This window comes from Melopsittacus undulatus, chromosome 3, assembly GCF_012275295.1.
Source record: "Melopsittacus undulatus isolate bMelUnd1 chromosome 3, bMelUnd1.mat.Z, whole genome shotgun sequence".
Taxonomy (NCBI): domain Eukaryota; kingdom Metazoa; phylum Chordata; class Aves; order Psittaciformes; family Psittaculidae; genus Melopsittacus; species Melopsittacus undulatus.
Window position 1 is genome coordinate 80,926,183 of NC_047529.1, and position 269,701 is coordinate 81,195,883.

The 269,701-nt window shown below is 38.0% G+C and overlaps 2 protein-coding genes across 7 annotated transcripts; both read right to left on the reverse strand.

Moving 5' to 3' along the window:
* Window positions 1-86,870: 86,870 nt before the first annotated feature.
* Window positions 86,871-88,016, reverse strand: SAMD5 (sterile alpha motif domain containing 5). The gene is made up of 2 exons (XM_034060761.1): window positions 87,887-88,016; window positions 86,871-87,543 (listed from the first exon to the last, which is right to left on the reverse strand). Exons 1-2 carry the CDS (start codon window positions 87,904-87,906, stop codon window positions 86,871-86,873), a joined length of 693 nt encoding a protein of 230 aa, XP_033916652.1. The 5' UTR covers window positions 87,907-88,016.
* Window positions 88,017-121,099: 33,083 nt separating this feature from the next.
* Window positions 121,100-230,947, reverse strand: STXBP5 (syntaxin binding protein 5). Of its 6 annotated transcripts, none has more exons than XM_034060430.1 (28): window positions 230,691-230,947; window positions 228,115-228,212; window positions 200,677-200,758; window positions 199,732-199,832; window positions 189,276-189,410; window positions 188,052-188,115; window positions 185,325-185,408; window positions 175,787-175,910; window positions 174,288-174,366; window positions 168,672-168,826; window positions 167,534-167,606; window positions 165,763-165,910; window positions 165,278-165,345; window positions 164,171-164,211; window positions 161,905-162,125; window positions 160,228-160,406; window positions 158,991-159,116; window positions 158,362-158,513; window positions 148,928-148,993; window positions 145,732-145,791; window positions 145,587-145,634; window positions 139,213-139,263; window positions 134,647-134,886; window positions 132,830-133,199; window positions 129,080-129,245; window positions 128,201-128,312; window positions 127,165-127,385; window positions 121,100-126,665 (listed from the first exon to the last, which is right to left on the reverse strand). In XM_034060430.1, the coding sequence occupies exons 1-28, from the start codon at window positions 230,841-230,843 to the stop codon at window positions 126,624-126,626; spliced, it is 3,459 nt and encodes a 1,152-aa protein (XP_033916321.1). In that variant the 5' UTR covers window positions 230,844-230,947; the 3' UTR covers window positions 121,100-126,623. The 6 variants fall into 6 exon arrangements, with proteins under 6 accessions (XP_033916321.1, XP_033916322.1, XP_033916324.1 ...); XM_034060431.1 differs by having other exon boundaries at window positions 148,928-148,990; window positions 230,691-230,946; XM_034060433.1 differs by lacking the exons at window positions 145,587-145,634; window positions 145,732-145,791 and having other exon boundaries at window positions 148,928-148,990; window positions 230,691-230,946.
* Between the last annotated feature and the right edge of the window lie 38,754 nt (window positions 230,948-269,701).

Sequence of the window (269,701 nt, forward strand, 5' to 3'; positions counted from 1 at the left end):
CAAACAAAAGTATAAAGAACTGAGAAACAATTTCCAAAAACGTCTGATTATTTTAGTTACCCTTCAGTAAGGCCTAGAAATATAGTGCCACTTTCTGACAATCCACTGATGTGTCTTTATTGAAGCTAAGTGTTTTATTACAAAATGAAAAGATAATTTACTGGGAGTTTATGAGTAAGAAATTATTTTACACTTTCTAGCCTCCCTCCCACCCAAATAGCATAAATGCCTCATTGTTCTCCTGAAAGCACATCTCTGGTGGAATATAAAGATGGTGCTTACAGCAGCATTTCAAGACAGTTAGTAGTTAATCATATGTAAAACTGTTAAAAACTAGGGGACCAAATAATTTTTAAACCTCCCTTATGCATCCTGCAATTGTACTGTGGGAGTCTGACAGCCTGATGGATGGTGGGTCACAGTTTGGCAGAACACAGAGTGTTAGGTGACTGAATAGGTAACAGAGGAACAACAGCATAGAAATTACAAGGGAGAAAAAGGCTTCCAAAAAAAAAGAAAAAAAAAAAGCTGCAGGAAACGTAGGAAATGTTTAAGCAGGTCCCTCAACCTGCAAGCAGAACCAAGGGTTCTGAAATACCAAGTATCTGGTCAGGCTTGCAGAACACAAGAAGGGCGAGCATGGTATATTGTATTTAACGCACCTCCTTACCGTCATTCTCAAATGGGATGCAAGATTTGTCTCTTAAATGTCATGAGATTTAAGCCTTTCCTCTATTTCCCTTTTTTTGCATTTATCTACTGGGAGTGACTCCAACTTAATTTTTGGATCCTTTGGATTCCTATTTGATTCTTGGTTTGGGCTCATGTTCATACCACTCAAACATATGTAAGTGCAGCCTGCAATTCTTACGCATTTGAAGTGTTTTTAACATTTCCCTCTTTTTAGGCTTTAGGGACTTATTCTTTGAGTCTGAGAATGGCTATGTGGGAGAAGGCTCCTAGTTTAGACTCCACCCATGTTTGCAGTGGGAGAAACCAGCAGAGGACAGGTTTTGTTGGTTTGCTTCTAGCACACCACAGTTAGCGGTGCAGCTCCATTGCGTCACTGATGAGCAGCCTTTGAATTCTTGACTGCCTGCTCCTTTCAGACATGAGAATTGCATGATTTCAACAATCAAAAAAGCCTTTGAAAGCCACACTGATTCCCCTACCACATCAGACAATAAAAGATGATATCTCACCCTCTCTCTGAAATCACATATATTTGAGCACAATTTGTTTCTAACTTGTTCTCTATTACTAACTTACTGAAATCAGAACTCCAACATTTTAGTGTGAGTTACCTATAAAGACTGTGAACCACATTCATCGACTTGCCTAATAAGGAATAAGGGACAGAAAGAAGTCCAAAATCCAAACTAATTCACTTGAAGTGCTGGAAGTCCCGTCAACATTACAATGTGACAATTGAATAGCATGGCTACACACATAAAGGAATACAAATGTCTTTCTTCTATATTATACAATAATATTCTTATATGTGTCACAAATGAACATAAAGTTATTCTTCTTAGACATTCAGTATGTCTGAACATCTTTGCAGAGTACCTGGCTATTCAGTAGTGGAAACTGCATTTTCATCTTGTACAGTGCCAAAAAAAAAACAACTTGTTAACACCATTTATTTCTTAACTCTTCACATTTTGGGACTAAAAGGAAGGTAAAATATTAATAATAATATTATTCAGAACACCACATTCAGTACTCTGAAAATGCAAAAGAGAACATCTCTAAAATCTGGCCATGTCACATAGTAGTGAAAAACATGTCTATGCTTACTACTGAGCTGGCAAAGAAGCTGCCTGTGTGAATGCTGAAGAAAATTAAATAATATTCATTTGGAAGCCATTCAGGGTTTAGTTTCACATGATTATAATGAATTAAATGCAGACAGGATTCACAGCATCAAAGTACTCAATCAAAATAAAACAATGAGAAAATAGGTAAGCGAGCTTGATTATTTAAATATGAACAATTATATCACAGAGCAAGTAATTTTCAGTGACAGGAAAACAGGTAAACTCCCTACATTATGCATTTTGCCTTTTGGCATTTTTGCACCTACCTTAGAATGAGCACTATTTGTTTGAAAACATGTAATGCTGCATTAAAAAGTGAAACAGACTTGACTGACAGAAAGGGACATGGATTAAAATCCCTAAGGTTTACTAGCCTAAAGGTAGCCATGACAAACTACTGCCAGTTGCCCAAAGCCTGCACAGCTACTTGAGCACACAATCCTCAAAATAGTCATATGTGGCTGAGGACAATCCCTGCTGTGCAGAGCTGAATTTCAAACTGGGCTCAAGAGAAGGGAAAACATCAACACAATCACACACCAGTCACTCACATCTTACATTCATTATCAGGTTTTTCAAAGGAATTCCCAAGGCAGCTGTATTTCACAGAATTGAAGATTTAAAATACAAGAAAAAGAAAAACCAAAGCAACTCCCTCTACTCAAAACTCTATTTATGTTAATTTATAAACCTGCAATAAAATGCAGGACAAAACTGCTCCAGTAGATTTTAAGACAAAAATAGGGTTTGGAAAGTGAAAAATAAATACTAAGAGTGTAGGTAACAGGAATAATACTGCTATCAGGCAATTGAATGTCATCCATTATACAGGTTCTTAACTGAATGCTATATACTTGTAAAAGAATCTTACTTTCCAGGAAAACCTGCAAAGAGATTTTGATTTGCTGTACAGAAAGCATAGCTACCCATCTTTCCCTTTCCTCTGTGAAAATTCAATGTGTCACTGCAAATAAATATAATACATCAGCAGTAGGATGTGATAACGTTAATGTCCTCTAAGTTCCATTATTTCAGCAGAATTGATGCGTGAAGAAATTTGAAGTCTATGCATTAGATGGGTTAGTAAGAGCCTAGGAATGAATAAAATATACAATTAGAAAATTCTGTATAAATTGAGAAGAGAATTTGCAGAGAGAAGGCACATTATGTTCACGTGAATGGTCAGCTACTGATTTTTTGTGTGTGTGTGCTGGTGTCAGACTAAAATTTTCTTTACTAGAGTACCCTGGAAAGGGTGTGAAAAGATTAATAAAGACTTCAGAAGGATTTATATATATTTTACTGATGTGAGTATAACATACCTCTTCGTGAAAGCCAGCAGCAGTAAAAAAATAAACATATACTGGTAGATCCTGCAGAGAGTAAGCAATCCAAACAACCATGCATCTCTTATCGATACATTACATGTATAGGTGAGTATGTTAAGTACACTAAGAGTTGCTGGTTGTTTCTCTCTTTGTCTTACTGCAAGATATGAGTGAGATATAGATATGAGATATATAGCCCACCTATTAGTGAGAACCCTTCTTCACACTGCCCTTTTTCACTAGTGGAAAGTATCTAACAAAAAAACCCTGCGATTAAACTGATCAGAGCTGTTAGTGAGACTGACTGCAGCCAGCAAAGTCATTGTCATTACCCCATTCTATGAATTGCCCGTCACTAGCACAAAGAAAACATGGCAACTGGCAAACCATGGTTGTGTCAGGCACAGATGGGAAAGCTCCCTCTGTCTGCTAATTGACCAGGAAGAAAACTCATTAAATAGCATTTTTCACCTGTCACAGTCCAAGAGCAAACTCAGCAGCCCTCTTGGCTGCCCACCTGTAGGGGAAAGCATAGCTGATGCTACACTGGACTCTGTCCTACTACTAGACAAATGTCCTGTTGCTCAACACAAGAGCAATAATAGATCATCCCACTGATAATTAAGCTCCTGTAAATCACAGTGTCATATGTATCAAGTTCTATCTCAACCACATGCAAAAAAAAATTCTAACCTCTGATTTTCATAGTCAGTAAATAATGAATAAGCTAGAAGATGAGTTCTGTATTTTGTTAGGACTTTTCCCCTCCCTTTTAAAGCACTGTCAGCACAATGAAGTTTTATAAAAAGACATTTTGATTAAAACAAAATAAGAAAAGGCAGGAACTGTTTTCATGTGACTTTTTTTTTAATAAAACATCACAATCACTATTATTTGCACTTATTAGAAAAGAATGTAAAAAATAATACCAAGAGATGTTATTTCTGCTTTGTGCTCTGTTTTATTAGTATGCTTAATTTAACACCAGCATAATTTTGCTAAGTCCAAAGAACCAATGGCATCTACATTGTTAGTGTAAATACATGCTAGACCAGCAAATATTTAACTTCTGTGTTACATTGGTGGAAAATAGAACAGGATTTGGCATATGGCATTTGATGGACTTCCTAGATACTTGTGGTATTTCACTGGGTTACAAAATTTGCCAGAAGACTTAAACTCACTTAAATACAACACATAAAAGTTAATATATTATTTTAACGTTAGTTTCAAACACAGCAGACATTGACACTCTATAAAGGAAGAGTCTACCACCATAATGATGTATACTCACGTATAGACAACAAAACAAACAAAAAACCCCAACAAGCCACAGAGCTGTAAAACTCACAAGAAATAATACATACATTTACTTATTTACTTCAGAGTATAAAAGCAATCAGCAGGAATGTGCAGTTGCCATACAGGGACCAGAAGAGAAAGGGTAGTTTTAGTGACGGGCTTTGTGCAACCTCAGAAACACATGGGTGCCCCATCCGCAAAACGCAGCTTAAAAGGGAGTTCCACCAGTTTCCTGTGAACCAGATAAGTGGGAGAGTGAACATAAATCAAATCTATAACCAAAATTTCTCCCACTGCTGCTCTTCCCATACCTCTCCCACCCCAAAGAAAGCCCCACCAACGCTTATCTGTACAACTGTATATCACGACTGGTCTCTCCTGCGGACAAACCTGTCCTGTATGTTAAATGAATAGAGCTGCAGGAAGAACAGACTTTTACTTCAAAGGAGTGCTGCTTTCACAAGCTGTTTAACTACCAGTCTGTTTTAATTTTAAGATTTGCATGCCAACTCTAAACCACAAAAGAATTCTCTCTCACGAGTAATGGAGATTGACATTTCGGGGTGCTGACACTGAAACAACAGTTAAGAAAAGGTCCCCAAATAAATTCTACTGCATGGAATGGTACCATGTGGCATTGGTTCTAAAAGAACCAATAAATCAGACAATTTTCTAATTTAGCACTTTTTCTGAGTGTTGTTCTCCTTTATCCTGCCATTGTGTGCTTCCCCCATGCAACATGCTAACTAATATGAGGAAGATTATTTACTTTCTGCCTTAGCCATGGATCATGATCTCAGTGTTGCAAAAAACAGGATGAGGAACAAAAGGATAGGCTTTCCTTTTACTAAAACATTATCCATAGGGAAAGAGGTGAGAAGATCTGAAGAGAAGGAAGTCCAGGAAAACAAAGTGGGAATACTGAGGGCCAGCTCAACAAGCCTGCAGATCTCTGCAATGAGCTCCAGCCAAGTATGGAAAGCTTCATGGGAGATACTGCAGTGGGTGGTCACTTGAGAATCGCTTCATCAGGCTACAGAGACAGAGATCACAAATTGATGCAAGGGAGAAGATGTCCCTAAAAGCAGCTTCATGTCAGACCTATCCATTGCAAGATCAAGCTGCTGGCAGAAGGGAACAGATCACAGATCACAAGGAAATACAGGTATCTATGGAGTAAAGAAGGAGCAAGTGCGCTGACTCGAAGAGTAGTGCAGTCAATGCAACAGGCTAGGAAAACAACATATGGTGCCGCAACCTGACATGAGGTAAAACAAGCAAGGTTAATTTACAGAGGCAAAGAGAAGGATGAGTACCTACAGAAGAGACATGATGAACACTAAGTTTGTCCTTTTTTTCTGCCAGCTCAAAGAGCTGTTGGAGAAATAATGAATGGAAAATAAGTAAGTAAAATTAAAAAAAAATATTACTCAAAAGTAACTCTCAGACCCACAATTAACATTTTACGGTTTTCCCACAGAACAGAACCCAGGACTAAGCTGCTTTCCCTCTTAAATTTCTTTCCATGAGATGTGATAATAACAACCATCAGGTTAGACAGAATTTGCCACATAGACTGAATTTGCCTATTTTTCTCTATTATGTCTTGCTTGAACTGACAACACTCCAAACAAAACTCTTGTGTAAGCTCTTTGGTTTGGTTAGGCTGTGTAAAGATTACCACAATGTTATAAAACATCTAAAAGAAAGCAAACAAAACCTCATATTGTGAAAAGTTACTTGGTCACTGCCATCCTATTTGAAATGCCTTCTTTTATTCCCCCCTTGCTTCAGATGGAGAGGCCCCATTCTGTTTTCAGATGTCAGACATGGTTAGTGAACACAATGCTGTCAAACTATAATGGACAAAGATTTTTTTTTTCTTCCATAATGTGTTTTGTTTGTATGAAGAACTGTGCCAAGGATCTGTTAAGTTATATCATTTCCTTCAATGAAACTAATTTACAAGGAAAATGAATCATGGGAAAAGCAAGGAAGATATCAACTATTCCTTATCCACCCTGTTCCTTCCTGTATCTGTGCCTGGAAAAACCAAGCAACAGAAGCACAACAGACTAAACTCAGATCTGGTATAACGCCATTGAAGTCAGTGATGTTATAGCATGAATGAATTTGGCATAGTATCAATTTACTTTTTGACAATACCAGAGCCAATCCTAATAGGTAAACATTTGCCAATTACTTTACAACATGAAGGTGATTTTTGTGTTAAAAGCACAATATGCTGCATCCATTCTAACTGGACATTTGCAGGTAAGCAGGGGAGGTATACTGTGTGCTTAGAGCTAAGTTCCTGTTGCAGGAGAAGAACAGAATAACTGCTCTACAAGCTGCATGAAAGATTAGCAACAATGTATTGCTACAACCAAACAAAACCCTATCTTGTTTGCTACACCAGTACACAGACTTTAGGATTGCAGGGACAATGTCATAGCTATGACAGAGAAATAACTATGTTTGGTATTTGCATTAGGAAGATCGCCCTTTGGTACAAAAAAATCTTATGCTTGATTTGCTCTCATGATTTCTGAGAATATTTGTAGTTCTTGTGAAGTTGCACACTAAACAAAAACCAAAAGCCAAAACCCTACTGAAGCAAGCTCCCCTACACAACAAAACAAAAAAAGCCCCACAAGACACACCCAAGCATAAAAATCCTCTATTATCTATGTAATAATTATATAGATGCTTTTTCTCCCCCACTTCAGTATCCCAGAAGTAGAAATTTTAAAACTGAAATTTACCACCTATTCAATTTTTATTACAAAGATAAATGACACACCACAAGCCTACATAAGACCTCTTTGATTTATTTTTTCCCCACAGTGTCTCACTGCCACTAAAGTCAGTGGCAGAGAGCACAAACACTTGCAAAAAGAGGAGAGGTATGCAGGCCTGGATCAAAACCTTCACTGATGGATAAATTATTAGAAATTAAAATTACTTATTTGGGAATTCAATATTTTCAAATACATTATCATGATAAGCAGCAATAAAACTAGTTTTGGGTTGGGGTTTTCTTTGGTTGGTTTGAGTCTTTTTATGTCAGTGAAGAATATACAGTTTCCCAGCCCCCCACTACTCACACATTCCCTTTTGCAGCACACTGAAGTAAAACTCATCCCCATATGGATCATACCTACTGCTTCAATTTGTTTTCAGAACAATTGCACATTACCTGCCTTCAAAGACATATAAATTTAAACACCCATTTGAAGCATCTCTGAAAATCTTGTTCAAATACTGCCACTATTTAATGGGTGATCATAAAGCTGTAGTGGATTGCTCTCCCTGAGCAGCATAGCATGCCAAACTCTCCTCTCTTCTGAGCTGCAGCAACTCTGCTTGCCACTGCTATCCAAGGCTTAAAATCACAGTACATAGAAATTTCTACCCCATCTTTTAAAATTTAACAGCTTTTAGATTTAGAATGTGTAAGAATAAAGACTATTGTGGGAATCTGTCAACCTTCGTCAAACTGTAAAAAAGTTTTACATTTAAACTAAGAGATAAGAAGAAACAGAGATCGATCAGCTGCCATACGAAAAGACTAAAAAACCGAGACAGTGACGGATTCCAGAATATGGACATATATCTAACAGTATTAAAAAAAAATAAACAACCAAACAACAAAAACAAACAAACAAAAAAAAACCAACAAATCAAAACACCAAAACTCTTGCTCTGGAAGAGAATAGAGAGTACCAAGTCTGTACTATTGCAGTATGCTCCTCTGATGCATTGCATTGAGGGAAGCAGAGCAAAAACTCTGAAAATATGTGAAATATACAATTCCTTAGCTGGAGGGCTTTCTTTCATAGATCTGGTTCGTACTTTTGTTTTCCTAACAGCAACTCAAGTAAGTGACAGCTGTAAAGGGACACTTCTATCCCTTCATTTTGAAACCATTCTCTGTTTCTGAGGGTGGTTTACATTGTCTCTGAAAAGAAATCTGAGCCACGCACTAAATATATAACAAGGGCTACAGTCCGCCATTTTTCTTACTATGATACCATAAAATTTAGTGATTGTACTTCAAGCAAAGGACTGAGTGTAAAGACTGTACACTAAAAAAAAGCAAGAAAACCTAGAGGAAGGCAAATAGAAGAGAAATTGAAGATATAAACATAAAAGTAAGGAATAAACAGGAATAGATATCCCTCCAAGTACTTTTCTGGAATTGCCAAACAAAACAAAAAATTAGAAAAAGACTTTTTAAAAATTATTTCATACATATAATATGGCAAAGTAAAATAGACTTTATGGCCAACTTAAAAAGGCTCCAGATTTGCTAAAATAATAGTAAAAATACTCCTTTCATGTCTCTACTAAAACAATGTTTGAGCTACAACAGCACGATTCCAAAGTACAACATTATTTGTCTGAAATCTTATCACAGGCATGGACAAAGAAATGAAGGCATACAGCCAACAATTACTGAAGGGAAATAAGTAACGGTATATAAGATGTCTCCAAATATACAGAACTATATAACCATATACTTGGAGGGGGGAGGAGGATGGAGCTAATCAATGCTTAGAAACAGCTTCAGATAGAAATCTTGGCATTTACTTTTTATCCATGTAACATTCGCATATGCACACATGCAAAATCATGAGTAGTACTGAAAATACATTATGTTTTCTTCAACTTGTACAGTAACATGCCGTACCATCTTAATCATTCCCTAGGTATGTTGGCAGCAGGGCAACACAAGTGGGAGTTGCAATTGAATTTGACCAAATCAGCTTTTAAAGGTTTAAAAGGAAAAGTCCTGAAGGAGCTTATTACGTATAAAACTGTTTGTTCTTCAACAGAAAACAAGTTCCTTTTTATTTAGGGGCCATTAAGGAACACAACCTATTAATTCAATTCATTATTCAGAGCCTTAAATTTAACTAAAATACTTTCTTAAATATAACTTAATAGTGATTTTTGCTGCATTATTAGCAGTAAGTTCCCTTTGCTGAAATGAAGCATACACATATGCAGAGGTGATAACAAGAGTACGTATATTTTATCCCACACACCACTGAAGTAGTTGTATATTCCTCACTAGATTTTTTTTTCCCTGAGAACACACAGTGACAGTTTACCTTGCTTAACTTTCTTATATGACCTTTTATCACCATTCTAGGTCACAAGCATGATGCTTTTTCATATTCGTATTTGTTAAATGTAGGAATTTTACATTATTTAACTACACAGAACATTCTTCCGTGGTATATTAGGCATCAAGCCAGCATCCTCCTACTTGCAGGTGACTGAAAACTACTAGCAAAATTATGTTACCTTTAAATCCAAGATGATCACCCAGAGAAAGAATTTTGACCCACACAACTCATTAACCCCAATCAACCTTACTGCTAAATTCTTTCATATTGGACCAAATGTTTGAGAAGCATTTCCTACAGTACAATGCTCCGCTATGTAGAATTAATTATCATTAGCTCTAAAACCACAGAAGGTCTCACTGACTTCAGTTCAGGGGTAAGCACCTGCACTGCCTCATTTTTAAATACTCCAAACCAACAGATGCCAAACATTACTGTAAGTTGCCATTGATTCAAGACAGATTCCCACCATTGTATCTGAGCAGCATTGTTATGCAAAAAAGCATGCAAAAACCTCACAAATCCCAATAATGAATTCTATCAGGATTCTCTTATTTTTATTTTCAAACTGAAGGGAAAAAAAAGAAACAGATTTTGAAAAGCAGCCCTTCAAGACTTGCTTGGCTTTTGACGATGGATCAAGTTATGTCACTTCTACTTTCTCTGCTCTCTCCCCCGCCACCCTCCCCCCCCAAAAAAAAGGAGGTGGTCTGCTTAAAATATAGTTACTTAAAACAGGCTATTGTTTCCTTCTCCTTCCAGACCACCCAGATTTCCAATACTGAATCATCTACGCACTAGACAGATTAGTCTACTAGCACAGCTCTTTGTGCAAAGGCTTGTTTCTCTGCAATACATTTATCACTACTTACCACCATCACTGCATAAACAGAGCATAATGTGCTGGTTAAATGCATATGCTTAAGAAGAGACAGTAAAAACTAAGGGGGGGAAGGAAGTGAAATCTTAGGCATCTGGGGAGGGGAGACCCATGACTAAGGTCCTCTCGAAAGCTTGGGAGATTATGTTTAAAAATGGTCTTTCTTTTCGAGACTGTATGTAAAGCCCTTTATTTTCTTTACACGTTTAGAGCTTGGGATTTTATATCTGTAGGCTGGAGGGTTAATCAAAACTTAAAATGGAAATGGAAGTAATTGCATAATAATCTAATTCTAAACTCTAGCATTCCTGAAAATAAATAAAAGGGGAAAAAGGACTCATATGTTACGGCTTATCCTAGAGATTATAGCAATACATAGGCAGTTTAAAAATACAAATTCTATTTACAGCTTTGTTATCTGTTTCCACTTTCAGTTCATGATGCTTCAGTTTCCCACCCAGATACTGGTATATTGCTACTGGTCTCCACTGTATTTTGAAATCCACAAATGAGAAATAGAAGGTATGAAAAAAAAAAAAAAACTATGCTAGTATAAAGATGAAGTTAGTACTCATACAAAGAACAGATATTGCTTAGGGGCAGGATTTATCTATCTAGTCTTGGCCACCTTAAAAAAAAAAAAAAAAACAACCAAAAAAATCCAAGCACATACTCTTTTTTATGGTATGAAAGGGCAGAGAGCATCTTTGGAGGTAGGCAAATAACACAGTGTGGAGATGCTCAAGACTAGTGCCTATCCAGACAGCTAGATTTAGGTGAGTTGAAACTCATGCCAAGCCACAAATTAAAGCAAAATTATATACATGAAAAACATGTCAGACATTTGTCCTTTACTCAAAGAACCACACTGACAACAGCATTTACTGTATTTTATCAGATCTAGTATAAATAAATTTTTACTGTGATCAGCTGTACATATTCTCCACTAATCACAAACTTGCCACTCCACATTTTATGTGACTGGCACAGAAACTATTCTATGAATCATAGCAGATGCTCATCAGTGAAGCAGGGCAGGCAAAGGACTGCCTAAGGATGATCAAGAGAGAGCACTTCTTTACTATGGTATATAACAAGGAACATACAAAGACAGCATTCTGTTTGAAGACATGTCATTATTAATTCTAATTAGTATCAGCACAGAGTTAGACTGAAAATCATGAAAAGGAGGAAAGGTGCACACTACAATAATGTCAGTAACAACATTTAGAGTCTATCTGGATGTGGGTTATATTAAAAAAATGTGTCTCTAAATGGTATTTAAAAACCAGGAAAAAAATCAGAAAATCATTGCTCTGTTGCTAATGATATTTAATATGACACATAAACAAAATGCTGCTCTTCAGATGTTGGGTTTTGTATTCCGAATTTCTTGTTCTTCATCTTGTTATGAGTCTGAATGCATAGCTCTTCTTGGAAATACAGCTGCTTGTTCTTCCTTTCCATTACAGTCAGCATGGATATGATAACATGGCAAAGTAAGACAGGTAAATGGGGGAGTGGTGACGTTCTGAGAAGCACGCAGGAACAGGATGAGTGACACTGACATGGGCTGTAATACAGGAAATTCCAGTGAGGTATTAGGAAATCAGTTTTCACAATGAAACAACTGAGCACCAGAATGAGGGCCCAGTGAAATTGTTGAACGCTCATCTTTGGAGAAACTAAAATTGCACTGGATGAGGCCCTAGCAAACTGCTGTAGCTGGTCCTGGTTGGAGTGGTGTCCTGGACTCCAGAGGTCCCTTCCAACCTAAATTACTCCAATTCTAAATCACCTTGAAGTAACTTTGCTTTTTAAATGGCTAGTATTTCTAGGCCATTTAAAATTACTAGAGCTAGCAAGTTATTATTTATTGTCAGTTTTTCCATCATGCCTATTTCCCCAGCAGGTGTATTTTTGATTCTTGGGTGGACAAAGAACCCATGTGCCAGTGACTGGGAAGGCTGCCTTGAACATCTTAAGCTTGCTCAACAGAAAGTTATTTCTTTGTCACAGTCTTAGCATGCTTCCTTTCCCTTCCAGCCCTGTTTCCAGCTGTGGCTTGTAACTAGTTTTCTGCCTGTGAAACAATCAGTGGCATTAGTTCTTTGTGATAACATCACAATTTTGCCAAGTTGCGATTTTTAAAGAGGTTTGCTGCTCCCACTTCCAGCCTGGGCTTTGAATCCCTCTACATGCAGAAAAAAAAACGTTTGTGCTTCTGTAACTCAAGTTTAACTGCTGAGACGTAAGTTACTTATTAGGATAGGCTGTTCCCAAAAACACATGCCTTGAAATAGATTAGCATATAGCTAAAAAGGAGATGATTGATAGGCCTTCTACCACTCTGATGGCTACACTGGCTCATACTAACTCTCCTATAATACACACATCCAGAATCTATATAAAATTTCATAGCAATAGTATAGTTTCAGGGCTAGATAGTTGCTCTTCTCCACTTATAGTACCAATGTAACTTTACAAAAATCACCCCAACAGCAAAAGATCAAATGGCAACAGGTATTTCACAAAGGTTGAAGATAATTTGTGAGTGAAAGTGGGCCTGCCATTTTTGCCAACCATTAATTTGCTCCTAACTTGCCACTATGGAAAAAGAAAAACCCAACCTCACAGGCATCCGACATTGACAACTGCATCAGATTAGGCTTTGGACAGAGTAATAAATTAGTCTTCATTACCATCATGATTGTTATTATGCTGTCTATTCATCAGCTACTGAGATTTTGCACACCTCAGGGCAACAAGAATAGCTGTAATGTTACAAATACCAAACCCATCTGTGTAAGTGAAGAAACACAAAAGGAGCAAAAGGGAAAACAAGGAGATATTTAAACTCAGAGAAAATGCTGAAGTGGAGCAGTGGCTGTTGCTTGCAAAATATTTTAAGGCTAGAGCACACAGAAGCATATTCATATATTTATAACATTGACTATGTCAATTGAGGGTTAGCAGTTTTTTTCATAATGATGTCTTATGTCCAAGAAACATAACCTCACCATATTGTTTTCCCTCTCTTCATAATTTCCAAAATGAAAAGCTAACTTAACACAGTATTAACGTTAGACTGAGATGGAAACAGTTTTGCTGTCACACAAATATTTTTTTCCCCTAACTTTGAATAAAACATCAAAAATCTAAACATGGCCTCAAGCCAAAAGTAATCCTAAATCAACTGAAATGTTTTATTTTGATGGCTATTTTTTTTGTTGTTGTTTTACTATAAATTATTACAGCTTTTGAAATAAACACCAAAGAGTAAAGCAGAACTATTTTATTTAAATAGTGTTAAATTAGAATGTCACAACGATTTCAAAACTCCATCAAAAATATCTCAAAGCAGGAAATTCCTGACCACTTCCTATTAAGGCTGAAGCCAGGAAAATTCTGGTGCAGCTTGCTACTTAGCCTGGCCTTTGTTTGCATGACATGAAGTATTTCTATTACAGAACTGCAGTAAGGAGACAGCATTCCAAACTCAACCAGTTTAGAAACTGGAATTAACTGAGAGGTACACTTTCTAAACTATATTTACATAAATGGTCAGTGAATAAAAAGATCTTAAGTGAGGAATAAAAATAAAAACAAACTGCCTGCATGTAGCTGTGAGAAGCAATATTAGAGTATTTTATACTTTGATTTTTAATTTGTTGCTTTTATCAGTGCAAAAACGATTTGGAAAGTGAACAAATAGCTAATGAGCTTCTGTTGTATAGTCTGGGTAGTGAGCCAGTCTTGCACACTAAACCATCCACAGGCATCATGAAATACAACAGCAAGGAATGCTGTAGATCTGTGTCTCAGCATTGAATGAATTATTCTGTCCCTGGATCACTGCATTTAGTCTTCAGATGTGTTACAGCTGGTCTCAAGATTTACTGTTAATTCTTCAGAAGTACAGGATTTCAGACTGTTGCTGTGTTTTAGAGAAGACTATGTGGAAGAAGTAAAATCTATGGCTCTTCAACCACCATGTTATACATGGACATGCTTAGCACATGCTGCCTCCTTTGTCCTATATAAACTTTTTGCAGTTTTCAGGTGGAGAAATGGTGTAGGCTAATGTTAATCATAAAGTTGAAGTATTTAGGTAAACTCTAAATCCTGATTTATGACAGGAGTTTGTTGGTTATTTTCTTTTGGACAGAGAATATGACTTGTTAAGTAACTTCTCTGGGGAAAAACAGTCCCTGCAGAGCTGAGCTACCTGCTGCCTGGAAATTTGACAATGAAATCTAGGCGCTGTCCTTACTATCTTGAGTTGAGTACCTCCACACAGCCCTCCTCATCCACAGGGAAATGAGGTGCCTCACAATGTACCCTCGGAAAGCAGCAACCTGGCTAGGGAGATGCCAAAGTTAGCCAAGGGGAACCATAAACACTAGTAAGAAACCTAAATGGTGCATCATAAACCCAAATGCCCCTGTAGCACAAGCAACAATGTGTCCACTTAAACATCTTTGAATGTAGTCCAAGAGTAAGATGCATACACATTAAAAATCTAAAGTCTTGTTTATTGGGGTTTTTTTTGGTTTGTTTGTTTTGTTTTTTGGTAAGTCTTGCAACTTTTTGCATGCAAAAATGCAGTTGCAACTGAGAAGTGTGCCTCAGCTCAGATAAGTGTTGTCATCTGTTTTGCAGGACACTTTCCAAACTCGGGGCTTGCACATTCCCAGATGGAGGAGATAAATGACCTTCAATCTCTCACAGCCTTGCTGAGCATGGAGAAGCTGCCCCTCCTTCACATTTTGTGGGGTGTGTTTCCCCCCCTCCCTACTTTTTGGGCGCTACTGTGATACCTCAGTGAAGCAAAATGACAGGAATAATCACATGGATACAGCAGACACTTCAATGCCTAGGGGGAAACAGAGCTTCCAGCTCTCAAAGTTTTAATAATGAAAATCTGAGCACTAATTGGCTTGAGACATGTGCGGTTACACATACCTTGAGAACATGCTTAAGCTTCTAAATTTCTTTTTCTTTCTAGTTTTGGGCCCACTGGGGCTCAGGTCTTAGTATTTCACTGAAATGCATGAAAATGGAAACGTAAGCGAAGCATCAGAAAGCAGTGTCAGTGAACATTTCACAAGTACATACAGAGCGTAAGATGCTCCACCATATCCAAGAGTAATGAAGGACATCTTCTATCACATCGTGTCCCAGACCAGAATCTTCTACATATTTAAATTGTTCAGCATCATGTATGCTTCAGTGGTTCCCAAACACAAACGCTTGCACTTGCAGCCTGACACAGTCATGAAAGACTGAGGAATGGTGGCCCAAGACTTCACACATTTCAGAAGTCCTGTAGCAGAACTGGAAAGTTTTTCACAGTTTAAACCCTCCTTAAAAATCCTCAGGGGATGTCAAAAGTGTTACATGATTTTACAGAATTCATAATGTTTCACTTATTAAATACTTAACAGATTAACCAGAAGAGCAAACAACAGCTTTTTAAGAAACTTAATGCTCTGGAGAAACATAAATGGAGAAATATTCTTACCTGACAAATCTCTGACACTTGCTATCATTTTGACAATGAAGTTCACTTTGTAGGTATCTTTTGGTGCTAATTAGTCTCAAGCTACTAATAATGAATTTCAGTCCCTCCTAGTTTTACAGCAGAGTAAGAGCAGCATTGATGGCTACAGGAATTTATTGCAAAAAAAAACACATTATTGGGGTGTTATCAGAGATTAACACACCATGCTCCTACTATTTTCCCACAACACTATCATCTTAGAAAGAAGTAAATAAACATACCACCTATTCCATATTTCTGGAACTGGGGACACGGGGATGTTAGTTAGGAGGGGAAAAAAAAAAACCTCCAAGGTCATGTTTTGGGGAGCTCTTTCTTCTTGTTTAACTACAACAAGGATGAAATAGGTAAACTGCTGAATAGCAATTTCAACGGAATTGCTGGTTCATGTAAATTACCTACCCCCTGTGGCATGTTTACAAACCAATCAAAATATTTTCTTCAGACAAAGCACTGCAATAAATTTAAATGAAAATAAGGACAACCACAACACAAGACACATAATAAGAGATTTGTGCACAGCATGGAAAGTATCTTATAAGTAAGAAAATTATGTTCATGCTTTAGAGTGCAGAATTTTCAGAATAACATAGCATATTTATCACTTGCTGTAGCACAGTTATTTCCAACAACTTAATGAAAAATCTCCAGTTATAAGTTGATATTGGACGCACTGGGAATAAAAAATTAATCTGAGCAAAGCGTTTGATAAAACATGCATATTCTATCAGAGCAAATCTTTTATCACATTTGTTACTATAAGGAACACTTAACTGAAATGCACATTGCAACCCTGCAAGAAAATTCTACCCAGTGATTTCTGGGGTGCATCACAAGTGTAGATGGAATATAACACAGCTCTCATAAAAAAATTATGTGACAAGGTGCAAATACCAGCTGAAGAGAAAAGATTCATAAATACCCTGCAAAATAGCTTCACATTCCTTCAACAGACTGACGTTAAAAACCCCAATTGCCAGCAACCTCAGAAAGTCTTTTCCTTGGATTTCTTCTGCTTACTAAAGAAATGCCACACCCAGAATAGCATATGCAATTACACCTTTGGAAAATGACATCTATCCCAACACATGGTAGAAAGTACTGCATAAAATACCTCTGCATCTTCTCCTGAGGGGTACAGCCCTTTGATCTGCTTTGGTCTGTGAATTGGCAGTTCCTTTTTAATGCCTCTTCAGATCAAATTTTCCAATATGCTGGCATTTGGCAGAACTTGCCTGCTGCTACAGTGCAAGGCTGAGTGTTCACACTTAACAGTACAGGATCCTCTCGTGTGCAGCTGAAACAGACAACTGCCTACAGCAATGAATTGCTGAGGGCAGGAAAACAGTCCTGTCCTTGTTTTCTCATGCCAGAAATCCAAGGAGCAAGGCTGCCAACAGTGATATCAAGGAAGTGCACAAAGCATGGCCAATAACTCCTCAGGGGTGAAAGAGCCTGCCCTGCCCTCCTGGGTAGCTGTCCTTCCCCAGTTCTCTTATCTCTCTCTGCCTTTCCAGTAACTGTCCCTTACCTCCAGAGAGGAAAATTTCTATTTTCCTTGGAGGAAAGACCCATTTAGCCCTGGAGACCTGCATCCTTTGCAGGCCCTATGCCAGAACCTGGCAATGCTCCCACACAAGAGCCTCTACCACTTCCTGGCCTACCCACTGTGCGCATCCCACAGACAGTAGCATGGCTAAGGTCTCCCAGGCTGGATCTCCAGATGTCAGTGACCAGCAACCAAAGCAAAGTCATCTTGGCACACAAGTAGCATCATTCACATTGCCTCTAGAAAAAAAGGCATTTCTACATGAAACGGTGGATAACAAAAAGATTGACTGTAGTCTACAGGTAATCTAGGAAAGACCTCAAACAAGTCCAGCCAGCATCCCAGGTCATTCTCTTAAGCAGGCCCCTTTTTTCAGCTCTCTATCACATACCCACCTCTCTCTGTCCTGTAGCTCTCCAACTGTTCTCATACATTTGCCCAGAAATGCACTCACTTTTATTACTGTTTATTTTTCTTCCAACAGCTCCCTACTAAAAAGAAGCTGCATATTCAAAGAGTAAGCATAATAATATACCACTGTATTTAGTTATGCAATGCAGGCTCACTAGAGAGCAGTTGAAACTCATCACCCCTGTATCACATCTGTGCTATGAAAGCAAATATACCATGGAAGAGTAAATTGCTACAAGTGCTCAAGAGGCAAGAGACAGAAGCTGACTGGCCCAGCAGTTCCCAGCCACCTCCACTACTCGTCCAGCCAGAGTACAAGTTCTCCCATCCATCTGTTCCACCTCTTGCCCAGAGAAGGCCAAAACTTTGAGATATTTTAAAACAGAGAAGACATTACAGAACTAGGGGGGACAACACACAAAAAAATAAGAGGCATATTCAACTGGGAGTAATATGAAGGAGAAAAGGAAGAGGCTATACATACAGGGAGATATGCAAGGATTTGTCATGTTCCATCCACCAACCTGACCTGTTCCATTCTGATTTAAGGAAATGAGAAAACACAGTAGCATGAAAGAGAAGAGACTGCAATTTTAAGTCTTTTTGCTTTGCTCAAGCGAAAGGAGAATAAGAACAGCTAGGATAAAAGAGCAATGGTGTAGAGAACTTAGAATCAGTGTCCCTGTCTCACAATAGAGGAACAAAGAGTAGTGCAAGGAAACTGAAGTCAGGGAAATTCGTAAGCTTAAAGAAAAAAGAATGATCGGTATTGTTTTACAAGAAAAAAGGAATCAAAATAAGAGCAAGCATGTATCTAAAGTTTTGACAGCCATACGTAACTGGCACAGCTGTCAAGAATACTTAGATTTTGTGAAACCAACATAACATTTTGAAAGGCTATTGAAGTCTCATGTTATATGGTTTTAAACCTGTCTTTAAATATCTGTAATCTGAGTGAAAACAGTTGTGAAGAAGAAATTATCTGCCTACTGTGCCATTCTTACAATTTCAGTTATCTGATGCTGTCAAGTGCACTGTCAGAGCCAGGATACCAGCCAAGGCAGCACTGGGAACTGGTATTCCCACTAACAAAGGGCTCATTCCTCATCACTGAGGTTTCCCATAACCATGGTTCCACAAGCTCAATGATTCTCAAACAAATCGGAGTTCACAGACCAAAGGAGCAACTAGAAAAAAGGCTGTGATGCTGGAACTGGATTCACAAACAACAGAAAATTGGAAACCAGTGATCTGCATACTGTACCGCATTAAGTATGCAGGATTTTGATTAAAATTTTAAACATGGAATTATGGCGTACAGGACATAGAAAGAATATATTAAAAAACCACTTATGTTTTTAATTTACTTTTTTTTTTATCATTTCCTCCTGAACCAAAGGAGAGGAGGGAAGCATATAACTCTTTGGCTTAAGTAACTATTACAACATCATGACAGCTTCAGCAATTCATGTGAAACAAGCGCTGTATCATCCAAAGTGAGAAATCAAGCCCAGAGCTACACTGAAGATTTCTGCCTTGGAACAGTAAGAATAAAAACAAAACCACTGATTCCTGTCAGGTCTTCAGTTTTTTGTATTTTTAATATTATTGTTTTGTATGGAAACTTACAATTATCCCAGGCTTTGTTTAATGACTACAATTTGTTTGTGTATTATCTCCAACTACAAAGAACAAGCTATTTCAGTCCAAAAGTTAATGAAAAATATAATAAGCCCTGTCCTTTTTGTACCATCAATAGTTTGTTTTCACTGAATCTTGGCTGAAACCTCCCTACCTCCACAGAGACAAAAGGTTAACTTGAGTCTGAATATCCTGACTGGCTAGCACAGATGGCAGTGTGGCTTAGAGCCCAGTATCTAGTTTAAACCAAGTTAGCACTTGCCCATTTTGTAGGGAGAATACAAATAAAATAATACTGAGAATCCTCCAATGCCCCTCCTGCTGTCCTTACTTCCTCATAAGAAAAGCCAGTTTTCACATCTGGCTAGGAAAACCTTAGGGCATCACAAATCTGTGGGACATACTTGCAGACTTGCACTCAGTCCACGCTGTTCATCAACCAGTATGATAGCTACATTTAAAGAAAGATTAGCTACTCACTGCTAGGGTATGGATGTGGAGCTGATCACACACAGCTATTATGCTCTAAATTCATGCTCTGCTATAACAAAAAACATTTGGAAGAAGGAGCTAAGGCTGAATTTTCAGAAATATTGAGGCTTCTGACAACCAGGATATGACTTGGATCAGCCAGTGGGTGCTCCAAGGTGCTGAAAATTGCTGCAGGTGGCCAGCTGCACCTGCAAACGTGGAGTGGGTTGGCTGGAGAACCATGCTCTTTCCCACCTCACATTAGAGAAACAGCAGAAGTTGGAGCAGCACTGGGGAAGCAGCAACGCTTTTCCACTTCTAGAAACTCCATGCCTGCCTAGAAGTTTTCCAAAATGGGCCCTGAATTTCCACATATGTCCATCCCTCCTCTGTAGAGCTCTATGTAGTGCTTGCAGTGTTCAGCTCTATTAAAGGAGTAGAAGTAAGGCCTATTCAGTCAGTATCTTTTCTTTTTGTTCTTTCACTGACACTGTTTGGGATTGTATATGTTTCTATTTCAAGTTCTCCAGTGGCTTTTTAACGGTAAACACTGAAAAACCTGAACACTTATAGCAGCAGATCTACTTTAAGAAGGGAATGAAATCATACGGGATATAAATAAAAAAATGTAAAACCTAAGAAAATATATAAAATCTCAACCACTTAATATGTTTATTAAATAAATTATATACAGTAGTTTCTAGTTTTCATACTTGTATTTACAAATGACTTTTCACCTTCCATTCCCTTACCATGTTTTACTCTCCAGTTACGTACAGGCTCATGTAACTTTCAATAAACTTTTCCTTCCAAGTATCTGTCAGGCTGTGAAGTGCTATTCTCCCATGCTTCATAAATATGGTGTCTGGAAACTCATTATTAAAACCGGTTTTGTGAATGCTCAAGTTCTAATTCATGACTTCTCTGAAACTTTTTAATGAAACCAAGATGTCTGATAGTCAAGAAAGTTCTTCCAATGGGCATGAGCAACAGATCTTTCACAACCTGTTAGAAGATGTGCCAAGACTAGTTCCTTTCCTGTGTAATAGAAGCCACAGGAATCAAAGTTTCTGATCAAAGTCCAACACCTAAGCACTGCCAAAAGCTGACAAGCCCTTTTTCCCTCTTTCCTGAAAACAGCTCTGTAATCACACTGGATTTTAATAGGATAACTATCTCTTGGACTCACGCTGAACTCAGTTGCATTAAACTATGATTAAACCATATGACGGTTGCTACATATAGCATTACTTCATATATTTATTTTTAAAGTGTGCTGAGATTCTTATGCAACCTACTACCACAGTCCAGGGTGGTTTTTTAATGTAAATTTCTTTTCTTCTTCAGGGACACTGTATTGAGCATGGAACAAAATACTCCAGCAGTAAAACGACAATCCTGCTGTATTTGTGCAATGTCAGTCCAGAATATATAGGCTGGATTTAATGAAGCTATTCTGTTTTGACCAGAGTAACTATGAAGATAATTTAACAGTTGGAAACAAATTCTCCTGTACATTCCTTCACACTGTGGAGCAGTGCAATATATCTGCTCCTAACCATTCACAGCCATGTCTGTTGGGAAAATGTCATGGCTACAGAATTCCCATACCAGGATTTAGGTACTGAAATAACAAATTGACCATGCAAAAAGCCAGTACAGGCCTGGCAAAATTTACCTGCTCATGTTTTGCACTGCAATTCACAGACAATGTATTTCCAGTTCACCAGTAAGGCACACCCTGCCGGGGGAGGATGTAACCTGAGGCCCAGTGAAGACTTACTTAAAAAGTGAAAGTGGTGTAAAACTGCTCCTGAGCAAGAACTGGCATTAACAGGGTCTTATGTAGACAAAAGAAGGGAGATTTAAATGTATTATTGCTGTACAGCCTTTGCACGCTCAAGCCAGAAAAGGGTGAGAAGGGTGGGGGGGAGGAATAAGGACACAGATCTGTGAGCACAACTTTTCCACAGCTATGCCAGTACAGTGTTTCCTGTGGAGAAGAGGCACAACCACATGCACAGACTGAGCAACATAACCCTTCACTGAGGAACTCACATGGATAAATGCCACTCCAGTCAGCCAACATCCTGCATCAGCAACACATCTAATTTTCTTAATTTCATGCCACTGTAAGGCTTCTGCCAGCTGTTGTCATGCAAACTGTTAAAACTGCTTACTGGTTTTGGATGCATAGTTAACCTTGAGATGTTATTTAATTAGACGTGCTGAAGGAAGCAGTAGTTCAATAGTAGCATACAGCAGTCTGGACTTTTAAACTTCTTATCTCTTGTATTACTGATTCAGTGTAAACCCACAGCAATATCCCAGAGACTGCTGGTTATTCACTTACCAGGAGAAAAGGTAAAACACTGATCAAAAAGGTCTAATTGTCCTGCAGAGGAAGAACCATAATCATAATGTGTAGCCTAAGATGAACAGTCAGGACTTAATAGACAGAGAACTGCTCTTTTCCTCAGGGGGCAAAGAAACAGTTCCAGTTCTTCTGTTTGAGTCAAATCACTGTTAAATATGTGTGCCAATGACCTAATTCAGTTTTCTAAAGATGTATTACTTACGCAAGAGAGACCATAACAACCTCTTCACAGCTATTCCCAGTCAATTGCAGAGTTACATATTTGCAACAGGCACAGCACATAGTGAAACTTAACAGTGAAAAACATGCAGAACCCAATTTAGCAGAGGGTGAATAGAGGCTCAGTTACATCTCAATTCAGTAAAAACAAATCTATCAGATTTCACACCACGCATTTATGGAAATTTTAGCACCTACAGAGAAATGAATTAGCTTCCTAAGGCATTGATATTTGTAAATTTAAGATGTTACGGAAGCAGAAAACTACCATCAATAAATGATAACATAAACCTCTAATTTAGCATTATTTTTCTTTTAAGCTTACCAGATGGGGAAAGAATCTATTTTCTCTTACAGCTCTCTCCACTCAGTTACTTATATGCCCACAATATTCTTCAACTAAATAGGATCTAGTGATTTATAATAGTGGAATCATCAGGGTTGATATTTTGAAGGAGTTTCTATGGGAAACTTAATTTTCACTGTATGCTTGGACTTCTATAAAGAAGACTTCTTGTGAGTCTAATGTTTTGTGTTGATTCAGCTGCAAAACGCTGACATGAAGTCTTACAACTTGCTACATTGGCTAAATTCTCAGCAAGGACTAAATCACACAGAGGTGTAACAGGTTTGGCTACCGTTCTCTCAAGCTGTAATTTTGCAGCAGACCTGGTAAAACTGTCATTGCAACCTAACTGAAAGATAACCATACCTTTTATGCCTGCCTACACCTACCTATGAGGTGCTTCTTACGGTCAGGAATGATGAGAACATACAACAGATTCCGCTGTATCTAGTAATATTTAGGTCTGTTTGGAGCAGTTCCAGTTGGCTGAGAGCTTCCAGTGCAGAGCTGACATATACAACCTCCCAGCAGTCAATGTGTGAGCAAATGCTGTGGGCTTGCACACAAGTTGAACCAGCTTGGTGTCAGAGCATGGTTCATTTTTAACTACTCATTACTGGCCTGATACTCTTCCCAGTCAAGCTCATGAGTTTTTCCTACTGACTTAAGTGGGAAAAGAATTTTAATCTCCAAGTACTCTCATTTTTAGAAAATTTTCTCACGAAGGTAAAATACCCAAGCATCATAAAACTGGAAAAAGGGGCATTTCTCTCTCCCTAAATGCAGAAACCTTATGTTAACAGAAGCAATATGAAAAAAGCCAAAAACTCTGGAAGTTACTATTTTCAATGAAAACGCTAATGTGCATTGCAAACCTGAATGGATTTAACTCTACATGTTATATCTAAAATGTAGTGTGTTCACATCCTGGCACAACCCACCCAGCCCGGAAAATAATCTGTTCTGCCAACAGTTACTTTATAGCTTGAGCAGGCATTTAAATTGCTTCCCATTAGCTGAACTGCTAATTTAACTGAAAATGCCAGCAGATCAAACTTTACTCTTGGTGAAGTGGTCTTTACTGACCCCACACATACACCTTCCTCTCCACCCCTCTCTGCTTCTTGTGACCGCTAAATTTGCTTGGAAATTCTTCCTGGTGTAATCCTAGCCTGGGAGAAGCAAAGTGTAGCCCGCTGCCAGTGCTGCTGTTTGGCCAGAGTGCATATAACTGTTAGTTCCCTTGGTACTGCTTAAGAGGAGGCACATTATCTCATATGGGGGAAGTTAAAAGTCACAACAAGTGATCATGTGCTTGATAATGTTTGTAGACATGATCACCATACTTCCTAGTAAACTAATTAGGGTATTTTGGCATGCTTACACCCATAACTCTGATACAAGACATCTATGCTTAGATACCTGTAAGAGAAATTGCCTGCCATCATGAAAAAAAAAAAAAAGCAGCATGCAGCTAGAAGGAAATGAGGAGATAGGAAGCAGTTTTCCAACTTACTGCCATTAAGAAACAAAAATGTTAAAAAGAAGAGCTAAAATTTAGGTATGCCTTGCTACATATTTCCCTTGCAGCGAGGCAGGAATAATTTACTAACCCAGTGGACAGCGTAATACTGTAATCCCTTTGTGCAACCAAAAACTGAAGCACCAGCAAAGTATGTGCCTAACTCAGAATGGAAGTCCTCTTGGTTTTCCACAGAACCTGACATTCTAATGTCAGTGCTGGAATTTACTAAACTCCACTCTGTTGAAGTCTATTAAAAATAATGTTTGAAAATTATATGTGAAAATAAAAGCTTTTTAATATTCCCATATCAAGTGTTAAAAGCACAAACACTCATTCATCATGTCTTGGAATTAATGCTACCATTATTTATGAGGTTTCAAAGAGGAAAGTACCTTGGTACAGTAATGAACAAGAAAGTGGATAAAGACCGCATATTTCATGTACATAAGAGATATGGTGAAATTTGAATTGGAAAATTAAAAATTATTAAAACTGTTTTCCTGCATTTTTCTTCAATTGCATGACAAGTAGGAAAAAAGGGTTGAAAAGAAATATTTTTTTCCCCCCAGTTCTAGAGACCAATATACCTTAAAAATATCTCCACAAGTTTAGGCAAAATTCTGCAAATGCCAAGCCCTAACACACTGTTTTTCTTATCTCTTGCTGGGAGAAACACAAATTTATGGTGAGCAGGAAATGTTCACTGTATCTCACATTGCATACTTCTGAGATTAGATGGGGGGTGGAGGAATTCATGGTTACAATTTTCTTGAAACCTTACTGCCCCATAAAGCAGCAGCTGCACTGCAGTACGTTGTTCCTCACACATACATATTAAAAAATTCCAGATACAGAGATACGAGCTCATTAGCAAACTGAAGACACCAAGATGAAGCAAACTGAAATGCTTATTTTCCCATTAATTGTTTTGACATAACAAGATAAAAAAAATCTGAAAAGACTTTGACAGCAAAGCAGTGCCTATAAAGCATTTTGCAAAGATAACAGATTTTATACATCAGATTCTGGTCTGGTTGCCCAAGATGCCACCTATTTCACTTTGTCAAACAGCAATAAATAACTAAATACCTAAGAAATTGAAGCAGCATTAGTGTATTCTTAAATTTTTAAGCTCTGAGAATTATTATAGATGTAATGTCAAACATATGCTTAGCATCTAGGTGAATTATTCTGTTTATCTGATGGTAATTAAGAATCCCCATGTACATGTTGAAAAAATCTAACTATTTGCATACTGCATAAACCATAGTAAATTAAGACTTAATCAAAAAAGAAAACCCCACACATTCATTTTTTCCTGTCTAAACTACATTAGGTTTCTTTAATATCACATGCAACTTTTTATCTTGCACAGACTACTTCATAATAAGCTTGGTGAAAATATCAAGGACTGTTTATATTTTGTCGTCTGGTCATTCTAATTCCTTATTTTCTCTGTCAAGCGCAATCAATAATTCATTTCAAAAACGTGTGCTAAACATTTGTTTCCAGTAGTCATTCCATTGCCATTTAGCTAACATGGAGATGGCCATAATCCAGTCTTGACAAGCACCCATCTCATTAATGCCTTTTTAATCATCCAGGATGACATCCCTGTCAAGTTTTAGATAAATGATGTCTAAGCACATTCAACACACAAAAGCATCATTCTCTCATACATTTGAGTATAAATGGGTTTATTATGGAAAACTAAATTTAAAAAGCAATGGGCAACAATATAGGAACAAAGTAAAAGCATATAAAAGTAAGGGGTTTAGTGACAGGAAGAACTAAAGGGGTTTTGTTTGGTGGGATTTTGGTTTTTGTTGCTGTTTGGTTTGTTGTAGGTGAGTTCTGGTTTGGTTTTAGATTTGGTGGGGTTTTGTTTTGGTTTTTGTCCTCCCCTGTGTTACAAAAAGGTCTGAACTATTATTATTTCTTTTTCCTCCCACTGCTGCAGTTCCACTGCCACTGAAACACTACAGCACTGCTCCTTCCCTCTTGCTTTGCACACTCTGACAGCTTCCTGCACAGCATTGCCTCAGGGCCAGCACAGGGTTCACCAGGAGCACAGCAAGATAGGGGCTATGTTTTCAGTTTCAGTGCTAGTTCTTCAGCCAGGAGCAGCAACTGCAGTAAAATGAATCCAGCTTTAATGGTGTAGCTCCAGGCTAAAGCATGTTAAGTATCTCAGGGGGGCTGATACGCGCACAGGCTGGTCAGCACTAGCAGAACAGAAAGGTGCAGCAAAATGGTCACACAGAAGTTCAGAGAATTCAGGAAACCTTAAAAGGAGTACTCACCAGGGTTAACCAGTCAACTGAGTTTTCTCTCCCTTGACTTCCTCCAGAAGTAATGAAAGAAGAGAACAGCTCAGCAGGAACCTAACTTTGATCCTTTAAATCACCCCTGGAAGAACTTGTCTGCCATTAACTACAGAGAAGATTAGCCTCTTTCAATACCTCCCTTTTGTCTCTATTCAGCCCATGCAAGCAGACTTTAAAAGTTTATAATTTGGCAAACGAGTAATGAAAGGCATACCCTTGACAAAAAGGCCACCTGCTCCTAAATGTCAAGGCTGTGCTCCCAATTTCGGAACTCAGCAGATAAAGCTATATATAATATAATATATATTGTTACATATAAAAGAATAAAAGCTGCTGGAATAGTTTTAAATGTAAGCCATTTTTTCTCTTCATCTCCTTTTCAAGAACTGTTTAACCATTTTCTCCAAAATTTTAAAAATATTAAACCCCAAATTCAACTATAACAGAAAATTCAAACACACATACACAAATGTATTACTCAGTCCCAACAAATGTCTTGGATGCAATAGGTCCAGTGAGGTACAAAATTGTCTCAAGTCAAACAATAGCAAATTACCATATCTCCAAGTACATTCTATATTGAGGGAAAAGTAAAAACAAACCAAAAAAACCAGAAACAAAAATCAACTAAACAAACAAAAACCACCACAAAACAAGCCCCCCTGCCCCCCCCCCCCCCAAAAAAAAAAGACCCACCAACAACTACAGGGATTTACTGAGGATTACTACATGTTAAATTCTAACATCATGCTACAAGAAGTCGTACACAGAACAATCCATTCACAGGGTCAGTTTGCAGTACTAAAAGACATGCTTCCCCATTAAAATAGCACCCCCTAAAGCTACCTCTCCTTACTCTTCCCTTATCTCAAGGAAAGGGAGTAGCATCGCAGGAACAAACACAGATTTAGCTGCATTTTACCAGATCCATTTTTACCTAAAATGTACAGCTTTATTACTGCTGTTATCAGAAAATGAGACCATACATTCATACCACAGAAAACTATTAATCCTCCCTTTTAGCAGCTTCTGTATTCAAAAGTTTAACCAAGTAAATGCATTTCATGAAGACATGCTTTGTACTGCTTTTTAAATGGATTAACTGACCACACTGTATAGAAGTCTCCTAGCACTTTCAGTTCTTAAAAATGTGTTCAAAAAGCTATCTAGATTAGTCAAGGTAACGCAAGAGTAACACTGCTGAAGGAAACTGCAAATAGTTTTCAATCCTTTTCTATATGCCCCTTGTTTCAATAAAGCACAACCAAGACACAATTTGATTTTTCTGATAATATCTGATGAAGCAACCTTTCTGGCTATTATCTGTGATTGACATTTGGAAGAATTCATGGGGAAGCTGATAGCCAAGCGATAGCTTCAACGTGTTTTATTTTTTTTAAACATTAAAAAGAGTAACATTGTCAATACATTCATATTCACCGAATGCTTCTAGACGTGCCTTTGAAATAAGGTTTTGAACATCTGTCAGATGAGTAAAATTGCATATCTTTGCATCACCTCATCTTACTCATACTGGCTAAGCATCTACTCTTCTCACTCACACTGTAACTGGAATTGTACAATCACTCGTAACCCCTCTTCCTTCTGTAAAAGATTATAACCCTTTCTTATACACAAGCATTTCAAAATAGAAAATTTTTCTTGTATTTCACAAAGACTAGGAGAAAAAAAAAATCCAGTGAAATATGTTGATATTAAAAGAAACAATAAACTCTAAAGAATTTCTGCTTTTCCAGGTATAGTCCCTTTTGATGTTTATTAGGTTCCATCCACTGAACTTAATGGCATTGCATGAATGAATCTGAGAAGGGAATTTGGCTAAGAGGGGTTAGAAAGTATGGCAGTGGGTCAACATTTAGACTTCTCTGCCAAGGGCAACAGAGTGTTGAATATTATAAACATTCTGCTGTGCTTCAGTGTTACTCTATGCCAAGTTATTCTCTTCCCACACATTGCCCATAAACGTCTGGAAGCAGAGGAGGCAATCTGGGGCTTTAAAGCAGCTTGCAACAGTTAGCCACTGAATGCCCCATTGACTGGGCATTTAATTCCTTTTACACCCTTTAAAAAGCTCAGCTTTCTTGCAGTATTCTACCATAGCAGATGTCATACATATAAAATAATGCTCCCATACATCAGATTTATAAAGTTATTCAGCTATCTCAGAGCCTAATGGGATTTTCAAAAAGCACTGGGCAATTTAACATTTATTGATTTCAAATGAGGTAAGCATTTGTATGCTTACCTGTATCTGTAAGTATACTAATATCTATAATTCAACTGGACCTATAATGAGATCACCCAATTGGACACTCCAATTTTGTCACTGGTAGTGGTGTGACTTCCAAAAATGCTGAGACTTTGCAAATCCAAATGACTCAAAGCTTTGTAGATGCTCAACACTTCTGAAAAGGAAGGCTCTAAGCACACCTGCCCTAATCAAAAGTGGAAGGATACCTTTGATTGGCTATGTCTGACACAGCATGTTTGTCTAAAGTGCTGAAGTATGATGCACTGTATTCTGAGGGAATATGCCTAAACAGGAGACTAAGGGCCCTTTCATTCAAAGCTGACTGGGTATTCCAAGAGCTCTGTTTAGGTAGGCTGGAAGATCAAAAAGCCATTCATATTTCGAGGATCCTTACCACATACATCAGAAAACAAGGTTCAAGCTCAGCTGTCTGTAAGAAACTTATCTCTGCCAAACACAGTGTAGCTGGCCTCCATGCAGTCCTACCCCTTGAATAAATGGGACCAAAGGTACAAAACCATTTCGGTGATATCTACTTTTGAATTTACTTATACCTGCTTGGAAAGTTAGCTGGCACATCACTGTCTCCCACCTGTCAAAAGGATCTTGCTATTTGTGTAGCAAGAACCTACTGTAGTCATGACCATCCTGACACAGTAAAAGTGTCTCCAAGCATGACAAATAGCATCAAGGGAATGGAACAGAGCAGGGTGGTGAGAAACTCAAGCACATAAGAGTTTGGCAGGGAGGTAAGACTACCATTTCTTAAAATAATCTCACCTTTGAGGTATGATTTTAACCTATGCTCTTCGGGGAGTTCTCAAGCCTATCTGCAAGTAAAGCTTATTGCAACAAATTATCTACTTTTTCATCCTAGAAGGAAGTTTCTCATTAAGTTGTGGAGATCATAAAACTATCTTCAGTGGTTACTGTGGGAATTTATAATACAGAATAGATACCAACAAGACAGGGAAAAGTTTCTGTCTTATTAAAGTAGTCTTTATCAGTGCTAGTGCAAGATGCAGCAATAATACAGCAGTAATAGCTATGTTGTGCTTTTTTTTTTGTAAGCAGGATAAAGAAGTTGGAGTAAATATTATAAATATAGCTTTGCCTACAACACAAAAAGGGGAAATTAAGATATTAATAGAGCCAAGACTAAAAAACAGACCTTTTGATTTCACTGCCAGGAGGAAACAATTTGAAAGGCACAAAATACAATGATATGTTCTCAAACTGTCTTGTAGTTCAGCATAAAGTGAAAACTTCTTGACCCATGTTTTGGACTGCACTGATTATCCTTGAATTTGAATCCATGAAAACACTCAGGCTGAGCTTGAACATCAGGACTTGTTAAATGCTTTTATATTACAGACTATGTCTTAACATCATCTTATATTTCTTAAACATATATTCTTCCTTTCATAGGCACAGACAACTTCCCTTTTCCATTCACAAAACATGTATAGTTTCAGGGACTACATAAACTGTTTATGCAAGACAGCAATACTGTCAATGTGGTCTTGTCTTTGTTTTAATGCAATTTTAAAATAGCAAATTAAGAGAACAGTGAAAAACCACAAGATTAGCTAGCTCTCTAAGGATCAAATACTTGCCATATACTTTCCAGACCACCAATAACTAGTGAACCATAGACTGAAAAATCTCAATGACACAGGGGAAAGTCAATATAAAAGTAGACCAATAGCAAGTTCTGCTCATTCCACTTTACTACTCACATGATGCTTAGCACTGTTCCCTTAAATTTAGAGTATACAAAAGCTAGTACAATAGCAAGTGACTGTAATATTCTAAAACTAGATAATGAATTGACCTTGGTGGAGTAGGGGAGGAGCAGAGCAAGGCAGGGAGTGTGTGTGTGTGAATGAGACAGAAACTATTAACTAGTTTCTGATTAGCCAGATTCCAAAAATTCCTTAGTCAGAGAAAACGTATAAGATGTAACTATACACAGCTCTCTAACAACAATATAATTTGTTTTAGGGTTAGTTTCTCTTTTCTGTTAATTGCATACATAGTTAAAGTATTGTTGTTGGGGTTCTGAGGAAAGAGAAAACAAGAAAACAAGAAACAAGAAAAACTCCAAATTACTACCTCTTCATCTGTCACTGAAAAAACAAACCCTAATGATAGGGCAGATCTATCTTTTAAATCCCAGCAAGAGAATTTAGAGGAACAGGAATACTGAAAATTCTTTAAGATAAGCTAAATAAAGCTTTTGCCCTTGAAGCAGATTGAGGCTCTTCCTAATTCAGAAGAGTTTTATGGAGGTAGGTTTTCTATTTTCTTCCTTTAATAGATTTAGGATTTATTTCCTTGGTTGTTCAGCATTCTTTCTATTTTCCAGTTAGTCCTCTTTGCTTGGTTAGCCACATACAGACAGCTACTGATATAGTGCAACTGTGGATTTCTGCACAACATAGCCCAGACAATAAACACTTAACAGTTATCTCTAGCTCACTCTATAGCTAGAAACAGAATTGTATCTCTGCTTGGTCTTCAGTTCTCAGAACTCAGCTTGAAACTGAGTCAACATAATCTCAAAGCTCCATATAATATCCATATTAACACTAAATTAAACGGACAGAAGTTGACGGAACCTGAACAAGATGTTTTCTCAGTAAAGCCAGTTTTACTGAGGTCTGCAGTCCCACAAAGTTTTATCCAAAATAGTTGTTTCATTTTGCTAGTACTTTGTGTAGGTTTGATGCCAGCTGGCAAAACCCAGCCTGTCACCTGAGTAAAACTACTTTCCAAAACAGCACAAGCCTCTAGCAAAATGTCAGTGCGGACAACCTCCAACTGAGAACATATGCCCCCGGCTCCTCTGATAGTGTCCTTTCCCAGTATAGCACTTTTCACAGCTTGGATGTATGGCACAGGGAAAAGCAGCCAACTCCGCATATGTTCCAATAACACAGCAACGTCGGCAGCTGTGGGCTGGCAAGTTTTGGAGTCTCATGCACACCAACACAGGAATATAAGAGGTGTGGATTACATTCTAGAATTTTTAATTAAAATGTATACAATTTTCTTGAGGCTTAAATTCTTCCTCCTTACCTTCTTTTATACCTGGTAAATGAAAAGGCAGGGAATTTTAAGAGGAAGGAGTGAAAGGAGAGATACTGTCCCTGAGGTAGACAATGTGCTAGCAAAAATGAAGCCATGGCAGCTTAACAGTTACATTGTAGCCTGTTGTATGATAATTAGAACTGAGGAGGTCATTTATGCCTTGGCTTTGACAGAACAGAGAAAAAAGCATGATCACTGGTTTCATTACTTTTAGATGACTAAGATTTCATTACTGAATAAACTCAGACTGTTTTAGTTGTGAAACAAAAGATGCTAAATACCCAGATTTGATATTTAATTTTGGAAACCCCCTTTATCAAAAGAAATTTTAAAACAAGCAGACCATCACAAACATGCGCCGCATATCCTATAAAATTTCAGTATGCAGAGGAATGTTTTGGAGTTTTTTGTCAAACCTGTACACATGAAAATACACACAGCATGCGATCAAAGCACCTTCTATTCCTGTGGGATTAACAGTATCACTCAAATTAAACCAGATAGGATGACTTTGCCAGACTTGACTCAGATGACAGCCCATTTTCAAGCTGCACTGTGAGGCAGCATGCCACAGATAAGAACACACCTTTGTGAATGATAAAGCTCACACTGCTTTCACACAGGTTGTCTTTCCGTACCAAAGACCAAAAAGGAGAACGTTTAATCTCTAGATGAAAGCAGAAGTAGTAACTTTCCCTGTCCCTGAGCACATATAATTTAAAAGATGAGCATTTGGAAAGGGAGCAGGCAGGTTCACCAGATTTTTAGTAATGGCTTATCAACCAGAAATTTTGAACAAAATAGTGACCTTGGGTTCAGCAAATGCGTTCCCATTCAGTTGTGAGGAAAATAATAAACACGTCCCAGTAAATGCAAGAGTTCAGCAGCAGTACTGTGGTAAGATCGTGACTTACTAGCACAATATAAGTAGGTTTTTGAAATTGAAAGCAATTAAGCTATTTGCATGTTTATACGGTAACATTCATTTTTGCAAGAGCTTTTTCTAGGTCACTGGAAAGGAGGCATTTGAATAACAGCCCCTTAGATTTTAATCATAGATTATCTATTCACAAGTGTGTCAGGTGGCTGAATGGAAAAAAATAACCAATGATAATATAGAATGGATTTTTACTCAGAGGAAAATATGCAGTTTCTGTACTATAATAACTCCAGCTCCTGTTTAATATGCAACCAAACAAATGCAAGAGTCTAGTATTTCATTTATAAAAATTCAACAACTAGTATTGCTGCTCAAGGGACAGTATCTCAGTAGGCATCTGGAGAACCTACTGATTAATTAATAGATTAATTAGACAGCTGTAGTGTTAAAAAGAGAACTTAATTGTTTAGATTAATAACCCTACTAATTAGTCCTAAAGAAAGTCATCATCAACCTGTAGAGTTGAGAAAATGCTTACTTCCTAAATGCCCATCTGCATGATTAACTTCATGCTTCTAGATGTTAGCTAACTACTTACTGACTTGCAAGACCACATGTGCCATGGGAACATATAGACCAACCCTACGGGTGGCAGCATTTCTGGTTTCTAGCATATACAACACTAGAGACAGCTGCTATTAAAAAACATTAATCTATTTCTTGATTCTGGAATATGGCACCAACATGGGAATCTGAGAAAAAAAATAAACAAATTACAAAAACCAAGCCTGTGAGGGGATACATAAATCAGGAGGCAGCCTATGAATACTACTTAATTTAAAATCATTAAAGTATGCAAATGACACACAACAGCAAAGAGAAGCCTATGCAAAACCATGACAGAGCTGCAGCATTTGAGAATAATCTTAATTGTCTTGTCTCACCAAGAAGATGGGCATACCCCTTGCTACAAAAGAAATACTGTAATTATATCAGGTGTCTTATATGAACTCTGATCATCTACAATGTGTGACAGAGTGTGATCTAATAATGAGCTAAAGACCTCATTGCAGTATGTTCCTGTCATCACAGTTGAATCTGACAGTATGACTATGCTAAGAATTCCGATATTGGTTTTCTTCCTTTGTGTTCAAGTTACCCAAATGTTTAACGGAGACATCAAGGGGTATAATGAAAATAAATGAATTATCTTTGTGAATCACAAAGATGCTTCCCTGAAATCCACCTTAAAAGCCCAGAGAGAAATTAATAATTCTGCATTAAATACAGTTTAATTAGCATACAAAAACGTACTATGGATATAATGAGGAAAAAGTAGCATTTGGCACATCGCATGCGTTGAGAAATGTTTACAACCAGTTTGGAAAAGATATTTATGAAATAGCATATACATGGAAGGAGAAGAGAAAAAGGAGTTAAAATTGCACAGGTAGCCACAGCTTCACACTTTCTCTGTTCCAAGTGCTTGTTTTCTGTGGCTGTAATATTTTCTGCATTCCTCAGGTCTTTGAATGCTGATTTGTTGGTTTTTTGTTGTTTTTTTTTTTTTTTTTGAAAACTAGGTATATTGGCAAAGCCCAAGACTGAAAGAAACTACTCCACATCAAATTCTAAAAGCTACTTAGTTAAATAGAAACTCAGCAGGGAAGAGATACCAAGGATGTTTTTAAAATCCTACTGCATCACTTTATGTCCAACTCCCTGTGATCCAGAAAGTCTAAGAAATCTCTCAATGAATGTGTGTCATATTATTATAATAGACTACATATCAACAAGAAATAAATCTAATTACTTAAACAAATACATAGGATACTTGTCACCACTAGTTTCATTCAGGTTGCTTATTTACCTGCAATGTAATGCTTGGATATTACTGCCAAACACAAAATTCCTTCTCACAAATGACTAAAACTCTGCAGTTGTATGATACATGATAAATCAGAAGATTCTTAACAGAACATTGGTCAAGGAAGTTCAGCTGATACTTGCCATCAACTTTAGTCCCACCAAGTTTCTGGTTTTGCACAGCTTGAAAACCAACAATGGTGGTAGTAATAGACAATAGTTCCCTGTTACTCATACATAACATGTAACATATGTAACATCTTATACTTTCTTTCCTGCCTCATTCTGTTAATAAGGTAACGGAAGAGCCTTAACTACTGATAAAGAACTTGGTGCCATCTCTGTGCTCTCAACCCTCTTATGTCTCTCAGCTCCCAACAGTATGTGCTCATAATTACATTATAAGCCAGACCACATTAGAGTACTTAGTCCCCTGTTCAATTCTGCAATACTTGTCTGTACAATCATGCAATTTCTTAGGGTTAAAAAGAAAGCAGGGAGAGAATTAAAAAAGAAAGTAGCTCCACAGACTGGGACAAAGCCATCCACCCACTGTTACACCAACCAATAACCTTTCCAAACATAATTATCTGTTTTATCCAATTACTGTGTCATACAAAATAAAGATATAGGTAGGAGAACAGAGACCACAATACCCAGGACTTCCCCATCAAAACTAATTGTCTACTTGATTTAGCAGCTTGCTTTAAATTTATTGCACAGTTCTCAGAACAATTGGAACTAATTGAGGAAGTCCTCTGGATAACCTGGAAAGAAATAAAATGAACCGAAGAAAATTATATGGGTCATGCACTAGAATGAAAAAATCCAAGAGCCCCCCAAAACACCCAAAACCCAAAAAATAACCAACAACAAAAAGCCAAAAAAAACCCATTCCAACAAAAAAAACCCCACCGCAACAACAACAACAACAAAAAAAACAACCACAAAACAAACCCAAAACATTATTCCAGGTTTTTCTTTTATACCACATGTATAGAAAACAGTGTTTTTACTCACAGAAAAAGAACAAAATTCTGCACATGAATTTTAAGCAACAAGTCCAAAATATAGCCAAACCTGGTCAAAGGAACATTATGTTACAAGAAACCACACTCCTGCCTTCTGTATGCATTCCAAAAGTTAAAAAAAAAAAAAAAAACACTCTAGACATAAGCAAACCTTAAAATCTATGGTAGGAAAAATTCTTTAAGCAAATTTACTTCATGGATAAAACCCACAAATTCCTATTACGTGGTGTGAGGGAAAGACAGATATCTATTTAGATTGCTGTGACTGCAGTCAACAAATATATTTCATCACTGCTGCTGCCAGAACCAACTGTATACAAATATGTCTGACAAGCATAAAGAGAAGGAAGAGAAATTGAATGACTTATTGCTTGCATTACATTAATAACTGAAGTGTCTGGAGAAAGATGGACCAAGTGGGATCAACTGGTTAAAAATAAATCATCAGTATTGAATTTTTCAAAATAACCTTTATCTGTAACTTGCATTGTGATTTTTCACACTACTTTTTCCTCAGCATTCGACACCTTTTCCTCCTGATACCTATTTAAGAAACTATCACTTACAGTCAATGATTCTGTTTACCTGACACACACACACACAAATCCCTAACACAACAGTCACCAAATCATACATTTAAGTTGCCACTACCAGCTAAAAGTAGATTATTTTCTGAGCATGGAAGAGCCTAACTGAGTAGAAAAATAACTGAAGGAAGAACGTATAAAATCAAATTACTGGAATTAAACAAATAGAAACTGAGGACAGTTTCATTTCCCTTTTTCTTTTTTTTAATTAAAACAAAAAAAAGAAAAAAAACCCCACCATAATTTAAATTGTATAATTATTTAGGGTAGTACAGATTAAACCAGGTAAGAGACTTCTTCCCCCACACACCCTCCCCCTTCAACTGAAGTATCAGGAAAAAAACCTTGGACTTCTAACTAGGTTGAAATGTAACTGCATTCAACCTTTAGTAACTAGCCATCATCAGCAGGTGACACCTGAACTGTCACCCAGTAGATCCAGGTAAAGCTAAATGTTCTTGCTACTATTGCAAAAGCTTTCTGTAATGACCTTTTTTTAAACATATATAGAATATATTGTTAATGATAGAGCTGAAGTTGCTGGAATACCTCTTGCAGCTGAATTGTTACTAAAGTAGTCTCTCCTTAAATTGCTTGCATTACTGTGCTGTATTGAGAATAGCAAAGTGCAATAAAACCCAATTCACCAATCCAACAAATGTATTTGTTTTCAGACAGGCTAATTTTTAATGTAATAGAATCAACTAGGTTGGAAAAGACCTTTAAGATTCTCAAGTCCAATATACAAGAAATTGAAAGAAGTTTATATTAAGCAAAACAATGGTCACAAAATAAGAAATTTAAAAGACCAAACAATTACTGTTTGGGAAGAGGGAAATCTGGGACAATGAGTTTTTATACCTCTGCTTGACTATAACAAAAGTCTTGTGATACCAGTATATTTAAATGTGATTCTCACTTCTTTGCCTAGATACTAGTGGGGGAAAAAACAGGGAGTTGGGTTTTGTCTTGTTTTTTTCTTTTTGTTTGTTTTGCTTTTAATATGCATGTCAGCCAAATACTTTAGTGTCAAAATGTACGTGTCAAAGTCAGCCTGCCTTCTCTGTCAAGAACTCAGAGGGGATATGAGCATGTTGCCAATTTCTGCAACACTGTCAGAAGTACTATCAGCGCCTTTTTTTTTTTTTTAGCTAAGGCATATGGTTAAGTGACAATCCAATGAGCATCCACTCTAATAATGTGTTCTTTGTAGCTGGGTGAAAAAGCTTAAAAAGCCCCAAAGCAAAAACAACAGAAAAATTAATTTCAGAGGAATTGAAAGAACATGAATTGATCTCAAAATTTTCAGTCAATTTCCCTCTTTCTTTTTTTTGAGTGCTAAAACAGCTGTGGTGGCCTGGAATAGGGCTGATACATTCTGATTAAGATCTGTGGATGGCAGTGCCTTAAACACTATTAGGAAGGAGCTGAAGTAAATAAGAATCACCATCAAGAGGATATGTACCAACCAAGGTGACCACTGCATCTATGTCTTCTGCATGTGCCCTCAAGTAGATGGAAAAAAAAAACAACAGCTCTTCACCCCACCCAATAAACAAAGATTTACTGCAAAATCTACTCTGTCCCTCATATGTAAGAATGAGGGTGATAAACCAAGTCAAGTTGTGCAGGTCTCTAAATAGGCTCTGCAGCAAATACCTTCCACTGCCCAGAACTGGGCTAAGTTATGCCCACAGCTGGCCCAGCACTCCTATTCCTCAGAACACAACTGAGATTTTTCTGGCATGAGCATGTGATGATTTAGCAATATTATTGTGAACAAACATTTAGAAGCAGACCTATTACACGTACCTACCTGTGTGATACTTTCTTGTTTTTTTTCTTCTTTTAAAGCATCATAATTGTACTCAGTGGCATTACACAGTCCCTAGTTCCCAAAGAGACCATGGAGAACTGAAGTGAAACACCATCATCAAGTCACAAGGGTAATACCCTTTGTCCCCATTCACATCATGCTTCTCATGAAGTGAACTCTCTGACTGTCCGGGACAACAAATCTGGCCCTGCTAACAAGTAATACAGATTTCCATATTTTCACTTCTTTATACACACTATATCTCAGGCATTTAAAACTACCTATGGTTTTCAATAAAAAGATTTAGAAAGAACGCCACTGCTCCACTGGATTCTTTTCCAAAAGTCCCATGTCTTCCCATGGGACTTTCTGTCAAGGTATGACAATGAAAAATAAGTAAATCTGCACCATAAACAAACACATCCACATCTCCACCTCCACAGTTCCTGGGGTTCTTTTAATGCGCACATCAAGTGCGACTTCACTTTGACTGCCTGCTCCACCTTCAGATCACAAATGAATGAAAATATTAAAAACTATTTAAAAAGGCTCTTTAATGCTTGCATTTCTCACTTTCAAGGTGGAAAACAGACTGCACCGGCTCTACGTTATGCTGTGTTATAGAGTAGTAGTACTGAACCTTAAAAAACAGATCAAGAAAATGTATATATCAGTTCATACACTTCTTTTTGCATTAATCTCCACCATGTAAGAGATCGCCTTTGCCATATTTTCACTGAGCATTACTTAAAAAATCCAAACAAATAAACAGAAAAAAAAACAAACCCAAAACCAACAACCAATCAAAAAAAACTCCACCAACACAACAAACCCAAACACCAAAGAGCCTGTCACCACAACAGTCTGGCTTATCAGACTAAAGTCTTCAAATAAGGATCATAAATATCCAACATTTAATTCTTGATTCCCTTTCTAATGGTCTCAAGTTACATGATCCTTGAACAAATAACTAGCAATAAAAATAAAGGAAAAGATACATTGGAGAGAAAAGATATTATTGCAGTAAAAATTTCTGAAGCAACTATTACATTTAAACACAGTTGCTCTGGATTTATTCCAATTCAGCTGTGGACAGTATTAAACCCACCGGAGTCCTCTACTTCTTGCCATAAATTTCAGTTTCTACATCTGCAAATCAGCTTGCTGCTGGAAGTACAAATACTGAGATTTACGATACATGGGAAAATAGCAACAAACATCTCCAAGGCCTTTGAATCAGCAAAAAACTTTTTTTTTTTTTCAGGATCTACTAAACGATATAATGAAAAAGAATGGAAGACATCTTTCTGAGTATAATTCCAGCCATTTACATTGTTACAACTAAGGATTTGGCAGAACATTTCCTTCCATTCGGGTAGCAGATAATACATGTGAATCTGTCATACTACTTACACCAAAGTATTATATTATTCCAAATGCTGTGCCACTTAAACCACAATAAGATGCTGTATCATAAGGGACTGGTGAGTGGTGCCACTTCAGGGCATTTTTTTTCCTCTCAGCAAACTGCTATTCTCTACCTAATGTCATTTGTCTGTAGGACATTACACTGTTCTGGAAATGGTAACCCAGGATGGTTCCAGGTTCTGCTCTACTCCCCTTTTTAGACCTCTTTAGTAATTTTACACTTATACACATGGTAGTGTTCAAGCAGCTCAAAAATAAACTTTGAGTCACACATGCAGATAAGCCCCAAACAAAAAAGTGCAACCAAACAAAATCACATGCATTCTTACAGCTCCATGTTTCTAGGTTTTGGTTTGCTCTGTTTAATTCTGTTTTGTTTCTTGGTTTGTTTTGCCTTTTTTTTTTTTTTTTTTTTTTTTTTGTTTGGTTTGTTTTGTTTTTTGTCTGCCCTTCATTTTGTAATTCTCACATTTTGGAAAAGCACGAGGCAAAAACTATTTTGTCAAGAATTCTTAAATCCTCTTAAAATTTTAATCTCTCTTCCTCCTGCCCTGGCAATCCTTTTCCCCTTGAAGCAGGATAATGGCTGTTTCTCATATTGCAGCATGCAGCAGGGAAAAGGACAGATTTGCAGAGAAATCATTCCACTCCTGTACAACAGATTTCCATTGTATAAACTATCGCAATAATTTCTTCTTAGAAGCAGTAACTCACGGATTAAATGTATACACAAAGTCAATCCCAGGTGAAATACACCATGTAAATTTTAGTTAGGAAATACTTAACAATCGAGGGTGCTCTGCACCCCTCTGAGCTGATTAGTGATTAACATGCGAAAGTAGACACCAGGAACCAAACCAGAAGCATGTTTGAAATCAAAGCAACATCCCACTGAGCTACATGCTGCCAACAGTGGCTGCAAAAGCGTTTGTGCAGCAGTCGCAGAATTTCTGTGTAAATAACCAAGGCCTGTACCCTCTCAACTGAGTTGGCTCATAAGCATGACTGACAGCTTGCTGCCTTTAACGAACAGGAAAACTAGGTTTCCCTCCTCTATAGACTGGGGCAAATTTACCTCCATTACAAATCATGACCTGCTTTCCTTACCTTTGCCTTCCCAATCATCCCACACGAAAACCTTTGCATTTCCAAAGGTTTTCTTGACTCCTAACACCTATCACTACCTTCCCCGTAGCTTTGTGTCATTCAGACAGAAGATTCTGACACGTTCTACAAGGCCTCACTGACAAAAACTTTTATTCCCAAATGAAATGGGATCTTCCTTTTTCTTCTTCATATATGCTGGTGTTCATTAGCAAAATTGTAGTTTTCCACAAAATTGCATCTACAGAACAGAGTGTCTCACATTCATGACATGAACATCTTACAAATAACCATGCTGCCTCAGGACTGCTGGAGCCAATATTCAGTGTGTAACTAACGTTTTTGCACATTACAGAATAAAGGGAACTCAGTTGACTCTCATCTAACTATATCCAACCTTTTTTTTTCCTTGTTATGGTTAGCAAACCTAAGACATTTTGATTGAAGGGGGGGGGAACTCCAAAAATGAAACAAAAAGGCAGAAGGGTAGTAAAAAGGCTCTTTCCTGAGCAAGGCACTGCTAGACAAGGTGTGGAGGTTGCTGCAATTCTTCCTTGCTGTGAAGTTAAACTAGTCTCAATTTAAAGCTGACTAAATGCTGTGACTGGTACCACTTAACTATGTGGCAAGAGTCTGAAGTTTATATCCCCATTCTACCTTCTATCTTCAGCAGTTTTCTCCAATCCAGAAAACATGTTTCCAGATAGATGCATTTAAGTTCCTTCTGGCTGCTCCTCTGAGGAGCATATCTCTGCAGTGGCCAGAGTAAGCCTTTTCCTCACAAGGCAGGGGAATCTGCTTCTGACACTCCTCTTAGAGACAGAATGCTTTGCACAGGAGCTTGCACTGCAATCCCCGTAGAGTTTCACAGCTGCCAAAGGAGAAGGATACTGTTTTTGATGAAGGTTTCTGAATTTTTTCCCTGACACAAGAATAAAAGAAGAACCTGCCACTCTTGATAGCTGCAATCTCAAAACCTTTGAGTTCTAGCTCAACAGACCTCAAACTACCCAACTACAGATTTCTTCCCCCCCTTTTAAGCAGTTTTCTAATGCTCTGGTGTACAGAACAGCCATTCCCTCCAGAGACCCTGTAACATCTGCTGAAACATCTGCTTAATTTTCTATTCTGTAAAATATCCACTAAAAAATGCCCTCAAAAAAAATCCAGAAAAACAGCATTTGCACTTTTCCACTTAAAATATAACAAAAGCACATAGCAATTGCAGAACTTTCAACAACTTGCTCTCATTTTGAGTAACACAGTAACATCAGTATGCCTAGTGTCTCCTATGACATTTACTTCATCAGATCCAAAGAAAACATGTATGTATACACTATGCAACAGAAAGTGCAAAACATATCTCATCATGAGTCTACACTTGTAATGCTGCCAAACTAAACATAACCAAGGGTAACTGAACACTACTGCTTTCATCATAAACCGACTTTCTTCCTTCACTCATCTTTCAGCACACACAAGGACAAGAACAAGGATTTGTCAGCAAAGGTCTGTAGCTGTCTGTGCTCTGCTTCATGCCTAGAAACAAAATCAAATCAATTGGTAGGCTTATTACACATTTAGAAACAATTTTAGAAGTGATTTCCATTTATGAAATTACAGAAGTAATATGCTGATGGGAAATTATATCTAGTGATATATTTTGAGGTAGGAGTCCTAAGCAGATTTCACAACTGAGGAAGTAAAGGGTTTGGGTTTTTTTTGTTTGTGGTTTTGTTTGTTTGTTTGTTTTATAATAACAAGGACAACTTTATCTTAATGAATGTAATACTTACAAAAGATGTAGGTTTTGTAGTTTTAAAACCAGTGTATTTATCCAGGGAACAGAGAAAATATAGACAAACGACACACGTTTTTAAACTTGGTGCATCCTAGTGCAGCAGGATGACATCTAGGCTGTGAAGAGAATTAAGATTAGTGTCTTGTTTACTGTATGGACAACAGTTACAAAAAATGTCACCAAGATCCCACAACGACGCCATGCAGTTCCTCAAATATGACCCTATGTAACACCACTGACACAGGACAAAGTTGAACTTCTGACCTAGAGGTTAAAAACCTTTCTATCTTATTGATAATCTCTTGCTTTATTTACCCATGCACATAGTAAAGGGAAAACGTGAACAGGGTAATCGGGCATAAAAAGGTTAGATGAAGAAACACCTTCTTAGTAAAGAAAATAAATGTTTTAAGGAGAGAAGTAACAAAAAGTTACTCTTACGAAAACATTGTTCAAATGAAGTTTAGCACATCTGAGTTTAGGAAAACAATGCCTCCTGCAGCTAAACATGCTTATACTGTTCTCCAAATCATACTCTTGCTTTTCTAGACTTGCTAAGCAGCTAAGATAGACCTGGACCACATAGGTTTTAAGGAGCTTTTCAGGTACCCAAAGTAAATAGTCTATAAAGAACTCCTATGCTGCACTTTTATTACCTGAACACAGCCTCTTTTGGGAACACCACACCAGGGGATGTGCTCCAAACACTCCAGCTCCCTAAGCAGTTGCAGTTCAAAACTGTCTGAAGATTTCTGGGCACTACGCAGAACAACTCTGGTAAAGGCCACCTGCCAAGCTTCCCAGAGCACAGCTTGCAGCACAGCATGTACGTACAGCAGGATGCCACTTGGACGTATGTCCGCAGATCCACAAAGTCTGTTACTTTGCACTATCTCATTTAGTTCACATTGCTTCACAAGTCAGCATTTCAAAACCTTCACTCTCCCATAACACTATTTTGAGCAAGGGGCTCAAAGCAGTGGGTGTAATTTGGACTCTTCTCTGCGCCAATCAGCATTGCAATACATACCAAATGTAAATCATAGAATCATAGAATAGTTAGGATTGGAAAGGACATCAAGATCATCCAGTTCCAACCCCCCTGCCATGGGCAGGAACACCTCACACTAAACCGTATCACTCAAGGCTTCAACCAACCTGGCCTTGAACACTGCCAGGGATGGAGCATTCACAGCCTCCCTAGGCAACCCATTCCAGTACCTCACCACCCTAACAGGAAAGAATTTCTTCCTTATATCCAGTCTAAACCTCTGCTGTTTAAGTTTCAACCCATTACCCCTTGTCCTATCACTACAGTCCCTAATGAATAGTCCCTCCTCAGCATCCCTGTAGGCCCCCTTCAGATACTGGAAGGCTGCTATGAGGTCTCCACGCAGCCTTCTCTTCTCCAGCCTGAACAGCCCCAACTTTCTCAGCCTGTCTTCATATGGGAGGTGCTCCAGTTCCCTGATCATCCTCGTCGCCCTCCTCTGGACTTATTCTAACAGTACCATGTCCTTTCTATGTTGAGGACACCAGAACTGCACACAATACTCCAAGTGAGGTCTCACGAGAGCAGAGTAGAGGGGCAGGATCACCTCCTTCGACCTGCTGGTCACGGTCCTTTGGATGCAGCCCAGGATACAGTTGGCTTTCTGGGCTGTAAGCGAACACTGAAGCCAGCTCATGTTCATTTTCTCATCAACCAACACCCCCAAGTCCTTCTCCGCAGGGCTGCTCTGAATCTCTTCTCTGCCCAACCTGTAGCTGTGCCTGGGATTGCTCCAACCCAGGTGTAGGACCTTGCACTTGGCATGGTTAAACTTCATGAGGTTGGCATCTGCCCACCTCACAAGTGTGTCAAGGTCCCTCTGAATGGCATTCCTTCCCTCTAGCGTATCAACCGAACCACACAGCTTGGTGTCATCGGCAAACTTGCTGAGGGCACACTCAATTCCATTGTCCATGTCAGCGACAAAGATATTAAACAAGACCAGTCCCAACACCGATCCCTGAGGGACACCACTCATTACTGGTCTCCAGCCAGACATTGAACCGTTGACCACAACTCTTTGAGTGCGCCCATCCAGCCAGTTCTTTATCCACCGAGTGGTCCACCTATCAAATTGATGACACTCCAATTTAGAGACAAGGATGTCATGTGGGACAGTATCGAACGCTTTGCAGAAGTCCAGGTAGATGACGTCAACTGCTCCACCCCTGTCCATCACTTTTGTAGCCCCGTCATAGAAAGCCACCAAATTGGTCAGGCAGGATTTTCCCCTAGTGAAGCCATGCTGGCTGTCACCAAGGACCTTGCTGTTTTTCATGTGCCCTAGCATGCCTTCCAGGAGAATCTGCTCCCAGATTTTGCCAGGCACAGAGGTGAGACTGACTGGTCTGTAATTCCCTGGGTCATCCATTTTCCCCTTCTTGAAAATGGGGGTTATATTTCCCTTTTTCCAGTCATCAGGAACGTCACCTGTCTGCCATGATTTTTCAAATATGATGGCCAGTGGCTTTGCAACTTCATTCGCCAGCTCCTTCAGGACCCACAGATGGATTTCATCAGGGCCCATGGACTTGTGTACATTCAGGTTCTTAAGATGGTCTCGAACCAGATCCTCATGTACAGTGGGCCCAAGGTCTAAGTTTTCACAGTCCCTGCGTCCGCCTTCCAAGACTTGGGTGCTGCGGTCAGAGCCTTTGCCAGTGAAGACCGAGGCAAAGAAGCCATTCAGAACCTCAGCCTTCTCCAAGTCCTGTGTAGCCAGTTCTCCCGAAAGCTTCCGGAGGGGGCCTACATTGTCCTTAGTCTGTTTTTTAGCTGTTACATACCTATAAAATCCCTTCCTATTATCTTTAACATCCCTTGCCAAGTTTAGCTCCAATTCGGCCTTAGCTTTCCTAACTTGGTCCCTAACTACCCTGACAACATCTCTGTATTCCTCCCAGGCCACCTGTCCTTGCTTCCACCTTTTATAAGCCTCTTTTTTCTTGTGAATTTTCCTCAGCAGCTCCTTATCCATCCAAGGAGGTCTCCTGGCCCTCCTGCTGCACTTCCTTATAGTCGGGATGCAACACTCCTGAGCTTGTAGCAGGTGATCCTTGAATATTAACCAAGAGTCTTGGGCCCCCTTACCCTCAAGGGCTATATCCCATGGAACCTTGCTAAGCAGGTTCCGGAAGAGGCCAAAGTCTGCTCTCTTGAAGTCCAGGGCAGTGAGCTTACTGCACGCTCTACTCACTGTCTTGAGGACCTTGAATTCGACCATCTCGTGATCACTGCATCCAAGACTTGTAATAAGCAAAGCATGAAACATTTTCTGCTAGGAAATCTCAGCTCTTCTAAAACAGTAAAAAGTGCTTATGTTTTAAAAAGCTCTGCCAATACCTTCTCATGATTTCAGAAACAATATTTTGAAACAGCCTCAGGAAGAGCAAGTTACAATCAGCATAAGGAAATTAGTCATAAGCATGTAACTATGAATTACTTTCAAGAGCACACATACACATTTTGTTCCCCAAAATTCCTAATGAAACTTGTTTACAAGTGCAAGGTCTCTCATACAAAACAGCATTTCCTACTGCAGAACATTTTGGTTTTCAACAATGAGAATGAAAATAAGGGAGAAGTAGTTTTGTTACTTTTAAAGTTTTTTTTGAACTTTAAGGAGTAAAACCTGGTGAGCTGTACCTCATTTCTAATCTATCTACTCTTATTAAATGGATCCAGGTGTTAAGTAGCTGTTTTATTCCCAAGCAACTGTTGATCCCAGGCAAATCATGGATTACCATATTAAATCACTTAACACAACTTCTCATTTTCTAAATTAACATTCTTTATGAATTTCACTGAAACAGACTGGGATTTTTCCTCCTCAAAGAAAAATTCAGATTTAACTATTAAGCAGCACAATATGTAAAGCATCATAATACAACATGAAATAAAATATTAATTATATTGCAAGATTCTCTAAGATACTGCCAACAAATAATTAAGCTAACTTAGCAGGACTCTGAAGTCTTTAATAGAGGCAAATGCCAACTAAAACATTTTGGCAACTGGTATACTGGAAGAACATTTTGAAATGCTGTGAGAAATAAGAGACCACATAAAATGCTGCACAAATAGCTGTATTTCAGAATGCTTTACATAGTAAAAGGCTGTCAAATGCACAGCTTGTCTCTTGAAATACCATCTATTTAACAAATCTATTAGTTTGATGAATTTGATTTTTTGCAATAATTTACTTAATATTGCTGTATAGATCTCAAGGGTATCTCTGCTCTGGGCTATTTGTACACAGCAAAAGAATTTTAAATTATCTTCTATTTTAAACAAATAGCTTTAATATACATCTGTGCATGCTACATTCGTCTTGTACTGCAGCTTGACATGACATTCCATTTGCTTTCTTTTTTATTATATGAAAAGACCCTTTTTATCAAAGTTGTTGCATTGATTTTTAATGAAGTGCACAGTTCAAAAAGCAGTAAAATACAGTGTTTGCAGAGAGTCCAAGTCATTGTTCAACTAGATTTTCTTCACTTGACATATTTTGTCTGTGCACACAAGGGGGAGGCTTGAAGTAGAGACTAATCAGCCACTGCTTTTAATATCATTCAGAATGACATTGTAGGCAACTGCAGTTGTCGTGTTCAACTGTCTACCACTTTTGGGGATGAATTTAAATTCAGCCACACAATTTTATTTTCTATTTGCCATTAAATTTGTTCTTATTTTTAAACTAGCAGAAAAACAAAGCACTGTGATGAGCTTATTCAGGGGAATACAGTGTTAGAGACACCCACTAGAGTGTTTTTGAATATATTTGCAATATTACAGCTCAGTGGAAATACCGAGCAATCCAGTTCTATGTTATATCCATTGAAACAGACATGACTTAGTATTACAAGTTATGAGCCTGAATAAAGTCTTCAGAGACAGAAAATACAGAAATATCTTCTGGATGAACAGACGCAAAAGATACAACTAACAATACTGTAATAAGTAGAAGAGCTAAAAGGGCAAGGTAAAATGCTGGAAGAGTCAAGTGTACCATACCCACACCATGTAAATTGATCAGTGAAACACAGGGTTTATCTACAGTGACACAAGACAATCCAATTTAACTGTTCTTAACACAGACCAGGAGCCTGAGAAAAGATCTAATTATATCTACTGTGCTACAGGTTTGGAAGAGCTGGTAATTTTCATGATAAACACTGGATGCTAATACGGCTGAACCCCTAATGCACAAAAATATCCTGTTGAAGTGAAAGGGTGAAGACCTTCAGGAAGGAAAAACCACACAGACTATTCCATTTTATACTTACTTTTCTCTCTTCCTCTCCCCCCCCCCCCCCCCTTTTATTTTTTGGTTTCTTTGTTACAAATCCTAATTTCAAATTCAAACTAATGTACTTTTTTCCTTTTAATTTTATTTTTCCTGTGTTTGTAGATTACTGAGTTTTTCACATCATGAATAGCACGGGGGAAAAAAAACCCAGATCAAACTACTTTAATGTAAGCGATTACACAACACAAGAAGGTGTAAATGGAAAAGCAAAGAGGCAGCTGGGACCTGCGCAGAGCAGAGCAGTCCCCAGCAGCAGCCCAGGGTGTTAGAGCTCACCCCGCCTACAGCCTGAAAGTCTATGTGCCCTGTGGTTGAGTTAATCTCAAAACTGGATCATCTGCCCTGGGTTAATCAAAAAGACCATAGCAAACCAAGACATACAAATACCATTTTATTTCACTCAAAACCTGAGAAATACAAATATTAAGTAAGTGAAGTGAAGACTTTCACAAACAGCATACAAATATTTAAACTTTCCTTTTAGTAACCTAACATCTGAACAAACGTAACATTTTTGTCTCCAGAAAACCAAGCCCAGTTCCTGAACACCACCTGAAACTGTTCTTTAATGACTGTCATCTTTTACCAAATATTTATAGACAGCATTACATTAAAAACTTTTTGTAGAAACAAAATGTCTGTGTTACCTGAGAATTTTGGTTTTTTTGGTTGGTTAGGGTTTGTTGGGTTTTTTTTGGTTTTGTTTTTTCTGTACCCTAAAACCACTGAAAAATTGTAAGCAACAAATGACATATTTTGATACAGTAACTTCATAAATTCAGTCCACTTCAGTGAAAAAAAAAAAAGGAAAATGAACACAAATGTTCACAAACACCATATTAAGACCTTGATACATTATTTCTTCCCCCCCCTTTGTTTATGCTGCTTAAATGCACAACCTTAATTACAGAAATGCATGCTGCCCCTAGGCAACCTGAAAAATGATTGATAATCACATTTACAATTTAAGTTTAAGGCTTCTCCTTTATAATTAACCATCTTACAGAAAGTAGAACACATATTAGAGACACAGTACCATGATCATTGCTTTTTAACTTCTATGAGGCCAGACCTCAAATTATCTCACTGACATAAGATTATGTGAACCAGTGCATTTTGCAAAACATTTTTCCCTCTGAAATGTTAAAAAAAATAAAATCTTTGAAGCACCATGGTTTGTATCTCTCTTAACAATCCTCCAGTTAATAACTTCTACTTCCACAGAGACATAAACATTTTAAAATGTGGGTTTATTTTATGCTGGCAATTCATAAAACAGTTAAATTCTGATCAACTAACATGGCAAAGTGATTAGAATTTGCTATTTGTGGAAGTTACTAATTTTAAAAACTGAATTAATAAATTTAATTGAAGAATTTGAACTTCATCTATCTAGTAAAGGGTATGCTTAGTATGGATAAAATAGAACAAGCAAGATTGATCTAGGTTATTTAAAATAAGAGCATCTAATCCAGTGGAAGGGTGTAAAGATGCAAATTTAAAGCCTATTACTTCATCACATCCTAATACATGCATTTCAAGAACATTAAAAAGTCATGCAAAAAACCCTATGCTAAGTTTCAAATCTTTTTTATTAAATTCTTATCTTGGTAAGTAGCATGCACTCTTTTCAAGTTGTCATGGAGTCATGCAACTTGTTTCTGCAGCCAGATTTTCTCCTCTTATGGAGGGGATGGGAAAGGAAGTGGCATGTGAAACAAATCTTTGAATGAGACACTTTATATCCAAGTCACTTTAATTTTCTACTCCAATTAACAGTAATTTTACTATATAGCCAAATAAATTCATATACTCTTCAGTACATGTTCAAATTTATTGAATACATATCTATTTTCTCTCATTAACAGAGTCCCTATGGGGAATACTTCAGGTTTTGTTATTTTGCTTATTGCCTTCTGCACTTTTAAATTCCTAGGGCTTTTAGATGCAACACTCCAAGCACTTCTCCCCTCAAACCCTACCTCTTCCATTCAGAAGGCTCTATGAAATTAATTTGCCTCCCTTTCTCTGGGGGCCAGACTCTACTTTTCAACCTATTGAGGATTCTGGTACCAGACTGGGAGGGAAGGATCCACAGATGCATATGATTTGCTAAAATGCAGTATGGAGCTATGGAAATGAACGCCTGGTAGCACATCATCTCACAATGGCTTTTGAAACAGAACTGTAGCTATTAGGGGCATGCCAAAGTAGGTAAAACTGTGCCATGTTAAATAAAATGAGGAAACCACTATTAAGGCAGATGCTCACAAAGCAAGATATTTTGTCTTTGCTTCTCCTTCCTAATGATAAGGATTAAGGATGTCTGTAGCATTTAGTGTTATTATGAGACTGGCTGGGGCTATAGCTCAAGTGACTGTTTTATTAACTTTTTTTAATTACTAATTTGGTTTAAAACACTCTGGTCTACTTTTAAATAACTTAGTAATGATAGGGTTGGTATAATGCTTGAAAGATTATTTCAATTTTAAGTCTGGGAATTGTGGTTTTACACTCTTCATATGCCCCAGATGATCCCCTTTCCTTGCTTTGCTCACACTTAGTCACAAGCATGATTTGCTTTCAATGGCAAACTTGAAACAGCAATAACAAACACTTTTGTGTTTTTCCCCCAGAAACACGTGCCCATTGTCCACTATTTGGAACCCAAATTTCTGTATAGAATTATTTCCCCTTTCACTGAATATACAGAACCTCCAAGAGCTGCCCAAAGTATGCAGGTTTTTTTCTAAGAAACAGTGAGGAAAAATTGCTGCCACAGCTGAACTAATCTGTTGATCTCGCAAGATTAAAGTCAGTGAGCTATGTAATACTGCAAGTAACAATAAATCTAATCAGTTACTCAAACTATATGAAAAAAAACGTTCTTTCTTATGTTGGTTTCACTAGAACAATCATGTTTCAAAATCTGTATTCTTACAAGTGGCATCTTATACATGCTTGTGAGGTGGGCTGATGCCAACCTCATGAAGTTTAACCATGCCAAGTGCAAGGTCCTACACCTGGGTTGGAGCAATCCCAGGCACAGCTACAGGTTGGGCAGAGAAGAGATTCAGAGCAGCCCTGCAGAGAAGGACTTGGGGGTGTTGGTTGATGAGAAAATGAACATGAGCTGGCTTCAGTGTTCGCTTGCAGCCCAGAAAGCCAACTGTATCCTGGGCTGCATCAAGAGGAGCGTAACCAGCAGGTTGAAGGAGGTGATCCTGCCCCTCTACTCTGCTCTCCTGAGACCTCACTTGGAGTATTGTGTGCAGTTCTGGTGTCCTCAACATAGAAAGGACATGGTACTGTTAGAACAAGTCCAGAGGAGGGCCACGAGGATGATCAGGGGACTGGAGCACCTCCCATATGAAGACAGGCTGAGAAAGTTGGGGCTGTTCAGCCTGGAGAAGAGAAGGCTGCATGGAGACCTCATAGCAGCCTTCCAGTATCTGAAGGGGGCCTACAGGGATGCTGAGGACGGACCTTTCATTAGGGACTGTAGTGACAGGACAAGGGGTAATGGGTTGAAACTTAAACAGCAGAGGTTTAGACTGGATATAAGGAAGAAATTCTTTACTGTTAGGGTGGTGAGGTACTGGAATGGGTTGCCCAGGGAGGCTGTGAATGCTCCATCCCTGGCAGTGTTCAAGGCCAGGTTGGTTGAAGCCTTGAGTGATACAGTTTAGTGTGAGGTGTCCCTGCCCATGGCAGGGGGGTTGGAACAAGATGATCTTAAGGTCCTTTCCAACCCTAAGTATCCTATAATTCTATACATGGAATTTGGAAACACTTTGAAGATTAAGTGTTATTTAGTGGAAATAGCAGCACAACTAAAGACAGAAAGGGGTAAAATATCTCAGCTTTATACATCTGAAAAGGAAAAACAAACTGCTTCAGTGTTACATGTCCCTCAAAACCAAACAAAAAGAAAACACCAAACAAAACACAGAAAAATACTTTTAAGACAATATTTAAATAAAACTGAAGACCCCCCACACTCTTATGTAAGCACTTGAATTTTGAACAAGCAGCAGAATGATTTTCCAGGGACTAGGCAGATTTCCGTGTTCTTAGAGGATTTTACTGAATTAAGCCAGTAGTATATGAACTTCTTGCCAAGAATGTTAAACACTTAGAAGTATTAAAACAGACAACAGTGCCATGCCTGACATTTATTTTCAGGGATGTACTATTTTATCCTGTACATATTTGAAAGAATTTTAATTTTTGAAATAATAAATGTTGTAATTTTTTTTATAAAAGTCATGATACAGAATACAACCAGAAAATATTTTTCCGGTCTTAAGTTATGTTTAAAAGTTTATTTCCTTCCTAATGTTCCAGTGGAATAACTTTTTTGGCAGAACTAGCTGGAAAGTAGAAATCAGATCTAAATGCAGAATTTAACCCATTTATTTCTGATCTGAAATTAATACTGATAAAATTCTGAAGTCTTCCCAAAGGTGTAAAGTTACAGAAATAACCCTTTTTTATTCACGTTACCTTATTTGCCTTTTGATATTATCCTGAGAAATTTAGGGGAGATTTCTTGAGAAACTGAAAAGTCCAATTTGCTTTTTTTTTTTTTTAAACTGGTTGACCCATTTCTTTGTATGACTCTCCACAGCCCTTCTCCAGTTGGAAAAAGGGGTAGCAGCCTGATTCTGCAGAGCATATGAATGTACCATCCACTGCAGCTCTGTGGCATTTGTTTTAAGAACTGCAGAAACAGAGTATAGAATATATATGTTTACCAAAAACTCATGTAAAATATGCTGTATTCAATAACTTGAGCTGATCACCATGGCAAGCAGCTATTGGCCCAAGCGCAGAGTGGAGAAAACAAGCAAACAAACAAACAAACATTGGCTAATATTGTTCAGTTTTGTATCACACTCCACAAGAAGAGGGAAGATGCCCGAGGCTTGAATGAAAAATAAACGCTCATAAAGAATGTGCAACACATTAAATGGGGAGATGCTTGCAGAAGAGTATAAAACCACACAAAAAACAAAATAAACCTCAACAAAACAAACCAAACAACCCCCCTACAACATACCACCGCCTGTACTTAAAATAACCTCCAAACTCTTGGTCTGGTCAAAGCTTCCTTTCTCTTCAGAAAAGGATTTTCTTTAATGCATCATCGGCATTTGTACACCCTTAATCTACAGACAATTGCTCAGTGTATGACTTTTATTAGTACTCAGCAACTTTATCTATATCCTTCACTAGCTGTATTCATTCCCGTAGTGGTGTATTTCACCATAAATCAATTAGAAACTTCCAAAAGCAAATGCATTCCTCCCCATAACCAACTGCTATTTCTGTATCATAGAGGGAGAATTGAAAAAAATCCATGTTCTATGTAAGTAACAGTTGAAACACACCAAGGATTTTTCCATTTTATATGGAGGTTCTGCAGCATTTCCTGGGGATGTTTAACACCGGGATTTCCAAGTCTAAGCATATGATTTGGTATTAATTAAATGCTCGTAGTTTGTTCAAAACCAGGTATCTTTTGTTTCTGTAGAAACAGTATTCAAGACATATGTAACAATGAGGAGCTCCCACAGAGAGATTTTAAGAAAATATCAGTCAGCTTGTTGTATGGTGTCTAACTACTCAGGTCATAGTAACTATCACCTTTTCTGCCCTTGGAATAATCTGGGGAAAGATCAGCCAAGTTCATTTCCCTCATGTAGATTTAATTTGGACACTCTTACTATGTCAGAAAGGTGAAACTATTTTCTGAACTGAGCCTTCAAGGAAGTACATTAAAAGTGTTATTGCCTCCATAGCTGGTGCAAATTCTCCCTAGTCTCATCTGATCTCCTCTATATAATCCCTCAACACGATGACTTACCAAGACCATTGTAAACTCAGCAAGTGGGCTCACTTGCGGTACTGATAAATTTTGGTTTGCATTCCACTGCCAAACTTGGCTCTACAGTTTTACCTAATAATATACTAAAAACTACTGCATGAGGATGGACAACAAAGTATGTACCTCTCAGAAGGAAACCAAGAAGTTTGAGGATATCACAGATCAGTCATTTATTACAGTAAAACTGATTCCTGGCAGAAAGTCTATAATCTACAGCTCTGTAAACGTGCACATGTGTGGATATGTGTACGGATCAGTGCTTGTAATAATTACTGAATGCTTATAGAGTACCCACACGATTTCTACATTCAAAGTCATATGTTATCACTCTAAATCCCTCCTATCATATAGGGTCATGTAATTAAAAAGCTCAAGCCACTTAAATTGCAGTAGTCAAGTAAAAAGGAATCACACAGAGTACTCCACGGGCAGTGGCAGCTGTGTGTGTTTTCAAACAATACTTCAGTTAGAGCCACACACACTGACAGAAAACAAATTATTTCTGTAGGCACGGTTCTCAGCAATTACTTCACACATTTCATGATCTTTTCTCCATTTAATTACTTTCCTTGGGGATTACTTTATGCAACAATACTTTGTATTCTACTTAATTTTAAGGGGTTTTGAAAGCCAGGACTCATCCATTATTAGGTTTTCTGCTTTTAGTCCTTTTGAGAGTTTTACCAAGGGCTCATTCCTTCTACTTCCCTCCCTCCCTCCAAAAGGGAAAATTATTTAAATACAAAGAATTTTCTTCTAGCAAAAATTAACAAGTACCACAAACACCACCAATAATGGAATTCACTTCTATGCTGCACTCAACTGAAGGCAGCTAAGCTAGTGAAGAACACAAAAATCCACCATTTATTGCTGAAATTCACCCACCAAGGGAACACTGAGCATGCAGTGTAAAATGTGTATAGAAGTTAAAATTATGTGTTGCATTACTGTGGCATATTTATCCACGACATTATAATTAATAACCAGTTGTCAACATTCTGGAGTGGTTTTGGAACACATTAAATATAGGATGCTTAAATACTTTCAACTTTTTTGTTAACACGCTTCTTTGAACAAGCACTTTTTTTTACATAAGAACTGTACTATTATAAATGCCTGAATAGGATTAAGAGGCTTTCTTGAAATGCAGAGACCCAGTGGATTTCACCTGCTATATAGGAAGCCAGCAGTGTTCATGGGCTTCTCAAGTTTGTGCTACATACATTATCTTCAAGGACTGCTAGGTGTTGACAGTTTTAACTGCCTTCATTGAAACAACAGCCCCTGCAAAACTGAACATGAGCAGAATTTATGATTTACTGCCCATCTGTCAAGGCTGAAAGTCAGCCCTTCACAAATGTGTGTCACAGCACATCTCCCTTGACTCTTCTCAGGAGATGCAAGTGGGAAAGTCAGAGCCAGGAGGGCAGGGGAAGGGGGCTGGGAAAAGTACTCCCAGCATTGCCTGAAAGCTTTAACTGAATGGCCACACTGCTCTCACTGCAGGAGGTCACACAACCTCTCAAACACCAACAAAAATCTTACTAAGAAGCTTACATGTAGTTTAAATGGCACAGGAGTTTGTGTCTCAAAGCTGTTCTAGAAGAGTCAGCACAACTGCGTACTTTGAGATTTTCAAGAGGTGAAATTAGGAGAAATTCCTTGGTCATTGATATGAAGATTTTTATACTATCTCAAGCTCTGTGCTACTGTCCAAAAACCCAGGAACATGTTCCCATTATTTTGCTATTAAAAAGAATCCAACATTCTGAAGTATCCTTAGACTTTTCCAATTCCCCTCCCCCCCCCCCCCCACTGAGAACATAAGCTTTCTCTATAGACCACATCAGTTTTGTTCAAAGAACAGTCTGATACATTATCACAATTTTATCATATTTTCTTTCATTTCACTATTACTGGAGGTTACATTAAACCAACCGACAATTTTCAGGGATTAAACAAAAAAAAATATTAAATTTACACTTTAAATAATTGCCTGCTGGTGCCAGCAGGTTAACTCTGAGGTTGTTATTGATCTGGTATCCTACCAAATTATGAACTACAACCACAAAATGCTAGATGGATTGCAGAGAGAATTTCATTCATACGTCTTTTAAAAATACCATAAGAAGTAGTTTGAAAAGAAAATTGTATCCTAAAATACTAAACTAAGGAAAATAAGAAATACAAAGGAAAAAGTAAATCAAAGTTTTAATACAAGAAAAAAACGGTGTTGTGTTGTCCCATACCAAAAGCCCCACTACTATCCTTTAGCAGTGAAATTTTTGACAAAGTTTCAACCACATATAAGAAAATGTTTTCTCTTATGTGAAAGCGATAAGAAGACAGAAGTCAGAAAATTATATGCTAAAACCTTTCAAGAAATTATGGCAGATGTCCATAGCATACATTACTGTATTTAACTTTTTAAAACATCTAAATGAAATATAAAGCCTTGACATTTGCTCTTGAAGATAACCCTTTGAAAGACCCTTCAGTCCCTTGGAACTTTTCTTGACCCTATTCTATTCTGTTACAATCTCAGAAAGAGAAGTCCCATGTAAACATATATAAGGTAAATAGCTTTAATGTTAAAAGAACAAGTCATAACCTCTTTTAAGTGTTTAAGTAACTGATGAAGAGGAACCCAGAAATCCAACCCTGCAACGGCTTGTACTTAACTTTCTGTAATAAACATACTCCTACTGCTGGGCTGCTCACAGCATGTGTTAGGTCAAATATTCACATAATGTATCACAAAAAAATTGCTGTATCAAATTCATCTTAAGCACAAATCTGAAGCTATGAGTGAAGTACAGTATTTTATTAAAGAAACCATAAACACACATCTCAGTAACTGAATATGCCACATGAAATTAATGAAAAAGGGAACTAACAGCAAGGCTTAATGGCTGCTGGAAGTGGTATCAAAAAAAGAAGGTATTTAACCATCTTCTCACTGATCTCACCCTTTATTATAGGCTCTATCACTGTATTATAGATACAAGTCAGACTTACTGATCCCTAGATTCCAGGGTGTCCACTTAAGCCTATTTTGTAGATGGGAGCCATACTAGCAATCTACACTGTAGCCATCCGAAATGGAATGTTACTCAACTTGACCAGCAGTTCAGTGATTCTGCATGTCACAGTCAAATCCTTACAGTACCCTTTGGGGAATGTCATCTGATCCTGAAGAGCTGTTAACACTTAATCTGTTCAGTCTCAGATTTACTCCATATTTACATGAAATTCGCCTAGTTTCCTACAGGGATAGCAGGACAATTAGTACATAAATTTGAAAGCAGTCAGGCTTAGCTAGGTTATAATGAAAAGGGAACCATGTAATGTAAATAAGGTTGTTGCTGGTGATCTTCAATGATCAGTCTCAAGACTGTTCTTATACAGTATTTTGCCTGACATGAAAAAAGGGGCAAATAGAATTTGTGAACATCACAAAGCAGGGGAGGTCCACCAACACACAGGAGGGTCAGACTCACCAGAACTGCATGATCTCAAAGATTACTGTATGGAAAAAGGACACTTCAGAGTGCAAGGTCAGTTTATATACGAACATTAGAGGAAAGTCTGGAACATATACATCAAACTGTACTTAACTGTGAGTGTCAGCAGGACAACACCACCCCCAGCAAAAGCAAATATAATCCAGTGATGGAACAGTGAGGTATATATAATGAAAATATTTCATTTCAGCTGAAGTAAATCCAATTTATGCTTATGGGGTATTTATGTTAAGGATAAAAATAAAAGTTCAATCCCACTTCAGAATTAATTCCTTTGATCTCTGCTGGAGGCCAAGAATAACCAGTCTTACATCTCTTTCAGAAAGGCAATACTGAGACCTCTACTCAATCTTAAAGAAAAAGGCAAACCAAAAAGCCCAAACACCCAAGTTTTATTGTATAAAGTGAGATTCCTCTCTTATTAACAAAATCTCCTCCTTTTTTTTCATTATTTTAAACTGTAGAGTTCAATGATGTCATTAGAGAAAAAACAGCTTTGATTAAATTTTAAAATTGTATTAACATTTAATCATGAATTTTAATGATACATATAGTGTATAATAAAAATATAACCTAGAAGATAAATAGAATAATTTTAGTGTTTGCAAAGAGCCATGGGGAGGTAAGCACTATATGAAGCACTGTGTGCATACATATAAGCTACCTGTTACTATTTTCAGTAACTGCCAGCTATTCCTTTCAGAAAAAAAAAAAAAAAAAGGAAAATATGGCTGCATAAGCAAATATTTTTATTGGAAAGAAAAACATAAATCAGAGAATGGCACAGGAAAACTGTGTTTTATTCAAAGATCTTCAACTGATCAAATGAGCACATTCAGGTAACTTATTTTTCTACTATTCACAAGTTTCACCACCTGTCAAATCGTACTTTTTTCCATTGTAAAACACTTGAGACCTACTGATAAAGACCTCTGCATAATCAAGTACTTTTATTTTTCAGGTCACTTAATAGGCATCTAGATCAAGAGATTACCAAATCTACAGATTAAAGGACCAAAAAATTATTACATGCAATATTAAAAAGTATTCCTAGAGCCTTAATAGTATCACTGCTGACATAATACAGGTTAAAAAAAAATAAACTCAAAGCCTTACTAAAATAATTATTCCCACTTCACAAGAAAAACATTTTGCTGGAAAGTGATTAATTTATCCCAAAAATCACCTACAGTTTTCTTGAAAAAAAAAAAAATCTTTCAGTTCGGTGAAACTAAATATTAATTTAGATTTATATATATTTTTCTACTTCAGAAAAATGTCTGCATTGGCTGGAAAACCAAGAAATGTAAAGAAACCAAGTACGAAGTGCTCCTTTCTCAGCTCCCATGAAACCCGAACTGTTGGGACAATACTGATACTGAGCAACAATGTTTTAAGAAAACAAAACTGTTTATCAGAAACAAAAGCCAGCAGTAGCACAGACCACATTTGTAATCACGTTTTACAGAACTACTGTCTTCTCATCTCTTGGAAGATACTACTAAGCTTTGCTTACTTGAAAAAACACACAACAAATGCATTTTTGTCAATTATACTTCTATTTATGCTCTATTACTGAAATAATGTAAAACACTCAACCTTGAATTTGCTAAGTGAGAAAAATAGCTTTATCATTAAAAGGATTAGAAACATGAAGCAAACTGAAATGTCCAAGCAATAGCCTCCTCAACATGTTTGTAAGCAGCATGGCAGCAAGTGCTATCTTGTTACAAAGATAGCCGTCATTAACAAGTATCACAACACTCAGTACCAAAACAGAGAATTTTCAGCCTGCCACCTCAAGTCATAGATCCTGTAGGCTAAACTGGAACCAGGTACAATAGCCAGGTATTGAATAATAAATTCAGCAAAAGTCCATCAGGTTGCAGGTCCGTTCTTTATCAGTAGTCTCCCAAACCACTCACTGTTGACTGAACTCAGTATGTTTAAATTATAAAGGTTATAAGAACAATCCAGTTTGGGTTTGGGGTTTTTTTTTGTTTGGTTGGTGTGTTTTTTTTTTCAAGTGGCACTTGACTCCCTCTCACATTGATCCTTTAGTTCAATATCAGAACATAACCCATTTCTCCCTAGAAGGTTTTCCATGAATGGGAATTACTGTCCTTCAGTTGCAACACAGCAGTGCCTTTTAATTCTCTAATAAAACCTAGAACACTTAAAAGTAGAGAATAACGAGTTTAGAAAGTGCAATGCCCACTTCAGTAAACACTGTCAGTGTCAGTTTAACACTCCAGAAAACATTTTTTTATTTCAAAATGCCTCAATTTTCCACATACATGAACATGTTTAACCAAGTCTGCAATTATGTTTTTATTATAGAATGTAACTGCATCTATTTATCTCTGTTACAGCCCTTCTTCCATCTGTGATACCATATTTCTTGACTTCAGCATCAGGCTACTTTTTTCATGTTACCTCTTCGTGCTGCTGAACACGCATTCCAATCACTGATATTTTCCCACTAGGAAAAGAATCTTCTGATTTCAAGACACAGAGGGAGACTAATGATAGAACCCTCAGCAGGACACTGCATCTCCTCAACACCAATCAGATTACATTTCCTCTCTTCCACTGCAGCAGGAAAGCACCGGCTGAGCAGTTCAGAAGAGATCCAAGTAGCTTAGAAAAAAACCCAGAGCCAATCACAGCTCTCTAGTGGACACAGCAGTCGCAAAGAACTGGATTAGTATGCAGACCAGGAGGAAGATGCAAGTTATTTATTAACTCAGTCATCTGTGTGCCTCATTAAACAACTGGAGATAAGGCAAAAGAGACAGAATATGACAAAAACAGTGTTATGAAAAAATCCTCCTCTCCTATGACAAAGACTAAATTCATTGGCACACCTATTCAAATATCAGTGCTCTTAGACTAATGATACAGCTCTTCCACTGTCTTGTCTCCACATGGACTTCTTAGAAGGCCAGAAGGCCCTTTAAGGACAGGCTAAATAGCCTCCCAAGCAAGAAAAGGTTGTCATCTTCTCTGAAGAAATGGAAATCTTGATAGCAGCATCATTCATTGGTTGGGCTGCGCTCCTTCCTAGTGTGTCAACAATAAGTATCTGCAACAAATTATTGAAATGGGCATATACAAAACAGTATATCCTGAAACAGTCGAGATGATGAGCAGCAACATGTGGAGATTCTCTGCACATGACTTACCCAGGTCAACTTAACAGTATAAAGAAAACCAAAGTTAGCAGTATAACTTTAAATGTTGCTGTAACTGGAGTAATCTGATTAGGACGGAAAATTCATCATCTGAGATCCCATGCAGCAGCCAAGATCCGATTTAAATTCAGAGCAGTACCAGCATAGCAAGAACAGTTGTGTGCAAACTGAGCGTCATACATTGTATATACTAGCTGCAGTGGAGACCTAGTTGGTTGTATGAAGGAAGACAGACAATGTGTGTGTGTGTGGGGAAATCACTATTGTTCACCAGAGACTGGCAGAGGCTCTGGAAGCCATCATTTGCAACAAATCAGGATTAAAAGGGGTTTAGGGTGCCAGCAGACAGCCAACTCCAGTCATGCAATGTTAAGATCTAAATTTATTTTTTATTATTGATATGTAAACCTTTAGGGTTGAAACACATGCACAGAGCATACAGATGCGCTTTAGAAGGTTCCATTTACCTAAAGCAAGTCAAATGCTTTCTTATCTGACTGCATTTAGCTATCACTGCTCAAACATGCAGCAAGGATAACTGTAGTATCAGTTTATATGGCAGACCACAGCTTTATTTGATTCCCATAATATGAAACAAACTCTCTAAAAAATAAGCCATAATCAGGCACACGCTAGGTTTGGTACTTCAGCACAGGACACCTATACTAACCTATATTCCTGCCTCGGCCTTCCTTGCATTCCCTTTACTCTGCAGAATTTCCTTCTCAGTTTCCAAAAGAGAAAGAATAAACTTGTAATGACTCCTCTGGGTGGCCTCCACTCATACCCCTTCTGTCTCCCACATTCCTTCACTTGCAAGTTGTGCAGCAGCATCAACTCTTTTTTTTCCCTTTTTTAATTAAAAAAAAAAAATAAGCCCACAAACTTATCACTTCCCTTTTCCAGAATCTTCTCATTTCCATGGGGGGTTAAAACAAGACAAAACAAACCCCAAAACACAATACATTCACCTTATGTACAGAGCTATTTAAATAAAATTATGTACTCTACTATAAATTGACCATTTAAAACCTTTTTAAGAAACTATAATGAATGTTGCTATTTCTTATGAAAAACATTAGAAAAAGCTGTAGTAGGAAATCCCACATACTTCAAATACTGCCTTTCTAAAATACTGTCAGAAAAAAAATACAACCAGCTCTACTGTCTAATTAAGGATACAGCAGCTGTTTTAAAATTCGGACACAGGAAGCCACAGGTCCCTAAGGTTTTAGGATTACAATCAGGTGCAGAAAACTGTCTAAAGAACAGGGGATGCAAACTCCAAAGAGCTCATTTGTGTATTAGTGACAAATAACTTAGCTGCTCACAGCAATATGGAATTGCCCCAACAACAAAAAACCCAACACATTGTCTTTTGTAGTCCTTGTGAAGCAGAGTAGCCTGTCTGTACCACTCTTCCTCATCTATATATGGGACAGGAGAATATTGAAGCTGTGGTCTGCTTTTTCCTCAGTTAATGTATTGCCTCTCTGCACATTCATGAGATGTCCTTGGCAAGTAATGATTTACCTCACCTGTTCCAGGAACAAGTTGATTGTAATAAATTACTCTGGCTTTCAACACCACTTATCCATCCATATGGCTCCTAGTACACACTCATTGTTTATCTTCAAGGTTTTCTGAAACAAGTGGTACTGGTGAAAGAAATGCTCACACAGTGAGAGAACATTTCCATCTATTTACAAGGGGCAAGATTTTGAATGAATAATACGTGTTCATGCTAAGCTTCAATACCGAATGTCCTAGGACTGATCAAAATGTCTGGTTCCAAGTATCAGCCTTTAGAATGGGACATTTTAAAGTTATTTGTAGACCAATAACTGAAATAAACTGTCTGTTACATATTACTTCACAGACAAGTGACAGCACTATTGCTGCAAGAACACACCAGGCATTAATAAATGTAGACACTTACTATGATCACAAGATAATTTCAATTTCACAGTTGAAATTATGTAAGTCCATGCCAGCTGCTGCCATTTTATAAATGCATTCTTTATTGCAATTTTAATAATTGTTTAGAACTTGTAAGTAAACAAGAGTACAACACGATGCCTTACCTCTCAGTGTTTTGGTTGCTGGTGTAGTGCATTGCATGCTTTGATACTGCTTCTTGAGAAACATATAAGCAGAACTCACACAATGCAGACAGATCATTAACAATCTATTAAGAGGGAAAACAGTAAGAGGGAAAGAGAGCAGCATGAGCCACCCTCTTCTTCACTTGTGCAGATCATGACATAAGTGAGTATTAAATGACTAACATATTTTATAGAAGTCATTCTAGGACAAAGAAATTAAAATTCTGATTCAATAAGAAATAGAAGAAGTGATGGCTGTGGTGCAGTTCTGCAGTTATAGGCAGGATAAAGAATTAGCCCCAAAGCAAATACTGCAGTGCTTCAATTTTCTTAGAGTCCCCATAAACCTATCTTGTGACAGCATGATTTACCAAACACCATGCTTTAAAATTTACAGTATCTGAAATATAAATCTATGTTTATTTTACTGAATATTGCTCATCCTGCTACTACTGGTTTAGTTTGAAAAGGCACACAAGACAAATCAGATTGAATTCTGCAATGACTCCATGAAAGTTCTGTACATTATATCAGGGACTCAAGTTCTGCAAGCACCCACCCAAATATACTTTCAGCCATACAGGCACATAGACAGAATACACATTCATCTCTCTAGAAGCAACCCAACCCAGGAAAAAAAGCACCAATCCATTGGACAGTCAGAAAAGGTTAGCATGCATTTGCACAGCCACAGCAGCCTACTGCCTACCTAGTTTGCATATGTACTTGCTGTGAAAGGACTGAGCCCAGTACAGACTCTGGCTGCAGGTGCCAAGAGCAGTGTACCACAGCACTCTGCCTCAGGTGTGCTGCTCTCAGAGACGTCAGAGAGAATATGCTGCTCTACCATCAGCAGAGTCTGCCCAGACATCTGAATCAGTGGTGAACACACCAGCTTCTACTGCTGATGCTCCTCAGGGACCTGACTGCCATTCACAGACACCTAACAAGGCTCCCAAGCAACATGCATGGAATGTATAATGTAAAAAGTTTATCAAAGTGACTGGACCTTTTGTTGATAAGTTGTATTAAAGAATCCAAACCAGTTACACCCCAATCTCATATGCAGTCACTGTAACATAGTTCAAAGTATATTTGCCACAAGAAAAACTGTTCCAATAAAGTTAATGTAAATCTTCCTTCAACAAGGCTCTACATCCTAGTAGACATAAAGATCCCTTTTGCATGTGAAGACTAACCCTACCCACAGCTTCAGGAAATTCCATATCATCTTTTATTACTTCTGAGATTAATAAATAGTCAGTTCATCCTGTCTACACTAGTTTAGGCCAGGTACTTCAAATACCCTTTCTGAGCCCAAAGGCTTACCCAGCAGTTCAACTCTGCAGAACAATGAAGCTTTAGCTAATTATGCTAATTAATTAAACTAATTAGGCAGCTTTAGCTAATGTATGTAAATGTATCTGGTTTCAGAATATTTCATCTTAAAAGGCTAACATAATTCAGCATGACTTAAGGCTAAGAGTAACTTTTATAGTAAGTGTTAACAAACAGCTGTAGTGGTTTGTTTTGCACAGTAAACTGTTGCCATCTTTTTCTCCCACAGAATGCAATGCTCTGGGGACAAAACAGTACTTAATAAATGGAAAGGACTAAGCTCAGCTCCAGCACAGTGAGAGCATAACTTGCACAGCTACACACTGCATGTGCCTTGCTGTCCTGAAAATTCCCAGCAGAATTTCATAGTCGACACTGAACTCTTAACTGTGATATTACTGTCATCTAACTAGCTTTAAACTGAAAAGGCCTCATTTTGCCCTTGTGCAGGCAGATGACTGTAACAGAGTCAGGGGTCTATTTTGCCTTACAGACCACAAATACCTTACTCAAGCTTCACAAGCTAAACAATCAATATGGACTTAGCATAATGTAATACACTTTTGGCTTACATATGCAGCTCTTTTGGAGTAGAATATTCTAAGTACTTCAGTGTTAAAACTGTATTAACATGTCTTCGATATTGTTAACATAAAGATTAGCTATGGATTACTACTGTCCCTTGAAGGTCCAAAGAACTCAAATGTAATTTCTATCACTAGGCTGAGCTTCAAGTAATAGATTCATGTGAAGTCAGCCCATTTTCCATTTTGGTAAGCCATTCACATCTGCAAAGTACACCTCTTCCTCATCTTGCTACATAAAAGCACTTGTTAAGAAGACATTAAAAAAAAAAATCAATATTAGGGTAGATGAGCATAAGGCTGGAGAAAAATGAAATTGGCAGAAGGAACATCCAAACTGAAACTCTGACCTACATTCACTGCAATTACTAGAAGGATGAAATGCCAACAGCCTTTTAAAATCAGAGTGTGAAACCATATATTTTGGCAGAAGAAAGGTACCTTAGTAAGAAAGTCTTCTTAGTAAGAAAGAATTCAACATGACAAACAACAGCTATGATGAAATAAAACTAAGCTCAGCAGCATACTGGCAGTCTATCCCATTTTTACTTCCTGTTTATCTTATTTCCTTGTCATTAAGGAAATACCTCTTTTCCTTACATGGGAGTGTAGTGACATTTGACAAAGTAATTAAGAGAAGCATTATCATGATCAGCTGCCATTGGTCTGTTACAAACACAGTCAATACACAGTTCATGACTCCAGCAGATGTTAACGCTTAACAGAATCATTGAGAACTTAAGGTCTTACTGTTTCTGTCCTTCTGTATTACATGGATAACAGAACCTAAACAGAAAAACCACTGAATTTTTAGCAGCAGGTGTTAACCCATCCAGCACAATCCACTACATAAATCAACAAATAAACCTCTGCCCAATGGATTTACTTCTACAAATCCACAGCTATTTTGAAACAGGCAGGCTTGAACTCTCTTGACAAATAGCTGAAGAGCTAGTTTGAGCAAAAGGCTATCAGGGCTGTTGGCTACCAGTCCATCACTCATTACCCTTTCCAGTTAATACTTGGCTTAAATAACCCTATTCACAAAACATGCACCTACAGTGCACTGGTCAGAGGAAGGTAGGACAGATTGAAAATTAACTGCCTAAAAAGTCTTTAAACAACAACAACAACAAAAAAAAAAAAACCAAAAAACAAACAAAAAACCCAAACAAAACCAACAAAAAACAACAAAAAAACCTCAACAAAACCCTAACCCAAAACAACAACCAGTTTAAACTGCTTGTAAAATGAGGGCCTAATTCTGATGCAGGCTACTTTAGCTAATGCAGTGAAAGTACAGTACTTATAACCTGATTTGGCAAAAGGCATCTTTAGTCATGAGTGAGCTGCAATCTCACTCAGCAGCTGTGAGAGCTTGCAGGACATAAAGCTCCTGGGCTAACTGTCCCTGACTCTTAACAATTTCTGGACTTCAAATGCTGGAGTTTGTCTCCACAGTCAAAACCCACACGGGCTTCACAAGTATATCAGAGATTGGCTGCAGAACCTGGGGCCAGATACCAGCTAGGGATTCTTAGGTCCTCCAGCAAGGAAGAAGATCACAATGAAAACTCAACAGAGATTCTGCTGGAAACCTGGGTCAACTATCAGCAGAAACCAAGAGTTCCCTCAATCTGGAAGAATCCAAATGAAACATTTCAGACTCTTAGTCAAAAAGTATCAAACAATCTCTAGACCTGAACACAGTATGGGAGAAAAAAAAAAAAACCCACAAAAAAAACCCAAACTCTTTTCAGGTGAGGATTTGGATTTCATCTCTCCTGCCTGCATTGAGAAATTCTTAAGTCCTTACCGGTGATACAATAAAGATAAAATCTTGCTATTCTAATTTTCCAGTACACTCTGTCTTACACTATTATAACCACCTAAACAAGGCACTAAGCTGGACTGGAAACACTGCCAGAAGGTGCAGATCTTAAAGCAACTAGTACTGAGGTGGTCTCTGCTACATTTTAAACCCCTTTTCAGATGAAGAATTTTGACAAGGAGAATTACTACAGGCCAGCACTTCAGGATACTTTGCAAACAGCAAGGTGAATACAACTCAGTGGAAGACAGGGACTGAAGCTTTAGTCAACTATGGATTCCACATAAAACACAAACTAAAATACAGTGAGTTTATCCTATTAATACTATTGGTCAAAAACAACAGGGACACTCTTTCCATGAAAGCTTGTAGAAACAAACAACTATCATCCAACAGCTCAGAAACTTCTCTAGTTTTGAGATTTTGAGTCAGTACATCTAACAAATATCTATATAATCAGTAACTATGCAAATACATTTTACATCGTGACTTGACTGCTAATGTACCTGGTTGCTATCTTATCTTAGTTATAATCCAGGTTTAATGAGAAGGGAAAAGTACTGTTAATGCTAATGTCCGAGAATGATCTAAAGAAACACGTTGTTAAAATAGCTTTAATTCTTACAGTTCCCAACTGCAAAGCCCAATTCAGGAATAACACTCCATGTTTTGATGCATGAAGGCAGCAGAAAAAAAGAGGAAACATGCAGGAAAGGAATAAAGAACAAAAAGGAGAAATTTGAGCAAAACTCTCCCAAAACTCTCTCTTACCTTATTCCAAAGGTAAAATAATTTATTTTACCTTTACTTTATTTATAAAGTTATTTTTGAATATTTCCTATTCAAAAATAACTTGCAAGTAAAATAAATGTTCCTTCTCTCTACATGATTTTAAGTGCTTGAAATTTCAGTATATTAGCTACCTTTTTAATGACTCATACATACCTCGATATGCATTTGGGATATGGGGAGCAGTGAAGGACTTATTTACATTACTTGCTGGAAAGAAATTAGTCTGGAAGCTAACCTTAAAATTCTAAGATTACAGTAGAAGCCAAGAGGAAAAAAATTATATATATATATATATGTGACTCTGGCAGTTGTAGTCCAACTACCTCATTTTAGTTGAAACGAATTTCCAACAACAAAAGAAAATAAAGGACTACATATGTATTCTTTTATGTGCAAGATCATAATTAATATAAGGTCTGCTTTAAATTTACTGTTATCTTCTATTAAAGAATAACTGATTTTACAACTTTCTAACATGTAGCTCTTAAGCTCTAAATCACTGACCATAACTAATAAGCAGTGTAATAGCACGAGTATCTGAAGTAAAACCATAGACTGCAATTTTCTTGATTGTAAATCATCATCATTTTTAATGCAAAAGCAACAGCAAATCTCTGTAATTACTGGGTGCATTTTGAATCACTTTTATGATTACTGCTCTATACCCATTAAAAATCCAAAACACTGAACTGCACAGGGTATAAAACTAGAATTATGATACACTACAAGCTGTAATTGAAATCCATAACTTGTTGCTAAGAATTGCAGCCCTGCAGAACTGACTTTAGAAACATTTACTTTCTCTAAGAGACTGCTAATGACAGGGACAATAGCAGTTGCATTGGGGTATTTAAAGACAAAAAAAGTGTCAAGGATCAGGTCTGGCACTCCTGCTTGTTTATGTAATACCTGTGGCTATTGAAATCTCCAATTAAAAAAAAGATCTGTTCTAAGTGTTACAAGAAAAAATTGAAAAGGCCAGCAGTGGTATACATGAAGTTTGGACCTGTAATTAAAACTGCGAAACACAGCTTGTAACACCTGGTATGATTTACTGCCTATAGCACTGCCTAAGAACATATACAGGGTTTCACCACTCTGTGAGATTAATTTAGTAAAATAAACCCAAACAAAAAACACGAACAAAAACACAACGACCCTCCCCACCAAAAAAACTAATCAAACAAAAACCGCATACAACACCAGAACGCCCACAAACACTACTTCAGAGATCTAACGCATTTCTTCAGTAATAAAGATAAAATTGGCTTCTAGGAAATATATGTTTTCTAGGAGGGGTGGAAATCAGAAAAATTAAATTAATAACAGGAAAAGGCTTTAATGTTTCTAGATAAATGAAACTGTATGCTAGCTAGGCTTCTCATAGAATGACAGAACAGAAATTCATATGGAATAAACCCATCTTTGAAAAATGTGTAATACAAACTTCAGTGGGCGCAGAAAAGGGATATCAGGATATTCATGAATTTGGACAGGCCAATTTACATGGAGAGACTGGAAGAACTTTCCCTGTTTCAGCTATCAGAAAAAAGCCACTGAAGAGAGATGACTGTTCTCATCATGCTGGTGAATTTGAGGTACTCCCTGAATGGGAACTACTGTTGCAATTCTTCTCTATACACAAGAAGCTACACCCACACTGGAGACTATGCACGGGCTGACAGGTACTGTGGTGGTATTGTTTTTACATGGTAACCTACTTAGTCATTTGCTATTCGTTTAGAAAACTAGTGATAACTAATAAATGAGATTTGGCAATTAGAAAGCATTTCCTATTTAAAAGAATAAAGAAAAAAAAAACCCACCAAAATCAGGTCCGAGGATCTTGAAGTGTTTCTATTAGGATGAATGATAGGAATAAACTAGCCTCCTAAATCAAAGTTTCTCCACACCTACATACTGATGTCATCGTCTGCTACCACTGCTCAAAGTTTATTTTAGTGTAGGTAACAACTGTTTTTCATTCTGGTGGTCTTTTTGTAAATTCATAGAATCATATAATGCACTGAAAAAAACAAAATAAAACACAAACAAATCAGTAACAGATCCACCCTGCAGAACCTCCAGGGACAGAATTTGAACAGAACCAGGTAAAAAGTCCACTTTGGCCTTTCCTTCCCTCCCTTCCCCAACTTCAGCATGGATGTTTCTACATGACCAGATTATAATATCCTATTATGAACCACAGTCATGGTTGAAGAAGCATGCTTTAATCTAAAAGTCCCTCTTCACTGATTTATAACTTCCCCTAAATTATTTCCCAATTTTCCCAAAGCTCCAGGCGAGGAGCAACCACGCAAAGTATTTCCCCTCAAAGGAATATATGGAACTGTTTGTTTTCAGAAACAATGTGCTGAAAGTGGGTAACATCAGCATTATTTAAGAATGTTTTCAGCTACTTAAAACTGAACTGTTGAAAATGCCAAACTTCACATAAATGTATGTAGATGAATGTGTGGTTCAGTAATGAAGTGTAATCTCCAGTTTGCTGCAGCTTGCCCTCTTCACATTAAGATGTGCATTTGTGAATCAAAAGATATTCAGTCCATTGGAACAACAATACCAGCAACAGTTAAAGACACTAAATGGATTCCCACTGCATTAAGTGAAAGATCTGTTGATTATACTAGTAGGGAGTAAGATATACAGCACTAGAGAGAAGCAGACACTACTTTTCCTCACCCCTTCCTTTGCTAAGGCTTGAGGAAACACGAGACTGCCTTGGCTCCGGTTTTCTCTTACCTCCATTTAAACTCTCCTGGGCTTTCCCATGAACTTGAGTCTTTTCAGCAGCACATCCCTCCCCATGATCACATTACTGTGCTATGTTTCAGGATGCTGTGCATATGAGTGATGACTTGTTCAGGAGAGGATTTCCTCTCATTAGGCCAGATGCTTAAGCTAGGATAGTCAACTGCTCTTGCTTCTGCCTTTTGCAACATCACAGCAGGTAGATCCTCATAACATATGGACATTATGCAGTGCAACTAATAAAGGAAGAGCCCTTCTTCAAAGATAATGGTATCAGAGGTTTCACTACTGAACTACTGTTGATAGAAAAGATTTACAATAATCCTGCTATGAGTCTCCCATGCAAGGGACAGGTTAAGTTGTCCTAAAAAAGGATGAAGAACCTAGGGATTAGAAACATGAATGATGAGTTCCTGACAAAAACAACACCAGCAAGATGCACAATGGGGAGAGAAAGGAGAGCTCACAGAATGAAGAAAAATTGTGGTATTCCCTCCAAGTCTGTTCCTGTCAGTCATTTAATTGCTCATACTTGTACAGCAGGCTACTCCCAGGCCTTTGTTCCTGGCCAGTTGTGTAAATCAGAGCAAACTAACCAACTGGTTTGAGGTTTTGGTAGCTTTTTAGTCTCCCCTCTCTAAAAGAGACAAACTAACACAAAAAAAAATCGTAACAGAACAGAACAACCCAAGACAAACCCAAAAAACACACTACAGAAAAACACAGGATACCTATCTGCCCATTGCCAGCCCTATAAAAAGTCTGTGAAGCTTTTGGAGGTCTTGTTGTAAGAGGAAAAATGTAGAATAGCAGAGACTCCTTCAGAAGGACCAATCCACCAAGTTATCCAGAGAGACAAGGAGGGAGATATCCTTCCAAGTATACTGCAAAATCCCAAAGGCCTGTGATTAAGACCACATTAGTCCTACCCCAAGTGGCCATGAATAGGGTCAGTGCATGTCCAGGGAAATGCAGAACAGACACATTTATTTTTACATGACATGCCAAGTAGGAAAAGCATTTCCAACAGTTTATACTTTTGAGTCAGACTAATACAGACTAAAGATACATCCAAGGGTTGAGAAATTCTATCAGGATTCATGTGTGACTCTGGTACATTGTTTTCTCCAGCTACATCCTGAACAACAGAATGGATGCCACACAGCATTCAATACACACCAAAACAGTTCCCTGGCAACAGCTAAAATGCACGCAGCATTTCTCAGGATACGATTTACATGAGTGTCTCAAGGCCTTCCTTTGGGGACCCCACTTTTACATGGATTGCACATTTCTGTACTGCCTACGGACAAACTCTCCTCAGGTCCGAAGTGCTGAAGTACAGCATGGAGTTACTCTCAGTTCCCTCTACCCACTAGAAAACTAGGAGGAGCTGAAATGCAGAAGCCATATCAGTGTCTGTGTTCAACACACATCTTATAGACAGGGACAAACAGCTTTGCAAAGGAGTTCACCTACTAGGTTAAGCTTATGATAACAACTAAACTGGTGTGGGGAGAAAACTGGACTTCACACAAGGAAATTATCTGCTGTGTACCTTGCAGATCTGCCTAACATGCTGCCATCTCCCAGAACTGGTGCTGTAAGTGACCCAGAACAGTTACTTTTTAGGTAAGGGAAGATAACAGAAGGATGGAACAAAACTGTATTCGTTAGAACAAGATTATCACACTGTCTAAGGAAAATCCCACTGATCCTCCCACATAAAAATGCTTTGTTATATGAATCAAAAAGTGACAAGATGTTTAACAGTCAACAGACTTGTCTAGAATTATGTCAAATTAGCCTAATCTTTGTATAACAGACCACAAACCTCCAGGGAAAAAAAAAAATTAAAAAATGAAACAAGTAGATGCCAAAAATCTTGAGTTTATTACATCTTTTGATATTGTTTCACAAGACATTTGTATTAGCAAACTAAGGAAGTACAGCCTAAATGAAAATAACAAATGAGTATAAAATATGAGGAAACCCATGCTAAAATTTGAGGAGGTATAAAAAAAAAAAAAAAAAAAGAAGTTTTTCAGGGGGCTGTCCTCAGTACAGCAGTAATAATTTTATTAGTACTGATTTGGGTAGTAAACCAGTATTCTTTTGTATGAGCAGGCCATATTCCACTTGTGAGCACTAGTGCACAAGAGGTTAGGCTTAGACTCCAAAATGCCCTTAAAGTGGAGGGAAAGCCTGGAAAAATACATGGTAGTTTTTCACCAGTGACAACGGCAAGAAAGCACACCTGGCTGAATCATTATGTATACCAATAATGGGAAACAAATTGCTCACTCTGCTACCTAAAGGTCTCTGAGGCTCTAGCAAATCCGAGGCATGAGTCAGCAATATTTCAGCATTACAAAAAAGGTAACATCCATATGGGGGTAAATGAACCAAATCATCAACTACTAAAACAGATTAACTTACTTTCAGCCCAACACCAGCAATGTCCCCACTGGGATACCATACCTAGACCCCTTCATATTGACAAGGGATAGAGTACAGAAGGGACAAACTTCAAAGATGGAAAACTGGTCTAGAAAGTAAAACCTAAAAGGAGAAATAATGAGCCATCTTTATTCTAGCAGAGATACTTAGGTAGGAATTTGCAGCATTCTCAGACAGCTAAAGCTTGCCACCAGAGGAAAAGAAAAAACCTCTACTCTCCATGCACCTGGCAGACATGGTAAGAAGTAAAAAGCTAAAATTGTCGCATGGAAGATTTAGGTAAGATACTAGGAAAAACACAAAACAAAAAACAAATGCAAAGACACATTAAAATTGTACACAGATTAATAGCCAAGATTAAGACCACTAATAATGCAACCTCTGTAAAGTTAGGCAACTGCTTGTGAATCAACAGTTTCAAAATCCAGCTCATACTTCAGGAAAACATTTGCCACTATGTCACCTGTATTCAGGCAAGTATTTCAATCACAAAAAATTACTTAGGGCTGCTACCAGCAATTAGCCAACCACCAGAAAGACATTTAACTCCCAAGGTGGATCTAATGTCACATAAGCAGAGCTATTTTTAAAGCTTGGGCAATATCCATTTATTCAAATCTTTGATATACTGAAAGGGAACACATAGAAGACTGCTGCACCAATTTTACTGTTTTTTTTTTTCTCTTTAGTGATATGCAGTTGCTTCAGTTCCACCAGCACTACCACTTGTACATTGGAAAAGAAGCTTGTATAAAAGTGCAGGAGTCTTTCTAAACATAGTCTTCAGCTGCAAGCTTTTATCTCCCAATATTTTCTTATATTTAAAAGACACTAACAGTATTGGGAAACCCAAGGTCTAAGTGTTATTCACATACCCCGTTAGCGTTTTTGTGTTTTTGTCCAGAATGACAAAATGATCTGAACAGGCACAAGTAATAGGTTAACAGGTCTATAAATGTGTGTGCTTATTATCACGAAAGGAAGCAGAAACCAGATATTCTGAAGGAAAAGTGAGGGAGTATATGGGCAGCCAGGCAGCTGAAAGAATCACTTCAGTTAAAATCTGCCAGTTTTCCACCTTTAGGACTGACCCAATATGTAAGTAACCCAATTTACCCATCTCTGAAAAAGTCCTGCCATTTCACCAAAGTCCAAGTGATTTCCTCCTTGGGGCACATAGATCCAAAACAACATGATACAAGCTCACAGTCTAAAAACATTTTTCTCAACCTGGCTGCTCTTGAGATCTCTTTACTACAGCTTATACATCCTTTTCCAAGTTTAGCTCCTCCCAGGCAGTTTAAGCCTAGTAAGGCACCAATACTTAACATATAGGATTATTCTTAAATAGGCTAAAAACCCTTTTGAAAAGGCTATACAACATCAACAACTATAGCACAATTATCAACTTTTGCAATTTCTTGGCAAGTATTTGTAATTTTCCAAAAACTATCTCATTCTTACAGATTACATTTTCTATTCTCTTCTAGCTGAAAAGTGGAAAACCATCCAAAATTTGACCACAGTGTTTGACAAACTAGGACTTCCTTCACAAGTCTTGAAGAAACTGAAAAAAAGAAAGGCAGAGGGGGAAGTGAGAGGAAAGCAAAAAAGTGAAAAAAAAATTAGACAAAAAGAGGTACAGATCAAATCAATGGTATTTGGATGGTAATTGTAACTGAGGGAGGGGCGCCCACAATCTCAGCAGCTCATTCCAAAGAGAAATGACTTTTACCAGTTCATGAAAATATCAGCTAATAAAAATATGTTTAAAAAGACATTTAGATGAAGGCAAGGTTTCAACCAGAAACCACACTGGTTACATTTTTTGATTTAGTACTTTGAAAGCAGAACTGTATGTTCTCAGCAAAAACCTCAGTCTGTTCCCTACAAAATCAATAGCAAAATTTCCACAGGCATTTCATGATAGGAGTGATATGGTCAGAGCCTACATACCCGACAGAATCTATTGTAAGCATGCCTCAACTTTTGAAAATCCTACTAGAAAAGGCAACTGATAACACCTGCTGCTTAAACTGCAGAATTTTACTCTTACATCAACCAGCTCTTCACTTACCAACATACATGTTTCAGTTAAACATTCTGCATGTCTTTCTTTCAAGTGGCTAGCAAACATACCACAGGAAAGCACACAAAGACAAAAATTCAGTGCTGCAATCTGTTTAAAAGGCACTGCAAACCCCTTACAGTAAAACCTTCAAGTAAAACCCCTTAAAGTAAAGCCCCAAACCCCTCATAATATAAAAACCACAAATAATTGCTCTGTTAGCATATTATTCCTTGTCTGTGTAATATATGCAACCACTAATAGGTAAGTACTATTCAGATAACTATCTGAAAGTCTACAGAAAAGTTTGGTGGGTTTTTCTGTAAATGCCAACACTTTGCAAGACAAACCTCCACTAAAATAAAAAAGAACTGGTGAAAAGCAATGCCATTCAGAATGGAATTTTTTATTTTTGTCAGCAGGTGCCAGAAAAGTAAGGCAATATATCAGCAAATAAATAATAAATAAATCAATCATGCAAGCTTGTACTTCTACCAAAGTGCTGAGTGGGGCTGTCTAAAGAAGCAAGGTATTAGTGATAACACCTGATTAATTCTGAAAATTCACACCAGAATATGAACACAATGCTCAATTTGAAGGAAAAACCAATGCTACCATTTCAGTTTAAAATAGCACGTCTTTAAAATTAGACAATTATGAACTAGAAACTAACAAGTACTTGAAGTGCATATTCATACTGCACAAACTATCAGGGAAAACATGAAAAGAGTGAAGAGTATGAAATTCCAGCCTGCTGAGTAGAAGGATTAAACTGTTTTTTTTTTTGTTGTATAACAAATTGAAATTAGAGAAAAACATTTTTTCATAGCAAATATGACAAAAGAGGCAGAGAGAAGAGAAAAATAAGCTCTCAAAATTTCTTCACTACCTTCACCTTTAGTTCATGTTCATCCCAAGTATGAAACTATTTCTTATTAAGAAGATGATGCTCATTTCCTTGTCCCTCTTGGAAGAGGTGTGCTTTGCACAAAAGAATTTCTGCCTTATTTTCCAAATCTAAATCAATACTATTAACTCTTACATCAATTTCAGCCACTGAAAGATCCATGAAACAGGTGTTATGAAAACAATTAGATCTCCTGGACAAATCTGTGCCCTTACCAAAACCATCTCACACACACAGCATAACAATGTACTGCAATGGTTTATTTCCTGTTAGACATCATAAGAATTGCTTTAATAAATCCAGTGGTTGCATAAGCAGTTCTTGTTAATATACATAAGTTTAGAATATAAATTCTCATTCAAGGCAATTTCCAGCTCTAAAATGAAAGAATTCCTTAGGGAAACACATCAATACTTTACAACCTCCTCTACAGGTGAATGAATACCCACTACTGAAAGCTCATATGAAAACCACATGATTTTATGAGTGATGCAGTATCTTACAAAACACACAGTACCCACACAATCACGTATTTACTCCAGTATCAGTACAAGCCAACTTCAACAAAAGATTCAAACTACCTCTAACCATAACAACCTCTTCTTTCATTGATAAGTATAAAACTTACCTACAAGTAGTACTGCAGATGACCTGGATTCCATAAAAAAAATATCCCAGTCTAGCCCAATTCTATGCAGTGCTACTTGTACTTCAGATTAAGTAAATAACCACTGAGGCCATTAGCCTGGAGCATCAATTGCAAGCCTAGCTCAGCTGATTTCCATTGCTACCTGATAGTAATTAAGTTCATTCCTCTTACTCTGCAGCATGTGCATGCTTCTCTATTAGAATAAAATAATTTTCCCCAGGAAATTATTGTTATCCAGACCTAAAGTACTACTGAGAGGATAATTTTTTAACATTTCTTCAAACACTGAGTTTTAGACCAAAAATCTGGGAAATAAAGTAAACTTTTTTGGAGAATTTTGCCATAACCTTTGCTAAGGATACTAATGTTATTTCTTAAAGAGACAGAAAACAGGTGACTGGAGTTTCTCCTTTGGTTTTGACATTTACTGGCAATGACGCAAACTTCTAGTTACTAGCTGCATGAAGTATGGCCTTACTGTATGTAATTTTTAGAGCTGGACAGAAACCAGCTAGTGGTATTCTTGTCAAACTTCCCCTTCATCCTACTCCACAAGCTACAGAACATTATTTTTACCACTGTAAATACCAAGTGTATGTGAAAATCCTCTCTGAAATACTCTCTTGGCAAATCTTTTTTTAGAAGTTATCATAGGAAAATCCATATGAAAATAACAAAGCAGGTGAAATCAAAATTACTCTTTTCCCAGATCTCTTGATAGAGTTTCAGTCACACTTCCTTATTTTCTGCCTTTCTCCATTATCCTGAAATGAATAAACTTTCTTGGTTAGTAACTTTCACCCTTCTCTTTATTAACCCTTGAGTTTCTTTAGGTTAGTGTTTTAAAATGAGATTTTCTTGTGATGCTTGGTCTGGTAGGAGAGAGAATGTAGACTAAGAGGCCAAAACAGTCATTCTTATCTTTAGGCTGGATTTTTTTAGCCTAGGAACTAGCACATGAAGACCTGTGACTGACCTTCTAAAACACAAATTCAGTTCTTGATGATTCTTTTTCTGGTACTTCCCACTGTCTAGCTATCAAAAGCTGCTTCTAAACAAATAGCTGGATATTTGGAAGGAAACCTTAACTATGAGGTATGCAAAAGTTCAGAGATGCATTTGTACTAAAATTCTCAATGCAGTACAACACAAGCAGTTATTTGCAGAAGAGGTGTAAGCAAAATTTGAAGAAAAACATTTTGCAACAACTAAAATATTGGACAAGGATTCTGAGATGCTGCAATTAGAAGCAATTAAGATGATCACATGATTAGATCTAAAATAATTATGTAAAAAAGCCCTTTTATCATCTTTGCACTGACCTCCTAACTTTTGATGAGATTACAGCTTATTTCTTTAATAATACATTCAGCCTTGCTTCAAAAAGACGAAGTCAGTCCCATATTTATGTTCAAAAGGGATAATGCATCCTCCTTTTCCTAGATCGATCCCTTCTTTCTGCCAAAGAACTTTGGATAACTGCAGCTTTAAGGTAACTGGTATTTTTAAGTCTGGAATTTCTAAGATAGAAGTCTAGAGCTTTAGTTTTATGAGAACAATCTGAGCTCAGCCTCCTGCATTGGTCAATGGAAGGCTAGCTGGGGACACTTGAATGCAAAGGAGAGAGACATGATGACCCCAGTCTGCTTAGTGGGGAGAAAGCTTCTGTTCTCATCAGAGCCTGAAGGAGGACAGAGAAGGATCCAAATTACAGCCTGAGACTCTGGGGTGGCAGGAGAGAGAGATGGAATGAAACTCATACAAGGACTTGGGATAGGATGGAACAAGAAAAACACAGCATTTTCTGAAGCCGTACAAAAAGGTATTGCTACATCAGTTCCATCTTTCCACAAAAAGACTGTGGTTAACACTCATCAGGTTTGTTGAGTGAAGGTAGAATGGGGAGAAAAAGGTTAGGGAGACCTAAAGCAAAAAATGTACATTCCTGAGTGGGAAAGAGGTTGCTCTTAGGGCAGGAAACAGTGTTTCTTGAGACAGACTTAGGGGAGATGATTTAGAAGTCAGGGAATGGGTAGCTCTGGGATACACTGAGGGCTCTGGGACAGTAAGGCTGGGAGATATGGAGCCCAAGGGACAGGAGCTTGCTAGTGCAGAGGAGTCACTCCCAGCAAACATCTCTATCCACAAACCAAGGGCACTGTTGCAGAACTGGCTCCCACTACAAGTTTTGGTTTTTGAGGGCTTTTTTTTTCTCTGTGTAGTACTGACTTATTAAGTTTTGGTTTATACTGGCTTTTGGCCTTCTTCACAGTATGAAGAGCCTAGCTCCAGCTCTCAATGCCTTTTTCTGCTAATAAAAATATTTCCTTCCATGCATGTGAGAGTATGGCCAAGTGGCCACTTAAGTAACTCTGGGAAAAAAAACAGTACAAGTTTTCTTAGTCCCCAGCTGAAAGGCAACTTTTTCTTTCCAGATTTTTAACTCTTTTCTTAACCACACAGAATTTACAGTGTGGTTTCTGAGGCACAGACATCAAAACCGGACTTAATTTCCCCATAAACTTCTGACTGACATCATATGCGGTGATAATACCACATCCCTGCTCTGGGGTTTTTATCCTCAAAACCAATGCATTCTTCTTGGGAAAAAAAGTACTTGTGGAAGACATATACTTGTACGTGGTTGTAAGTTTATTTGCTATATATGACTGTCATAAGAGTACAGCTGTGAACAACTATGTGTACTTGGTTACAGCCAATATACATTAGTGAAAATTTCAGAGAATATTTACCAAATATTATCCCAGCACAAACCTGTAAGCTGTATATTCAGTCTGCCTTGCCGCTATTTAAACTGATAATGGTGATATTTAAGTCTTAGAGAAGTTCTTATGTTTGAGAAGTTTTTAAGCATGCTACTGCTGTATTTTTATTGTTTTCATCTCATGTAATCCTACTTTCACCCACCACAAAAATTACAGTCAGTAAGGGTGTGCTTGTTAGCTGATTTCAATTTGAACACTTCATACCAAACCCAGCATCAAATGAAATCACTGGCAAACCCCCCACTGACTTCACTCAGAGTAAGACCAACTGGAGAAGCAAGGCTCCCATGAGAGGCATGCATCACAGTCATTCACATCCTGCTGAGTCTGTGAGAACCAGGATGAGATACTATTTGAAGGCCCTTCTACTTGTGTTTCATGCGACACACCACTTCTCTTTTGTTTCGCAGAACTGTAAGAGAAGATTTTTACTATCTGGAAGTAACAAGCTGAAGAGGCTGGATGAGTCACTGGAGACAGTTTTGGGCCAGCTCGGCTTGCAGACTGCCAGTGTCAGGGAAGGTTCACCCAACTCTCCCCTTCCTGCTGCACAGCCATCCCAAAATAACGTGGCAGTGCTTAACATAGCACCGCCGTGCTCTTTTAATAAACAATGATTCCTGCAGCGTGTACAAGTTGCCACATTTGTCAACATAAGTACATCAACATGAGATGTCGTATTAGCCTAGACAAAGAGATTAAATCAGATAGCTTTGTCAAACACTAAGCAAAGGGGCTCATTCAAACTGACAAAGCAAGAAATGTAAAAGTTGAACCTACCAATCTAGCCTTAACTCATTCTGCCCTCTCCTGCTGTGGAAGAATCTCAAACCAGTAAGGGAGCTCCTGTAAATGATACAAAAATTCATTCCTGATTTGCAATAACAATATTCCTGTCACTTGAAACCCCTGTGCTGCACTTTTCAAAATTTCTATAATGGCTGTTAGTATGTTTCAGATTATGCATATGGATCTATACACCTTAGTGGTTAGGGACTCTTCATAATAACATATGCACAGAGGGTACAACTAACAGGCAAAATTAACAGGCATAACTAATTGCCATATAGACAAGTTACTGGCTATTCCTTGACTGCTTTTGAGTTACTTATATGTAAAGAAGTTTAATCACAAGGCAACAGACAAAGATGCTGCAGCAGTGGGTCCCAGTGCTTCATCTGTCTAAATTTTTTCATTACTTTAAGCAAAGTCTTCAATTTCACATCTGAAATCAGGGACACAGCTGCTCTATATATTATGGTATATGTGAGATAGTGATATTGGTTATAAACAGAACTGGAAACATGTTCCAAAAGATTACTTCGCTGGTGAGAAATTATCTTGGTTTCTTTGGTATTCCTCACACATGGTTGGGTGTATGGGCTTCATCATCCTCCATATGGCAGTGACAGAAGCCCTGGGGGTGGGGGTATCAACAGAAATATTTTCCTTTAAATGTGTTTTCTCTTCAAGAAGACTTACAATCAGCAAACTTATTTAAAACAAGACAGGTTTATCGGTGCGCGGGAGTGAAACTGGCAGTTAAGATTCCTGCCACTCCAGACAGAAGCCTGACTGCATTGTGTCCTTTGGGGGAAGAAAAAGCCTTCAGGGAACTACACGATGCCAGGCCAGAGACCTGTAAGTTTTGCTTTTCATTCAAGCCTGAAGCTGTGTGGAGGATGAAGGAAGGATCCCCCTTTCAGGGCAGCTGCTGCTTGCAGTGGCAGGCTGCTAAGCCCCACACAGCTCTTCAGAGATGAAAGCCACACACTTCCCTTCTCCTCTGCTACCTCCCACCACCACCAGAGCTGAGAAAATACATTTAACATGATCCTAGAAAGGAGGCGAGAAAGCTGTGGCACTGATACTATTCTCTCTCAGGTCTCCACCTTTAATATACCCAAATGGGATCTTCCTCCCCTCAAAACTGATAATGAAAAACAGGAAGATTTACATTGAACATTTCCACAGGAAATTGAATACACTCTAAAATATTCAGGAACAATTCAAATGCAAATGCAGCACAGTACTGTATTATTCATATTCTGCAACATTTTGCCTTAATGGTCAGATTGGAAGAAGATCTTTTCCAGTTTGTTTTCTGTGAGGTTAATAAACTGGGACTTTAAAACAGCCGTCCAGTGTATGAGGCGCTGTATTTTCTTTAAAAGAAACAGAGCTCCAAAGTCAAAGGCAAATTCAGTGGTTTCTTACATAAAATATGTTTTCACTTCCTGAACATTGCCTGTAGCTTTGCTAATTTATTGCCATGAAAATATTGTTACTACTTAATGCACTAGTACTTTTGTCAATAGGCAGTTTTCCCCAAGGCATATTTGAGAATGCTCTGCTAATCAGAGTTGATGCAGTTATTCAGAAGCAGCCAGGTTTTTAGAAAAAGGTTTGTGTTTAATTCTAGTAAAGGTGAGTGTTGTCATTCCTTCAAAGCACAGTATTTTTAATTCACTAAATTCACTTGTGTAGATATCTATAGCACTGAGTACATTATCCAGCCCCAGACTTAAACTGAACAAGTATATTTTAAAGCAGTATTGCTGGCATCTTTTCCTCTTAACATTTAACTTATGTGAAATATTCCTCATTTTGTAGTGGCAAGGATTAAATGAACATTTAATCAGAATCACAAATCTGTGCTTGTATCATCAGCACAGAACTTGCAAAAATGCAGATGGGTATTTAAGCAGATACTCACTTGGATCTGACTTCTTACTTTTCTACATCTGCTTGAACATTTGAGATTATGACCTCAAATGCAGCTGAATTTTTAGTGTTTTTCATGAACATCACCATGACTGACAATGAGATCACATACACATACATATGTCACACTACAGTTTTATCCTCTCTAACAAATATTGAAATCTGCGTGAGTATAACTTTACTGAGGTTAAGTAAATCATCTTAATTGGTGGGGGAGCTTTTAATGCATGTATGTTTTCAGTAATTTTTAATGCATTTGCAATCCTCTGCAGATGAAAAATTGAATAAAGTTCCTCAAGAAATAGGTCAGGCCATTAATTTCAATTAGAAATAGTAATGAAATTCCAGTAAACTATTAAATGTCACTTAATCTATATTTCAGATAAATAGAATACTTAATTTCTCTTGGCATGTTCCACAACAAGGCACCCTACTTGTCTTTATATTTGACACAACTGCTCTGCTTTCCCTACCAGTGACATTTAGTGACATTTGTTCTGCTGAAATCCAGCATGGGTAGAATTCATTTTGGAACAAGCCCACTAAGGCAAGAAGTGTCTCCGTATGGAGGTAAAGGCTCTACTTCCTCTGATCTGGCTGGTTGAGACAAGTGCTACGCTTTTCTTTGTTCATCTTCGCTGGAATCTGTGGGGGGAGCTCATTTTGGTTTCCTTCTGCCAGTAGTTCATCCCCCCCAAACTTCTATACGGCAAAAGGACACTAATATGATTTCTACACTGGACATAATTAAGTTCCTTATTAAGGACAGAATTACAGCTATCAAGGTTATTTTTTTTAAGCAGCTATGTGTTTTGAGATGACACAGGTGTTTCACTTGACCAGAAGAGGTACCATGGGTTCGTGTTTGAAGGGTACTCAGGCCCATCACCTCCACAATAAGTTTCTTAGATGCATGATACTTCTAAGGCTATCAGCCAGCAGCAGCAGGAGTGAAACTAAAACAGAAGACTTTGAGTATTAAGGAGTATTACCAACACAGAACAAAATCTGACTTCTGGAGAGTTCTCCTCAGTTACAGCTGTATTCTTTGGCTTGTATCTGGAAAATACATAAGATGCAGTTTGAAGAGATGAGGCCTCCTTCTAATTCTCCAGAGAAATAAGATAGTTTGTGATAATTCTCCATGTCTGAAGTCACCCACACACATGGCTTCAATTCAAAGTTTGCACATCTTTAAGAGATTTATTACGAGATTTAAGTAGTTGTTAGCAATTTCTGTTGACTGTAGTCAAACTAAGTTAAACTAAAATCTACCATGTCAATATACATTTCTACCCTTCCCACTCTGCTGTCTCACCCTTTATCTGAAAATACAGTGACAACACTGGAAGGACAGTGAAAGGGTGCTTTTAACATCTCCACAGCCATATCTGATACTCATTTTTGATCCTTTGATGTGTCTATAGCTCAGGCAGCTAGCAAGAAGGTATAAACAAGACACAGGAGCAGTGCTTCCAGTTTCCAGGGATGTTTAAAAAAACGTAAACCAAAAATTGTCTGAGAACTACATAACTGTGTTCTTCAGGTAACAAGTAAAATGCATACACATGTATGCATACATGTAGACACAGAGGTATGCCCCTCCATTCAGATACTATTTTCCATTCATAGGTATTAAGAGGAAAACATGATGGCATTCTCCATGTAAGCCATGGAGGGAAGTAGGTGGCTACTTAGCTGCTCAGCAGCACCAGAAATGCAAATAGATGTCAAACGGTCAATGTCTAGTGCCCTGCTCTAAAGTACCACCACAACCATCTGTAGATGGACATGTGATAAATGCATATAAAATCTTGACACAAGCCTCAAGCTGATTCTTTAATACTGTGCACAGCAAAGAACGCATCCAGTTTCTTTCAACATGCAGAAGTCTGTATACCATATATTCTATATACAAAGTATAATACAGGTTGATTAAACTATGTCCACAATTTTCTGAAGTTTTTTTTTTTTAAATAGACACTGTTAGGACTCTTTCCTAAATAAAAGAACACAATATTTCATTTTTCTTGCCCTAAACAACATCCAATGAATAGTTTACAGAGACATGATCTTTGCTGTTCCCTTTAACCCATTTTGGAGATGGATAGCTACAGTGGGTGGCATTCAGAATAACACATGTTGAGCAATGCGCACGCAAATCTTGCCAGTTTTATGGTTTCTTACAACATGCTATGATGCAAAGTGATTCACACAGAGGAGATAGAGAAAGTTTTTCTATTACTGTAAAAAAATGATGTTATATGTATTTATCATCCAAAATAAACACATTGACACTACAGGCTGAAATAAAACTAGGAAAGTAAGTTTGGTTCCTCTATTTCAAAATATTGCATTTAGATTAAACCAATTAAAGATGAGTGATGCTCAGTGTAAGATGAGCTTGCTCTGACATCCATCAAATTAAAATAAGGTGAGTTAAAGAAGAAACCAGCACCAAATATTTTAATTTCCTGATGTCTCATGCTGCCATCTTAGAAATTTTACAGCTCCTATGGAGGAGGTACAGAAGAGACTTGGTAGACTTCGTAGACTTAACACTTGGTAAGACAGACCTGGTCACTATAAATATACACGAAGTCAAAAGGAAGAAGTAAAATGTAGCTATGCAGGTGAGTAATGTGCTGTAGCTATATTGATAAGCCAGAACTTCCATAGTTGTTCTTTCATCCAAGATACATACTGGTAATTTCAGAAATGTGTCAGTCCAATGATGTAACACTTCAAAGGAAGGGGGAAAAATCTCTACAAAATGATACAGTAACTTTTGGAATATGCTGCACTTAGAGTAAATGTTCATGGATTTTTGTTAGATTTGACCACTGTCCTATCAGATTTGTTACACTGCCTCTGACAGTGTCATCAGACAGACGTTTCAGGAAAAGAGAATCATAGAATCATAAAATGGTTAGGGTTGGAAAGGCTAAGAAAGTTGGGGCTGTTCAGCCTGGAGAACAGAAGGCTGCATGAAGACCTCATAGCAGCCTTCCAGTATCTGAAAGGGGCCTACAAGGATGGTGAAAAGAGACTCTTCATTAGGGACTGTAGTCATCAGACGAGGGGTAATGGGTTCAAACCTAAACAGGGGAAGTTCAGATTAGACATAAGGAAGAAATTCTTTACTGTGAGGGTGGTGAGGTTGCCCAAAGAAGTGATAAATGCTCAGGCCATGTTCAAGGCCAGGTTGGTGCTCTGGAGTTCGAGGTTTCCAGGTGAGAGAAAATAAGAGACAAATAGAGAACTCACAACTAGTTTATTAATATAAGGAAATACGGAGATAGTAAAGGATACAGTAAAGAATACTTCTGATGTTTGGTTATCTTACCAACCCCAAGGACCCTACGAAGACAATCAAGAAACCAGCTCCGAGAATCATCATCGCAGTGCGAGGTGGCAGGCTCAGCCTTAGCAAGTATCCCCACAGGGGCAGCACTGACCTCAGTGGTATGAGGTTCTGCCTCCCCCACATCGCATGAGGCTCAGGCTTTTATACTGACAAAACTGCACACTCATTCTGATGCAGGGGGCCAGCCTACATCAGAAGAAGTGGCCACCTATATCTAGAAAGGTCTCCAAGTGTTGAGACTTTTCCAGGGAGTTCTAAAGCGGAACTTTCAGGGTAGGAACCAAAACTGGATTTTTCAGGGAGCAGTCAAAGCAGACTCTCTGGGGAGGAGCCAAAGAGGACAAACTTTTCTATCTTTGTGTGTTTTACTACAGATCATTACCTGTTGCTCCTGATACAGTTGGACAGAGCCTTGGGTGACATGGTCTAGTGTGAGGCATTCCTGGCCACAGAAGGTGGGTTGGAACTAGATGGTCTTTAGGTCCTTTCCAACCAAAGCCATTCTATAAATATCTCAAACCAGTCAACTGTGCTCTACTTGAGAAGTAACTATTGGTCCTCTACCACCAAGCTCTTAAAAGACTGGAGTCCTGAAACTTGCTGCTTTATCAGTCTTATTATCTGCACGTCCACATTGTTACCCAAGTTGAATTTTACTCATTATCCTCACACTCAGGTCCCATATAGAGCAGGTAACTATTCTCAATTTTAATTCCTCACATTTCTGTAAAGCCAGAACTGCAGACTTCCCCACCACCTTGCTTCCATACCTTCATAAGCTTCTCGAAGGTAAAAAGTACTCAAAAGTTGAAGGTCAACTTCAACTGCTCAGTCTTTCTGAAGAATCAGACTTCAAATCATTACAGAAAATACAGGCAACTTGGGTCATCCAACAACTTCGAAGCACTTCATTCTGAACTCAGAAGCAACCATGCGATATAATGCCTTATATTCTTTCACAAATCATCCATGGTATTAGTCATTCAATTCTATTGTGTTATTTATTCTGCATATAGTTTTTTCAGCAGGAAACCTACAGAAAACTTTAGACATACCAATTTCTATCTTCCAAACCACATGAGTCTTAGACTTTAACCTTTCAAAAGGTAAGAATTAGGTAAATGTCTGGGTTTCATCAGCCTGGAATGTACTATTCCAAGACCTGCACTTTCCTGGCCTTTCAGCAGACCGTGTGTCCTAGAGATAGACCGACCTGTCCCAGAGCAGCTGATGACCAGATCTGACATTCACCAGTCTCTACCATCCTCCTGTAAATAAATCCAGGAAACAGAAGGAGTTGTTCCTCCATCCAGATTACCACTTGCTTCACCAGCCAGAAAGCCAACAGAAACTGACACTAAAATATGACCTTAAACAAAAGATTTAAATGAAGCCGTCACTCTCCAACACAATGGAGAAGGTTCACAGGACAGAAAAGCAAACAAACAAAACCCCAGAGCACTAAGCCTGCCCTGTCAATTTCTGCCTTCACACCCGGAACACTCAGGCTGGACTAAGAGAACCGGTTAAGGTAAAATAGATGCAACACCAAAAGGCAGTGCAATGCTGCACCACCCCATAAATCCATACCAAGCCAACAAGCATTGGCTGATCTGACCTGTACTGGCCCCGGTTTTCTTCACACCTGGCTGATGCTAAGTCCTTACCATGTTTCCTCTGAAAATGCCACCACTACAGTAGGAGATGAACAGGACCAGGCCCCTCATCTCCAGCTGGATGCAACTCAACATCCTGCTGCCAGTGGGAGGCCCAGACCAGCGGCCACCACCACGCTGGAACACCAAGGTGGCCCGGCCCCTCCTGAGGACAGGGGCGGCTGGAGCCCTCTTACCTTGTTGGAGTAGGGGGGTTTACTCAGGTTGATGCCGTCTCGGATGAGCTTGTCCCGGATCATGATCTTCAGCTTCAGCCTGGGGTACGCGATGAGACCCCCGCTGCCGCCCGCCCGCCACCGCCCGCTGGGGCGGTGCCGGGGGTCCGCCCCCCGCCGGGCCTCATCCTGCCCCGCCACCCGCCGAGGGCAGCGCCCCGTGCCGGGGGGCGCCGGCCGCGGCGGCGGCTGCGGCTCCAGGGTGAAGTATAGCCCCGCCGCCGTCTCGTCCGCCTCCTTCAGCCGCCGCACAGCTTCGTGGATCCGGCGGCGGTGGTGGGGCACGGCCACGCCGATGGCATCTAGGTCCGGGTCCCCGATCTGCTTGCAGACCTCCAGGTCGTCGTAGCCATTGTCGACGAAGGACTCAGCGTACTGGGGGAGCTGCAGGGTCTTGAGCCACTCATACACTATGTTGGTGCACATGCTGGTTCCAAAATAATGACTGCAACTTTCAGCACCGAAGCCAGCCTCCCCCTTTCCACGCCTCGCCAAAGGAAATAAACCCACAAAACCTGCGATGCAACTGAAAGGTCTCAAAATCAAGGTCAAGATACGAACATCCACCAGGAAAAAATTAAAATAAAATATATCCTTAAAGCAGATCAATAGGGCACAGCAAGAACCGCTGAACAAATCCGTCCTGTTTATTCCTCCTCCTATTTTCCTACCGCCAAGTACAGCCGCTTTCTGCCACCGGAGAAGGGAGCCTCGGACTAGAGAGAAGCGAACCGTAAGGGTGCATCCCCTAAAATCCCAAGTCGCTGCTGCACAACATCCACCCACTTTCTCTGGAAGTAATTCGCAGTCGCTGGGTTTTTTTCCCCTCTTCCTTTCAGTGTTACTTTCTGTTTCTGCTTGTGTCTCACCTTCCTGCGCTCTGTCGCATGATGAAGCTGTTTACTGTGGGGAGCTGCTTTGGTACCCGATCACGCTGGGGAGCACGGGGCTCCCGCACGCTCGGCCAGCGTGGGCAAGGCTGCAGCGTGCGGTGCCCGCCTCTCCCGGATCTCTCCCGGCAGCGGGGGCATGCGGCGGCTCTTGCTTTCCTTTGAAAGGAGTCCTTTCGGATTAAGAGTAAAAAAAAAAAAAAAAAAGAAGGAAAAGGGAAAAAAAAGATAAGAATCCCACTCACTTTTCCAAGTTACTTTCCCAGTTCCCCTTCACCCCCGGGATGATGGTTAAATGCGATTCGCCGACAGTGAGCCCCCAAACTGCTTTTCAACCCCACTTTCTCCGCGCTGCTGGCAGCGGTGCCCTCTTATTACTCCCGGGGCAGGCAGCCCCGTGCCTGGAGCGCACAACTTTCCCCGTTTTCCCCTATCCGCGCTACCCCTCCCGCAGCTGCCCGCAGCCGCCCCGGGGAGGAGGAGGATGAGGCAGTGGCGGCTGGGGCCGTGCGGGCAACCAGCGCTCCGTGCATCCTCCGGCGGCTACAGATGAGCTGATCTGCGACAGGTCACTCCCGCTCCCCCCTCCTCTCTCGCTAGTGGCGGGGCTTTCCCCTCCTGCTAGCGGTACCCCGGCGCTGCGCTCCCCTCCCAGGTCCTCCTTCCTCCCCTACCCCTGAGGCGCCTGTCACGCCGCCAGCAGATTTCCTCCGGCTCCTCCCGGTGCTCCGTGTGCGGCTTCTCCCCGCTCCTCCTCCGCGCCCGTCACCCTGCTGCCAGCCCCCTCCCTAGCTCTCCCCGGGGCCTTTTCAACTTTCCCCGCCAGCAGCCCTCGGTCTGTGCCGCCGGCCGCCTCTGCCAGACCCGCCGGGGCGCGGGCACGGCAAGCCCGGCCGGGCAGCTGCGGGGGGTTGGCTGCCTCCGCTCCGCAAACTCTCCTGCGGGCTTGCCCGTCCCCTTTCCCCGGGGGCAGGGGAAGGCACCGCGCCGAGGGGGCACGGCCCGGGCAGCTGCCCCCCCCCCAGCGCCCTTGGGACAGCCGGACCGACGGCTGTGGTGGCGGCTCCCCCGCGGGGGGCACCGAGCCCCTTCGTGCCCGAAGGCCGACCCTTCGAGGCTCTCCGCGGGGACAAGCGTCCCCCTCGTTTCCCGAAAGCGGCCCCGCTCTCCCACCCGCCGCCACGAGCTGCCCGAAGCCGGCGGAGACGCCGCACGCTGTCCGCCGCGACAGGCCGGCAACGCCTGGCTCGCAGCGCCCCCGCCAGGCCCCTGCGGGAAGCGCCCCCAGGCCTGGCCCGGCCCCAGCCCCGTCGTCACACCCGAACAGGCTGGAGTCAGAGGTGGCCGGGGGTCCCCTCTTCCCTCGGCCACCGCAGTGGGGGAGAAGCTTGGGTCCCGTTGCCATTTTCATTTAAAACAGGTTGAAACTTGTTTTCTTAGGAAAATCCCTTTCCCCTTCAGGCCCCATATGTGGGATGAGAGGTAGTCAGGGCACTTCGGGCTGGCACTGCCCGTCGGGTCCACTCAGAAGGGGATGGGGCACGTTCATGGACAGACCTGCTCGGGATGAGGGGAGCTGGGGAACGCTGGTGGGTTACCGACCCTGCTTTCTCACGGCACAGGGGTGCCGGAGGAGGGGCACACTCCCTTTTGCTATTTAGTGAGGTTTTTTTGAGCAGATTTACTGAAGGACCTTTTTTAGCATGTAGAGCCACATCTGTCCTGGGCCTTCACAGTAGTTCATCACAGGATTATGTGGCGAGCTACCACGTAATAGCTTAGCAGCATTCTCACAAGAAGCATTATATTGCAAAGAGATTTTAAAAGGTTAGCTGCTTACAAGTGGTTAAAATGCAGCCTCTGAATATAAAGCCTATAGTTCACAGATTCATGTGCTAAAAGGGGAGAAAGGGAGGAACAGCATTTTATTACTTTTAAATTTTTCCATCCCTCTTGTTTTATTTATCTTATTTTCCTTCCAGGCCGCATAATATATCAAACCTTCTTCTCAGGCCAGAGCCAGAGATTGAAGCAGCAATTATCTTCTCTTCACAGACCTGATGAAAGACTGACAGCACTGGAGAAATTAGCAAGGAGGTTCTGTGAACTGGAACTGGAATTGATGGTGTGAGAGATAGTACATCAGGCTCATCAGGCTTATTGACAGTACATAAAGAATATTTTTATGCGTACATTTCTTTAAGTGTCTTGGAAGGCTGCTAAGGTATTACAGATGTTATGGTTCAGATGCACTTGGTAAACTGTCAGTCTCCCACCTGTAAAAGGATAGCATCCTTAGACTCTTATGGGACAGAAGGAAGAGAAGTTTGTCCTGGGTTCACCCATGGCAGTGTGGATTTTTGCATCAGGTTACAATATTGTAGCTTAGACAGGGGAATTTCAGTTAGGGGTAAGGAAAACGTTCTTTACTGTGAGGGTGGTGAGGCACTGGAATGGGTTTCCCAAAGAAGTGGTAAGTGCTCCATCCCTGGCAGTGTTCAAGGCCAGGTTGGACAGAGCCTTGGGTAACATGGTTTAGTGTGAGGCATCCCTGCCCATGGCAGGGGGTTGGAATTTGATGATCTTAAAGTCCTTTTCAACCCTAACTATTCTATGATTGTGAAACTCTTGTCTGGCTGTGTTGGCATTGATTTTAGTTTCACAAAATGAGTTCACCTTGCCATGTGACTTAGAAATACAAAAAAAAGAAACGAAAACAAACAAAAAACCCCACAATAATTAAAGATGAATTGCTGTGTCCACTTTTAAAAGAAGACTGTCAAAAGTTCAGAGAACCAAAGACCAGTTTATCTCACCTCAGACCCTGAGAAAGCTCTACCAAGGCTTTGTGAAGACTTACATGAAGTTTTGGTGGGTAGTCAGAAGGGGCATTCCTTGGGGGTTGCTACTGGAGCTGGCAGTGTACAACATCTTCACTGATGGTGACAAGGTGGAGTGCATCCTCAGCAAGTTCACGGATGACACAAACTGGGAGGTGTAGTCAATATGTTGGGAAGCTAATTTCAGAGTGAAAAAGGAGGAAGGTCACAGAGTGGTGGAGCAGGAAATGGAGGCATGTTTTGAGTGATAACAGCAAACTCAGTTTGAAAGCCTCCTTTATGTACATTTTATTAATTGCAAAGTTATTATTAGAAATTATTAAATGCAAAATGTTAATTTCTGAGACACTGAACTGTAGTTTCAATCCAGCTGAAATCAAAGAGTGTGCTTGCTGATTGTAAGGCCCCACCTATCATGCGTATTACTTTTACAGAACTATTAAGCTAATAGGGTAGTATCTCTCTAAACGGTATTTCTAATAGTATTTCTGATTAATTGCAGTGACGAAATACAGACACTGTGTTTCTCCTTATATTTAGCTTGATCTGCAGTACACTATTTATAGTTGTGTTATAAACACTAATTAACATTTTTATATGTTACAAGATGGAAGAAGCTTTCCCTGAATGTATAGGGTTTCCAATATACATTGGAAATAGGTTATGCTTAAAGAGCTAAAGCTCTATCACAGAAAAGAAATAAATCAAATCAGACTAATGAGAATATTGCAATGAGGAATTTATATGAAATTTAAGTGTAAAAATAGAATTGTTTACAAAACCAAATGTATCACTTAGTACTTTATATAAGCAGAGCAATGTTTTAATTTTAAAGGAAACTTTAAAATGCACAAAACAATGAGCCCTGCTCTAAATTTACTCACTATGTTTGGAATAATTTAATGCTCACTGAGACTATCTAACTGGGAATGTAAAAGTATCTAGTTGCAGAAATATCCATTTTTCTCTGTAATGAAGATAAAATTATTTTGGATTTGAAACAGAACAGCTACGTTATTTACTGTGATGCTCCTTTCCCATGAGAATTTACAGACATTAATTAAAGATTAAGTCTGTTATAACTAGAAGATCACTTTCTGAATGCAATAGAGAAGGACATTGAATAGAAATGGGAATAAATATCCAAAATCAAGGCTAGTAATTGCTTCAGACCAAGTTCTGTAAGCAGAATTCAGTCTAAAAATTTAGACTCTTTTTCCTCAGTAACAGGAGAAAGTATAAGAGCTAAACTTCTTCCACAGACTAGCCAATTCTCTATTAACCATTCAACCTCTAACAATGGTTTTGTACATCACTGTCAATAAGAAGGTAAAACAGAGTACAGGTACAACCTTCCTGGCCTCTTGTGGCAAAGATTGTCCTGAAAGATAACAAAATTATTCTAAACCAAACCAGAAATACACTTTATCCCTAGAAACACATTGTGACTGCTATTTTACCAGCTGCTGACAGACACGTGTTTTTATAAAACAGCTCCCTACAATAGTTCAGGGTGGGTTTCTCTTTAAAAACTTGAAATGCTGACCAATTCTCATTGCTATTAGCTTTGAGACAGAAGATAACACTGCCTGCAGTTAGATTTTAACTCTACTCAAAAACATTTTGCTTCACACTGAATGCTGCTTACATGAGCTAGTTATTGCAGGTAAATATAAGAAGAAATCCTAAATTATTACTAAAAGTGTTCGTACTACTAGTTAAGTTGTGGAAGTCCTAGAAATACCAGCTGAATATTAGCACGGGGTAGAAAACTGATGAATATTTACATCCTCGCAATTTACAATCTAGCACTTCCATGTGATACTGTCTTGGAATCATAATGAACAAAAAGCTGAAACCTCTGCTCACTTGGACATTTAGTGTCAGCTTCTATTGCCTTGTTATTATGAACTTCCAAATACTCTGCTTCATGAAAAAGTGCTTCTTCATCAGACATACGCACAAAGCATGAAACAACAATCTTTATGCAGCTTTCAAGTTGCTGCTTTTGTTGTTGTTTTTTTTTCCAGCGAGAAACTGAATTTAGAGCATACAGCTACTGCCTAATAAAATTGAACTCACAGTCAGCATAGTCCTATTTTGTAAACAAATACATTTTATATTATGTATATTATATACATGTGGATTGTGGAAATCCACAAACGTCAGGCACCAGGTTTCCAGGACACCAAAGCATTTTGTGGAGGAAAAAATATTAATAAAATGGGCAAAAAAAGAATTTATCCATCATTTCTAACTAGCCTATGCTGCTTGCCCTGAAACTTGTGGCTCTAGCTGTAATTACCAGCTGTAATTACTGTGGGACAGAAAGTGTATGTCAGGAAAAGGAAGAACCCTTCAACCCTTCAGAAATTATCCTCTCCATTCTAAAAGCATCCTCCAATGTTGTAGGGCTGCAAGGTAGTGTCCTGACCCCAGGGGAAATTAGGGAAAAACATCTCCATTCAGTTCAGAACAGCTGAGGCTTCTCTGCACTCCTGCAGCAGTTTCACCCATTCCTTTTACAGAGCTATCAGAAAAACTGCCTTCTGACAACCAGGACCTGGTTTCTCCTATGTTTATTTTTATTCTACTGCTCTTCAGCGACATATAGTCAAAGGCCCAGATTTATAAGGTATTTAGGCAAAGATAGATATAAAACCATGAACTTTTTGAAAATACTCAAAACTCAGACTCTTTTAAGTCCATAAGCATTGAAACTGTGTTCTTAAACTCTTTTCTGTAGTATGCAATAGCTGACAATGGAGACTGGCCATTGTTATTACCCGCTGGCATATGCTCAGTTCCTTATTCCATGGACTCTTTCTCTAGCTGCTCCATTAATCCATTCTTTCTCTATACCTATTATCCCAACCAATTTCCTGTAGTTCTGTCTGCCTCATGAACTGTGTTTTTCATCATCTCATATTTCCGCAATTCCTCCCCTTTTCCTTCACAACTTGTCTGCTGAATGGTTTTTTTGTTACCGCTCTTCACTTTGAGTTATTTTCTCCTTCTCTTGCTGTGTCCAGACCCGATTCTTTCCCCCTGCACCTCCAACAAAAACAGTTAAGCTGGAAAATTCCCTTGTAATGTCTGCCATGTTCTCATATATACTTATTTTTCACTTAGGCACCTGCTGCCTAGACAGGATATTGAGCTAGAGGGACTTGCTTGTCTGATTCAGCATGGCCACTACTATACATGGCTTTTGTGAAGGGCAAAAGCGCTATCTTATCTTTCCCTTCCTTTCTCTCTTGAGCTCAGCTGCTGTAGATGGTATAAACACACAGAGCACCCTGAATGGCACTTGAGCCACAAGGCATAAAAGCAAGAGCCATGCAAAGTAGAAATCAAAAAGAGTAAAGCAGTGAATAACTACTGTATTGCTTGGACATTGAACATAAAGTGTTTCCTTGTAGGAAGAAGTCAAGATTATTACACAGGTGGCTATCATGTAAAAATTCCTGGAGCACTGCAGGTTAGCAGTCATGATTTTTCCTTCTAAAAATCTGAGCCCAACACAGCAGGACTAATAGTCCTGGAGGAGCAGGAAGAGAAGGAAGCAGCTGGCATAAAATGGTACAGGAAGGCTCAAGTAAATTAGGCCCTCTGAAGCAGCTAAGAAATTGGCTCCTGGCTTTGAAATAAAGAGTCCGGGTGATGCTGGGGGACTCTAAAGAACCTCCACCAAGAAATTAGAAAGCTCCTGCTGTGCTATTTCAAAACAAGACAGGATAAAGTGTTTAGATTTATGCAAAAGCTTTTCTCCAAACAATCAATGTTTGAAAGAATCAAATATTTCCCCAAATTCCCCCCAGACAGCCCTATTCTGGATGAGTAATGAGAAATTAATCATCCTGCCAGAATAAATGCTGTGAGACCTTTTAGTCATGCTCGCCCCTTTCTCTGTAATAGATTTTTGTCAGTCATTCAACTAAGTCTCCCAAAAGACAACACTGCATCCAAGCTCCCACCTTTTCTGTGGTCTGTTTTTCTGGCTGGGTCTCATTCCACCATTCCTTGGCATGTCAGGAGTCTATCACATGTCACAGGAGCCCGACCCATCACGCCTGCCTCACCTCTGCTGACTCCCTCACCACCGGGCAGCACCAACTGAATCATTAAGTCAGTGTTGATTCCAGTCTTAGTGAAGCTGATACCCATTATCATCCTGACACAGGCAGTCAGAGCTGGTGCATCTGTGGGGTTTTAACTGGTTAGATGGATAAATACAAAACTAGCAGAATATTATAATATCAGGGAATTAACAAATAAAAGTTCTCACAATCATATGAATGCATTTACACTACATATATTTCTATTAAAGTTGATATGACAGTATAATTAGAAATGCAAGGAAGAAAGAAGAAGAAGTAATGTGTTTTCTGTTCTGAGACCATTTTTCATTGTTATAAAGAGTCATGCTGGCTAAAAGAACACAGAGTTTTTCTGTAGATACAAAATCAGGATGATGGGTTTTATCTCCAGGGAACAGATCCAATTTATATTTTTGATGTACTGCTTTAGTTCCTTTTTCAAGAAATACTAGCTCAACTGAAGTTTTCTATCCTTGTATTACTGAGTTTTTGCTTCTCTATAGCATGCATGCAGTTTCCATTCATTTACAAACATTTTCATTTGGGTGAACCCTCATCCATCTTTAAGCATCAGCTTATATTTGAAGTGAACTTGGGATGACTGCTGAGGGTTACAGACCTTGACTGCATAAAGATAGACAGATCTGTGGGTTAGCCTTTGCACCTCTGGGGGGAGAAGACAGGAGAAAGATGAGTTGTAAAGCAAATAACTCTGACATTTCAAGTACCATGTGCAGATCACTGATGCTTGTTAATCACAGAAGTGTTGGTAGAGAGAGGAAGAAATATTTTCATCCCTTCCAGGCTTCTGTAGGCTTTCATGTCTCACTGCAGCTGAGTATGCAATGTAGGAGTGGGCTATTGTGTAAGTGAAAAGGGGCTGCATATGTGAAATGATCCAAGCTGTGATACCAACTCTGATCTAGGCATGGGTCAAACCTAATTCGGAAAGAGCCTCATTAACCAAACTTCGGCATTTGCTGATATCTGATTCTTGTTGCCATTTCAGGTTGCCAAATTCAGAAGACACAGTTGTAAGTCTATATAGCTCTGTCTTTTGAGCATCAGAAAAAGCTATATCTCTGCTTGGTGGACCAAGGACATTCCTGAGTTCCCAGGTGTCCAGGTGAATTCTTCAGCTGTGTCACAACCTCTTAACAGAACAGAATTTGGGGGTCCAGGTTATTATCTTTGCATTAACTCATATGGTAGAAACATCAGTCACACAGCCTGGAAGACAGCTGTTGCTTGTGTGAACCAAAACCATATTAAGATCATTGAGCAAATAGGGCTCAGAAGTATGCCATGAAGCACACCCATCTAACCACAGCCTCTGCATTTCAGTCCTGTTAATGATTTGAGACAGGTTAAATCATGGCTGCACGAAGTCTGAGACTCTGATTTGGAATTAAGATCCAAGGTTTGATCTAAATTTAACATTAATATAATAATGATGAATTAGTTTAATTTGGATTAGTCAAATATTAAGGCAATTCCTGTTTCATTCAGGCACAGCTGAAGATCCAGGTAGAACATTAATGCGTCTTTAAACCAGTGTTAGCCTCATAAAATCAGCGTTGGTTCAGACTGGTCAGCTGAAGTGACTGAATTATTCTGCAGAGATGTGCTATAATGAATTATTTTTCCTCTCTCTAGGTAATGTAAAAAGCCAACTATTTCTGGTGATGCCAGTCAGTAAATTTATGAGGCAATCTGTAGTTTACCTTTCCATCTTTAGGCATATAAGCTACTGATACAGGCATCCTTTGTCTTTTTATAGTGAAACTTCACCTTTCTTATTACAGAAAAAAAAAATCAAACCAAACAAATCTTCATCAGCTCCAGCCTACATAAAATGCTCTAACTATAGTGCAGGGCTCATGAGTTTTGCCTTACAAGCTTTTAGCAAAATTCCATCTCACCCAAATGAGCTCTTTTACTTTCAGAAAAAGATAGTCCCCTATGGGTGCTTTCAATCAGAGCTTTAAGCTCCCAGAGTCCCTATTTCGTAGATGTTTTTTTCCCTTATCCACTGCTATGCTGAGCTATGCACTGCATATCTGCTGTAATTGCAGCAGGGATCATTGGAGTAGTGGCATGTTGTTGAAGTTAAGTAAGAGCAAGAGAAATGCGAATGATTTTTGTGAACTAGATAAGGAATACAAAATGGAAGATCCCATCAATGAGATGAAAGAAAACTGCAGAAGTGAAACATACGTGTCTCTGTGGTCTTCCTAGTAATTCAACCTTAACACATGTGAATGTAATTTTTAATGAATATTTTAATGAATAATTGTAAGAGAAATTTTGGAAGTGCCTTGTACCAAGTATGTGCATAAGCCTTTGGTATGCTGGAAAACTTCACTAAACTTCTGGAATAAACTAAATTTAAGCACTAGCTTACTCCTATTTGAGTTGTATAGCAATGAACAGTATTACAGATGCCAGGACAAGTTTGTTAGGGGTTTCGGAGCTCTGAAGAGTAATGATGGAATGCCATATTATCTTCATTTGCCTCTGCCTGAAGTAAAAATAGAAAACTGGTTTGGGTTTTTTTCCACTACAAACCAAAGATATTTAATGCTGCTCTTTTAATGCTCGCTGATCTGACCTATGCTCCAACATTCTCTGCAATTCTTCTGAGATGTGACACCCCTAAAACATTGCAGCAGTTACCAGTCAAATGTGTGGTTTCTGAACAACCAATTCTGATGCTTAAAGACAGATTTTTCCACTAAAATATCACCACTGCTTCTCAGACATGCTCAAATAAATATAAGGAAGGACATGTTGCTTTATTCACTTACCTTCCCCTCAAGGAGTGGCAGACACCTCAAACTCATAGAATTTCACTTATATTGGAGATCTTCCTCCAGAGATGGAAGCAATATATGTGGTACTTATCTACTTGAACTTAATGTACTTATATTAAAAGATGGCTATAGCAAGGTCTTCTTCCCCCCCCAAAAAAAGCCACAAACTGAACAGGAGTATTTAGTATCATTTTGGTAGTGCACAGTTCAACTTAATTTTGGAGAATTTAATTTCATGAGGGAGAATGGAAAAGCTTCCTTATTTCCTCAGATATTTACTCCCAGAATGAACAAGGAAGAGAGAGGACTTGCAATCATTTTTGACACCAGTGCACTGTAAAAATTATAACAATACTTAGAAACTGGTAATGGCAATACTGTTTTTATATTTTACAATGGGAACACCACAAATATATCTGCCTCTATTAATAGCTACGCTAGTGAAGCAAAGCAAGTGACTGAACAGTGTAGCATTCTGAAGATCACTGAAGTAGGTTAAGCATTATAAATTGGATTCTGTTTTGCTTCGAAGAATTTTCTTTATCAAAGATATTTTCCCAGTTTTAAGAGGGGGACAGTAGCATTTACTTTGTTTTTCTTGTGAAGTTTCAGAACTTCTCTTGCCGACTGAGCTGCCCAACCCAATGACATCCACAAATTATCTCAAGCACATCTTGAGCAGTCTTGCATATTTCAGCACAAGTTTTCTTTGAAAAGATGACTTACGTACCTCCATCTGCAAGAAGAGGCTCCTTTGGGGAGTTTTACTTCAACAGACATTTAAATGTATTGCAAAATAGAAGCAGATTCTTAACCTCAAATGTTTTCTTTTACAATGGTGATAGAGGATTGCTACAGAGGAGAGAAGGAAGGAGGAGTTAAGCATACCTGGAAAACATTACTGGTTTGAACTACTTTGAGAAGAATTTTTTCACTCCCTTGAGCAGGTGTTTTTGTCCAAGTATTCCAGAGATCATACAGATTTAAAGCACTTTCAGATCAAGTTCTTGGCTCTGGTTACCCATTCCTATTTTTTCAACATAACATTCACACCACTACATACAGCTTTCCTAGAGACCACAAGTAATTAATGTTCATAAGGGTTTTGACAAGTTGAAGAGTAATCACTTAAGAGATTTAACTCCTTCAGTAAACTGTCTAATGTTCTTTGGTTCTGTAGCAACCAGTGTGTTTACAATCCAGAATATTCAGAAATCATAAACGAGGTCTGATGTTTCATGACATTAATTTCATTCTCATGACAGCTCTTTTTCTTTTTTTTTCTTTTTTTTGAGGGAGGCAGCTGAGTGTGTGTGTGTGACTTTAGGTTTCATTTTTGTTGGGTTTTTTTTGGTTAGTTTTTTTTTGGAGGGGGGTGGGTTTTAGAAAGAAAGGTGAGATTATAATCACTTGCTTTGGGGGTTTTTGAGTTTTAGTAAACTGCACTGGATGCTTTGTCAAACATCCAATGGGCATCCAGTTCAGCGTTATGTCTCCTGTAGTTTTGAAAGAAATACTATCTGTCAGCACATGGTAGCTGACTTCCTCCTACCTGACTTGCATGAGGCTAATTGTGTTGAAGTAATTATCACCCTGTCCAAGTTTGAAAAGATGGACAAAACATAAGACATTTCATTATGGTTTGTTCTGGTGTGTCTGTTCAGGCTGAATATCTCCACATCTGCCTGTGAATGATTAGATGTGGACGGGTACATTAGCAGTGAGCTACCACTGTAGTCAATGTACACCAAATCTGGCATGCACTGCCCCCTCTTCAAACTGGAGTAAAATATCAGATAATTGGTAGAGCTTGGTAGCACAGTGTTAGCACATCCAGAGCTATCAAAACACTTACTGAACATAGATAAACTGAACTTTAGCATCCTATTATTGTATTCATTAGAAACAATTAGATATTAGTAGATTAGCAGTTGGGTTTGGACTTCCTTCTTCTCATTGCAATGCCAGAATAAGCATTCAGAGATCCAAAAAAAGCCGAAGGAATGAAACTTGCTGGAAATCTGATCCTATCTATGGAGCAGTAGGCTGCACTAAGCCAAGGCGGCTCTGCGGCTTCAGCCCTCTTTCTGCTCTAACCCCACATGTGCTCAGCACAGGCACAGGGCTTTGCCTGTGAAGCTGTTCCTGGGAAAGGATAGAAATAAGTGTTACTATTCCCCTGTCTTCCTTCCACCACAAGCAGCCTAGCAGTCATCTGAGTAGTAAAGACTTGTCATGCTTGCCTTCATCAATAACGAAATGGGAATCTTGATTGCCATTGAAGAAGCTTTTTTTACATTTTCACTAGGCTGTAACAAGCATTTCAGCTGTTCATTTTTGTTAATGTTGCAAGATAGGGTGTAACCTGTAGACTAACTAATTAAATGCTCTTTGATTTTGAGTGAAGTGTTTGGTACAGTTTAGACAACAGAGTCTAATTAGCATTGGATGTTTAATGGAGCTAAAGACCCATGAAAAGCAAAAGGTGCTGAAATAAAAAGTCAGCAAGAGAGATGTGAGGATAAATGAGAGTAAAATAAGAAAAATAAAATAACCCTTTACTGTGCTAGAAATACCATTCCCTCAGAGAAAAATCTATATTAATTATGAAAAATTGGTAAAATCTAGTCAACTCAAATGTACAGTTGCTTAAGGTAATATAATGGAAAGCTATCTGAAATGCATGTCAGCAAGCAACAACAGTTTGAGGTATTTCACACTATCTCAGTGCCTTTAATTTCTTTCAGGCAACAAATTCACCCCAGTATTTTTACAGTAGATTAAAAAAACCCTGTATGTATTGCTCTATGTGCTATGATTCACAGTCTCCCAGCAGGAAATAGAATGTTTGCCTTAGCAGCATCTTCTTCTGTCAGTAAACAGACAATTTATGGTTTTCCTTGGCTGAGAAAAATGTGTATGCAACTTTCTACCAAGAATGCAGTTAAGTCCATAAACTTAAAAAACAAAATAAAATCTAAATAGAGGGGTCTATAACATAGCTTTAAAACAATGAACTATTCAATGCACGTGTCCTCTCTAAGAAGGGATTAAGCTGAATGGTTTAGGATTAACAAAGTTTAAATTGCATCCCCAACTCTGCCATGGCCCATTTAATTTTCCAGCACATGTGGTTCCCAAGCACCACATTTTCTTCCTGCAATGGCGAGTTAGATTTTTGGTTTAGGTTTTGGTTTGGTGGTGAGTAGTAGGGTAAGAATGCCTACAAGGACAAAGCTTCCTGAAGAGAGACATGTGACCTGGGCTCTGCAGCAGGCTACTTGGAACCATAGCTGTGGAATGGGCCAGTGCAGTGAAGAAGTGGTGCCTGGCCTCTATCAGATGTGGGAAACATTAGCTTGAGCAGCTCACACCATATTTGCAGTTGTCATGGGGCTAGAATGAAAACGGTCCAGTGGTTATGGAAGCCTCTCCATGCTTTAAGGCCTGACTTCTCACACCTTGCTACCTACATACAGTGTCAGACAATGCTTGCGTTCTACACCCAGTCACTGTACCCTCTTTTCTCTCCTCAGAACACAGAAACCAGGACAAAATATTCCCCAGGGCTGGACTCCTGTGCAGCAGGGAGACATGATCTTTGGGAGAGGCCCTTGCAACTTATGGCCAAAGTTGCTGGGGAGGGCTTGGTCCGCAGGAGATGCCCCAGTCATTGGGAAACTCACAGGGGAGTTTAGAATCACTGCCTCACACAGGCTTACAGGGAGCCCAGCCCCAATCCCAGCAAGTCATGTCTGACCAGACCCTCTGACATGGGTTCCATACCAAAGGGCTCCATGCCAAAACCAGGGCAGTATGATCAGCCGTGATACAGCTGTGTTTTCCTCCATGGACCTAAGATTTTTGTGTTGGGATTGTCATCCTGCATTGTTAAAAGCCATCATCAAGCAGCTGCTGAGCTGACTTCTTATATTGCTGCTTGAAGCAAAGTCCAAGTCACAACAACTCCAAACTAGAGCACCAAGAACCCTATATCATTTGGCAACTGGTACAGAAATGACTGGCTACTTCACAGCCCACAGCATGGAACTTCTTAAAGCACAGTGTCCATGTGTCTCACACGGAGATTTGTATGTGGCTTATGAGTGAAAGAGGCTACAAAGGTTGCTGGGATAATTTTGGAAGAATACTTCAGTCTTAGAAAGCCAAACAGTTTTGTTTACATCTGCACTGCATCTACAGGTATGGAATTTGGCATACCTCTCACCACACCCATGTTTTCTTGTGAAAAGAAATGTCTAGTTCAAATCCACTTCGAAGCCAGGGCCTTAATAACAATTCATTTCGGACATCTGTTTGAAAATTAACTGGATATTGGATCACATGCAGGGCACTGCTACTACAGACCGGAAGTCTGGCACGTACAGGGTGCCCTTACATTTATTATCTCCCAACTTTCCTTGGTTAATGCTTTGATATAATTGGTTTTTCTTCTGCTCAAAACTAAACAAAACTATGTGTTCCAGTGGCACATGCAATTTACTTCCTTTGCATATGAGGGTTCAGCCCAGGGGACCAGAATCAACCTAGTCCAAAGCAATTCTCCTGATTTGGGTAGAGTCTGAAAGTTGGGTCTTTAACACTCTCTACAGATATGTTCCTATTGGGCAATACTTTTCTCTAAAGCAGCTTTATTCACTGACACTGGGTTAAATGTTTCTGCCTTCACTACTTGTCATCTACTACTGCCATTGTGGAGAAGAGGAAAGAACTGACTTAGCAGTGATGGCAGCAGGGTTTTATCCAGATCAGCACAGCACACAAGGTGGCATCATGTGTTCCTGCCTTTAGCATTTGACAAATATCAATTCATTTCAGCAGGCACCACACAGAAACAAATTCTAGTAAGAGATTTGGAGAAAGGGGTGGTATTAACAGTCTAAATATTGGGGAAAATTCATGCTACACTTAGAAGCACTTGAAGGAGGATAGACTAAGGTAATTTACATACTTGCATTAAAAAAGTTGTGATAGCTGTCAGCTGCCACCTTACCCCATGCTAAGCCAAAGCTAGCTTAGTCAGAACTAAATCACAGAAGATTTGGAAAGCAGGCTTAGAAGCTCATATTCAGGACAATGAAGAACACAACAAATTGGTGAAGGCTCTCATGTGAGTGGCTGAAATGAATGAAACATTGAGCTACGAAAAAGATATCTTCCCTCCAGAGTCTTGTGAATGCTACAGAGCTACTGACACGTAACTAACACAATAACAAACAATAAATTCTTCAAAAGTACAAATTTATATAATTTTAATTATTTTTGGGAATCCATCTCTAGTTATAAGTGCACTAAATTTTAAACTGGATTTACTATAGTACTATAAGACCTTTATTCCTTGTGTCTGGAAAGTTTACATGTGTCACAAGAAAGAAGGATTTGTTTTCAGGCTTAAGAGTTCTTAGATTCTCTGGGCAGTGATAAAAGAGAATTGTATCTTACTTTCTTTCCTTAAGGGTCATTTGTTATATATACAACAGAATTTCTTCTCTGCTGATTTCTTTAAAGTCTTTTTAAGTACCATGACTTGATGACAGGACTCTACTGCCTACAGGAGAGTGAAAGTTGCCGGAGGGGGCTCTGTGTAGGTGAGTCCTAGCAGTGGATGGAAACTCTTTAAGGCCAAAGTTCAACCTTAAGAGGCTGGGTACCCAAACTCTTTCCAAGACCCCAGTCCAGAGAATTAGAATATGATCATTAGTGACACCCTTTTCAATCTGTGCAGTTGATTAACAAAACCCCAAACAAAAGCAAGAAACAAAACAACCAACCATCCAAAAAAAAAAAAAACCCCACAGATTTAAACACAAGTTCATCTTCTGAAAGACAGCAAGAGGAAGAAGGGATATAGTGCCCAAAGCCATGGAAAAGTGGCTTTCATGATGTTGACCACAATTTAACTAAGTCATTTCCCTGTGTGAGTTTCCACCTTATCACCTGCAACCTGTCAGATCATTCCTATTGCAATGTGTGCTGGCAAACATAACTATTTGGGGGAGGAAAAATAGTGTAAGAAATAATTACTGAATTGCCAGGTGTATTTTCATAGAATGTAAATGTTTTCTTTTCCTCCAGTGCCAGAGCCAATGAAGCCTCTGGAGACCAACAATACAAGTGTTTCTTCTGGAGCAGAAGAAAGTCATGCCACTGGTGGCATTACCTTATCCATCAACCATTCTTTGTTTTCTGAGGTAGGTTAATGCAATCCATTGTTTCCTGTTTTGTTGTGTGAGGACTTTTTTCTTTTTCTGTAGAATCTTTGTTGGTGCTAAAGGGCAAATGATGATGATGAGAAATGTGGAAAACTTTACTCCAAGGCTGGTTTTCATGATTGATTAAATAGAAACAACTGGAGTAACAAGACTACCGCTAGATCTGCATGTCATCTGTTATTCACATGGATTAGTGCTGAGAAAGAAGAAATTAAATGGATGAAGCTCAAAAATGTAGGCAGTACCCTGGAACACTACTCATGTAATTAGTTGAAATGAAACTCCTAGAACTTGAATTAATATCTGGTGCTGGGTGTTGTTTCTAAAGTCACAGCTGTTGCTTTATGAGAAGGGAGGCGAGGGAAGGGAGACTACAGTGTTGCTGTTTGTGCTTAACTTGCTGAAGTAATACCAGATCTCTGAAATTAAATCACAGCCTCAAAGTATGGCCTTTTCACTGTCCATCAGCTCATATTGCATTGGAGGCTGAGAATGGCACAAGGTTACCTAACTTCAAAAAACATACAAAAAGCCCTTTAAACGCTTACAAGAGAGAAAGCACCGAGGTTTAGGAGATAAACTTTAGCACCATTAAGGTCATTCAGATGAACACACCACCTCCTAATCCTAAAAAATTGAAGGGCATGTGAGACATGGCTTCAGGCCAGTTTAGTAGTTAGACAAAAATAGAGGCAATGTATCAAAACAGTCATTATATCCAGCATGGACTACAGTTCCCCATGTTTTGTCAGATTTTTTTCCTTCCCCCATTGCCTTTCTCAACTCAGTGGCCCCTTGAAGACTTTACACATCAAATAACCTATCTTGAAGGTAGGTAGGGCCTTTTTGTTATTATCACCAGTAGCAGTTTTCCTGTTCACTCTAACAGCTCAGCACTGCCTTTCTTCTAGCTCAGTTCTTACCTTCCGTCCAAGAAATCTAAAATTCCCTGCCCAAAACTTTGTTGGCCTTTTGAAAGAGTGGGTAATATTCAAGTGGTTTACTGACCCCAACCTTACTACCTAGAAGAAAAGACAATACTTACAGAATGGTCACAGCCCATCCAGGAGACCATTTTATTCATGACCAAGACCAAGGAAAAGTCTGAAAGTTTCAGGGAATTTTAAGTACAGAGGCTTACAGGTAGCTGAAGAGTTCCGTATGTGGAAAAACCAATAAGTACACATGCAGTCACACATTTTGGTGTTCTGAAAGCCTAAAAAATTGGGGTTTCAATTCACATTGCAAACCTCTCTGAGGGTTTTTAAAAATCATAACCTCCAAGCCTGGCCTTCAAGTATGCTTCATCCTTGGTGGAAGACAGTGGAGGTGCTTGAACTATCAAAAGACCCTTAAGCAACAAAACCAATCAGAAAGTAAATGTTTTGGGGTTTGATGTGTCTTTTTTTTTTTTTGTCTCTCCAAAAAGACTCATCGTTTGTGATAGAAACTCTAAAATGCTCAATCCTAATTAAGATACAACTCTGATATTTAGGTGATATGAAAAGAAATTGCATTACTATGTTATATGTCCAGCAAAATTCTTAAGATACTCTTCAGGCTCTGAAAGAGTCTCATGGGACAGTTTGATAGAAAAGAGAGTGATGCTTTTCTTATCCTATTGACAGCTAGAAAGGCATCAGCAATTTTCCTGTTGAATTCAGACTACTGTTTAGGCTGAAAGTGTGATATATGAGTAGAAATAGTTTGCATCAGTGAAAGCATTGCTGACCAAAGGACATGTGTTAGACAGCAGAGGTTATAGAAATTATATCACCCCAGGCCCTGCTGTCTTTGCAATTTTATATCTAACAACAGATCAAAGGAAAGGGTTTATTCATCTTGTTTTGTGAACAAATTGTAACTTGCATTTGTATAGTCCAGCGGATTATAGAATTGAGATTTGTAACCTGATCAGAACAAACACCTCTGCAGCAGTGAGGGAGCACCTGTGTTTTGTTTTGCTTCCTGGTCAGTCAGTTCAGAAGTAGGTCACTACAACGTGCTACGGAGATGACCAAAACATTTGCCTTATTCTGGGCTAAATACACAAGCCAGTTCTTCGACCTGCTGTCTGGAGAAAGAGTTAAATGCAACTTTTCCATGCTCAATAGTTCTGGGAGGTGCAGGGACGTTATTAATCTGTATAAGGACCTCAATCAATAAATTGTGAGACAAAAAGGAAAAAAACCCTCAACCACCTAGCACAGAAAGCTCTGCCAAGGCTGCATTCAAGGTCCTTTTATAACATAAATAACAAAAGCAATTTTACGATTTTGTGACTGAAAGGACATGGCTGTATGGAGCAATTATTAAAGGGGACAAAAGCAGATTTTCCCATTATTCCCATCACTAGGACTGTGCAAACATGTGGGCTGGAGGAGGGAACAGAGCATTTTGTACTTGGCAGCAGGCTGTCTGATGAAAGGAGGGCTTTTGGTCTTCAGGGTGAGCCTTAGTCTTCAGAGGTGGGGAATGCCAAGGGAATCAGTAAAAATAAAACAGTTTGCTACACTTTGTCTATCAAATTCAGCAAATGCTTATCAAGGTTTGTTTATTTTCAGGCAGAAAATTATTGGTTCCACCCTTTTAGGGTTGGAGGAGGGTTAGCTGGGTATGGGAACCCATCACCAGACCATGGAACTGGAGACAAAACCTGAATGTGGCAGGATCTGAAGAAAGTTGGGTTGACAGAAACTATGAGAGAGTGAGAAGGTAGGTGACTACAGAGGGAACAGACTGCCCTAGTGGCAAGGGCCGATCTTGGCAAAGCATGCAGATGCTGGGGATTTGGGGATAATCTGAGAAGCATAGATAATAGATTCCTATCTGGACCTGCCAAGGTCCTGACAGGAAGGCAGAAGAGATGAGCACATGGCTGAAATGCAGGAGGTGCTGCAGAGGTAGCTGGTGATATGAGCTGCAGGGCAGAAGAAGCAGCAGGATGGCTATGGTGGGAATAAACCTCTGCTCTAGCAGGGGCCTGTGGTGCCCAGCACCACCCAGAAAGCCAGCACGGGGCAGGCTGGTGCAGCAGTGCTGGTGATGGGCACTGCCACTTCCCACTGTGTGGGAACAGGGGCAAGGAGAAAAGGTCTGCCTTGTAACCAGAACTGCTCCTAAAACTTATGTACAAAGCAAGGATATTTTATCTTAAGTGGCTTAAATTTTCACTGTCCAAAATAGGAATGCAATCTGTTCTGACCTGTTTGTTATGTTTCAGGTTAGCATAAAAAACTATCAATCTTATATGCATAAACCATAAAGGATTAGCATAATTTAGCATCTAAAGTTCAACTTTCCATCATAGCTGTCTGTATTTCTGTTCTAGATTAGAAAGGAGGAAGAAATTAAAAACCCTTTGTTTTAAGCCAGTTGGTTTTCTCTCAAAGTATTTCCATCAGAATAAGCTGTGCTGACCCATCTGCCCACAGCTCTCTATAGCCTGAAGTGGATTAACTTTCCGTCTGCCATTATGCCAGCATTTACTAATTTTTCTATCATTTTTTAAAAGCAGAGAAAAAGGAAATGGCAACTGAGAAACCTCCAAGCTCTTATCGTGGCTTAACAGATTTTGGAGGAAGTTCAATGGAAAATGGACAGCAGTCACAGCTTCTCTATCAGCAGGGCTTTAACCTGAAACAAACTTTATTTAACACTAGTTACCATGAATTCTATTTGTGAAGGTCCAGACTACAGGTGAACACTCGTAATGGGTGAATAAGTAATTATAAGTAAAATAAACAGTACACAAACTTGGCCCTGGCAACCAGCACATGGCAACACAAATTCATAGGGAGGACCGCAAACCCTTCAGCCTGACACAAAAGAGACTTTGCCGATGAGTGTGACAAGAAGGGCTGTGAGTGAAGTGAATGGGATTCAGACTGCCTGTCTCTATTTTGCAGAAATCTGAATTAGCTTGTCAGATGGAAACTGTTAGGAGACAGTATGATCATAATACTTTGAAGACAACTCAAAACCTCCTCATACAACCAACACATTCAACTCTCGGGTGTTGCTTACGTGCAAAGCAGCTGTGTGAGAGCCCACACACTGCCATGGGTTGACAAACTTCACTTACCCTGGGGAAAACTGTATGTTTCCGAGCTGGTCCTACCAGGGCTGTCTGTTCCAGCACAGACTGCAGCATTTATGCCACTGTGCCACAGAGGTCTTGCTCTGAAATACAGGGAAGGCACAAATGAAAACAAAAATTGTCTGTACTTTCATTGTCCTGTGGTCACAAACAATTGCTTTACTTGACATGAAGACTTAATGTAGTGCCTCAAATACAGACAAAGAAAAGAAATGGAGGCTACGCAGTGGTATTGCTGGAATCTGTCTCTGGGAAATAGTTCCCAATTCTGTTTTTGCTTTTTGGTAATGGCCTTTGATTAATTTATTGCAGGTTTCTAAATTACTTTTTTTCTTTGCTCATGATAGCAGTGATTATACCACAACCGGGAGGAAATCCAGGCACATGTTGCACGGATTGTATTGTCTTTGGCTGATGGAGGAGGAGCAGGGCTGAGCTGGTGGTATCCATACCATTCCCACTTGTATGGAGTCGAGGCCTCCTGCCCTGCTCCCTTCCTCCCTGCCTGCCTCTCTCCTCAAGGGAGGGAAATGGAGCACCTCAGCCTGTCCAAACCATCCCGTGTCATCCCACAAGGCTGGCTTCATCCCTGCCTGGCTCCCAGTGAGATTGCAACTACCATTTCAAATAGCAGCTGTGTTGGCACTGCAGTTTAAGCTTGCAATTAAATTGCTGGTTGAGATCTTTCATTAAAAAATGCCATGGGATTATAATCACAAGCAATCAAATAAAACAGGACATCTCTAGCACAAGAGGGCTACTGCTGCTTGTTGGTGTGTCATGGAAATTGTTCAAGTATTTAACAGCCATGATACCATTTACCTGCTGTGATTTAATGAGATCATAGCTCCACAGGCAGGAATCTTAGTGATATGTAGGTACTCAAGCATTTGGATAGGCACTCAAAAGCAGTACTCAAGCCACTAGGCTCACAGATCACAGTGAAAGCTGCGAAAATTTGGTGCTTAAGTGCTCCTGAAAACTCCCACAGAACCAAAGCTTTACAGGTAAGCAAGACCTCATTTCTACTAATTTCAAAGAACATTGAGTAGACAAATATGTGTGAGGATCTGGTCCTAACTGCCTTATGGCATGGGGTATAAGATGGAGCCAGATGATAAGCTTGTGCTTCTTTGTGTTTTCATTAGCAGTGACTACTTGTTTTACTGGTGTACACAAGGGTGTTAACAGGCAAATTCCAGAATGACTTACATATGGGTACAGAGATTTACAGATCATGCTTGAATTGACTGACACACTGTTCTATGGTACTCAGAATTTGAAGGATTTTACTCTCTATCACATCTGCACTTGAGGAGAAGCAGCTAAAACATTGGGTTTTTTTTTTAATACCTGCCAAAAGATTAGAAACAAACAAGTTGCTACTTTCTGGCTGGCATTAACAAATCTACACCCTGTATGTCTTCTACCAGCTAAGAAGTTCTGCCATAATGCACAGAACTATGTAAATGTGGTTGAGATAGCACAGGGACACTCTGAAATAAAAACACCAGCAGCTCTGCAAGAACATGGTCCATTCCAGGGATACCATGTTAGCAACTGGGAGCCACAACCCCAGTAAAATGCCTGAGTAGACATAAGCAAGGATGAGACACGATACAAACTCCACAGGGCTCTTTTTTTCCCTGGGGACAAAATGTGATGTGTTAATGCCTGCAGCTGATGCTTGTGGCAGAAATGTGTCAACGAATAGTACTTGTATGGAAAGTCAGCACAACTCCTGTCTCAGCAAAATCATTTGAGAATAGGGTTTATCATAAGCCCCTGATGTTGCACACTATCATACCAAGGCGATGAAAGACATAATTTCTTTTCTTCAGAACAATTGCAGGAGACATACCTGATGGATTGGCGGCCTCGCTACGTGGGGGCAAAATTTCATATGTCTCTTTTGTCAGGAATGCATAAGTAATTATTTGCACTTGTTCATTCTGGAAGAGAGAAACTGTTTGCATGCAAGCAATAATAAATTTGGCATTTTAAGTATTTGATTCTCTGCTGTCAGAAAAATGTCATTACAAAAGCAGTTTCCAGTAGCTAAGATTTGCAATAGAAATTCAAGCCCTTTTGTGGAAAAGGTCTTGGATTTAAACATCTCATCTTTTTCTGTACTGGTAAAATAAGAACATTGTCTATTTAGGTGAATCTATATGTGTGATAAAAACTTTATAGGCTTTTCAACTGGCTATTAGATTTAGAATGAATCCATTTAAGCATCGCTATTCTTCCCCTTATTTGTAGCTGCAATGCTGGATTTTGCTAATGCACATGTTTGGTTAATGGGGTCACCACAACATTGAAAGAATCATTGTCAGAAACAGGGTAAATTGTTTTCTCAGTAGTTTATTGTTACCATTACTGTTTTGAGATGTATATCAAACAAAGTTACCTAAATTGCCTCTGAGAACCTCATTGCAATGTGATGGATTCCTACAATCTAGCTGGAAAAACAGATTGCCTTGTGGTCCTAGCAGACTGTTCTGCTTCCACACATCCCCCACCTCCTGCCACCCCCTCCCCCCAGTCAATAGAGATTTTGTTTTATTTCTGAATAAAAATTTAACAGTTGTGCTACTTCACCTTCATCACAGAGCTGTGACTGTAAGTACTTCAATCAGACTTGCTATGGTTTTTAATAATTTCCCAGGGCAAGAATAATTATGCAGGTTATAATCATAGTTTCTACAAAAGACATTACAGTAACCCTTACTAAGAGGGCATGCATGTAAAACTGAGTGAAAAGACAAGCATGCAAGGATAGATTGAGTCCTGCAGTAAAAACTTAAAGAATGTTTCCTCTGGAACGCAGTTATATAAAAGTGATTTCTGATTTCCAAGTGAATGGCTCCTTACAATATCCAGTCACATCTCCTTAGTTGTTTGAAAGAAATTACTTTCATTGCCTCTTCCCCCTGAGATACAGTACGTACCAATGCCATTTTAAAAAGTCTCCTTTCAGCGCAGAACCACATCTTGCACCCAGAAAGAGACAAAGACTCCATCAAGCGCTTTCAGAGCCTGGCTCTCCTCTCCCCCTGCACAGGCACACATGCTATAGGGAAGATCTTTCTCTAAATTACTTCTTTTTGTTGGACAACTTACTGTGAGTATCCAGAGAGGTAAACTGACAGGCAGCTGCATGTTGGGGCAATATTTCTGTCCTAACAACACTAGATGGACCCAGACATAGGAAACAATATGGTATCATAAGGCATTTCTGCTGAATATGACACTTTCAATTGAGCATCTTCAAGCCTGCTTCAGCTTTAAATATGAATTTGCCAGATATAACAAGGATTTGACATTGACCCTTCACCTGACAGTAATACATTTTTTTATCTTTTAATAGCATACAGTGGTGCAGTGTTGTGATTCCAGGAAGCTCTTTGAGTAAACAAATCATATTCATTGCCTACAGACTAACATGCCTTCCCAGAGTCTATAAACATGAGAGATAAGCTGAAAGATAGGCTTGGAAAAGTTTTCAGCTACCTAACAGGATCTTTTTTAGGAGTACATTGCTGCAGCAGCTAGAAATGACTATCTAAAATGATATTTTTAAAGGTAAACTTGTTTATACTGTTTCTTGACTTGATTTCTTTATACTATTTGATCCGAACGTACTGACGGCTTCAAACTGGGTCTCTAGACCAGTTTCTCAGGAAAACAAGCTTTATGTGCTCATATAGTTTAGGTGCCTATGCCAAGAAAATTGGTTTTGAACTTAAACTTCAATTTACAGTTTCACTCAAATTTCACATCATGCTAAAAGCAATCCCTTCCGTATTCTGACTCGTTCCCTGGTCATCAACAGAATGAGAAAAGCAGATGTACTTGTACTATCAGACCCTCAACCTATGGGAGAAATGCTGAGGTGTGGACAGTTTTTGATCCAGTCTGAGCAGAAATGAGGGTGGGGAAGGTCACTATTACACAGAAATCAAGCTGTTCGACAATGATGCTTTCAAACAGAAAATGATGACTACACCAGTAAAAAGGAATTTAGAAATTTTGATCAAAAAGCCTTTTTGCAATAGGTTTCCAGAGTTAATAGGCATTGCAGTGCAAAACCAATACAGGCATCAAATGTTGCACATAACTCTGGGTCCTTCCAGCAGAAAGCAGCACAGACTTTCCTTCAGATCCAGTTTTGGATGACAGCTGCCACTTAAAGGGAATGTTGGTTGGCATCTGGTGGTAGGAATGAAACATGTTCAGGACAGTAGGACAGTAAAAACTTAATTAACTGAGGGCTAGCTTGGGAACTTGGGTGGCTGAGGGAAAGCAGCAGGATTCATCTGGAGTTTGTGGAATAACATTAGCTGAAAAAAAAAGCCAAAATCAAAACTGCATTCACTGGCACAGGTTGCCCAGAGAAGCTGCGGCCACCCCATCCCTGACAGTGCTCAAGGCTGGGTTGGATGGGGCTTTGAGCAACCTGGTCTATTGGAAGGTGTCCTTGCCCATGGCAGGGGTGTTGGAACTGGGTGATCTTTCAGATCCCTTCCAACCCAAACCATTCTATGATTCTATAATGAAATGTCTTAGATGAGGTGGTGCTGGTGGAGCATATGCATACTGGCTAGCGGAGAAGGGTTTCCCACTATGCATTTGGAAAGTAAAAGTAAAAAGACACAACAACATTGAAGAACTGTGGACTGAGCTTCACCCACAGCGTCTACATGTATGTCCTGGTATTTCTAATGAGAGTTTTAGAACTGTGTTCAAACTGGAGGGGAGTATTTTTGTGTAACACATTGGAGAATAATTACTGACAGATTGAAATGAACAGCATATGTATTGTACTGTTTATTTTATCAATTGAATTCTATGATTTGTTCCTCATCCTACAGTCTCGTAACAGCATTAAGTGATGATTGTGTGCTAGCATGGGTAATCAGAACGAAAATGAGTCTTTTTCAGTTGAATTAATTGTCTCTATTTATTCTGCTTCCAATTCAGCTTTTAGCTATTATTTGTAGTCTATTTAACAAAGATTGCATCTCTTCTGCAAAACCACTGTCTTCAGCAAAACCACTGTCAGAAATAAGAGCAGTTTTACAAAAACTGAAATAACGCAGCATTTCTCATTTTGGTTGGATGTGCCTTCCATACTTAGTTTCTGGCTTGAAAAGAAAGCCATTATAGGCAGATAATAGTTTTCCCAGCCAAAAGCATACACTCATATGGAAAAGATTGACTGTTAAACTAGCAAAATCTGTAATCTACACACAATGATATTTCATAATAACAGCCTACGCTAAGTAAAGGCATTTTGTTTTTATTTGTAAAAAATCCTGAGAAACCACAGGATTGACATATCTGAACCCAGATCAACAGCCTAATGTCTCATTGTGCCTTTCACAAAAGCTGACTTATTCAGTGCTAGAAAAGATTGTGACAGTTGTGTCAGAGTTGTTGCAATATAGCAAAGGACACTATCTGTAAAAACTTAATCTTATGTACTAGCTGTGCTTATTATCAATCAACCATACTAATTGCTAAATGACCCAGGGCTCACTTCATTACAGTCAGGCCTTGGTAAAAATCTGCACTGTTGCCTTCATTATGTATTTTATGGCAAATTTTCCCCTTGCTCCATCTCTCAGCCCCCCTAATGGGGGACAATCACAGGTCTCTGTAAAGCATCCTCTAAGAAGCAAGAATTTCCTAGCAAACACAAGTTAGAGGTGAATAGGATTGCAGAAGATGCACCATCCCCCGTGTTTGACTCAGTCAGATTTTGGGTGACTCATGTGCTAGTGCTGCTGCTCCTGTCTTCAGGGGACCTTCTCAAAGCTGGAGAGGCAAAAGGCTTGTGTCCATAGCTGTTCCTCTGTTATACTTGGTTGGCTAGAGGATGAGTTTACATTGAAAACTAATAGCATGAGTTGGAAGAGTCAGAGAAGCCAAGCTGCTTCCCGCAGATCTCCAGCGATGCCTAATGTTTGCAAAACAGGACACTAAGTCTTGGCAAGCAAAGCCTGGTTCTGCTGTGCAGTTAGAGCAGTGACTGTCCACACAAAGACCTTTCTCTTCCCTTCCAAGAGTGTCCTTGGCCTACCTTATGCACCTACAAACTTGCCAACTGCTCATCGCTGTGTTGGCAATCCACAGGCTTCTTTTCTCCTCACAATTCCATCCCTATCCAAAACATAGCTGCACCCTGCCTGAGCACCAGCTCTGTACCCAGGTCCCACCTGTGAAAGTCACCACTATGGATCCAGGCACCTTCCAGCTGTTCCTTTCCTGCACACTCTAGCACCTTGTGGCCACATCTGCATCCTGCCTCATCTGGGCTGTCCCATCCCACACCTGGGAAGAGAGCATAGAAGAGGTGCTGGCCAGCACCAGCCATGCAATACTGTACCCATCCCACCCTGCAGCCTCTCATCTCTCTTTCTCCCAGCATCGACACCACGCTCTTCACCCACCTGATGGGAAAAGGGTGGATCTTCAGGAAGAGACAAGGTCTTGGAGGAGCCTTCCTCTTCTTCAAGGCTCATCTGCCATGCCCCTGCTCCAGTGGCTCAGCAGCATTTGTTCACTGGGCACAGCAAGCAAGTGAAACCCTCCACAATGAGCTGCCATGCTGATCCACACAAAAATGGAGGCTGGGCTTGGGGAAAGCTTTTCCGGTAGCTCACGCAGAGGTTGGAAGAGTTAAATAAAAAAAGAGTTGAGGGTGTGAATCTTTAAAGGGACCCCATCAAAGAAAAAGTTTCTGGAGACCTGTATTCTAGTTATACAGGAGCTTCTTGTGGAAAATTTCAGTACAGCATACATTACTTACTGTGTCAGTCAAGTGTGCAAAGGACTAAAGGAAAATACTACTGGGAAGACATACAACTCCCAGTTGCCTATGCAGTAAATCTTCCAGTAGAGGGGAAGAGGAATCTGCAGTTTCAGTCATCCTTAATGCACTATCATGTACCAGAACAGCTTTTAATTAAAACTATGGAGCAGGAGTGAGGTTTATTTCACTCCAGAGCAGGACAGGTGGTAATGATGAGAAGGGGAGGGCTCTTTACTTATTAATTTGCAATATTACTAGTATCCCTCCCATGAACATCCATCTGGTGCCCGAAAGCCACAGGGCTTATTACTTATGGGGCATGTTCACTGCTGAGCCTGTGAGCTTGATGCAGATAACACTCTCAGCAACCTGGCAGCCCAGGAAGCCCTTGTCTCATGAGTCTTCAGCCGAAGTACGACACTTTAAGCTCTGGGAATAAGTGAAAATATCTGCTCCTCTGTCTTGTGCATTGCCTTCATGGAGCAAGACTGCCAAGGCAAGGCAGACCTGCAGAACAGCAACTGTAAAGCCAAAAACTACTTGAAGGGCACTCTGCAACTGATAATTTCTTCACAAGAGGGTGCTTGCATCTTCAATGCCCTTTGGGCAGACCTCACCACGTGTCAGTTCATGGAAGGAAGCTGCACACACTGTGCCTTAGTTACACTAAGCAAGAAACATTGCCAGTCAATTTGAGCCAGAGCAGCATTGGGCTTGTTTTTGTTGTTGCTTTCTCATTTTAAAAAAAATCTATATAATGAAAGGCTGATTAATTTTCACCTTTCCTGATAAAGAAACCCTAAAAGAAGTCCTGTCTTTTTGTGTTTGGTTCAGAGCCACCTTGGAAAACCTTGGGGGTCAAAGTCCTGCTGGTAGCATCAGAGCAGCCAGCAGGAAAGCACAGGGGTCACAAAGTCATGTTCTACCAACCATGAAAGGCAAAAAGCCCACTTTTATCACTTTGAGGAGGACAGAGGTCCTGGTCTGGATGCTGGGGAGGAGACAGCGATGTCAGACTCTTGCTCTCAGATTCCTCAATGCTGGCAGCAGAGCCCTGGGGTCAATGCACTCCTCTCCCTGGCTGCCAGACATATCTGAGGCCTGTCACAAGCTGCAGTGCTGCTCCAGGTGTGACTGTGTTTGGAAATGTGGCCCATAATTGGCATTGTCTATATACGAAGTGATAACTGGGGTAACATGGGTCTTCTGTCTGGTCAAGCAGGTGTGTCCTCAGGCATCATTTCCAGCCACTCTCTGTAGGCACTGCTGATGGGGCTGCCTGCTGCCTCAAACACTCTTTTTTGTGCATCACTTCTAAAGCAAAGTCTGTCGTATACATCCACATCACAAAGCTTCACATCAGGTCTCGTTTAGATCCTTTCCTCTGGTTCCGACAAATGTCATCTTGCACAAGGCAGCCATAAAGATAATTCTGAAGCCTGCTTCATAGCGCTTCTTGCCTCCCCCTGTGCTACCTTCCTTTCGCTTCCCTTTGTGTTTGCTGCTCCTGAACAGCAGCAAACACAATTTGTCTTTATTGCCTTCTCAGCACCCTGTCCCCTTCCAGAGCTCCTTTAGGGGGATGCCAGATCACTCATGACCAGTGAACTATGCCAAACACTGTTAATCCTGGCTAGATTTTTCCAAACAGTCCCACTTCACTTTTTCCATGTTCTTGTAATATATACACACACACACACACATATATATATCTGTACATACATATATATGTATGTATTTATAGCACCCTATAAATGCCCAAACAGCCATTTTATCTTAAAATATTTCTTTGACACAATAGCTGCAAAGATGTGGCAAGAAGAGAACCAGTGTTGTGCCAAATAGATCAGCCAAACCTCATCTCCTCCTTTCTGCTCCCTTGCCTCTCTGACCTAAATCAGTCATTCTTTTGCCAGGCTGAAACCTACAGAGCCAGGCTCAGATCAACATTTGTTTCCATGTTTTTTCACCACCTGTAATGAAAAGATAGCAGTCCATGAGTAGGCCTTTCAGTGGTACAGCAATATACACAGCTCATGCTCTGACTGAGAGCAAATAATGACCTTATAGTTTATAATGCAAATGTAAAGAAGTTCCTTGGAAGAGCAACTGGAGAAATTTTAGGCTATTGCTTACCATCAGTCTGATGCAAGACTGTGGCAAACAGCATTATCCACAACAGCATTGCTTTTTCCCCAGATTAAATCAGAAGGAGAAGGGTTTTCAAGCTTGAAACTGGCTCTCCAGAATCTGGTAGTCACTGTTCATACTTCAGAAGACCACATCTATTCTTTGCTTGAATTTCTGTATGAAAAACTACACATCCACTTCAGACTGACACCCTTTCATGTTCCCAGTATTGGAATACCAGGAGATAGTGAGGGGCTGCAGATGCAATGCTGCCTGTTTCTGACATGGAATGAATCCTGAAGTGTTGTACTGTGCTCTACAGAGCGTGCAGGGAGAGATTTCTTTTTGTCCCTGTCATGGTTTAAACACAGTGACATAGTCTCCCTCTCACCCAACCCCCGCATATCCCCCCCCACCCCCCCGGAGGGATGGGGAGGAGAATTGAAAGAATGTAACTCCCATGGGCTGAGATAAGAACAGTCCAGTAACTAAGGTATAACACAAATCACTGCTGCTACCACCAATAATAATAATGAGAAAAGAAAAAACAAAGGAAGAGAATACGATACCACCCACCAAAACGAGCCCGATCCAGAAGAGAGCGAGCCCTTCCGGGGAACTCCCAGTTACACCCTGGGCATGACATGCTGTGGTATGGAATACCTCTTTGGCTAGTTTGGGTCAGGTGTCCTGTCTCTGCTTCCTCCCGACTTCCCCTCCTCCCTGTCAGAGCATGAGACTCAGAAAGTCCTTAATCAGAGTAAATATTACTGAGCAACAACTAAAAACATCTGTGTTATCAGTGCTGTTCCCAGGCCGAAAGTCAAAACCACAGAACTGCACCAGCTACTAAGGAGAAGAAAAATTGACTGCTACTGCTAAACCCAGGACAGTATCCACCCCTTATTCCATACCATTCACGTCATGCTCAGATGCCACATTTTCAAAGTACCCTTGCTCTTACATATACCCATAGGGTATCATCTGCTAAGTACTCTGAAGTAGTCTTGATACTAGTATCAGAGCCCCCTAGCCAGCAATTATTGGATGTTTTTTAGTTCTCCTTTACCTGCAGGAAGTGAAAGCTTGCATCAATGACTACAGCCCACAAGCAACTTGCCAAAATTGGTGCATGCAGCATGGCTGGACTACTGGAAAGGAAGCAGCTGCTTCCAGAATAATTGTAATAAGAGCAAGCAGCTGCATGTCAGATATTTAGAGCCAAAGTAACTACTGTTCTTTTACAACTGAAGGAAAGCTCTGGAGGTCAATGCAGCTTCCACTGATCCTGCTCTGGCAACAAATTACATTTAAAAACGTGTAAAAAGAAAGCCTTCTGAAGGGATTTAACTGAAACAGTATAATAAGAGAACTGATTTCTATCTCCCCAGGTGCTTCACAGATTTCTTTCAAGGGACGCTGGAAACTCTAAAGCCCAACCAAAAACTGCTGTGCTTAAACACAAAATGGGAAGTATGGGTCTCCTAAGTTCACAGCTAGAAATGACTCTGAGTTTGAGCATATTAAAGAGAAAACCTGATACAATGACCTTGATTAGTCCTTTTCTTACTGATTTTTTTTTCTAACCCTGTCTACAGGATCTACATTAAAAACAAAACAAAACAAAAATCCTGGCTTTCCTTATATAAACCAGTATGTTGCAAACTACAACTTGAACAAAAGACATGTGCATAACTCAGTTTGAAGACTAACTGTAATGAAGAGAAGCCTCACGAGGACCTGGTCCACTGTGTTGTGTGCTTCAAGATCCTGGAAAAAAAAGCACCATAGTTAGTAGGTGACACTGACATTCAGATAAAGGGTACTTACTGAGGTGGTGCCAAGAGAGTTGCAGGTGCCCAAGAGTTAGGAGAACCAGTTTGCAGTAGTTTTCTGTTCACTCCCACATAGAAGGCTGCGTTCCCCACTATTCTCCCCAGGAGTCTCTTGTGCCACAGAAATCATAGTTAAATAAAATTTCTCATTATGTCTGCTTAATTAAGCAGAGGAATTGGTAAACTTATCAAAACATTAGCACAGCCTGACATTTTGATTGCAAACGATCAACTCTCTCTGAAGCCCTGCTCACATTGCGACTGCAGCAAGATGCAGAAACGCTGTTATCTGCTCCAAAACACATCAATCTTCCTTCTCTTGACTGTGGCTTTGCTACAATACTCCATCACCCCTTCTGAGTAGTTTTGTAGTCAATCAACTCTAAATGAGTATTTGAGGCTAAAGGAGTGCTCCTTAGGTCTCAACCAGCCAGAGGGTACAACTCTCTCATTTCCAAGTAGCCTGAGCTCAAGTCTCAGCCTAGGCTGTCTCCTGTGGCTGACAAATAATGACAACTGTGCACTACAGCAACTGAGCAGAACCCTGCTACTATAACAAGTTATGTATGCAAGCCCCCAAGCCCTTACTAAGAGAGCATTAATTACACATTCTGAAAAACCAGCCAGCAAACTAGGTGAGAAACTGGTGGCTGCTGACATTCTGCTCTCATGGTGTATCTCAGTGCAGGACTGTGGGGGAAAGCATCCTATTTCCTTAGGTCAGGCTGGGATGTCTCCAGCAAGGTTGCTACCTTGCCTCTTAAGAGAGAAGAAACAGCTAGAGCCTCTTGCTTGGCCAACCCACAGCCAAGGGGCAGCAGGAGGAGGGAGCAGTCATGATAATAGCTAAAGTGCCTCTGAGCACTTGCAGGACAGCAGGCAACAAGAGGTTTGGTTCCTCAGTCTGCATAAAGACTGCCTTTGCAAGTTCAGATGCAAGTCTGGTCCCTAGGTTAGCACTCGGTCCTTTTCACTGCTTGATTTACAGTCCCTCTGCACTGGACATTGGCTGCCCACTGTCATGTCATTATGGAGCTTCTCAGTCTCCTCCTGGCCAGAGCTGGCCAGGGGCCAGTCCCAGTAAAGAATCTGGATAACAAAAACTTATAGAGGGTGGCACAGTTTGATACTAATGGGCATATCATGATGTGTCTATAGGTCTTCAATGAATTTATAGTACATTGGCACTGGAACTATCATAACAAATGACGTACAAAGGGATCAAGTTTTATGTAGATTGCATCAGATCCTGGCTTTCACTAAATGAAGGGCCTTCCCTTCACAGCCTCAGTCTGAAAATCCCCACCTCTTGTCAGCCTATTGACTATGTGCAGTCCCTCTGTCCCCATAAGGAGAGAATTAGTCCTGCTGTGTTAATAGTGATGGCAGAGACTACCAGAGCTGGTGTTAACCCTAATTCTAGGAGGAGGCAGCATGACGGTTCTGAATGTCTTCTGCCCAATTCAATTGAATGTAAAGCACTTTTTAAAATTCCAATGCATCATCTTTTTTATAGCTCCATGTGCTGCAGAGCTTAAAGTTCAGAAAACATAACTATCAGCTATTGGGGGGTGTGTGTGAAATCAGAACAGGAAGGCAGGAGAGATCTGGAACCAGCAGACTTCCCCACAAATGAAACTACATCCTCATTATATCAAGCACACAATAAAACAACCAGCACTGAAATATTTTACTATTTGACATCATGAGTTGCTTCTTCAGCCTCTCTTCAGACTCAGTATTTCTGCATCATTCAGAGCATGTTTACAAAGCTGGGTAGTCCCATTCCCTTCTCCCTCTCCCAACAGCAGAAAACAGAAAATCTAATAGACTACAGGCTAGAAACTGGCCTGTGACAAAGCTGAGCCTCAAAGAAAATAATACAGCATATGGCAAAGAAAAAAAAACAGAGAGAGAAAAAAGAAATCAGCTTAAGTTCTTCTCCCCACACACCCTGGATTTTAAATTAATGACCACTGTCAAAACACAAAAAATAATACTGAGTGTAAAATGAATGACCTTAACTTTTCTGGTATCTTGAAAGTGTAACAGGAGTTCACATCATCACCACTGAGATGCACATTTCAGGAAGGTTTTAGAGCTGCTTGGGAACATAACCACAGACAAACCATTTCACCTTTTGTGCTCCTTAGGGGGTACTTGCTACTGGCCCGGCTGCTCGTCCTTCCAGCACACACTGCTCCACTTGCTTTAAAGTGCATCTCAAAAACTTCAGCAAAATGAAAACGCCTTTTGTCACAAGGAGTCACTGCATGCTCTGGCCAGTGGGAGAACAACTGGATAGGAAGGAGTAAGCTCCACTCATTGCAGGAGAGATTTGAATAGTTTATTTTGCCCAATCAAGAGCCCTTCAGCATAATGACACATTCATATACACATATATGAACATTTTTTCTGAAACATTAATGTATAATACATTTTAAATTTAAAATACCAGCTGCACAGGTATTTTTATTTACAAAAATATTCCATACTTAATTTTTTAACTTTGTTATGATGACATAGTTCAGTTCAAGTACATGTAAGTAAAATAACTCTATGCAATCTAACATAGTTGTGTTTGTAACAGTACAGTTTGCAGTTCATATGAAACTATATTTGTAGACAGATGGATTTGCAACCCTACCTAAAATGCATATTCCAGTAATCACCCTCAGAAGAGCTAGTGGGGCTCAGCAAGACGTAACTGAAGAGTAAGTTGCAATGAACAAAAAGAAAGAAAGAAAACACACATACACACTAAGAGATACATAAACAGGAACCGCTACACATCAAGCATGCTTACCCACAATGGGGCAGTGTTAGAGAAATTTACTGGTTTTACCCTTTCCCCCCACCCCATGGTGCTGGTACAATGAAACAGTAGCATAACTAGAAAGCAGCATGTTTTCCTAGTTCTAACCACTACAGACAGCAGAGCTCAGGTCTAAAATAACACAGTACTGCTTATTTACAATTCTTTTTTAAAAGGGAATATTTAAAACATGTTCCCACCCCTCTCCCTTTGCATCACCTATTACTGAATAGTAGTGGTAATCCACATACAACTCCTTACATGTTTTCAACTGAAACAGTTTAACTTTTGATTACTATTTGCCTGGTAAAACAAGTGTCAAAGTAACCTACAGTTGTATGACTTAAACGTTTTGTATGTTTTACATGGAAAACTGAAAGAAATACTGATTGACATCTGACATTTGATTGTTCTATATTTCTGCTTCTTTTCCCCTTTTTATCTTTTAAAAAATGAACATCCATCTCTTCAAGCCTAAACTTTAAGGTGCAAAAGAACCCAGAAGCACCATACGTTCATCTGCTTTGAAACAGTAATCAATTAGATGATATACAGCATATCTTTTTAGCACATGTAAGAAGAAATTAGCCCGGCTTAATTTAGCTTTTCACCTACACCACACCTTTTTTTCTGTTTACTTCCTCCCTCCCCTCAAACAGCATTAATTTCTGTCTACAAAGTATTTGAAGATTTTGTGGTCACAGCAAAACTACCAACATCCACCCCAAAAGATTCATGTAGTTATACAAGAAATTGGCTAGAATGAGAAAAGGTTCAACTGATAGGTTACCCTGCCACTCAGTGAGTGAGGCAAGGTGCTGCCCACCTTCCCCCACACCAGACCCCAGCTGCTATCTGTGCTCACCTATGTTAAAGCATGGTAGGAAAGAAGAGGGCACTTCAGCCATAGGCTGAGTGTTTTCTCATGCATGTTTGGTATACAAAAAAAATTCCTGTTTTACATGTAAAGAGCTGATGTATAATCAAGATTAATACATCAAGAAAATGAAAGGATTAATAACTCAAAGAAACTATTTATTGGATAACCCTCACTTGTTTTGGGGAATTTTAAGAGTTCAAGAAATAAAGCTGAAAAATATCTTTCATGTGTATACCTAAAAAAAAAATAAACCCATAGAAAACCAGTTGGCCACAGACTGCAGTTACTGAGATAACTTTTTCATTACATTAGATTTCTGAGTGCATGATCTGTCCTCTCCTTACTTAGGGAATTGTTAAAGAATGTTCAAAATGGGATGTAAAAATAAGTATGATTGTTTCTGTAAAGCAAAATGGGCTATTTGTTTTCATTGCTTAGTAATTTTATCATCTCCATATGAGATATGAATGTATTCATAAGCTTAAAACAACTTCTTCTATGGATAATATACATACTTTAAGTACTTTGACTTAAAAGTTGAACATAAGTCTTTTTAAAATTAAAGGTAGAAGTGTACATATAAAAATTATTTAAAACTAAAAGTATATTCTTAAGCAGTATGTATAAATATAACAGATTTTATTGTAGTAACTAGTAACAAATGTGACAGTGTTGCAGTAATTTATAAACTGAATGCTGACACAGGATACGTGCCTTTCATTAGAGTCTATATTGTATATACATATTTTGCTAAGAAAACACACATTCTAAATGATAGTCACATAATAAGCAAATGTGCCTGAAAGTAATCTGTTCTAAAGTCTTTATTGAACATGTGTGTTTATATACAAATAATGAACCTGAACTGCACAAATGCAGAAACAAAATTAAGGAATAAAATACCATGATTGAATTAAAGTGCAGGAAAAATTCAAGTTTAAAAGTTCAGGTAAGATCAGTGCCATTAAGTAAGCAACAAAAAATAAAAAAGCCAACAACGGAAAAGAGAAAAGGCAAATGAAAGCAAAAAAGAGGAAATGAACTTGCTTCCAAAAATCCTCCTTTGGATATAGCTTTCCAGCATCACCTGCCACACAAGTACCACCTCAGGCAAAAATATTGGCATAACGACAGACAAGGAACACAGCTATCTATTACTATATTTTATATCTGACTGTTTGCTGAAGAACGAATCACTGGAGATGCCTGTGGTGTAACACTTTCAGACATATTTGGAATACACACATATTTACACAGACCAGCATTCAAAAGTTACAATTTGGCAGGACTAAAGGTGAAAAAAAACTTCTTCGGTTTACAGTTCCTAATGAGACACACTACATATAAACAGATAGGTAGCAGCAGTTTCTTACACTTCCATCATAAAAATAAAAAAGTAATAGCTCAGTTCTATTTTATAGTTTTCCAGACACCCTAAAAAAGTTTCACACAACTAAAATGCCAGCGAAAAGACAGGGGAGCTTCCCCCCAAGGATTTCAATATACTTTGCTGTACAAAAGGTGCACCACCAATAGCAGAACAAGATGCAACGATGTGTGTACGATCATTTTCCTTCCACAGAGAAGGAAACAGGAACGTTTTAGACAAAAATTGTACATAGCCCCTTTTATTGACCAAGAACCATTTGTGTATTCATCTCATGAGCAATCATTAGTTTTCAAATCTATAAGCATGCTCTGAACATATGCAACAGAAGAAAGATTCAACTATGATAAATTTTATAATACCAAAAAAGCCACTACACTCTTCTTGTACTGGCAGATGGTCTCCCACTGCCACTTATTTTTTTTGCTTGCTGGTGGTTGTCAAAATGTTTCTTGATGAGAAGTACGCTTCCCTTTTAAGCCAAGATCATCGTCCATTGAACTGATACCACGATCTGCTGAAGAGTACTTTTGCCATCATCTCCCCCAGAGCCTGACCAGACTAATTTTCCAGGATCTGTTGCTCTGAAACACAGTTCACCTTCACTATGTCAAATAATAAGTCATCTCAATTTACATATGTGACAGAACAAAGGGAGTAAGTGTCAGCTAGGGTGTTTTATTTTTGGAAATGGTATGGATAGCTGTTCATCAAGTTTTCTCCTACCTGAATTTCTGACAAAATGGAATTGGTTTAAATATGCATTAGACACAAAAAGTTAGCATGCAAAGGCAAAAACTGCATGGGAAGACAAGTAACTGGAGTTAACATTGCCTCAGTAGGTATGGGACAGAGCCATAAGGAAATTATAATGCTGCTTGTTCAAATTGTCACATTCTCATTTGTTCTTTGAGCAGTGGACATGGTATGGCATGCCCTTGTACTAAGAACAGAATTCACTTGTCCGTTTTAATTAAGTGTTACTATACAAGGAATCAGAAGATTTAGTGTGTGCTACAAAGCCCAAACATATTTACCTTTCATTTGAAAAATTCATTAGGAACCATCAGTTACTTCAATATTTCGCATGCGTTGAGTGTTTTGAAAGGTTGCCTTATCTATGTATCTGCAACAACACTTAACAATACAAATATAACCAAGGTTTTGCTTTGGGAATATTCAGAACATGTGCCAGAAATCCCACAAAGGATGTGATGCTTGGTGAAGCAAAGCCAAAAAGAATAATTTCAAACAGCGTAGATCTATCTGCTTCTAAGTACTCCCTTTTATAAAACAAAGTCAGTCAGTAACTATTCCTGCTTTGACAAAAAACGCCTAAATATATTTTTGAAATGCAAACATTTATCTTAAGGAATTCTCTCTTTTTAAAAAGAGCTCTTGTCATTCACACTGTTACAGCTTAAGTGCAGCAGCCATTAACAAGTTAGCTCCACAATATTGTTTACCTTACCCAAACACACCATTATTTCACGAATTCCTGAAGTTTTAGTGGATACTTAGCACAGCCCACACTGAAAACACTGCTTCAGAGACTAAATCAAAGCTTTAGCCAACTGCCTTTAGTGCTGGGTGGGGTCAAGATAGGTACTTGAAAATAGCTGTACTAGCAGGAATTTTCTAAACAATATACTGACAACTATTAGGATATTAGACGCTTGCCAATATTCATGCATCAGCACCTCCACAGAGTGTAAAACTTCGAAAACCTGAGTCCAAGATTATCTGATTTCATTGTAAAGGACTAAAGGGGCATCTAGAATTTGAGTTTTAAGCAAAACTATCTCAGCTATTTTAATTAATGGCTGTAAAGATACATTCTGTTAAACATTTATAAAAATTCACAGCATGAATGGAACCCACAGCCGATTCTAAATGTTATACAAACTGAACCAATAGCTATTTTTGGCAAAAAAAGAATATTTAACTGAACAGAAATTGAAGTATTCTTACCACACTGAAGATGTTACCACATTTCACATTGCACAGACATAACACAAATGAAAACTCCCAGCATGACACATTCCAGTCATATTATTCACTTGACTTTTTTAATGCAAAAATTGTGTTTTCTCTTGTTTTCCACTTCACAGAATAGGATGTGAATACAAGAATACTAGATCAGGGGCCGAAGAAAAGACTATGCACAAGTCAACTATGTATACAATTTTCAACAAGACATCTTCCAAGCTTCCAGCTTTCCTGACGAAAGAAGTGACAGCAAACTCTTCCTCAGCAATAATGGTAAATATAGTGAGTCCTAGAGAGGGTAAGTGTAAGTCAGCTACCTTCCAGCAAGACAAACAACTTTATTCCAGCTCTTGGACCCCCGATTTATTGCCTCTCCTCACAGGAGGGTATAACACTGGCAGCAATTACAATAGCACAAAAACTTTTGGCATATGAAATATTAACACAGGATTGACCCTGCATTGCCCCTGCCCATCTCACACTACATTTTAACTTTTACCCTCTTTTCCACATGTTCTGGTTACCTTCTCTATTCCAACTCTCAGCTAATCACTCAAGAATAAGAAACACTCAAGTTTGCTTTTTGTGTGTGTTTCTTTTAAATATAAAGCTCCTCAGTTAATGCCACGACTGAGGTAAAACAGTGTGTGATTTGTGCTAGGAAACACAGTATCCAATGATGAATACTCCTTTAATTTTCAATGGTCCTGCCAAAATTAATGAAAACCCAAGATTTTTCCATCAGGACAAAATTAAACAGATGTAATTGATGAGCTCATCAGAATTGGTACCACTTCTTGTCTTTGTACTTCAACATCATCTGAAAAAGCAAAAAACAATTTCTAATTACTGTTTCTAAAACGTACCAAAAAGTACAATGATACAAACAAATAATATGCTTATAAAGCAGTATGAGAAAAGGGACTTTAATGAAGTGTCTCAAAAGCACAACAACTTTGGTGAACAGCAAGGATTTAGCATGATGAATTTTCAAATGGTAGCATCACTGCTGATGATTTGGCCTCAAAATTAATTATACCTCAGTAATGGGAATTAAGATGCACTTTTGGAAGTCTACATATCACTCAGAGTGTATGCTCTAGACCAATGTGCCACAAGGCAAAGCTATTTTAATTAATATTTAATTATTAGGAGTAATAATTGATAGGTAAAACAGATCTAATAAGTTCTTTATCCATGTTAGTTCATTCCCTTTATGTACTTCTGACATGCCTTTGCATAAACTGGTTACTTGCAAAGCTTATATGTATTTGATAAAGAATAAGATTAATGTTCAGCATAACATGTAACAGACTCACCTCATGAGCATGTTTAGAGAAAGAATCAGCACTGTAAAGCATAGCTGCAGTTTTCTCTTCCAGTTCTCCTAGTTTCTGTCCTCTTTCATCTAGTGCCAACCGGGCTCGTGCTAGTTCACCAACTACACCAGATGCTGCTCCTTTGACACCTTCAATACCCCCAGGCCCTGGAATATGCTGGGCAAGACTCCTTGATGCCTTCCCAGCTGCTGATTCTCCAACTAGAGGCATTTACAAAGCAGCAAGAACACAATAGTGAGGTTTTCTACCATTAATACACAAACACCAATGTAACTAGTTTATAGAGAGGTGACATTTCTTTGCATGGACACCAAAAACCTAATCATAGGCATGACTACTAGCAGTACTCACTACTCAATACTACTAGACATTATTTAATAAAATTAAGATTTTCACACATATTTCCAAGTTTTCCAGACAGGTTATAAAACAATAACCTTTCCACAGCTCAAGTGTGAAATTAAAACTTCTCAACAGCGCTGACATCAGTCATCAACAGAACTGTGCTGGTGATGTGGTTTTTAGCAACACAGCTGAACTGAACTATCATACCATTCTATTCTTGTGCTTGCTAAGGCATCTCTACATAAGTCAAATGAGGAAAAAGAATCTAGCAAATGCACTGAAGTAAGATGGAGTTTTAATTTTCTCACTATCCAGCATAGTGCTCTCCAGGACCAGCCCCTTTCAGTTTAACAGGATTAAGAAATACCATGGTCAGTACTATGTATTCCATAAAGATGAATAAAAATAACATCAGTTGTCCCACTTCTTGTTTTATAACCTACTCCTGAATAAATGAGGTAAAGGAGCCTGTGAAGAAACAGTACCAAGCATTTCTGATCTTTTGGTAAGGTGTACAACACAAAAGCTATGAAAAAGTATTTGTCATCCCTTTTGTTACTCTCCTCTCTGCAATTGTAGTGTTCTATTATCACAGGTTAATATGTTTCTCAAGGATCACTGGCTTCCTTAGACAGAAGTACCAGAAAAATAATGAATACAAGAAACTTACAGAGTTCTTCTCTGTCGAGTGACTGTGCCCCACCTCCAAACAGGCCTTTAAAGAACCCTCTGTTTGGTGCTTCTGGTGTTTCTACAGGAGTGAAGAGCTCACCCAACATTTCCTTTACAATGAAGAGACACAACAAAGCATACATTATTCCACACACAAATTAATGGAATATTCTTTAAGGAGCAAACTTTGTGGATTTGAACTTCAAAATTAACATGCTTTAATAGGCATCTGCCTTTGCAAGGCAACTTAGGAAATATAAAATAAAAACACATTTAGAAATCTGTCCAAACTATCCATCTGATAGTTGCAGGTTTACAGCTCATGTAATTCTGTAGTGAAGAAACAGGTTCAAGTAAAGCTGTATTTTGGGCAACACTCCTGATCTTGTTCTGTTCATATTATACCTACAAATAATCCTGTGCAGTACCATGGGAGCCCTTACAGACTGCATCTCTGCTGTTTCAGTATTCTATACAACTTGCAAGCTGGAGCATGGTGAGAGTCTTTAATGTTAATACCCCTGAAATAGAATAGCTTTCTTAAAGTATCCCAAGATAGCATTCTCCAGTTTTGTCAGCATGCACATCCACCAGCATCAACTAAACAAGGAAGATTTTGTTAACTGTGCATGTTGAGCAAGGAAATTTCCCATTGATCAAAAAGGGAATTTTAAGAAGCTGTTTGAAACACAAAAGGATGGATGAAACAGTAAATTCAAGAGTAGAAGTGCTTCATCCTCAATCAGACTCTACACTGAGGGAAAACCAAATCCAAAGCTCAAAAGCCAAAGCTTTACAACAAATTAATGTAAACATCATGAATCCATAACCAAGAACCTCAGAGTATATCTAAGAAAACTATTTTTTAATTCATTACCTGAAGATTTTCACATGTTTCTTGACTGTAGGTGAGCCTCTGTATTTCCGTTGGTGATACAAGATAGAGTGCTTGTCCATTATTGGTGAAGCAGAATGTTCTGGCTATCCGCATATTGGTGAGTGGCAGGTAATATACATCCAGCAATGGCCTTAAACTTGGCAAACTAAAGAAAAAGAATCAAAAAGTCCCATTAAATATAGCAGGATTTTCTATTATTAGATCAAATTACTAATTTTTACACCATAATACATAATTTTTCTCTTCACTATCTCCATAAATACCATACAAACAGCGTATCATTTAATGCGATTACAACATATCTCGAAACATAAATGAGACTCTCCAAAGTAGCACCTTAAAAGTGAAATTTAAACAAGTGCATCACAGATGTGTTTAAAAGTATCACTGAAATGATATCCTGAGTGTGTAAATCAGATTAATTTTAAAGCATTATTCAATAGTTAATAACAAAGTATTTTGATAAATATCTAACATAATTTCATAATTCAACATCCTGCCTTTTCTCTCAGGTGAAAAACTTATCTTTGACTAAAAATACCATTCTAAAAGATCTCTCTTTAAGAACACTTGGAAATACACAGGGTTGTGCTTTCAAAGGAAAACAGAATGAGGTATCTTCAAAAAAACTTATTAATTATGTCCACTTTTTTTGTCTGACTGCATATATAAGAGGAAGTCCTCGAAACAAAGTTTGCTTACCTTGTATTTTCTGAATCTGTACATGTAACTGCAGTACTTACTGCATCCAGCTACTGAAGGCCAGACATAGCACACTCAGGCTTTAACAACGCTCTTGCTATCAAACATTCCTCTTTCTCAAAGTAATAATAAATGCAAGTAAGAAGTGACTAAATACCTAATGTCTTGATAAATAGAACCAAAAATAAACCACTGTCTCAAAAATGGCCCTTATGAAATTTTTGTAAAAACACAGAATTATAGAATAGTTAGGGTTGGAAAGGGCTGTAAGATCATAGAATCATAGAATAGTTAGGATTGGAAAGGACCTCAAGATCATCTAGTTCCAACCCCCCTGCCATGGGCAGGGACACCTCACACTAAACCATGCCACCCAAGGCTTCATCCAACCTGGTCTTGAACACTGCCAGGGATGGAGCATTCACTACCTCCCTGGGCAACCCATTCCAGTGCCTCACCACCCTAACAGTAAAGAATTTCTTCCTTATAAAGATCATCTAGTTCCAACCATCCTGCCATGGGCAGAAATGCCTCACACTAAACCATGTCACTCAAGGCTCTGTCCAACCTGGCCTTGAACACTGTCAGGGTTGGAGCATTCACAACTTCCTTGGGCAATGCATTCCAGTACCTCACCACCCTTACAGTAAAGAATTTCTTCCTTATATCCAAGCTAAACTTCCCCTGTTTCAGTTTCAACCCGTTACCCATTGTCCTATCACTACAGTTCCTAATGAATAGTCCCTCCCCAACATCCCTATAGGCCCCCTTCAGATACTGGAAGGCTGCTATGAGGTCTCCACACAGCCTTCTCTTCTCCAGGCTGAACAGCCACAACTTTCTCAGCCTGTCCTCATACGGGTAGTGCTCCAGTCCCCTGATCATCCTTGTGGCCCTCCTCTGGACTTGTTCTAACAGTTCCATGTCCTTTTTATGTTGAGGGCACCAGAACTGCACACAGTACTCCAAGTGAGGTCTCACGAGAGCAGAGTAGAGGGGCAGGATCACCTCCTTGGACCTGCTGGTCACGCTCCTTTTGATGCAGCCCAGAATACGGTTGGCTTTCTGGGCTGCAAGCGAACACTGAAGCCGGCTCATGTTCATTTTCTCACTGACCAACACCCCCAAGTCCTTCTCCGCAGGGCTGCTCTGAATCTCTTCTCTGCCCAACCTGTAGCTGTGCCTGGGGTTGCTCCGACCCAGGTGTAGGACCTTGCACTTGGCATGGTTAAACTTCATGAGGTTGGCATCAGCCCACCTCACAAGTGTGTCAAGGTCCCTCTGGATGGCATTCCTTCCCTCCATGATTTACAACAGATTAGTGCAAATGTGTCAACACTACATTAAGCAGATTTTGCTGCAGAAACCATCTCCATTAATATTATCAATTCTAGAAAGTAAAAAAAGGCAGTAAAGGGGCAAAATGAAGTCGGAAGCAATGAAGAAGCTGACTGTAATTGCAACAGTGGTTTTGGTTTGTTTTGTTTTTTTTTTTTAATGTTACTGAGATTTCTAAATGTTAAATTTGTATTTTACTAATTTTGAATTGCCTCTTAGCAGGAAACTTCATGTATGACAAACAAAACAAAGGAGAACTGGTAACATGACTTCGGATGCAAATTCTACAAGCAAGAAATAAAAAGCAATATTCTCTTATAAGCATGTTCCCCAGACACAACACTTCTGCCATGCAAGTGTCAAAACTAAGAATATTCCCAAGAGTAAGTTAGTAACAGGGGAGTGCTTTGCTTCAGACTGATGGAAACATAAAACATCCTTATAGCTTTAATACAAAACACAAAACCCATAGAACAGATAGGACAAACATGACATCCATGATAGCATTTTCATAGTATCAACCAAATCTGTAGCAGAATCTTAAGTCCCATCTCAACATGTATCAGTAGATAAGTATTGGGCATCTTGGGTGTGATACAATCCTCTGCCAGCTTTACACAGGCAGAACATTAAGTCCTATAACCAACAGCAATTATTTTTTATGAAATAGAGCTAATCCGTGGAAGTTCAACTTCCCTACAATGTACCTGAAAGATTATCGAGTTTCAAGCCCCTTGCAATTCCAGGGACTGGCCAGCCACAGCTTCTCTGGGCAACTTGTTCTGATGTCTCACCACCCTCATAGTGAGGTTCTTCCTAATACCTAATCTAAATCTATCTCCTTGTACCCCTGTCACAACATGTCCTTGTAAGAAGACCCTCTGTGGCTTTCTGGCAGGCCCCCTTTAGGTACTGGAAGGCTGCTCTAACGTTTCCCTGGAGCCTTCTCTTCTCCAGGTTTAACTGGCACAACTCTATCAGCCTGTCTTCATAGCAGAGGTGCTCCAGCCCTCTGATCATGTTTGTAGCCTTCTGGACACAATCCAACAGGTCCACATCCTCCTTATGTTGGGGGCCCCAGAGCTGAACATAGTGCTTTAAGTGGGGTCTCACAAGAGCAGAGCAGATGGGGAAAATCACCTCCCTTGACCTGCTGAACACTCTTGATGCAGCCCAGAATCTGGTTGGCAATATATACTATTATACTACTATACTACAACTGCAAGCAATTAATCTTGCCTCTATGGCTTGAATTTCAGGCATTTAAGACAGGAACAAGCTACACAACAAAACAATAAGCTTGAGGCATCAGCGTGATGCAAACAGTTGCACAAAAATATGAGTTATGGTCAGGTACCAGTTGAAAGCTTAACTCAAGGCAGTTTTTTTCCATTAGGGAATAAATTCACCTGTAAGACAAGCTTCTTCAACTCATGGACCTGTATCATACATTTGGATCTCTCTCTTAAATCAGGGTAGCTCCTAAACTTGTAAGCGCTCTCATGTGTTAAAGGCATAACTAACAGGAATGCATAATCAAAATTATGCAGGCTCAAGTGTTAGAGGTTTATCAAAACTGGGTGAATGTACATTTATCTTTTTTTAGATCACATCCTTATGGAAAAGGAAGCGTTTTATCTAGCAGAAGACCTTTTTTTAATATTTAAGTTATTATCAAACTAGTCTTACCTAAAAGTCATAATATGTCCATTGGCACAGAAACATGCAAGGCAGATACTGTTACTCAATGATACTATGTCTCCACGAAGAACAAAAGAAGTCTCTGTTATGTTTTGTTTATAAATACAGTTCTGGGATGGCAGTGAGATAACTTTTGCTTGCTTTTCTGAACATATCACTGCATATTGGTTTTCACTTATTTCCTGAGAGGAAGAGGGGGACACTGAGACAGGTCGTCGCTTTTTCGATTTATCTTTTTCATCTTTATCTTCAGGAACATTGTGTTCTCTCCAGGGCTCATGTGCTGGTGGGACCAAAGATCCTGTTGTATCCAGAAAAGCCATTCTCAAGATTGCCCCTTTTAGCCTCAGGATGGTTCCTAGAAAAAAAGAAATGGAGTGCATTTCTAAAACAGTTCTAAATTACCTTTCAGCTACAGAATATTTCTTTAGAAGCTAGCACAATGAAAAGAAACAAGAATATAGGCTTGCCTCTGTAGCAAAACAACACACCAAAACCTTCAGATCAGTGAAGCACATTTAAGAGCATGTAGGCATTCAAGAAAATGGTAAACCCGTTTTCAAGGGTTAAGTGTATGCATACTCCTCTGTTAATTTCAATGGAAATGTACACATTTATTAAGAGTGCCAAGCTGGAATGCATATTTGTTTTCAAGTTCAGTGGCACAAATGCAACTCATTTCATTCTCTGAGGAGGACATAGCATGGTTGATATAAATGTCATTAGTCAAAGGTGAGCCCGTTTTTTTTCTTCAGTATAGACAGGTTCAGAAACAACACACAGGATTTTTTTTTTTGCCCTGCAGCTTCTGCTTAAATCCATTTCTCTAGCATAAAATGAAAAAGAAGTTTTCTCTCCTTACTGTTTAAGCCACTGTCTGCGCAGATGAAATATTAAGCTAATAAATTTCTTAGTTTACTTGTTTACACGCAAGTAAAACCACAAACATTTGCTAAGTGCACACAAAAAATCATACACATAGCAGTATCTTCTAATGCTTATGCTGCAGATCCAGAGATAAAACATACTATCCAATCTGCAGCATTGCCTTTACTATTTTAGGAAATCTGAATACTGCTGCCAATACCATACTTGAGAAGCACAAATCACACATATAGCCTAGAGGCCACACTACTCCTAATCACTATGTCAATCATATAGCATTACCATTTGCATGTCCTGATCCATCTGTGAGAGCAAAGCAGAACACAGCAGTACATTCTGCATAAGACAGTTGTAGCAGGAAAGCTAACTCTACGCCTAACAGCATATTCAGCAAACCATTAATACATAATTGCAACTGAATCAGTTGCTGTCTATCAGAAAAACAAGATAGAAGACCTCCCACCGCAATTCAAAAGAATATTTAATCACTAATTAAAGCTAGTTGTTCAATATACAACCCTTAACTTGCATTCCCTTTTTATGATGCAGGGAAGCTCAAAGTCTCCTACCTCATGACTAGAAAAGCAATAGATTAAGCATTTAAAACATTCATCTCTTATCCTATCTCTCTTTAACGATTACCAGGAACTATATTAAGGTCAGCAAACATGCTTTTCTCAGCAAGTATACACTTAAGTGGTGTTTTATATTATATGATATCATAGCTTCAATTTCACAACTTTAAAACATTAGTAATTAAGTAACCAATCTAAATTGTTAACCTTGGTAGCTATATTAATGGTGGATATATTAACTCTCAATTAATCCATTATTAAGAAAAACAGTTTCCTTATAAAATTATGAGGAATGGCAACAAAACATTATCAAAGTATACTTTATCCCATTTGCTTTGTACGTACCACTAGGAGAAACAATTACTGGCTGAAGAAGTCTTTGTTCTCCTCCTGGGGGTAAGTTCAGTACAATAACAAGCACTGTACCCAGCGTGGTCCCAACCCACAGGCAAGGGGAAGGTGATGTATCATTCTTTCTTGTGAAAGTCTCACAGAAATGGAGAGCTGAAATTGCCTCACGTGACTCTTTATCAATGCTAGTTACACTAGAACTCCGGGATCGACTGAAAGAGTTGTCTTTGACATCTGAAAATAAATCAGTATTAATTAAAAAGAATGGCAAAATGCAGGGTTTAAGAGAATTCAGAACCTTGTGGTTTTTTGCTTTTTGTTTTTTTTCTTTAGCATGAAGTATATACTGACTACCTTTCTATAGTCAGTCCTGTATTCTTCCTCAATCATATTTCCTTTTGGCCCCATTTTTAACACTACCCTGAATATTAAGGGCCCAGTCTTTTTTTGCAGAGGTTGCCATTAGGCAATTGTCATGTTAACTGTGTTTCCGTCTTCTTGGAACAGAGAATAAAAACTAAACAGGACTTCTCCTTTATAAAAACTGAATTACAAACCTCTCTGCCAATTAGTTCATTGATCAGATTAAGAAATACTGGCTTCCATGGAACATGGTTGAGTAATCTCGAGAAGACACAACTGTTTTACTTTAAGAAGTGCAGCAATATCCAGACAGCAGAGTAACATGCAACCAATAATGACTCAAGATAATACTGTCCCGCTTTAGAAAACTGTATGGAGGTGGCCAGACAGGTTATTTTTACATACCCAAACTTTTAGGAAGAGAAACTTCAAATGCTACCAAATGCCACCTGACACAGGTATGCAAAACTGAAGATTTCCATTCTGAATACTGTACCTAGTCACAGAAATTGCATTAAAACCTTTCAGGTTATCCTGCTCACTGCTTAGCAAATAATGTTATTGTAATAGAGAATGAATCGTAACATTAACAAAAGCTCAAGCCAGTACATATGTTGCTCCATTTAGCTGTATGCTCTCTGAATGTGAGGTGATGCTTAACAAAACAGCATGTGTGAATTTATCTGTGCATTCAAGAATTAATCCTTCACTTCCTTCACTCATCATTCCAAAATTTTAGCATAAGACAACCCTTACTGTAGAAGTTTGATGAAATATTTATCATGACTTTGAAAAAGGAAGTTACTGTTCTGGATCTTTGTCAGGTAAAAATGTGATTGACGTCTTTAAAGGAGGATTAAGGGCTGAAGAATAACATTTACCCACATACTTTCTGGAAGTAGCACTATACTAATTCTACTAGATTGTTTCCACTATGAAGAAAGAACACCTAATATGCATTTGAAAAGCATACAAACTAGATTTCAAATTACTAAATACAGACATCTACTCAGCACAAACAATCTGTCTTAGATTTGTCTCATTTGAAATGGACAGAAAAATTATTGTCCTGCTGAATTTTAGCTGCCAAATGTAAAACATGGATTACTGAAAGAAACTAGACCAATCACTCAGATGTTGATATCTTAGGTTTCCACATTAAAGGAAAAAACAAATCTGAAGTCAACCAATGAAAAACATAATTTGCTTTTATAATTCTTTGTATGACCACAACATCTTAAAATGTTTGTTTCTTCAGGCTTGAATATTTACTAGCAAAGATTTTTCAGCTCTGACATGGATTAAGCAATGTGAATATAATCATACATTAACCGCAAAAGGCATAAAATTCAATGTGCATTCATTGAGTTGCATCCAGTTGAGTATTTGAAGAGCATGTGTATGTATTCCAGGATTGGAATGGACAGGAAAAAAATAATAAAAATTAATTTTCCAGACAATACGGGCATTGTGGAGAGGGAACAACTCATCTGTGTAACTGCTTTAGTGCATATTATTTATCCTGATATCAATAAAGAATCTATGTGGGTTTTTTAACAGGTTAGTTTCAGATGAAGAGGAAGGAACAACAGTGTGATGACCCATTACACACCATTTCATTAGAAGGATGCAAAGATAAATAAACCAAAAGGATAGGACCTAGTGGTAAGGGTACCTTAATCACCTGGATTATGATGCTGAAAAGCAATGGTACAATGCAGACTAGAGAATGGTCAAGATAACTGCTGTTTTAAGAAGTAGAGGATAAATACAGAAGCACATATATTTAGATTTTTGTCTTGGATATTTGGGGAGGCAAAGAGATAGGTTAAAGATCTAAAGGCAGAAAAGTGATCTGAAAAAAATGAGATCATGGACAAGTAGATTCAAGGAGCTATGGAAAGAAAGGGAGAGAAAATGATAAGCATAATGAACTTTGGAGAAAGGTAGTTCAGTTGTCTCCTTGAGCCAGGAGATATGACCACATAAGTGAAAAAAAAAAAAACCCAAACAAAAACCAAACCAACAAAAAAACCCAACCCAAACTAAAACCCAACAACAGCAACAACCCCCCCCCCCAAAATAAAAAAACAAACAAACCAAAACCAAACACAAACAAGCAAACAAAAAACCAAACCCCCAAGCAAGCTGACAATCTTTGAAGAACACTGTGCAAAAGCTTTCCCACTACGAGAAAAGACAGAAATAAAATAAACTAAATAAAGAAAATGATAATTGCCTAAGGAATTTATTTACAGGCCTGAAAACCTGGAAGAATTTTTACACAGAAAAAAATGAAGCATCTAAGTGCAGATATCCACACATATGAAAAGTCAAGTAAAACCAGTCAAAGGCTGTTGCAATTTGGAAGGTACAAGCTATTTTGTATGATTCAGTGTGATGACAAAAAAAACCCAAAACACCCGAAACCCCAAACAAAAAACCCCAAACAACCAAAACCAACCCCGAAGCATTATTTCAGTAGAAGGAACAGCAAACATTAAATTATGAAGAAAATGCCAAAACTTTCAGGATTGGAAAATGCTCTTAGCATTCTCTTTTTTTCCAGTCTTCATTAGGAAATAAAGAACACTTCTAAGTACGTACTACTGTCAAAGAACTGGGAGTAAAACAACAGTAGAATTAGAACGAATTGGGTAATATTTAAATAAAAACGCATTCCAGCTTGCGAAAAATCACCCTGCACTGCAATCATCTCTAAACAATTAGTAAACACAGTGAGGAAGAACAAAAACATATTGAAAAGATAAATATTTCTGCTCTTTTGTGCCAACTAGGCCACAGTTAAATCCCTCTAAGCAAGAGATTTAGGAAGATGAGGAAAAATTCCAAGACCAGAGGAGATTAACAGAAGCCATCCTAGATTTAGACATCACAACCTAAGAAAGGACTGAATTTTGTAAGAAAAATCTGCAAAGATGATGATAAGAGATTTGATAACAGCTTCCAACAGTGTAAGACAGCTTAAAAAAAAAAAAAGATAGGGGGCACGTGTTATCCCTGTTCATTGTGGAAAGGACTTGGAAAAGTTAATGTGGAAGCAAGAAAGATTGATTAAGTAACAGGAAATTTGTCTGACTATAAAACACTGGAACTGTCTAGGTTTTTTCTAAAAACTTATTTATTGGAGGCTTATGAATGGACGAGAGGTTAAACTATCAGATATCTGGATCCTTGCCATAGCAATGGATTAAAGGATCTCTGAGGATTCCTTCCAACTTCACATTTCCCTGAGTGAAGCAAGCTGTAATGGTAAATTGTAAGTCAGGGTGGTCTAACTCAGTTTCAGGATATCCCAGCACCATGGACTCTTTCCTTGCTCACAGCAGCAGTTGTCAGATACACAGTCCTGCAGCTGCCAGTCTGATTGGGGTCTATCTTCTGCTGGGGTTGTGGCAGCTATCCTGCTGCACAAGGGGAAACAAGCCATGGCAGGCAGAAAGCAACTTTCACATTCAGACTGCATCTACTGTTGTAGGTCTACAACTGTCCCCCATCAACTTTAGGGAACAAGCCAGGGGAGCCGGATCTGGTCTTCAAGCTGGCAGTAAAAGTACTAAAAATAAAATCATAAGTCTACTCATTTTTATGCTATTTCCATTGTGCAGTATAATGACCTTTAGTACTATAGACTTCACAACTGAACTGCTTATATAAAAAGTTACTGTGCTGTTTCAAGAAAAATTAAATTCTCAGACAGGTCATCCATGCAAACAGCTTGGATATTATTATTTTCCTTTAGACAGAGCGGTCACAAGACAATTAACATTTGTACAACTATGCACATCTGTTTATTGATTAGAACTCAACATATCTTATTATTCTTAGATACTTATTTTTTCAATTTAAAATGTATCAGATGGTTTTAAACAGGCATCAATCTCCATTATCTGCTTAGTCATGCTTTTACTATCATAACACTACTGATAAAGTGAGTGACAGATGCCCCAAAACTATGACGAAAGTGCTATAAGCCATGTACAAGGACTGGAGGCTTACCTTATGATGACAGGAATAACCTTTTGCACCTGAGAGCCCCCATAAAGAGTGGAATTAAAATTTTAGTTCTACACTTCAGATAAATATAACAAAGTCACAATAGTATACATGATTTAGGATACTAATGTACCCACATTCTGTAAAACAGTAAATATAATATCAACTATGTAAACTTACCTAAATCAGGCTTTAACTCAGTTGGCAAACTTAGCTTCCTGGACATCTTTGCTGAAAAGTGAAGTATATCTTTTTTTTAAAAAAGAATAAACATGATTCTGCTGGCCTTTATTTGCTTCTTCCCCAATACGTTATGTATCATTGTTTATTACATTAACTGAAGTACTTAACAGTATTTCTACTAAAGCAGGGCCTCACTTCCACAAGGGAGGAGTGCAAAGTAAAACCTGGAAGATACCGAAATCCCCAAATACAATTTTATGACTTTTGCCAAGTTTCATTTTTCCTCAGGCTTCAAGCAGAACTTGTTGGATCGGATGAATTTTGCTTTGGCTCGGCCTCAAGTTTTATCTCTTCAGGTGTGAGGACAGAATACAGACTCATGGCTATTGCAAGAACATGCACATAAATTTATGTAAAGTTAGCATCCCATCCTCTTTTCTACTGCACTACTTCCTGATCAAACTTGAGATACTGAAAACAGAGAAAAGATGAACTTTTAATTATGCTAAAACATTAATGAACATGTGTAAAAAGTTAGTAATCTGAGATGCAACCTGCAACCTTAGAAGAATGAATATGTTATAAAGAATAATTATAAAGTCAGCTGCATAAAAACACTTGCAATACTGTAAACAAAAATAGTATAATTCTGATAATATTGCTGAAGCAAAAAAAAAAAAAAAAAAAAAAAGTAACTTGAACTCATCCCTTCCTTGGAAAATTTCAAATGCAGTACAATACTAACAATACTGCTAAAATAAAAGTAACCAGTAAACTAGTAGCCATATAGCCATCTTCTATCCTTTTTTTAACAATTACCAGAGAAGGAATAATTTTGATGTCGCTTAACTAGTACACCAGGGATAGACTGAATCTATTCTCAGCCACAGGCTTGAATTCTGATACAGCAACTAATTCTTCACTATCCTCTAAAGGTAACACTTCCCTACCTAAAGTAGATATTGACAATAGCTCCATAATTCTAGGAGCACCTTATAATGGATACCAATCACAAGGCAGCCTGAATTTCGCTGTTCCTCTCTGCTAAAAATGAAGTTTACTCATTGTAATTACCCTTTTTAAGAAAAATAATTAAATTTTCTATATATCCCGAAGAACAGCATGTGATTTAAAGTTACTCCCACTCCTTCAAGAAGTTAAATACTTCATTGCATCATCAATTATGCTTATCAATATTGCAAATCCTTGTTATCTGAATAGTTGAACAGTTTTATACTTGTCATACATTATAAAAATTTGAGAGTAAGACTCTGGAAATAATCTTCTTATTTCCTTCATGTGTCAGTGTTACAAAGTGTATTCTAATTAAATTAAATCGAAACTACTTACTCTCAGACTGAAATGCTAGTCACTTTAACTTACTTTAGCACAGGATGAAATCGAAAAGGCCTGTCTGGCTACATGTTTTCTATGCTCAACCTTGCATAGGCACTGGCATCTGAGGCCAAAACTCATCTTGGTAAGGTTTCTGCCAAGGATAATTTGCAGTAAGAACAACTTCTGTTTCCGATCAGATCTTAGGTATACAAACAGAAAACTGGTATAAAAAAGCACTAGTGACCAGAAGCCCTTTTTTTCTGCTGTCTGCTTGAACTTATATCAGCTTGAAAAGAGATCATGAAACCTCGTCTGAAATTGTGAATTACAAATTCCTCATAAGACTTGTTTTCTGTCTTAGAGATATAAACTACAAAAAGCTAAGATATGAACAAAAGCCCAAGTATGGGCTACACAGAAAATGATGTGAGTTATTTTTACCTTTTCACATCCTTCACCATATGTGAACACCAGCAATAATTAATTCCCTCAGTTTTCTTGAAGACCAGTATGTTTACTTTTAGCTTCTCAAATAGAAAAATTTAAACACACAAGTTTAACAACTTGGAGAAAAAAGGCAAAAAACAAACCAAAACAAAAACCCAGCCAAAAAAACCTCAGGTAATAAAGCAGATGACAAGTACAGGCCAGTGGGTTGAATTCTAAGAGTCAACTACAAGTTTTAGCTTTTGATTCTTTCACTAGGCCAGCTGTGTGGACATCATTTTCTGCGAACACTGAACTATGCTTCGTTAATAGGACGACAGGACTCATCAACTGTTAAAATATGTCATTGTTAGAAATTGTGAATTAATGTGATACGCAAAAAAACTAATTTCAAAGCATACATTAATGTGTCAAACCTTTCAGTAGTTCAAACGTAAATAGGAAACAAGAACCAATTTAAATAGCAGCAGTGCCATCTTGTGTTTAAAGAAAAAAGTGACTAAAGATGCCATAAGAAAATAGGAGTACTTCAACAGCTAAGCCATTTTTACTTCGTATAAAATCCCAAACTATACTTGTATTCGTATCTGGCTTACGGTTTCCGATAGTTTTGGAAAAAACTATGCCTCAGATGAAAGACAGCAACATGCTAGACAACTTACACAACACAGAAAATGGGAGAAAATGAAAGAAAGGATGGAGATTTACAAGAGCACTCATAATTTTTTGCATTATTTTTACTGCAGATGTACAACAAGGTAAGATTGATGCTGACTGCTCCTGCTGGGTGTGGATGACAGAGTTTAATACGTATCATGGTGGTGGCAGTTGCTGCAGCATTTACAGCCAACACTTTCTGCAGATGGTGTGAAACAAGGAGACAGACTTGAAAACTGTTTCGCTCCTCCTCGCACAGTGACTATTTTGCCTGAGTTTAGGCCTACATTTAATAGTCCTTTAAATCAGAAAACCTAGAGTCATACACATGTAGACGCATAATCTTTCTGTTGCCAATATATATAATTTAATAAGTATCAGGAAAAAGCATTACATTAAAGAACAGTCCAAAAACAACATTCAGGATTTTTGGAAATTTCTTATAGGTCAGGCTTGAAGGGGCAGGTGTTAAAATATGAAAAGTCACCTTGGCATAGTGTGTTATATTGCAGGGGCAGCCAATTCAATGAAGAAAATCTGAAGGCTGAGAAATAACTATCAATAGGAAGCTGTGGCTTAAAAGTAAGAGTTACGTATATTGGCAGTGGGTTTTTCTGAGCCAATGCTCTACAATGTATAGCACATCAGTTTAAAAGCTGTAGTGATTTTGCGTCTATTCCTTAAGGAAATACTCCATAATCTTTAAAGACTTTTAAAAGATTTTTTTAAAGGGTTTAAAGGAGACAAGAGTTTTGGTGTTTTGACAGATAAGAGTACAGTTTACATAAAGCCCATTTATTTTCTCATTTCATGAGAAATAACTAAGCACCTTAGAATTTGTTAGGCATAGCAGTGCCCAAATTACTCTGTACTTGACAACTACACAGAAGTGAAAGACTCATTACCAATTATCAAGATACTTAGAACTGACTATTGTACTGGTAAAAGTACAATAGATTATCAATGCTGAAATCTAAATATGATATAAGAATAATAAAACCAATTTACATGATAATGTAATAAGAGATGTACTGAGATACCCCAAATTAGATCAAAGTATTAAAACCACAATGACTAGCAGTGCTTTAAAAAAAAAAATCAGATGTGCACTTAGAATGCAACAAATGCAAGAAATCTGATGTCAATAGTAATAGCAGCAACTATAGAAGTTTGCATTAAAGCTACTCTGCTTAGGATCTACTTAACAATGTTATTTGCATTTGTTTTTAAATTTACAAACTTCAGAAAATAAATAAAAACAAATTTACTGAAAGGTATTTCAGATGTACCCTACTGGAATAGTTATGAAGGTCTTAAGAATCTACATTATTTTGCATACATCTTTACTAAAGCTTCTTCCAGAAATGGATGTTACAATACCTTATAACATCTGACCTGATTCATTGCTAATTGCAAAAAACACCAACAAAAAAACAAAACAGGAGACTAACTGATCTTAACAGCATATAAGGCAGAGCTGAAACACTGGTATATGAAGCATTTACATTTTGTTGTAATTAATGCTATCGCTGAAGTGTTGGATGGTTCTTTAACAAATGAAGAATCTTTGATACTGTCAAGAGTGATAGAAATCTGCAGAAATTAAGATGTCTCACGCTAACACATAATTTCTACAGTACAGACAACTTTCAATAAAGTGATTAAATGGATGATGGGTTCATATTTCTAAATGCATGTCTATTATGTTGCCACCTTAGAGCCCTATCACTGCATTAACATTACTTTGCCCCCTGTAAGCAGTACTCCCTTACTCAAGATCCCATGTGACAAAAGACAGGACTGATATTAACATCAACTGAAATTATCAACATTAATAATTGTTGTTCTGTCTCACAATCTGACAGGTTATATTTCATATACTAACAAAGAACAGAAACAAATTCAACTGATCGCACCATGTGCCAGTGTAAAAATTACAGCCATACTATATGTATCAAATTCTTCCATGTGAGCACAATTGATGGTCAACAGTTTAAGTGCATACAACATGGTGATGTTAATGACAGTAAGTGACACATTTTACAAAATTCATTGTCCATTCACATTTAGTTAGCAATTCAGCTTAAAACAACAAAATTCAAAACCACACAACTATTGACACCAAAGAAAAAGAGGTATTTTAACTTATGTGAAAGAACTTAAAATGTAAGTTCAGAAAGAGCCATGCAGAATAAACATGCCAGATAAGGTAGAAAACATTTCAGTGAAAGAAAACCACAATAAAATAAAACAGTTCACGGCATCAAACCACTCAAAACTAACAAAATGCAGATGAAATAATTTAAAAGTTTTTTTTTAACTTCCAATAAACTGTGTTACACAAATTACAGCATAGGATGACTGGGAGTAATTTCTGAATTACACATCAAATGTATTATTGCCTCAATTAACTCTGCATTTAACTTACACTCCAAAGAATGTATTCCTTGCAAATAAATGATTTGCTTTTTTAGCTGTGAAAAACATTCATAATATTTTTCTTTGAAAGACTTCAAGCTGAAACAGATGTCAATAGCTCTATAGAATTGTCATTACCATGTTTTATTAATACTGTAAAACATTAATCTGAAAGAAGTGGAAAAATAATGAAGTCACGCTTAAACATACAGTGTTTCCTGCACAAGACAAGCTGCCTTAAACTTCAGAAGAGACTTCTTTGGGACAAAAAGGAAATATTACCTCAATAAGAATTTATCTAACATGAACAAGATGAAATATTGTTTTTTTTCCTCATTAGAGAACTGAACATAAGTTCCTAGTTAGACTGAATTTCCTTTAGAAAACATATTAATCCATACTCACGTAAATGATACTCAAGTTGTTTTTTTTTTTCAATTACAGATAAATTGATATATTAGTGATAGTAATTTGCTTTCTTAAATTATATTATATTCAGGTTTCCACTTCCTCAGTACTCATATTCCCTCATGTTTCTGTTATCACTGCAGGGAGGGCTCAACATAGTACTGACCAAAAGGCATAAACAGTAGTTTAGCAAACAATTTTACCGTATCAACTAGCTTCAACCTTTTTATGTGACAGAAATAAAATTAAATCTTCCTACAGTGATAGACCAATGCAATAAATGAAAGCAAAATGACCCATTAACACACTGATAATAAAATTAAAATAACCATGTCCCAGTTAAGGAAGAAGAGTCCATTTCCCAGAATTAAATCATACAGCCTCTCACCTTCATTTATTTAATGACCCAGGTGTCAGAAGCAGAGTTAATTTTCATTCCAATCATAAAAGGGTTCAATCTACCTGCATACAACATATTCCAAGGGAATTTTGTTGCCAAATCGTTAAGACACAAGTCTGGAGTTGGTGGGGTATTGTGTCACTGTTGGATGCATTAAAGTAAGCACAGTTCTAGAACAGTAATGGGGTGTATCTAATACGTATGATCAAGTAATCTTCCATATGAATAAATAAAAATGTGATACTACGTCTTATCTAGACTAAAGTCATATGGAAATCCAACCATATGGCTATGAATGTAACACAGCAGAAATTATATCAGTCACATCTTCTCTGAGTGTATCTTTGCAATAGTGGAATGATGTTGCAACTTGCATAGACTGAACTCTTAGTATGGATTAGAATATCACCCGTCCAGAAAATAGGAAGTGCAATTGTAAAAATCAGAGAATTTAAATCACCAATATCCTTGATTTAAAAAAATTCCTGTGCCCAATGTATTTAGAGCAGAAGCAGCCCACAGAATTACCAATTAGCGTTAAGAATGAAAAATTAATAACTCGATGCTTTGAAATTTTATTTTTCTTTTGGAATTGGGTTTTTTTGGTTTTTTTTTTTGTTTTTTTTTTTTTTTTGCTGCTGGGTTAGTGTTGCATAGAGTAAGGCACTGGATTAGGAACAGAGCAGATTTTTCTAATTCCTACCTATGTCATTGGCTACCATCTTGGAAAAATTTCTGCTTTTGGTCTTCACTGTAAAGAACATTTTAATAAAAAAAAAAGATCAATTTAAGTGTATCAACAGATGAACTGAAGAAAAAAAAAACTACAGAAAAGAAAAATACTGTACCCTTTTCTATAAAATTATTCATTTTTTGATCATCATCAGAATTGTTTGGTGAACCAGAACCTATGAGTGAAGACAGAATGAAATGGATATACAAATACATATTTTTGACACAAAACAAATGTATTAATACAAGCTTTGAGTTTAAGGAAGATACAAAGAGGTATTAAAATAGCAAATACTGATACAGGTACTCTCTGTAGCTGTACTAGATACTAGAAAGTCCAAATTGTTTTGGTATGGCAGGAATTCTGTTGTATTGAGAACAAATTATAATGCAAGGTACAATGTTGCACAGTGCACCAAGTTTATTGCTAGAAATTTACCTAATTGAATAAAATGTTTATAGTGAATAAGTAGATTGCTGCCTTAACCATTAATCTAGATTAACCTAAATTATGATTCACAGAACACTGCTGTAACAAATAACGTTTTTTTAATTTTTTAATTTTTATTCTTTTCCCCTCTCCAACGCAGTAAGGTTCTGTTGAGCCACTGTTCAACTATTCAGCATACAATATAGAGCCAATGCTGCCGCATGGGATTTTTCTGAATCCTTGATACTGAAAAAACAGTTGTTGCTATAGGCCACAGCTTGAGGCTTAACATCATCACAAAATTAAAACATAATTCAACTAAAAAATGCCAAATCTCACTAGATTTTTATATCGTGGAAGCGTAACATAAGAACAGAATGTAAACTTTCTGGCACTCATGAAGACAAACACATGACAGTTTACAATTCTATACAATTTTACTATCTCTCTTGCATTTTCATATTTCTGCATTATTGAAACTGTAGGATATTCTCTTAATTTGTACAGGCAGGTTGTCCCTTTCACGGTCCTCTTAACTGTATAACCATCCACTGGAGGATGTCCCAGGGAAGTTAGCTTCCAGTTCTCTTCACATGGGCCCAGAAAGGTGGAATATTTAGCTCACTTCAGCAAATGCAGACTTCAGCCCAAAAAGTGGCTGGTCTATTTTATAAATGATACTACAACAGTCAAAATCAATAAAGTACTCAACTGACAATCTTGCCCTGCAATCTTAGGGTGACTAACAAGCAAACTTTTTGTGCTAGTGTATTTTCCTCTTAACTAAAACGCACCTAGACTGGAAAATATTGATTCGAATCTGGACTCTGTCCTGCATTTCATGCTCACCATATAGTATGCAGCCAATTTCTCCAAAATGTCCCCTCACCTCTCCAAAAACTGAATGCTGTTTTCAAGCCTCTTTACAGTCTTGTGTTCTTGCCCAGAAAAGATACAAAACTTAAAGCAAACCTAAGGAATTGCAGCTCTTCTCTCTCCATAAGCACCATCAAACAATTTCCATATCAGTGAGGTGACCCCTGAAGGAGGTAAGGTATAGTCCAACCTCAGGGTCTCAATATTCTGTTTTACAGGAGAATGCAACAGTGGCTATCCTCCTTCACCTTTTGTCCAATCATTATTTTTAGTACTTTAGACTTACTTCTTTTCAGTATCGTGTGCATAACCAAGACAGGTAAACAGAGAGGGAGGAGAGGTAAATTATTAAAATTAAATATTTTTCTATATACACCCTGACTTTCACCTTTGGGCTTGCTTTCACTGCACTGTTAGTGAAACTGGTGAATTGAGTTTAACCCTACTTCAATTACAAATTATGAAAGAAAGTAACTCAAATAAAATAATATTTTAAGTTTTAGTGGTACCAGTTGGAAGTGGCTTGGACTGACATTTGAGTGATGCTGGAGAAGGGTAAAAAAGGGTATAGATTAAGGGTTACAACACATTAGTTGTTCATTATACACATTTTATTGCAGTCTATCAGAAACTAGAAGTGATTCTGAGCAGCTCTGCTGAGAAGGACTTGGGAGTGTTGGTCCGTGAGAAACTGAACGTGAGCCAGCAAAGTGCGCTCACAGCCCAGAAAGCCAACCATGGCCTGGGCTGCATCAAAAGAAGTGTGACCAGCAGGTAGAGAGGGAGGATCACCTCCTTCCATTCTGCTCTTATGAGACCCCACTTCAAGTACTGTGTACAGTTCTGGTGTCCTCAACATAAGAAAGACATTGAACTGTTGGAACAAGTCCAGAGGAGGGCCATGAGGATGATCAGGGGGCTAGAGCACCTCCTACATGAAGACAGGCTGAAAAAGTTGGGTTTGTTGAGCCTGGAGAAGAGAAGGCTGCGTGGAGACCTTATAGCAGCCTTTTAGCATCCAAAAGGGGGCTACAGACATGATGGAGAGGGACTCCACATTAGGGACTGTAGAGATAACACAAGTGGTAATGGGCTTAAACTTACACAGGGGAAGTTCAGCTAAGATAAAAGGAAGAAATTCTTTACTATGAGGGTGGTAAGAGGCTGGCTACAGTAGAAAAGGAATCTACCTTTAGATTCCTATACTGATTACCTTTTTGCACTATATCGTAAGAGTGCACATATCATTTTAAGTACTTGAGTAAATCTGCAGTTTTATCCTCTACTCAACCTTGAGTACAGCTTTGAATGAAACAGATAAAGTTACATATTACTTCAAAAGGTTACTCATATTAACAGTGAAGATAAGCTACAAATTTTTAGCTACTACATGAAATACTCATCTCAAATACTGTATATTGACATGCACTATTAAGTATTTACATGGCTACAACTTCAATTAATCAGTATTAAACAAAATACTAAATAATATTACACATTGCTGAAACTTTTGTTTAAAGTATTCATGTACAGTAGTAGCTACTAAATAAGATAGGGGTAGTGTTAAGTAAGATACCAGTGCCCGAAGACTTCAGATTCCAAAGCAATATAGTAATTCTCCACTTATGAGGAAACTGAAGTGAATTAGCTCTTTTGACAAAAATGATCTTTACTACTTCTGAGGGCAAAGAAACACAACCACATCAACTGCTACAGGAATTTGTGCATCTCTTATCAATGTTTCAGAATTCCATTATGCAGTATGTTCCCTGAAGCATAAATATTTCATATTATATTTCTCTTCACTTATCCTTATGACATATCCTATTGCATCTCTTAAATCAGCTTTGTTTTAAAAACTCAGTTGTACAACAGAAGATTTATCACAGCTCAGTTTGTGAGATGACAACAGGTTTTACATAATTACTTAACTACTAAGTGTTGACTTAAAGTATGCTGTCTTCTGGACAAATAAGAAGCTGAAGATCAGAGAAAGTTTTGATTACCTGAAGTGGGTGATTTGCAGCGGTCTTCTGGCACCGTTGTACCTTCATTAATATCACAAAGACCTGCTGGAACACAAAAACAATGTATAATACAGCTGCTACCGTATCCTTCCTTCCACTGCAATTAGAAACTTCATTTCTTAATAGATACAAACCAGCCAGTTGTGATACAATTTGTGATGTATTGCTTGTTTTGTTATTATTTGGACATTAGCCACAGTAACTGTAGAGTCAATTCTTTCTACATAAGTTTTCTTTATAGAATAAATTTCCTTATTAAATTTGAGTGAAAACAACCATATTTTCAGTAAGACAGACTTATCAGAACTCTTACTTACAAGCTATAGATATATATTAAGTACAATTTGTTTAAAAAAAAATCTCTAGTTATATTAACAGTGTAATTACAAAAGAAGCCAGATGAATGAGGATCTTGAAGCTTACAACCATGTGTGCAGTATGTGTGAAACTACAGTGCCTTTTTGCAATTCTTTTCCCACTATAAAGTGATATGCTTTGCATTCGCTGTTGTCACACAGTCTCTCCTCCAGCAAAACACCTTACTGACGTCACCTACAAAATTTAGGCTCTAGAATGTTTATGAAAGTGCTCTTCCTTGTACAGAGGAACTGTACTAAATTCTTACACCAACAAATCTGATAATTTGAGTAACTGCAATGTGTTAATATCTAAAAACTCATTCCTTCCATTCCACTGATGGAAGTAAAGCATAAGAGTCCACAATCAGATGCTAAAGATGGAAGTTGCCTCATAAAGATCCTAAATATTTTTTCCATAGCACTGACTAGACATATACAAGAATTTTTCTAGTATTCTTTTTGAGAATAATCTGCTGCCAAGATTGCCCAAAATGAAGAAATACGTAGTTTACACCACAACAGCAAGTAACATATATTTAGGTTTATATAACAGATTTCCTTCAGCACATAATACTTAACAGTAATAGTTAAGAAATATTTCTTAAAATGAAAAGCTTTGCTTGCACACAAATATTTCAAAAGGTCAAAAAGTTTGAAAGGTGTAATGGCAATGACAAAGGCAACAAGGGTTTGTACATGCAAAGGCTGTCTATACAGCTGTTCACTACACATTCACTAGTATATCTGTACATAGATGTTAACAGATGACAAAAATATATAGGAACAGCACTACTCTTTCAGCAAAGCTTTAAGATTTCCAAATACTATTATCAAAGTTGTTAATTAAAGGAAAAAAGTTCTCCTGAAATATCCTACCAACGTGTAACACACTAAAAGTAGGTTGCATTCACATACAGTTTCTTTTATGCAAAATAGTCTAAGAGTTCTAAATGCACAAGCAGCTTGAACCTCAAAACTCAATGACTAATGTGAAATTGTCAAGTGACCTTAAGACTTCGTTAAGCCTACACTTAATATTTCAGGAGGTGATTTCAATTCTAATGTGTATAATGAAATTCCAGATTTAAGCTGTACCTTTCCACTACATTGGAGAAATAAATACATTGCTTTTTTTTTTTTCCTTTATCTATCAGTAAATCATTGAGCTCTATGGGATAATTGTGGTACACAGTCTCTAACAATGTATTATTTGACCTCTGAAAGGAGAGTTTTAAACAAGTATGGGAGTCTAAATGTTATGTACTAGACAGGGTTGTGTAAAAAGATTTTTTAAAATTCCAGATGCTGGTCTCCCAACAAGCAATACAAGCTTTAGTAACAATGCTGGGAGAATAAACCTGTACTGTGCTTTTAGACGAAGTTGTGTTTCTAGATCATGCTTCTTCAGGAGCCAAACTGAGCAAATCCAAGCACACAGTTCAGGAACTTATTTTTCGCCTTCCTGTACGTATTTTCATTCTTTATCTAAATTTTAATAGTTTAACTTCTTACATTAGTTTTGAGGAAAACTCCTGCATTGACAGAAACAGTCTCTACCCAAGAATGAAATCACACACCTGTACACCTAATTCCTTTGTAAGAAGTCTTGAGGCTATGATTTAATTTATATACATCTTAACGAATTACTTGGATCAACTGATCTAACAGAAAATGCCCAGAATCCCCTAATTTTATGCCTTGGGTAAGATTCACTCAACTAAAGAGTGTGTGTTATACCAACCATTATGGTACAAACCTTTGAAATCTAAGCATAGCCATCACTCCTGTTATTTAAGAGTGAAGAAGAGACAGGAATAGCTAAAAAGTAATTTTACCTCTGACTATATTAGTAATTAAACTAAGCAGAGAATAAAACGAATGATCTGAGTTATGCCTTTGAGCTATGAGGGTCTGTCCATGCACAGTGAGAAGAAACTAATGTAGCAATTGTTACAGCTCTTCATCTTAAGCCCCAGGTACCCTGATCCAAGCAGCATGCACACTGGCAGTAAGACAGATTTCCTGGAAAAGTTTTCAGACTTACAGCATACATGCAAATTGCTATGGATTACAAAAGCAAATTGACCCAAGAGTTTCCATTTCAGAACTGCAAAGACTAGAACCTGCTAGAACACAAATACATAGAAAAGTGACATTCTAGTGAGTTTTTAGCTTATCTCTCTGGATCGAGCTGAAAAAAATTTGGAAGCTCCCAAAATGAATAAAAAATATAATCAAATAATACCATTAAAGACAAAAATTACCTATGCTGCCTTAAAAACTCCCTAGAATTAAAGCTCAAAATTAACTAATGTATAAATTAAGTTTCACGACATTTGCCACATTTTGCATGTAACCTTTAGTAAGCTATATAGAATCACAGAATCATAGAATAGTTAGGATTGGAAAGGACCTTAAGACCATCCAGTTATAAACCCCCCTGCCATGGGCAGGGACACCTCATACTAAACCATATCACCCAAGGCTTCATCCAACCTGGCCTGGAACACTGCCAGGGATGGAACATTCACAACTTCCCTGGGCAACCCATTCCAGTACCTCATCACCCTTAACAGTAAAGAATTTCTTCCTTATATCCAATCTAAACTTCCCCTGTTTAAGTTTTAACTCGTTACCCCTTGTCCTGTCACTACAGTCCCTAAGGAAGAGTCCCTCTCCATTACCCCTTTAGGCCTCTTTCAGACACTAGAAGGCTGCTATGAGGTCTCCGTGCAGCCTTCTCTTCTCCAGGCTGAACAGCCACAACTTTCTCAGCCTGTCTTCATATGGGAGGTGCTCCAATCCCCTGATCATCCTCGTGACCCTCCTCTGGACTTGTTCTAACAGTACCATGGCCTTTTTATGTTGAGGGGACCAGAACTGCACACAATACTCCAAGTGAGGTCTCATGAGAGCAGAGTAGAGGGGCAGGATCACCTCCTTTGACCTGCTGGTCACGCTCCTCTTGATGCGGCCCAGGATATGGCTGGCTTTCTGGGCTGCGGGCACACACTGAAACCCGATCGTGGGAAGTTTCTCATTGACCAATACCCCCAAGTCCTTCTCCACAGGGCTGCTCTGACTCTCTTCTCTGCCCAACCTGTGGCTGCACCTGTGAGTGCTCTGACCCAGGTGTAGGACCTTGCACTTGGCATGGTTAAACTTCATGAGGTTGGCATCAGCCCACCTCACAAGCATATCAAGGTCCCTCTGAATGGCATTCCTTCCCTCCAGTGTATCAACTGAACCACACAGCTTGGTGTCATCGGCAAACTTGCTGATGACGCACTCAATCCCACTGTTCATGTCCCTGACAAAGGTGTTGAACAAGACTGGTCCCAAAATCAATCCCGAGGAATATCACTCGTTACTGGTCTCCAAGCGGACATTGAGCTGTTGACTACAACTCTTTGTGTGTGGCCATCCAGCCAGTTCTTTATCCACCGAGTGGTCCACCTATCAAATTGATGTCTCTCCAATTTAGACACAAGGATGTCAGGTGGGACAGTGTCAAGCACTTTGCAGAAGTCTAGTTACATCACATCAAACCTAAGCACTGTCCATCAGCTTCGTAGCACCATCATAGAAGGCTACCAAATTGGTCAGGCAGGATTTCCCCTTAGTGAAACCATGCTGGCTGTTACCAAACACCTTGTTTTTCATGTGTCCTAGCATGCCTTCCAGAAGAATCTGCTCCAAGATTTTGCCAGGCACAGAGGTGAGACTGACTGGTCTGTAATTCCCCAGGTCATCCATTTTTCCCCTTCTTGAAAATGGGCGCTATATTACTCTTTTTTCAAGTCATTGGGAACTTCATCTGACTGCCATGATTTTTCAAATATGATGGCCAGTGGCTTGGCAACTTCATTGGCCAGCTCCTTCAGGACCCACGGATGGATTTCATCAAGTCCCATAGACTTGTGCCCGTTCAGGTTCTTAAGATGGTCTTGAACCAGATCCTCTCCTACAGTGGGCCCAAGGTCTTCATTCTCACAGTCCCTGCATCTGCCTTCCAAGACTTGGGTGGTGTGGTCAGAGCATTTGCCAGTGAAGACGGAGGCAAAAAAGTCATTCAGAACCTCATCCTTCTCCAAATCCAGGGTAGTCAGTTGTCCAGATAGCTTCCAGAGAGGGTCCACGTTGTCCTTAGTCTGTCTTTTATTCGCAATGTACCTATAGAATCTCTTCCTGTTATTATATCTCTGATATATCTCTGAAGAAACTACAACTTGACTGGAAACAAGCCTAATTAAAAATCACAACTTAAACTAGCTTGATATGAAGATGCAAAAATATGAATTAAAAACAACCTGGAAAATGGAGTAAAAAATTTGCAAGCCCAACAATCAAGCTTTCTGATTCAGTTCTGGACTTGGCTTAGCCATAGATTACTGTGGATTGATTTAATTGCCATTTAAGTTAAAAATTCAAATAGTTCATGTCTGGATCCACTTCAAAGAAAAAGGGGGCAGGGAAAACAACTTGAACAAACAACTCCAGAAGAATTCTAGACATGTACTGTCTTCAGCTTTGACTCAACCCCTGCTCTGAATCCCTTGTAGATCACATCAAAAACACATTTTGGTGTATAATAATAAAAAATAATAATAATAAAAAAGCCACATGAATGCAAGAACTGCTTCTATTTTGTCAGAATCCTGAACTGCCTCTGGTAGAACTAAGAAATACTAACTTATAAAAAATTATATTATATTGTACTAGTTGAGAAGTCACATAAAATCTTGCATCTCCCATCAACAGCAAGCTTCAAAAGAGTCAAGACTGGTGTCTTATGTGAACTTAATTATATAACGAAGCAAGGAAAAACAGCAGCTGTCCCTAAATTTTGGTGCCGAGTCATAAAATTGTCAATTGTTCGATAATTTGGTGCCAATATTGACTTTCTTAATGGCTCCTACTTAGTAAAGAGTATATGAAGTAAAGGTCTCTGAACAGTGTAAGCCTCCACCGAGTATAGAGCTTTCATCACAGTGTAAGACTTTTACTTACACAGTTTATGTCTTTCAGCACATGGGCAAAGACGTTTGTTGTGGGTTTTTTTTCCCTTCACTCTTATGATCTAAAGGCAAAGGTTAACTGTTTTTATCCTTGACAAGCACCTGATGACAGGCCTTCATTGAACACATATACTGCATGCTTCACAAACTATAAATTGCCATCCAAAACATGAGTAATATACCTGGTATGAATCACCGATAAATTCCAAAACACGATCCCAACTGGGAGCTTGTATCTGTTGAGCTAGCCTGAAATGACAGTTTACAGTCTAGCTAGTGTAGAGAGCCTTGTCTCTAAATAGGTGCTGCTTTAAGACGGGAATCTGAATTTCTTTTCTGAGTGAAAAAAAATGACAGAAACATACATCATATATCATATTCTTGCAACACAAGTGAAGGGAAAATCTTGCATTTCCATTCATATTTTAGAAGATACATAACTCTTACTCTATGAACCCAAAAAAAAGTCTTTAAATTTCAATTGGTTGACTCAGGACATGCCATTTACTAAATAACAAATATGTAAGCAGATAATGATGATCTGTTAAATAGACATTTTATTCTGGAACATACAGAATAGAAGGGTTCCTAATGAGGAAGGACCAGTTCTTACTGCTTTTTCTGGACAAAACCTAGGGAGTAGTTGAGTAACAGAACAATATTTTCCTACCTCCCCTGCCATACTCTAATAATTTAATTTTTAATCCTGCCAATTTTGTGACACAATGTGCAATAATACACTGCTTTCTTGCATGCTGTTTGAACCTGAACTTAACATAACTAATTAAGAACTTGTCTTAACACATGCGTAAGCTAGTACAACTTCTTTTTCCTCCCCTTAATACCTTGTGATTGTCTCTAAATGGGAAAAATACTCAGCTTCTCTAAAGCAATCACATCAAATACATAAACACTTTCTAGGAAGATTGAGAAACTACGTGCAAATACTCCCTGAATGTTACTAGAGCTATGCAGTAATTGAAAAATCTTATTCATAGAAAAATAAAATTTAGAAGTATCAAAATGCAAATTTTTTTAGAGATAAAGAATGAAGGCATAACTTTAAAAATAAAAGCAAGGAAGCATAAGTTCCTTGCATTTCTGAAGTGTTCTCTTAAAGTTCCAATCTTATAAATATAGTGAAAGATAGTTCTTTGATGTAATAGTCTTATTTGTGGAAAACTACACAGTAATATTGCTTTAAACTACTGAATTCTGGGCAACCCATACATTGAAAGAACTACAAATAATGAGAAATATTAAAAAACTCTAGAGAAATTTTCAGTTTTCAAAAGGACTGTAGCTCCAAGGTAACCAAGGTATTGGCAGTGTATGGAAAGTGAATTAACAACATGGTTAAGAAATCAACTCTTTTGCACAAAACCTGTTTTAACCTCTTCCTAAAATTAAATAGTGCAGATAAATTCAGCTTTGCAATCGCTGGCTTCAGAAATCAGTTTTGGGAGTTCCACCCATCTTTTGCTTCCCTTCACAATAAGTCAGTGGCAGGCTTTCAAAATCAGGCAGTAAATGGTTTTTAATTCTGCATCATCTTAAGGTGGAGGCATTTCGTTCATGTCTAGCTCTGTTTCTCCCTTGTCAGCAGGTGATGGAGGACTGCACAATAGTATTTGGCTGAGACCACCTTTTCTGAAATATCTTATTTCTTGCTGGAGGAAAAAATAGCAGAACTAACAGAACTGGATCACAATCTCAAGGTCTCAAGGTGTGTGTGTAGGGGGGGAATTGCCCCATTTTTTACTTTTTTTTTTTAAATTTAAAAAAATCCTACAGGTCATTCTCCCCTTATCTTAGTTTTGTTCTACCTTCCTTCATTTAAAAAATGGGGAGAGATAACCTATGTCTGCCCAAGGCCTGCATAAAGCTGGCATCCTAGGGAAAGGAACAGTGTTATGCTTTTAAAAAACAGCTTTATGTTCTCCAAACTCCTGGATGTTGTGAATGATGGAGCAAGTCAGAGAAGCCCTCAGGTAAATCACGGTTCCAATGAGCTACCTTCCTTGCACAGGCACCTGAACTTCAAAACTGTTGGAAACTGCACAGGGCTGAGAGATAAACACCTCCACTCTCAATCCCTATGAACAACATCTTTCTAGAAGTAAGTTTTCATTAGTAATAGACAAATCATTGCCTTTCAGAATGTTAACTAATAATAATAAAAATCATCTAACACTAGAGTTCTGAAGCTTTTTCTGCCAGAAAGGTGGCCAAGCTAAGCTTCTAGTCTCAGATTGTAAAACACTATGATCTGCAACTAAGATCTCAGGTCTGTAGACATCAGTAACTCCTGAGACAGAATCTCCTTTTAATTTTGATATTTATTAAAAAAAATGCAGACTATCACAGTTGCTTTTTTCCTTCAAATTTCTTTTGAAGATGCCATGAATAAGAAATACAACAGATGTGTGATAAATTAGAATCAGTTTCTAAAATTGTAACAATTACTTGAAATGAACTAACAAAATATTTATGGTGAGTGAACAAGTGAAAAAATCAAATTCAGGTGTTCAAAGATAATTTAATGTCATGAAATGACTTACTTATATAAGAGGTGCGAAGCTTTTTCACAGACTCTGAATATAAGTTAGAAAGGCCGCACATGCAAGAAGCCACAGTCAGCATACCTTCATGAAGCAATGAGAAAAGGAAAGATGGAGACACTAACAGTACGTTTGAGACAGAAAAGCCAGCAGAGTAACTTCTATAACCAGGCTTGTAAGACGCTTTTGCCATGCAGATTGTTAGTATTAAAATGAAAGATAAAAATAATACACGATTTCATGTTACAATTATATTCATGAGCAAAAAGCACTTAATTCATGAACATCAGAGAGTTAGGCAGATCCAACACATTAAAATAAGAAAAGCCAAGAAAACAAAGCAAGTAACATTTGACACTCTAAAAAGCAGGTTATAATCCAAATGCATGAAGCAGGATTCAAGACCTTTATTCCTAAGAGGAAATAAAACAGTCAACCAGTAAAGTTATTTCTTTCGCTCAGAATGCAACTTTTAAAATAAAGTGTTTATTTATTAGAAGAAAATATTTTACCTGACAGGATACCAAACATGTACATTCTGCTGTACATTGATGACTTCCAGACCAGTTTTCCTCAGTAGAAATAATCTGACTGGTGCTAACTGGATCTTTTTCAAACCAGTGGTTTACTAAAATGCATCTTACAGCATCCATTTCAACTTCAATAAAACATTATCTGAAGAACTTACCTGGACCTTGTTTCAGATCTCTTAAAATAGAGCAACTAACACTAGAGCATCACAAAGATTTTTTAACAGTTTATTGCCTATTGAAAAATAATCATATGGGGTAGCAGTGATACTGTTAATTATTCTATCTTCAACCATTTTGTAAGTTAGCTGAAAAGCATTCACATAATGAGGATGAGAAAATAATTTAACAATACTGTATTTTTCTTTCGGCAATAAAAAGCTTGGCATTTTGACTGCAAAACCACTTTCCTCCTCAGCTACAAAGAATTACCCTCCAGTATGTTTTTAAATCAAAGACCTTTTTTTCAAAAAAAATGTACTCTAAGAAAACAGCATCCACAACATAACAAGCCTTAGCTTATCAGGAACATTTCTAATCAAAGTTTAAAAAAGGAAGCGAAAAGATCTCAGCTGATATGTTGGCTATCTGCTAACATTAAAGGGTTTATACAAGCATGTGATATAGTTACTAGGTTTATCAGAAATACCAGGATACCTCTACTTCTTAATGCTGTGTTATTAAATTAAAATCTTGTAAATTTAATCCATTGTACATGCATTTTCTTAACACACATTACACTGAAAAATAAGTAATGATACCAAGCAGTTCTGAAGGAAAAGTGAAGTAACAAACTTGTAATACTAACATTAGGGACAGATCAAGCAGAAAGGATGAAACCACAATGGAGAGAAGTATGTTTGTATTCAAAGAATATATACTACCAGCCTGGATAACCAGCTTTGCCTTTTTTTCTCAGTTTAAACCAAGTTTTGGGTTACTCACCTCCAGACGGTTGCCGGGATTTTCGGGGAGAGCGTGGCTCCCTGCGGTAAGGATCATTGGAGCCATACAGTTCAATAGTGCCTAGATTCAAGAGCACTGTCTTCTGGAGGTAATCGACCATGGCAATACCATTACAGTTTCCAAAAACTACTCTGGAAAAAGAGAAGTGGAAGGAAAGATAGTGCTAATCAAATGCTCATAAAATTTTATCTCTGTATTTGTTGCTGTTCAGCATTTAAAGACTTCATATTTTTTTAATTACTCTAAAACTATACAGATTTATAAGTTACTGGTTTAGAATGAATGATTATTTAATTGCTCTCTTGTAAAAAACACAGGACACTGAATAGAACAGATCACTACCATTGTACTTGCCAGCCTAACAGAGCCTTAAATGACACTCTTTGTCTATACAGTGCCAGGTGAGGAAGAGTGATGCCAATTTGTTTCCAATGTTTCAACAGTAAATGCCAGGACCCAAACCTAATTATCCTTTAAGCACAGGACACTGATTGCCTCTCTTGCATTGCTGTGCAGCTCATGTGAACACACATGTGAATTTAATTTTTAATAGATAATTTGAAACCTCTTTAACATACCAATGAAAAATATGTATAGTTTATACTTACAAGCCGTACGCCGAGTTGACTGCTAAGCTGGTTATCTGTTGAGGAGGTTCTCCACTCACCCACACTAGCTGGATAACTAGCTCAATTTGGTAGCCTGGAGACTGCTTGAGAGGAGAATTTTTAACTCTGCAAAGTAAACAAAATATGGTATCTGTTTATGACTTTCCATACTCTTCAGTTTTTATCTTATGGGCTCAGAAATCGTTACATTCTACCCTACACTGGACTTTAGAAAGATGGAAAATTGCAATGACAACAACAAAAAAAAAAATCAACACATAAAGCAACCATAAAAAAGCCACATTGGAACTGGTCATTCACTTCAACAGCTGTTTTGATTAACCCTAACCCTAACCCTTACCTAACTGAAAATTAATTAAGCAGTGATCAGAAATATGTCATTTCTCTCCAGAGCATGGCATTACAACACTAGTATGCCTTATTGACTCGAATAAAGGCTGCCAGTGTCTCAATGGAGTTACCCATTCTTTTCAAAGTTCCTAAAAGAACTCTGATTTAAAAAATGGAAGGGGGTGGGAAGCACATGTGGAAACTCCATGAGCACTCTGAGGCATCGTACAAAACAAAGATCCATGAGAATGGGATATTTAATTGTTTCCTGCTCCCAAAATACAAAATAGTTCCCTTGGAGAGTTATATAAAAAAACCCAAAAAAAACAAAAAAAAACCAATCAGATTTCTAAGCCTAACCTGAAGCCTACAAATAACTTTCTCAGTTATTTGTAAATGTTTTCATTGCTTTTGATTTGGTTCTAAAAACTAAAGGTTCTAAAATCAGGTGAAATCTATTCAGACATGCTTGGCCTTAAAGTTAATGAGACTCTCAAAACTAATTAATCAAAACTGAGTTGCCTAGTCATTTCAATGGGTACCAAGATTTACAAGTAACCATACTGTTGCTATTGAAAATGTTTGCCCTAAAGCATGAGTATCTAACTACACTAACATCTATGCCAAAGTTTCCTAAAGCAGGCAGCAGTCAGACAGTAAAAATAGTCAGATTGTCTTTTTTTTTTAAGAATCAGCTTTTGAAGTTCAAGGAAGCCAGGATTGCAATATTAATTTCTTAAAACAGAACTATATTTTTAGATTTTTGGAAAACATTAAGAAAAAAATCCCCAAATATTACATTTCTGTAATAATATCAAAGTATATATATTCTAATCACATATTCTAGTAAAGTTTCACACTCAAACATATAACAAAATATGCTTACTTTAAACATGGGACATTATCACGAAGTCCATCAGATGAACTGCTACTAGTGGATGGATGAGACTGGGGAACAATGGATTGAGGATTGGAACCTGTGCCTGGAGTTGGTAAAGGTGGCACCTGCTCACCATCTGGAGATTCCACATCATTTATTTCATACAACAGACGGACTTCCAGCATCTGTGAATTAAAGTAAAAAAAATATCAGTAAACTCTGCCTTTCAAAAAAGTAGGTATGAAATAAATGAAGTGCAACTAAAGATACTAATGATAAGTGACATCCCGGACTTTATTACCTTGTAAAATATAACGGTAGTTTAATAAACAGTGCAACCTAAACACAATACAGTCTTTGGAGTTATGCTAACTACTACAGACCAAGTATCTTAAGATTGTTATAACTTCAAAATCTAACCTGTTTCCCAATAGATAAAAAATTGCTGCTTCCAATTGGAAAGAAATTAAACACTGGATACAAGACCCATTCAATTATCAACCTGTGCAACATAAGAAATTCTCAGTTATGAAGATGATTTGTTTTATGTAGTCCAAGAATGCTAAAACTGAGAAGAGCTGAAAGCATATAGACAGCTACAGTTTATACTGTTGTAGTATTGTACACATGGGACTTAGTTCAGTGTTTGATGTTGCACTGAACTAGACTATACATTTTAAAGAACTAAGTCTGTTACGATTTTAGATTTCCTTCTCCTGGATCTATAATAATATTGGTATTAACTGTAGTGCTGTGTAAAGAAATTTTTCTGCTCTTATTCTCATCATCTGAAAAATAGAACTCACGGACTGAAACAAAGAACTAAAGAGTATTTTTTTAAAGCATTTTTAGTACTGAATAGTTTGCTAGTCACTGATTTATAAGTATCGTTTAGAAAAACTATTCCCTCAGAAGGGAATGTAGCTGTACATAAGTAAACACTAGAAGGAAAAAAAGTATGCCTCATCTCCTTGAACTGAAACTAATCTGGAGGGGGTGGAATAAGAGGGTAGAAAAAACCCAACAAGCAAACAAAAAACCCAACTACATTACAATGAATGCCTTGCTTAGAACACAGTATTTTATAATTAAATGGCTTCTAATTAGCTTTCACCTCACACACTCAGGTAACTTAACCTTGCATGTGTGTGTCTGATTTAAAAACGATTTCTGAAACTCTCGTGACAGAACTCATCATTGTATCTTACACAGAATAAAACAGTGACACAACAAAGTCCTTAATAGACTTGAGGGCATGTCTAGAATGCTTCTATTCTAGTCTTGCACACTACAGAAGTTTTGCCAAAACACATGGTGATTAATAGAAAACCAGGAGGAAAAAAGCTGCCTAAAAGCTTTGAAAATTTTTCGAATCCACATCCACTTTTTTTTCATTTTATTTATAATACAGCCAAGTTTTGATCCACTATTTAGTTTGATAGATAGAACAAAGAATTATTATTGGCTGCAAAATCTGAAAACATTGGTGTGCAATTTTCACTTCTGCTGAATTTCGTAATTTATTGGGTTTCCTCTACAAAAAAGAAAATGTATCTCCTTGTTTAGAGGCCACTATTTTAGTCTGTTTTATTAATAAAATTAAAGACTATGAAATAGCATATTGCTACAGCAGTCATCTTATAGCTAAATCTGACAAAGTCAAAGCACAATTATAGTAATTACCGGAATGACTTCTGTTGTCACTTCCTGCTTGCTGAACCTGTAAATAATGACATGTGCAGAAACTCCAGCTATGCACAGCATTCTACTTTCTGGACACCATGAGATGATCTGAATAGCATATGGATCTTCATCCACTATATCTGTGTTTGGCCTGTCGTCTTTATTCCGTGATTTTTCAAATACTTTGGCTGTTTTTAGCTTATAGAGTACTTGCAGCGTTACTAGGGAAAAAATAAAAAATTAGTTTTGATCTAAAAACATTTATCTTGTTTTTGATTTTTTTAAATTTAGAAACTCTCTTCATACCTAAAGCAACTATATTCAACAAAAGAGGGCAGAGGAGAAGCACCAAATACCTGTGTGAATTCTGCCTGTGCAGTGCACCACTTGACCAACTCAGTATCAGTTAGTATTAAAACCACCACCACAAGCAGCAAAAGCCAACAAACACACACCTAAAACAAAAAAGAATCCACCCCCCCAAAAAAAAAAACAAACAACAAACCAACAACCCAACACTTTTCCTGAGAGGTACATACTAAGCTTCAGTTGTCAACTAATCCTTACAGCTTCTCAAGTCTTAGCTATATTTAGGTATCTCATACAACAACATCTACCCACAACTTAAGCTTACCTATGGCAGATAAAGTGAAGCTCCTTTCCTTTCTCCTTACAGTATTTCAAATACATGGCTTTTCAATGATGTTGTCAGACTTAACAGGCTCGTTTTTATTTTGTTCTGTCTAATCAATCACCCAACATTTTTATCGATAACATGTTTCTTACAATTGTTTCTTAAAATTGCTCTAGTGAGGCCTTGCCACAGTTTAAAATTGTGGAAAAAAAAAAAAAAATCCGTATCGGTTTTACATATATCCCAACTTGTTTATACCAATGATAATTTTATATTGTGCAAGGCTGGCACTGCAATCCATTAGACCTCCAGGGCTTTTTTCCTAGAACGTAAGTTGAGTATAAATCATTGAATAAAGTTATCTTGAATGCTGCTCCAGAATTAGCATTATCATTATATCTCTCAATTGTAATTCTAATTCTTATATTTTCTTTCAACTCTGCTATACATACTAGTCATATCATTAGAAAAACTCAATTTCTAGCATCCTTCCTCTTCCATATTTCCATGTTTTTATCTGAATCACACTTCCCCAATTCATCTGTAAGACTGTGCTATTATAGAGATTTAAAAATTTAAAAATCAAAATATGGTATACTCTCAGTTTCTCCCTTAACAAATTTATCTGTTTTAGAAAGAAACTAAACGCATTTAACAGGATCTCCTTTTGACAGATCCTATACTGAACAGAATTTTTAAACACACACTATCAATAAAAGCTGAGTTCTGGGCCACTCCTCCCCTGGGTTCCACCCCCATCCCAAACTGAAATTAAAGCTATCTAACGCTCCAAATACTCCTCCTCCCAGTTTTTAAACATATACATTGCATCTGTTGCCTCACACGCTCACGCATGCCTTAGAATTTTGGAATCTCACCAGTCTTCCACAACTTTTCAAAGACAACTGATAATGATTCCAAGATTGCTTCAGACAGCTTTTAAGTACCAAGAGTAAGGTTAGTCAGAACTAGAGTAATTAAAACATCTACCTCTACATAGCCCATTCTAATTTGAATTCTTACTGCATTTCTCACTGTTACTTTTTATACCACTAGATGCAATTGACCCTCTAAGTAAAATGTAAAATAGTATCTGACTGCAAGCCAATTCAGTGTTCCACCAAAGATAAGTCTCTTTTACAGTTCTTCTGCATTCCTTCACAAATGCCTTCACAAAACGGATCATTTTATTAGCACAAACTACTACTGGTTCCAACTCTCATATTTAGATACTGTAATTTATGGGGAGATGATGTCTTCAACACATGCCTCTCCTGTCTAAAAACACAGAAACAACCTACTGAAATTCAACTGTACTAAAAAAGAATGCATTTGTCTGTTATGCACCTCTATGCTCAATAAAGTGCTTCTAAAAACTTTTAGAACTCTTTCATTCTAGCTGGCTCTTGGACTACCAATGCACTGAAATGGTAAAAATAGTGAAACAATTAACTAAGAAACAATGTTAATTTTATTTAATTTTAAAATAAAGTTTCCTATAGAATTACTGACTCTACATGAGGCAGAAAATAATGAGAATGACTAGTCGACAATTACATTCCATTAGAGAAATCAGTAAGTTTAGAAAACTCCTACTGCACAGGAAAAAAAAATTCTACTGGAAACACTTACTTGCTGAGGCATCCCAAAACTTGAGTGACCCATCAGCATGCCTATGAAATATTAAAAAATCAATAAGATGGTAAAAAATGGTTAGTTGGACTGTTAGACCTCTGTGCTACTGATTAGAAATATATGGCAAACATTCTATTTCTATTAAAATTCTTAGTGACGCTATTTTCATGATTTACTGGAAGCCAGTATTTTACAAACATGTGCCCCAATTACTTTACACAGAAGGGATTAAAAAAATAAACAAACATAAAAAGTATTTGAAAGCTAAGTCCCTGAAATTCCATGATACTAATGCTGATTTTCCATTTTAAATATGGATTTCAGTTACCTGCATTTCCCGTAAGCAGTTTGGTATACCTTGCCATGTGGTTTCTCAAAAGATGCTATTTGGAGTAACACTTGTAAAGGAGATGCCTACATATACTGTATTTCAGTGTAAATGAGTCACCTAACTTGTTTATTTATGTTTGAAATTGAGAATCAGATGACTTTTTTTTTTTCTTCCAGGGCTCTCTCTCAAAGTCTGTATAACTTACAGTATAAAGTGACAGTAATCCTCATTAGGCTTAATGGGCTGTTCTGAAAAAAACTTTAGAGGTGCTCTCACTTTCAATGATGAACTGCATAATTTTTGTTTATGCTTCTTAGAGTAGTATTAGAAGGATCAGTCTCAAAAGAAATCAAAAAACAGATTTAAGTATTCATTTGTCTTTTCTGAAATAAAAAACTTGGCTTTACTTTGAGAACTGAATTCAGTAACTATTTGATGGGCTTCCTATGTTTTAGCACACTATTCAACTGTTATCTAAAAATTAGAGTAGAAAAGTTTTATCCAGGATATACTGATAGCAAGCAGATGTAATCACAATACCAAATCATAATAATCCCTGTAAAACACCTGCTATCATTTATGTGCTGACATTCTCTTTGACACTTTGCTTTTCTTTCTTGTTAATGCCTCAAGAAGATTATGTAAATGGCTTGTGAACTTACTTCTTAAATTCAAACCACACTTAGAAAACTGTTTCGTATAATACAAATAAAATATTCCCACTTGTATTTAATCAGCTAAGAAAGTTATTACCACGCTATGGTGTCACTTACCCTGTAATAATTATCTCTGGGTAGCTCTGAGTGATCAAACCCCAGTTGCCTCCACTGATGGGCCATTCCTGGAAGATTAACAAATACACTGAGGAAGAAAATATCATACAGTGCAAAGTTAAGCCATTGAAATTACTGCAGATACTGCAGATTCCAATATTTCACAAGTTCAAAAACTAAATAAGACATCTATTTTGGAGAGGAAGGGATAAAGAAAAAGTTCAACAACGGCCATAAACACCACCCCTGCTCCAGCAAGCCCCTTAGCTTCCTTGTTAAGCAAGCGATGAGAGCATATTAGAAAAGCATGGCTACAGGCTTGATATTTGCTATATTCTCTCCAGACATCTGCAATTAGTTACTGTCAAAGACAGGATAATGAGTCAGATGGAGCTTTTTTAGTCTTAGCGTAGCCACTCTTTCATTGTTTAGTGCTGCTGATTTTCAGTATTTTCAAATACCTGTATGTATACTAGACATTGTACCTTCTTACTGTAACCTTGACGCTTCTGTCGAGCACCAACTGAATAGAGTGCAGGTATGAGGTCCACAGGACAATCAGCAAAATATTCACAACAGGTAACCGGAGATTCATGTATAGTCAAAGGATAGGGATTCTCAAATATAGGGTACCTTTGATGGATGAAAGGAGAAGGACTGTTAATCTAGGAAATTTTATTTTGTTTTTTAAAGCAGAAGTAAACCACTGAAGATTAAGTTTAAACTCTTTTCACATAGAGAAAAATAAATGCATACAAAATTAGATTATCAACAAATATGCTATGCAACTTAACTGCTCATCCAGTAAACTATTAAGACAGTATAAGTACTCTAGATAGAATTTGAAGTTTGTATTGTTCCTAGAATATTGCTAGAGTATTACTATTCCTATAGTAAGCTTTCAAAAAATATAAAACTACTTTAATGGCCTGTGGAAAACCCAAAGTTATCAAGTCCTAAGTGTAGCAACGTGGAGTTATGAATTTGTTTTTAACTCTTCAGCCTATTTTTCCAGGGAGAAAGGCAGGAAGACTCCACTTCTTACTCTGTATTATTACACTGTTCTTAGACAGAAAGTTGTCCTACACTTTTCATAAGCTACTCTCCTGTTTTCAGTTGCAACAGTTATTTTTCTCATTCCTAGTAGCTAGTGCAATGCTACGTTTTGGCTTTAGTCTGAGAATAATGCTGATAACACACCAATGTTTTAGCTGTTGCTCGGTAATGATTACCATGATCAAGGAACTTCCAGTCTGTCATGCTTTGCCAATGAGGAGAAGCACAAGAAGCCAGAGGGGAGCAGAGACAGGACACCTGACCCAAACTAACTGAAGGGTTATTCTACATCACAGCATGTCATGCCCTGTATATAAACTGAGGGGGGTAATCTGGAAGGTCCAGATCGCTGCTTGTGTTCTGCTGGGTATTTGAACAATTGTATTGTGTGCATCACTTGTTTATTGTGTTTTTTCCTGTTCCCTTTTAATTTTATATTCTCTCCCCTTGTTATTTCCCTAATTGTTAGTAGCATTAATAGCATTATATTATATTCATTAAACTGTTCTTATCTCAACCCACAGGATTTGTATTCTTTCGATTCTCACCCCAATCCTGCCCGGAGAGGGGGAACAGGAATGGTGGCTGAGCAAACAGCTGCATGGTTCTGAGTTACGGAATGGGTGTAAACCATGATACCTACTTGCAACTCCAAGATCACTTTCTAAAAATTACAGATAGCAACACCCAGTTATCAATTAGACATTGTGTCACACACACAAACTCCCCACCACCACCTCCATCACACAAGTGGCACAGCTTTAACAAGGAAAAAAAAAAATTTTTTTTTGAGAGGCAATAAAGGACACAGCTTCACAACCCATTTAAAGGAAAAATTAGCAACAGATGAAAATATTCTGCAGACGAATAAGTTTATACATACAGCAATCTTCTAATAACTGAACTAAAAAAGGGCTTAATTTTAACAAAAAGTAACAACTCCGTATCTCAACACAGGGTAATCAGAAACTTACCGTAGCAGAAAAAAAGTATCTACTAAAGTCACATAGTGTTCTACTCATCTACTACATACTAACTTGAAAAAAGTTGACCTACAAAGTTTCACAGTTCTGCTATATCTACTATTCAAAATTTTATGTTCTGGACAGGAAGGTATTATGGCAGATTAAAAAGCTAGCGAGCAGAACAGCAGGCTGATCACTACAGCCAATCGTTAAAAAGGCTACACACGATTCTTACCCATTTTGTGCAAGGTCAATCAGCACTAAGTCCTTTTCTAGGAGAACAACTACAGCATATGGTTCTTGAAAGTCTGAAAATAAGAAAGAAAAAAAGTTACTTACCAACAAACACAGTTCTTGCACGCACAGTCTCAAGATTGTGATCAGTCGTCTATCAACTCTATCAAGTTGAGAGCCAAAAGGCCCCTTGGATGACTATAGTTTTCTTAAGATATTTTATACATGCACCCCCTCTTCCCCCCATCCCCCTGCCCTGAATATTCCAAGTTAAGTTTGGGAAAATCATGCTCTCCATTTAATTCAATATTCTCAACCTGTTTCTGATTTGCTAGAGCCATTTAAACAGCTCAAACAACAACAAGGAACATGCAAAGAATTGGAATAAACAGTATTTTTGAGAACAACCTAATTACAGAACAATAACATTCTCCCATCCTAAAACTGCTTTTCCTCATATTCAGTGGAGTTTAAAGTGTAATTGCTTACAAAACAGATTGAAAGACAGCCTACCTGACACTAAAGTTGGAAAACTGAAAGCCTTTCCAAGTTTTATAGTGCCCTCAAATTCTGAGCTAAGCAGTTTTATACACTCTGATGGAAGGTGACAGGTAAAAACACTATAGCCATTGGCAATATAAAACTATTAATATGGGACAAATGCCTAAAACCATCATAAAAAAGATCCTCTTCTGCAGAAAGGAGATTACAGACTAGTGATGACCTTCTTGTGAGTATTGAAATGAATAAGGTCATTCAAGTTAAAAGTATTACCTGAATGCTAACTAAGATCTAGCATTCACTGGAAAGGTCTTATGTACTCAGATATCAATAAACATGGTGCAGTAGCTACAGCTTAAAACTAATACTACTTTTTGTCTGAACATGGAAAAAACATGCAACCAGTAAGTGGCAAAACAGGTTTTATAATAAATTTTTCTATTATGATGCTTTGGGAAGTAAAACATATTTCAGACAATAGGGATTAACAGATGTTGCTACTGCAGTCTGACTGCCAGAGGTAAAGCAGGAAGGCAAAAGTAAAAAATACTCCTATGGGATACAACTCCAGAGAGAAGAGATCAAAGAACTAAAAATATAAAAAATAAAAAAAATAAAAAAATCTTGACAGAGCCTACCATTAGGATACGGTGTTTCACAGAGAGTTAGAAAATCAACAATAGAATAATCCATCTCTAACACAGCAGTACTTTTCCCATGCATAACTGTTAAACAGGGCCTTCTTCCTACAGTGTCATATGACAAGCCTCCTGACAGAATGATGAAAGGCTCCCTGGAATAAAGCAGAGACATGTACATCAAGCCAAGATGATATGTTAAAAGAGACTAGACACTTTTGTAACCTTATAATAAAGTTCAATGAGATTAAACAGAGATACATTAAGAATAATGCATACCAGCTCTCCATGCAATGTGTAGCTCGGGTAAGTGTTTAAAAAACAAGAATTAGAAGACCATAACTTAAGTCAGACATCTTTTACAAACCTCTTTCGATACTGCTTATTTAACCAACTTTGCAACTGTTTGCAAGATGAGATTGATTTTTTATTTTGTTAAACTTCAGAATTGTTTCTTTCTACTAAACTGCAGATTTGGATTTGCCAACAGCCCCATTTATCCATACTATCTAATATTCCAGCAGGATCAAGTACATTTACTTCCTGTACAGAATTACCCTAAATTTTGAAGGGTGAACAATTTTCAAACCCTGTAAAGCAATTTTATAGCCACAATAACATTACTGTCTTGAAGAAGCGAAAAGCTGCTTGATAAACTACAAAGATCTAATATGTTTTAATAAAGCAAAGACACAAATACCCACGGTTCTTTCATCACACATTTACTCTAGATATTTTATTAATTTTACTCCCTACTACAATGCACAAAATTCAAGAAACTGCTATGTCATAGACTACCCCTACAGCATAATTAAATGCCTTGAGTATAGCAAAACTATTCCTTCTAGGCTTGAAAAAGAGATTAGAGGCTTCCCTTCAAAAGCTTTTTAAGTCTTTACAGAAACATATTTTTAAATACATCCACATTTTCTCCAATATGCATATAACACATGGTTTAGTATTTAATTTCCTGAAAAGCAAGATGAAATAAATTCATTTGTTTTACTAGTGACCTGGTTTCAGCTGGGATAGAGTTAATTTTCTTCCTAGTAGCTGGTGCAGTGCTGTGATTTAGCTTTAGTCTGAGAACAGTGCTGGTAACACACCAACTTTTTAGTTGTTGCTCAGTAGCACATACCCTGATCAAGGACTTTCCAGTCTCTGGTACTCTGCCATTTAGAAGGGATACAAGCAGCATTCTGGGGGAGCAGAGACAGGACACCAGACCCAAACTAGCCAAAGGGTTATTCCATACCACAGCACATAATGCCCAGTACAGAAAATGGGGGAAGGGGGGAGAGTCACCTACAAAGCGCTAAGTAGTAGTAATAGTAGTAATGTACTTTTGTTGTAAAACTGTTCTTACCTCCAAGCTTGGGGGTTTTATATTCTTTTGATTCTCCTCCCCATCCCACCCAGAGTGGGCAAACGGCTGCATGGTACTGAGTTACCAGCTGGGTTGAAACCATGACAATTAGGTAATTTTATTATCAAAAGTCATTACTCATTTTAATACTTTTTATATTTAAAATAGGTCAGAATACCTTTTAATGTGCAGGCCTACTGTTCATAAGCATACATCTCAATTTCTTGACCTATTATTAACAATTGCTTCAAATTTCAGATTTTTGTTTCTGGAGAAAAAAATACGCACTTTGCCTGTGAAATTCCTCTGATCTACTCTTATGCTCACTTTAGGTAGGAAACCTACCCTTTCTGTGTCTACTTCAGAAGCAGCTATCATATTGCTACCTGGAAAAAAAACTAGGTATAAAAGACATCCTGGAATATTGTGAAAAAGAGGCTAAATATATCTTTTATTTTCAGTCCTTTCCTATAACACCATATTTCCTATACTAGTTTTGTATTTGAAACAGAAACGTGAAAGACTAGCTACATCTTTTTCCTTGAAAGCTGTGTATGGATGCTGTAGTTTCTGCATATGTGCCTTTCATTATTTTCAGGCTTGGCTTAAGCATGCTCTGTTTTCAACACTGGAGACAAAGCAGACTACAATAAACTCTCATTTTCTACAAGTATTTCACAATCTGCCTGATCCTTTAGAAAGCCCTGTAACTGAGGAGTTGATAGGATCGAAGAGTTCTGCTGGCTGAAGAAGAGACCCCACAGAACAGCCATAAATTAGACCATGGCTCCACCAAGTCCAATACCCTTCTTCCAAGAGTAGCCAAAAGTACATTTATAGAGAAGGATTCAGTTTCCTCCGAGTTTATTTAATCTCAATTCTTCATATTGGAACTTCAGATAATCTTTTATGGTCAGGTCCATGATGCAATTCCAAAAAGAGGGCAAACTTCAATTTAATCTAATATTTTTCAAGATGTCAACAAAGAGGAAAATATTGGCATGATGTACTTGCAGGATCTTATTGTGCTGAAATGATTTATTGCAGTAGTTTTTGTCTACACAAAACCACTTTTTTTCTTTTTTTTTTTTTTCTTGCTTTTTAACAATAACGTTGCCAGGACAAGTTGCAGTAATTATTTGACTTGTGGGTTCACAAAGATCAACTGACAATAACAAAATGACAAATTTCAGTTTCCAAGTTTCATACATCACAGTAAAAACCACTTCTCCTAGTTTTATTTCTCAAGGTAGTCAGATTGCTTGATTGCTTTGGGCAGGGTAGCCAGAGCCTGTATTCTTATGAAGCAAAGAATGGAAGACCTAAGAATAGATTACACGGATCTGTCACATGGATTTTTCACAGATGGATCAAAGATTAAAGTTGACTTTAGTCTGCCAGAAAGACTAATACAGGTCTGTATATGAATTTTTAATATTTTAGTGAAACTGGATTTACCATGAACACAAGCTGTGTGCTTTCTAATTAAAGTGTTGTCTCAGTTGTGATACATCTTAAAAGGTTAGCACACACAAATGTTATGCAAAAATGCATAATTTAACAGAAAAATTAAAACTATTGTACTTTATGTAATAGATGAGATGGGTAAAATTAACTCTCCAAGTTAGATCAATCGGGAACAACAGGAAACCTTTAACAAAAATCAGTGTGCAACTCTTAGAGAATTGCTATGTAGCATTTTTAACAGCTGCTAATACAGAGACACTTAGAAATAGTTCTGCTTCAGCAGGTTTTGAAGCGATCCCTTTACACTAATTTTCTCAGCAGTTAAATCTCTAAGATCACTTGGGAAATACTGTAAAATATTCACTAAAAATCAGAAAACACAGGATTAGGTCTCACAGTGCATGAAAATGAAACAAAAAAATGAGAGTTGAGTGGCTAATAATCCAGCAGGATGTTCCTGCTCAATTTCAGAAGTAAATTGTTAAATGTCAGCCAGTTTCTGGCAACCTCAATGTGAGGGCAAAGAATATACACAGAAGTCAGGCCTTTGGTACCAGCTGGCTTCCTTTTCAAGCCACAGGTGGATCTGTCAAGAAGTTATTACCTAGTAATACAGGTGAAAAATACTTCCAAGAGTTAGTATAGCTTAAAAATAAAATTCTTGAAGTACTAGTAAAGATAAATTACAAATTCATTTTGGGAAGTGTGCTTTTGAATAAAATACAATAAAATAGTATATTCAAACCAAATTAACCGATCAAGAAATTTTACTTGTCTCAAGACCTCATTATTATTATAACTTCTAGGTCCCAATTATATAGCTCTGTGTTTCTGAGGTACTGCTCTACAGTTAGTAGACAGCTGCATTAGCTAACAATAACCTTTTGCTGTGTTTCACAGGGAGACTTCTGAGCTGCACTTTCTATTACACAGAGCTTTAGTGGTGAAGAATAAGCTTAGGCAATTTTACTGTAATGCTAATATCAGAATAAATACTGAAGGAACTGAATCTGGTGGGGCAGGAAATGGCTTTAGGAAGTTGAAGAGATTCTCTGTAGATTCACTTTAGACAGAAAAGTATGCTTAAAAGGCAACATGGAAACCATTTCAGCAAGCCCAAAGAGTAACCTATCACTTCAAAAGACACGGAGTACTTTAAATGAAGAAAAAAAAAAGATTGGAAAGCAATGGCATTCTCTGGGATTGGAAAATTATGCCATTTTTCACAAGGAATATAGGAAGAAACTTGCCTTTTTGACTCCCTAGCCTGGGTACAGGATGACTGTCAATAACCTTTCTACATGTTTTTCCCAGAAATAAAGCTACAGACATACTATTGTTGAAGGTAAACAACTCTGTCTTTGGAGACTTCACAGGCACTATCTGCAGCTGATTTAAGCAAAATCACCCAACAATAGAAAACCTACAAGCTTAAAAGATAACTACGTAGCCTGTAAGAACCAGAAAAAACTTCCTGTCTTGTTCCCACAACTCCAGCTTCACAATATGGAGAACACTGGAAAGCGAGGGGTGTAAAAAGAGACCACATTAGGAAAAAGTAGTCTCTTCAAAGTGCTATGCATTCTTCGAAATTACACTAGAGTAAGCTACTATTTGAACTGTGTGAAAAGTCAATTAGTTTCCATAGTGTAATATAATTGCATAGAACAAACTTCAAATTCATCTTCTCCTTCAGAGTGACTATTCATAAACAGAAGGCTTTTGATTGCAGAAGTTGTAACTTGCTGAAGCTGAGACTACTTTTGGTTATCTGTATCTTTCTTTAGATCAGCTTTATCATTTAGCTTGAGAAAGGAATAAACAGACATAGACTGCTGCAAGGAAAATATGGTTGGCCAACTGATCATACATGTTCATAACATACAGCTTAAATTACTTTTCACCACACTTTTAGCAAAAACAAAAATACCCAAAGACATAGGGTACTATATGTATGTGTATACCAATATTTATAGTAAGATCTATTACATCAATTAAGTAATCTTCTACAAACATGAATGCCTGGAAAGCAAATGAAATCAATGCATAAAACACACCCCACCACCCCCAAATAAAGTAAAAAAAAGCCCAACAAAAATGTTTGCAAGTAGCTGAACAGGTATCCATGAATATTTAATCTTTATATTGCACTTTTTACTCAAACGCTTTAAAAGATTTTAGAACCATAAATCAAAAGTTCCATTCAGTTCATGAAATCCTGCAATCCTAATTGCAGTCTTGGTAACAAAACATGCTACTCAAGATACAGTAATTCCATCTGAGCCTCTTGTTGAAATTACTGCTTTGTAACATTCTCAATGTGCATAATTAGGCAGAATTCACAGCATAAATTACTGCACTTTACCAGAAGAGCTTGTCAGTAGCATTTCTAGGGGAGGAACACATATTCAGAACTTACAATATTCGCATCAGGCTACTATTTGCCGAAGTTCAGTTTTTCAGCTTCTTCTTTCTTTATCAGCCTTTTTCTCTTTAGTATGCTCAAAGGATTGAGCAAAAATACACGTTTAGTAGCATGGAGGAAGCACGTAGATTATGCATTTGCAGAATCTTTACCTAAGATAAGGTTTGTAGGTAGTAATTTGTTCACATGTGGTTTTGTAGTTTACTCAGCAATACCTGCTTTACCAAAATTTTTCAGCTGTTTTGTCATAGCTCAGTGCCATCAGAATATGTATCCCATCAACTGGGAAACAAAGTACATTCCCAGGGAGCTACATTCATTTTACGTATGTTAATTTTAGATGCAAAACAAGTCTTACCCAGCTCTAGTTGTTTTATATTCCACCTTAAGGATAGGTTTACAGGGTTCTGGCTTCTTTCCATCCTTCAGCTGCTTTCCTAAAGTGAATTATTTGTTTACATTAACCTTACAGTTCCATAACCTGATGAAGAATTATAAAATCCACCATGCAATTTGCAAAGTAGAACACTCATACAGACATATATTTAACACCTCTGAAAACTACAGTTTACTTTGGAATAATACCATTAAAGATCTGTTAAAATTCTCAATATACCAACTTAGAATATTTAGGTTTAGTCTGTTTTTTTATTGTTTTGTGTTTTTTTTTTTTAAAGCATTGTTCAATATTTGGTTAAAAAAAACATCCTCCCCTGAAAAAAGTTGGTTTGAGTAGCCCTGGGAGGTTTAAAACTGATGTCTACAATTTTGCAATTAAAATTGGTCAGCTTTAAAGTAAAATAAGGTTTATTCTGACTGTTTTCCTTGAGGGCTAAGATTTGAACATGAAGGACCGCTCCTTTACTGTGCACCATTAGCAACTAAAGCTTTACAGATACAATTTCCCATGGAGTCAATAAAAATTAGGAGTATTGCATAAATACACATCTTTTCCCTCTGAACAGTGATGAAGTCTGATACAGTTACAAAGTTTTGCACAAAAAATTTCATTTGCACCCCAAAATTAAACCAAAAATCTTTACTAAGAGGCCAAAACAATACAAAAGTTAGTCTTCTCTGACTGCTACTGCAGTAGTAGAATTGGTTAGTTTTATTTTTGACTGCTACAGCATCATGTAGAAATGCTCAGCTTCCTTTTTCCATTCTAGACCCCAGAAAACATAGACTTGCTTAAGGCTCATATAGGTAAACCAGGATTCTTAACTTCAGCATCTCATGCTACAACTGTAACCTCACAGATTATGCTGTTACATTCACACTTAAGAATCTGAGGTAAATAAGTTGCTACAGCAAGACTTAGACATATGCACATCATATAAACCTGGCATTTGTATAGAACTTTTTGAACAGCGGCAGCATATTTCACAGAAGAACAGCATGTAAAGTTAATGTCCTACATTAACATTAACTCAGACTTCTCAGAAATGGGTACATCTTACCAGATGCTAGTCTTACTCTACTACAAACCTTTCCAAGAATTTATATGGTAATCTACACATTTATACATGAAACAGATGCTTGCTTATATGTATTTTAAACAACATATGGGTTTGTAATGGTAAGCAAAAAGTAAGCCCTGCAAAATATGCATCAGCTAATTTTGAGATCAATGCTGCTGTGTGAAAGGTGATCTTAAAGCTTAGAGCTTTAGACAGAACTGCAGTGATTTGGATTCTTACTTGATACTTTTTTAATGAAATATATCAGTTGATATGACCTTTTTTTTTAGTTGCACTTGCATTTTTTATACTTGGTTTTGTAAGAAGCACTTCTTTTAAAAATAAGTTTCCTGTGTTTTAAGGGTTGTCAAACAGTGGGTATCCGTTTTCATCTTACCATGTGGAGTGATTGTCTGGAATGGCTTTGTAGGAGATTTTACATTCCATATTGTCAAGGTACCATCTGAGTGACTACAAATGAATTGTTTTCCTTCATGATGCCAAGCCACAGAGTGGATTGCCTATGAAAGAAAAATTTTAAACAGAAGAGTATAAATTCAGTAGCTTAGTATAATTTTATCCTTATTCAGTGACATGTGACAGCAAAAGGAAATTAGAGAAAGTACTAATTAAATTATACTGCACTTAGAATGTCCTAATTTATCCATGGTAAGTTTTCCATTCCTAAGTACTTCTTTCAGACATACTTTATCCATCTAAAATGCTGTCTTCACTGTAGTTATGTTTGACATGTTTAAGGGGAGGGAGAAAGATACTCTTCAGAGGGTAGTATTAAAGTATTTTTCAGTAATTGGTAGCATGTAGAGAATATCTGAAAGCACTTGAACTTTGCCAGCCAACATTTTTTTATTGTTGGGAAAAACTGACTGTACATAATAATCCTATTAAGTACTTATATTTTGGAAGTCAAAGATTTAAACAGCATTTCAAGATATCTGTGCAGATATGCACAAGAGGCAAGCAGGGGCTGAGAGCATCAGTAAAATGATGTTTGAAGCAATAATGAGATTTTGGAAATTAAGATGAATTACGATGATCAAAAAAACAAGACACTGGCTTGAATAAGCATTCTAATGTTGCAATGGTAGTTTTAAAGTATAAGAAAGCATAGGAATCTACTAGTATATCTTTTCATGATTACAGAAGCATTTTTACATTCATAAAATCAGGAATGGAATGATTAAGCTGTGCCACATGAATTCTCATTGCAGAAAAAAGCTGACTAACTTAAACCTACTTGCTGCCTTAAGGTGAGGGAAAAGTAAACAACAAAGCAAAGAGGACAAATAAGGCAAAGAGATTAAATAGTAAGAAAAGTTTTGTGCCATTTCTGTTTCCAGCATCTGTATTAGTACATTAGTACATGGAGACATCATGAAACCATTAGATGATGTTCAAGGGAATTTTAGTTACAGGATTAAAATATCAATAAGCAAAACCATAAAATACCAAAACCCCAAAAGTACCCATCTACTACCCAAAAGGTGCAGAAGGAAGTATTACCTGCTGGAAGTATGGAACTATGATATAAGTGAGAAGGTAGGTCTGCCTCATACTTATGATAAAGACATAACTAGGTAAACTTAAAGCAGGAACTTAGTATGTGAAAGCTTATGGGCTGTACAATGCCACCTTTTCAGTGGGTACCCTCAGCAGAGATTCTATCTGTAAGCAGGGTTTAGACTCACTCCAGTAACTCAGGTACTTAAGGGTTGAGTAGCAGGGAATCCTAATTAGCAGTGAAAGCTTAGGCAGCAAATCCCTAGATAAAAAACAAATCACACAAGACATATCTAAGCTAGCTTTGCCTAAACTGATTATACACAGATCAGATCCTCACATTTCATAAAATTACACAGAAAATCAAGACAGTTTCCAGTAATATGACTGGAAGAATCCAGAGATTAAATGCCAGATAGAGGAAAATGACTACACAACATGAATTCAGACTCTCCAGTAATAAGTTTTCCAACAAAGTAGTAGAACAGCTGAATATCTATAAACTACAGATCAACTAAGTTTTGTATTTCTTAGTGAATTTTAGTCTTGTTCCCTATATAGTGTAGCATCACTACAGAATTTATCAGAAGATTGATTCAGTGTACCAACATTCAACCTACACATATGTAGTTCAGAAATCCATACTCTCACATGAAGTCTCCTAGAGTCAAAGTGAAATAGACTTGCTCATCCTGCCTGTAAAATTAATTTTTATTTAGCAAATATAAGAAAGTAATAGTAAAGGTTTTTTGCATAAATATTGGAAATTCAGTGTTATTTACCAACGAATTACCCAGCCAATCCAGGAATCAGTAAGTTTGAAAACACAAACTTCGTAAAGCACAGGTTGCATTTCTAAAATCTATTTTCACTAAGAGAAGACATCCTTGTGTCTAAATTGGAGATACATCAGTTTGATCGGTGGACCACTCGGTGGATAAAGAACTAGCTAGATGGCTGCACACAAAGAGTTGTGGTCAATGGCTCAATGTCTGGCTGGAGACCAGTAATGAGTGGTGTCCCCCAGGGATCAGTGTTGGGACCGGTCCTGTTTAACATCTTTGTCGGTGACATGGACAGTGAGATTCAGTGTGCCCTCAGCAAATTTGCCGATGACACCAAGCTGTGTGGTTCAGTTGATACACTGGAGGGAAGGAATGCCATCCAGAGGGACCTTGACACACTTGTGAGGTGGGCTGATGCCAACCTCATGAAGTTGAACAATGACAAGTGCAAGGTCCTACACCTGGGTCGGAGCAATCCCAGGCACAGCTACAGGTTGGGCAAATAGGAAATTCATGGTAGTCCTGCGGAGAAGGACTTAGGGTGTTAGTCAATGAGAAAATGAACATGAGCTGGCTGCACTGTGCACTTGCAGCACAGAAAGCCAACCATATTCTGGGCTGCATCAAAAGAAGTGTGACCAGCAGATCGAAGTAGGTGATCCTGCCCCTCTACTCTGCTCTCCTGAGACCTCACTTGGAGTACTGTGTGCAGTTCTGGTGTCCTCAACATAAAAAGGACATGGAACTGCTGGGACAAGTCCAGAGGAGGGCCATGAGAATGATCAGGGGACTGGAGCACCTCCCGTATGAAGACAGGCTGAGAAAGTTGGGGCTGTTGAACCTGAAGAAGAGAAGGCTGCGTGGAGACCTCATAGCAGCCTTCCAGTATCTGAAGGGGGCCTACAGGGATGTTGGTGAGGGACTACTCATTAGGAACTGTAGTGATAGGACAAGGGGTAACAGGTTCAAACTTACATAGCAGAGGTTTAGATTGGATCTAAGGAAGAAGCTCTTTACTGTGAGGGTGGTGAGGTACTGGAATGGGTTGCCCAGGGAAGTTGTGAATGCTCCATCCCTGGCAGTGTTCAAGGCCAGGTTGGATGAAGCCTTGGGTGATATGGTTTAATGTGAGGTGTCCCTGCCCATGGCAGGGGAGTTGGAAGTAGATGATCTTAAGGTCCCTTCCAACCCTAACTATTCTATGATTCTATCTATACTATTATGAACAATACAATGTAACAAGTATGTTTTAAATACTCTCCCATGTGGAGTCTAACCCAGACAATAATAAGCAGCACATAGTGTACATGGAACCATTTTTGATACACGTTTATATAAAAATAGGTCTTAAGAAGCAGAAAGAAGGCAAGTTTCATAGAATGAAGGGTAACTTGGAAAAAGGAACACTTCCTTTTTCTTGAAAAAGCAGGTCAAGAGGAAGGAAACCCAAAACCCCATTACTGCTGAAATATTATTAATGCTTAAGAACACAAAAAGATCTAGCAAACTGAGCACAAAGGAGAAGGATGACTGCTATCACCTTACTTCTACAAGGAACCTGATGGGATTGGAAGAAAGCTGAAAGAGAATAATGAGGCTTCTGGATTTATGGCTATTTATTGCCTAGAGCATCTGGCTATGTTTAGCAATGCAGCTAAATATTACTTAAAGCATAACAAGAATACATTTTGTGTATTTTTAAAATAATCCAACTAACAGTTCTGTGGGTTGAGTATGGTAATCTTTGGTGCAGAGCACTATCCTTAGCTACTACACAATTCACATCTTTTTATAAGGCTGAAAAATAAAGCGAAACCTGTAAGTCTGTAGCATAATCTCCAGTTTTACAAAAGTCTAGCATGTTTACAATGACAATTCAGTTGCAACAAAAAAGTACAATAACTTTAGGTGGCACTAGCTGGTCAGTATTGAGAGCCTCAATCAGCAAAACAAAACTGGTAACTGAAAAATCATTGCAATACTCGAGAGCACAAGTTTGAACATTTTTTCCATGATTAATATTAGTGCTAGAATACAAAGGAAAGCACATCCAATACAGAAAAATCAGGCAGAGTCCACTGAGGCTGCAAAACTATATATAGCTTCTTCAACACTAAAAAAAACCCTAGGAGTAATATGTTTTCCAACATTTTACACAAAACTTACTGTTCAAGAATAAAACTTCCAAAGTCTTAATGATACTTCTCATTTTGTTTTAAAACTTCACCTGGTACCCTTTTGGTGCAATAATGCAACAGTATGCTTAAATCAGCTGGTGCCGATTCAACTGTATCTCAAATATTTTTATGGAATATATCACTGGTCATATGGATCCCAGAGAGACAATAATTCCCTATTACAAGATCATGCACCAGTACCGAAGAGGAACATTGCTGGTTTTAAGGCACAAGGAGTTTATATCCTTAAGAGGAGTTGTCTGCACAGGTAGTTCAACTCACGACTTCATTGACATTCCGAATCTTCCATTTATAAACATACACTGAATCCAGGGCATCTTTACAGGATCTTACACAGAAAAATCTCTATTAAAAACACCCCAGCTTTACGTTTATTTAAATATAACTGAAGGTTTCTTAACAAGGGTATTCCTACTACCCCCTTCACTGTGATTCAAAGGTAGCTGTTCTGGAAGTTTTTCCAGACCTTTTGAGACAGTTATGTGTTTTCTAGCAGAGAGGCAGGGGTGTCAAGTCTTTTTTGAATAACAAATCCAGCATGATTGATTGTGTTATCCTGCATAAGCCCAAGCTTAACCAGAAACATAGAAACTAACTACCCTAGAGAGTATTATGTGGAGACAAGCTGTGCACAAAGGAAGCCTCACTTTCACCAGCTGTTCCAGAAGGATTATCCTGTGTGGAAAAGTGACTGTCACACTGCATGCAAAGAAGGTGAACCTATCTGACTTTCAGAAGGAAACCTTGCAATGGCTGCAACAGTTGCCTGAGGGAGACTGTAGGACTCCCTCACAATCACAAGTAAAGTGCAATCACAAATAAGAAACCTTAAGTCTGAGGAACAACATTAAAAGCATTTATATGCAGGTCTCCTGCAGAAATATCTTAAGTAGATCATTTGCTTTTAAAGAAATTAATGAACATTTAAAACACTTTATGCAATTCAGTTTCAAGCCTCAAGCAGCTTGTCAATATGCCTAGAAATCACTATTATTTCTTGGTTCTTTAAAGAGGTACAAAAATCAGTAACTCTAAATACAACCTTACAATTTAATAGACAAGCTCATTAATAAAGTCTTAAGTTTTGACTCTTTTTCCCCAAGGGGAATCTTGGGGAAATCACCAAGGGGATTTTACTGTTTCAATTCATGAAACAGCATAGATATAAAATCCCTTTTCTTTCAGTGTCTACAGACTTATTTTAACCCTGCAGATGATTACATGTACATCACCTCAGAACAGTTTTAGATCATTCTTGGTATCCTATTTTCCTGTAAGACAAGATAAATGCAGAAAATTGATACTTTTTTGTTAATACAAAAACTATTTCAGCAGTTTCCCCTGTATCTAGGAGACTTTTTAACCCATTTCTCTAATACCAAGTCTAGACTACTGCAAATACAGTTGCTACAACTCAGGAAAAAAACCCCCACAGCTATGTAAACTGGTTTGAGCTTTTTTGTTTGCTTTGTTTTAAGTAATATGCACCTCCTAGCTTGCTTTTCAAGTGTACAGAAACATTTTACCAAAGATTGTGTTACACTTTCCCACAGGAATGCACCACAGTCATGGAAAATTCTTTTCAACATTCTTTGGATTTGACAGTGATCCTCTTCTCTTTTGTGCCATTAAGTGAACTTGAAGTATACTGTGCCTGACTGGTAAGGTCCATGATAAGAGATTAGTTATTCTGCAAACCACTGTTTATCATAGCCTGTTCAGATTTCACCATCTTACTATGACAGTCTTTAATTTCCATAGACATGGAGAGTACCTTCTGGTAAACTTAAAACCAGCTGATGACACTTACTCTTTTTCTACAGGTTTATTAACATATTCAAAGCATGGATAGTAACGTGGGAGTACCTGTGCTAACTCTCTTGTCAACAGCCTAAGAAAGAAAGGGAAACCAATGCTGTAAGAGAAAAAGAATATAGCTACTGAGATTTAAATGGCAATATATCATGAAGATTATTCTGATGCTATGAAATGTGCAAGTGCCTAATGAGTGCATCAACATGCTTTGGTTCCTGGCAAGTCACATATCAGCATTGCCTATTTTTTTTAATTTGCCGTCTTCCTCTTAATCCCACAGGCTACTTTGACATATTTTTAATGCTTTAAAATAATCTCTTCTACTCTGCTATGTACCAGAATGTGGAACCTAAAAATAGTAATCTATAATACATTTGCTGACTTAATGCTATCAAAGCTTCCCTTAAATCAGAACAAAGTAATACTTGAAGAATGGACTGTATTTAAAAAAATAGTTTTGGTTTTCAGAAGTAGCACTTCAATTTTTTAGAGGAAAAAAAAAAAAAGCAAAAAAACACCAAACAGTTGTTCGGGTTTTTTCCTCTCATGGCTGAAAATTTAGTATGAGAAATGTTTGCAGTATAAAATGTATTCCATATAAGAAATGCACAACTCTTTTAGTCACCAATGTTTGAAAATAGAAGGCCTAAGGCTATGAAAAAAGAATTCAGTCTATTTTTCCACTGAGCTTGCCTAAAACAAAAGGGATGTTTTGAGGAAAAGGCTTCAAAGAAACTTTCTAGAGAGAAGTTAATTCACAACTGCAGCTCCATTATGTCACAGAACATGTCCTCCAATTTCTCTGGAAAAGAATGCTACATTTGTGCATTTCTTAACTAATTCTAAACATACAACATACCACTGTTGTAATAAAAAGATACAGTACTGGAAGTTCAAGATCTCACTTGTAATACAGAAAAATCAAGAACAGATTATAACTAAATGCATCTTCTTGACCAAAGTTTTTTAACTCTGAAATCAGCATTACATGTTAACAGAACAAACTAATATTAGTTTCAAATTAGAAGAAAAGATATCAAGGTGCAGCCAAACTTCCAATGGACACACATTAGGTTATTTCTGCCTAGAACTGTCTACTAGTTACTCTTTTCTTGCCCGGAACCTAGGCTACTCATACCCTCCCTGAATCCTGCTCCATTTAGTCAGCTTCCCTGGTTTCTGATTTTCCATTCTATTTTAAAATTCTATACAACTGAACTAGGCTGCCACTGAAAATAATTATTTGCTTACATTATACATTACATTTATCGATATTTCATTTTTGGCTAATTATGTGAATTGCTAAATTACTCAACTAGAATGAACACATTACTTTATTACCATAATTCCAGCAACAGCAGTCAATGTTTTTTTACAGTATCAGTTATGGTATTACTTGTGTAGGACTCAAAACATTATCCACCTTTCTGCAATAACTTCTTTCGGCACAAAACGCTAATGAGAATGATTTTCTGTTAAGGAAGCCGCTCAAAATCCAGCAAAGGTTTTTATTATTTGGCAATATTTAATTCTTGCAAAATGTAGTGAAAAACCTCATGTTTCTTCTGTGTTTCTTAACCTTTACATTCACTTATATGAAACTCTGCTAGTCGAAAAATCAGCAAAACCAGTGCACTGGTACAAAAAACAGGCCACTAATTAACCAGCATTGATTGTAATACAATTAGGATGGTAACATTCTGGAATTGAATTTTTCTTTCACTAACAAATCAAGGGAGAATCGCCATTTTTGCAGCTAAACACAAAACAGGGGCACTGGAGGATAAAATGAAAGAAAACTAAAGCAGTAGCCCCAGCTCACTTTGACTCACACTAAAAAGAGGATAAGATACATGTATATATAGCATATGTGGAATAATCCACTTTCTGCAGCTTCTTATTAATTATCTTTTCTGTATCTGACTGTTTCTGGAGCAATGGCCTTGAGAGAAGATCCTATTACAGCACTCCGCAATGGCACTTCTCAAGAAATGCCATTTTCAATTCCGTAAAACAAAATAAATAATTTTATTTCTATGCCATTCAGGCCAGAATCCTGAAGAACTTGAAACTGCCTAACTGTATCAAACCCAAATTTGAAAAATGGGACAGTATTCTATTCTGCCTTCCCCATTAGAAGATTAAATCTAAATAACTTAACCTTTGAAAAAGTAATTCCTTGTCATACATTGTTAAATGGATAGGAACCAACAAATTATTACTGCATCCAGTAATTCTTTTCCCCAAAGATAGATTGTTCTTAAAGGGTAATCTGAACTCACAGAAAAAGCATACTTCAACTTTTAAGACATCAGTGGCCAGTATTTCCTTTTAAGCAATTTTATGTATGTTGTTTCTCACCAACAAGAGTGATGAAACTCATCAAGTTCACTCTACAGATCTTCACTTTTCTCTCCCCTTCCTATCTATTCCCAACTTATGATAATGCACATTTCTTTATGAAAAGATCCAACAAGAGACCTTACTTCTCCTCCGATAATAAAAAAACCCAGAACAACAACTTAACAACTAGATACATTCACTTATAAATCCTATGGGAAATCAAAGATGAAACAGCTGAACTATTCACTGCTGTTTGCAACCTCTCAAATCAGGGCCAGTTCAGAAAGATGACAAGTATGGAGTCAATTTTTAAGCAAAGGGCCAACATCTTATACATCTGTATAAGCTTCATTCAGCTCAGATGTTCTAATATAGCTCTGATGATCTAAGGCTTAAACCACTTCAGAGACTGTCCCTTCAAAGAAACTCTTCATTGGTACAGCTAACACACAAGCATGAGTACTGAATCAGAACCACCCCAAAACCCACAAAAACCCTGCCTTGTGAAAAAAGTTAGTACAGACCTAAGGAAATTAACACCTGCTGTGATACAAGAAACAGCTCTAGCTGGCACTCAACAATAAAATAGACATTTTACAATCAGTGAAATATAATTGAGACTAATTTTATGTTATTTCAGATAAAATAAATCAACTTGCATGTTGTGTTTTTTCTTAATCGCAGTCTTTCAAAAAGCCTACATTCTCTCAAGAAAAATGCTTCAAAGAAATAAGTGCCCTTCAATGCAATTGTAACTTTTAAATCTCTCCCGCTTTCATTTCAGACCCTGATCTTATTCTACATGGAAAAGGTGTATTTATAGAAATGGCCTAGTGAAACTACTAGCTTCTTTCTCCTCCAACTTTTCAGAATATGTGATTCCAAATGACAGGAATTGCTAAACCATCTTGTTTCAACTTAAGACTCAAGCTCTTAATACAGGTGAAAGTCACACTACTGAGGAACAGGAAAAATATCTGAAAGCCAGACCGCCAAACTAGTAAAGGAATCCAATCCATGCCACCATTTATTGATTCACAAGCTTCAACTTTGAGTTGAATTCTTATTGTTCAATCTGAAGCTCCTATTACTCTAACTCTATGGTTCTTTAAGAGGAAGCTTAAAGTACTTGGAATTTCAAAGAGATATATTTATTGAGCCACTGGCGACAGAAGAAGGAGGAATTCAAACAAAGAAAAACAGAGAAAAAAAAATCACTCTTAGATTAGGCAGTTATATTCTCATAATAAGCAATGTAAGTGAAAAATGTTACCTCATCATGTGTGTATCTGTAATCTGCCTTCTTTGATTTCAGGTCCCATAACACCACTGTTCCAGATTCAAAGCCAATCAGAAGCTGCAATAATAAGCATATATATTAAGTCATTATATAATACTACATGTAGTAACTGCCAGTAATCATGAAGAAAAAACTTTGTTAGAAGTGGTGAAAACAACTGACATTCATGCAATATTAGGAAAGGGGGGAAAAAAAAAAATGGAGAGAATGCATTCTTCTGAAGTGCCCTGGGAAATCCCCTTGAGTTCCAGGAAGTCTAACATAAAACTTAGGTAAGTGTAAGCGTATTCCTTCCAGGATGAAAATGGGAGGCAGGAGGGGGGGAACAGTGGTGGGAAAGACAACTTTATTGTGCATTTTACTCATTGGAATTTGTTCTGCTTAAATGTTCTGGAAGAACACACTATGCTTCCCAAAGTTCTAGGTAACCGTTCATTGCCTATAAAGGAGCTATGTAATATAAGCTTTCTCCAGATGTTAATCACAGCTGGGATAACTAAGGTTCTTGGTGTTCCTTTAGCTAGTTAAAAGGAGGAAAGATATAGAAAAATTAAACAAGATAATTTTCCAAATAATCATTCTGTTAGAAGCAAGATTAAACCATTTCTGTAGGGAGTCAAGATTCAAACTGCTCATAATAATTGGTCTCAGACATTCCTGAGTATCTAAGTGCTTTGCTCTCCTACCTTAAGTGACACTTCTCTTAATGAAAACAAAATAAGGCCAACATAAGGCAGTAGTAACAGCCTTGGCACTCGTTACATAGAAAGCGGCAATGCAGCTTCATCTCTCATAGCTGCTGGATCTACTGCGAGAGCTCTTCTTTCAGCAATGCTGCTATAGGAGAAGCAGCTCTTAGCATTAAGTAGCATGACTTCACTCCCACTTCTTTTTCCCAGTATGGACACAAAGGGGAGCGGCTGGATTCTGGGATTTACTTGCTGTTGAAACTGCGTATTTCCCATAAGAAAACAGAACTGTGCTGAGGAATGTTCTTCATATTACAAGTTAGAAAACATTCTCTTCACACACATGGCACTGTAGTCAAAGCTAGAGCTGTACCTAGACATTTTGCCCTGACAATCTTTTCAGCATATTAAATTTTTCAAAGAATACAGTTATTTCCAGTATGAGATATAATACATGACCAGCATAGAGATACAATATTTGATCTATTTCAGTGCTCTACAGCTAAATCTACTAAAACACCCTAAAGATATTAGACATTTGATCTAGTCAAAGTGTATGTTAGATTTTTTTTCCTCACTACAGTGCCATATACACTATTATTTTAAATGATTTTATCATAAGCCATATTTTATAATTCTTCTATTTAAACTTCAAACAGTAGAAAAATTATGGTCACTGGAAGGCTAATAGCATGAACAAATTTTAAGAGTGAGTACACAGGACGTTCTTGCAACTGAACTTTGTGTTTTTTGTTTTTTGTTTTTTTTTTCCAACAATGACTTATGAGTAATGAGATGAACGTAAGGTCAGATTCTAAAACACTGACGGGCTGATAAACCCAGTAATTCCTAAACTTTAACTGACAATAATTCAGTATGGGGTGAGGGTGGAATACATCGGAATAAATGGATCATTTGCCTTCTGAAATTACCATAGCTTCATTGCATTCATACCCTAGCATCTCTGATTCTGTAATGTGATTCATACCCAGTTCTACAAAGAAAACCATTAGTTATGCACTTACTGCACTGAGTTTCATCCCAATGAAAAAACTACTCCTGAAATTTTCCTTGTTTGACTGAAACCTCAGCTGTCTAGGGTACAGCCCTATAACCAGTACGCTATTAAAACATTCAAAGCTCTACTGAGATAATAAGATAATAGTATCATTCCCTCTCCAGTTTTACCCCATACTAACATGGAGGAGCTTTTCACTAAATGAAAAGAAAGCAAACTAACTAAATTCTCTGTGTATGTGGAACAGTAGTAAATAAAATTATTTTCTCTCTCCTTGAACATTCTTCACAAGTGGGACTTCAAAACTCCAGGGTATTTCTGAGAAGTTGCACTAACAAAAAACCCTCTCCATTTAATTCAATCACTTATGCCCAATTAATCTAAAGTAGAGTCATTAATGACAATCAGTTAAAGTGGTATCAAGGTCTCTCTGTTTAAGTTATAACCATACTTTTGTTAGGAGTCTATACACTTCTGGGAAACATACATCTAAGGCTTCTGTTTTCAAATCCTTCCTTTGTATTTTGAATAGATTGTAAAGGAATATATTGGAGGAACCCCCCTCCTGCTTACTCTTCAATGCGGACCAAGGGGTCTGAAGAAAAGTAGACCCCATGAGCATTTTAGAGTTTATATAATTCCCACCACACTATTTTTGTGCTCAGGTTATGACTTGGTTTTTTTGTAACATCTTAATTTTTACCACCATAGAGTTTCTTAATTTTATTTTCATAAATTTCTGCAATTAAGCACTTTCAGCTGTGTTTTCAAATGTATCTGATTCCAAGATGAATTCAATTATTCTATTATTGTGTCCTACAGTCATGTCTTACCTGGCTTTATATTTTCAGAGCTTAAAAACTTGATTTAGCATTTAGACTTTCAACATTGTCCTTACCTACTTAATCCTTCCTTAAAAAGCACTGGTATGTATACTTTAAAAAGAAACTCTTGCTTGAAAAACGTATTGAATGGTATTTAAGCATATCCTACCTTTCCTTCATCCATTGGATTGTCACTAATGTGCACAATAGGTCCTGGGTGAGATTTGGATGACCTAAACAAGAAATATTTCCATTTAATAAAATAAAAATAAATTAAAAAACAAACAAACACCAGCAACAAAACAAAAACCAAAACAACATTCCACTGCCAAAAACTTAATCTCACAGTAGCTGGAAGTAATACATATGCTGCAGATATAGACTCCATGTACAGAAGTTATTGACATTTCAGCATGGTGGCACTTTTATCTTCAAGCCCATAAATAATTCCTGAGTATTTTTAGGCACCTAGTTCCTGGCTTTTTTTTTTTAATAAGAAAGACTTATTTACCACTTGTTTACAACACAGAAAAAAAATTGCTATTAGCTTTACAATATCTAAATATCTGTTGTTACAGTATTGACACAGTTGGATAAAATATTTTTCTTAATGCTGGAAAACAAGTCTTTGCATTATTCAGAAACTGCCTAAACTGTGCATTGTTAACACAAAGTTAAGACATTATGTTGACTTTGTTATTGAAGAAGATGAACTAAAGAGATGTGTTTGTTCGAACAGCTTTTGCGAACTGATGGAATTCTTATATGTTTAGAAGATAGATATAACTTTCCAGAAACAAATTAAGAGTACAGGAATAGCAGCACACAAGTATATATTTTCATCCATGAACCACTTTATTTGCATGCGCAGTTCCTAAAAAAGGAGGAGCAATGACAACAGCTGTACAATATACTTTGCTGTTGAAATAGGCTTATTTAAATTTAGATTTTCAGCAAGTAATTTTATATTCTGCATGATCCAGCCCTCTTACGAAGCTTATTTCTATATATTGTTCTTTAACCCCAAAAATGTAGAAGTGACACAGTCGCCCAAGTACCAGTCACATCATATTTTAACATACATTCCTTTTCCAGTTCTTTATCACCACAGAATTATTTTTGTCTATTTTTATATTGTCTATTTTTATATATATTCCAGGCACTATGATAACAAAGTGTTATGGGCAGAAACATATATGCTAAAATTAAAATTTCATATTTATGAGAATAAAAAGTTTATGTGACTGTTTATGTGTTTTGATCATGTGTTTGCTGAAGTGAGACTAAGATGGAGGCCACTCTGGGTAACAATGACATTTCTGCCACTGATGTTCGTAACATCTAGGACACTTCTGTTCCCTCCCCTCAACAGACAATGCTTCATTAAACTCACAGTTCAATGGCTTTATTCCACATGATGACATAGCCTGAGAGAGTAAATGATTCCACATTGACGATGTGAATGTTTCCTCTTTCGGTGCCCACATACAGCCATTTACTTTGGAAAGGCAGATGACAAAAAGTTATCCTAAAAGAGAATGCCATAAAAAAAATTAAATAATACTTTTTTAGATATCCTACACTTCAAGGCCTACATTGCCAAAAGGCAGAAAAAAGGCTATAAGCAAACAGGAAGAAATAAGACAAGCTACAGGTAGAGAAAAGTAGCAAAGCCAGTTTGTGACAAAATGAAGAGATACACAATGTAAAAACTCAAAGTAAAACAAAAAATAGAAACCAAGGTATTATAAATCTAGCAAGTCATTCAGATAATCACACAGCCACCTTTGAAAATTATCATATTGAATGTGTTTGTTCAAGACTGCTGTCATTTTAAACTTAAAATACAGTACTCCCACACTATAATCCATAAATGTCCCTTTGAAATCTATCTAATTTCAAATTTTAGAGAACAAAACATTTTTAAAGTAGCCTAATGCAGAATAAAGTGGTTTGAAGTGAGGAGACAAAGGCAGAAAATTAAGCATAAGAAACATACGTTTACACATAACCAAAGTATTCCCTAAAAAGTAAACCTAAACCCAATCCTTAATAATTACAAAAGTAAAAGTAGCATAATCTGGGAGCTATTTTACTTAAATAATGTTTTAATATTCTGCCTTAGAGTCTTCTCTTCTAGAAAGAACTACCTGAACATAATCCAAAAGCCAATGAAGGTTTCTACCAGCAGAAAACTTCTTTGACCACAGTTACAAAGCAAATATTATTTGAAAGCTTGGTTATTTCTGTATTCTTGGGTCCTGCTTACCATTTGCTACTTCTTCAAAATTTATAAGGAAAAAGTGTTGTAGTAACTCAAGTTTTTGAAGTATCCAATTTTTCTATACAACAGAAATATTAACTAGAAATTAGAGTCCAGAAACTTTCTGGAAACTGTAAACTCCAAACCATTTTAATCTGACGGAGTCCAATAATGAAAGAAATTGCCAAACTACTTGTACTATCAAACTTGGGCATTCATAAATGTTGCAGTGATAAGGTAAAATAATTATTCAATGGAAATTGTTCCGTCAGCTCTAATCCTTAGCTTTACAAACTTTTTGTTCTTGTTTTCTCCCAGTTGGGCTCCCTTCTTGCCAAATCTGTGCATCATTTCACAAGCCTGTTAATAAGTATTTATGCAAAGAACAGCTTTAGACCCTTTCCATTAGATGCTGTATATGCACACTTAACCTCAGCACAAAAGCAAAGGCTTACAGCAGCAATGAAAAAATTGCTAATGGCTGAAAAGATTTTAGCTCATATTACAGGTTTCAAAAGTTAAGGCTTCTGTAGTAATACTATCTGGATCCAAAGTGTGCCACTTTTTATATCACCAATTTCTTTCTAGTTAAAGAATGTAATTTGCTCAAGCAGATATTTAATTTCTCCATTTTCTAAGTTCCTTGATTGATTGTGCTTGAATATTTAAGCCAAAAGGCTGCACCAACTTTTTTCACTCATGTTTCACAGAAAAAAGACTAGATGCAAGACTTAAAATGCTCTTCCAACTCATTGAACTTACAAAGGTTGCAACGTTTTTATAGGCAATCTGCAAACATTACGAGTTAAAGACTGGAGTGTTCCCAGCATCCTGAAAAAAATATTCTACTACAAGCTAAATCACACTGATCTGTACACACACCTCCTAGGCAGGCACCAAAACTTTACTGCCCAGGAAGAGAACTCTCCCACTATACGCAGGCAATGTGGATGAGGAAAGATAACCAGCATGAAAACATAAACCCTCAGTATTCTGCAACACCACAGGGTTTTTTTTTTTTGTGACAGCACTCCATGTGCCAGAAGCAGCTGGCACACAGATCAGCTGGATCTATAAATGTGTCCTAGCAGCCAGAAATACTATCCAGGAGCAGGGTCATGGGCCTATCTGTCTTGATCTGTGAGTTAATATTGTCAGTTACAGCTGTCCAACACTTTCATTATAAAACCCAATCTAATTCATATCATTTAAAGGTGGGTAAAAATATACACTGGGGCTGCAACTTCGAGCGCTATAGCAAAAGGGCAATATTTCAAGTGTCCAACTTCTCAGGGTTCTTTGATACTATTCTTAAATGTGCAGCCATATTCAATTTGCTGCCTCTTCTATGCAAGTGAGATTAATTTTGTCAAGAATACTCTGTTGAAAATTGGACTGAGGATTAAAGGGATTCAAACTTGTTTTGCAGGAATGGAAACAAAAGGTCAGGGTCTTCCTGGTGGTGAGGCAGTAAGTACTTGCTTATTTGACTCTTGGCCAAGGATAGATTATATATTTAAAAAAAATTCAGAGAAAAAATATTTTTTTCTTTCAGAAGCCTATTTTTCTGTCATCACAAGATTAGAATAACATACTTCATCCATAACATATCTTAAGATCAACAGAAGTGGAAGCTGCCATATGATGCTTGGGGCATTTTTACAGGTCAGGGATTCTTCCTCTCTCCTTATGCTCATATGGATACACACTTAAATGTGGAAAAATAAAATCATGTTGGGGACCGATCAAACAGACTACAGTCAACCCATCTAAGAAATTTTTGGAATTCTTTCTTGCACACAAACCCCCAACTGGCTGAAAACTATGTATCCGTTATAAGCAGAGCACCACACTCTTCTCATGTATTAAACCATTCTGGCCAACTATTATGAAAAATAATAGACCAGTTTGATGTTATCTAAAGAAAAGAGACAGCCTAGGATTGTTTGAGCCAGAGATCACAGAAAGCAGCTTTCTGCAAGCAGCTCTGTCATGGAGCAACTGATTCCTCAGGTTATTGCCAAAGAAACTTAAGCTAGGACTGAACTCTGAGCAAAATCCAAGTACTGTGCAACAGCACCATGCCAAGTATTTCACTTCCCCATATCTGTACACAGAAAAAAAAAATCTCTTTATAGAATAAAGCAGTGCTTTAAAGAGATTTGGGGGTTTTAATCTGAAATCTACAGTATGATTTTAATACATGGTAACATCAGTGCTAAAATGATGTACTGTTATGCAACAGTCGGGGTAGCTCTAAACTCAAGCTGTACTTTTCCCTAAGCATAAAATCTTCCTCCTCACTGCATACATATTTGCAAAGCTACTCCTTTACCTGCTGCCCCCTTCCAAAAATAAAGCAAAACCCCCAAACCAAACCAACAACAAAACAATCCCCAAAAATAAAATAAAAAAAAAAATTAATTTTCATTTCTGTGAAATGGATTTGTAAGAGTTCAAGAAAACAAAATATATAAAAAACACAGTTGTGCACACAGAGTGGGAAACACTGATAAAAGAAAAACCCTCACAAAACATTACCTGTTCTTACTATAATTAAAATATAATTTGTGTTTTGCTTATGGGATAGTATTAGCAGTGACAGGAGAGTCTTTAAGAAGCCATATGTAAACCTACTGAAAGGATTTCCTCCTTTAACTGCAGATGATGTGGGTTTTTTCGTAAACCAAAGTTAGTTAAGAAAAAAAACAACCAAAACCAACAACCTTAATTGTGGTAGATTCATAACAGCTGTTATGGTAATGATAGCATTCCCTAGAGAAATTTAATTACAGAAATATCAAAGAAAATTTATCAATGTTTAAGTTGGAAATCAGGCTTTTAAGGGAAATATTTAAGTAAAAATGACAGGCTGTTATCTTGAATGTATTATTATGACAACAGAAATCCTTCTAATTTAACTGTTACCTTTTCTTAGCCTACCATATTATGAAGTATTAGATGTTCTTCAGAATTTTTCACTGCTTTAACAAAGCACAGTGACAAATGCTTTGATGAATGACAAACACTGATGATATGTTTATTTTTCAGTCACTAAAACTATTTCTAGAAGCTCAGGCTATCATTATAGGCCTGCAGTTACTGTAATTACACTAGCTATAAAATAAAAATTTTCTAAAAAGAAAAGCATTAAGCTACCAAAGTTGTATGCTGCATACCTCTATATTCAACTTTTCGTTCATGGGATAACCACCATATAAAATCCAGAAGCTGAAAAGTTTAATTTTTATGTTAGCCTAGACTTCACATCCATGGTCTCTTATCAAGTCTTCAACGGGCATAGTAAGTCAAGAGTGTTAGAATTACATACTGATGGTAGCAAGCAGCAGCTGTGACTTTCTAGACTGCTGCAAGGGGTCAATTTCCAGGTCTGGTAACTACAATAAGCTTAAAATACCTACCTGTACACAAAAAGCCTGGAGGGGAAGGTGGCGCATGCAGAGGAAGAATTTCTCTTCAATGCATCAAAAAACTGCCCCCCCTGAAAGGACCACGTGGATAAATGCCGTATATCATAGAGATTGGAACATGTACTTCAATTCCATTTATATCCCATAACAACCCTCCAAATATGTTCACTTGAAGGGCTGCCTCTAAGGGGAACTGAGAAGTACTTGCACTCAGTATCAGAGCTGTGATATACACTAGTGGTGTCAACATGGAGTAATGGGGAATCAAGAGCCACGAACAGAAATAAAGCTGTCACCACTGACGTAATCACTACTAGGTCCATTCAGATACTTTTCCAGAAAAAAAAAGCTCAATTTTAGAGGTTTTGTACATTGCTGCAGGTGTCTGTAGTCTTATGATAAAATGTTCCTATTATATTTCGTGGTTTACATGTTTTTCTTTATGAGGTCACATCTCACTACTCCATTTTAAGATAGGTTTTTGAGCCTCAGTTGTACTTGCCTCAGAAAGGGTCTCCTCATTTTTATGAAAAGACAAGTAGAAATGGGCTGCTTCATTGCTTGTAATGCTGACAAAAGACTGAAGTACACATGCCTTTTGAAGCAGCTGTTCAGAAAACTAAGAAAATTTTTCAACATTGAAGGAATTCATACTAAATAACCTAAAGATCTGAAGGTCTCTTGCCACTGACAAAATCTCCTGCACTGCATCTCCTGTTGGTATATCTGACATGACTCAAAAAAGTAAGAAATTCCTTGGCATCAGAAGATGCTTGGGTAAGCTGCTCCAACACATGCAGTTAAAGATCAACATTCCATCTGGGAAATTATGCTAACTTCTTGAAAGATGATAAAACTCCTTCTAATTACATCATCTAGTGGATCACTATTTAGTAGCATTTTTAAGCTCACCAATTAAAAGAAGGCTTTATATGACACCACAAATACAAGCAGACCTGATGATCATTTCCTTTCACTCTGAAGAAAGCAGTTTACAACGTATTTAAAAAAAGAAAAAAGGCAGAAAAAAAAACACCAAAAAACAACCCCAGAACAGCTTAGTTACATGTTAAAAAACTTAGATGTATGTAAAACTTGTACTTGGTATAACACTGACTCTGCAAAGACTCCAAATGTTTCTCAGAAGTATAGTTTGGATATGCATTTGTAATCCTTCTGTTAGTTACAGTATAATACTACCTCTAAACACGTAGGGAAAGGGGAAAAAGCCCTCAAACAAAGCCTGGAAGTGAAACAGTGATACCGATACACAGAGAGGGGAAGAAAAAACTAAAGCACACAACCAAAAGCCCCGAAACACTATCTATCACCTGCTCCCACAGGCAAGAAACCTGTATGTCCTTCAGTTATCCACAAAGTGGCAGAATTTGTTAGTTTATAAATTCAGAAAGGTGAAAGGAAAAATTGTCTTGCAACTGATACCTGCTAATACACAGGCTGAGCATAAAGTTACAGTATTTAACAAGATAAGATATGCGTTATAATAAAAGTTAAGTCTTGTTTATTAATAAGTAAAAACAGATGGAATTTTTCACTCTGCCTACAGCTTTACAGTGAGTAGACAGTTTGTTTTAAACACAAGGCTCAAGTTGCTGTTTGAAGCAAGATACAAAAGCATGAAAGCATAATTTCGTAAATTAATTGTGCAGTTTCATGCTGAAGAAAACTATTTAAATCCTTCAACACAAAAGTTGTCATATTAAAAATTAAACTTATCAATATATTCAATTATTGATATACAAAGCACACTAAATGATCAGCTCTATTTTTATGCTATGAGTCTGGTTCTTGTCTTTATGCTAAGTCACAAAACAAGTAAACTACTTCCTCTGGCAGTAGAACAGGGAAACTGAGCTCAGGAAAGGTGCAAGTCTTACCTAAATAAACTTTTCATATTTGTATGTAAAGCTAAATGGTTTGGGGTTTGGTTTGCAGCAAAGGAGACTCAGATTTAACAATCCATATCACTTTTCTTCCCTCCACCCTCCCAGCCCCCATTTTTTTCTTATATCTGCTTAGATTGTCACTTTATGGTCTCTTAAATTGATTCTTTGGAAGTCTCTGGCTCATTAGTGATGTGAATGTGACCTTTCACACCACAGATCAGAACAAAGTGTTGTAGTTCCTGCATGGTAAGAAAACTAAAGCCACACTGGGTATCTATCTTACAACATGCTTTCAATATTTACCTTAATAAGAAGTGTTAACTATGCTTATTTCACAGTTAATCTAGCCTAACACATCTGCTACTAAGTCAAACCAAGTTTGATGCAAGGTTTGCATTACATGTGAACACACAATTTTATTACCTGTAGAATATTTACACAGGTATGTAATGTAAAAAGGTATGCAGATGACAAATTACATTATAATTCACTGAAGAAATCTTACAAAACCTATGATACCAAGTAAGTTCACACACTGAATTTTGCTTTCTGCAAAGATGTACTTTTAACATGCAAGTAACACTCTCCCCTCCTCCCCATGTCAGCATCATTGTGCTTTCCCCCCCACCCCTCTTCGGCCCCTACACACTGCTTCCCACAGTCAGACAGAGGCCAGGCTTAGTATGACATGGGTTTAATATCCTCTAAATTTTGCTTGGCAACCAGAACATGGAGCAGCTGCAAAACCCACACAAACACAACAGAAACAAAAGGCTAGAAAACTTGCAGAACAAGCTTATTTAGCACTGTGCTTCTGACATCTGCCAGTAATTGCAACTAACAGATTTGTTATACATCAAAAACTTCATCAATCACTGGTTCAGAAGACTTGCTTCAAATTACTAACCATCAATGGTACAAAAGGCAATCAAAAGCTATGAATCTATTCAATGGCCAGTTTCCTATCTATAGATACTCAAGTCACTTAAAGACTCCACAGAAAGCATCTTTCAAGACTATTAGCCTCTACTTTTAAAGAACTCCTTTGTACAAATCTAAAATGCTGCAAGTTACCCAACGAAGACATTATCCACAGCTCAGAACAGTCTGTAATGGACACAGAATTATTTTAAAAGCAAAAGCAACTCTCACCCCTCTGTTCTTTAAATTCCTGGAATTTCAAGGCTGGAGAAGTAAGAATTCACAACGCTTTCCAGCCATCTACTAAAGACTGCATTCTGAATTAAATTACAGGTAATTTAATACTCTAACTCAATTTTCAGGTAAGTATAAAAAAAAAACCTTGACACTACACAAGCATTTATAAACAAGCTATGTCTGGATTTTATTCCTCATTTGAAAGATGTTCAAAACAGGGCTGAAGGTAATCTAGTTTGGCTAGCTTGCTAACAGGAGAAACAAATATGAAACCTAGAAACACAGGGCAGTAATTCTTCATATGGCTAAAAGCAGTGAATTAGCCTGGTAAAAGGCTGTGCTAGAATACAGAATTCATTAACAAGTCATAGCTTTATAACTTATTTCTTCCTTTTTTTAACATAGTTCAAGAATAGTTTTCAAGACTACAATATCCTTTAATCTGGGTAAATGCCTGTGGCTTTCAATGCTACAACCAACTTTCTAGTTCACATTTAATCCTCACACAGTAAACTCTGACTTAAAAAACAAAATCGAAGAACTGTCTTGTGACATGTTGAGCTCAACTCCTATTGAACAAGACACAAATACTGCTTTTCTGCAATGTCACCATGTGTCCAGGTACATAATTTTAAACCTTAGGATCTAGAGTCCTAGAGCAAAAACCAATATAACTGGAATAGCTGTCCCAGTCATGGAGTCAGATTTGGCTTAGTTTCCCCACCAAGGACATTTTTTCCAATGTGTTAACTATTTATTCTTTGACCCAAACATCGCCACGTTACTGAAGTTCCTTACACAAGCTGGCAAATTACAGTATCATTAGAGGAGATACTGTTCTTTTGTAGTGTTTAGTATTTTAAATAATCCCTTTTTGAGAAGTTAGTTATCCTTATGAGTAAATCTTCATCCCACAACAAATTATTTAAAAAATTTTGTTAATTAGGTATCTAACAGCTTGGTGTGTGTAAATTGAGAAGAACCAGTGTGATTCATGAACACTTAATAAACTTAGCAGGTAATATAATGAGTATGACCTAAGCAATGCCTAAATTCAAAGCCACATTATATATCAAACCTATTAGATATAATTACTAAGAATTCCTAGTGTTATAAAAGGCACCTATTTAGAATTATTCAATCATGAAGTTTTGCAATTCTCTGAAGTTCAAAATCAAAATAATTCCTTAGTAATGAAATTGCACTTTATTTTATAAACTAGTCAAGAAAACAATGTTTCAAAACAGTTAACAGTCATCCAGCATGACTTAAGGCTAGGACAATGTATGGTTCTGGGATTTTAAGTATTCTGGCTACGTCTATATGCTATTGCAATGGATACTTTAATATTAAAATGGCTAGAAAAAGAAGCCCATGTCTCAAACTATACCTTGACCACTCTTGCCAATTATGGTGCTTTCACTATCTATTTTAGCAAGGTACAGGTTTTCCTCTGTCCAAAATTAATAACAAATTCAACCACTGAAGTGACACAAGTGACCTAGTCAGCAGCTAAGGTCCAACTGTGGTTTGAGGCTGCAAATCTGAATTTTATATTGACATTTAAGTAGGTGTTGCAGATGAGAAAGTCATAAGTGGGCATAAGAAGGGAAAAAATTGAGTTTGGATACACCCCTGCATCTCATATAGCTGGAGATTACTAGTTAAACTAGAGGTTGTAAATTGCATTTCTCTTCACTTGACCTTTATGCTGTGTAAAGAAACAGTCACTCCCTTGGGACAGAGAATTTTGCTCTGTCAAAGCTTTTTATTTGGTGAAGAACAGTTCAGAATCACAGAATGGTTTGGTTCTTCAGAAGCCTTTGAAAACTACCTGGTTCCAACACCCCTGCCATGGGCAGAGACACCTTCCACTAGACCAGGTTGCTCAAAGGACCATCCAGCCCGGCCTTGAACGCTGTCACAGACGGGGCAGCCACAGCTTCCCTGGCCAACCTTTTCCAGTGCTTCATAACCCTCACAGTGAAGAATTTCTTCCTTATGTCTAACCCAAATCCACTCTATTTCAGCTTAAAATAATTAATTATCACTTGTCCTACCATATCACTGCAGGTCCTGGTAAAAAGTTTATGCACAGTGATCATAGAAACAACCTCAAAAGAGACTTAGTCCTAGAGCCTCAAAACCTCCAGTAACCTGCATTTAAGTTATTCCTGACAAATTTATGTATAACTTGCTCTTTAAAACCATAAGGTTACTCCATAACCTATCAGTCTGTTTAGCACTTTGCTTCAACTTTAGAGATTACATTAGAAAGTTTTACATAAATATTTAACTTCCTCTTTCTATTGTTACCCATTACTTAAATCTGATTACTTCCTGCCCTGTTCAACAGAGGTACAATTCACAGATGATTCTGTATTCTTGCTAGTATCCTTTGAGCTCACCAAGCAGCCCACCTCTGAAGCACGCTGCTCAAAAGTAGACATAGTATTCCAGCTGAGACTTCACCCATACCAGAAAAGAAGAACTACTTCCCCAAAAGGAAGGAGTACTTGTTATTAAAAAACAAAACAAAAACAACCACCACATTTTTTTTCAGAAATTAAATCTTCCGACTTTTAGAAATTTAAAGTGTCATCCTAGCCTGCTTACTACACTGTCTCTAAATTGCTAGTCAAAATGCATGTTGTTTTCAGCTTCTCTGATATACACAAGGACTCTAACACTGCAGAATTCCGACTTTTCATCAAGGGGGAGAAAAGCTTCTAACTAAAAATTTGAACTAGTTTTCCTGTTGTGTTGTTGCTGCACACACATACACAAATATGCACACACTTTCTCTTGTTTCAGAATTCCTTTGGAGACATAAACTGAAAGTTTTCTAACCCTCCACTTTTTAAAGATGAGAAAATTAATGTTCAACAACGCAATATGCAAAAGGATAGAAAAGTTATCTCAGTTTAGGTTACTGGTGTGTCTATTCACTGGGTCCTAACAGCCTGCAATTCAAACGCGATGTAAATCCAGTTTCAACAGTGTAACAACTTATAAACTGGACTGCGTTACTCTTAACAATAGCACACAGAATGATGTTAAGGGGCAAAGGAGTAATAACCAAATCCTTACCGTTCTCTGTTAAATTTGAGTGAATGAAGTATAGCAGGTCTCTTCTGACGTAAGTTCCACAGGTGTAAGGTATCATCAGCCAAGGCACTCACAAGAGCTCCCTATAGGAAAGAAAAAGTTTTAGTCAACTTATTTTCATAAACCTACTAACAGTATATCATCTTCATAGTGGAAGTACATTGTATATGTGCTAGCAGGATGAAAAAAATATTTATAAGCATGCACATCAACAGCATAGCACATATAAGGTCTACGTACTAGCAATGAGATAACTGATGTGATCACACGTTATTCAGCTCACCCACGCTTGGTTCAGTGCTATACTGAGGGGTGATGAGGAAGAAGCAGCTTTGCCATGCATGATGTACATCAGTTCCCTCATGCCCACCCTCTGCAGAAAAACTATACAATGAATACAGCTGCTAGTATCTATATGCTGACAAAGCTAGCTAAGTTTGACTTCACCATTCCTCTGAGCTAGAAAACCCCCTACAGATCTGGCCTCAGCTAGCTCAAGAAAACCACTGCTGTCACGTCTTGGCTGCTACACCCCTAGAAGGAAAATATATGTGAAATTACTGAGGGATCAGATTAGGGATCACCCCTCAGCTCTTGTTTAAAACAGTAACTATCGAAATAAAATGAACCATCCACTGAAACTATTGGTACTATTGTAAACATTATTTACTACAAGAGCTAACTTGCAATGTTCGTTGTATGAATAAGTGTTCCTAGGAAAAAAATTCTTGCTTCTAGCAAGAGTACTCTAGAGACAAAGGTAGTCCAGCATTTACTAAAAGTATATAAAGAATTTATAATTGCTATTACTGTTTGCCATTCATGTTTAGAGGCACTTGTGTTAGCTGATTTTGATGCTTACTTACTGAGAAATTGAAGAAAAAACAGTCTGTTTGAATTATGGAATATGTACATCATTTTACTAACCTCATTAATCAGGAACTGAAGCTGAATTACTGCAGCTCCACTGTCATGTTGGCAGTAGCATTCAACTCCTGGCCGACCAAAGCTGGAATTTGTACCATTAAGGAATAATTGTTGTATGAGACATGGAGGGAAAACAACCAACCAAAAAAACAGCAAACACCATAGCCAACATTGTCACTAATACCACATTCAGACAAGTTAACATCCCGTTTTCTAGTGAGAGCACCCAACATATTTAACCACATAGATGTAAGTGATCACCATAAAAATTAATTTATAAACAACACAAAGGAATGGAAAGAAGTTACAAGGCCCATCTTGTTTATCTCCATGTAATATGAAAATTATGTGTAACTGCTTAACTTAGTTATTTAAAGGATTTTTCATCAATCAGAACATAACAGAATAATGAAGCAGCTATTTCCCTAGTGTTAACTATCAGAGCTAGTATAAAAGGATGTTAATCTAAATAAGCATCATAATAAAAATTATCAAATATTTCAGGTTTTAAAGGAGTTTTCTCTCCTTTTAAGCACTACTTACAGATGGAAGATCTGAATAATGCAAAGCATGTTGAAAAAAAATCTGCTGAGACAGAGATAAAAAGATCTGATAGCCAAATATGGAGGAGTCAATGGGAAATTATGGATAATATAAGTTTCCAGGATCTCTGTATCAGGACTTCCTGGATTCACACCAACTATGAGATAACAAAAGCTTGTTCATTTTCCTTTTCATACATATATCAGTTCTGTATTTTCATAATGAATATCAACTAAAATTGGAAGTAGCAGCAACACAGTTTTTTTCCATTCTCCATACTCGACTGATTTCTTAGTTGCAAAGATTTTGTATTTCAAACGTGATTATCCCACTTTCTTCTGATGCAGAATTCAGGAAATTGTCCAACCTCTAGGAGACAGGGCAGAAAAAAAAAACCCCAAGTCTAGATGAATTGCACAGAGTAGCCAGTATTTCATCATTATAATAGTCCCAGCATTTCTGGAATTTAATTTTCTAAAAAGCTAAACACTTCTTGACAGCCATCTTAGTTTTTTAAAGAAAATAAATCATTCCAAAGATGTATGCAAAACAAGGAATACAATGTACAATTTGTTTTCTCAGTATGCACTATAAATTAATAAACCAGTAAAATTCTCATCCATTCTGTATATTTTGTGTTTACTGAGAAATTGTTGATCAAAACCGAGTAGATACAAATACTCTTAAAAAAAATACATGCGTTTAAACTAGAGGCAGTTGAAATGCTAAAGAGATTATTCGGTTGCATGCAAAAAAAAAACAAATAAATCTTCACAGCCTCTAAACTGATGAGAGAAAACATAAGTATATCTACAATGGAAACAAGTCTGCTTCGACACAGTAGCTGGACTTTTAAACTTCAATCTCATTCTTCTCTAAGGCTAATGAACCTGCATAACATTCAGTTAAGTGATGAGAGATGCACTATACAGATGTTGAATAACCCAGCAAACTTAATACCAGTTTCTTCCCTCAACAGAATTAGTAATTTAAATTTGTTCTGGCATAGAAGGGCTTAAAGAGACACCTTGCCTCATGTGTTTTTTCCCCTGGAATTTTAAATTCTTATTTGTATGTTTCTTACCTTAGGAAGTCATCTGTAGCCCACTGACAGTTTGTACCTCCAAGCTTAAAACTGGGGTGGGGGAGGTGGGAAGGGGGGGTGGATGTCCCCATAAATGATACCTTCCTACAAAAATTTAGAATACTTTTAAGGTAAATTCATTGCTTTTGCATTAATTATGCTTTGACTACACAAATTGCCACATTAGGAAAAATAAAATATCCTCACAAGGAATACTGATCTTTCAGCACACATTCATTTCAGCCTTGCTCTTGCTTCTGCATTCACTTGAATTAACAATTCTTTGCAGAAACAGACAAAAAAATTTCCATGAAACTCAGATGTTTAAAGGAACTGAAACATAAAACTTCTTATGTAGCCCTTCTTTGTTCACCCATACAGTTTATTTGGAATTAAGGCTTTAGAGCTACCTTGCTTCAAAACAAGGAAAAAACACAGAAAAACAGAGAAGTCCACAGATTCCTCAATTTACTTCAACCTTCAAATGATATCTCATGTTTTCTTTAAGCACTTCTAACACAAATATTTCTGAAAGCAATATCCACAAGAAAAAAAAAAAACAAAACCAAAAACAAAACCCCAAACTTTAACAACAAAATAATTCTTTTATATTTTCAAGGACACCTGCACCAGTTCTCTCTCCAGAAATCAGTAAATATGCAGCAGTAGGAGTAAGTATACACAAGCTTTAAGCATTCAGAGCAAGTTCTTCTTCTTGACAAATTAGTGGAAGCCTCATACGCAGAACTGAAAATAGAGTTTGGCTTTTTTATAGTCCTTACAGCTATCAAAAATAGTCCTTGCAGTAGTCCCATTTAGTTCTTTTACCCAAGGATTATGTCATCTTCACTTTTTCACCTAGCAGCTAAAATTATTCTTCTCATCTCAAATTAATATCATCCTCCTAACCAGCATTAATCTTCTTTTCTAAAGCAAAGCAAAGCATCCCAGTTTTGCAGGGTATGCTGAGTTGAAAAACCATGCCACTTAAATGCTGACTGTAGAAGGATAATAATACATGCCCGTTTCAGTACATGCTAAGCATTTCTCAACCACCTAAAACAGGCAGCATCCCAAGCAGTGCAGTTTGTCCAAATCATCTATACTTGCCCTATGTGTGCTTAAGGCAAGAGAGGTCACTGTACTAAGCAATGATCATCTACTGCACAGTAGTCCCCAAAACAAGCAAAAAATAATAATGAATAATGACAAGATGGACAAAGGATTTTAATGTTGTAGACAGGAAAAATTCTCTGCCAAAGAGCTAGGGTAGCTCTAGAGGAAATAGTCTGCCCTGAGCAATTTTCTAAACAAAGACACTTCCTTTCTTCTTTGCTTCCAAGCATTTCTTTCTACTATTCCTGCTTCATCCCCATTCCAAATATTAACAAACTGGATAAATTACTAGCTTCTCAGCTGTGCATTTGAATATTGCTTCCATGTTCCCCACTACAATTAGGAAATTAACCCTAGTTAAAACACTAATATTTCACTGCACGACACACTGGGTTTTTTTTTTTTTTTTAAAGCAAGTAAGAGACAAAAACTGTGGCTAAGAAAATGAAGAGATAACGTACTTGTGTCCTACAGCAGCATTCATTTCTGTAACTGCTAGAAGTGCACGTTATACAGAAGCACAGTACCACAATAATTTTATATTGCATAATGACACTGATATACTTTAATTTGTGAGAAAAGGCAACAGTTAAAATACTTTTCCAAACAAGCTTCAGGCCTAAGGTTACCCTCCCCTACCCTTTCCCCCACCTCAAACAAAATTAAAGCCTTTAAATTAGTGATACGAGAGTTCTCTATGCAAAGCATTCTTTTAAGAAGTATTACTCTTACCTACTACTTATCAACACAGAAGCAACCTGGCACACATCTGCCTTAAGAAGTCACATTTTGAAACAGAACACTAATTCCAGAATGTTTACAAAAGCCTCAGAAGAGCAATTTGGTTGCTTGGCTTTTTTTTTAAGTTACTTTAAGTAGACCTAGGGAATATCAGGCTCTTCTTCACCTACAGTTCACATATCTAACATAGGAGGCAGTTCCAAAATTGTAGCTATCAACTCAAGACCTAACATAAATCAGTTAAGAGACACATTTATAACATAAATTACATCCCAAACTATCACCACACAAATAGTCACATCTCCATGTCATTACACTGCTATGAAAAGTTTTGATAGCATAGCACAAGATATGGACCATGTTCCCGTATCAATTTGCCACTGCTACAATTTTTAAGACTAATCTGAAACTGTAGCAACTTTTAAAATTAATTCCTAGATGCTGCTCAGAATTGTAGCTGTAACACCTAACAGTACTTAAATATTTGACAATTTTAATGAAGAAGAAAAAAAAAAGGATCTCCAACTAGAGAAAAAAACATATCACTTATGTCAATTACATACAAAGCATTAAGGGTAGTAGATAACTCACAGTATTCTTACGTGTACCAGTCTGTAGCATATAGTTCCCCAAGACTCCCCATTATACTGACACATTTTACTAGTCATTGCTATGTAGCAGTTTTCCACTTTACTTATTGGCAGCAAAACCATCACTTACTTTGCACACAGTTTTGTGGGTGCTTTGACTGTGCTCCCCAAGAACTACTGCAACAGAAATACCAGACAGTCATGGTGAGATTTCCAAACAGTAGTTGAAGTACATAAAGATTAAAAGTCTGTCTGGTGTTACTCACCACTGCCAAGTCTGGATACAATGCAACAACAGATAAAAAGCAAAAGACTACTACAAGTTACAAAGTACCATAAAGTCCACTTACACATCCAAGAAGGACTAAAATAGCACAAGAGCAGATTCATGCAACTTTCCTAACTTTCAATCTTGCCTGCACCTAGATCTAATTAACGCTAATACTTGCACACACAAAAGCATGATCTCACAGGAACAATCTTATGAAGAACAATCAGACATACAAGTATTTTATTTAGCAAAAAAGTTATTAAAAAAATAGAAATCTGAAAGTACTATAGTAAACATTGCCTACAAAACTGACTTTTCTACAAACAAGACAATAAAAATCCAAAAACTACTTCTGGGGGAGTTTCAGACTTCAGACCAAAGCTGATACGGTGATTTTTTTTTTTTTTTTTTTTAATAGTGATATGGTACAAGAAGTTTCTTTCTAAAGCATAACATCTTCTTATGGTTATACCACTCAGCTAAGCAAGTCTTTATTCCTCCCAATGTCTCAGTATTTGTCTGCAAAAGGATACAATAATGTTAACATATAGGATCAATTTTTCTGTATGTAAACAGCACTGTGGAGTTTAAAACTGAGACTGAAGTTTGTCAGGTGGAAATACTATCAAATTACTATTAACAATTTGCTATAGAAATTCTAGTTGGACCATTGCAATGAATTCTCCTGCCAGCTAAAGAGTGTGAGAAGGCAAGAAAACTGACAGTAAGGAAATAGGATAAGAAAAAGGCAGATGTCAGATACAGTCAGAAGACAGTGGCTGCAACTTCTGTGCAAATACAGTACCTGTGAATTAGCTGATATCTAGATACAGCTTGACCTCATTACTCAGACAGAGGTCAATATTATATTTTATATTTGGAAATCAAATCAATTGTCATTAGAGAATAAAGACCCATAACTTCCAGATAATAAAAGAAACAAAATAAAAATCAACATTCAGCTTAATTCTGGTAGTTGGAAGGACAACAACAATGCAAGGTACCTCAGAGATGAAGAGGCTAGGAACTCAGTCCTTGAAGGTTACCAAAAGTTTTTCCCAAATATCTTCACTTCTCTTGGAGAAGGATTGGGGAAGACAGAAATATAAAGAATAAGGAATATAATCCCAAAACACTGGGAACAATTTTTTTTCCTTATTTTCTAGGAATATTAACATTTTACAAGTTTCCAAATGTTTTTTTGGAGAGCAATGGTATTGATTGGTCAGTGGTTTGTTGGGGTTTGGTTTTCTATTTTTTAAAAACTATGAAGGCTAGGAGACTGTTCATATGATCTATTTGTAAAAAAAATATTTAAGATGCATTATCATGAAATTATTTAATACCATTTGAGTTCAGCAGTTCTTACATCTGACACAATGAGTTTGTTCTTTCATAGGGAGGGGTGAAAGCGTATCATTTGTCCTTTTTCTATTGGGGGGAAAATGAGCAAAACCAGGTATGGTATTTAAACTGCTGATGTTAGATCTTACTACAAATAAGCTAATATATCTTGTTTGCAATAAGATCTTAACAGGCTACAGCAAACTATTACTGCTGTTTGCCACTGCAGCTTTAGAAATTTCAGTGTTGTGTAGTCAGAACTGCCTAAAAGCTGAAACTCTCAACTTCCAGACCAGCTACAAGTAACATTAGTTGCTGCATAAATACAGATCAACTTCCTTAAGTATTCACTTTGTTTATAAAACAATACTTAGCTCCTTGAATTGGTTGGCTTCTGATGTTTAAAATGTTAACTTAAAATAAATAAATAAATAAACTGTTCAATTAATAGGGTAAGAAAGGAGCTCTGTTTTGAAAAATACCAAAGTACATAGATCTCAAAGTTCATTAACTAGTTTCTGTATACAAGAAGATCCAGCAATTTTAAAACACAAACCCACTTTTTTTGCTTAGAGTTACACATTTTAATTTTGCAAAACTTTTAACTAGTTTGCATAGAAACCAACAGAGAATGGATAGTGAGCCATTATTTATTTCCAATCCATTTTCTAATAATGATAATAGCTAGAAGTCAAAGTACACCTTAAACTTCAAAGCTGCTTACATAAATATGCAGAAATACATTATTTCCCAAACAGCTATGAGAACTGCCAGCAGATTTTCTGTAAAGGCTGTATTTGATAGAAATTTCTCATAACTGCCAGTGAGAGACAACCGTTCATTAGAACAAGATGTAATTAGTAGTACAAATGCAAACAGGATTAAAAATCTGTGATTTAAAAAAAAAAAAAAAGAAAAAAATTGTTTTTAATTATAAGTTTCTACATGCACAATTCACAAATAGCAAAGCATGCTCTTAAATGAAGAGGTAAAAGCATCAATTTAGACTAAAATAACATTCTATTTTCAAAAAACTAACAAGCTATAAAACTATAAGCTTTCCTTGATTTTATTCAATTTGTTTTCTGATCCAGGTTTTACGACCAAGAGATTCTGCTACTTTAGTCAAAAAGATGTATTTCAGCACTAATGACAAAAAATAAAAACCAAAACCAACAAACCAGCCAAAAATGGTGACTAATCTGGTATTTTTTTTGATGGGATGGAAGGGAAGGAGAATGATAGAACACAAGGGGAAAGAGTAGGAAATAGCATAATGGTTCCTCTGACTAAGCATGATACAGTGAAATGGGTGGTAAACTGCTAATTCACTAAAGTTTTTTCCAAAGACCCTATACAGATGAGTAAATTCAGGAAATGATGATATATTTTGAAAGATCTTAATCAAACTTCAGAGGCAAAATTTTTGTATTCTGTTGCAAGCTTCCAAGCCCTGCTCATCCGTCATCAATGTAAACCAGTTTAATTTTTGTCAAATTTCAATGTTATTACACATACCCTATCCTTCTGGTAGCACATACTGTATTATATTATCAATAATTAACCATGCTTTTACTCTTATGTCCATAGCTTCTTGGCCAGGGCTTAAGGTGGGACCATTCTATGCTCTTAGAAATGAGGAATAACCGGAGCAAGAAAGATGCCTTTGCCCAGCATCCAAATATTTTGTACAGACATTGCCAACAGCAGCATTAACAAATGTAATGTTCTGAACTAGATGTTAAGTGAATTTATATACCCATTTAGTTTAACTTTTGAAAACACAAAGAACCATAGAAATTACCTAATAAGAAGTACAATTCAACTTCGCCAAAGACCATGGCCAATCCCTGAACAATCGATTATTGTTTGCCAACACCAATTTCTGACTGCAAAACAGCTCTTTTGCTAGGTCCAGAAGCCTCTCTTCATTCACAAAGCACAGTGTATAACACTTAACTCTCACCTGCCACACAAACCTTCTTCAGTTATTTTCAAGTCATTGACTACTGGATGTTCGTAACAGAAGACTAACTGTAACCAACAAGCCATTCCATCTTAACTTGGTTCAGATACAAGCCCATTCTTCAATCCTTTCCCTGCAAATTGAGTAGTAGCTAAACTAATCTGCTGAGTCCCAGTTTCATTTGTATCTTGTTAACCTTTTACATCATTTTGAGGTTATATAGAGTAAGACCTGAGGTACTATTACAACTTACATAAACTGCAGTGGTTCCCTCAGGCCTCCTGATCCCCTGCTATAACTCAATTATTTCTCTCCTTTTACAGAACTTGTTATTCTCACAGTCTTTCATTTTGTCATCAATGCCTTATTTCTCAAATTATCCCTATTATTCATATCTTTATATTATATATTACATATATATCATTACCTTTATAACCCTATTCATCCTTTTTAATTTTTCTCTTACCCCAAACCAGGTTTTGCTTCATCTGTCACCTTTATTATGTCACCTATCCAATTTATCATTCTTCATATATCCACTTTTGAAAAAGAAGGCATAAAAATCAAGTGACTAAAGCAGACAGAACTGAAGAGATTAAAGAGAAATATATTTTTAAATAAATCGCCACACATTAAAAACCCACACTAAACACTTAAAGAGTGATGGCAGATCTGGATGAGAAAAAGGTCTTAAGAACCACCTTATATTAACATTTACATTGGTCACATATATGGATTTCTCCCCCAGAGTTTGCTGTGGTCTCTCAGTACTAATATTAGCTTCCTCCTTTCGACACAATCATCCAATACTTAACTTGTGGATGAGTCTTAAACCCCTCCTTATGCTTCCCACACCTTTTTGCCTTGTACCAATGATGGAAATAACTCTTCCACATAAGCTTCTGTAGAAAGTTCAGCTTATGAGTTTTATCAATATAGTGACACAGGTTATGGCACATGTTTTTGCTTTATGCAGCCTTTTGAAGTACTTGCCTATAGTCACTTGTTAAAGTGCTAAGAGGGTCACAGACAAGAAGTACCAGCACCTCCATTATATAGCCAAAAAGTAGAAACCCAGACCCCAAACCAAGCCAGTAGACACCTCTCTGTCTATACCAATTTGACAGGATAATCTGTCCCAGAATCATAGTGCTCACAAGCCGTAATATCTTCCAAATACCCAAAGTGATGTTCAGAAGCAGTACTGATGCTATTGCTTTAAGTATGTCAGTTAGCAGTGTCTAAGCTCTAACTTGAGACTAATGCAATAAATGGGTCTCAGGAGAGAGTTTCCATGAAGATTGCTCAAAGGCATAAGTAGAGAGAATTCTTGAGCGCCATTTTGAATGGATAAAATTTAAGATTTTTACAATAAAACATACATAAGCCATCAATAACTGTCCCCTCAGTGCTATGCTTAAAAAAATTATCTTGCAAAATACTTAAGTGTTTTCAATTTTATTATAAGTCTCCTCAGGTTCCACTATTGCACTATAATTTTTAGGTTTTCAAATCCCCAAAGGAACTGATAAACTTACTGTTTTCACTATTATAAAAGTAGTAGTGACAATTTCATAAGTGTGCTCAAAATTACCATGATAAATGAAAAACTAAAGTACAATTCAAGCAATTCAGTAGATGGCACTCTTCCACCAAAATCAAAAGAAGAAACATGTCCTCGCACAAACAAGGGGTCCCTTGGAACTGCAATTCCTATTCTCAATATGCAAAACCAGCTCTTACTCATTACATTGTTCGATTTTTTCTTCCTGTGCTTTTCATAGACTTTATATGTCAAAATATTAAGAGTGATTACTATGTTTTGTTGAAATACATGTAATTTTACTTATTTTGTTCAGACATCTGTACTATTACACATAGCTCCATTTCACACCACAAAAATAGCTGCATATCACTGTTGCATGAAGTCATATTTGTGGCTTGTGTTTACCAGAAAACCAACTTGAGCTGGACTATTAAAAGGCTGACATTGTCCCTAGAAGGTGCTTATGCAACCTTACTTCCTATATCCACAAATGTATTATGGTCATCTATTTTTAAGAGCTTACACACTACCTCAACATCACTGTTAAATGTTTTACATTATTTAACTAATTTTATTTTAAAATAGTGTCAAAGAGACATTAGAGAAACCTAAACTGACAGATAAAAAAAAGGCATTAAAACATGCAATTCTTAAATATAAAAATGAGAAGCATAGCATTAAAATCAATGCTACACCTTCCATCTTAGTTGTTGCAGATGCCACCAGAGATCTGTAGTTTGCTCTCTCTGTGTACTTGATGACTTCAGATGGATTCTTTTTTTGGCCCCAAGAAATGCATCACTTGACAGTGCTAGAGGGTTCCCATGAGAGTATAAACACAGAGCTACTGTTTTGTACAGGCTGTAGATGTCAGAAACAAATAGCTTTTATTAGCATTGGGAAGTCATAATTCAGATAGTACGGTGAGGTTTTCAAGTATCTACAGATTAGTTCAAGACTGCAAAAGGACGGAACACAGATCAACAGAAAAGCACAGTCTAAAGCAGTTCTCCTGTGCATCTTTCCTGCAGTTTTTCTAGTAGACACATTAACTATGAGATGGAGGGAAGGTGTTACCTTGCAAATCCAGCTTTAGTGAGGGGTTGGGTTTGTTTTGGTTTAGGGTTTTTTTTTTATATAGTTTAGAGAACCTGCTCATCTTTTAGCCTTGTATGTTTCCAGTTCCTGTCAGATTCCAAGCAATGTCTGATACTTCAGGCAGTGCTCATCTGCCCTGCTATTACAAGAATGTTTTACTTGTTTGCCATCTGCTAGCAATTACTGAGGCTGAAGAGCTATCCTGTCAAAATTGATTAAAAAAAATAAGAATTAAATTAAAAAAAAGCCTTGCAGGTAATATTTGCTGTACATTTTATGAAAAAAGAAGTGAGAAGAGGGAAGAAACACAGATTAGGCCCATATTCCATCAAAAGGAGAAGGGCAGCAGCATTACCTCAACATCCTAAAATAGAGGCTCTGCATTAAATGCTGAAATCACAGGAAACATTGCAAATGTTACAACACACAGGTAAATATACTGCAAGATAGATCTATACCATAGCAGGTTTCAGAGATAAAATGTCTGTTTCCTCTAGATAAAATAATCTAGAATCATGAATATCCACATATTACAACTCACTTCCTAGAACTAAAACTGTTCTGGTTCCAAAGAAGGGGAAATGCCATTCTCTTCATATGATGGCTTGGAGGAAATGTTACATAGATCAAATCCAAGTTTTGAGGCTGTCAAAGATGCAGAGCTAAACCTGTTTTGCTGCTCAGCAATTACAAGGTTTCTCAACAATCCTGTAGTTAAATCGAAATACCTAGCAATAATTCTGCAAGAATGAGATTGTCTTAAAAAAACACACATGCATTAAAATGTATTAGTTTAACCTCTGACTTATTATGAATGAGGGAAGGATTGAGCAAGTAAAGAAAACTCAGCATCTGCCTACACTTGCTGCATAGTCAAAGAAAGGCTGCAGGAAAAGAGTAGAGATTTTTCTTTCCACACAGGTTGAAATCTCCTTCACTCCCACCCTGCTCCCAAATGCCAAGAGAAGACATTCACATTTCTACTATTCCTCCCTCTTTTTTTAAAATGGTAAAAAGAAGGCAAGGTAAAGAGCAAGTCTGCACAAAGATGTGCTTGAAGATGTAGAGCCAGATTCCTCAGAAAATTACAACTTTCAAAATGACAGTTGCTCAAGTACAAAACTAAGGAAGACGGAACTTTTTTTAAAGCAATTTGGTTCCCACTGGAATCCTCCACAACTTATTTACACGAGAACCACTTGAAAGTGAAATGACTGCAGCTTCACTAAAAGATAAAACTATTAAAAACCTTAGTTATCATATATCTTTCAAAAAAGTAACCTCTATCATCATCACAATTCACAGGACTTCACCCACGAATAAAATTTAAAATACAATAAAATAAAAATCAAACACTCACTGTTTGAGGTAGATTATCACCACAGTCCAGGTCTTTAACAAGGTTTTAAATGCCAATGCCTTAAGTTACAGATGTCAGGCAGATGTCCCACCTTTTGTAGGGAAGTTTCCAGCATGGAAAGGAGCAGCACTTTCAGAAGCTCCATAACATTAAAATATTCAGAGACTCAGAAAAAAGGAAAGTATTGTCTGGAACAGGACTCATCACCCAGCCTCAAGGTGGTTTCTAAGCAGCAAATACCAATCATTAAAATTAATGTGGCATTATATTCAGACCTGCTTTGAGTCAGGAGAACCTGCACTAATACAATGTAATTCATTGCTTAAAATATTTTGATTAATCCATTTGTTTCAATGTTTCAGTGCCAGTCAGTTTTTCTGACAGGCCAATTTAGAAAACGGAAATAGTTTTGAAAGTTCACTTTTGTAAGACCTTTCATCAGAAAGCACAAATGGAAACCAGCCATGTAACTCTCAGCCAGCTTGTGCAACTCAGTAGAAGTTGCAACATGTGGAAGTTTTACATATGCTGTGCATAATGAGAAGTAAAAACACAGAAGGCTCAGATACACAATGGAATACTAAGCATCTAAATTGGTATCTGTCAGACTAAACCTATGATATTACACATTTACGAGAAAAAACAAGCAAAACAAAACAAAAACCAAACCAAACCATCAAACAAATAAAAAAACCCAAACACACACACAAAAAAAAAATCAACACAACAAACCAAACAACAAAACTACAAAATCACAGGTGAAAACTACTGTTTCCAAGATTTGGCTAGAAAAGTTTAAAGAGAATGAATACCATCTTTACAAGGTACAAAGTTTATTTCTTCTTTCAAATGTTAGCATAGCAGAACAGCAATCTAAAAGCAGAACAAATAATCCCGTTGTATGTTTACACTGGTCAATAGCTCTGTGTGAACTGGAATAAAATAAATAAATAAATGAAAAAACAATAAAAGCATTACACTTACTGATGGTAAAGAACTCCACTGAAAATAAACTCATGTCATACGTATTAAGAGTGGGGAGAAAAAGAAAAAAAAAAAAAAGTGTATTTTCCCTTACAAAAAAGGGATCTTTACTGACCAGCTCCATGCAGATTCACTTTAATTCTTTGAAGCACTAGAATTCTGGAAGTCTTTTGCTTGCAAAATGTCTCAAGGATCATGAAGAAAAAAAAAAATCCAAACTGACCGATATGCTAGCACTGCAACCTGAAGTCTGACTACTACTCACTTTTGCCCAGTGAATGCCCAGGTTCCTAGTTTCAGCGCCTCCAGGAAAGGCTGACAGAAGTAGGCTGATTAATCTATAATCACCTACAAATCCCATACACATTCTGAGTCTGCTTGACTCACTAAACTTGGCAAGTCTGCAGAGAACAAGTAGTCTTCAAATTAATTCTGCAGAAATGAAGCTGCAGAGTTAGGCCAAAGAAATGTTTCAACAGAATCAAGCCTTATCCCTCCACACGAGCCTCACACATACACAAAGTTGACACTCCCTGAGCAGAGGTGGAAAAGAGTTAAATCAATCATTCACTCCAGACCAGCAGAGATGGCCTCTTCCAGAATGGATATATTTCTTTGAAACCATCCAGGTACAACAGCTACAATTAACTACCAGGAGCAGCCCTGTACAAAAGCACATCTGAAAACCATAAGATATATTCCTGAAGATCATTTAGTGAGAAAATGAAATCAGTCAGATACAGACTCTGCAAATTGCTTATGTATAAGATAGTCATACTAATTAGGTTTCAAAAGACAAGCAGAGATTATTTCTATTAACAAATAATCAGCAATGCAAAATAGCAACTATCGAAGGATAACTTCATATAATCTCCTCAAAGACAAATGAAGAAAGGAACACTAACTAGCAGCCTGTTGTATGAACCCAGCATGAAGTCTTTTTTACCAAAAATCACTACAAACTGATACATGACTTCCAGTCAAGCATCAACAAAAATACCATGCTGAATGGCATTTATTAGTAGTCCTTGAAAAGAAAAAGACAACCAAAAAAGTAGCATAGCAAATATCTGTGACCAGCACTGAGCTATAAGGTAGACTACTAAATATTTTTGAAGCTCTTATTAGGAGCTGAAAATATATTCATAATGATTCAGTATCACTCAGAGAATGCACTTAAACTGATAATCTTTAAAGATTCTCCATAAATATACCATTAGACATAAAGACATATGTCACCATAAAGACAACACTAAGTATCTCCAAGTTTAATTTCATCAGAAGTGAACTTACCCCAGATTAAGTACATTTGTATAATTTGCAGTTATATGTTTTTAATGTACTATAGCAGACAATGAGAAATAACAGACTACAAATGATTTTCTACTTTTAGGGGAAGAGAGATTAGTAGGAAAAAAACAAACAAACAAAAAATCCTATGTGGACAAAGTTCCCAAACTATGCTTTTAAATATTTTACCCATTTTATGACATAAATCTGCTAATTTAAAGTTTGAAACTAAATAAAATTTCAGGAATATTTTGGAAAAACCGTCTCTTCAAATAAGCTTGCCTACAGCAAGTGAGATTTTATTCCTAAAAATGCCAGTCCATTACTCTGCAAATTAGAACTGCAGTAGCATCTTTTGCCGAACAGGTACAATTACTGTAGTAGCATGCTATAATACAACATTGAAGAATGGCACAGAGTAGTTTTTCCCTTTGAAAACTTAATCAAAGTCATTGTTTTCTAAACTTGTCCAGCACTCTAACTGCAACAGTAACCACTGCAGACAAAAAAGCAGAGAACATTATCAGATCACTGTGTGATTACCACACTCAAGTTTTCATGCCAGCTTCCTAGACATTAAAACTCACCACTATACCACACCAACAGTCTGTGTTTCATATTTTACCATATCATGGAAACTGTTTCATCAACTGTTGAGGCATCAGATAAATTTTGCTTAAGCAGCAAAGATCATTTCATTCCTAAAAAAACACAGAAACTGAGAAAATTTCAAATTGTGTTTATAAAAAAATTTATAGTGTGAAGTAATGAACTGAAGTTTGTGCAATCATGATGTTGAACAACTTCATAGTTAAGGAATTCTTTCCTCTAACAGGATTCTGCCAGAATAAGAGCACAGGAGCCACAGTACTGACTCAAACCAGAGGTCCATGCAGCCCAGTATTGTCTTCTCCAACAGCAATCCAACATTATTTAAGGACAGCAAACAAGCCTGGACACTTTTTGCAAGCCTATCCCCTTTCTACTCTCAAACCAAAAGCTCCAAATGTAGTGGATTAGGTGTATTAGAAGACAAATTTCAGTCTAGTCTCTTTAGCATTTGCTTATTGAGGGAGTTTGTTCATTCCCCTCCCAAATGCGCAGGTACAACCTCTGCTGACACCATCTCCCACACCCACAAATCCTAGAATTTGACTAGTCGTTATATTCAAACTAAAAATAGGGGTGTTTTTTTTCCTCTTTTAAATCAGTCTCTCTCTTTTAAATAATTTAGTGAATGCCCCTAGTTTTTACACTGCAAATTTGCTTAAATAACAGCTCAGCATATATTTTAAACAGTGTCCTCTTGATTTCACGATTGTTAATCTTTGCTAATCCTCCTGTAAGGCAGTCACTCCATTCACAAGTATTGTACTTTTCCTTCTCCAAATCCTTGTCATTTGAAATGCAGAGACAAGGAAAACACCGGACTCAAAGTGGACACACCATTGTCTATATGACAGTAAAATGATACTTTCTTTAGTCACTATGCTCTTCCAAGTTCGCTAAGTAAGCTTGGTAACAAAAAGCAAAATGACAACTTCCAGTAGCTGGTTCAGAGAAAAATACATATCCACTTATCAACCAATTTGAAGCTTTGTACTTTGACTTCTGTAATCTTTATGCCTCAAAGTTTAAGCCAATCCAATTTTTTCTTTCATATATTGTATTACCTACATATAGTACATTAAATATGTTTCTAAATATAAAGTAAGAATTATACATCTCAGATAATATCAGCTTGATTTCAGACAGGTGAATTACTATGAAATGATACACAACTTAAAACTAAACATTTAAGTAGTATTCTTGGAATTGAAGTAATGTCTTGCAACTTTCTCCAGCCTTACTAGGAATTGATTTCCTCCCTCTCTCCCTCCAAGTCAATCTTGAAAATAGAGGAAGACATTTGTAAAGGACAACTCAAATGTAATTGAGTTATGAAAATCTGTAGATAGGTAGCAATCAAATATTTCCCTCCCCCGGTTTTAGAAACTATCATTTTTTAGAAAGGGCTTCACTAAGGTAAGAGCTGAACCCTATAAATATTCTGCCCAGGCCAGGGTGCACTAGAAACAGATAAGTTAAGGTCACTTTTGAGAACTTAAGGGAGAAGAGTTTGTCCATAACTTGAACAAAATACCAAGGGTCTCTGCAACTTCTGTTTACTGAAGCAAAAAGCAGGCAGCTTCTAGATGCCAGAGGAACTGGTGACAATTATCATCTCTAGTGTTTATTAGGCTGAGACAGATGACCTTATACCCAGGAGAAAGAGTAATAATAGCCTCATTATCTATTTTATAAAGAAGACTTTTTTTAGTGACTACCATAGACTCATATTTAAACCATACACCATCACATTTCTGGCCTCTTTGGAACTGTAATTTCTGGTACCAAAATAGAGCTAGCTTTAAATATAGTCTGCTGCAAATACAAGTCAGTTCTGCTGCAAAGTTCAAATACTGATACATTCAAATATTTATCACTTCGCTCCCTAGTTATAGCTATGCACCAGCTGCAATGTCTACATACTAGCAGATCTGTAGTTGTTTTTTTTCTGTAGAGCTGTATTTGCAAACTGCTGTAACATGCATCCCTATGTCTGCTAGCACTATTGCTACACTGAACACATTACAGTTAAGTTTCCTGTATTGAAAGAGATGTGTTTACTAAGTTTTAGTCAGGTTATCTATAGAAAACTACAAGAGGTAAGAGAGGCTGCACAAATGTCATAAAGCATGGTCAGGAAATGACAGAACGCACTGTTAGCTAAGCACAAGACTATCACAAACTACTGGACTTGCTTCTGGTTATGACACACCAAAATGTAAAACGGCAGTTCCTAAATATATTGCAACCAAACTTCACCATTAGCACCTTCTGACATGCTGCTTCTCCCATTGGGAATTGCCAGCAGAAAGAACAGGTCATCAGTCAGTAAAGTTTGCTCAGGAAATGCCACCTATTCCCCATGATTTCTCCTACCTTCCTGCACCCCTTCCCCTCCCCCCTTTTATCCAGAAAAACATTTATTTGATCAGAAAATGATCAGAAAAGTATTCATGTTAAAAACAAACAAAACAACATTAACCACAAAAAAAAAACCAAGAAAACAAAAACCACCCACACAGTTCTTACTATTCAAGCAAGAAAGAAGCAATATTACAGAAGTTAACTTCTACCTCTTCCTCACAGCATTCTCTAGAGCATCTGTAAGGCCTATTTTTTTATATGTATTTTTTTTTTACTATTCCCTATGGCTATTAACATAATTGGGAATATATTCACATTACTTCCATGTGTAATGCCTGAAAGAAAACAAGAACAACCAAGTCCAAGACAACTGTAATTGGTGGGCAGAAGGGGAGCGTAAGGTTTAGACTTTTTTTTTAACTGAAAGATGGAGAAGTACAAAACAAATTTTCTAAAATGCTAGTAATTTTTTGTGAGTAGTTGCTATAGCTGTTGAATACTATTTTCTTTGGCCAGCAGCCCTTATGAAAACATGGAAACATTATTAATAAGACTGTGTACTTTAAAGAGGTAAGCTCCCCCATCTCTTTCTTCACAGGTTAGTAACTCACCAGGATTTCTTTGTAAAGTGTTATGTTTCCCATCTAATTACTTTAAAGAATGAAGGGACATTTACCATGCCAGCAGAAATCTCATTATACTTACTCACTTAAATGGAAGTTTACTGCAGGCTTTTTTTGGTGACTTTCTTTTTATCTGACATTTAAGGGCAGCTGTGAAGCTAATCTCGCTGCACCAGTTTGGAACATGTAAAAAAGGGAATGCCAGGCAAGTTAGTGCTTAGCAGCCCATTCTGCATATTAATAAGCATCACTAAAGCTTAGTAACTGTACTTCTCATATCAACACTACAAAGTTCAGTCAAGAATGTTTTTCAACTGCGAAGATTAACATCTGCTCTGTTTAACGAGGTATTAAGACTGGATAAAGCATATGTTACAAAAATACAGGCATGCTAAAACTATCAATTAACATTAAGTGATCACAAAAAAAAATCTATTCTTTTTCCCCTAATAAACAAGTAAAAAAAACCCATAAATTGCTTTTGTCCATCTGTTGCTGCTGACTATATGTTGGTGGGGAAACAATAGGACCTTTAGTAGAAAAGGTCATCAAAAACATTGGCTACCAGTTGGATTACCATTTTGTCTACTCTGAGTGTTAAATGTATCATTTTAACATGAACCAAACATCTAATAATGTTAATCAAACACATACAAAGAAAAAGCTGGCAGCAGCTTCAAAAGACTATGTAATACAATCCCCTTCTTGAAATGCCATGAATCACACCATATAAAGCAATAGCTTGCTAAGCAGAAGTACGAAGGCCTTGATTCCTTTGGATCTGTATCTTTTCTTTGTTTCTCTAGTTTCCAAAGGTAACACAGTTCCTGTGAAGCCCTTTCACAAGGCTATAAGAGCAGAAGAAAACAATTAGTTATTGGAGAATCCATGGGAGCTACATTATAAAAGGGCAAGTTTGAGCTACAGTCTTCATGGTGTGAACCTAACCTTTTCTTTCCACTAATATTGCCCTTATGAGCACTGTCTCGTTTGAATGGGACAAAAACTTATTCTGGACATGAAAGCAGTGATCACCACGATTATATTATCTCCATTTTAGAAGGAAATTGAAGCTTCAAGTTGCCCAAACAGAAGCCAGGTTTCGTTACTGCCTTTAAGACACAAAACAAAATCCTATGACATTCAGTGAAACAAATAAAGTAGCCTTCAGTTATTTTTATCAAGCTATAAACTTATCTATAGAACAGTGATCTAGCAGTTGATTTTGCAACTGAAGTCTGAAGCAACACTTCAGACTGCACTTTTTCAAGTATTAGAAGATCAGCATCATTGTTATTACACAAAACTTAAAAGTATTGTGTTTTAATTAGCTCAATCAGCACAACCTTGCATTATTTGAAGTATTTAATCTTGCACTGCTTTCTATACTAGCAGACATTTCAAGTTTAATCTGCTTTCACCACTCGACACTTAGGAAGTCAAACAAATGGAAAAAAATAAATAAATCTGTAAGTACAGAACCACTGCTGGACAGTAGAACTACCACAGACAAATTACTAGAGAAGATCTACTCCTGAACATCAGTGGAAAGTTTTTACAATACTAAAATCAATCTTAGTCAGCAATTGGTAGAGCTGCCTCAATACAAGCATTCCCTCCCCCCACCAAGAGAATTTTAGCGATTCAAAACAAACAAAGGCTTTGCAGTTAGTGATTAAGTTAAAACAACCAGTATGCAGATCAAGACTGCAAAGCTGCACAGATTTCAGACAAAGGTGGGTTTCAAAAATCTTACCAAGGAGAGATTTTAACTGCAAGACAAGATGGTTCTCATTTGTGATAGAGGGCCTTAAACTGAATGTCAGTGTGTCAGATCAGGCTAAATGATCACCATAGAAAAAGTAGTTTCATGACAGCCTTGTAAAAATGAAGGGGAATCAGGATTTTCAGTACAAGACTCCAAAGGCTGACAGAAGTGCTACATATCTTAGAAATCTACTAAATGAGAACACATACCACTCAGCCACAGTCCTCACTAGTGAAATATTTCAATTTTAGCCATTTCCAAGACCTTCATTATTTCTAACTGTGACTGAATTCAGGGCTACAAATATCACTGCCAGAGACTTAAATTATGTCATTAGACCTTCACCTGCATTTGCAGTATAAGTCAACAGAAGTGTAACTTAATGTTCTCTCTGATAAACATGTAAGCTGTGTTATTATCAAGTGCCCATGGTAGAAGCATTGACATGAAAAAGGTGATAATATGTGATAATACTTCCAATCAAAGACCTCCTGTGGCATGTGCTTATCCACATCCACAGTTGCTCTTAGGTGCACCTACTCCACCGTGACCTCACCCACAGCTACAGCCCCTTCAGAAGTAATCCTGCTGTAACATGGCCTTACCCATGGCTGTAGTCCCTTCAGGGTCTACCTGCACTGTCGTGGGCTTATCCACGGCCACACACTTTAAGGCGCTCCAGCATAACCTCATGCACAGCCATTGGTGATTCAAGGAGCGCCTTCTCCAGCATGGCCTTATCCTTGGGCCACAATCCCTTGGCACAGACACAACCATGGCCCCAGACACTTTGAGATGAGCCTGCTCTGGCCTGGGCTTATCCATGGCCATAGACACCTTAGGGTGTCCAGCTCCCACACAGAGTCACACACAGGTGATAGTCCCTTTGACTTGAGTTCATGCTGGAGTTTCAGCTTTCCTGTTACAGCAGCATAGAAACAGCAGTGATGATCTGGCCATCCGCCAGCCCAGGAGCATCATCACTGCTGTTACCAGAACGTTCCCGGGCACAGCAGACTAAGATGAGCAGTACAGCAACCAGCAAAAGCAAACAGCAGCCGCTAAGAAGCACTAGACTCTAGTATGCCGTAAGGCAAGAAAGCCTATGGCAACCACAGGGGTCTGACAAGTGAGTTTATACCTGTTATTGCTATTCAGCTATTAATATAGCACATTCCAATCAAATCTATCATTATCTCAAACCCTCTGAGTCTCATGTTGGGCACCAAAAAGGATGATCATAGTTTAGCCCCAGCCAGCAACTAAGCACTACACAGCTGCTCACCCACTCTCCACCCATGGGATGGGGAAAAAGACTCGGAAAAGTAAAAGTGAGAAAACTCACGAGGTAAAGACAGTTTAATAGGTAAAATAAAAGCCAAGCAAAACAAGGAATTCATTCACCATTTCCCATCAGCAGGCAGGTGTTCAGCCATCTCCAGTACAGCAGGGCCCCATTTGGTTACTTGGGAAGATGAACATCACTCTGAACATCCCTTCCTTCCTTCTTTCCCTAGCTATATATGCTGAACATGATGCCATATAGTGTGGGACATCCCTTTGGTCAGCTGGGGTCAGCTGTCCCAGGTGCATTCCCTCCCAGCGTCTTGTGCCTGCTCACTGATGGTTTGGTGCGAGAAGCAAAAAAGGCCTTGACTCTGTGTAAGCACCACTCAGCAATAACTAAGACATCGCTCTATTATCAACATTGTTTTTAGCATAAATACAAAACATGGCTCCCTACTATCTACTATGAAGAAAATTAACTCTATCCCAGCCAAAACCAGTACACCAAGTCTCCCAACAAGTATAGCCATGGATTTAAGAAGTACTTTCAAAAATATTTTTTTGCTTCTTGCACCACACCATGTACTACAAAGAATTCAGTCATAGCTTTCTCTGAGTAGGACTAACTTGCTATAATCTCATACATCAAGAGTTACATGACTCATTATGGCATTTTGGACTTGCTTCATTTCAGAATATCGAAAGGTAGTTGATTTTATTCATTGAGGGAATGAGGATTTTTCATTGAAAGAAATATGAGAGCTAATGATACCCTCATGAACTAAGTACTGGAAGAAATTACAAGAAATGTGAAACATTAAAAGAAACTGAATTGTGATAAGATTAATGTATGCTTTAAGCATAGTTTTTGTGACATGACACTTCTGTAATATTTTCAGTAGCTTTACCGATGCATTCTTCCCAAAACAGGAAAATTTGTTTTAAGTCCAGAAGAGCATTTATAAAGGTTGAGACTATTCTCTTCCATGTATAAATACCAAATAATCCTGTCAATCCACAAAACAGTAGTTTAGTTCTACTTTGGTATATACACAGAATGGACAGTCTCAAGGAATATTTTAGGTTGGAAAAGAACTCCATGTTCATCTGATCCCACTTGAAGCTGTGCCAACTTCAGTTAGATGCTCAGTTTGAAAAACTGAAATCTGTTCTCTGCCACTTTCCTACTGCCCTTTCTCCAGAAGGAATAAAGAGCTGGTACAGAGCAACCGCAAAAGAAGGAAACAAAAAACCAAAAAAAAAAACCCAACACCCAACATCTCAAGCTGACGTTTCTGTGAGAGGAAAAACAAAAGCAAACAAAAAAAACCCTCACACAGTCAAACTGCCTAGCATAGACTGAATGATCCAAAGGAAAAGTATTTTCAATTAATATAATCACATCCCAAGTTTTAAATGGGATTTTGTTAGAGCTTCAGAGAATTCTCTAAATTGCTTGAATCTTTTGCTATTCATCTATAGTAAAACTATCCAGATGCTGCAACATAAACACTTCATCAGTAACTGACTGAATGGAACTGGACACCCAGGCTTTGAGCTATTTTGATCAAAGAGTAACAATTTTAAGTTCTTATCACAAAGGCCAGAGAATGGAAGTCAGAGAAAGCAAATTTTACACACCTCAAACATATGAAAACTTCAGCCATTTGCCTACATTAAGAGCAATCTTTTACTTCTGAAAAGAATGGGAGGAAACAAACAGATGCTGACATTCAAAATTACTGGGATCTTCAGATGTTTAATGACAGAATGACAAAAAATCCAATTTTTCTTCTTCCCATGAACTGGGTTTGGAACAGAAAGAAACACTCAACTTTAATTAAAAAGAATAAAGAGTTCCAGGCACAATTTGGTTTGTGTGGAAGACTCCTCTTTATTCTCAAGAGATTTCTAGTTGAATGGTCTTCCTTTTCAGAAATCACTCTATCAAGACAGAGCCTGAGCTTCAAGCTTCAAATGAGTATTTTTAAGGCATGAAACAGAACTAGGGATACTGTATTCGTATTGGCAGACAATCAAAATACATCTCATTTGATATACTGTCCTAGTTCTGCTATTGAGAAATTAAAGCACAGAAAACTAAAGAAACTTGTTTAAGATGAATCAGTTAAACAGCAGGGAGCAGGAGAATTCCTTCCATTTTTCTCCTTTAGCTTCAAAGCTTATTCTACCTCCTGTAAAAGCAAACAAAAAGGCTCAGCCAACTATTAGATTCAGAGCCCTGCACAATTAGTAATCTAAAGATGTGATGAAATGACATCCTAAAGGCAGACAAATTCTGGAAAAGTCCATAATGCCTTCTCAAACATCTTTACAGATTAGATGCTACCCTGTCCAGATGGCATCTGACCGAATGGCATTAAAGTGAAAGAGGGCAGGTTTAGATTAGGTATTGGGAAGAAATTCTACACTGGGATGGTGGTGGACGTTGGAACAGGTTGCCGAGAGAAGTTGTGGATGCCCCACTCCTGGAAGTGTCCAAGGCCAGACTGGATGGGGCTTTGAGCAACCTGGTCATAGGAAGGTGTCCCTGCCCGTGGTCAGGAGGTTGGATATGGATGAGCTTTAAGGTCCAACCTAAACCATTCTATGATTCTAAAAGGACTTTAAAGCAGAAGAGCACAAACAATGGACAGCACGGAAACAAGGCTATTACCTATGAATCTGAACACTGTCAGGATGCCATAGGGGGAAAGTCTACCCAATTAAATCATTCAAGCAAGTTAAATCTTGAGTACATATATACTAATCTCTTAACTTATTAGAAGGTTTTGTTATCTGCTGGGAAAACAAAGCACAGGCAATTATGCACAAAACTTCCTAAAGACTCCGGATGTCTGGAACTAAAAGAATGACATGTTCTGCTGTAATGGTTTGGGTGTGCACAGGAAAGAAGTAGAGATGAACTTTTAACTACTTGATACCTAATGTATTTGGGACAGGAAATCAAAAGGTGAAAGCCACCCCGGTAACACCAGCTGAATCCCTTTAAGAATGGAGAAAGTCAAAGATACTGGCCTGTAGTATGAGACAGCTTACATTGACCACTAGTTTGTAATCAAGAGCAAACAATTACTTCTTGTGGGAAACACATCCACAAGCATCCGGGACTGTGTAGATGTTGAGCCTGAGGCAGAACTGCCACACACAAAATCCAGGCCACCAGCCAAGACTCAAACACCTCAAGCAGCTAGAACAAGTGTCCTCTGATCAACACCACAAACTCAAAGGAACAACTCAATCAGCATGAACAGAAGAATGTGGGTGTATGCGAGAAATAAATTTAAGATTTTATGTCACTCAGCACTGTGCTTTTGCTCTTGTGCCTACCTCATCACTCGGTTTCCCCTGCAATACAGAACACAGAATCAAACAGCTTAACTTTCATCAACAGATCCTGATGTCAGGGAGAGGGTCACATCAGCTGGCTGTCCTACAATCAAGAGTAGAACCCTCTCCAAGGTTTGTATTCTACTAAGCTATACACTTTGTAACTTTCCCTCCTACACAGTAAAGGAACCAAAGTTGTCTGTAGCTGAAAATGGAACAGAGCCTCTGTTATCAATAGCTCAAGACAATCCTTTCTGTGGAGAGCACAACATACTTTGTTAATTCAGGATAATGCCTGAACAATATCAGTCTGCCTCAGAAACACTTCCTTTTAAGTCACCTCACTAAATCAGAATTAGAAATATTTATAAGTAACTCTTGGAATAAACCCAAGGGTTTGTTTGGTTGTTTTTTTTTTAAATACCTGGCATACATCACAAGTTAAGCTACTGAATAACCCCATGCTGTAACTTTGGTGACTCGTAAGGTTTAAGTTTTACACTAAAAGCAGTCTGCTCCTAATGTTTTTATAGACTTCTCTCCCTCTCAAAGCTACAAGATCTAGAACCAAATGCTGCTTATGGGCACAGAATGGCAAAGTCCTGCCTCTGGCACACTAGTTACAACTCAGCAATGCTCTACTCTGATTTTAACCCATCACACCTAGGATTGCAGACAAGAATATTAACATAGTAGTAATTCTAATCTAATTAGTGAAACATACAAATACCTAAAATATAGGTGCCATTTTCACAATTACTTTGAGGATTCAGAAAATTCAGTATAGTGTTGATGTTATATTGTCTTTTATCTCTGACTGAAAATATACTAGTGAACTCAGTGAATTCTCAGAATATTTGTATCCACAGATTCTGGTTCTTCAGAAAAAAAACTCGTTCTATTATAACTGTATCAATACTAGAAACAACATTTAGCATGTGTGTGTTAGAATTCTCTCTGTTCCTCCACTAGTGGTTACATAATTCCCATAAAGAATGAGTGTGATTGAGAAAATTCCCATTCATATTAACCTGCTCTAATCAATACAGGGTTTGAATTTATAATACCCAAATTGCAAACTATTCAAATACAGAGAACACGTTCTGTAAAGAGGTTAGCTGATAAATGACCCAAAGCCAATCAAGACCGCAACATTATTTCTTCACATATTAATGAAATCTAAAACAGGATAGTTCATTCCTTGATTTAAAAATATTTTATCTTTAATACCGGTTCTAAAAAAAATAATAAAAATTAAAAAAATTTGCTTCAAAATTTTTCAGATCACTTACTTGCAATAGGAATGAAGTGACAGCTTGACAATAGGCACCTATACTTGAAGATGCAACGAAAACACTAATATCCCAGATCTCATCTGCTGGCAGGCAATGGAAGAAGCATTAGCATTTCTTTACTTCCATACTCTCACAAGATAAATGCAGAAGAAAATGAGGACTGACTTTACTCCCACTTTTAGGATTTACTTCTCAGTGGAATACCTCTTGACTGGCTCTTAGTCTTTCCAGTCCGCATGTCATTTCAATTAAAAACATTTTTGCAGCTCTAAAGAGTAAGTGGCTCCCACTTTAATGAATCCCTGCACATAGCTTATTGCTCGTAAAAACGTTGTTAGGTAAAGCATCCTGTAGGTCAACAAGCACTTTTTGGATGTGTTTCTATCATTAAGCAACAGCATGAAATAAGTTTCAAATCAGTTTCACTAGGGCGAGAGAGAGGCTGGTTTTACATCATGAAAATGTTCAAGTCTATCCCTTCTGCCTGTACACCTCCATCCCAAAGAACAAGTAATCATGGAAGATGCTACTTCTGCAGTGTTGCTGGATTAGAGGGCTTAACATATCAGCTGAGGTTGAGGGGTTTTCACTAGTTCTTCCACAAATCAAGATCTGTATCTAGGTACTAAGAAGCATATTCGTCTTCACCAAGTTATGGGAACACCAACATTTCAGCACAAAACCTCCCTCCCCCCCTTAGGAAACACATTTTCTGTCATTGTTACTACTTCCTCTCACAATAACTGTTTCTTGCCTAACAATCTTGCAGTACTTTGAGAAAAGTATTTAGAAAGCAATTCACACTCTGAGATGTCACAGGTGTAGTCATGGATGAGTGCAAATAAACAGTTTTTTATCAAGTCATCATCTCCGGAACTGCAACATAATGTTACCCAAAATTACAGGTAAGCAAGTTCTAAACAAGTGCATTTTGATCTCTCCTCCAGACAGAATCCTTACTTTTAGGTCTCTCTTTTCTCATCTGTTCTGCTGATATGAGTGTAATTAACAGCACCACCCACACTTCATTCTTCATTTAAATCAACTCTGTCACCTTTTTAAATGCAAAATTTATGGAGTTCAGGGTAGTTTCAAATACAGCATTAAAAGCAGTGTATGGTTAATGCTGTTACTTATACTTTGAATTAAGAGATCATAATAGATACCATTATAGATACCATACAGGCTGCTTCAGTGTCTTCTTACAGCTTCGGATTTGACAGTGAAGCTCTAATTTTTTTAACTTGTAAAGACAACCCTCTTAAGGCAATTAACCGTAGAGAGTTGTAATGTTACTGAAAGAAACAAAAAAAAAGTTCTACTTGCAGACTAATGTAAGCAGCAAAGGGAAAGGAAAAGATAAGATTTACCTACAGTTTAAGAGGATTAAGTAGCAAGATGGCCTAAGCCTTCCTCAAAAGAGTCAGAGTTCAGTGAATTTCAGGAAAACAGAGAATTTAATTAATTCCCTTCTGCTGAAAAGTAAAGTCTGGGCGATGGCAGTGTGGATTAAAAAAAATAAATCTATGGGGCATCTTCTTTTAAAAATAAATGTTTAAACACATATGTTGTTACATGGCTTGGATAGTACCATATGGCTATGAGCATATGCGTAAGTTCAATTTTTAGTGAACAAAAAGAAGCAGGGTTACTGGTGCTTTATTCATTAAACTCATCCTGCTCATCTCAGTCACTTGTAAGCTATCAGTGAGACGGAATTCCTGTACCCTTTAGTGTCCCCCCTTGAAACCATCTTTTGGCATACAGAAGCAGTAGCAGGTAACTACAATATTACAAAGTTTATCTCATGAACAAGGCCAAAAAAAAAAAAAACCCACCCAAAAAACCCCCATGAAACAGCACAGAATTTTTCCACCCCAGAGAATACAGCAAAACAACAAAAGAACACTCAACCCAAGTCTCTAGATTTGCTGTGAGCTGCTGTAAACTGTCAGCACCCTAGTAACACTCTACAAAATGTTTCTATTAACTTGAGGTAATGGGGACTAAGCAGCCATGCTTCACATCATTAATACAACTTGAACTGACATAAAGAACAGCCAGGATACCCACCAACAGAAAACAAAGCTTTTTCTCCTCCCCTCCTGCATTCCTGGTTTCCACCAGACTTCTGCATGGTTCCAGCACATGAATCAAAACATTACTTGCATGAAGTGCATAAAACCGCTTCAGATTATAAAAGGATACAGCCTTAGTGCTCCAGTCTGAGTCCCGATGGCCAGTATTTTCTGAACTGGATCAAATGCCAAGGCAGAAGGTTGATAAGGGAAACCATGGCGTACAGTCTAACCAATCAGAGCATTGCAGTAACGATAGGCCAAGCAGCAGATCAAAAATAAACAGAATCAAAATAATACGTTATTCAATGTTAATCACAATTAAAAAAGAAACTACAAAGCATTTTACCAACAGAATAAGATCTGCTGTATTACATGAACCAATTATAAAAGATTGTTTTAGTCATAATTACCCTTTCATCCTTGATCATCAAGTGACAGTCACACTTAGCGAAACTTAATTTGAATCTTACATTTCTTCTCTACAAAGACTGTATCAACTCAGATTTTATTTTTCCATCTACCTCATTCTCTGAGTAACCTTCTTTTCAGTTCTAATCAAGGTGCTAAACTATCAAAATACAAGATGTTCCTAGGAAGTTTGGCAACAAAGCCAGACTCCACATTGGAACTACTACAGACTCAGAGCAGCCCTGCGGAGGACTTGGGGGTGTTGTTCGATGAGAAACTTAACATGATGCTTAACAGAGCCCTAAAAACCAGTCATATCCTGGGCTGCATCAAAAGAAGCGTGACCAGCAGGTCGAAGGAGGTGATCCTGCCCCTCTACTCTGCTCTTGTGAGACCTCACTTGGAGTATTGTGCCCTCAACATAAAAAGGACATGGAACTGTTGGAACAAGTCCAGAGGAGGGCCACAAGGATGATCAGGGGACTGGAGCACCTCCCATATGAAGACAGGCTGAGAAAGTTGGGGCTGTTCACCCTGGTGAATAGAAGGCTGCATGGAGACCTCACAGCAGCCTTCCAGTACCTGAAGGGTGCCTATAAGGATGCTGGGGAGGGACTACTCATTAGGGACTGTAGTGACAGGACAAGGGGTAATGGGTTAAAACTTAAACAGAGGAAGCTTAAACTGGATATATGGAGGATGTTTTTTACTGTAAGGGTGATAAGGCACTGGAATGGGTTGCCCAGGGAAGTTGTGAATGCTCCATCCCTGGTGGTGTTCAAAGTCAGGTGGAACAGAGCCTTGGGTGGCATGGTTTACTGGGGGTTGGAACTAGATGATCTTAAGGTCCTTTCTAACCCTAACTATTCTATGATTCTAAGACTCTAAATTACTAGACCTGCTTGTCTGAGAACCACTTAAATATCAATCCAACAGGCCCCACATGACAGTGCAGCCTCTCTCAGCACATGAAAAAAAAAAAAACAACAAAAGAAACCCCAACAAGCTAAGCTCCACAGAACCAGCCTCTTAACCTTCTGCTGCCTCTCCCTCCCCCAAACTAGACCCAAAATAGACAAAACCAAAGAACACCCCACCAACAAAGCAAAACAAACTTCAAACATGGAATTCCTGCCTATTATGAAGTTACTGGCACACCTAGTTTTTGGGTTAGTCAAGACTAATTTGGAAATTGACCAAATGGTAACTCCATTACACCTCTCAGGCTGCAACTAAATCAGAACTGAGAACATAAAAGTGTCACCGACTTTATTTGTTATAAACATACACAAAGTAAGCCATACAGATGCTACCCTTGCATTTCAAACCCTTTAGGTTAAAGTAGAGTTATTTCAGGACCTCATAAATGCATGGCAAACTTCTGATACACTTCTAATTCACTGAAGTTGCAGTCATACCCTCCAACTCCTGGTTTTTCACAGTGAAAAAAAATCTAACTGGTAACAGCTCTGCTCTTTTCCATGCTTTTTGTGAACAACTTGCAAAAGTGGCACAAACACCTGCAATACTAGACAAAACAAGGAGGCAAATCCTCAAACAAATTCATCCATATCGAGATAGGCCATGGGTGCATTGTAAAGATAAAAATAGTTACTGACATTCAAATCAGTTTTTATTCTTCCTGGTACAGCTGGTGGATTAATTCGCTGCATCAGTTTCTGAAATGTGCAAGCACAAACCGCAGTTACTGTATCACGCACAAGCAAATGAAAAAAAAAAAAAAAGGAACTTTTCTTCTGTTTCTGGAGCAGATATGCAATAGCAGCATCGGCAACTTGACAACACACTGCAGCGAAACCACCACAAACGTCTACAGCCTTTTTCAGGCGCAAAGGAACAGGAAAATGTATTTCCAAATAATGCACAGCGACAGATTCCTGTCCTTTGGGCCCATTAGCAGAGGCTGCTACTCAAACACCGCGATAATCAGGTCTGCACTAAAGCTAGGTATCCCTCCTTCCCCCATCCATCCCACTCTTTCTACGAAGCCTTCATGAACACTGTCAGTATTACACGCACGAAAGAGCCTGGAAGACGACAAACCTTGAAACTCTCCAGGAAAGATGACTACGGAAATCCAATAAAACCTGTGCAGCTACACCCACCCCTTCCTTCCCTTCTCCCTCTGCCCTCCCTTCCCAAATAATAAAATCAAACAAGTAAATAGAGCAGGCTTGGGAAGGCCGGTACCTAGAGGCAAAGCCCTCAGAGCCCACCGCGGGTGCGCCCCCTTCCCGGGCCGCCAGCCGGCTAGGGGCTGCAGCACTCATTCACCTTGCAGAGCTGGAAGTGCTCGGACTGAAGCGTCTCCTGGATTTCGGTCTCCCGGTTCCCCGCCTGCTGCTGCTGCGAGGCGGACGATGCCGAGGCAGCGGAGGAGACCGCCGTTAGGCCGTCCAGCACCTTCCTGATGTTGAATTTCCTCATGGTCTTCGGCGGCGGCGCTCCGCGCTCCCCGGCCTCGCCGGCGCGCTGTCACCGCCGCCCGCCCCGCAGGCGGCAGACGAGTCCCCGCCGGGGAGGGCTGTGCAGGGGCGGCACGCGGCCGGGGAGCCGCGCTCTGCGCCGTGGGGCAGCTCTCCTCGTCCGCGGGGATGGCGGCGAGGCGTCAGTCCGGCAGCTCAGGGGCGCTCTTCATCGGTGCCCGCGGGCTCGGAGACGGAGACTGGAGCCAAGCAAACAGGAGCCGGTCAGCCCACCGGCGGCGCCTCCGCCGGTCCCACGCTCGCCGCCCGCGCCTTTCCCGCCGGGGCGCAGGGCTCACCCCGGGCCCAGCCGGCTCCGCCCCGGCCGTCCCTCCCGCTGCCGGGGCTGCACGGGCTGCCTTGCCTTGCCTCGCCTCGCTTCTCCGCGGAGCCTCCGCGTTCCCCCGCGCAGCTCGGTTTACATCGTGGCGGCCGCGGCCGCAGCTGTCATCCGCCTCTGCGTGCGTGTGTGTGCGCTTGTGCTGGTCCCCTCCCGCCGCCGCAGTCTCTCCCCCCCGCACAGGCGCCCGCCCCGCTGCTCGGCTCAGGCACCCTCCGCCTCCTCAGAGCTGCGTGAGCTGCCAGCCAGTCGCCAGCGGGGCTTCTCACGGCTGCTGCCAGCGGCGGCTGCTGCCACCGCCCGCTCCCACTACCATCCTCCTCCTCCTGCTGCTACTGCCACAGAGGGCGCCTCCCCCGCCTCACAGCGCCTCACTCCCCCTTCCTGACAACGCGGAAGCGCAGCGCCCCGAGGAGGAGCAGCGTTAGCGATTACCACGAACCCCTGCCTCGCAGCGGCGGGATGAACGCGCATGCGCGCTAAAAGCGCCGGCACCCGGATGTGGCGCTGTCAGTTGCCCCCCCCGCAGCGGCGCTCCGTGCTGCTCCGGGGCCGTAATAGCGTGAGGGGTACGAGCGGGGCGTGAGCTGGGTGTTGGCCTCCGGCCGGGCGGAGCCAGGAGCAGGTAACAGGTGGACGCGCCGTCCCTGCTGCTGGCATGGTCCTGAAGCCCACGGGCGGCTCCCGTGTGAGCCGGGCTGCCGTGGAGGGAACCGCGGAAAATCCGCTGCGGAGCGGAAGGGGGGGAGATGATCCTCATCCCGCGGCGTCCCGGTCATCGTAGCGGGTGTGAGCAGCGCCGGCGGTTTACTGATGGCGCGGCGTTGCCGTGCGGCTGTGGGGCTGGTGCTGCCGTGGGAGAGGAGAGCGGCGGCGGGGTCGGAGGCGATCCAGGACGGGCGTTTCCAATGGCAGTAACAGTTTCAGAAGCAGCGAGGCCCCCCATACCCCTCCGCCGTGGTGGTGAAGCTGCGCGGGTGGCTGTTTACAGCCAGAAGAGGCTGGACGGCAGACGAGGCACTGCCATCTGCGAAGTCACGGTCAGTCCTCGCCGTGCGAGGCGAGCCGCTGGAGTCACCACTGTCTATCCATCTAGTCTTACGGCACCACAACTAATTTCAGCAGGTGGCACAAAGTTAAGCATGTCTTTTCTGCTAACCACTATCGCATGTGATCTGCTTTGATTTGTCTTTTAGTACTAGATTGTGGTTTTGGATTATCTAGTCAGTGTTCAGCTAACATACTACTATTTTCTCAGTGTTTGTTGTGTTATTAGTATTTGCAACCCTTTCCTGAACTTTCTTTTCAACCAAAAAGAACTGGAAGATCAGTCATCACTTTTGGAGGGAAAACTTGTAGAGATGTGATTCAAGACCTTGCCTCACATCTTCTAGCTGCAGTGTGAATGCCATAGCAGTAAAAGGCTCCGCAAACATTAAAATTGTGCTTTTAAGTGGTGTTTCCAGCCTGGTAGTCAGGCATGCACGGTAAATGTAGAAGTGCACAGAGGGATCATCATCATCAAAATGCAGCAAAACAGTTACAATACAAGTGATCATTATAGCCTCAAAAGCAAAAGTTCCGCAAACTCTTTTTAGAACTGTAACTCCATGTCAATTTACAGCCATGTTGCAAACAGATGTGCGATGTATAAGTATTTGAAAGAAACCAAGACGTTTTAGGTGTTCTTGCAGAGTGACTGAGTCATGAACTTACGGAGTTGTTCCCCTGTGCTACCAGGACTGTTGGACGTTCTCATCATCTTGGTAAAACGTGAAAGAATGTTTCCAGAGATGGCAGAAGTCCTTTTATTTAAAGAATTAGACTTGAATAAGGTTCAGTAAGTTTCTGATATGAAAATCAACTTATGGAAAATGAACACATTTCTCTCTTATGTCTTTAACTGTCCATCATTACATACATACAAACATGCCTAGTTATAACTTTTATAGCACAGCAAACCTTATTATTTATAGTAATATTAATAAAAAAAAACCAAAACCAAACCTCAAAACTGAATGAAGAACTAAGGGATTTTAAAAGCACCCTTTTTGCATACTACAGCCACTATGCACTTGGTCCTTGGATCCTTACTTTCACTGGGCGGTATGTTTTTAGAGGAGAGGTTGGATTTGTTTGTCTGTTTACATTAGTGTCTAACACAAAGAGAACTTTCTTCATTATTGCAACATTGTACCAGTATTTGGAAACATTTAGGCAAACCATACACACCTGATTGAGACAGCAACAATTCACTTTCCTCACACCCTCTGGTTCATGCCATTCAACAAATCAATGCTTTCTGGGACTTCAGCTCTTCCTGTGAAAAATTAGTAGCAGCCTTCCCTCTTACTGGGATGTCAGTGGGCATTTTAATTTTACAGTTCTACAGCTCAGGAGACATCACCATTATCTCTGAGGATTTAGCTGCTGTATTTCAGAGCTTCTCTGTGGCCTCCAGCTCTTACTCAATAACCATATCCTGTTTACACATGAGACCAATACTGCTAACCTCCTTACCTCATATTGCCCCCTCAGACCTTCTGGCTTCTAATATCTGTGGTCTCTTGACAGTGTTTCATACCTCAGTCCAAGGCTCAAGTCTCTTGCACAGCTGGGGAAGAAGCAATCAGACCCAACTAGTTTGCAGTATCTTTTATTCCACAATGACAGAGTCCAGCTGTGATAGAGCTGACGTTAGATTTTCATGAGTCTCTTAGCCCCCAGAAGTACATCTTCATTGGCTACGCAAATCCCTGCCACCAAATGAATCCACTTAGCTTTGGTCTTCTTTGTTCTCCTTTTCTTACTGATCCTGTTATTTATGGCTCCTAGAAAAGGAGAAAGAGGATCACGTGTTTCTTGATCAGTATTCCACAGGTACTACACAGGCCACCACTATTCCTAACAATGATCTGAGGCAATAGAGCATGCAGCATTGGCCTACATACCAGTGCGATCACACAGACCGTTAGTTGGTGCAGTTGTTGGATATTTTGCCTCAAGATAGTAACTTTACAGATAACTGCAGAGTGCAGCCATCACTGTGCTTGTGGTTTGGGTTTTTTAATTATTATTTCTTCTTTTTTTGTGGGGTAGTATAACACCAGACTTAGCATGAAGAGGAAAAAGAATGATGGTAGTCCCACACAAGCCAGAATGAGTAAAAGCCCACCCAGTTATAATGTGTGCTAATATTTTGTGGAGTAATCCCAGAACAGTGGGTAGGTAGTGAAGTGGCAGGTCGACTTACAGTGATTCTCATTATCTTTTACATAAGCCCCAGAAGTGTTACCCGTTGCATCCAGAGAAGGCAGTGTACTCCAGGTGATCTGCACACCATAATTATTGCACTACTCAGCATGAATGAGAAAACAACCATCAGAAGTGACCTTCAGATCTAACTGCGCTAAAGCTTTTGACAGTCAGTCAGTCCAGGCTTTGAAGGCTAGCTGAGATGCTTATCTTTCCTGAGAACTTCTTAATGGTGCTTAGTCACTCACACTGCAGTCAGGATTGACTGAGCCCTAGCCAAACATTTCCTTGCCATAAATAGAAAGAAGCTGGGAAAGATTTCTGAACTAATCCTGTTCAGGTTGTTCTACTCAAATATATTGGACAGGGCAGTGCAACCAAAGATCCAAGTGAGTTTTGGAATCTCTCCTGGCTGCTGAAAAACTGCTCAAGCTTTTCTAGACTCTGGGCTGTTGTCAAACATTTATGATTATTTTCCCCCCACAATAATCTGCATTGGTGACAAATCCTATGGAGGACTTCCAGTTACAGGTGAACTTTCTGATATTTTTGCAGCTTAATTTGGATAAGCCATAAACAGGAAGGAAATTTAGAGTATGTTTCAATTAGCTGGTGAGCTCCCAGAAAAAAAGCTATGTTAGTACTGGCCATAACCTTAAATGGAGATCAACTGTCTACTCTTTGTAAATTCACCCATTTCAGAAACATCCTGATTGACTGTGCCTGTACTGATATGATGAGTTCCTGCACCTGGAAGCCTGTGTGGTTTTTGGCAGGCTCACAGATCATGGGCATTTTTTATTAAAGACCTATACAACAGCTCGCACCCTATCTGTGAGTGCCACTAGGCTGTATGGACATGCATGGTAGAGAGTGGGCATATCCTACTCCTTCAGACTACACCAAGATTCCTTCACACTCAGGTCAGTAAGAATAATGACAAGTGCATACTAGTTGCTGAAGTATGAATTGGAGGGGGTCTACAGCACTAATCTGCGCAAGTAGTATAGATAATACACAAGTGCCTATGTAACTGTTGTGTGTTGAGCTGGAGCATAGCAAAAGAAAGAGGCATGGCTGTTAGGAAGAATTTAAGGAATTGTTGCCAGTTGGCCACTGTGGGTCTCTTACTACTGGCCACTACTAGTGGTACATGACAAAAGGTGAATAGGTACAGTCCCCTAGCAAGGGAGAATACATAAGGCAAAAGGAAAGAATGACAGCAGCACTATGCAATGGAAATGTGAGACTTGTCAGAGACTGTACAGCATTCTCCTTAGTAACTTACACCTTCCTTAGTAACTCACTGTTTGCATCTTTGTCCCACCACTGTCATCTTGAACCAAACAAAGGCAGTGTCAGCTATTAAACTACACAAATTTACCTTATCTAATGAAAATATATTTCTTTTTATCTATTGACCTGTTCATATAGTCTCATCTTCACTGATGACACACAATCCCTTCAAAAAATGTTGTACTTTAGCATCCATTTTTTTCCTGACATAGAAGATCTTTAAATAAAAAATAAGTAGCATCAAATAAATATTTAAGAAGAATGTTAACACCACATCCTTTGCTTTCAAACTTACTTTCATTCTTTGCAGCTGTATCTTTAGTACCTAAGGCTATATCATCATAGCAGCATAGTCTGACTGATTTGGCTCCAGCCAATCCTTTCTTTCTATCACTGTCTGAAGGAGTAATTTATTTTTCTACTTATCCAAATCTTTGGCCAGTGCAGGCACTTAATTAATTTTGGTTTTATGCTGTACTAAAAATGCACAGTTCTCTTTTGTTCATGCAGTCTGTTGATTTCTTCTGCTTTCTGTATTGCACTTTACTTGAGCCTGGACCAGCTCTGTGTTAAGAATAGAGGTATGTCTACCCTAGTGTACCCTATGGTGTCTTATTAAACTCTACCCTGTTCTGCTCTCCAGCTTCACCATTTTAGTTACAATAGCTTCTTCAGTTGTACCCTAAAAATTAATCTCTTGTGCAATCAAAACAGGCAATTTTGGTGGCAGAGTATTTCTTTTATGTGCATGATTTTCTAGAGCATAGTGCATAACCAGTCCCAGGAGCAGGGTTCATAAGTCAGAATGCTCCCTTTCTAACTGGATACTCTGTAAGCTGCAGAGATCTCCTTCTGCCACCTACTTTCCTTGTGTGTGTGTGTGTGTGTGTGTGAAAAACAAATCAATATATAGAGGATAGATTCTCTTTCCATGACATTTTCCTCTTGATAGTGTCTGCTCATTAGGTGGAAGGTGGGGTGTCTCAAAATTCCCATTTTCTTGTCATGAATAAACACCATCCTGACCAGGCAGCCACAGAAAGAGCTGTTTTGAAGTACAGTGTTGTGCATAGGCTCCTAAAATACACATCCGTTACGCTGGATCTGATCCCTTGTCAATTTCTTCCATTTCTAACTATATTTTTATGGATAAATTTATTTTTTTTTAGTGTGTATGAATTAATCTCATAATGTTTGTCTCTCACTTGGACTGAACTTGTTGGGGGTTTTCAGTCTATAGCTTTATAAGAAAATCGTTACTTATGCTAGTTGATTGTAATGATTTAGAGGAGAAACATGTAATATGTACATTCAACATTTAAGTTTGCTTAATGTGTTGCAGTTGTAGTTTAGATGCCAAAGCAAAATTAAAGATAATGATACTAAGGAATTTCTAATTTTAACTCGATCTATGCCACACTTGAACATGTAATTAACCTTATGTTTCCTTCAATGCAATATGTGTATCTTCTTAACAGTATATATAATCTTAAAGTATATCAGGAGATGACATACTTTACTTAACTGATAGTATTACATACTTACAATCAGTACAAAACTTGCATCATTATTTGCTTTATATTGTATTACTTCTGCAGTTTGATCTGTTCTGATGGATACTTGTGACATCTTAATGCAAAATCATAAACAGAATAACTGAGGTGAGAAGGGATGTCTGGTGGACATCTGGTCCAATGGTCTACTCAGTCATCAACTGAATCCAACTTCAAAGTCAGATTATGTTGCTCAGGGTCCTGTCTAATATTTGCATATCTCTAAAGATGGAGATTCTGTAACCATTACTACAAAATAAAATGACAATTTCACATCCCATGTGCTGCATTTCTGTTTTCTGATTTTACATTAATAGAAGGCCTAAGGCAGGATTAAATCTTCATACATAGAATGCTAGTACAGGTTTTAAACAAGCTAAGGCTTTTATCTATCTAGAAAAATAAGGGCTGATACTTTACTGAATAAGGAATATTGTTTCATATGTATGAAACATTTTATGGTATTCAGTCAAGTATAATACAAGTGCTTCTTATTACAGTTCCACTCTAAGTAGTCTAAGACCTGTGTAACAAAATATGAAATATAATCTGTCTCCATTAAAAGGCAGCAAAATATTACAAGTGAAATCAACACAAGCTTTATAAAATAGCCAAGTTAAGATGAAGTATGAGTGTCTGCCAAGTGAAAAAGTATTTTGCTGGACTAAATTAATTAAAGCTAAAATATGGTGGACAAAACTAATTTATCCATTCTTAAACATAATTATAGTGCTACAATTTAAAAAAAACATCTTTCAAATACAGCGATCTGTTTATATGCAGTATTTTGTATGAAGGGTAGTATTTCAGACAGGATCTTTCATCAGTGAGTCATTTTAAGTCATTTTAAGACTGCCCACTACAAGAAAAAAAACAACAAACTCACTTTTTATGCTGTCATTGTAATTACAGTGCATTAGTTGGAAGGGGATTCCACTTGTACAGTAGTTTAACAATGTAGACAAGTACTCATTTAGAATACAGAAACATTAGGCCTTTGTTAAAAATGACTACTATTTCACTGGCTTTTTTTTTTTTTAGATTAAAAGCAGTGAATTACATAAACAGCAAGACTAAGCACACGAGCAATCAAATGGACAATTCCTTTAATGATGTTGAAGCTAGAAGATCCAAAATGCATCCATGCATCATTTTATTTTAAGCTTTTTGGTTTTGGGGTTTGCTGGGTTTTTTTCTTTTTTGATTGTTTGGGGTTTGTTGTTTTGGTTTTTGGTTTTTTTTGGGGGGGAGGGGGTTTAAGGTATATTTATTTTCATTCATGTCATCATTTTTCTGTGAATGTAAACCCTTCTTGTAACACCAGTTCAGAAATAGTAATACCAGATACATATTTAAATTTTCTCATTAGCTCATTTGTGTCAGAAAAATTAAAAGATCTCCTATAAAAGCACAAGTATACTTTATGGTTTTAATTTCATTCCAAGCATGGCAAGCAGTACCTCATTCTTCATCTTTCCCCCTCCATTCGAACCAGGGAAATGCAAGGACAGCTGAGACTTCCTAGAGAAAATGGCAGTGCCCTCCAATTTATGAACATTATGATTTGAAATTATCAAGAAAGTAAATGGGTAACAAGGTAAATGGGTAGGAAAAGCCTAACATATGCAAGACAGATTTAAATTTATTAAAGTCAATAAGCCGGATATTTCTTATTGGAAATCTTATTGGATTCTGGCCCCGAGACACTAGTCACTGAGCTTCTTGAGCAGGCTTTAGGTCCGGTTGGTGACTTAATCTAAAACTTTCTGAAACCCGAACTGAGGCAATTGAACTTTGGCGTGTAGCAACAGGTTGAATTAAAGCCTAAAGGAAATTGTAAGCTTTAACTAGATCAGCTCAGCAAGCCCTATAGAGCATGGCATTGTCCTGACCAATAATTTAGACGTATTGCTGGGATTAGATTCAGCAACTTGATGTAGTAACATGGTTTTGAGCTTTACTTCAGGCAAGGTGTGTAAAGAGTCATTAATATCTGCTCCGTCAAGTCTCTGTGAGTCACCGTCCTTTCTGCCATAGCACTGCAGTTAGAGCAGGTTACAGTGCCAATTAGGAATAGACAATATTTACTAATTATACCTATATTTTGTAGTGCATTACATTGTACATGCTCAGGCTGAAAAGACGCTGCCTGAGAAACAGTGAGAGAAAGACTCTTGGAGCAGAAGCCCACCTTTTTAGGCAAGATAGATTAATGGGGAAGAAAGATTGTCTTAATTTTAGCAAATGGAAGTTGAGACATACACACAAGTAAAGCTGTGCTGGTTTAGCTGTGCAAGTGTCTGGTACAATTTGTACTGCTTCATACAGCTACGCCTAAATTACAATCTGCAGTGGAAGCTGTTTAATTTGCATTAGATTTACATTTTCCCCCTTACCCATAAGGCAATAGCTGTCCTGTAACAAGGTTGATGGGTGTCTGGAGGTATGGTGGAGGCTGCAGGCACAGCCTGAGGGTACCCACAGCTCTGCCCCCTGACAGGTTGAGGAAATCTGTTTTCCTCTTCCTGTTCCCCAGCCAGCCCCACTCTGTCCTTTTCCTCAGCACACAGTGTGCTGCTCCTCCTGGAGGCTGAGCTGCCTTTAGTTACATGATGAAGTCTTTTAAGGCAATAATGGCAGCTACGCTTCTGAATGGCACTTAAACCTAACCAGTAAATACTAAACTCTGGACCATGAAGGTTTCATTATAAAGGCAGTTCAGTACACATTCTATCAGCGTGTGGTGAGGGCCACTGCCTCCCCGGAACGTTGGTTGCCCATAGGACAGGGATAGGGACACTGGCAGCCAGGAGCGATCACCATCTAGAAGCAGGCAGTCAGGAGCACCAGGAAAGCATTAGGACAGTGTCAGTCCAGCACCAGTTCCAGCAGTCCCCAATTCCAGCACCAGGAACTTTGCTGGGAATGGGATGAGGCTGGGCTGAGATGTGGGGCTGTGATAAGGCAGGGCTATGGGGAGCTGGAGGCTGGTACTGCTGCCCCATCTCTGGGGCAGGGACCGATGGCCCCAAGGACCCCCCATAGGGTCCTGGACTATGGGGAGCCCTGAGGCAGGAACAGTCAGGGCTGGTGGTGCCCCTAGGACCCTGACATTTTCATGCCAACATTGAAAGTAGCAATTCTTATTGGAAAGGCAATTTTAATTCATGTCCCATGGAAATCTTTTTCTGTATGTCATGACTATTTTTGTCTACAAATTCAGCAAAAGCAAAAAATTTTAAAGAGAAAAATGTATCTCATAAATAAACTTTATATCAAATGTAAGCGAGTTATTCCCTTGCTGTATATTTAGTATGGACATGCCTTCATATCCCTGGAATGATTTTAGGGAAAAAAATGTATAAAGTTGATTCACTCTCAAATTTAAAATTGGAAAACCTGGTAATAGTTACATAGTTTGAGTGATATTAAAGCTGTTCATTTTGTTTCACTTAATGTGAAAATGAGTTTAAGATTTATATTGTGCAATGTCACTTACTTCATATCACAGAAGTATATTGAGAGATCTTCTGACTCTCAGTCTTTTAACTCCCAAGCAAGAGCATCCATTTTTTTGGTGAGAGCTGATTTAACAGTAAAACCTGAGTTTCTCTGATATGTGTCACTCACAGTTTCACTTGTTCTATCTTTTGATTTCAATGCATAGTTTTTGCCACTAAAATAAAATTCTTCTCTTTATTTCTAACACTGCATAGTGACTTCTTAAGTGGCAAATGAAAGGAAACAGTACTTGCAATGAGTCATGACAAATAAGTGCAAACAAGCAGTTTTCTTTTATTTGCTGCTTATTATTCACTGTAATCCTAGCATGGGTTTGGAGAACTGCCTGTGTGTATCTTAAAATTAAGTAAATACTGCATTTTGGACAGTGATTATGAAATACTTCCAAAATTCATTTTGTTATTCTTGTTCTGTTGTCTCCAGTCTTACCAGAAATAGTCTGTAGTCCTTAACAGTAGTTTTTAGTGTAGATTGTTTCTTTGAAATTGAGCAAATCCATCAGGGATTACCAATGGCTAGACGGGACATGGGTAACTTACATTTCCACCACTTACACGGTCCTCAATTCCTAACCAGGTATTTAGAAATTATCCACATATTAGATGCTTTATCCATGTCTACAGACTTTCTCCTGGGTACTCCATTCAGGTTTGGAGGAACTCCCAGGCACACTGTCTTCTAGGAATCCCCTAGACTCACATACCAGAAGCCACCACATACTTAGAAGATTTGTGAGGCTGCTTTATGTTTTGTTACGTGCTTTTGACATTTCTTTGTCTATCTTACTGATCCTGCACTAAACAGTTTTTTAGATCTAAGACTTTAGGCCATTGAATAGTATTTTCAAGGAATTATTCTCATATAAGCAAAATTTCTTGAAGTATATCTCTAACAGCTAAATTCATAATGCCTATGACTTTGGAGTTTTCAGGTGCAGACAACTACATTGAAAAGGCATCTTCCAAGAAAAGGAACCCAAAAGTATCAGTTATACTATGATAAAATTTCAGAAAAGATTTTGCTTTGTTTTTCATAAACTCTGAAATAAAGATTGTAATCTACCATGCCTAACATTTATTTTTTGAAGTAATTATGTGCACTGGTAGTGTTTGTGAAATAAGCATATTACTTGGAAAAGTTAGGATACCACACCCTCCCCAGTCTTTTCTTCTATATAATACAAAGTTTGCAAATGGGTAAAAAGCAGTGTGACCTGTGTGACCTGGAGGTCAGCAATTTCCAGTTCCAGTGGATTAACAGAGAAATCCATCCCAAGACAGAAGATTCTTTGGTGGAAGTCTTTTCCTTCAATTCCTGCTTCCTTGAATGTGGAATTGTGAGTATAAGTGCTTCAACTGACCTCAGCTGCCACAGTATCACATGAGTGAGAACTATGAAAAGGACAGTTAGATGCCCCTGCCTCCGTATTTTTATGCAATTTTCTATCAGTCTTGCTTTAGTCAACACTCGTGTCCCTCAGCTGTTCCTTTTATTGCTCAAATGTAAAAGTATATGTGATAATTGGAAATCCAAGGGAAAAGGATTTAAAAATTACTTTCAGTTTTATGAAAATGTTTGAACCAGAAAAGATTTCCTGAGATAATTTGTTGTGCAAATTTGCATAAAATCTGGGAACTTTCCAGTAACGGGGTAACAAAAGATACAAAAATATTTGCCTGCTACACCACCAGATGCCAGATAATCTCTGTCTTCCTCACAGAACATTGTTATTCATACATCAGACACAGTTCACAGTGGGAGCTCATACTACCAGCACTACAAGTAGTGTACTTGAATTCCTCCCATACTCCCTCTCCACAGCAACACAAGCTCCAATTTTACTTACTCTTCTTTCTCAGTGTCATAAAGATTTCTCTCCTCAAGTGTGTGTTCCTTTCTCAATCCTCATCCCGTAACAACTAATACAACATATCTCTGTCTTCTTTAAAAACACTTTTCACACTTTTTTTTTCCATGAAACACAGCAATATAAGTTGTCATCCTTGCCAATCATTTACCATTTTATCGTTCTCTCTTTTTACCCCTACTTACTCTTGGTCTCATATTATCTCAACTTCAAGCATTTTGTCAGCATTTTCAAGTTCTGTAAGATCCCCTTCCTCCTTAGATACCTAAATTGATTTCTGATACTTGTATTCCTAACTCTTATTTGCTTATTCTATTATTCTCTTCCATGCTGCCTTCTATGCATATACATAAGTTTCTGAAATCAGTTTACAAGCTGGAGTAAGCCTCTCAGAAAGTCCTATTCCCTTCATGCAATCGCAGTTAGGCTTAAAAAAGAGAGAGAAAATGTTTTTTTGTGTCTCATCATATGTAATTTTCCACTTTTCTCATAGGGTATGACCTTCTTTTCCTTCTCACCGCATAGTAAACAATGTAGAAAAAAAGTCAGAAATAAAATAATGGGTCTACATTGCTATACCTTACATACAGAAGTCTTAAACATCACTGGAGATTCTTTTGAAATAGAAGAGCACTGTTTCTTTTCTGAAGTGTCTGTACACACAAGAATTATTTTAGGTGTCTGAGGTTGCTCTGAAACTATTTGTGTTGACATCAGGAATGCTGAGAACAGCCTCAAGGTGGAGATGCATTTACCTTTAACTGAGAAAACTCCCAAATAAAGGCAATAAAGGCACAATAAAACCCAGCTTTACCATTTTGAATATTTTAGTGCAATGTAGATTGTCAAACAAACTATAGATAAATAAAGACTTAGCTTGTCTTATTCAGTCTTTAATGATGTCTGTCTGAACAGCTATTATATATCACTCTGTGGATAAAGAACTGGCTGGATGGTCGCACTCAAAGAGTTGTGGTTAACGGTTCAATGTCCGGCTGGAGATCAGTAACGAGTGGTGTCCCTCAAGGATCGGTGTTGGGACCGGTCTTGTTTAATATCTTTATCATTGACATGGACAGTGGGATTGAGTGTGCCCTCAGCAAGTTTGCTGATTACACCAAGCTGTGTGCTTCTGTTGATACGCTAGAGGGAAGGAATGCCATTCAGAGGGACCTTGACACACCTGTGAGGTGGGCTGATGCCAACCTCATGAAGTTTAACCATGACAAGTGCAAGGTCCTACACCTGGGTCGGAGCAATCCCAGGCACAGCTACAGGTTGGGCAAAAAGGAAATTCATGGTAGTCCTGCGGAGAAGGACTTGGGGGTGTTGGTCAATGAGAAAATGAACATGAGCCAGCAGTGTGCACTCACAGCCCAGAAAGCCAACCGTATCCTGGGCTGCATCAAAAGAAGCATGACCAGCAGGTCAAAGGAGGTGATCCTGCCCCTCTACTCTGCTCTCGTGAGATCTCACTTGGAGTATTGTGTGCAGTTCTGGTGTCCTCAACATAGAAAGGACATGGAACTGTTAGAACAAGTCCAGAGCAGAGCCACGAAGATGATCAGGGGACTGGAGCACCTCCCGTATGAAGACAGGCTGAGAAAGTTGGGACTGTTCAGCCTGGAGAAGAGAAGGCTGCGTGGAGACCTCATAGCAGCCTTCCAGTATCTGAAAGGGGCCTACAGGGATGCTGGGGAGGGACTATTCATTAGGGACTGTAGTGATAAGACAAAGGGTAATGGGTTGAAGCTTAAACAGCAGAGGTTTAGACTGGATATAAGGAAGAAATTCTTTACTGTGAGAGTGGTGAGGTACTGGAATGGGTTGCCCAGGGAAGTTGTGAATGCTCCATCCCTGGCAGTGTTCAAGGCCAGGTTGGATGAAGCCTTGGGTGATACGGTTTAGTGTGAGGTGTCCCTGCCCATGGCAGGGGGGTTGAAACTAGATGATCTTAAGGTCCTTTCCAACCCTAACTATTCTGTGATTCTATGATTATATATATATATATATATATAATCATTGAATAGACCTGCACAGAAGACAAAAAAACAAAGTAAAAAGAAACAGCAATATGTATTAACTTAAAATCAATAATAATTCTAAGAGAATATTTCAACATATACTTCACGTATTGATATACTATAGATTTATTAATAATCTGGAAAAGGCAGTTAATGACTTCTTGGTGAGAGAACTAGTCAGAAAACTTCAAAAAGCTAAAAAGCGTTCTTGTAAAAGAAGATCAGCAAAATAAAATGCTGGTAAATTAAGATATATATGTCATACTTAAATATGAATATGTTTTACCAGCACCATGAGTGTTGAAAGCTAGTGGAGAATCTGTGCTTGGTAATAGCAAAAAAATAAATTGCTGATGTTCAGAATCAATTGAATATATTTCTACAAAGATACAAATGGCATATTTAATTGAGAATTATTTTTGTCATTGTAAACATTATTGTAAAATAAAAATAGGTAAGGAGAGTCTGACCTATTTAGGAAAACCACAAGAAGATATTAGATAGTAGGTCTACATCATTCAGGAAAGAGATGAACTGGAAAGGCATCAGTTACACACAAATAATAGTGAATAAGAAAAAGTTATGAGAAGAGGATGAGTCTAATTTATACTTGGTCATCTCAGAAAAAAAATGACAAATTTTTAACTAACACTTAACAAATGAAAAATTGACAACAGGCAACATCTCTTCACAAAATTAAGTGTTGGACTTTAATGCAAAAAATTAGTCAGCCGAGAGCTTTGAAAGATTTTAAAATAGGATATTTGGATGATTAATAAGAACATTTACTAATAATTATCTGGCAAATTTAAAAAATGCTGCATACAGACGTTCATGACTAAATTAATCAGAATTTGGCAGAACTAAGGAAGGAATATCCTCTACAGAGAGATCAGTTGCATTTCTTAATTTCACAGTTTTTTCTAATTTCCTGTAATGATCAAGTTTTGTCAGCTGTCAGTTACAGTGTTATATGGACCATTGACTTAATTCTATTGGCAAACTGCTCTTCTCCCAGTCAAGGTAGAGTTTATTTCTTTTGTGATAGCTTTTTCACTTATGACTGAGTTTATTTCTGCTTACAGCATTTGTAAGTATCATACATTTTTTACTCTTTGCAGAGACTGAAGCTTTCTGCAGGAGCCTTTCTGTTCCTGAAGTTATTCTCAGAATTCTGAATTTTCCCTTCATATCTTGGAACAAGCATTTCCTACTTCCAAAACATTGTTAATAGGAAGATTCATCACTTTGCAAGTAATATAAAAAATTCCCTCTGTTGTTTGTATGTGTTTGAGAAATCACATTAAACTTTATATATATCTGGCAAACTCAGTATCTGACATTTTAAAACTTATTAATGTTTGGACAAGAATCCTGGGAAGATGCTTGAAATTGAAGCAGCACATATGCCTGGATGTCTCTAGGAACTTTTCATTTCTTACAAAGAAACTGCTTTTTCTGTGAAACATTTGCAGCATTTCAGATTAAAGGGAGTTAAGGAGGATGTGCACTACTAAACTGAAGAACCTTTCAAAAAACACTGCACATACATATAGTTTGTTAAAGATACTTGTATTATAGACTTAACACAACCATTCACACATGTAATTTTCTTTGTGTCTGTTTTCTTAGCTGTGTTGACCTCTGAGAATGAACACTGGACTGGTTATAACATTTACAAGTTTTCATATTATCACAATGCTTTTTTACCCCAAAACATTGCAATGAAGTTCTCCCTTGAATTATTTGTTTCCAAGTATACAATTATTATCATTATACATATACATTTTTATATATGTATTTGGCTTTAAAATGTAATTTATGAGCATTGGGTTCAGTGAATATTTTATTGTGCAGATTAAAAATCAAAACAAGAAGGAAAAGAGTGAATCAAATGCTAATATGAAAAACCAGGGCATCGTACCCTGGAGAGTATGAGGTTCAGGCCTTCAAGGGCAGTACATCCCAATGCTAGGAGCACTTGCGAGAAACTTCTAACATCAGATGTGACTGAATTCAACCCTAATAGGAAGCAGGAGTAACTCCATAATTGCTTAGACACTAGAGTGGCAGGAACTCTGTAAAAACCCTTATTAGAGAGATAGAAAGCTTGGGTTTTGATACACATGTTGACTTAAGCCTGCAGCTGGCTCAGAACAATTCACTGGGAGTTATGCTAGGGAGCCCTCTGTTCTAGGCTGCCCAGGGCTTCAATTATACTCAACAGCAACACTTTAAAAGCAAATCCTTTTTCACCCTGCAAGTAAAACTCAATGCGGACGTAAATGCTAATACACGGCCAAAGAACAGGGCAGAAAAAACTTCTATCTGCTCCCCCAGTGCCTTTCTGTTACCAAACTTCAGTCCTGGACTGAGTCCTGGACTTGCTGTCAGATCTGGAATAGGAATGAGAAATTCAGAATATGTTGTCTAATGAAAAAGCACTGGAGATATTAAACTCACTATGAAAGTAGGAATCCCCTTGGGTTTTTTTCTGTATAACCCACCAAATACGTGAAGAGAAGGTACAAAAAGGAATACAGTCAGTTCTTCTGGGAAGGGTCAAGAAATAAATCAGCTCTCCAGCAGTTTGGAATCCCCTGTCAAAGTGCAACCCCTGAAATACAGGCCAGAAATACATCATGGTCAATGATGAGAAGACCTAAAAAAAATCAGAACAATTATTTCTGATTCTTGCTGTGAGGACACCTTCCTTCAAGCTTAATGTTTTGTTAGCGTGTATAGTCCTAGTAAGACGTAATAAAATGAAATCGTTATGTGTCTATACTTAGCCACCTAACACCATTTGAGATAGCTCTCTAACAGGAACAGGTGCCAGGGAGGACCATATCCAATTTGTTGGTATCCAAAGATTGCTGGAGAGAAGATACACCTATTGCATGCTTGAGCATGGTCAGCAGCTTGTCCTTATGAAAGGAGGCATTAACAATTCTCAGCAGTAATATCTCTGATTATTAGTGTCTCTGCTAACTTTAGCCAGCCATGAAGAACGTAATTATGGTGAGAAAGTGCATAATGATGTAGGACTGAAATTTTTAATAGAAAGCCTTTGTGTGACAAATGATGTATCAACTTTAAGTTTGACTGGGTCTTTAAAACCTGCCCAATGAAAGAATCTCAGGAGTCGTATGAGTCTGACCAATTTACTGCCAACTTTCTCATAAAATGAAACAACAACTTAGTCTTTAGCATTTTCTCAGTTTGGTCTTGCATCTGGTAGGGAAATTAGTTAATTTTGAGGGGTGAACAGCCTCCAGTATTTGTGTGTGTTTTACTTTCCTAAATATACAAAGAGACCAGTGTAGTAGTCATTTCACTCTCTGCACTCTAAATTGTACTTCACAGTATATGCAGTTGGGAATACTATCAAAGAGAAACTTGTTTGCCTGAGGAAACATCCTTTCCTTCCATGAAATATTGACTGTGATTTCTTGCTAAATTTTGCCATGTTTATAGATAAAAAAATGTTATTTTTTAATTGCCAGCAAACATACTACTACTAAGATGTGAAAATCAAGACTAGCTTTTTACAGATTCACATATCATGATAATGGACCACCCCTTTGGCACCCTAAGCATATTAGAAATAGTTATTTTGGTTCTAATTACACTGTTGTAATCACACAGTACATAAGGAAGATGTAATAAATGTTTTAATTATAGGCAATATAGAATCTGGTTCACTTCCCATTGTCTTGTTGGATCTGTGACAAACTAAGAAATAAAATGTAAATTATACAAAAATTGATGTGATGCAGCTGACTAAAAGCAGAGAATGCAGTTGAAGGAAAGCCCCATATTAGGTAGCAGAAAAAAGAACTATAAACAAAAAACAAAAGTCTGAACTTAGCAAATATTTGTTCGTATAAGGCTGTTGCAAAATCTGAAAGTTTTGAGTGTCTGTTCTACTTAGAAGAAAGAATGTAAATGTGCTTAAATTTACCTCTGAAACAGCAAAAGACAACCCTTCTTAATATACTTTTTAAATACTACTGCATAAGAAATGCTGCTTGTTTTAACTGATGCAATTTAAAAGCCAAGATGATCTTAGTTAACATTAAGCACAATCTTACCACAGGCCATTGCCAAACCGAGTAAGAACCCTAAAGACATCAGCCAGCATTGTATGCCCACGATACGCAAATTATAGGCACCAAAACCATTCTCACTATAACACAAATAAGTTGTTTTTCTTGACCAGATTTTAAGATGTCATAATTTTTTTCTATGCATGTGTCTGTAAGGAAAATAGTTTAAATGCCAATGGATATTGGTGCTGCATTCATCAGTGCTCTAGCTAAAACAGCAACTGTAAGATAAGTTATTAGCTCAATTTCTCCAAACTGTCATATTTGTGTGACAGTTATTATTTCAGAGTACTAACATTGACAATTTTGTTAGTAGACTCCAATTCTTACCTTACGTGGTTGGTTACTATAGCAGTAATGCAGCGGAAGCCAATAGAATAAAGGTATTCAGCTGCCCTATGTGGTGCTTTCTGGTAATTTTACTTAGCAGGTGCTGCACCGTTCTTGTGGGAGATGATGAGGCAGCGAAAGTGGGGACATCTTATATGTGCAGCAAAGGCTGAGGCACTTCCTGACTTTTGCCTACTGTGAAAATACATTTCAGGCTCTCAAATATTACACTTCTGAAGGAAGGGTGACTTTTGTTTGCACCTGCCAGGAAAAAAGTGCCCTTTGTTTGCAGCTTGTCAATAGAATGACCTTTCCTTCTTGCCAATTTATACTCAAGAAATACACGTGCTTGTTTTCCCTTTGCTGCATGTTTCAAGAATCTTCCAAATTTGTTTGTTTAATGGTCCATAAGCTATCAAACTGACATGAGAAAATACACGTTTTTGCAGACTCATTTTCAGTTAGACCTGAAGCAGCTGAAGCTAGAAATCAGCTAGAATTAATCTGTACTTAATGAAGAAAACTTGCTGAATTTCTATAAATGCTTGACTATGACACATATCCAGAGTTACATAAAAAGTCTGCCATTTATGCAATCTGCTTTGCCAATATTTGTATTTGTATTCAAATCTTCTCCCTTGTGAAAATTAATAAATCAAAACTTTGTAATTGCCTATCAGATGATAGCCTGCACTTTGGAATGCATATGGCTACCTCAAAGGCAAGAACAGGCTTCAAAAGCCACTTTCAGGTTTTCAGAGTTGGTCTAGCCAGCAATGCTTTCTTTCTGCTGTATTCAAAGCAGAAGCTGTCCTTGTCATTAATGAAACAGTACAGATGCACCATAATTTTATATAACTGCAACAAAAAAAAAAAAAGAAAAGTAAATTTAGATTATTCTTGCATGTGGGGCTATGTGGCAGATATAGATGTATTCAAATTACTTTTGCCTGTACTCCAAGTTCTCTGGAAATCACATAGCCATGTTAGCATGACATTGTACCCAAGCTGCAAATCTCTGCTAAAAAGAAACATATGTTATCCTGAGCACGTTGCATGTTAACATTGTGATACTGCTCTGTTCTGCATCTGATCCACATTCAGCCTTCTGGGAGCAGTGTAGACCTCCTACTGATCTCTTTCCTTTCTAAGAAGGTGAGATGCAAAATTGGCATCAGGTCCTTTTCTGAACTGTTCCATTGTGACAATACATTTCATGTACCTTTAGATGATCATAAGGTCCTTTCCAGTCCTAACCATTCTATGATTCTATGTCAGCAGTATCAATTAGCTACTGTTGCACTGGGTAATGCCCGAGACTACAGCAGAAGCTCGTGTATGTTATGCTCATACATACAGGCAACCAGTTATGCCAGTTCTTTATATCTTAAGTGCCTTTAGAAAAAAAACAAGTCTCAGAAATGGCTGCCTACACTTCCACAGGTGTTTTCTAGGAGGCAGGAAATATGTGGTCAGATTTTTAGGACATTTTTTAAATGACTGCTCCTTTGAGTGGGGCAACACCTCTCCACTAAGGTGCCTGATTCCTGATAGATTTTAGCACATATCATGCTGGTTAGATTCCCATGAAGTGCATAGAATGGGGTACTTGCCTAATTTGCCAAATCAGGAACCATGGTTGCATTATATGCATCACATATTAATCGATCTGCCTTATCTCAAATGCAAAAATCTGCATCATGTGAATCTTATGAAAGCAAAGGGACATGCAGAACTCATAAATCTCATTGGCTCAGAGGAAATGGGTTATACACCAAAGTCAGAGCAGTGACAGAGGTGAAGTCCCTCAGCCTAAGCCTCAAAGAATAAAGTTTAAGTGAATTTTAACCAAACTGTGACATGCATGAGGAGCAAATGCAGGAACAGCTATAGCAGAATAATTTTTCATGCTGTGGTAAATTTGGATGATGTCTCTGACCCCCTAGCAGCCTGTGGCCAGCAGCTGAATTCCTCCTGCCTTACATGTGGTGTCTCACAGAGGTGCACTGTATTAACTGTGCCTCTCAGCTGTGTTTTGATGAGAGCCATACTGCCCATCCACCCTCTGTCAGCTGTATCTAGACCTCTTTCAAAAGCATCTTAAAATATTATCAACTTAACCAGTAATATAGAAGTCATGCCAATGTTATTTACTGCCAAATATGTATTTAACATACGCTAAACTAACCTGTGCTTTCAGGCAATAACAGCTTTGATGAGGCAGCATCCTAAACTCACTCCCAGCTGTTCCTGTCTATGTCAATGGTCTTTCACTGCTGCCTCTGCTCAGTGTATTCTCAAACAAATGGCAGCCTTAGCTACATAAACTCTTAGCTAAAATTGCTTCCTTACTGCAAGCTCTTAATCATGTTGCTCCTCCATGTTTGCCCTTGTACAGGAAGCAGCAAACACTCCCACATGGAGGGAAAGACCCATCCTAGGAGGTGCAGGGACCAGCCTTGAGCTTTTTGTTGTGGCCTCTCAGCTGAGACTATAGCCTGAATTGGGAATGTTTCTTCTTCACTGCATTTCAGCACAAAGTGCCAGTGATTTAAAGCCAACCTATGAGGGCACAGCCCTCAAACTAACATGGCCTGCTGCATTAGGAGGCAATTCAAGAAGTTGCTTAAGTGTTAGTTACTGGTTCCTGGATGAGAACTGGTAAAATACAACACAAGTATTTCTAGTCCCTGAAGCTGGCTTTGCCTTTTGAACAGACTAGATTACTTGGGCAACTATGTTGGAAAGGCACAGTAAGCTAAAAGGCAGGAAACATCACAATCCTAGATACTTCACAGTTGTACTTCTCAAGATTACATTTGTTCCCTTCCTTTCACAATCCACATGCCAGGACATGCATTCCTGGGGCAAGTGTTGTGTCATTAATGGCATTTTCCCATATTACTACTCAGAGCTACATGGCACTGCAGAGCTGTCATGTTTGTACCAAGTGTCAGGCCTCAGAATGAGGATTTGTGCCAAAATACAAGGCCACAGGTGTCAGGTGTGCTCTGAAAATTGCTCTAAGCTGCTCTGCCTACTAACTTAAAATCCTTTAGCATCTTCAAGACTGTGACTTGAGCTAAGGCTCTGAGCAGCTAACAAACTGTGAGGTGGAAGCAACATTTGGCTGCTCGCAGAAGCCAGCAGATGGAAGAAAGGATATGTCCATAGTGAAAGAAGGGGCATGGTCCACAGTCATATCAGCACAGTGTCATCCCAAGCTCATTAGGCTTGTTGAGATGGAAAGCTTATTAGTTCATGCACATTGGCTTCCTTTCACAGCCAGACTGCTTCCTGAGGCTAAACTAGCATGCTGGCACATGTGCTACACCATATTGTCATACCAGCTAATTTGACAGAAGTTCAGACAGCTACACATTTCTCTCCTTGAGCATTATAGCTCTACTCTAGGTAGCTGGGAGGGTAAGTTGTGACTGAGCTGTGGCTTTTAACACTTACTTGGATGATGCTGAAAAGCATTTATGATCCTGCCACTAGTGTCTTTAAAAATCTAGTCCTAGATATATGTAGGTCTCCAGTGTTGACAGCTGATAATAGCCTGATGACTGTAGACATTTTAATAACAATTTCTGGACCTCAATTTCCTTTTCTTTATTTTTCAATTTTTTTTAACCTTGCTTGTGTTCATTCTTAATTATGCTCAGGCTTCTTCATTTGTTAGATACCACCATTTAGCAATCCATATCCTAGCAGCTATGACTTTAGCAGCCAACAGCTTAATGACTTTACTTTTAGGAACTATCTAAAATACCTGCCTGTTTAGCAATAGCAGATTCTTTTTTTTGCCATAGCAAGTAGGCTAGGAGTGTGCTACCCTTCAGCGACCACTATCCAAGTAAATAAAATACATAGAGTCAAAAAGTCACATTCTGAACCAAAAGATGCTTTCCCACACTTCCCAGGTTCCCTTCTGCCCCCTTGAAGCTCTTCTACCTCAACATTCCTACTGCCTATTTCCTTCACTCTCCCCAAACCAGCTTCAGTAGCTCCACATAAAAATGCCATTTTGCCACCCCCCAAAATGAGCATTATTACTTCAAAACTTCACTTCTTACTGCTACTGAATATCTAGGTTTTTGGATCATGAATAGGGTCAGGTACATGTGATCTTTGTATCTGGATTGTAACCACAATATTCAAATATGCAAATACTTTAATTTTGTTGATTTCTGCTTTGCACTTTTGTTCTCATGATTTGGTCTCTTTTGTCTTTCTTCCTCACATGTAAAATTCAAAAAGAAATCGCTTCAGAAATTTTAGAAAACTTTGCAAAAAAACCCACCCTAAAAATCCTTCCATACTGTTAATTTCACATCTGCAAAAGCAGATACGAAAAAACTCTACCACCTACCTTTGGTCAATAAATATCGTTACTGCAAACAAGTATGAATTGTAGGAGCTGAACGAATCAAGATGCGCTTTTGACAGGTTCACTTGGCAGTGTAGGAGGATATTCTACCATTCTAAAAATACGTTCTATTTTCACAGACATTTTGAGATGTCTCTGTAAGTTCTCTTACAGAAGATGGCCCAGGGCCCATATGGTACAAGTCAATCTGACAGATGTTATATAATAATCTTCCTTGATTAAACTAGTACAAGACATTCTCTTCTCACCAACCAAATAACAAGCAAGAAAAACTTATCCATTTTGAAATTAAACACCACCAGCTAGGTAGACATGATGGAGCTAGATCTTGTTATAATGAACATAGTGGTCATGTTTGAGAAAACCTTGTCCCTCTATGTCATGGGAGGAGCACTATCAGATAAGCTAAAGAGACGAACAGGACTTATTAGTTCTAGAGTTTTCATCTGTGTATTAATTTGAGAGCCAGGTTAGGGAATATCAATATATACCAAGATAATTCTTTTAAAGGAAAGCAATAGGGAGAGAGGGACATATTTCAGCCCTGATAATAATTGAATTACTTTGCACAGAGAAACTGAAAGCAACTAATTTACAGAGAAAGTCTGTATGATATTTTGTGGGAATCGAAAAGGTCTTCAAAGATTTTGTATCAGACATTGCGAGAATAAGACTCAGATATCTTTTGAAATGCGAATAGGTGATTACTTTTTTGACCAAATCCATGCACAGAAAGGGCACACTACGATATCTTCCCAAGGGGGTTTACTGAAGTGGCCTTAGGCATCCAGTATCTTCTAGGAGCTCATTACAATACCATCAAATAAAAAAGTCTTCAAGATTTTCTTCAAGTTGCTCAAAACTGCATCTGAATCTCCAAAGTTGTTGATGAGAGGGAAAAAGATGTAATGAGACCATGCTGCCAAAAAAGACAATTTAGCCCTGAACATCTGTGCTGATCACTTAAATTAAACATACAAGAAAAAAAAACACCAAATCTAACTGCCTTTAACGACTATGACAGAAAAACCTTCAAGCATTTGCACACAGACTTTTGATTTTCTTATACTGAGTATGCTCATGGAGGCTGCAGTTTCTGGTTTTGACTTGTTTTTTGAGTTGTTAAAATTGCTTCAAACATTTAGATGTATTTTATGTGTGCTACATGTAGTTTCTGTGTGCAGAGCCTCACCATATTGTGTTTTGATTTGGACCTAATTTTACAAGCCTGCTTTTTTAGTATTTTACTTATATTAGTAGTCATGTGGGGATGACTATAATTCATTACTCTCATGAATAAATCTTTACAAAATAGGATCTTTAGTCTAGATCCAGTAAAACTGAAATCAAAGGGCATTTTATACCATAAGGCTTTTGTGGATCTAGAACTTTGTTACAGTTTAGGATTTCTTTCTCTCCTTCCCCCTCTCAGAACAGATAATTATCCTATCTTGTTTAATTGCTCAAAACTGTATGTTTATGTTTATTTTTACACAACAACCTGAGAGAGTCAAAGCAGGAAAAGAAAATCCTCTGGTCTAGTGATAATAGCACTACACCTTGTTCAGGACTGTCAGAACTCTCAATTTCATGCTATCAATTCTGATGTAAAGGCATTTAAACATCTAGGAAGGCCCCCGTTCATTTCATTGGTCTTGGCATGTTTGTCTAAGTCTCAGTTACAGCAACAATCTAGTGTTCATCTTGTATAAAATTACACTTCATCTTATTGTACCAAAACTCCTGGGAACTAATTACCAGTCTATTTTTATGGCAAGACAAGCATATTAAAAGTTTACAAATTGGGTGTATGTTTACTTTCCTTAGCTCACATACTGTGCTCTGGAGTATTATTCCCATATGCAAACAACACCGCAAATATAAATTGCATAAGTGAATTTCCTGTTTTCAGAAACAGCTGTTTAGTGTAGCAGTTACTTCGTCTTTTTTTCCGGAACCAGATACTAACCCCCCTGAGCTAGTTCTCCTTCATGCGAGTAGCAAAGTGGAATACTGTAGGAATTATTTTATTTTTTTTTATTTGAAACTAAGTGTCCTTTCAAACAACGGATATACTAATGGTATTGAGCAAAATATAAAATCATGGACTTTATGTGTTTAATGCTAAGCATGTTTTTCAATATTTTGATAAATGGAGCTTTCCTCACCTCCTTGTGAATGGATGAGGATAAATTTGATTCTTTGAACTCAGAGTCTATGTTCTGAGCCTTGAGGTATACTTTTGTTATTCTTTGAGAGGTGTTTTTACTTTTTTCAAATGCAAGGGGCTAGGTGGATTTTCACTGTTAAAATAAAAACAGGTGCACAGTTTATTTGGTAATACCAGATGACAGGATTTAAAAGAAACACCAGATGCTATGAGACTTATGATAAAACTATGTATTTCCAGAAGGGGAGAAGAAAATCACTGATACATTGCAGATAAGGGGAAAGAACTGTTGTGCGGATGCTCATATCTGCGCACTTGACCTGGCTAAGAACAACACATTAGATATACAAATGTTAGAAGGCACAATGTCCCCAATATCTTTATACCTGCCTGACAAAACTGCAAGCCAGCAACTACTTTCACCTCTCTCCAGCATTTGAGGCCATAAAAATCATAGAAAGTGTGCAAGATCCATCAGCAAGCACCACCAGTAGAATATTCAGATTTAAGCACTCTAATACTGTATTATTAATCTCAAAAATCAGCCTTGCCATTCTCCAGAATAATTCTGTGGAAAGAATTACTGTCTGTCCATTTTTGGTACACTTATTTTGGCAGTACTATTAGCAGCTGCAGGAGTAGTTTCTATCTAGATGGGAATTTCAGAGCTGAGACCACTGAAACCTTAACATCTCACAAAGAGATTATTTGAATTGACATTAGTGGGTTCATATGTAGTGATGGAACAGTCCACTGTATATTGTAGGTATTATGACATCTATACATTTTTCTGAGCAAACTAGAAACCTCTAAGTTCTTTGGAACAAGTAGCATTATCATTAAAACATTAGGAGGATTAATCAATACATTGAGCAGGGCCTTTCCCTGATACCGAGGGTGTGGTATACCTATTTAAACAGGCACTCCTTAAAATCAGTCCCAGTTGTACCTGGAGTGAACAAACAGGCTTAACTCACCATATATGTCAAACTTTAAAAATTACATCAATAGTAGCATGGCTGTTGCATATGACTTTTTTCAGAAGAAGAATTAACACTAGAAATCGGTGTTCATTCTCTTAGCTATTGTTTCCATAGACCTCATCTACACCTTTTTTTAACACTTGCAGGGATGGCAGCCTGTTTGGTTGCATAATCATCCTTTTGGTGAAGAAATTTTTCCTAATATCCAGTCTAAACCTCCCCTGGCACAGCCTGAGGCTGTTACCTCTTGTGCTATCATTTGTTACCTGGGAGAAGAGACTGACATCCACAATTCTTATGCAGAGTTTGATGTGAAAATATTGCACAGCAAAATGATAAATGCTAAACAGATCTCATTCTTCATTCACTCAGGTCTCCCTCCCAGTAACTGTCTTCCAGGGCTCTGTAAGCAATATTTGGCTTGCTATGTTGATCAGTTGTTTAAAGTAAAATTTGTAGAGGTTTACTGTGATTAAGGTATGGAAGGCTTTGAAACAAAAAACTTGCCAATTTTTAAATACAAGTTCTGCTGTAATTATTCTTGCTCATAATTACCTGAGATTTTCATAAAACATACCTGAGACTGTCCCTGACATTATTTTTTATTCCTAATATCTGAGAGCATTGCCTCAGAGTACCTCTCTATGGCACTGACTTGAATAGCAATGACATTTTATTTTCCTGTGCATCTGAGACAGAGCTTGATCCTAATTTAGTGTCAGACTGCACATTTTCTCTTGTGAAACCTAAATGTAATCCAACTGCATACAGTCCATCCATGGAACCGATTAGAATTTGATTTCTTGAAACAAACCCAGAAATTTAAACAGTCTGCACAGGGGAAAGAAGGTTAGTTATCACCACTGAGGATGTGGATTCCCCTCTGGCTTCACTTTCAGTGGAAAGATTCCTGAACAAGTCACAGGCAAGAACATTTCTCCAGTAGCACCCAGCTATTAGGATGTTACCAGTCTTAGACTGGTTTACCGGTGCAGTTCCATGGCCAAGCTAACAAGCCTGCCCAAGCTAATTGTATGAGTATATTGACACACCAGAGCAATCCCATGGAGGCCTGCCAGGTCGATAAAAGGGCTGTAGAACATGAAATACAAAGGAGAGGCTAGGCTGAGAGAACTGGGCTTGTTTAGCCTCAAGATGAAAAGGCTCAGGGAAAACATTTCTGCTGTCCAAAATCAGAAGCTGACTATTCTTGGATGTACACAGTGCAAGAAGCAATGGTCCCAAGTTGGAACAAGTTAAAATCTGACTCAGTGAAAGGAAAAATAAAATGAACTATGAACTTCAGCTAGGGAAGAATTTCTGGCTGTATGGTCATAGCATATGTAGAGAGATGCATTAAAATAAAATATAAAAAGTAATGAAAGAATTTTAGGAATGTTTTAAAGTTCTGGGAGATGGCAGAACATGTTATCTTTGCATAACATTTTAGTGTGTGTAGCATTGTAGAGAGGTTTCTTGTGGCAAATATCTCTCATTCTGTAAGCCATATTAATTTAAATCCAACAAAGCCCTGGAACTACCAAAGCTCTCCTTTAAAATTAATTTCTGCTACCTAGTTACTTAGGCTTTTATGAGGAAACAGCACATTCCTTATTTTTAAAAACCAAGAATAGCTGAAAATCCATTTGCTTAACAACCTCTGTATGCAATTTTTGCTCAAAACACCATTTCAACTGTACTTTGCCTATATGCTCCAAGTTCAGGTACTGTAAAATATTCAGTTACAGAGTTAGACATTTGTTTTTCTCGACTAGTTCAAACATTCTGAGATATGATGGTTTCCTGAGAATGAAATAATGCTACCTTGTGATCAAGGATATTCAAGAGGATTACAGGAATGTATTTCAGTGGAAAGCAAAATGAATAATGAAAAGACATTTTTCCCATCTTCTCCCAGAAGAAAATTTTGCAATTATAATTTCCAGTAATGGGAAAAGGATATTGATGCTTTTTATTGTCCCCTCATTATGTTATCTTAATTTCTATTCCTTTTCCTCAAATCTAATGCTTATTGTGCCACACCCCCATACTTCTGCAGCCATGGTCCCTTATTCACCTACAGTCAAATGTTCTTTGAATCAATCAATAGGATTTAAAAACTGTAGTGAATTCAGACTCCAATCAATTTTGATTCCCATTTCATAACTTCAATCACAAAAGGAAAAATGAAAACTCTCATTTTCTCAGGAATTCAAACCTTTCCTACTACTTAAGATTACTCACATGGTGTGGAGCCACTACAGGTGCATTCCACAACTCTCCTGTTTTTTCAGGAACATCTGATTCAGTAGAGATCAAACCAGAATACCTTCAGTCTAACAAATGGCACCTGATGTTGAAGTTAGGTACACTTCAGAGTAATGCAGAAACTACTCTCCTAACTGTTAGTGCTAGAACAAACAAGCAAAAAAATTACTTTAAAAGAGTCCTAACTAGGACTTCTTTGCACTTTTAGCCTTTATCAACCAAAGATGCTCCAAAGTTTTAGGAATTAAAACCAAAGATGTTCCAATACAGGAAAAAGGGTGAAACCAGACATTAAAAGCTATTTAGGCATGAGGTGAGGAGGGTTTACAAAAGTGTCCGAATGATTATGCAAACCTGTAGATTTCCCTGGTGCCTCTCTGTATCCAGAAGATCCTAAATAGCTTTACTAACCCAAGTCTAAGGAGTCACTTTGCCTACTAAGCCATATAGCAATATTCAGGTGATTGTCTAATTAAAATTTCATTACTGCATACTTTATTTCTCATTAAGTTTACATTTTCATTCAACATTAATGCGAGCTAACTACTCTAGGCAGAATGTACTATTATAAAGTGTGTATTCTGCATTGCTTCATATACAGACATCAGGTGACAGCAGTAAAAAGAGGTAGTAGCATTACAGGACAGTGTATGAAAGACACAGGAATTCACTGCCTAACAAATGATGCTACTTTTTTTTTTTTTTATTAGGCAGCAGATATTTTCAAAGGAAGCTCAGTAAAACCCAAGTAGCAACTTTATCCCATTTTAAAATTGCCCATGTGTTTATCCAGCATGTTTCAATTTGTATTCTTAACCTAATGACTCTTCTCAGTTACTACTATCCTCATCTAATCTTTGTACCAACTGCTCTGCTACCTCACCTTTTATGTGAATGCAGAACATTTTCCCCAAGTTTGTAGTCTGAAATATAGAATTAGAATAGATCCTGCATATTATTCTATTAAAAAAAATAATAACATTGCTGTCAGTTGGACAGCTCTGAACTACAAATCTGAAGCATAAATAAAATCCAAACACCCCCATCTCCTTTTTATTTCAATAGCTCACACATACACAGTATTTTGACCTCACTAACTTTATGAAATGATCAGTGTTAAGCTAGGCTTATAGTGTGGGGGATTCTATAGTGTGAAATTAATGAGCTGGATGGGATCCCTTATATTTGGGAGGCAGAAGGAAGTTCTGTGGGGAGGTGTGAAGTCTACTCATGTCAGTGGAAATGTGTTGTGTGGGCACTGAGGTGCCTTTAAGAGGATTTCCGTAATCTGACATTTTCTTGCTTTCAGGAGTGTTCTTTGCATGGATGTCATACTTATTCAGCCCTAACTGATTCAAACAAAGTTCTCTATGGGAATATGCACAGTGAGTAGGGAAGCATTCAAAGTAAGGCTGATGAAACAAGCCATAGGTTCTTACGCCACAGGATCTAAATTTAGCAATGTTGCAAGCAAGCTCACAAGATACCAACCTTAACTTAGTGTGAATCTGGAGCAGAAATAATCTATTAGTCATCATTTCGATGGGATGACATTAGTCCCTGCTACCTGGCAGTGTAGTATAAGTGGGACTAGAATCATTCAAGACTTCTACTGAACGTATTGAGGTAGTAGCCTTGCAACAATGCAAACAGGGAAAATTCTGGTATAATGTTTAGCTTGGCATAAGTGAATTAATGTTATCCAAAAGAAGGTAGACTTAATTAGCAGAAAAGAGCAAAAGTTATGAAAATTTTTATCAGCTGTGTAACAGAAGGGCTTTTTTTTTTGCTCCTGGATTTGTAACAAGTTATCTGCAAAGTAAAGTTGTGCAAATAATATAAAAACAATGTTACAATCAGTGCTGACTTTGGCTGCTGTAACTTGAAGTCAGGAATTTCTATGGCCAAGAAGTTTCACAAATTGCTAGCAGTATGCAAAGTGGTTAAGGTGTACATAGGACATAAAAAAAGCAGCAGAGAGAAGAACCTTAGTTGGTGTTCAGAATTGTAAGAAACATAGTAAAAGCAGTCGAGAAAATGAACATGAGCCAGCAGTGTGCACTCACAGCCCAGAAAGCCAACCGTATCCTGGGCTGCATCAAGAGGAGCATGACCAGCAGGTCGAAGGAGGTGATCCTGCCCCTCTACCCTGCTCTCCTGAGACCTCGCTTGGAGTATTGTGTGCAGTTCTGGTGTCCTCAACATGAAAAGGACATGGAACTGTTAGAATAAGTCCAGAGGAGGGCCACGAGGGTGGTCAGGGGACTGGAGCAGCTCCCATATGAAGACAGGTTGAGAAAGTTGTGGCTGTTCAGCCTGGAGAAGAGAAGGCTGCGTGGAGACCTCATAGCAGCCTTCCAGTATCTGAAGGGGGCCTATAGGGATGTTGGGGAGGGACTATTCATTAGGGACTGTAGTGATAGGACAAGGGGTAATGGGTTGAAACTTAAACAGCAGAGGTTTAGACTGGATATAAGGAAGAAATTCTTTACTGTGAGAGTGGTGAGGTACTGGAATGTGTTGCCCAGGGAGGCTGTGAATGCTCCATCCCTGGCAGTGTTCAAGGCCAGGTTGGATGAAGCCTTGGGTGATATGGTTTAGTGTGAGGTGTCCCTGCCCATGGCAGGGGGGTTGGAACTAGATGATCTTAAGGTCCTTTCCAACCCTAACTATTCTATGATTCTATGATTCTATAGGAGAAATAGTCATTGTTAGAGGAGTTAACTTTCTATAGCATGATGTGTATTGGTGTTAGGCTGCACTCTTAAATTATTGAACCATTTTGTGTGTGGAAGAATATAGCAGAATTCTGACATTGCTGTGGTAGGTTTAATAGGAGATAACTGTTGATACAATAAAAAACACATTAACTTTATCAATATCTCCCAAAGTAAACCTTAGAACTTGTAATTATTTGAAAATAATAATTAATAGAAAATAAAAAATACGGACTCCATTAGTTTCAGTCTAACATGGTGCTCAATCATAAATAATTCAGGTTGGAACAGACCTTTAAAGGTCATCTAGTCCAACTTTCCTGCAATAAGCCAGGACACCTTCAACTAGATCAGGCTGTTCAGAGCTCTGTCCAGCCTGACATTGAAAAACTTAAACTTTACTTTTTTTTTTCCCTTAGTTTATGGCCTCTGTAGAACTATGAAAGCTAACTCATTTTGCAGTACTTTGTGCAAAAAAAATTCTACAGCTGGATGGATCTGATTATAGGATGAACTTATCTATATAGTTTTCTGTTCCATTTTGTTTCCATTTTAAAATTTGTTTAATTTTAAATGTATGAAGATTATGACTGATTAATAATGTACTGTTGAAAATATACTGAAGCAAAAGAATTCTTATCATGGAACTTTGAGAAGTTTCTGGGTTTTTCACAGATGTAAACCTTTTCTGTGACAAAAAAGACCAGTCAAGCTTTGTTCTTTTCTTACTCTCATAACATTTCTTTCTGTAAGAATGTATTTTCTTCTTGCAACATAACTATTTACCTTCCTTGCAGACCCAAGCACATTATATAGTGTCACTGCCATTTATTTCTTTTTTACTTTCAAATATAAATGACTGTCTAATAATAATGGAGTTATTTTGCCTCACTGAGTCATGGTATCTCCTACTTCAGTAAAGGAATTTTTGTGTGACAGATGGTGGAATTGCTTAATTTAAATAAAAATTAATAATTTGTCTGAAAGACCTTTGCTTCCTCCACCTATATATTTAGATGCAGCTACTTAATGCTCAGAATTGTAGCTCTCATACAAGAACACCTTCCAACTCATCTACAACTGCAGGAAGAAAACTAAGCTATTGGCTTCTATCCATAGGGCCTTTAATTGTTTAGTTGCTCAGTACATGAGGGTTTTATTCCTTTATTTAAAACACAACACTTATGGAAGTAGAAGAATAACTGGGAAGGGGGTCAGAAACCTTCAAAACTATACCAGACCACTTTGTAGAGTGCTATGGCTGGCCAAAAGAAAGCCACAGAAAAGAAAATCAAGATCATGAATTGTTTGGTTATAGATGTTTCCATGAACTAAATATTCTGTGCAAGGTTAAGCCACAATGGTTTCACTTACGTATTAGGTCATCTCAGGACAATCTCTATGAAGTATTGCATTCTTATTTCGATATCTTAGGTTGCTTATTCCAGTTTCTTAATGTTCATAATTACACCAAATGAAAGCATGAACTTTATATGGGCATCTTTGAAAATGTCTGTTTCATGTCTATTGTAATTAACTTAATCTTAAGTTGTACATACCATTCCTCACCATACATCCTTAAGAAAATCAAAAGGCTGTAGATTAACCAGTTACACAGCATTCAGATACAATAAACAGCTATGGTTTTTCCTGCTTCACATTTCAGGTAGAAGTTCTATATGACTATAAAATGACTTTAGATTAGAGAATGGTTCTTTTAATTATCCCGTATAGTATATAAACTACTAGAAGATTAATCTTCCCAATAACATACAAAACATGCCCATCATTCAAAGAGCTACAGCTAATACCATTGGTTGTATAGGTTTGAAAAGATATTAGGTTCCAAATCACAACTGAATTTGAGCATTCATTGGAATTCCAAAATTCCTCTCATCTACTTTAAAAATTCAGAAAGCAGCTGTGCTTTTCTAATTTCCTTTTTATTTTAGGGTTTATTAGTCTGCTGACATTAGCCAAAACACTGAAGAAACAGGAACAGATTACTGCAATATATTCAGCTTATCTTTAATTGATTCATTTTGGAAATGGGAGATTCTCCAAATAAATCTGAGAAATGTGATGAAGTTCATGTTTTCTGCACTGACTTAAAGGAAACTACAAACTTCCCCAGACCATAAAATACCTCATAGGTGTTTATAAGCTACTAGGTCTCAATCATTTGTTGAAAATACGCCCTTCTGTCTGTCCAGTATGCCCCTGATTTTCATGGGAACCTTTACCCCTTATGCTTGCATCTGATATTTTCACTGTGAATAAAGGCTAGGTGCATTATTGATGGGTAGCTACAAGTATGAAGGTAACCTAGGAACATGTATGCCATGGTGACCTGCAAGTTACTCTGCAAGGTCAGGAGTGAGGGGTTTATCAGTTATCTCATTCTCAGCAAATGTAGTGCCCCAAAGCCAACAGAGATCAGAGAATTGCTCTGGCAGCAAGTTTGTCAACACTTTCTAGACTTTACCAGGATTTTCAATTTTTAAGGACAAACCACAGAAATTTTATTTCAGTTGGTAAAGCGTATAAAAAGTCATTGGCCTTAGATGAATTTGGCTCTCATAGGGAGGGACATGTACTACTATATTGTTGTTGAGAAAACTGTTCACATATTGTTTCCTTATTTGAACCCAGAACAGGAGCTGATTTACAGTCATGAGTTTAGTTATATGTACTGGATAATAATAACTGCATTAGCTCCTGTGCCAATATATTAGACATTCTGTGTGTAAAATAAATAAGGGTCTAAGTTTGAAATAAATGCAAGAGGGGTCACAGAGAATCACAGGAAATTACAAAAGTTTCCAAAATCATTGTTATTCTGAACTCATACACTGACTGGCACAGGCAGAATTCCCTCTTATGAATATACAACCGCTATAGGTGAGAGCAGGCATGGTGAGCCAGCCATTTCTCCATCCTTCTCATTTATCCATCTCTACATACAGTTAGTTGAAAGTGTAATTGAAATAGTGTTTAACATAAATCTGCTAGTTCCATCAAAATTTGGGATTAATTAATCTGCATAAGATAACTGGTGACATGGTTACTTCTGCTTGTGTGGTCTGATGATGTGTAAGAACTTGATTTAGATATGTAGTGTAACACTACTCACATTCTTCAAAGATTTTTCCAGGGCATCAGCAGCTTTGTATAAAAGCCTTTCTGTTTCTGATGAGAGGACACTTAAATCCAACTCATTTCCCTTACCATCTTTCTATGCCTGTATTGAGCCATGGCATATTCTTTCAAAATAGATCTGACATTGCTGAACAGAGACTTTGCAATGAGTTTACAATTATGGTTAATTGATTGTGCTTTCCAGTCAAATATGCCAAGGATTTGTCTTTGGATGTATGTAATACACACAATACAAGCAAATTAATAATTATTTTATTGAGTAGAGTGCTAGATCTGTTGGCGTGGATTCTCATTGTTGATACGCTTTATTTTCATTACTCACGTGTTTGCTGTCTGCCAACTCTATTTTTTTTGTAATAGAAGAGATACTCTCATTTACAGTTTAACATTTTGAAAGCAAATTTTAAAACAGCATCTATGAGTATTGGCTAGCTTTTTATTTGGTGAATTTCTTTTGTAGGTAAGACCATTTTGGAGTTTGTTGTATGCAAAGGAAGCCACCAAGAATTTCATAAATGAAAATCGTTTTCATACTCTGAGTTCGCTCAGGAAAGGCCAAGTTATATTTGACCAGATTTTACAAAACATACACTTATGAACAAAGAAAGCCAGAGCAAAAGATTTTTTTCTCCACTATGATTATAAGGACTTAATGACAGAGACTTTCATGAAGACACTTCATCAACCATAACATCTTTTCACTGATGAGCCGCTTAATGAACCCTGAAGCTATACAGCATACAGGGGCCACTAAATCAAGGAAGGGTCCCTAATGATTTTACAGTCTTGCAAACCCTAGCTTAAGTTACAACTTCAGAAGAGATTATCTGTGATCCTTGGAAAAAGGGTTTTCTAAAGGAAGTTTGGATAATTTCCTCTGAAAAGAGTTATAAAGTTGCTGATTAAATAAAGATCTGATCACATGGAGCAGACTACAAAGAACTTCACAAATTTCTGCTAAGAGCATACTTGTTCTGTTCACATGCTACAGGTGGTCACAATAGAAATTTGGTTAATAGGAAATAAATTACTTTTCTGCATAAAATAGTAGGTTAGAGTGGCAAGCCAAAAATGAAAGGAATAAAACTGGAACTTGCAAGAAATGAACTCATATTTGATTAAATATGATACTAGTAATCATGGATAGATTTATTTTTTTTGTGTTTAGAAATGGTAATTATTCTTTGGCAGGATAAAAATCTCACCTCCATTTGTACAGATGAGTTGTACTAACACCAGAAGATTAATTTGTACACATGAGATGTACTAACACCAAGAAAAGGAGAGAAGTATAAATCTCTAGGAAGATGTATTTGTAGGTATAGACCAACTGAGGGCGAAAAGAACCCCAGGGAGATCCATTTACAAAAAGATGAGCTGGGAATAGTAAACAGGAAAAATAAACCTTCAAAACCAAAACAAACATGAGCAAAACAAAGCTGAGTATTAATTATATATATAAGGCTTATGACCTTCGAAAATTATGCATTGGCAGCAGATGAATGATAAAGAGATTTGTATTTCCTGAACTGCATTATATCCCTAACAGATTTCCCTTGCTCCTATATAAAACAAGATACCTTCCCCATTGGTTTTATGAATGCCTTACTCAATGTACTATGAAACATCACGTTAATTTAACGTTGACTGACGTAGCAGTTGGTCAGTTGGCAGTTGGTCAGTTGGCAACTCCTTTCTACAGGTTTCCCAGCAATCATCTGGGCTGGAATTTAGAAGGTGACAATTAATTACTTATTTAAAATGCGATAACGGGTATGGCTCAGGACATTCAGGTTTTGAAAACAGCTGGCTGGCTAAGATGAAGTGGTACACTGTGAAGCTTTGGAAGTTGTACCAGTTGGCCCAAGTCAATCATTTGGCCTATAGAAAGGAATAGACTTATTTCCTTTAATATGCATTCTTTATGTTGTTTTAGAGTGCTTGTTGAGATTTTTTTGGTTGTGAGTTTGTTGTTGTTCTTATTTTTTGTTTGCTTGTTTGTTTTGGCTTTTTTTTTTTTTTGGGGAGGGGGGTTAGGTTTTGGGAGTTTTTATGTGTGTGTTCTGAGAACTGCATGGATTCTCCAGAGTAGGGCTTTTGAAATTAATTTCCAAAGATTTACATAAATTCTCTGAGGGCAAATCATTTTAATCTGAAGGAAAAGTCCTACGTAGTTGTGCTGCAGATTTTAAGTGAATAAATTTTTTTTCCAGGAGTAGAAAACAAACAGTTCCCAAATTAAGTCAGAGAATTAACACCATAGAACATCTACTATTTCTGAGCACCCTGATAAAGCCCCTGTCCCTATTACTTCAGAGTAAAATCTTAGAAGTCATTATAACTTTAGATATGTTTGATCAAAAGCAGAAGAGACTTGCCTGCAGAGTGGGAAAATTGTTGAATCTGGAGAGCTTGGTAAATAAATCCCACTATAGGTAATTATGCAGATTTAATACACATCATGATGTTAAACAGGCAAAGCAAACAGTGCTGTAGAAAGAAATAAGGTCAGAAAGAGCTAAACTCTATCTAGACCTAGCCCTTAATTAAACTAGTCTGACATTTTCATCGTTCATGATTAGCAGGCCTTGACCCAGCAAACTCTGAGGTACATTCTTCAGTATGCAGGAAGTCCTTTCAAAGTAGATGGTCCTATAGTTAAAGTCAAGAATATATAATATTAAATAGCTTGTTTGATCACTAATGTTAGTAATTCCTTGTGTTGCTTGCAAGCTGGTGTAAGAAATTTTATCCTACTAGTTAGGAAGAAAAGGAAACCTTCATTTTTCTCCCATTTTCTCTTGCTATTTGTATTCTTCTCCATACCCACAATGTTAGAAACCACTCACCTGAATAGCCAGCTTGGCTTTCTCAGCTTCCTCTGTACTTAATCGAGAAAGAAGCTGCTTCTTAGGGCAATTTGCAGCAGGAGTTATGTATGGGTGGGTTGACTTCTGGAACAGGGCTTTTTATCCTCTTGCTTACACAGGTTTAGGAGATTACCAGTTAGCAATGATGACTACACTTGAGTAGCTTAGGTATGCTCTTAACACAGCTTGAAACTACAGTGAAAATTGTAGACTATTACAAACAAAAAGGTCAGCACTTGGCAATAAGAGAGTTTAACTCTTGCCTTTTCTTGAGTTACAGAATTTCATGGAGATTTACGTAATGCAAAACTCATATGAACATAAAATGATCTTTCAATTCAGTGAGCTTGTGTAGACACATGGCTTTTATTTTTAAATCTAGTGATCTTTGCTGGATTAAGTTTGCTTTTAAAATGTATTTATTTTTATTTTGTATGTGTGTGCCTGTACTGCCAGGTTGAATAAGACAGGTTTCTGTATATTTGTGTTATAACCATACTGTGTTCTTGTAGTTTGAAGTGCCTGACACTGAGGATACGTCATATTCATAAAAGAGGACAGACTGTTTCCTGGATAAGTTACACTTTGTCTATTTGCAGTAATTTTTTTGCCTTTGTGATAAGGGAGGGTTTGAAGGCTGCCACTCCTCCTGCTAAGAAGTTCAGCCAGAATGTGTTGTTGCTTTTAGCAGTCTTCACCCTTCTGCTTGCCCTCACACTGACATCAGCTTTTATTTCCTCCCTTTGTTTATTTAATTACTATTTACCCCAGTCTTGCCTGAGCCTCCATGATTAACACAGCTATGACTCCTTTTTGTTAATTTCTGGACATTAAGAGAAAGGGTGGCCATGACTTCCCTAGGCCTCTGTAACGTTAATCTAGACAGAGAACTCACACCCTATTCTAACAGGGTAGAAATGCATACTCTTTTGGCTCTTCTTACCTCAGTTAACAGAAGGACTACCTCAAATATTTAACATTTTAAACATACAAGAGTATCCCCTTGATGGTTTGTGCTGCTTCCACAGGCAATTTAAAAATGATTCTTAAACACCAACTGGTTGGGTGTTTCATTTGTTTTAGTTTATGCTCTTCTACTGCTATTATAGAATCATAGAATCATAGAATAGTTAGGATTGGAAAGGACCTTAAGATCATCTAGTTCCAACCCCCCTGCCATGGGCAGGGACACCTCACACTAAACCATATCACCCAAGGCTTCATCCAACCTGGCCTTGAACACTGCCAGGGATGGAGCATTCACAACCTCCCTGGGCAACCCATTCCAGTACTTCATCACCCTTAACAGTAAAGAACTTCTTCCTTATATCCAATCTAAACTTCCCCTGTTTAAGTTTTAACTCGTTACCCCTTGTCCTGTCACTACAGTCCCTAAGGAAGAGTCCCTCTCCACTACCCCTGTAGGCCTCTTTCAGACACTAGAAGGCTACTATGAGGTCTCCACGCAGCCTTCTCTTCTCCAGGCTGAACAGCCCCAACTTTCTCAACCTGTCTTCATATGGGAGGTGCTCCAGTCCCCTGATCATCCTTGTGGCCCTCCTCTGGACTTGTTCCAACAGTTCCATGTCCTTTTTATGTTGAGGGCACCAGAACTGCACACAGTACTGCAAGTGAGGTCTCAGGAGAGCAGAGTAGAGGGGCAGGATCACCTCCTTCGACCTGCTGGTCACGTTTCTTTTGATGCAGCCCAGGATACGGTTGGCTTTCTGAGCTGTGAGTGCACACTGAAGCTGGCTCATGTTCATTTTCTCATTGACCAACACCCCCAAGTCCTTCTCCGCAGGGCTGCTCTGAATCTCTTCTCTGCCCAACCTGTAGCTGTGCCTGGGGTTGCTCCGACCCAGGTGTAGGACCTTGCACTTGGCATGGTTAAACTTCATGAGGTTGGCATCAGCCCACCTCACAAGTGTGTCAAGGTCCCTCTGAATGGCATTCCTTCCCTC

Coding starts and splice junctions, on each gene's coding strand:
- SAMD5 (XM_034060761.1), bottom strand. CDS start 87,906: ATGCGACAGAGCGCAGGAAG. Junction 87,544..87,886: donor ATGCGACAGAGCGCAGGAAG/GTGAGACACAAG, acceptor GAGACCTTTCAG/TTGCATCGCAGGTTTTGTGG.
- STXBP5 (XM_034060430.1), bottom strand. CDS start 230,843: ATGAGGAAATTCAACATCAGGAAGGTGCTGGACGGCCTAACGGCGGTC. Junction 164,212..165,277: donor CCAGAGATAATTATTACAGG/GTAAGTGACACC, acceptor AATATTTCATAG/GCATGCTGATGGGTCACTCA. Junction 127,386..128,200: donor ACTCGACAGAGAAGAACTCT/GTAAGTTTCTTG, acceptor AAATGCCTCTAG/TTGGAGAATCAGCAGCTGGG.